Source organism: Salvelinus alpinus, chromosome 1, assembly GCF_045679555.1.
Source record: "Salvelinus alpinus chromosome 1, SLU_Salpinus.1, whole genome shotgun sequence".
Lineage (NCBI taxonomy): Eukaryota > Metazoa > Chordata > Actinopteri > Salmoniformes > Salmonidae > Salvelinus > Salvelinus alpinus.
The window spans coordinates 97,037,177-97,325,534 of NC_092086.1; the positions used below are offsets into that span (position 1 = coordinate 97,037,177).

General features: G+C 42.5%; 1 protein-coding gene across 1 annotated transcript; it reads right to left on the bottom strand.

Annotated features, from left to right (window-relative positions):
* Positions 1–42,661: 42,661 nt before the first annotated feature.
* LOC139535875 (protocadherin-1-like) lies at positions 42,662–167,713 on the bottom strand. Its single transcript, XM_071335760.1, has 5 exons — positions 167,063–167,713; positions 158,543–159,364; positions 155,802–157,988; positions 77,889–78,108; positions 42,662–43,171 (listed from the first exon to the last, which is right to left on the bottom strand). Exons 2-5 carry the CDS (start codon positions 159,347–159,349, stop codon positions 42,801–42,803), a joined length of 3,585 nt encoding a protein of 1,194 aa, XP_071191861.1. The 5' UTR covers positions 159,350–159,364; positions 167,063–167,713; the 3' UTR covers positions 42,662–42,800.
* Positions 167,714–288,358: the final 120,645 nt, after the last annotated feature.

The window sequence follows — 288,358 nt, forward strand, 5'->3', positions numbered from 1 at the left end:
ATACACTAGTTCTTAATGCAATCGCCGTGTTAGAATTCTAAAAATAACTTCATTACGACATCCAGCTTAGTTATAGCGAGAGAGTGCCCAAAATCTGGGCGCAAACTACTAGTACAACATGTTCGACAGATATATGAAATAGCATCATAAAATGGGTCCTACTTTTGATGATCTTCCATCAGAATGTTGTACAAGGGGTCCTTTGTCCAGAACAATCGTTGTTTGGATTTAGAATGTCCTCTTCTCCAGTCAATTAGCACGGAAAGCTAGCAAAGTGGCGCGAAGCTCTCCTTCCTGAACATACGCAGACAAAGCAACACGCCTAACGTCCCGAAAAAATTTCAATAATCTAATAAAACTATATTGAAAAAACATACTTTACGATGATATTGTCACATGTATCAAATAAAATCAAAGCCGGAGATATTAGTCATCTATAACGACAGCTTTACAGAAGGCAATACCAGGTCACTTCTCGCGCGTTCCAGAAAACAGGAAATTGGGGTCACGTCATGCCAAGAGCTTTTATTCGACCTCAGATGATGTAAAACACTCAATTTCTTCTCTCACTTCTCTCATTTCTCTCACTTCTCACTTCTCACTTCTCTCACTTCTCTCATTTCTTCTGTTGACATCTAGTGGAAGGCGTATGAAGTGTATGTATACTAATAAATATCAAGCACATTTATAGGCAGGCCCTAGAACAGAGCATCGATTTCAGATTTTCCACTTCCTGTCAGGAAGTTTGCTGCAAAATGAGTTCTGTTTTACTCACAGATATAATTCAAACGGTTTTAGAAACTAGAGAGTGTTTTCTATCCAATAGTAATAATAATATGCATATTGTACGAGCAAGAATTGAGTACGAGGCCGTTTGAAATGGGCACCTTTTATCCAGGCTACTCAATACTGCCCCTGCAGCCCAAAGAGGTTAAAAATACCTAAAGTTGTTTTACAAAAGTAGTTTGAAATGTTTTGGCAAGTTTAGAGGTAATTTTTTAGATATTTTGTAGTGACGTTGCGCAAATTGGAAGCTGTTTTTTCTGGATCAAACGCGCCAAATAAATGGATAATTTGGATATATATGGACGGAATTAATCGAACAAAAGGACCATTTGTGATGTTTATGGGACATATTGGAGTGCCAACAAAAGAAGCTCGTCAAAGGTAAGGCATGATTTATATTTTATTTCTGCGTTTTGTGTTGCGCCTGCAGGGTTGAAATATGCTACACTCTCTTTGTTTACTGTTGTGCTATCATCAGATAATACATCTTATGCTTTCGCCGAAAAGCCTTTTTGAAATCTGACATGTTGGCTGGATTCACAACGAGTGTAGCTTTAATTTGGTATCTTACATGTGTGATTTAATGAAAGTTTGATTTTATATAATTTTTTTTGAATTTGGCGCTCTACATTTTCCCTGGCTATTGGCCAAGTGGGACGCAAGCGTAGTGTTTGTCACACTACGAGCAGCCTCTCTCCTGAACAACGGAGAATCGAACACTTTTCATACATCCGGCACAAACTCCTCCAGACTGAGGCAAACGGTGGGCTGGGAGATAAAAGGGAGCACTGGGAGAGAAAAGCCCAACAGGTTCCCGAATCTCCAGCGTAGCGCTCCGGAGGAGGTAAGCGAGGTTCTCGGGCTACCGGGGTAGGCTGGAAAGAAGCGTCGCTGGCGGCGGGGTTGCTGAGAGTCTTGGGGATTACTGTAGTGGCTTGGTACCTAGTAGGGAATCTGCGGAATTGCTTCAACAATGTATTGAAAGTATGGTCATAGCGTTCTGCAAGGGTATGGATTCCCTCCATAAGGATTTGCAGTAGCACCTCATGTCTTCCAATGGTGTCTCCTTGGGAGGAGACAGCGTTGCGGAGCTGGTCCAAGTCTGCTGTTTCAGTCATGGCCAGCTCGTACTATTAGGGCTCATGCTAAGACCCAGATGAAGACACAGGAGGCGGATAGTATGAGTCTCAGAGTTTATTATAGAATAAGGGGCAGGCAAAAGGTAAATCAAGGCAGGCAAAGAGTCATTATCCAAATCAGAGTCAGGCAGGTACAGGACAGGCAGTCAGGATCAGGGACAGGATAGGCAGAAAAGTAAAAACTGGGAAGACTAGGAAAAACTAAAACTAGAGCACAGGAAACACGGGAACATGCTGGTAGGACTTGATGGGACAAGATGAAGTGGCAACAGACAAACAAAAAAAGCAGGTATAAATACACTGGGGATAAGGGGGGTAGATGGAAGACACCTGGTGGGGGCTGGAAACAAGCACAAAGACAGGTGAAACAGATCAGTGTGTGACACACATCTAACAAAGGTAATTTACAATCACATTTGCACTACACTCTCCGCAGGTGACATTGCACACGTATCATCCTCAAAAATCAGTACACAATTTCCCCATCCATAAAATATAATGATTTAACTTTGGAGCACTTTGACATGATTAATGGAGCGTTTGTTTGAAGCACAGCTGTAATTTTCATAACTACTCCCACAGATAATAAAGCGGCATGAGAGACTGTCTGTCAGTGTGCTGGAGGACACAGACATATGACATCTAGCCTTGCTCTACTTCCTTCCTCATTCCCCCACTCAGCATGCCTCCTGGCTCATCCAAACATTATCAGATACGAATAAACCACCCAAATATAGTTGTCGCTCTCCTCATTCACATTGCAATTAGAAATTGTGTCAAAAGCCATCTGGTGGTGTATTTCATAAACATGGTGGTCTTATAATGTTGTCATGTACAATAATGCTAGCAGATACAGTGCATTCGGAAAGTATTCGGATCCCTTGACTTTTTCCACATCCTGTTAACGTTAATGTCTTACTCTAAAATGGATGAAATAAAAAACGTTCCTCATCAATCTACACACAATACCCCATGATGACAACGTGTAAACAGGTTCATAGATTTTTTGCAAATATATTAAAGAAAAAACAAAATATCACATTTACATAAGTATTCAGACCCTTTTCTCAGTACTTTGTTAAAACCTGTCTGGGAATGGACAGACAGGTGAAATTGCAGGGCGCCAAATTCAAACGACAGAAATCTCATAATTCAAATTTCTCAAACATACAAGTATTAGACACCATTTTAAAGATAATCTTCTCTTTAATCCAACCACAGTGTCCGATTTCAAAAGGGCTTTTCGGCGTAAGCACCTAGCCACAGAAAGCATATAGCCATTTTCCAACCAAACAGAGGAGTCACAAAAAGCAGAAATAGAGATAAAATGAATCACTAACCTTTGATGATCTTCATCAGATGACACTCCCGGGACAACATGTTACACAATACATGTATGTTTTGTTTGATCAAGTTCATATTTATATCCAAAAACCTCAGTTTACATTTGGCTTTGCCTCCAAAACATCCCGTGAATTTGCACAGAGCCACATCAATTTACAGAAATACTCATAATAAACGTTGATAAAAGATACAAGTATTATGCACAGAATTCCAGATATACTTCTCCTTAACTTCTCTAGGGTAGGGGGCAGTATTTTCACGTCCGGATGAAAATCGTGCCCAGAGTAAACTGCCTGCTACTCAGGCCAAGATGCTAGGATATGCATATTATTAGTAGATTTTGATAGAAAACACTCCCTGAAGTTTCTTAAACTGTTTGAATGATGTCTGTGAGTATAGCAGAACTCATATGGCAGGCAAAAACCTGAGAAAAAATCCAACCAGGAAGTGGGAAATCTGAGGTTTGTAGTTTTTCAACTCTTTGCCTATCGAATATACAGTGTTTATGGGGTCATATTGCACTTCCTAAGGCTTCCACTAGATGTCAACATTTAAATATGGTCACACCGACACATCTTAATCAAATTTATTTATAAAGCCCTTCTTACATCAGCTGATGTCACAAAGTGCTGTACAGAAACCGAGCGTAAAACCCCAAACAACAAGCAATGCAGGTGTAGAAGCACGGTGGCTAGAAAAAAACTCCCTTGAAAGGCCAGAACCTAGGAAGAAACCTAGAGAGGAACCAGGCTATGAGGGGTGGCCAGTCCTCCTCTGGCTGTGCCAGGTGGAGATTTTAACAGAACATGGCAAAGATGTTAAAATGTTCATAGGTGACCAGCAGGGTCAAATAATAATAATCACAGTGGTTGTAGAGGGTGCAACAGGTCAGCACCTCAGGAGTAAATGTCAGTTGGCTTTTCATAGCCGACCATTCAGAGTATCTCTACCACTCCTGCTGTCTCTAGAGAGTTGAAAACAGCAGGTCTGGGACAGGTAGCACATCCAGTGAACAGGTCAGGGTTCCATAGCCGCAGGCAGAACAGTTGAAACTGGAGCAACACCACGACCAGGTGGACTGGGGACAGCAAGGAGTCATCAGGCCAGGTAGTCCTGAGGCATGGTCCAATGGCTCAGGTCCTCCGAGAGAGAAAAAGAAAGAAAGAGAGACAGAAAGAGAGAATTAGAGAGAGCACACTTAAATTCACACAGGACACCAGATAAGACAGGAGAAATACTCAGATATAACAGCCTGATCCTAGCCTCCCGACACATAAAATATAACAGCCTAAATACTGGATGCTGAGACAGGAGGGGTCGGGAGACACTGTGGCCCCATCCGACAATACCACTGGACAGGGCCAACCAGGCAGGATATCACCCCACCCACTTTGCCAAAGCACAGCCCCCACACCACTAGAGGGATATCTCCAACCACCAACTTACCATCATGGGACAAGGCCGAGTATAGCCCACAAAGATCTCCCCCAAGGCACAACCCAAGGGGGCGCCAACCCGGACAGGAAGATCACGTCAGTGACTCAAGCCACTCAAGTGACGCACCCCTGCTAGGGACAGCATGGAAGAGCACCAGTAAGCCAGTGACTCAGGCCCTATAATAGGGTTTTAGGCAGAGAATCCCAGTGGAGAGAGGGGAACTGGTCAGGCAGAGACAGCATGGGCGGTTCGTTGCTCCAGTGCCTTTCCGTTCACCTTCACACTCTTGGGCCAGACTACACTCAATCATAGGACCTACTGAAGAGATGAGTCTTCAATAAAGACTTAAAGGTTGAGACCAAGTCTGAATCTCTCACATGGATAGGCAGACCATTCCATAAAAATGGAGCTCTGTATGAGAAGCCCTGCCTCCAGCTGTTTGCTTAGAAATTCCAGGGACAATAAGGAGGCCTGCGTTTTGTGTCCGTAGCGTACGTGTAGTTATGTATGGCAGGACCAAATCGGAAAGATATGTAATGCTTAGTAGCTTAGCAGTAAAACCTTGAAATCAGCCCTTGCCTTAACAGGAAGCCAGTGTAGAGAGGCTAGCACTTGAGTAATATGATCAAATGTTTGGATTCTAGTCAAGATTCTAGCAGCCGTGTTTAGCACTAACTGAAGTTTATTTATTGCTTTATCCGGATAGCTGGAAAGTAGATCATTGCAGTAGTCGAACCTAGAAGTGACAAAAGCATGGATACATTTTTCTGCATCATTTTTGGACAGAAAGTTTCTGATTTTTGCAATGTTACGTAGATGGAAAAAAGCTGTACTTGAAACAGTCTTGATATGTTTGTCAAAAGAGAGATCAGGGTCCAGAGTAACGCCGAGGTCCTTCACAGTTTTATTTGAGACGACTTTACAACCATCAAGATTAATTGTCAGATTCAACAGAAGATCACTTTGTTTCTTGGGACCTAGAACTAGCATCTCTGTTTTGTCCGAGTTTAAAAGTAGAACATTTGCCGCCATCCACTTCCTTATGTCTAAAACACAGGCTTCCAGGTAGGGCAATTTTGGGGCTTCACCATGTTTCATCGAAACGTACAGCTGTGTGTCGTCCGCATAGCAGTGAAAGTTAACATTATGTTTCCGAACGACATCACAAAGAGGTAAAATATATAGTGAAAACAATAGTGGTCCTAAAACGGAGCCTTGAGGAACACCGAAATTTACAGTTCATTTGTCATAGGACAAACTGATATCTTTCCGTCACATAAGATCTAAACCAGGCCAGAACTTGACTGTGTAGACCAATTTGGGTTTCCAATCTCTACAAAATAATGTGGCGATCGTTGGTATCAAAAGCAGCACTAAGGTCTAGGTGCACGAGGACAGATGCCTCGGTCTGATGCCATTAAAAGGTAATTTACCACCTTCACAAGTGCAGTCTCAGTGCTATGATGGGGTCTAAAACCAGACCGAAGCATTTCGTATACATTGTTTGTCTTCTGGAAGGCAGTGAATTGCTGCTCAACAGCTTTTTTCTTTTTAATTGAGAGGAATGGGAGATTTGATATAGGGCGATAGTTTTTAATATTTTTTGGGTCAAGGTTTGGCTTTTTCAAGAGAGGCTTTATTACTGCCACTTTTAGTGAGTTTGGTACACATCCAGTGGATAAAGAGCCGGTTATTATGTTCAACACAGAAGGTTCAAGCACAGGAAGCAGCTCTTTCAGGAGTTAAGTTAGAATAGGGTCCAGTATGCAGCTTGAAGGTTTAGAGGCCATGATTATTTTCATCAATGTGTCAACAGATATAGTATTAAAAACTTGAGTGTCTCCCTTGATCCTAGGTCCTGGCAGAGTTGTGCAGACTCAGGACAACTGAGCTTTGGAGGAATATGCAGACTTAAAGAGGAGTCCGTCATTTGCTTTCTATTGATCATGATCTTTTCCTCAAAGAAGTTCATGAATTTATCACTGCTGAAGTGAACGCCATCCTCTCTTGGGGAATGCTGCTTTTAGTTAGCTTTGCGACAGTACCAAAAATACATTTTGAATTGTTTTTATTTCCCTCAATTAAGTTGGAAAAATAGGATGATCGAGGAGCAGTGAGGGCTCTTCGATACTGCACGGTACTGTCTTTCCAAGCTAGTCGGATGACTTCCAGTTTGGTGTAACGCCATTTCCGTTCCAATTTTCTGGAAGTTTGCTTCAGAGCTCGTTTCTTATGAGAAATGTTTTTGTTTTTAGAGGTGCTACTGCATCTAGGCTATTGCGCAAGGTTAAATTCAGTTCCTCAGTTAGGTGGTTAACTGATTTTTGTACTCTGACGTCCTTGGGTAGGTGGAGGGAGTCTGGAAGGGCATCTAGGAATCTTTGGGTTGTTCGAGAATTTATAGCACGGCTTTTGATGATCCTTGGTTGGGGTCTGAGCAGATTATTTGTTGCGATTGCAAACATAATAAAATGGTGGACCGATATTCCAGGATTATGAGGAAAAACATTAAGATCCACAACATTTATTCCATAGGACAAAACTAGATCCAGAGTATGACTGTGGCAGGGAGTAGGTCCAGAGACATGTTGGACAAACCCACTGAGTCGATGATGGCTCTGAAAGCCTTTTGGAGTGGGTCTGTGGACTTTTCCATGTGAATATTAATGTCACCAAAAATGTGAATATTATCTGCCGTGACTACAAGGTCCCAGCGGAATTCAGGGAACTCAGTGAGGAACGCTGTATATGGCCCATGAGGCCTGTAAACAGTAGCTATAAAAGTGATTGAGTGGGCTGCATAGATTTCAGGACCAGAAGCTCAAAAGACGAAAAAGTTTATTTATTTATTTTTATTTTTGTAGATTGAAATTTGCTATCGTAAATGTTAGCGACACCTCTGCCTTTGCAGGATGCGCGGGGGATCTATAGTGTTACTTTTTTCCCTCTAAAAATGACCTCCCTCAACTGGTTTTGAGATGTTTTGATGCTGTGCAGATTTTCTCCTTCTTTCAGGAAAACGTGTAAGCTCATGATATGAATCTCACTTTGGCAGGACTGAAACACTGCTTTGCATGAGCGGCTGTAATGCTCTGCTCTCCTATCGCCCCAAGGCATGCAGTTGATTTGTCACCAGCATCTAGTGACTCATCGAAATACTGCAAAGACCCTCTGAGTTAACGTTCCCTATCTGCATGCTTCGTCACCATGGGAACAGGCTAAGGCACAACAGGGCATTAAAGTTACCTCACCATGACTGGAGATTAAAGCACACACATTTTTTGGAAGACAACTATTCAAATGGAAACGGACTGGCCATTGCATCACCACTGTCTGATAACAACACACACTGTCACCACATCCGCTTAAATTCCTCCTGAAAGGAGAAGCAAAGTAAACAGACAACATTTAAGTAATTGGCTTTAGAAGCTGTAGCTTTATTCATTTCATTTCCAGGCTGAATCAAAGGAACTTGACCTCGCCTGTCAGATCGTCTTCACTCTCGCTGTGATGAGAGATGGAGAGAGCTAAAATGATCTCACAAGAGCTGGGAGAAAATACAAGTTTAGTCAAGTGTGAAGGAACAACTCATTATAAAAATGAAACATCAGTTCAGCTGATTTTTTTTACATTTAAAAATGAATTTTGGCTTCACATATTCTCCAATAAAAGAGCACTTTGTGGATAAATGATTAGTGTTACAGATAAAAGGATCTCTTCCTCGCACTTCTCAATTCTTTATGCAGACACCTTACTGTATATTCCCATGAGGGTACTTTTCCTTTCCTACAGGAAACTGTGAAGAGGAAGTCAGAAGGTTATCAAGTGCTTTTCTCTTTCACTTCCATAACATTTAGCAATTCTTCTCCCGTGGATAAACCCAGAAAAATAAAGCCCTGAACAAAATGTAATACATCCACACTGTGAAGCTGAAGCAGTTGAGAGCCGGTTGTAAACCACCTCCCCAATTCCCAGGCCTACTAAAAACACATTTCCATCAAACGTGTAATATAATGGTACTGAGAGAAACATGCCTAATACCCTATTGGATTTGGATTGTACTGCACTGCTTTATGGAACCTACAACAGAGAGATGATGGTGTGGGTAGGTAAGTAACTATGATGTTTGAATCTCCCTTGTCGAACAGACTGTTTGTGTCTCCCTAGATTAACAGAATGCTAGGCAAGTCCCAAACCGAAACCACAAAGAGAAGCCTCCCAAAGGGGATCCAAAACTACCAGCAGTGGTGCAGCAAACAGATGAGATACACGGAGAGTGAGAGAGAAACCGAGCAAGTATCTATGAAAAGAAAAAGTCCAATTCCAAAAGGCTTTGTGGAGTTTGAGGATAACGCCAAAAGCAAACAAGCTGGGTTTAGATTGTGAGGAGGCGTATTGTTAGACCATTGAGACTTCTCACAGCCCAAGGAGGGAGACAATGATCTTCAATTACCAACATCTCTGTCTAATTTAGTGAAGACATGGAGAGGAGAGAAAGAGAGGGTTTTATTCTGTTAAGAGCTGCAGGGAGATGGAAAGAGTGGTTGGACCTTTACTTAGAGGGAGAAGGAGATGGACACAGGGAGAGAGGAAGAATGAGAGACTTTTAATTAGTCAAGATCGACAGGGAGAAAATGTGTGAGGTCTAATTAGATCTGATAGACAGCAAGAAAGTGGGTTTCATTTTGAGTGAAATAGCTCACCAGAGAGAGAGTTATGTCACTGTAAAAGGAAGTTATAGTTTTTATATCGTTGACAGCTGACATTTGCGGGGTAAACCTGTCATAATATGAGAACGTGATCATGCTTCGTTTTGTGTGTCAGCTTTGTAAATGTAGGCATGTGTTGGGATTGGAATTACCATAAAAGACAAAGAGTCATGTTCCAGAAAGATCCTTTCTCTGAAAGAAATAATTTCTCCCTGAAAGATCATGGTACTGTTTCTCACATTAATTGAGAAATGTCACCTTATGATTCATAACAGAGAAATACAGTAGACTGAAATGCATTAATTAATAAATCAATAATAGGAATGCCTACATCATATACTTTAAATGAAGTCAAAGAATCTAACTTTGAACAACTTTCACATCTTCAATCAAATCAAGTATGGGTGTGCACCTGCCATTTCAGAACGAATACATATAGACCAGTGGCGATCGGTAAAGTTCAAGATTAGGGTTAGTAGGTAGTCTGTAGAGCATCTACAGATGGTCTATCCAAATAAAGTTTCACTGACAATTTTTTGAATGAGCTTGATTTTTATTACTGTCATTCATATTCCATTCACCCAGCTCAATGTACTTGTATTTCTTATGGATCAGTAGCTGCCAAAGCAGCAGCAGTCCCTTCACAGTCCCCGCTGATCCAAAAGGTGTTTTTTAAACGGTTTTTTAAACCTAATTTTACTGCTGGCATGAGTTACTTGATGTGGAATAGAGTTCCATGTAGTCATGGCTCTATGTAGTACTGTGTGCCTCCCATAGTCTGTTATGGACGTGAAGAGACCTCTTGTGGCATGTCTTGTGGGGTATGCATGGGTGTCCGAGCTGTGTGCCAGTAGTTAAGACAGACAGCTCGGTGCATTCAACATGTCAATACCTCTCATAAATTAAAGTAGCGATGAAGTCAATCTCTCCTCCACTTTCAGCCAGGAGAGATTGACATGCATATTATTAGTATTAGCTCTCTGTGTACATCCAAGGGCCAGCCGTGCTGCCCTGTTCTGAGACAATTGCAATTTTAACAAGTCCTTTTTTGTGGCACCTGACCACACGACTGAACAGTAGCTAAGGTGCAACAAATCTAGGGCCTGTAGGACTTGCCTTGTTGATAGTGTTGTTAAGAAGGCAGAGCATAACTTTATTATAGACAGACTTCTCCCCATCTTAGCTATTACTGCATCAATATGTTTTGACCATGACAGTTTACAATCTAGGGTTACTCCAAGCAGTTTAGTCACCTCAACTTGCTCAATTTCCACATTATTTATTACACGATTTAGTTGAGGTTTAGGGTTTAGTGAGTGTTTTGCTTTTAGTTTTAGAAATATTTAGGGCTAACTTATTCCTTGCCACCAACTCTGAAACTAACTGCAGCTCTATGTTGAGTGTTACAGTTACTTCAGTCGCTGTAGTAGCTGACGTGTATTGTGTTGAGTCATCTGCATACATAGACACTCTGGCTTTACTCAAAGTTAATGGCATGTCGTTACTGAAAATTGAAAAAAGCAAGGAGCCTAAACAGCTACCATGAATTCCTGATTCTAACTGGATTATATTAGAGTCTTCCATTAAAGAACACCCTCTGGGTTCTGTTAGACAAGTACTCTTTATCCACATTCTTGCAGGGGGGTGTAAAGCCATAACACATAAGTTTTTCCAGCAGCAGACCGTGATCGATAATGTCAAAATCCGCACTGAAGTCTAACAAGACAAAATGTAGACTAAGAACAGATATAGCCCTTGGTTCACTCCAGAACTTACTGCCCTCGACCAGCACAAAAACATCCTGTGGCGGAAGGCACTAGCATCGAATAGTCACCGCGATATGCAACTTTTCAGGGAAGTCAGGAATCAACACACGCAGCCAGTCAGGAAAGCAAAGGCTAGCTTTTTCAAACAGAAATTTGCATCCATTAGCTCTAAGTCCAAAAAGGTTTGGGACACTGTAAAATCCATGGAGAATAAGAGCACCTCCTCCCAGCTGCCCACTGCACTGAGGCTAGGAAACACTCTCACCACCGATAAATCCACGATAATCGAGAATTTCAACAAGCATTTCTCTACGGCTGGCCATGATTTCCTCCTGGCTACCCCAACCCCGGCCAACAGCTCCGCATCCCCCGCAGCTACATGCCCAAGCCTCCCCAGCTTCTCCTTCATCCAAATCCAGATAGCAGATGTTCTGAAAGAGCTGTAAAACCTGGACCCGTACAAATCTGCTGGGCTAGACAATCTCGACCCTCTCTTTCTAAAATTATCTGCCGCCATTGTTGCAACCCCTATTACCAGTCTGTTCAACCTCTCTTTCGTATCGTCCGAGATCCCTAAAGATTGGAATTCTGCCGCGGTCATCCCCCTCTTCAAAGGGGGTGACACTCTAGAGCCAAACTGTTATAGACCTATATCCATCCTGCCTGCCTATCTAAAGTCTTCAAAAGCCAATTTAACAAACAGATCACTGACCATTTCAAATCCCACCGTGCATTCTACGCTGTGCAATCCGGTTTTCGAGCTGGTCACGGGTGCACCTCAGCCACGCTCAAGGTCCTAAACGATATCATAACAGCCATCAATAAAAGACAGTACTGCGCAGCCGTCTTTATCGACCTGGCCAAGGCTTTAGACTCAGTCAATCACCGTAGTCTTATCGGCAGACTCAACAGCCTTGGTTTCTCTAATGACTGCCTCGCCTGGTTCACCAACTACTTCTCAGACAGAGTTCAGTGTGTCAAATCGGTGGGCCTGTTGTCCGGACCTCTGGCAGTCTCTATGGGGGTGCCACAGGGTTCAATTCTCGGGCCGACTCTCTTCTCTGTATATATCAATGATGTTGCTCTTGCTGCGGGTGATTACCTGATCCACATCTACGCAGACGACACCATTCTGGATACATCTGGCCCTTCTTTGGACACTGTGTTAACTAACCTCCAAACGAGCTTCAATGCCATACAACACTCCTTCTGTGGCCTCCAACTGCTCTTAAACATTAGTAAAACTAAATGCATGCTTTTCAACCGTTTGCTGCCCGCACCCGCCCACCCGACTAGCATCACTACTCTGGACGGTTCTGACTTAGATTATGTGGACAACTATAAATACCTATGTGTCTGGCTAGACTGTAAACTCTCCTTCCAGACTCATATTAAACATCTCCAATCCAAAATTAAATCTAGAATCGGCTTCCTATTTCGCAAACAAAGCCTCCTTCACTCACGTCGCCAAACATACCCTCGTAAAACTGACTATCCTACCGATCCTCGACTTTGGCGATGTCAGCTTCCAATACTCTACTCAGCAAACTGGATGCAGTCTATCACAGTGCCATCCGTTTTGTCACCAAAGCTCCTTATACCACCCACCACTGCGACCTGCATGCTCTAGTCGGCTGTCCCTTGCTACATACTCATTGCCAGAACCACTGGCTCCAGGTCATCTATAAGTCTATGCTAGTGTAAAGGATGTGAAATGGCTATCTAGTTAGCGGTGGTGCGCGCTAATAGCCTTTCAGTCGGTGACGTCACTTGCTCTGAGACCTTGAAGTAGTGGTTTCCCTTGCTCTGCAAGGGCCGCGGCTTTTGTGGAGCGATGGGTAACGATGCTTTGTGGGTGACTGTGGTCGATGTGTGCAGAGGGTCCCTTGTTCGCGCCCGGGTCGGGGCGAGGGGACGGACTAAAGTTATACTGTTACATTGATGCTGTTGATCCGGATCACTGGTTGCTGCGGAAAAGGAGGAGGTCGAAAGGGGGGTGAGTGTAACGGATGTGAAATGGCTATCTAGTTAACGGTGGTGCGCGCTAATATCCTTTCAATCGGTGACGTCACTTGCTCTGAGACCTTGAAGTAGTGGTTCCCCTTGCTCTGCAAGGGTTCGCGGTTTTTGTGGAGCGATGGGTAACAATGCTTCGTGGGTGACTGTTGTTGATGTGTGCAGAGGGTCCCTGGTGCGAGCCCGGGTATGGGCGAGGGGACGGACGAACGTTAAACTGTTACACTAGGTAAAGCTTAGCCTTATCTCAGCTCACTGGTCACGATAACAACACCCACCCATAGCACGCGCTCCAGCAGGTATATTTCACAGGTCATCCCCAAAGCCAACACCTCCTTTGGCAGCCTTTCCTTCCAGTTCTCTGCTGCCAATGACTGTAACGAATTGCAAAAATCGCTGAAGCTGGAGACTTATATTTCCCTCACTAACTTTAAACATCAGCTATCTGAGCAGCTAACCGATCGCTGCAGCTGTACATAGCCCATCTGTCAATTGCCCACTCAATCTACCTACCTCATTCCCATATTGTTTTAATTTACTTTTCTGCTCTTTTGCACACCAGTATTTCTACTTGCACATCACCATCTGCTCATCTATCACTCCAGTGTTAATTTGCTAAATTGTAATTACTTCGCTACTCTTGCCTATTTATTGCCTTACCTCCTCACACCATTTGCACACACTGTATATAGACTTCTTTTTTTATATTGTGTTATTGACTGTACGCTTGTTTATTCCATGTGTAAATCTGTGTTGTTGTCTGTGTCGCACTGCTTTGCTTTATCTTGGCCAGGTCGCAGTTGTAAATGAGAACTTGTTCTCAACTGGCCTACCTGGTTAAATAAGTTGAAATAAATAAAATAGGATGCCTTCTTTGACTTTGTCGGCGAGTTGCTAAGAGTAGTTACTTCTCTCCTGTCATCCTCCTCAAGCAGTTGCTACATTGAAAGTCAGCGCGGTCCACATTGTCCTGGGACAAAGCAAAGTAAACACAACTCCAGCAACGCTGAAAACATTCAATAGCGGCCTCCATTTGAGACCGCCGAGACAGCTAGGCAAGCTGGGCTTTCACGTCTCTCCCTCTATAAGGAATCTGTCAGGATCCAGGGACAGATAGCAGTGCTCACAGCAATTTAGCTCAACAAAATAAAATAAAAGTATATAAAAACACTGTCATAGAAAAACACTGTCAGCTTTTAAACCAAGGTCTTTATTTCAGGTTTCGGCATCCAACAGCCTTCAACAACAACAAACATACGTCGTGCTCTGATGACGTACCTGTCTTTAACTGCCATTTCCTGAACGTATGAAACTTCCCACATGCCAACTGATTTTTGTATCATCGATAGTTTTAGACTACTAAATTATACTCAAATTTTCCCTATATATACTATGCATTCGGAAAGTATTCAGACCGCTTGACTTATTCCACACTTTTTGATATGTTACATGTTCCTCAAAAATACCCCATAATGACAAAGCAAAAAATGTTTTAGAGAAAGTTTTGAAAATTTCTTTAAATAAAAACTGAAATATCACATTTACAAATGTATTCAGACCCTTTACTCAGTACTTTGTTGAAGCACCTGTATTTAAGGAGTTTCTTCCATTCTTCTCTGCAGATCCTCTCTGCTCTGTCTGGTTTGATGGGGAGCGTCACTGCACAGCTACTTTCAGTTCTCTCCAGAAATGTTTGATCGGGTTCATGTCCGGGCTCTGGCTGGGCAACTCAAGGACATTCAGAGACTTGTCCTGAAGCCACTCCTGCATTGTTTTGGCTGTGTGCTTAGGGTCGTTGTCGTGTTGGAATGTGAAACTTTGTCCCACTCTGAGGTCCTGAGCAGGTTTTCATCATGGATCTCTCTGCTCCATTCATTCCTTTCCCTTGATCCTGACTAGTCTCAAATCAAATCAAAGTGTATTATGCGCCGATTTCAACAGGTGTAGAACTTACAGTGAAATGCTTACTTACAAGCTATAACCAATAGTGCAAAAAAGGTATTAGGTGAACAATAGGTAAGTAAAGAAATAAAAACAAAAATAACAGCAGCGAGGCTATATACAGTAGCAAGGCTACATACAGACACCGGTTAGTCGGGTTGATTGAGGTAGTATGTACATGTAGATATGGTTAATGTGACTATGCATATATGATGAACAGAGAGTAGCAGTAGCGTAAAAGAGGGGTTGGTGGGTGGTGGGTGGTGGGTGGCGGGACACAAAGCAGATAGCCCGGTTAGCCAATGTGCGGGAGCACTGGTTGGTCGGGCCAATTGAGGTAGTATGTACATGAATGTATAGTTAAAGTGACTATGCATAGTATATGATAAACAGAGAGTAGCAGCAGCATAAAAGAGGGGTTGGGGGGGGGCACACAATGCAGATTAGTCTGGGTAGCCATTTGATTACCTGTTCAGGAGTCTTATGGCTTGGGGGTAAAAACTGTTGAGAAGCATTTTTGTCCTAGACTTGGCACTCCGGCACCGCTTGCCATGCGGAAGTAGAGAGAACAGTCTATGACTGGGGTGGCTGGGGTCTTTGACAATTTTCAGTGCCTTCCTCTGACACCGCCTGGTATAGAGGTCCTGGAATGCAGGCAGCTTAGCCCCAGTGATGTACTGGGCCGTACGCACTACCCTCTGTAGTGCCTTGCGGTCAGAGGCCGAGCAATTGCCATACCAGGCAATGATGCAACCAGTCAGGATGCTCTCGATGTTGCAGCTGTAGAAACTTTTGAGAATCTCAGGACCCATGCCAAATCTTTTTAGTTTCATGAGGGGGAATAGGCTTGTCGTGCCCTCTTCACAGCTGTCTTGGTGTGTTTGGAACATTCTAGTTTGTTGGTGATGTGGACACCTAGGAACTTGAAGCTCTCAACCTGCTCCACTACAGCCCCGTCGATGAGAATGGGGGCGTCCTCGGTCCTCCTTTTCCTGTAGTCCACAATCATCTCCATAGTCTTTTTTACGTTCAGGGATAGGTTGTTATTCTGGTACCACACTGCCAGGTTTCTGACCTCCTCCCTATAGGCTGTCTCATCATTGTCGGTGATCAGGCCTATCACTGTTGTGTAGTCTGTAAACTTAATGATGGTGTTGGAGTTGTGCCTGGCCATGCAGTCGTGGGTACTATGGTGTTCAACGCTGAGCTGTAGTCAATGAATAGAATTCTCACATAAGTGTTCCTTTTGTCCAGGTGGGAAAGGGCAGTGTGGAGTGCAATAGAGATTGCATCATCTGTGGATCTGCTTGGGCGGTATGCAAATTGGAGTGGGTCTAGGGTTTCTGGGATAATGGTGTTGATGTGAGCCATTACCAGCCTTTCAAAGCACTTCATGGCTACGGACGTGTGTGCTACGGGTCTGTAGTCAATTAGGTAGTCCCTGCCACTGAAAAACAGACGTGACACTTGGCATTCAGGCCAAAGAGTTCAATCTTGGTTTCATCAGACCAGAGAATCTTGTTTCTCATGGTCTTAGAGTCTTTAGGTGCCTTTTGGCAAACTACAAGCGGGCTGTCATGTGTCTTTTACTGAGGAGTGGCTTCCGTCTGGCCACTCTACCGTAAAGGCCTGATTGGTGCTGCAGAGTGCTGCAGAGATGGTTGTCCTTCTGGAAGGTTCTCTCATGGGTTCTTGGTCACCTTCCTGACTAAGGCCCTTCTCCCCCGATTGCTCAGTTTGGCTGGGCGGACAACTCTAGGAAGAGTCTTGGTGATTCCAAACCTCTTCCATTTAAGAAGGATGGAGGCCACTGTTCTTTGGGACCTTCAATGGAACCTTCTTGTGCCTCAACACAATCCTGTCTCGGAGCTCTACAGACAATTCCTTTGATCTCATGTCTTGGTTTTTTCTCTGACATGCACTGTCAGCTGTGGAACCTTATATAGACAGGTGTGTGCCTTTCCAAATCATGTCCAATCATTTGAATTTACCACAGGTGGACTCGATTCAAGTTGTAGAAACATCTCAAGGATGATCAGAGGATGATCAAACAGACGCACCTGAGCACAATTTCAAGTCTCATAGCAAAGGGCCTGAATGTTTAGTTTTTTTTGCAAACATTTCTAAAAGCCAGTTTTTGCTTTGTTATTATGGGGTGTTGTGTGTAGATTGATGAGTATTTAAATAAAAACAATAGATTTAAAATAAGGCTGTAACGTAACAAAATGTGGAAAAGGTGAAGCGATCTGAATACTTTCACAAATGCACTGTATCTGAACTTGAGACAACCTAGCCTACACAAAGGAATTATAATCATAACATTCAGTAGGTGCATAGGTCGAGTGAATGTTTCTATTGGACAAATTATGTAGGTTCCTCCCCGTTTCATTACATTTAGGAAATGTTTTGCAATTTAATCGACAGAATGAATACACCCCTGATCAACCACACACACAGTCCACTTTCATAGAAGCCAAAGCATCATCACTATGCTTGTGGTGTAATTCCTTCTCGCTTTTCCTCCTCTCACCCTTTCTCTTCTCTTGTGGACTTCAGTGCACAACACAACAGCTGTCTGTGAGCAGGCGCAAAAACATTTCCAAGCCAAACCTTCTTACCATAACCGTTACACAGCCTACATCGTTGTCACCATATTGTCACCATATTAATGTTATAGTCAACAAACTACAACCAACGCATTAGTAAACCCACAATCCAATGTCTACAATCACGCAGTACAATGTACAGCAAGTAGATTAGCAGTTGCACTGGCAGGCCCCGGTGGCAATAAATTAACAAAACCGGAAGCTTACTTTGACTTGGAAGAGTTGCAGTATTGGATAGCCTTAGTCAGCTACCGAACATAAATAGCATTCCTCTCTGTTTTAGTAAGGTTGTTTAGTAGGTTAAATTAGCTTGCATTAGCTAAGTAAGTGAAAGGTAAAGTAATACAGGTAAAAAAAAATACAATGAAACATAGCTTGTTCTCCCTCTCTTTCACTGCTGCTTGTCGTTAATTTTTTAAGTAATTAATTTGTTCAAAATTGTTCGACTATTGTCTTTCTCTTTGAGTCAACTACTCACCGCACTTTATGCACTACAGTACTAGCTAGTTAGCTGTAGTTTATGCTTACAGTACTAGATTCATTATCTCATCCTTTGATTGGATGGACTGAACATATCAGTTCATACTGCAAGAGCTCTGATAGGTTGGAGAACGTCCTCCGGAAGTCGACAAAATTACTGTGTAGGTCTATGGAAGGGATGAGAACCAGTGGTGTTAAGTACTTAACAGGACAGGAAAATGGTCCAATTCACACACTTAACAGGAGAACATCCCTGGTCAACCCTACTGCCTCTGACCTGGCGGACTCACTAAACGCACATGCTTCATTTGTAAATTATGTCTGAGTGTTGGAGTGTGCCCCTGGCTATCCGGAAATTTAAAAAACAAGAAAATTATGCCATCTGGTTTTCTTTTTATAGGGAAGTTTACTTTTCATCATGAAGTATATTTTAGCAATTACATGTACTTTTGATATTTAATTAAGTATATTTAAAACCAAATACTTTTAGACTTTTCTCAAGTAGTTTTTTACTGGGTGACATTCACTTTTACTTTTTATGAAGGTATCTTTACTTTTACTCAAGTATGACTATTGGGTACTTGTTCCACCACTGATGAGAACCATTAGCCTCCTAGTATTTATGTTGAAGTCAATGTACCCAGAGAAGGACAGAAACTAGCTGTACTCCTGCTAAACCATGGTGCTACCCGAGAGGGTGCTGATGAGGCTACTGTAGATCTTCATTCAAAACAGTGTGTTTTAAACAGTTATTTGGTGATGTGAATATATTTACTTTAGTTTTATCTAAAAATGATAAGTAGGATGGTCCTCCACTTCCTCCTCTGATGAGCTTCTATGATACAGACACACCTGTATAAATAGTTTAATCTAACGCTGCTTAACAGCCCAGGTATGTAGTTAATCAGAAGCGCCTCTCCTTTTGATTTCCGTTTGGACAGAAGGACCAGGTCCTCTGGGAAACTCCCTGTCAGCATTCATCTTTTAAATGAGAATCCCTTCTCCCCTCCATCATGTAGGTTCTCTGTCCTTTTTGCAGGAGCTGTCAATTCTGCTTTCTCTGGCAGTTACAGCATCCCCAACGCAGTACTCTCCATCTGTATCCCCCACAAACATCTTTACAAACCCATCAGCCAGACATCAACCAATCACAGCTTTGCTGCTTGAACTCCCCACCTGTCTCCATAAACACAAAGCTAAGAGCTAACACGTTGCTCTTCCTCTTGTCTGAACAAACACTTCAACAGACAAGGCTGCTGCTGTCCAATTGTTCATGTATCCACTTCCAGAGACCTAAGCTTATATACACCACTTAGCGGACACACTCCTACACTATCTATCCGTACATATCCATCAACAATTTTTTTACATTTATTTTATTTTTTCACCTTTATTTAACCAGGTACGCCAGTTGAGAACAAGTTCTCATTTACAACTGCGACCTGGCCAAGATAAAGTAAAGCAGTGTGACAAAAACAATAACACAGAGTTACACATGGGATAAACAAACGCACAGTCAATAACACAATAGAAAAATCTCTATACAGTGTGTGCAAATTAAGTCAGGAGGTAAGTCAATAAATAGGCCAATAGTGGCGAAGTAATTACAATTTAGCAACTTACACTGGAGTGATAGATGTGCAGATGAGGATGTGCAAGTAGAAATACTGGTGTGAAAAAGAGCAGAAAAACAAAAACAAATATGGGGATGAGGTAGGTAGTTGGTTGGATGGGCTATTAACAGATGGGCTGTGTACAGCTGCAGCGATCGGTAAGCTGCTCTGACAGCTGACGCTTAAAGTTAGTGAGGGAGATTTAAGTCTCCAACTTCAGTGATTTTTGCAATTCGTTCCAGTCATTGGCAGCAGAGAACTGGAAGGAAAGGCGGCCAAAGAGGTGGTGGCTTTGAAGATGACCAGTGAAAAATATCTGCTGGAGCCCGTTCTACGGGTGGGTGTTGCTATGGTGACCAGTGAGCTGAGATAAGACGGGGCTTTACCAAGTAAAGACTTATAGATGACCTGGAGCCAGTGGGCTTGGCAACGAATATGTAGCGAGGGCCAGCCAACGAGAGCATACAGTTCGCAGTGGTGGGTAGTATATGGGGCTTTGGTGACAAAACAGATGGCACTATGATAGACTGCATCCAATTTGCTGAGTAGAGTGTTGGAGGCTAATTTGTAAATGACATCACCGAAGTCAAGGATCAGTAGGATAGTCAGATTTACGAGGGTATGTTTGGCAGCATGAGTGAAGGAGGCTTTGTTTTGCAAAATAGGAACCCAATTCTAGATTTAACTTTGGATTGGAGATGCTTAATGTGAGTCTGGATGGAGAGTTTACACTCTAGCCAGACACCTAGGTATTTATAGTTGTTCACATATTCTAAGTCAGAACCGTCCAGAGTAGTGATGCTAGTCGGGCGGGGGGTTGCGGGCAGCGATCGGTTGAATAGCATGCATTTAGTTTGACTAGCATTTAAGAGCAGTTGGCGGCCACCCATGGAAGGAGTGTTGTATGGCGTTGAAGCTCGTTTGGAGGTTTGTTAACACATTGTCCAAAGAAGGGCCAGGTGTATACAGAATGGTGTCGTCTGCGTAGAGTTGGATCAAGGAATCACCCGCAGCAAGAGCGACGTCATTGATATATACAGAGGAAAGAGTCGGCCCGAGAATTGAACCCTGTGGCGCCCCCATAGAGACTGCCAGAGGTCCGGACAACAGGCCCTCCGATTTGACACACTGAACTCTATCTGAGAAGTAGTTGGTGAACCAGGCGATGCAGTCATTGGAAAACCCAAGGCTGTTGAGTCTGCCGATAAGAATGCAGTGATTGACTGAGTCGAAAGCCTTGGCCAGGTCGATGAAGACGGCTGCACAGTACTGTCTTTTATCGATGGCGGTTATGATATCGTTTAGGACCTTGAGCGTGGCTGAGGTGCACCCGTGACCAGCTCGGAAACCAGATTGCACAGCGGAGAAGGTACGGTAGGATTCGAAATGGTCGGTTATCTGTTCGTTCACTTGTCTTTCGAAGATTTTAGAAAGGCAGGGAAGGATGGATATACAGTTGAAGTCGGATATTTACATACACGTAGGTTGGAGTCATTAAAACTCGATTTTCAACCACTCCACACATTTCTTGTCGGTTAGGACATCTACTTTGTGCATGACACAAGTAATTTTTCCAAAAATAGTTTACAGACAGATTATTTCACTTATAATTCACTGTATCACAATTCCAGTGGCTCAGAACTTTACATACATTAACTTCTTGCAACTATAGGGGGTGCTGTTCCGCATTAGCATTTTTTGGTCTCCAAATTAAACTGCCTCGTGCTCAATTCTTGATCGTACAATATGCATATTATTGTTATTATTGGATAGAAAACACTTTCTAGTTTCTATAGCCGTTGGAATTTTGTCTCTGAGTGGTACAGAACTACTTCTACAGCACTTTTCCTGACAGGGAGTCAGATTTCAGAAATTTTTACCCCTGATCTGGGATCGGTTTTAAGGTGCCAGTAGATGCTATGGAGAAACTGACACTGCCTACGTCTTCCTCTGGGTGTCAGTACGTCATCACGCTTTGAATGGATTCGATTGCGCAATCAGAGCCACTATAAAACACGAAAACGTGGAAGTACCGCTCTCTTCCTGCATGCGTCTTGCGCAAGATGGACATCAGATCTGCCTCCTTCCAAATGGTTGTTTAGCCAGTGATATTTATCCGGTCATGTTTTTAGTCGTTATAGTTGTTAAAAACATCATAATGTAGTTAATTTGAACCGTTTTATAGCAATTTATATCCGTTTAGTGCGATTTTGAGGAATTTCTTTGTCGTGCACTCTGAAACTTTAGGCACGTTTCGGGGTCCCGTTCGATCGTTAGTGGATATTTCGAAGGACAGAGGACATCTATCGACCAAAAGAAGATTAGACCCAAGAAAGGATACATTGCCCAAGAATCTGATGGAAAATCACCTCATAGTAAGGAATATTTAATATGATAAATCGTTGTTCTGTCGAAATATTTTAAACGCATATTACGCCATTTTGTTTGTTATAGCTTCTCTTGGCGAACGCTGTATAAGAAAGTAAGGATAATTTTAGAAATGTAAATCAGCGATTGCATTAAGAACTAATTTGTCTTTCGATTCCTGTCAACCCTGTATTTTTTAGTCAAGTATATGATTAGCTTTCGATTAAACTAGATCACTCTGAAAGATGACGTCCGACATTTTGAGGCTTGATTTCCTAGTATTTTCATTGTGTAACCACGGTTTTGTATGGCTAAATATGCACATTTTCGAACAAACTGTATATGTATGTTGTAAAATGATGTTACAGGAGTGTCATCGGAAGAATTCTGAGAAGGTTAGTGAAAAAATTAATATATTTTGGCGATGATTACGTTATAGCTCTCTTTGGCTTGAATCGATGCTCTGGTAACGTTTTCACATGTGGTATGCTAACTTATCGATTTATTGTGTTTTCGCTGTAAAACGCTTAGAAAATCTGAAATATTGTCTGGAATCACAAGATCTGGGTCTTTCCATTGCTATGCTTTGTCTATTCTTATGAAATGTTTTATTAAGAGTAAATTGGTCATACACGTTGCTCTCTATAGTAATTCTAGTCGTGTTGTGATGGTCGGTGCAATTGTAAACTGTGATTTCTACCTGAAATATGCACTTTTTTCTAACAAAACCTATCCTATACCATAAATATGTTATCAGACTGTCATCTGATGAGGTTTTTTATAGGTTATTGGCTATCAATATCTTAGTTTAGCCGAATTGGTGATAGCTACTGGTGGAGAGAAAAAATGGTGGACAAAGAAATTGTGTATTTTGCTAACGTGTTTAGCTAATAGATTTACATATTTTGTCTTCCCTGTAAAACATTTTAAAAATCTGAAATGGTGGCTTTATTCACAAGATCTGTATCTTTCATCTGGTGTCTTGGACTTGTGATTTAATGATATTTAGATGCTACTATCTACTTGTGAAGCTATGCTAGCTATGCTAATCAGTGTGTGGGGGGGGGGTGGGGGGTGATCCCGGACCCGGGGTAGAGGCTCGTGAAAGGTTAAGTTGACTGTGGCTTTAAACAACTTTGAAAATTCCAGAAAATAATGTCATGGCTTTTGAATCTTCTGATAGAGTAATTGACATCATGTGAGTCAATTGGAGGTGTACCTGTGGATGTATTTTAACCTTTACAGCCCCGGCGTTCCGCTAGCGGAACTCCTCCCACATTCCACTGAAAAGGCAGAGCGCGAAATTCAAAAAATATTTTTTTGAAATATTTAACTTTCACACATTAACAAGTCCAATACAGCAAATGAAAGATACACATCTTGTGAATCCAGTCAACATGTCCGATTTTTAAAATGTTTTACAGCGAAAACACCACATATATTTATGTTAGCTCACCACCAAATACAAAAAAGGACAGACATTTTTCACAGCACAGGTAGCATGCACGAAACCAACCAAACTAACCAAGAACCAACCAAACTAACCAAGAAACAACGTCATCAGATGACAGTCCTATAACATGTTACACAATACATCTATGTTTTGTTCAAAAAATGTGCATATTTGAGGTATAAATCAGTTTTACATTGCTGCTACCATCACAGCTACCGTCAGAAATAGCACCGAAGCAGCCAGAGTAATTATAGAGACCAACGTGAAATATCTAAATACTCATCATAAAACATTTCTGAAAAATCGATGGTGTACAGCAAATTAAAGACAAGCATCTTGTGAATCCAGCCAATATTTCCGATTTATTAAGTGTTTTACAGCGAAAACACAATATAGCATTATATTAGCTTACTACAATAGCCTACCACACAACCGCATTCATTCATCAAGGCACGTTAGCGATAGCAATAGGCACGTTAGCGTTAGCGAATAAACCAGCAAAAGATATTAATTTTCACTAACCTTCATAAACCTTCCTCAGATGACAGTCCTATAACATCAGGTTATACATACACTTATGTTTTGTTCGAAAATGTGCATATTTAGAGCTGAAATCAGTGGTTATCCATTATGCTAACGTAGCATCTTTTTCCCAGAATGTGCGGATATTTCTATTAGACTCTCACCTATTCTGACCAAATAGCTATTCATAAACATTACAAAAAAATACATGTTGTATAGGAAATGATAGATACACTAGTTCTTAATGCAATCGCAGTGTTAGAATTCTAAAAATATCTTCATTACGACATAAGGCTTATGTTATAGCGAGAGAGTGGCCAAAACCTGGGCGCAAAACTACTAGTACACAGTTCGACAGATATATGAAATAGCATCACAAAATGGGTCCTACTTTTGGTGATCTTCCATCAGAATGTTGTACAAGGGGTCCTTTGTCCAGAACAGTCGCTGTTTGGATTTAGAACATCGTTTTTCCCTCTTGAATTAGCAAGCACACTGGCCAAGTGGCGCGAACCTCTCCAACGTCAACAAACACAGACAACGCAACACGCCTAACGTCCCGAAAAAATTTCAATAATCTAATAAAACTATATTGAAAAAACATACGATGATATTGTGACATGTATCAAATAAAATCAAAGCCGGAGATAGTAGTCGCCTATAACGACAGCTTTTCAGAAGGCAATTCCAGGTCCATCTTCGCGCTTTCCAGAAAACAGAAAATGGATGACTCGTCGTGCCAAGAGGATTTATTCCACCTCAGACCAAGATAAACACTTAATTTCTTCTCTCACTTCCTCTTGACATCTAGGGGAAGGTGTATGACGTGCATGTATACGCATACGTATCATGCCCATTTATAGGCAGGCCATTGAACAGAGCATCGATTTCAGACTTTCCACTTCCTGGTCAGAAAGTGTGCTGCCAAATGAGTTCTGTTTTACTCACAGACAAAATTCAAACGGTTTTAGAAACTAGAGAGTGTTTTCTATCCAATAGTAATAATAATATGCATATTGTACGAGCAAGAATTGAGTACGAGGCCGTTTAAATTGGGCACGATTTTCCCCCAAAGTGAAAACAGCTGTCCTCAACAGGTTAATTAAGGCCGACCTTCAAACTCAGTGCCTCGTTGCTTGACATCATGGGAAAATCAACAGAAATCAACCAAGACCTCAGAAAAATAAATTGTAGACCTCGACAAGTCTGGTATATCCCTGGGAGCAATTTCCAAATGCCTGAAGGTACCACGTTCATCTGTACAAACGATAGTACGCAAGTATAAACACCATGGGACCACGCAGCCACCATGCCGCTCAGGAAGTAGACGCATTCTGTCTCCTGTCTCCTAGAGATGAATGTACTTTGGTGCGAAAAGTGCAAATCAATCCCAGAACAACAGCAAAGGACCTTGTGAAGATGCTGGAGGACACAGGTACAAAAGTATCTATATCCACAGTAAAACGAGTCCTATATCGACATAACCTGAGATACCGCTCAGCAAGAAAGAAGCCACTGCTCCAAAACCAACATATAAAAGCCAGATTATGGTTTGCAACTGCACATGGGGACAAAGATCGTACTTTTTGGAGAAATGTCTTCTGGTCTGAAAAAAATAGACCTGTTTGGCCATAATAACCATTTTTATGTTTGGAAGAAAAGGGGGGAGGCTTGCAAGCCGAAGAACACCATCCCAACCGTGAAGCACGGGTTCTGGGCTGCTTTGATGCAGGAGGGATAGGTGCACTTCAAAAAATAGATGGCATCATGAGGGATGAAAATAATGTGGATATATTGAATCAACATCTCAAGACATCAGTCAGGAAGTTAAAACTTGGTCGCAAATGGGTCTTCCGAATGAACAATGACCCCAAGCATACTTCCAAAGTTGTGGCAAAATGGCTTAATTAAGGACAACAAAGTCAAGGTATTGGAGTGGCCATCACAAAGCCCTGACCTCAATCCTATTGAAAATTTGTGGGCAGAACTGAAAAAGTGTGTGCAAGCAAGGAGGCATACAAACCTGACTCAGTTACACCAGCTCTGTCAGGAGGAATTGGCCAAAATTCACCCAACTTATTGTGGGAAGCTTGTGGAAGGCTACCCGAAACATTTGACCCAAGTTAAACAATTTAAAGGCTAATGCTACCAATAACTAATTGAGTGTATGTAAACTTCTGACCCACTGGGAATGTGATGAAATAAATAAAAGCTGGAATAAATCACTCTCTACTATTATGCTGGCATTTCACATTCTTAAAATAAAGTGGTGATCCTAACTGACCTAAGACAGGGAATTTTTACTAGGATTAAATGTCAGGAATTGTGAAATACTGAGTTTAAATGTATTTGGCTAAGGTGTATGTAAACTTCCGACTTCAACTGTAGGTCTGTAACAGTTTGGGTCTAGAGTTTCTCCACCTTCGAAGAGGGGGATGACCGCGGCCGCTTTCCAAACTTTAGGAATCTCAGACGATACGAAAGAGATGTTGAACAGTATAGTAATAGGGGTTGCAACAATGGCGGTGGACAGTTTTAGGAAGAGAGGGCCCAGATTGTCTAGCCCAGCTGATTTGTAGGGATCCAGATTTTGCAGCTCATTCAGAATATCAGCTGTCTGGATTTGGGTGAAGGAGAAGCGGGGGGGGGGGGGGGGGGGGGCTTGGGCCAGTTGCTGTGGGGGGGGTGCAGAGCTGGTGGCCGGGGTTGGGGTAGCTAAGTGGAAAACATGGCCAGCCATAGAGAAATGTTTATTTAAATTCTCGATTATCGTGGATTTATCAGTGGTGACAGTGTTTCCTAGTCTCAGTGCAGTGGGCAGCTGGGAGGAGGTATTCATATTCTCCATGGACTTTACAGTGTCCCAAAACATTTTGGAATTAGTGCTGCAGGATGCACATTTCTGATTGAAAAAGCTAGCCTTTCCTTTCCTCACTGACTGTGTGCATTGGTTCCTGACTTCCCTGAAAAGTTTCATATCGCGGGGACTATTCGATGCTAGTGCATTATGCCACAATGTGTTTTTGTGCTGCTCAAGGTCAGTCAAGTCTGGAGTGAACCAAGGACTATATCTGTTCTTAGTTTTTTTTTTATTGAAAGGGGCATGCTTATTTAAGATGGTTAGGAAAGCACTTTTGAAGAACAACCAGGCGTCCTCTACTGACGGGATGAGGTTAATATCCTTTCAGGATACCCCGGCCAGGTCGATTAGAAAGGCCTGCTCGCAGAAGTGTTTTAGGGAGCGTTTGACAGTGATGAGGGGTGGTTGTTTGACCGCGGACCCATTACAGACGCAGGCAATGAGGCAGTGATTGCTGAGATCCTGGTTGAAAACAGCAGAGGTGTATTTAGAGGGCAAGTTGGTCAGGATGAGATCTATGAGGGTGCCCGTGTTTACGGATTTGGGGTTGTACTTGGTAGGTTCCTTGATAATTTGTGTGAGATTGAGGGCATCTAGCTTAGATTGTAGGTCGGCCGGGGTGTTAATTAAGCATATCCCAATTTAGGTCACCTAGCAGTACGAACTCTGAGGATAGAAATCAATTCACCTATGGTGTCCAGGGCACAGCTGGGAGCTGAGGAGGGTCTATAACAAGCGCTCAACAGTGAGGGGCTTGTTTCTGGAGAGATGGATCTTTAAAAGTAGAAGTTCGAACTGTTTGGGCATAGACCTGGATAGTATGACAGAACTCTGCAGGCTATCTCTACAGTAGATTGCAATTCCGCCCCCTTTAGCAGTTGTTGTAATTGAGGATGTAAAAGAAAATGTTGTAATTGAGGATGTACATTTCAGACTTTTTGGTGGCCTTCCTAAGCCAGGATTCAGACATGTCTAGGACATCAGGGTTGGCAGAGTGTGCTAAAGCAGTGAATAAAGCAAACCTTAGGGAGGAGGCTTCTGATGTTATTAACATGCATAAACCCAAGGCTTGTACGGTTGCAGAAGTCAACAAATGAGACTACCTGGGGACACACAGGGCCTGGGTTAACCTCTACATCACCAGAGGAACAGAGGAGGAGTAGGATGAGGGTACGGCTAAAGGCTATAAGAACTGGTCGTCCAGTGCTTTGGGAACAGAGAATAAAAGGAGCAGATTTCTGGCCGTGGTAGGATAGATTCAGGGCATAGTGTACAGACAAGGGTATGGTAGGGTGCGAGTACAGTGGGGGTAAACCTAGGCATTGCGTGACGATGAGAGAGGTTGCATCTCTGGAGGCACCAGTTAACCAGTGCAGTTTCCGCATGTGTGGGGGGTGGGACACGGGGGCTATCTGAGGCATGTTGAGCAGGACTAGGGGCTCCACAGTAAAATAAAACAACGAGAGCTGCCTAAACAACAGTATACAAGGAATATTAACGTTAGAGAGACGCATAAAGCAATCACTTCTCACAGAAACACCACTGGATTAAAAAAATTCCCTTCACGATTAATAAAAGCTAGCAGGAAAATGGTTTCCATAGATACATAGAACACCACAATGTATTGCAGCACAAGGTTTCATCATGGTCCACAAAACCAAAAATATGTAACTGACAACAATACTGGAAATAAATAGAGTAAACTACTGACCACAGTACCGGAAATAAATGGCTGACCATGAGACTAGAAGTAAATGATTGGCCACAGAGCTGGAACTAAACCGTTGACCACAGGAGGAGAAATAGATGACTGACCATCAAGTGAGGCGCGGGCTTAGCTCAGAGGGCTTGACAGCCGTGGGCAGCTCTTGAACTCAGTGGCTTTACTGTGAGTACATGCTCAGTCTCATCTCCTAGTCCAAGCTGGCTGTCCCTGAAGATATGGGTCAGCCACTCCTAAAGGTTAGAGTCTGCCACTCCAGAGGAGCCAGGTCAGCTGTTGGAAGAGATTAATATCAATCGGCTGCTGATATTAAGAGTCTGTGGAGTGCCACTGACAGAGCCTGTAGCTGATACAAGAGGGTAGAGTAGGTAGCTCTTCAGATGTCACTGTGGTGACTGTGAATTTATAAGATGGAACTGTGAATACATTATATGAGGCTTGGGACAGCATGATGAGGTGAGTCCAAATGGCCATGAGAGGATGCAAGACTATGGAGGTAGAACATAATGAACTGTGATGGTAGATTATGAACCTCTATGAACCTATGGGTATGCATTATGAAGATGTGTAATATCGAATTCCCCATCAACTGGTGAGTCATCATTGATAGTTTGCTGGAAATTATCCAACCATTATGTAGGTTTGTGGGGTCTCCATTATGTAGATGTGTAAAAAATTATGTTGAATAATAATAAACTATTCATCAATCTGACTCAATTATTATGTGAATGCTATAGGCCCATAATCGTATCCAGTGGGTATAGCCAAGGTTGCGAGCCTTGTGTCAACATTTGGAATACACATGTCTAGGTTTACCGTTATGCAATTAGAGGCTGAGGAACAAGTAGCTGATATCTTGCAATCATTATCCTAGCCTTAAATGATTGAGGTAACCTTAGCTCAGAGCTGCTCAGTTAGAGACTGAGCATACATGCTAAATTGTGAATTACATTTACCATTAGACATTTCACCAAATAATAATTCAAGAAATATTATTCAGAAATGTGAGGAGTATTTAAAAGTAATCCGATTTTTTACAGTTACACAATAAGACTACAATTAACAAATGGTACATACCAGAAATCTTCACGATAAAAGGAATACAAAATATCCTGTCTTTATGGCTTAGATAATTCACCACTATGACATGCATCAGGAGATCGGTTCACCAATGACTCCGTGATCTAAGTTTAAACCCATATTTTATTCTTCCAAGTGTGCCAAATCCCAGTATCTCCCATCTTCTAATTAACATCCCTTTGCATGGCCCAAAACATTCAAACAAAGGCATGAAAACAACACACACATTCTTGGATCTAATCATCACACCTGAACACTGTATGTCGCTCCTCTTTGAACTATCTGCCATCCAACGAACAGAATAACACAGTTTCTCTGTAACAATAAATCCATAGCACTTGAAACATATCAAAATGCATAACTCTTTATGAACTCTTGAAACAATCCAAACATGACTATGTAATTCACACAGTAACATTCATTTAGTCAATTCAAGGTTTCGTCAGTCATCGCACCTCTCCTGGCGTTAGTGACCCCAGGACTTCCGTGGGAACGTCTCTTCATTGAAATTGACACATATATGGTGTTGTTGACCTCTGTGATAGCACACAGACCTTTTCTCATTCTTCCACTACATGAGAATATTATGCCCTGAAAAGTATGTTAGTAAAGACCAGATGATGAGAGTCAGAACCGTATATCCTGAGCCTGTCTGTGTTATTGCATACATTGTGACTGCAAAGTACGACATCTTTGCAAAAGGCAAACAGCACTAATTCCATTTGGATTTATAGTTGTGGCTAATTAGATTACTGCCTAAGTGTCATGTTTCTCAGGTTTAGAGATGTAAATGGGGAGCAGTTTAAGTGTATCCTGCGAGGCAGGCCACGGGCAGGGAAGTGGTAAGCGAGCTCTCCCAGCTGACACAGAGATCCTGTAGGGTTCAACATGCCTTTATACAGGCTATAGTACTGCACGTTGATCCCTAACGTATGGCTGATAACCCTGTATGACTTACAGCATATAATGCTAAACCTTGTGCAGAGGGCGATAAAAAAACATGATTTAAACATCTTACATAGACCCCATAATGAGATTTAAATTATCCCATTGGTCTGTCTGAATCACAGGACATTGAATGGTATTCATTAAAGTGTGGTCTGTAGTGATGTTAGAGCTGTACTGTTTCACTTTGTTCTTTACAAACAGTACAATGGAGGAGAACTGCCTGCAAAACACACTTTTTTGTTACTTTACTGTACAATCAGCTGATGTTGCCTTTTGCTGCCTGTTGAAAACTGTTGGCCCTGATATGTTTTAAGTTTTAATGTCACATGCACAAGTACAGTGAAATGCCTTTCTTGCAAACTCAAAACTCAGCAATGCAGTAATCAATAATATTGTACTACTAGAAAAAAGCACACGAGAAATAAGAAATATGAAATTCACAATAAAGTAATTAATTAAGCATACTATGCTAATCAAATCCAGGACAGAATCACTTTTTTTGTGCTTTAATGTGTTTTTTTGTGTGACAATATCCTATTGGAGGCACAGGAGGCTGGCCAGGGGAGCACGGCTATTAATATTGGCTGGAATGGAGTGAATGGAATGGAAACCATGTGTTTGATGTGCTTGATACCATTCCATTGATTCCATTCCAGCCATCACTATGATTTACTATTACTATCATTACTATGATTACTATTACTATCATTACTAGGTGTCACGATCGTCTTGATAAGAGAGAGAGGACCAAGGCGCAGCGCGTGAAAAATACATCTTCTTTTAATGAAGGAAAAAACAAATACTTACAAAATGAACAAAACAACCGATCGTGAAGCTAAGAAACATAAGTGCTGACACTAAACACTTAGACATAGACAATCTCCCACAATCACCTAAAGCCTATGGCTGCCTTAAATATGGCTCCCAATCAGAGACAACAATAACCAGCTGTCTCTGATTGAGAACCAAACCAGGCAACCATAGACTTTCCTAGAACGCTCTCCTGAACACAACCCCATACACTATACAACACCCCCTAAACAATACACACACCCTAAACTAGACAAAACACACAAACTTCCCATGTCACACCCTGACCTAACTAAAATAATAAAGAAAACAAAGAATACTAAGGCCAGGGCGTGACACTAGGATTACTATTACTATCATTACTATGATTACTATTACTATCATTACTATGATTTACTATTACTATCATTACTATGATTACTATTAATATCATTACTATGATTTACTATTACTATCATTACTATGATTTACTATTACTATCATTACTATGATTTAAGGTGCCACCAGCCGCCAGTGATTGGAGGCTATAGGAGTGGAAATTGAGGCTAACAGTCACTTTGTAATACTTAATGAACTTTAATGTGATGTCAAATTTGAATGGATGTTTTCTGAATCGGTAAGTACTGTGAAAACAAATTATTTCAGTAATGGTTTTTGTTGCAACAAAAATGTATTGTGTTTTTTTGTGTAAGGTGATTTCGTCGTCTTTTGATTACTGCAGCAAGACACAGAATTACAATGGCCTAACATTAGCTGTTTGCAAGTAAATTGGGGATTGCATCCATACCTCCTTCATGCACCATGTATTCAGATCCTACAACAATTAAGCAATACAGACAGGGCTAACCTGTGGGGGAACGGAGTGGAACGGATAGGAGACAGCACACAGTGGGAATAGTCAGTAGCAGTGAGTGGGTAAAATCACCGGGGAAGCTAAGCCAGAAGAAAAAGCCATATTACAATCCATGTGTTGTGAAAATTGCATTGTTTGCTCTATAACATGTTAGTTCAAATGCCTTGACACTGTGATATACAGTCCCAGTCAAAGGTTTGCACACACCTAATCATTCAAGGGGTTTTCTGTATTGTTGTACTATTTTCCACAATGTAGAATAATAGTGGAGACATCAAAATGATGAAATAACACATGGATTCATGTAGTAACCAAACAAGTGTTACTTATATTTTATATTTGAGATTCTTCAAAGTAGCCACCCTTTGCCTTGATGACAGCTTTGCATACTCTTGGCATTCTCTCAACCAGCTTCATGAGATAGTCACCTGGAATGCATTTCAATTAACAGGTGTGCCTTTGTGGAATTTCTTTCCTTCTAATGTGTTTGAGCCAATCAGTTGTGACAAGGTAGAGGTGGTATACAGAAGATAGCCCTATTTGGTAAAAGACCAAGTCCATATTATGGCAAGAACAGCTCAAATACCAAAGAGAAATGACAGTCCATCATTACTTCAAGACATGAAGGTCAGTCAATACGGAACATTTCCAGAACTTTTTTCTCTCGCTGTCGCAAAAACCATGGAGAACTATGACTAAACTGGCTCTCTTGAGGACCACCACAGGAAAGGAAGACTCAGAGTTACCTCTGCTTTAGCGGAAAGTTATTTTGAGTTACCAGCCTCCTAAATTGCAGCCCAAATAAATGTTTCACAGAGTTCAAGTAACAGACACTTCACAACATCAACTATTCAGAAGAGACTTCGTGAATCAGACCTTCATGGTCGAATACCTCTAAAGATACCTATACTAAAGGACACCAATAAGAAAAAGAGAGTTGATTGGGCCAAGAAACACGAGCAATGAACATTAGACTGGTGGAAATCTGTCCTTTGGTCTGATGAGTCCAAATTTGAGATTTTTGGTTCCAACCGCCGTGTCTCTGTGAGACGCTGAGTAGGTGAATGGATGATCTGCGCATGTGTGGTGGTGGAGTTCTGCATCAGATGACCTGGCCTCTATAATCACCCGACCTCAACCCAGTTGAGATGGTTTGAGATGAGTTGGACTGCAGAGTGAAGGAAAAGCAGCCAACAATTGCTCAGCATATGTGGGAACTCCTTCAAGACTGTTGGAAAAGCATTCCAGGTGAAGCTGGTTGAGAGAATGGCAAGAGTGTGCAAAGCTGTTATCAAGAAAAAGGGTGGCTACTTTGAAGAATCATTTCATAGTTGATGTCTGCAATGTAGAAAATAGTCAAAATAAAGAAAAACCCTTGAATGAGTAGGTGTGTCCAAACATTTGACTGGTACTGTATAGCTCTAAGGCAGAGACAATAAGAAGACACAGTGGCAGAATAAATTCAACCACACCTTTGTTTCATCACGGCACGTGGTTAGAGCGTTGGGCCAGTAACCGAAAGGTTGCTGACAAGGTAAAAATCTGTCGTTCTGCCCCTGAACAAGGCAGTTAACCCATTGTTCCTAGGTCTTCATTGTAAATAAGAATTTGTTCTTTAACTGACTTGCCTAGTTAAATACAGGTTAAATATATATATATACAGTGTATTTATTTTTTTAATCACAAAACCAGAGTGCAAATTCTGCCCTGTGAAGTCTACAAAACATATTGCATGTAACAAACAGTTAAATGACCTACAGCATAGTCAAGCAAGTTAATGTCTGACATTTTCGGACTAATAAACAACTATTGATTTGGAACCACAGAGTTGCAAGGAAAGCAGGTGCTGTCTCCACTGTTCCAGCACCATTTCAACATAATCTAATCACATGTGCTTAGTCTAATACAATGACAACTAAAAGATACCAAAAAAACGATTTAGTCCATTCAACATAAGCTAAATATGATGTGGCTGTCCATGGAACTGATTTCTGTGAGTGTGCGTTTGTGTGTGTGTGTGTGTGTGTGTGTGTGTGTGTGTGTGTGTGTGTGTGTGTGTGTGTGTGTGTGTGTGTGTGTGTGTGTGTGTGTGTGTGTGTGTGTGTGTGTGTGTGTGTGTGTGTGTGTGTGTGTGTGTGTGTGTGTGTGTGTGTGTGTGCGTGCATGCATACAAGTAGAAAAACATGTTGACTCACCCTACTTGTAGAGAAATGCCAATGCCATCTCCTCGTTCATGTTGCCAAAACGGTCTATGAGTCTGTCATACACAATTTTAGTTTTCCTAGGCTACCTGGCTAAAATTCTTGCTCGCTAGCCTAACAGTGATTCATGGGTAACGTTGCGCAAGGCCAGCTAGTTAACAAGCCAAATCCAAACTCGCTTCCCTTGATACTTTTTTTTGGTGTGCCAGTACCATTCACAGCTGAGCTCACTCAGTTTAGCTCAACGCTAGTTGGCTATTATTTTATACTTGTTTTATCAAGGAGGCCAAATGCTTGCTGGCTTCCCTTGCATTCAATGTGACGGGCGGCAACAATGTCATACTCTTTTTAACCATAAGGCATAGATGGGCTATAGAGCTTTTTCAGGTGAGATAAATTCCGCCTCCTGCAAATTGAAGAACATTTCTGGAACACAGAGAAACAAAAGATACATATTTAGTATGTTTTTTTTTCTCATAACTTTTTTTAAAATTTTTGGGGGTGAAGTTCGGCTTACATGATGTAATGAAAAAAAAACATACTAAATATGTATCTTTTGTTTCTCTGTGTTCCAGAAATGTTCTTCAATTTGCAGGAGGCTGAATTTATCTAGTGCCACTGGGAATAGGATATAATACAGATTAAAATCATCATGGAAAGCAATAGGCCTACATGTTGTGGACTGCTAACACAATTCCAATGCAGTTCCTTAGTGCAGATTCAGCTGTGAACCATCAATCTAACAATCCAATGTCATAAGAGATTTATCGCTTTGTGCATTTTCACTGGTGAATATTTCAGTTGTACAATTTAACAACTTTGAGTGTGTGGGCCTGGCTGAGGGCCTCGGAGACTGAACCTGAGTCTGGGTGATCCCATTGGATCCCATCTGTACACACAATGTTGAAAGTGGTCAATTGGATATGTGATTAATTCCTGATGTTCTTGGGTCTAGTGGTGATGGTTGTATATAAGTCAGGGAACAGTGTTGGGTGTGAGCTGGTACTTCTCTCCAAGTGGTCTGTGGCTGTAATATGGGAGCTGTGTCACAGCCAATAGAAGGCTCACAGGTATTTCAGGAATCACAGATAATTGGGAGATTGTAGATCAGGTGGGCGCGAATAGACTTACACGAGTAGGAGAGAGCGTTCATAGACACAACAAAGTAGAGGTTGAACTTCATACGTTTTAGAAAAGGCCTGATAAATGTGTTTTTTTCCTCACAGAACCAATTTCCTACTCGGCAAAAACTGATTAAATCAACGTTGTTTCCAATTTCAACCAAAACAATCATTGTGATGATGTTGAATCATCGTGGAAAACTGATTGCATTTGCAAAAAGTAATTCACTTCAGGACATTTAGGCTTTTTTCACCCAACGTTTAACCTAAATCCAATGACATGGTGAAATGTTTGTTGATTTCACGTTGAATTCACGTTAGTTGAAAACTCAACCAAATGTATATCAGGCTGTGCTCAGTGGGTTTTGTGTGTGCTGTTGTGTTTCTCTATGTGTGTGCACATGTGTGTATATATGTGTTTTAAATAATGAAGTTGGTTTATGCAGGACATGCTGTGCGGAATGTTCTCAAGTGTAGTTATCGACTTTACTCAAAAACTCCTGTAATGATGGTCCACTTTAAATGGCTCTATTGATTTTAATGCAGCAATTACATCTTTAGTGTATGGAAGTCAATACATAAGACAGTAATACAAATGGCTGGCTACGACTATACACCAGGGTTTACGAACCACAAACCTTTACTGAAATATATGCTCTGTTAGTATAAAGGACAGTCATGGATGATTAAATATATGTAATTGAAGGTACATCTGAATGAATGTTTATCTGCATGTGGTATGTACTGTAACTACTGTATAAATCCCCAAGGGGGAAAAAAGTTAAACAAAATGTTTACATGTGCATTACCAGGACACACATCTGGATCAATCAACCAGAAGTTGTAGATGTTGTTACATGGTGTTAGAATGTCACTGCCTAAAAGAGCATGGTTCGCCGTTCTGATAACATGGCATTTGGAACAATAACATGCTAAACTTGGAACTTGATCCATTTCATAAACGCGGCCATCGAGAGCATCCTGACTGGTTGCATCACTGCCTGGTATGGCAACTGCTCGGCCTCCAACCGCAAGGCACTACAGAGGATAATGCGAACGGCCCAGTACATCACTGGGGCCAAGCTTCCTGCCATCCAGGACCTCTATACCAGGCGGTGTCAGAGGAAGGCACTAAAAATTGTCAAAGACTCCAGCCACCCCAGTCATAGACTGTTCTCTCTGCTACCACACGGCAAGTGGTACCAGAGCGCCAAGTCTAGGTCCAAGAGGCATCTTACTAGCTTCTACCCCCACGTCATAAGACTCCTGAACATCTAGTCAAATGGCTACCCAGATTATTTACAGTGCCCACCCCCCACCCCCCACCCCAAAAATATTAATTTTGAAACTGCATTGTTGGTTAGGAGCTTGTAAGTAAGCATTTCACTGTAAGGTCTACACCTGTTGTATTCGGAGCCTGTGACTAATAAAATGTGATTTGATTTGATTTGTTGTAGTATATTTGTAAGAAAGATGTCTTTTGGACACATTCATCTTCAAAAGCAAGCAGCACACAGTTCAGGCTTTAGAAACATGGCTGTGGGGCAAATTACATATAGAGGATGTAGCTCTGAGAAACATTTCTATTCGACAGTGTTTAATTGGAGAGTATGTTTCAAAGCAGCCAGCCCTGCCGCTGGTGTTATTTCTAATTGCCAGCAGCAAAGCACTTAACGAAGCGAGGGGAGAAGAGCGTGGGTGAAAGAGAGATATAGCGGCCAGGTTTCCATAGCAACGGCAGATCAACAGCGGCAGTAGCCAAGGGGTAGTTTAATCTTGAGGAAAAGGCTACAGGATCACAGTGTTTTCCCTGCTAGAACTCCTGCAACACAATATGTAACACGACATTGTATCACCAACAGTAGTCATCTAATAGCATTCATGAACTCTATCTTCACGTTGAGAAACCTAATGAATAGGGATGTGAAGAGAAATAAATGCAATATATAACTGTCGGGGAGTCCCAAGTTTGGATGACTGTATCTTTCCTCCATATCCTCTCTGATTGTCTCATTATTTGTGTCCTAAAGCTCACATTGCAGTTTCTTTAGCATCCAGAAGGGGTCAGTTTGGTCTGCCTCAACTTCCATGGTCCGCTTTGAGGTTGCACTGTGCTTTTCTGACCAATGTTTAAAAAAATCTCTGACCAGTTTGAGTTTATTCTCTCCTACCTATGACTATGAGTTGGTGTAAATAGCTCTAGTAGTATACATCATAAGACTGGGTAGTCATTGTTTACATAATAAAAAGTATCGGAAACCACTGCATGTAGTATGGATGAAGATATACATTTTTTACAGTGCAATCTTCATAGTCTTATCTTTATTGTATGGTCGATTATTGTGAGGTCTTAGGTCTTTCTCTCTATGGTTATCTAACAAAACACATAGTGACTTCTCTGAATAACAATGTGGACACTTTCATGAGTCCTAAAATCTGATAATATCCTTAACACTGAGCCAGCACATCCCTCAACTGAGAGAGTCTCCTTCATATCTGCAGAGCGCAGACACATGAATAATTGATTGATAGACAGTCAGCACTACAGTGTCATTCTGAAATCCAATGGCTTGTCCTTATACAGGAGCCATTTGCAGCCCCAGATAGGTCCTGGAGTTGTCAGGTAAGTCGTCGTTCAACACAATGCTGAAATGTAATACCTACCTAGTCCAAAAAGCTATAGATAATAGCAGAGAGAGAGAACATGCTTTTCAGACAACATTTTAAAGACAATTAAAAATTGCAAACTGCAGGAGTGGAGGGTATGAGTCATGACCTATCGATGCTATATGAATACAAAACACTACCAAGCTACATATGATGGGATTTCTAGTTAATTTACACAATTAACGTAGTTGACAAATGTACCAGTGGAAAGAATTACTCCTGTATTCTATCAATAACCATACTCAACGCATTGTTTTTCCTGGACTCATTTTATTACAAAGTTCTTGTGGACTTACTACAACGGAATTTTCTCAACATGCCAAAAACAGAATGAAATGGAACACATTGGAATTGAACAAATAGGTAGGATCCGACAATCCACTGTTCACGATCAACATAAAGTCTGATAAAATCCTCGGGAGCAGGGAGCCAGTGAAGTACTACGGTGCAGGCATAGAACGGCCACATTCACACCGACTCAGCAAAGATCAATCCAACCAAGGCAAAATGTGCACATCTCAAGAAACACATTACAATTTTTATATGCCATCGGCTTTTGTAATACGTTTTAAAAAGCTTCACTTGCATGTACATAAAACTGTACCAAAACATGGCATCACAAGCATTTTGTTCTATATAAATATAACCAACAATTAGGATAACAACTTGGTACTCTCTTGCAACGACACACTTTCAAGGCAGCTTGTCTTTATTTTACTGTGAAGAACTGTCTCTGATGGTGATGAAATGTGCAGTGAATGTCAGCTCCTTGGGGAGAGGGTTCTTGAACCAAAACCAGCACTAAAATCTCATCAAAAACACTACTAATTATCTTTGGAATTCATGCTAAACTCATAGCCTGCTTGACAGCACACATGGGGATGTGTAGATCTATGTACAGTACACTTTCAAGAGAGATTTGTCATAGCTCACTTTGATTTTCTATGTAAGGAGGCTTAAGGCTCTATTCAATCCATAGCGCTGAAGACCCACTTTATAGCACGATTGACAATTAAAGGCAATGTTCCAGAGACTGCATTCACGGTAAACGCTGCATATGTCGGCATTACCTTTACATTATAACGGGGATCTTCCGCGATACTTCGGCGATATGGATTGAATCCTGCCGTTAGTCTTAGAGAAAACTCCTTTGCCTATTCTCCAGTATCTCATCATGTCCATCAGTCCACAGCCACAATCACCTTACAAGATCACTACAGAGAGGCAGAGGATACTCAGGTGAACGGGACATTATATAAAACATAAAAAATACAAACTACACGTGATTGGACATACTGTGGAGTGTATCAAGGGTTTTCATGCTATTAATGCTTTGATCCAGGACGGGACAACCATCCTGCTTTCTAGAGAGCAGTCAACACAAATAATAAATTAAGCATGAGTTCAAAAGACAGGTAAAACCATGTGATTCAGGATATGCAAACATACTAATTGATATAGGCTGGAGAGAAAAAGGTATAACACAGTTATTCTGGCTGAAAAAAGAAAGTGTATGCAAAGACTGGTGTTGGTAAGCACTCAAACCCAGTGGTTTGATTTGAATAAGGGCTTCAGTCAAAATCAGTGATTCAGACATGCCAGAGAGAAGCAACACCAAGTTATTCAGCCAGACCAAGTGATTAGTAAAGAGATAAACCTGTTCATTTATGCCAGATTCAGGCTGGAGTCAGACGAATCAGCGAATCTGAAAGGAGTCAGACAGAGCATAGGAGACAAAGCCAGTGTTGAGGCTGTATGACGTTGGCTTTATCACTCATCGCAATCTTTCACACATATTAATAATTCCAGGTCAGTGAACTCACCCGCTGCTCTAGCTCAGTGAAGCTGCTTTGAGAGGGGGTTGGGTGGGGGGGCTGCGACGGGGACCAAAAGGCTTCATCATCGTGTATTATGACTCTTGCTGGATTTTATTTCAGTGGCTAAATGGCTTTGAAAACAGCATAATGTGCTGTTTTCCCCTCAAGGCTAGGATAATCACCTGCCTTATTTATTCATGGCCATGTCCAGTAATTTCCATATGTTTTGAGTTGAATTATTCTACATGTGCTGCCAACGGCGGTGCGATGAGGTAAGTCCAGATAAAAATACCGCTTTTTAAATTATTGTAGTTTTGCAGATGGATTTGGAATATGTGGTTGTTGTGTTGTCTTCAGGCTGTGTGCTCACATATGCCCTGGCTATGGACTCATTACACAAAGTAATTATGGGAGCCCAGCATCCATTCCCTTCCAGGCCCTTCCACCCCTTGCTCAGACCAGACCCACTGTCTCTCTCTCCATAGAAATACACTGTGGTCAAAACAGGGGCTAAGATACAAATCGAATCGAATCAGTGTACAAATCAAAAGCTATGAGTAATGCTACTGTGCTGTGAGGCGGGCTGGTGGCGTTATCATCATCCAATTACATACTACTGTTCCTGTGTCCTCCAGATGTCTGCTTTTAAATGACTTTGAAAATAAGTATTTGTCAAAGACAGCTGCTGTAGCCTACAGGAATGTCCTCTATCTAATTGTCAATTGAAAAATGAGGAACAACAGCTAACAGCTTAACAACGTAACATAACCTGGACTCTATGAATGTCAACTGGACTGAAAATATATGACTCCTGCAACCAATATTTAACTTTATTTGAAATGGCAATATTTCATCATTGTTTATAACATGCACCAATGGATGCAACAGGTAAATTATTTTTAAACAAAATGGTGACCTGAGTGACCACTTTTCTTCTTCGCCAAAACAAAAGGTCTCCCGAGTGGCGCAGCGGTCTAAGGCACTGCATGTCAGTGCAAGAGGCATCACGACAGTCCCTGGTTCAAATCCAGGCTGTATCATATCTGGCCATGATTGGGAGTCCCATAGGGCGGTGCACAATTGGCCCAGCGTCACCTGGGTAGGCCATCACCGTAAATAAGAATTTGTTCTTAACTGACTTGCCTAGTTAAATAAAGGTAAAATAAAAATTTGTCCAAGATGATTACTGTAGCCTTCCTTTAAAGACGTGAGACCAACAGAAGGAAACCTCTCAGGTGTCAGCCTGTGAATGTAAAAAGCTTCGTTTCTGTGAGACAGGGGAATTCAGTCACAGCACTCTCAGTCACCTTAGTGGCTCTCAGGACTGAAAAGTGCTGCCCTGAAACTCGTGTGAATAACTCCTTATGCATTCATCAGAACTATTGAAATTCACGCGGATCGTGAGGAGAAAACCTAACGAGGCTAGAGACACAGGGTTGAATGTAATGGTGATCTCTATGTGGAGAGCAACTGATTAGCTCAGTGTTATTCAGGCATAGGGAGGCAATGAAGAGAGCTTTTCACACAGAACAGAGAGTATATATATTCTCATCTACAGTGTAGGTGGGGAACCAGAGGCTCTACTCTGAGAGGGGCAAACACTATCAGAATGTGTGCTAGAGGTTTGGGAAAGATCAGTGTGACCAGGAGTGATGGGCTCTAAGTGTACTGTTTCCAGGAAAAGAGACGGGGCACAGTGCTGAGGCTCAGAGAAACACACATTCACATTAAATGCTGCCACACAGCTCTTCTCACTGGCTTAATAGCTATCCAGGGATCATGAGGTAAAATGCTATGGTTCTATCATGATTGGGCGTCACAGATGTGTGTGTGTGTGTGTGTGTGTGAGAGATTGTGAGTAGTTGATTAATTCATTCAAGTGCCTTTCCACACTCTCCGTCCAAGTTTTTGGAAAACATTTCAATCAAGTGTTAAACAGCAGCAGCAAAGAAAAGCTCAAATGCAAAAATTCTGAGGCTATTGTTATCAGCTTGAGCCAGACAGAAATATATACAAGATACAGTGTACACCATTCACATGTATTTACAGCACTGTACATTAAGAAAGACCATTCCATTTGATTGTTAATCAAAATGTTAAGTCTACCCTTAGGGCTTCATTGCCTGTCAGATGAATGTTTTCTGGTTATGGCACTAATCTCACATTGGATGTTCCAGAGAACATATCACAACAGGTTAGGGCTTAGCTAAGAAAATCACTAGTGTTTTAGGGATTGATTGCATGTTGATTTAGTGTGATATTACCACAAGTGTTTTCAAAGAAACTGCATCGATAAATAAATCCATTAACTAATTAATACATTAATAAACCAATAAATATGTAAATAAATCAAATGAAAAACTCCTATTGCACATACCAATGATTCCACAAATCACATCCCATATTTCCTACAGAATGGGTATTTATTTCAATAAATGGACATTTCAGATCCTAAGAGCATGTTTCTTTTTCTAAAGTGGGTGTGTCTCTGTGGCTCCTCCTCTATCTGTGCACCAATCAGATGTGGGAGGTGAGGCTTTCTCACAGGTAGATCTCTTGTTTGGGGGTGTGGCTAGGAGGGGAGGTGGGCAGGAACTCAGAGGCCACGCTCAGGGGCACCTCCTCCTTGGGGCAGTCCTGCCTAGGGGCATGGCCGCTGTTGGAATAGGCACTACGGGAGGGCGGAAGGCTGGCTCGGTGCTCCTCGCCACCCAGCCTGGTGCTCCCGTTGGCCAGGCGACCCAGGCTCCCTCTCTCCTGGTAAGGCACGAAGGTGGAGAGTTTGGGGGGATTCCTGGTCTTGCGCACTGGGCAGGGCTGCCCAGGCATCCAGCAGGCGTCTGAGTGACCCAGCTCACTGCACTCCTGAGTACAGTTACCAGTCATGGCCACATCAGGAATGGAACGCATATCTACAGGGAGAGGAGAGATAAACACCCATGTTCAGAGAGGTTCAAATGTTAACAGAAAAAGACAACAGAGGGAGTTTAACTGCAGATATAGCCCCTCACTGTTGACTGAGAATAAACAACAAGGTTACAGTGACTTCTAATCAGGAGTAGAAAACATGAGGAGTAGAAAACAGAAAGTTATTCTCATAACCCCGTGTTTGCTAATTAACTTGCAGTTGTTACTATGCACAGTACAACTGTTGCTATGTAGCTGTTGCTATGTACTGTGACATGGATGCCACAGCATGTGCAGTCCGGTGGTTGATATTAGAGGAGCAGAGATGTAGTTAGTGTGTTCTATGAAGTCCTTCACTGCATTGAGCAATGATTACAACTGTGTGTCTAGTGGTGATTGATACAGATGTAGAATCTTCAATTGATCACTATTTTGTTGCTGAGAATTTTCCTGCACCGCATAAAACACACAATAGCCTACTTTTGGCCAGCTAATAGCCTAACCACCGATCAAGCAACATTATGGACTAAACGTTAACATCCTGTTGCTGCAGGATTATTTTGCCGTTACAAAACAGGTCAAATTAAGATCCTATTTTTGTATGTCTTGTGTGCCTGTTTCCATGTTCTGTGCTGCCCCGTGGCTGTATTGTGCTGTATGTAGGTTGCCATCTAGTATGTACTGGGTAAAAATGGTGCCCCCAATGTGTTTCCAAGGATAAAATAGAAGTTTAACACACAATCACGAGTAATGATCAGACAACGCACAATACTACATGTGGCTCCAGAGAGATCCCTGCAGGGCCCCAGGGTAAACCCATTGTGGTATGGCTGTTATTGACTGGCAGGTCTGAAATGAGTCCATGTCCCTGATTCTGATCCATTTTTCATTCTACAGTTCCTAATTAATTAAATAGGTCCACGACCTACTGACCTCCTTCCAAACAGCATTGATTTAAATCAATAGCTGGATATAGCTGTACTGTATACCTACACCATTTTTGGGCAGTCACAGAAAATACAAGGTATGGTGACTGGGTCAAAGGGAACAACCCCTCAGTCAATTTGTACTGTAACTTGAAAGTACCTAGCTATGAACCCCCAAAACACAAATAACATTATTTTGTCAGTTCAGATTCATGTGCAATTCACATAGAAACAAGCAGAGCTAGCATAGCAACACTTAGATGTGTTTGCCTTGAATCTGCAGATGGAAGTGTGTATGCCTGCAGAAAAGCCCCAGGGGGACCAGTTCACCACCAGTCTCTCTATGTCTACACCCACAGCTAGCCCTAATGCAGGCATTAGGCAGGACTTCTGGGCTGTTCCACCTGTACAACACAGGGAACAGGAGCGTCCCAGTTCCCTTTAACACAAAGCCACAGTATTAACCCTTTTACCTACCGTGCACATCAACTCAGCCCAGCTCACACTGCTGAAATAAACAGACCCCAAACACACAGTGGACATGGAAGATACATCAAAGGAGTTGCACAGTAGATTAAAGGAGCAGCCAAAGACAGGCAAGGGAAAAAGGGGATTTTTGGAAGCTTGTTTTCTCCTGGAGTGGAGCCTGAAGTAAATTGAGGTCTATGTCTGGAACAAACCCTTTAGAGTTTACAGTCTGGATAGTGCAGCTCCAATAGGCCGGGAGTAGGAGGGGAGCGGGCAGCCCAGAGAGAGCGGATGGGCGAGCCACAGCACTGGCAGGGCACTGGGTTTAACAGGGAGGTGATTGGATTTAGAGAGCAGGTGATTTGGTTTTGAAGAGAGGTGACTCAATGCTATTTTTCTCCCTGCACATCAAATCCTGGACTCTCCGGATGTGGAGACAGCACAGTATCAGCCAATGCAGCTCTCACTCTCGCTCATTCACTTAGTCTCTTTAATTTTTAAATTTCATATATTCCTTTTATTACATCAGACACACTTAGCCTTGAACAACAGGAAACCCTGCTGAGCCACATTCACTATCACATCCACCTCTCGTTCTTTGATTTCCAGTGAACTTCATCATTGATTCCAAATGCACTTCCTTCACACTGGTGTAACATGCACTCTACCATGCAGGACCATGGAGGAGAGAAGAGGGAGGGGGCTGCGTGCAGAGCTTAACCCCCTCAGCTGATAGACACATGGGAGGGGTGGGTTTGCATGCTGCTTCCATCAGGGTGCCAGTGGGAGGTGTTGGGTGTCTGAGGCAGGCTTTCTCTCGTCGACTGATCCCCTGCCCATGGGCATGGGGGGAAGCTGCTCTTCCAGAGATTTCACACTGCTCCTCACTGTCTGATTGCAAATGCTCCCTCTCCCCACCGGCTGCTTTCCAGTGTGTGCCACAACGCTTGTGATCGATAGGGAATAGTCATTAGAGACCCACAATTCAGAGAGAGGTGGAAGAAAACAAAATAAAGACATTATGGCTTGGGAATGACTGTGTGGTCTTCCAATTGCATATGTACAGTACCAGTCAAAAGTTTCTAAAAACCTACTCATTCAAGGGTTTTTATCTATTTATTATTTTCTATGATTGTAGAATAATAGTGAAGACATTCAAACTATAAAATAACACCTATGGAATCGTGTAACCAAAAAAAGTGTTTAACAAATCTAAATATATTTTATATTTGAGATAATTCAAAGTAGCCACCCTTTGCCTTAATGACAGCTTTGGACACTCTTGGCATTCTCTCAACCAGTTTCACCTAAAATTATTTTATAACAGTCTTGAAGGAGGTCCCACATATGCTGAGCACTTGTTGGCTGCTTTTCCTTCACTCTGCAATTCAACAATCTCAATTGGTTTGAGGTTGGGGGATTGTGGAGGCCAGGTCATCTGATACAGCACTCCATCACTCTCCTTCTTGGTAAAATAGCCATTACACAGCCTGGAGGTGTGTTGGGTCATTGTCCTGTAGAAAAACAAATGATAGTCCCACTAAGCACAAACCAGACGGGATGGTGTATCGCTGCAGAATGCTGTGGTAGCCATACTGGTTGTGTGCCTTGAATTCAAAATAAATCACAGACAGTGTCACCAGCAAAGCACCCCCACACCTCCTCCTCCGTGCTTCCCGGCGGGAACCACACATGCAGAGAACATCCGTTCACCTGCTCTGTGTCTGACAAAGACATGGCAGTTGGAACCAAAAATCTCAAATTTGAACTCAGACCAAACAACAGATTTCCATCGGTCTAATATCCATTGCTTGTTCAAAGCAAGTCTCTTCCTCTTATTGGTGACCTTTAGCAGTAGTTTCTTTGAAGCAATTCAACCATGAAGGCCTGATTCACCCAGTCTCCTCTGAACAGCTGATGTTGAGATGTTTCTGTTACTTGAACTCTGTGAAATATTTATTTGGGCTGCAATCTGAGGTGCAGTTAGGTGAGAATGGTAACTCTAATGACCTCTGCAGCAGAGGTAACTCTGAGTCTTCCTTTCCTGTGACGATCATCATGAGAACCAGTTTCATCATAGCACTTTATGGTTTTTGCGACTGCAAATTAAGAAACTTAAAAATTTCTTGAAATGTTCCGCATTGACTGACCTTCATGTCTTAAAACTTCTTATGGCTGCAGGGGCAGTATTGAGTAGCTTGGATGAAAGGTGCACAGAGGTGCCCAGAGTAAACAGCCTACTCCTCAGTCATAGTTGCTAATATATGCATATTATTATTAGTATTGGATAGAAAACACTCTGAAGTTCCTAAAACTGTTTGAATTATGTATGTGAGTATAACAGAACTCATATGGCAGGCAAAAACCTGAAAAGAAATCCAAACAGGAAGTGGAAATTCTGAGGCTGGTCGATTTTCAACCAAGATCCCATTGAAATCACAGCGAGATATGGATGAGTTTGCACTTCCTACGGCTTCCACTAGATGTCAACAGTCTGTAGAACCTTGTCTGATGCCTCTACTGTGAAGGGGGGCCGAATGAGAGGAAATTTGTCAGGTCTGCCATGACCTGACCCATTCTTTGACCATGCCCGTTCACATGAGAGGGAGCTCTGTTCCATCGCTCATCTGAAGTCAATGTTATTCTCCGGTTGAAACGTTATTCAAGATTTATGTTAAAAACATTCTAAAGATTGATTCAATACATCGTTTGACATGTTTCTACAGACTGTTATGGAACTTTTGGACATTGTCAGGTTTTAGTGAACGCGCTTCCCTGACGTTGGATTTGTTTATCAAACACGCTACAAAAATAGCTATTTGGACATAAATGATGGACATTATCGAAAAAAGATTAACATTTCTTGTGGAGTGGGAGTCCTGGGAGTGCATTCCGACGAAGATCAGCAAAGGTAAGTGAAGATTTATAATGCTTTTTATGAGTTTTGTTGACTGCACAATTTGGCGGGTATCTGTATGGCTTGCTTTTGTGGCTGAACGCTGTTTTCAGATGATTGAATATTGTGTTTTGCCGTAAAGCTTTTTGAATTCTGAGACAGCGGTTGCATTAAGAACAAGTGTATCTTTAATTCTATGTAAAACATGTATCTTTCATCAAAGTTTATGATGAGTATTTCTGTTATTTGACGTGGCTCTCTACAATTTCTCTGGATATTTTGGAGGCATTTCTGAACATGGCGCCAATGTAAACGGAGGTTTTTGGATATAAATATGAACTTATTCGAACAAGACATATATGTATTGTGTAACATGAAGTCCTATGAGTGTCATCTGATGAAGATTATCAAAGGTTAGTGATTAATTTTATCTCTATTTGTGCTTTTTGTGACTCCTCTCTTTGGCTGGAAAAATGGCTGAATTTTTCTGTGAGTTGGTGGTGACCTAACAATCGTTTGTGGTGCTTTCGCTGAAAAGCCTATTTGAAATCGGACACTTTGGTGGGATTAACAACAAGATTACCTTTAAAATGGTATAAGATACATGTATATTTGAGGAATTTTAATTATGAGATTTCTGTTGTTTGAATTTGGCGCCCTGCACTTTCACTGGCTGTTGTCATATCGATCCCGTTAACGGGATTGGAGCCATAAGAAGTGTAACGATGGACTGTCATTTGTCTTAGCTTATTTGACCTGTTCTTGCCATAATATGGACTTGGTCTTTTACCAAATAGGGCTGTCTTCTGTATAGCGCCAGTGGCAGCCAGTGTCGTTGATGATGAGGCAGGAAAAAAAAATTGTTCATGAGTATGGCCTTATTTCTATTACAGCATGTTGAATAACTGTCATTCATATTCCGTTCACCCAGTTCAATGTAACATTGATAGGTTTAGCCTACTACATGAAACTCACATTTTCCCTATACCCATCATGAGGTTGCTACAACCTAGCCTATGAACGAAAGTTTACAACGTAGATGCACACAGGTCGAGATACATTTTTTTAGATGACAGACAGTGGCACTGCACATTCAATTGCATCTAGCATATCTAGTGTGTAATCATTAGCCCAACAGTTGCAAACAAGAGTTTTTATTGGACAAATTAATGTATTTTTATCCCTGTTTTGTTTGATTCCGTTTAAGAAATCTTTTTCAACAGAATCGGCAGAATGAATACACCCCTGATTACACATAAACACAGTTCACTTTCATACGTAGCAGCCACGTTGTATTCATTCTAGCCTCTATGCTCTCCTCCTATCACCTTTTCCCTTTGTTTGTGGACTTCAATGAACAACACATCAGCTGTATATGACCAGGCAATTATTTTTTACAAACCATGTCATAACTGCTACACACAGCCTACATTGTTGTCCCCATATTAGCTAAAGTAATGTCCTAGTCAACATAGCTAATAGAACTAATGCGTTAGTAAACCCGCTTCAATCATGCAGTAATGCTACAGTGTATAGTCAGTTAGCAGTTAAATAGGCGGGCCCAGTGGCAATAAATTAATATAAACAAAAGCATACCATGACTTGATAGAGTTCCAGTGTTGTGTTAGCTAGATGGCTATGACTATCGAACATAGCATCCCTCTGTTTGAGCCTGGTGTTTGAGTAACTAAACTAGCCAGCTGCATTTGCTAGCTAAGTAACTGAAACAAAATGGCACTCTCACTTCTCTATTTCTTAAGAAATGAATTTGTTGAAAACTGTTGTCTTTCTCTCTCTTTGAGTCAACTACTCACCACATGTTATGCACTGCCGTGCTAGCTAGCTTAAGATTATGCTTTCAGTAATAGATTCATTTTATGATCCTTTCATTGGGTGGACAACATTTCAGTTCATTCTGCAAGAGCTCTGATAGGTTGATGTCCTAGTCTAGGGAAAGGGGGTTGAACCAAGAGCTTCCTGGGTTTTGTATTGTCCTGCACCATGGTGCTACCCTACAGAATGCTGTTGAGGCTACTGTAGACATTTTTGCAAAACAGTGTGTTTTAATCAATTATTTGGTGACGTGAATATACACTGCTCAAAAAAATAAAGGGAACACTAAAATAACACATCCTAGATCTGAATGAATGAAATATAATTATTAAATACTTTTTTCTTTACATAGTTGAATGTGCTGACAACAAAATCACACAAAAATTATCAATGGAAATCAAATTTATCAACCCATGGAGGTCTGGATTTGGAGTCACACTCAAAATTAAAGTGGAAAACCACACTACAGGCAGATCCAACTTTGATGTAATGTCCTTAAAACAAGTCAAAATGAGGCTCAGTAGTGTGTGTGGCCTCCATGTGCCTGTATGACCTCCCCACAATGCCTGGGCATGCTCCTGATGAGGTGGCGGATGGTCTCCTGAGGGATCTTCTCCCAGACCTTGACTAAAGCATCCGCCAACTCCTGGACAGTCTGTGGTGCAACGTGGCTTTGGTGGATGGAGCGAGACATGATGTCCCAGATGTGCTCAATTGGATTCAGGTCTGGGGAACGGGCAGTCCATAGCATCAATGCCTTCCTCTTGCAGGAACTGCTGACACACTCCAGCCACATGAGGTCTAGCATTGTCTTGCATTAGGAGGAACCCAGGGCCAACCGCACCAGCATATGGTCTCACAAGGGGTCTGAGGATCTCATCTCGGTACCTAATGGCAGTCAGGCTACCTCTAGCGAGCACATGGAGGGCTGTGCGGCCCCCCAAAGAAATGCCACCCCACACCATGACTGACCCACCGCCAAACCGGTCATGCTAGAGGATGTTGCAGGCAGCAACTCTGTCACGTCTGTCACATGTGCTCAGTGTGAACCTGCTTTCATCTGTGAAGAGCACAGGGCGCCAGTGGCGAATTTGCCAATCTTGGTGTTCTCTGGCAAATGCCAAACGTCCTGCACGGTGTTGGGCTGTAAGCACAACCCCCACCTGTGGACGTCGGGCCCTCATACCACCCTCATGGAGTCTGTTTCTGACCGTTTGAGCAGACACATGCACATTTGTGGCCTGCTGGAGGTCATTTTGCAGGGCTCTGGCAGTGCTCCTCCTTGCACAAAGGCGGAGGTAGCGGTCCTGCTGCTGGGTTGTTGCCCTCCTACGGCCTCCTCCACGTCTCCTGGTGTACTGGCCTGTCTCCTGGTAGCACCTCCATGCTCTGGACACTACGCTGACAGACACAGCAAACCTTCTTGCCACAGCTCGCATTGATGTGCCATCCTGGATGAGCTGCACTACCTGAGCCACTTGTGTGGGTTGTAGACTCCATCTCATGCTACCACTAGAGTGAAGCACCGCCAGCATTCAAAAGTGACCAAAACATCAGCCAGGAAGCATAGGAACTGAGAAGTGGTCTTTGGTCACCACCTGCAGAACCACTCCTTTATTGGGGGTGTCTCGCTAATTGCCTATAATTTCCACCTGTTGTCTATTCCATTTGCACAACAGCATGTGAAATTTATTGTCAATCAGTGTTGCTTCCTAAGTGGACAGTTTTATTTCACAGAAGTGTGATTGACTTGGAATTACATTGTGTTGTTTAAGTGTTCCCATTACTTTTTTGAGCAGTATAACTTTTTCAATGTTTTACAAACTTTATTTTTGTGAAATTCACTGAGAAGGATGGTCCTCCTCTTCCTCTGAGGAGGAGGACCTTCTGTATACCACCCCTACCTTGTCACAACACAACTGATTAACACAACACATTAACAAAGAAAGAAATTCCACAAATTAACTTTTAACAAGGCACACCTGATAATTGAAATGCATTCTAGGTGATTACCTCATGAAGCTGGTTGAGAGAATGCAAAGCTATCATCAAGGCAAAGGGTGGCTACTTTGAAGAATCTCAAATATAAAATATATTTTGATTTGTTTAGCGCATTTTTGGTTACTACATGAATCCATATGTGTTATTTCATAGTTTTGATGTCTTCACTAATATTATACAATGTAGAAAATAGTAAAAAGAAAGAAAGAAAAACCCTTGAATGAGTAGGTGTACCGAAACTTTTGACTTGTACTGTATATACAATTGTGGTTAATGCAAAATGTTTAATTTGTGAATGAAACATGTATTCAAGCCAACCCACAGACAGTGGAAACAAGCCCCCGTTTATGCAGATATTTTTACTCTAGGTATTCTAAATATAGAGATGGAGTGTCATATCAAAATAGTCTGTAAATAGATAGTGATTTGTTCATGCGTAGTGGGAAAAATAACATTCCTGGGTCTTGTGTTTGTTTGTTTTTCAGTGACATTGTGTGTGTTTACTAAAGCATTCACAACAGTTCCCTTTGTTAGGCAGAGATAACTGACATTTTGTAACCCTCAAAATGAGGGAGAGAGGAAAAATAGATACCTGACACTTTTTCTCCCTCAAAAAGATGGAGAGATGAAAAAAGAGGGGAATCAAATTTGTGGCTAAACACATATGTACAGGTAACTGCCAAAATAAAGGAATCACCTAAGTAAATAAGGGATACAAAGTATATTGAAAGCAGATGCTTCCACACAGGTGTGGCTCCTGAGTTAATTAATTAATCAATTAATTAATATCCCATCATGCTTAGATTCATGTATAAAAATGTCCAGCTAACCATTATTTTGGCTACCATGGCTAGAGTAAGAGATCTCAATGACTTTGAAAGAGGGGTCTCAGAGGAGCATAAAGGGGGCTTGTGGTGGCCCAACGCCCTATTAAGAAACCTTATGTTGGTGTTTCCTTTATTTTGGTAGTTATATGTACATAACAACACACAAATAACCACAAATGCACAAGAAATATACACATTTTTCACTAATCAAATTCATACAAGAAATTCCTTGTTTTCAATAAATATAATTCTGATGTGCTTGGGTGGATTTAGGACAGCATATAAATTCTGCATACGCTCTCATTAAATATCAGTCCAAATTGCCATGGGAATTTTGGGGATGCTCTTTGAGATCCTGAGACACTGAGTGAGAGGAGAGGCAAAGCAACATATCCTCCCAGTGATCATTCCTGCCCGTCCTCCAGTCTTTAGCTGCTCTGTACAGCCTTTCTTCAGGCTAAGGAAGCAAAACTCAGCATGTAATTTTTCACACAAAAAATGAGAAGTGAGTAATTTTCAAGAGAATATCTGATTAATTGTTGAACCTGTATCTGGTCTACTTTCTCACCCATAACAATCTTCTAGAAGTGAGAAATGCAGCAGCAACTCTGAGATTTAGCCTCAGTAGAGCTCCTCTGAAGTCCAGTCATCCCCTGCCAATCCGCCCCTCCCACCCTCCCTTGTTGTTCCCACCTGTGGACTAATCCCTTTCATTCAGCTTCCTGTGTTTCTGACCGACTTTAAGCTATGAGGAAGAGAGGTCAGCGCAGAAGTCCTTTGGAGAAAGCCTCGGAATCCTGGGACAGAAATAATCATAAAGTACAAAAACCACTGCACATCTAAGTGTGCCTCAGATGTGGCAGAACTGAGAGACACAATGGCTCAGGTGTTTCTGTGAGGCCAAATGTTTTGTTAAAATGACCTTTAAAGCCATAACAGAGCTCCCACCTGCCCTTCACTGGTGGTTTTGTGGGATCAGCTGTCTACTGCTACAAGAAATCACGCACTATACACTGAGTGTACAAAACATTAAGAACACCTTCCTCATATTGAGTTGCAAAAAGTATGTTTTTATGACGTTCATAGCATTTTCGGGGAGTGGGGGAGTGTTTAACATAATATTCCTTTGATGTTCATGCAATATACATTGTACCTTGTATTGGTGGTCCTCAGAACATTTCAAGAATGTTTAGAAAAAGTTATATTTAAGTTGTATGTTGTCCTTATGTTAGGTCCTGATCTGGCTATGCCAAATGGCTGTGGGCTACACTAGTTCATTTAGCAGACAATATTTGCTTAGAATTACATGGCATTATTTTATAGTATGAAGAATACAATTGAACAAAACTAAATAAAATAGGTAGGATATTTTCTCCAAACGATTTGAGGGAGTGCGCACATGCGGCTATTCTGTGTTGAGCTGTTAACAAAGAAATAGGTATTCCTATATGCTTAATTTAGAGTTATTAATGTAACTTTAGTTGTTCTACAAACGTTGGACTATATGTTTAGATTTTTAATACATTGACTGCATGATGCAACTCTAATGATGGTTTGAAAAAGGTGGCTTGAAAGGCATGAGCTCTGCTTTGTTTTTTTTGCTCAGGCTGTACACACTTCATCAGTCACTCATTCACAATTTGACAAGCACATGATAATGCCTCAAATTTCACGGCGGCGGCCCATTTGTGTGGCCATAATGCACCCTAAAAAATCCATGCCTTTGTGCCCTTCTCCCTAAGTGCTGTGCACTCCGAAGCACCTCTCACTCACATGGTTCTCCATCACGTGATCGGGTCTTTCTCTCAGGCTACAAGTGAAGACAGACACATCGGAGACGCAACTGCGTGCGTGCTTATCCAATTCCGAGGTGCATATTGAAGATATTGGAAGAACTGTCCACATTTACTTTTCGTCAACTAACAAGATGAGTAAGCCTAACGAACAGCAAAAGCACTAGCCTATGTCAATCTACTATCCCCCATAGTACAAAAGTTAACCTATTCTGTTCTGTGCGAGAAATAAATATTACAAACATAGTCTGGGACAGTTGTTGGATTCGATAGATCCCAAATTAATACAACCACTAGCATCAAAACCACTTTTTTACGCAATGTGGCTGACACAACAGATCAGAACGTTTAGCTTAAAATGTTGATAAAGGCTATTTCTTCACATTATAAGCGCAGCAGTGCACACTCGACAGTAGGCTATAAGTGCGAATGTTCAATTAGGGGAAAACACCATTATCAAAAGTCACCACAAATACAATTATGCACGCAATGCTTTTATTATAAAGCTGCATTTTTATGGTGAAAATAATCTTCCCCAAACTTGAAACTCATTCGCTGCTTATGTATGCCAGTTAGGCTCTACACCCCTTGTAAAGCGGATTAAGTTATTTGGCCACTTTAGTGATACAAACCTTATCAAAACATATAGGTCTGTGGGCTAGGCTATGAACAGAAAAAGTCACAAAAAAAAGCCATTGTATCTTGCATTAAGCTGGGCATCATTCACAAGTGATATTATTGTAACTCATCAGACTATTCTTGATTTAATATTGTCTTTACTTATATTAAATAATATACAGTATTTGTAAAAATTGTTTTGAATTGGAATGGACCGAAAAAATGTAAATAAATTGGCGGACGCTTTTCCCGTGATTCATGTTCATACCAGCCTGGTAGGTGATGGTGCTGTTGTAAAGATAAGCAATGTGCTTAATTTTAGGAAAGTTATAGTAGGCCTAGCCTACAGAAAGCTAAAGGGATCCTCCTCTATTTAATAGAGGCCGTCACTCTGTTTTCTCGCGCCAATAGAAATATTGGGCAACGTGAGCTCATGGGCTCTCATGAAGTGTTTGATTAGATTTTCGATAACATTTTCATTGTTGTCAGAATGATTAGGAGGATAATAGAGTGCTGAGTACCAGGCAGTTACCGAGTTTGGTAGCCTACTAATGACCATCAGCAGCATCAGAACTTGGAGAAGCCTAATTACCGTGACTAAACGGTCACATGGAATTTGACTGCCTTCATGAGTTGTGACCGCCGGTGTGGCAGTAATACGATCACCGCAACAGCCCTAGTTGTGGGTTTGATTCCCATGGGGGACCATTATGGGAAAAATGCATGCACTCAGTGCTGTAAGTCACTTTGGATAAGAAAATAATTATAAAATACAATGTTACAAGTACACATTACACGAGGAAGATGGAAACATTTTAAGAAATTGTTCTGTGTCCTAATTGACCATATTAGACTGCGAAAACCCTGTAAGGGCACAGCTATTATTTCATATTTTTTTACTAGGCAAGTAAGTTAACCCGGCCAAACCTGGACAAAGCTGGGCCAATTGTGCCCCGCCCTATGGGACTCCCAATCGCGGCCGGATGTTGTACAGCCTCGATTCGAACCAGGGAATGTAGTGACACCTCTTGCACTAAGATGCAGCACCTTAGACCGCTGCACTATCCCCTGGTGAGCAGAGGGTTAATGACCTGGTTGCAGATCCATGTTTCTTTTGAAAAAATATAGTGAAACTGAGACGCAGAAACACTCTACTAAAAGAGAATTTCATTATTTCATCCAGATTTATAAATCCAGTCAGAAATGCAGAATTTGGATTAACTGTAAAAAATATGACACCCAATATAATTCCTTCTTTGAGACGCTTGACATGGTCCCCGCACAACTAGAGAGTTTTTTGTGTTTTGGAAACATTTGCAGGGGTCATGAACCACAGTGAATTGTGAGACACCCTCCACTGGCTGTGAGAAAGTCTTAAAGGCCAGAGCGTCTCCATTCCTCTGTGACTCGCTGGAAATAAGGAAGTACATGTCAGTCCCACACAGTTCCAGTCCCTCAAGTGCCATCCATCATGGCATGGCAGTGCACTAGTTAGAGAGCGATTGAGCAGCTTTCAGTCCTCGTCGCACTGTGATGGAGAGATGACCCCTGGGCCCTCTCTCTGATCCCCGTTTGAGCAGCCCAACTGGGGCAGCATACGCTCTATGATCCCAGGGATGGGTGAGACTGGGCTGGGAAAGTCAGCGCCAATAAGACTCAGAGCTCCACAGAGCTCCATCCCCACCACTCTCTATTTCTGATCCTCTAATTACCCCCTCCCTGGTTCTGCACCCCTGTTGCTACGGTGGGACCCCAAGCCGAATAGGCCCTCTCCAGTGGCTGAGAGCAGAGTTAGGCTAATGGAGACATTATTCTCCCCTTTTCATTATAACCACATACTCTCAGGACCCAGCTCGCACACATCTCATCACTTCCAAAATTGCAGCTTCAGCTCGCCAATCCCTACTGATATGGTGTGAGCAGGCGCAAACCTATCCAAGCTTTCAATGGACAGAGAGAATGATCCCATTCCTCTTAAAATAATATATGCACACAGACTGTACAGTATATAGAGCTTAGAGATACTGGCATACTCGTCCACTTTACAAGCTTAGCCGTAAAGCCGGACATTTACAGTGAGTGTGTGGTATTAAGAGCAGTCATTTAATACTGTAGTTAGAGACTGTAGTTAGAAAGATTATTTAGGGGAGCTAATGTGTATTCATATTCGCGTGCTCTGACAAATAGCTACATCAATTCATAGTGATCATCTATGTTTTACAGCACTGGCATGGCTTTAAAGAAGCTTATTTTTTCACCCAAGAGTTAAATTCAAACAGAGTGGATTGGGATCAATAGAAACAGAAAGAATGTCAAGAAGTAGAACATGAGAATGTTAATAAGCCCTGTTTGAGTCAATCTTGTCCCTCATGACTTGTGTTCTTCTTGTAATACTGTGGATGAAAACCAAAACGTGTCTTTGATGAACACAACAGTGAAGAAATGGAAACACTGAGCAATCTTCCTGACATCCATTTCAAATGCGACATGGAATGCAGCCAAAATGAATTCAAGGTTCTGTCAAAATATTGCTATTATAAACCGTGTTATTATAGTCTTACAGCAAACTGGACTGGCCTCACTGAATTATGAAACTTTGGGGAAATCTTTTTAAGTGGAAGACAAAATAGTGTCAATTGCTGGCAATGGGTATAACTTGGGTACTAGAATAATAAGGCATCCTAATGTAGTTGTTACTGCAATCTGTGTCATGTGCTTTCATGCCAATCCACCATGAAGGACAATGAGCCATATGATTTCCTATATGATACGGTAGATCCTAATGGTCTCTCTTCTCTTCAGGGGGTATAGTTTTACAGCCATTTCAGTGAGTGGGTCGATGCATTGTCTGAGTGTGTGGGTTAGGGTCATGTTGCCAGTGACCACAGACAGATAGGAGTTATCCAGACCCATAGAGGGGCCTCTAGAGACATCTATAAATATGACACATCACAACGTTTTAATCATTTAGCAGATGCTCTTATCCAGAGCAATATGGTTAAGTGCCTTGCTCAAAGGATTTTTCAACTAGTTGGCTCAGAGATTCGAACTAGCAACCTTTCGGATACTGGCACAGTGCTCTTAAGCGCTAGGCTACCTGCTGCCCCTACGTGAGTCTTTTGTATTCAGATTTATTGTCCCATAAACTCACCAAAAAAGGATATGGTGAATCATTGTCAGCAGTGTCAAAGCGCTTGCCAAGTTAGAGAATGTAATTCTGCTACAGTAAGGCACTTTTCTACCACCGACCTGCTGGCTCTGCAGAAAAGATACAAAAAAAAACAGGGGCAACAAACAGCAGCAGCTGATTGGAGCTGAACAGAATGGCTGTGCTAGAATGTGCTCTGTATTAAGACCAGATTGCCCATGACAACATGCCTCGGGGGACCCTTTGCATGGGAGCCCATTGTTCAAACATTTTCACCCAGCCCCCCAAAAAGCTCTGAGTCACATGACCTGTCTCCTCTAGGGTGGTGGTAGTCCCAGGATATGCTGGCATAGGCCACGGTCCTAAGAGAGACTGGCAGAGGCCCCTACAATCAATTCTACTAACAGGCCGGGACTCTGACAAGGCCCAGTGCCATCTGCCTGAGCAAAACCATTCCCCCGGATCGCCACGTCACTCTGGCACCCAGGCAGCAGCCCAAACTGGCATCCGCAAGACAAACAAGCCCCCTCAGACTCACACTCTGTCTCTCAGTCTGTCTCATTCTCTTTCTCAATGTCCCCCTCTTCTCCCTCTTTTTCTCGCCTTCTGTCCATTTCCATATCACACTCACTGTTCTACTATACTCACACACAACACAAAGCAGTGCAGTACATACACAGGGAAACACACATACACACACAGACAGAAAAACATGAATACACCCACACTCACGCACGCAGAGACACATCATCCAGGAATGGCACCACAGTGTTACATTAAAGTGGCAGTACTGTCAAAAAAATTGATTTTCTTATTTGTTTTTAAGATATTAACACACTATGATGCCAAGAAATAACACTCTGTAATTGTGAAAATGACAATGCCCTTTCAGTGTAAGAGCCTTGGAGAAAAATAAATTGGCCAACAGCATGTCACAATCTGATCTGTTTATTCTGACCAATAACCAGTCATCTTTTATTTGCATATGGATCCTCCTACTTTGAATGGGTAAGCTGTAGAGCAGGGTTCCCCAACTGGCGGCCCGTTGGCTGAATTTGGCCTGAGGGTGGTTTTATTTGGCTCCAATCCAATCCGGCCCAAGGGTGGTTTGAGCAAAGAAAATAAGTCAATACACTTAAAAATTACTAAAGACAAATTGAAACTGTGTAGAAATGATAATGGGTCTACATTCATACAGTTTCTTGACTGTCCAGCTCGAGACCGAGACGAAGAGGTGAAGCGAGATGCTCCACTCCCGTAAAAATCTGTCCACGCGAGAATACAGCGATAAGCAAACCAAGTGGAGATTTTTTTGTTTGAAATATAACACATTTTCAGTGAGGCCTTCCGGACAGATTGTGGCCCCCGGCACAAAATTTGTTTGACACCCCTGGTCCAGATGATCATATCCGCCAATCAGGGCTCTATATGTAAATACCTAAACATTAATATCAACATGCCCACACAATCAGACTGAGCATTTCAACAGCAAAATGAAGCTGAAGAAAATAAAAGATACAAATATATTTGGAGTTATTTTCATGAAATAAACACACACACTGTGTTATTAGACATACTGTGGTGATTTTAAAATAACATTAAAAGACTGCATGGGGCGATTAATGAGTTACTGTACATCTAGGCTGTTGGGCAGAAGGGAGGTTCAGTGCTTTAAAACAACCACAGGTAAAAAATCTCTGACAGGAGTAAAAAAAAACAGAAATATTAGGCTACATACATCATCTGAGACATTTGCTGGAGAAAAATCACACAGCATTGCTAAAGATCCTCTTTATTATGCAAATTCCATTTTATCTCTCCCTCTCACTGGCCCATATGTGCAGTGAGTCCGCACAGAGGCAGACATAGCACAGTGAGGCCCCATGCTGGGCACCTAGCCACATGGAAATGCCTCCATCTGGGGTGCCCAGAGTTACTGTGTGTGTGTGTGTGTGTGTGTGTGTGTGTGTGTGTGTGTGTGTGTGTGTGTGTGTGTGTGTGTGTGTGTGTGTGTGTGTGTGTGTGTGTGTGTGTGTGTGTGTGTGTGTGTGTGTGTGTGTGTGTGTGTGTGTGTGTACACCAGGGGTCCTATCAGTGCCCATGCCACCACAGCCAGGAGGCTGAGCAATGATCCCAGTGGATGTCATCATCAACCCGGGGGAGAGGAGAACATGACTGGAATACTGGGAGAACTGTTGTCACTGACCCAGAGTATATGAGTGTACTAAGTATACTGCTGGTCACCACTGACACAGAGTATACTGTTGCAGTCGCTGACCCAGACTGTATCATATATGAGTGGGGGCAGTGGGCACACTCAGGCTGTTGGGCAGTGGGCACACTCAGTGACCCAGACAGAGAGGATGTAATTGGGACAGTGTAGTGTCAAAGACTTGAGGTCATTAGTAATGTGAGGCAATGGCTGCGCTGGGGCTCGTTACTGGTCTGGGTTACTGCTTCATTGGTTTAGAGATGATGGAAATTAGCAAATAAAAGCTGCGATGATCAAGTCTTCTAATAATCATGACATAAAAAGACTGGAGGCACTTCACAAATTGTATAAAACAAAATCACAACAACTCAATTAAGTGTTGAAGGAAGTGGAAATGGAATGCTGTCACTAGCTGAATGCCATTTCTTTACTTTCATCGCTGATTTTGTTTTGACAGGTCTAAGCTGTCTAATATGCCTAATGATTTTCTGAGAAAACTCACATTCAGACAATGGTAGATGAGTTATGATATTCTCTAAAGTCTGGCTTTGAAAACTGCTCAGGATTAGGAATAGTGTCAGAATATTCAGAAATCAAATTATGCACTTGCACACGCACACTCAACCAATCACTCCCACTGTTTTAGATGTGCTATAGCAGTGTTTCCCCTATATTCTGATGTTGGTCAGACAATCTGATGTTGTAATGTGTCACTCTGATCTTAAAGGTGCGTCTCCATAGAAAAACATTTAAAAATATATTTTGTTTTTGACGTGACGCACTTTTAAGATCAGAGTGACACATTACAACATCAGATCGTCAGGGAAAGCTCCAAGGTAGCTTGTAATCCTGGAAGTGTAGCCAACCCTATTAATAGATGTATAAATGTATGCCCCAGGAAGACCCCCCTCCCCAAGGGAAACACTGGCTATAGTGTGAAGAGGGTGATAATAAGGAATATGAATAAAGCAGTGTTCATAGGAGAAAGAAACTTAATGTAGGGCACTCCAACACAGACCGGAGTCAAGAATGGAAATACAGAGGCCTACTGCTAAGGCCAACTAGAGAAATCAATAGCTGCAGATTATGTAGCATAAATCAAATATCACAGATCTTATGAACTCTGTCTGAACCTGCTCTCTGAAGACAAGAGTCTTAGTGCCAGGAGAGTGGATGCTTCCATCTCTATCAGTGACCCAGAGCCTGAGTCAAGGACCGCACACTCCCACCCACACCACACTACACAGGCCTATTCCATTGGAGTAAGAGAACACATTCCATTACACAGTATCAAGCCCAATGCTTTCACATAACCAGCACTGATATAGTGACCAATTAAAAAGCTACAAAAAACTAGCGTACATAGTTCCTTAGGTCATTTAGATTAGACAAGACAGGGCAAACTAGGAGAAAAATGTTTCACATATGGAGAGCATGTTTTGTATTAGGATAGATATTATTTGTAAGAAAGCTTTATGATATTGAAAGGTGTTTTAGAGCTCTACCACAGTAGTTTGGGATGGACGTTGGAACTCAAAAAGATTTGTGATTTGTACGGTAGCAAAGTTAATTGAAGGTCTATTTTCAGCTTCTTTTCAGAAAGACTAACTTCATCCAACCTTCACAGTATCATAACAACATGAACAAAGGGGAACATGTTACGAAAGACCACAAAATTAGGAATTAGAATACTAAGAAACAATTTCAAAGTAATTTAATATGATCTCCATGTGAAAGACAATGGTGAATCATATCATTACTGAGTCATCCTAACTTCAAGCTGCTTATGCAGACTGAATATCAGTTCACCCAGCAAAAGTCAAAGTGGGACATAAACTACTACCCCCTATCCAAAAACAGATACAGAAAACCCATAGTTCATAGAGCATACATTTTTTGCTCAGAAAACTTGGGGGGCAAAATAAAACCAACCGCAGGCCGCCAGTTGGGGACCCTGATCTAGGGCTTTGATGGTAATGGAATTTTGGATGACGGTTATTGGTCAGCCAAATGACCACGGTCACCGTTTTAATCATTTGAATAGCAAAAAAATATAGAAATATATACAGTACCAGTCAAAAGTTTGGATACACATGCTCATTCCAGGGATTTTCTTTATTTAACTATTTTCTACATTGTAGAATAATAGTGAAGACATCAAAACGATGAAATATCACATATGGAATCATTTAGTAACTGAAAAAGTGTTAAACAAATCAAAATATATTTTAGATTCTTCAAAGTAGTCAACCTTTGCCTTAATGACAGCTTTGCACACTCTTGGCATTCTCTCAACCAGCTTCATGAGGTATTCACCTGGAATACATTTCAATTAACTTCACTAGGGTAGGGGGCAGCATTGGGAATTTTGGATGAAAAGCGTGCCCAAATTAAACTGCCTGCTACTCAGCCATAAAAGCTAGAATATGCATATATTGGAATTGGGTAGAAAACACTCTGACGTTTCTAAAACTGTTTGAATGATGTCTGTGAGTATAACAGAACTCATATGGCAGGCAAAAACATGACAAAAAATCCAACCAGAAAGTGTGAAAATCTGAGGTTTGTAGTTTTTCAACTCTTTGCCAATCGAATACACAGTGTCTATGGGGTCATATTGCACTTCCTAAGGCTTCCACTAGATGTCAGCAGTCTTTAGAACCTTGTTTGAGGCTTCTACTGTGAAGTGGGGGCGAATGAGAGGGGATTGAGTCAGAGGTCTGCCAGAGAGCCACGAGCTGGCCACGCGTCTTCACGTGATAGTTAGCTTGCGTTCCATTGCAATTCTACAGACAAAGGAATTCTCCGGTTGGAACATTATTGAAGATTTATGTCAAAAACATCCTAAAGATTGATTCTATACATCGTTTGACATGTTTCTACAGCTGTAACGGAACTTTTTGAGTTTGTCTGCAACTAGTGATCGCGCCTCATGAATTTTGATTACTGAGCTAAACGCGCAAACAAAAAGGAGGTATTTGGACATAAATTATGGACTTCATCGAACAAAACAAACATTTATTGTGGAACTGGGATTCCTGGGAGTGCATTCTGATGAAGATCATCAAAGGTAAGTGAATATTTATAATGCTATTTCTGACTTCTGTTGATTACACAACATGGCGGATATCTGTTTGAGTTGTGTTGGTCTCTGAGCGCTGTACTCAGATTATTGCATGGTGTGCTTTTTCTGTAAAGTTTTTTTGAAATCTGACACAGCAGTTGCATTAAGGAGAAGTGGATCTAAATGTTTTGGAACTACTGAACATAACGCGCCAATGTAAACTCAGATTTTGGGATATAAATGTGAACATTACCGAACCAAACATACAAAACCTAACATAATCGTTTGGTGTGCTTTCGTCGTAAAGCCTTTTTGAAATCGGACACTGTGGCTTGATTTACAACAAGTGTATCTTTAAAATGGTGTAAAATACTTGTATGTTTGAGGAATTTTAATCATGGGATTTCTGTTGTTTTGAATTTGGCGCCCTGCAGTTTCACTGGCTGTTGACGAGGTTGGACGCTAGCGTCCCACATACCCTAGTGAGGTTAACAGGTGTACCTTGTTAAAAGTACATTTGTGGAATTTCTTTCCTTCTTAATACATTCGAGACAATCAGTTGTGTTGTGACAAGGTAGGGGTGGTATACTGAAAAAAACTATATTTGGTAAAAGACCAAGTCCATAGTATGGCAAGAACAGCTCAAATAAGCAAAGAGAAATGACAGTCCATCATTACTTTAACTTCTCTAAGATAGGGGGCATCATTTTCACGTTTGGTTGAAAACCATACCCAAATTCAACTGCCAGCTACTCATCCCCAGAAAAAAAGATACGCATATTGTTAGTACATTTGGATAGGAAACACTCTGAAGTTTCTAAAACTGTTTGAATCATGTCTGTGAGTATAACAGAACTTATTTAGCAGGCGAAACCCCGAGGACAAACCATTCAGATTTTTTTTTTGAGGTCACTCTCTTTTCAATGAGGTTTCATTGGGAAACCAGATTTCTAAGGGACCTGCTTGCAGTTCCTACCGCTTCCACTGGATGTCAACAGTCTTGAGAAATTGGTTGAGGTTATTCCTTTGTGTAATGAAGAAGTACGGCCATCTTGAACGAGAGTCACATTAAGTGTCCTGTTAGATAGAAGCGTGTGACCAGAAAGCTGGCTATAGTTGGTTTTAATCCTGTATTGAACACAGATCATCCCATCTTCAATTTTATCGATTATTAACGTTACAAAAATACCTAAAGTTGTATTACAAAAGTAGTTTGAAATTTTTTGGCAAAGTTTACAGGTAACCTTTGAGATATTTTGTAGTCACGTTTGAGCAATTTGGAAGCGGTGTTTTTCTGGATCAAACGCGCCAAATAAATGGACATTTTGGATATATATCGACGGAATTAATCGAACAAAAGGACCATTTGTGATGTTTATGGGACATATTGGAGTGCCAACAACAGAAGCTCGTCAAAGGTAAGGCATGAATTATATTTTTTATTTCTGCGTTTTGTGTCGCGCCTGCAGGGTTGAAATATGCTTATCTCTCTTGTTTACAATGGTGCTAACTCAGATAATAGCATCGTTTGCTTTCGCCGAAAAGCCTATTTGAATTCTGACATATTGGCTGGATTCACAACCAGTGTAGCTTTAATTTGGTATCTTTCATGTGTGATTTAATGAAAGTTGGATTTTTATAGTAATTTTTATAGTAATTAATTTGAATTTGGCGCTCTGCATTTTCTCTGGCTTTTTGCCAAGTGAGACAGTAGCGTCCCGCCTAAACTCAGATTTTTGGATATAAATATGAACTTTACCGAACAAAACATACATGTATTGTGTAACATGAAGTCCTATGAGTGTCATCTGATGAAGATCATCAAAGGTTAGTGATTCATTTTATCTCTAATTCAGCTTTTTGTTATTCCTCTCTTTGGCTGGAAAAATGGCTGTGTTTTTCTGTGGCTATGTACTGACCTAACATAATCGTTTGGTGTGCTTTCGCCGTAAATCCTTTTTGAAATCAGACATGTTGGCTGGATTCACAACAAGTGTAGCTTTAATTTGGTGTCTTTCATGTGTGATTTCATGAAAGTTTGATTTTATAGTAATATATTTGAATTTGGCGCTCTGCATTTTTACTGGCTTTTGGCCAAGTGGGACGTTAGCGTCCCACATATCCTAGAGAAATTAAGACATGGTCCGTCAATCCGGAAAATTTCATAACTTTTGAAGAACGGATGATCTCTGCATGTGTGCGTCCCACCGTGAAGCATGGAGGAGGAGGTGTAATGGTGTGGGGGTGCTTTGCTGGTAAGACTGTCAGTGATTTATTTATAATTCAAGGCACGCTTAACCTGCATGGCTACCACTCAATTCTGCAGCAATATGCCATCCCATCTGGTTTACTCTTCGTGGGACTATCATTTGTTTTTCAACAGGACAATGGCCCGAAACACACCCCCAGGCTGTGTAAAGGCTATTTGACCAAGAAGGAAAGTGAGGGAGTGCTGCATCAGATGACCTGGCCTCCACAATCACCAGTCTTCAACCCAATTGAGATGGTTTGGGATGAGTTGGTTCATCCAACAAGTGTTCAACATACAGTGGGGAGAACAAGTATTTGATACACTGACAATTTTGCAGGTTTTCCTACTTACAAAGCATGTAGAGGTCTGTAATTTTTATCATAGGTACACTTCAACTGTGAGAGACGGAATCTAAAACAAACATCCAGAAAATCACATTGTATGATTTTTAAGTAATTAATTTGCATTTTATTGCATGACATAAGTATTTGATACATCAGAAAAGCAGAACTGAATATTTGGTACAGAAGCCTTAGTTTGCAATTACAGAGATCATACGTTTCCTGTAGTTCTTGACCAGGTTTGCACACACTGCAGCAGGGATTTTGGCCCACTCCTCCATACAGACCTTCTCCAGATCCTTCAGGTTTCGGGGCTGTCGCTGGGCAATACGGACTTTCGGCTCCCTCCAAAGATTTTCTATTGGGTTCAGGTCTGGAGACTGGCTAGGCCACTCCAGGACCTTGAGATGCTTCTTACGGAGCCACTCCTTAGTTGCCCTGGCTGTGTGTTTCAGGTCGTTGTCATGCTGGAAGACCCAGCCACGACCCATCTTCAATGCTCTTACTGAGGGAAGGAGGTTGTTGGTCAAGATCTCGCGATACATGGCCCCATCCATCCTCCCCTCAATACGGTGCAGTCGTCCTGTCCCCTTTGCAGAAAAGCATCCCCAAAGAATGATGTTTCCACCTCCATGCTTCACGGTTGGGATGGTGTTCTTGGGGTTGTACTCATCCTTCTATTCCTCCAAACAAGGCGAGTGGAGTTTAGAGCAAAAAGCTCTATTTTTGTCTCATCAGACCACATGACCTTCACCCATTCCCCCTCTGGATCATCCAGATGGTCATTGGCAAACTTCAGACGGGCCTGGACATGCGCTGGCTTGAGCAGGGGGACCTTGCGTGCGCTGCAGGATTTTAATCCATGACGGCGTAGTGTGTTACTAATGGTTTTCTTTGAGACTGTGGTCCCAGCTCTCTTCAGGTCATTGACCAGGTCCTGCCGTGTAGTTCTGGGCTGATCCCTCACATTCCTCATGATCATTGATGCCCCACGAGGTGAGATCTTGCATGGAGCCCCAGACCGAGGGTGATTGACCGTCATCTTGAACTTCTTCCATTTTCTAATAATTGTGCCAACAGTTGTTGCCTTCTCACCAAGCTGCTTGGCTATTGTCCTGTAGCCCATCCCAGCATTGTACAGGTCTACAATTTATCCCTGATGTCCTTACACAGCTCTCTGGTCTTGGCCATTGTGGAGAGGTTGGAGTCTGTTTGATTGAGTGTGTGGACAGGTGTCTTTTATACAGGTAACGAGTTCAAACAGGTGCAGTTAATACAGGTAATGAGTGGAGAACAAGAGGGCTTCTTAAAGAAAAACTAACAGGTCTGTGAGAGCCGGAATTCTTACTGGTTGGTAGGTGATCAAATACTTATGTCATGCAATAAAATGCAAATTAATTACTTAAAAATCATACAATGTGATTTTCTGGATTTTTGTTTTAGATTCCGTCTCTCACAGTTGAAGTGTACCTATGATAAAAATGACAGACCTCTACATGCTTTGTAAGTAGGAAAACCTGCAAAATCGGCAGTGTATCAAATACTTGTTCTCCCCACTGTATGTGGGAACTCCTTCAAGACTGTTGGAAAAGTTACTTTGTGTGGCTACTTTGAAGAATCTAAAATCTAAAATATGATTTGTTTGTTTAACATTTTTTGGGTTACTACATGACTCAATATGTGTTATTTCATAGTTTTGATGTCTTCACTATTATTCTACAATGTAGAAAATACACAAAAAAAGAACAACCCTTGAATGAGTAAGTGTGTCCAAACGTTTGACTGGTACTGTATGTATGCACAGTATATACAGTACCAGTCAAAAGTTTGGACACACCTACTCATTCCACGATTTTTTTTTTTTTTTTTACTATTTTCTACATTGACTGACCTTCATATCTTAAAGTAATGATGGACTGTCATTTCTATTTGCTTTTTTGAGCTGATCTTGCCATTAATAATGATTTGGTCTTTTACCAAATACTGTAGGGCTATCTGCTGTATACCACCTCTACCTTGACACAACACAACTGATTGGCTCAAACACATTAGAAGGAAAGAAATTCCACAAATGTACTTTTAACAAGGCACACCTGTTAATTGAAATGCATTCCAGGTGAATACCCCATGAAGCTAGTTGAGAGAATGCGAAAAGAGTGTGCAAAGCTGTCATCAAGGCAAAGGGTGGCTACTTTGAATATAAAATATGTTTTGATTTGTTTAACACTTTTTTGAGTTACTACATGACTCAATATGTGTTGTTTCCTAGTTTTGATGTATTCACTATTATTCTATAATGTAGAAAATAGTAAAAATAAAGAAAACCCTGGAATGAGTAGGTGTGTCCAAACTATTGACTGGTACTGTATATATATCATTTTTAAAATGCACATTTTCTCCTCTCATTTGCTCCTGACTGCATGTGCTGATGCTGCAGGGAGGGGGCGTTGTCTAGGCCACCAAATACAAATTTCTACAACACTTTGCTTGTTTAAGCAAGGAAAAACAAAGTTTAATCATGTTGTACATTGTCCGTGTTACCATGGATACGGACTCCACTGCACTAATGCCTGGCTGCCCTGTCTTCAGTCAGCTGCACAGGTTCATTTCATTTCCATGACAGTCTTCATCTATAATAATCGTTTACATGATTATACGTAATTGTGCCAGCCCTAAGTCGATCATAAACAACAGTTTTCTTCTGCTGTTCCACAGATTTCCGATAACAAAAGGCCACCCATCATAGTAAACGACATTCACGTCAGTCGTCTGCAGGCCAACGACGCTCAAGGTGGATGTCTCGAATTCACATATTGCTTTTCATCCATTTTAAATGCAATGACACATAGTGTGCTCACCTCCTTGCTTTCCACCTGTCAATCATCTTGTGAGCCACGAATGATCCCAGGCATCAGTGCACCCTGTCACCCTGTCACTCAACTTCATTCTAACAGAACAGAAAACAGACACGACTTCCCACCACCATTCAGGTGGAGCTTGCGAGGGTGGAATCCCTCTGTCTCTTTTCATTCATTTCTCATCCATCATTTTTCTGTGGGCCTTCTCTGTAATCTCCCTGAAGTGAGAATCACATTTTAATTAGGTCTATCTATGGTTAGTGGTTCATCTTCCAGTCTCCCAGTCCCTACGTGCTGCTACGTGCTCACCCTGTGGGCTTTGCATCCTTATCAAAGATGACTCAGTCCCAGCTCCCTGTCAGGATCCAACATCTCCCTCATCTCTCTGACTTTTTATTCTTTAACCGCTCAAGCTCCGATCACAATCTTGTCTTCCTGCAACCGACAACAAAGCAAACCTGCCTAACAAAGTCCTATTTTCTTAAAGGGAGTTTTGTTTTAATGCTCAGCCAATAAGCTGCCTGAGAAAGAATAAAACACAACAACAGAACCAGAAACTAAAGCATGTTTAATATATAATGTGTGAGGGCAGTGGCTGTGAATTCACAAACCGAACAGGAAACTGACTCCACCTGTTAGCGTATCACTCATCCTCTCCCCTAACACATATGCATTCCCAGGTGGAGCTGACATTTCTCTCCCTAACATTTCCTTTCTCTCCTCTGTCTGCTGCTGGGAGGATGACAGCCACTCCCCACTTGGGGAGACTGAAGCTCTGGGAGAAGGCCACAGGAAGCCATGTTTTTCCCAGAAGAATAGGAAACAGAAAGACTGCTTTGGAGATAAAACCAGTGGAATGGGTAAAAAGGCTAAATATTGGAGATGAAACCAATGAGAACATGTTGTGGAACAGTAAACTATTGGCATGCAAATATAACTGAACCAGTGCTCTGCTGTCTGGGGCTTGCATCCAATGGATGGTTTAGTGTATTGTGGTACAGGACTAACAATGCATTACGCTGAGTTACTTAAAACCCATTCATGTACTTGTACTACAGGGGTGTCAAATTCATTCGATGGAGGGCTTAGAGTCTGCAGGTTTTTGATTTTCCTTTCAATTAAGGCCTAGACAACAAGGTGAGGTGATGAGTTCCTTATTCATTAGTGACCTTAATTCATCAATCAAGCACAAGGGAGGAGTGAAAACCCAGCAGACACTCGGCCCTCCATGGAATGAGTTTCACATGTGCTGTACTATATTTAGTACAATATCAAAACGAGCCACAGAACAAATTCTGTTTGGTGTAAAAGCATTACATTTGGAGTCAACATAGTTAGTACAAGTGTCTAAACAGGCCACATTGACATTTTAAGTTTGTCATTATTTATAATAATATTATATATTTAAAAAATCTTAAAAATGACTTTTAAAATACATTTCTGAAAAAGCCCAAATATGACAAATGTATTATTCAATTGTCAGTAGTTTCTGTATAGTACTGTATTTAGTCTTTCGACACATACGTTTACAGATTTTCTTTTCAAGAATCAAGTCAAAATGATCTGATCTTAAGAATTTTTGGTATATTGATTGCCTGGACACTGAACCAGTATATATGAACCAAAATATAAACGCAACATGCAACGATTTCAAAGATTTTACTGAGTTACAGTTCATATAAGGAAATTGGTCAATTTAAATGAATTAATTAGGCCCTAATCTATGGACTGGGAATAAAGATATGGTACATATAAAAAGTGAAGGGCTTGGATCAGAAAACTAGTCAGTATCTGGTGTGACCCCCATCTGGGATATGTTCAGCTTCCAGGAATTGTGTACAGATCCTTGCGGCATGGTGCCGTGCATTATCATGCTGAAACATGAGGTGAATGCTGCGGATGAATGGCATGACAATGGGCCTCCGGATCTCATCACGGTATCTCTGTGCAATCGAAAAAAAAATGCAATTGTATTCGTTGTCTGTAGCTTATGCCTGCCCATACCATAACCCCAGAGCCACTATGGGGCACTCTGCTCACAACGTTGACATCAACAAACCGCTCACCCACGTTTCTCCCACATGACGCCATACACGCCATATGACATCTGCCCAGTACAGTTGAAACCTGGGACTCATCCATGAAGAGCACACTTCTCCAGCATGCCAGTGGCAATCGAAGGTGAGCATTTGCCAACTGAAGTCGGTTACGACACCGAACTGTCGGCAGGTCAAGGCCCTGGGTAGGACAATGAGCATGAGCTGCCCTGAGACGGTTTCTGACAGTTTGTGCATACATTTTTCGGTTGTTGTAACATACCTCAGTTTCTGTGTTGTTGTGGGTTTGTGTTTGTGTATATGTGTATTTCAGGAAATGGCTTCCTGGATTCCAAAGCAGCTGATTGGTCGGCCCATCACTAATTGGAGCTCTCACCCCACCCTCTCGTCAGGGGATACAGCTGTCTGCAATTACCGACTCCTTCTGCAGCTTGAAAAGCCAGTGTTCCTTTGTTAGGAGAGGGAGCTTCTTTGTATGTGCTGTGTTGGTTGTTGGTCTGGTAAATTTGTTGAAAGTGGTTTTTTTTTTTGTAGCCGCTCCTGTAGAGGTATGTGTATACCATAGTACCTGGTGTTTTTGGTTTATTTAAATTGTTCACTAAGTTTGGATTATTCTCTTTCATTTGTTCCCAGGGGGGAAGGGGAAGGCACCTTGCGTGTGTGTGCCTTCCCCCCTGTATTTAGGCATTAGCCCTGCGGGCATACATATACCCGTAGTATTTACTATGTCTATGCACACTAGGTAGGACTGGGCGGACCACCCCCTGTATTTTGGTTAGCGCGCCAGGTGGCGCTAAGAAAAGGTAACCAATGGGTAGGCAGGTAAGGTAGGAGAAGGGAAACTTTAACCCTTGCTTTGGTTCCGTCCAGCCCCTTCACCTCATCCCGCAGGTGAAGAAGCCAGATGTGGAGCTCCTGGGCTGGCGTGGTTACACGTGGTCTGAGGATTGTGAGGCCGGTTGGACGTACTGCCAAATTATCTTAAACAATGTTGGAGCGTCTTTATGGTAGAGAAATTAACATATAATTACCTGACAACGGCTCTGGTGGACGTGCCTGCAGTCAGCATGCCAATTGCACGCTCCCTCAACTTGAGACATCGGTGGCATTGTTGTGACAAAAATAAAACATTTAGAAAGCCATTTTTTTGTCCCCTGCACAAGGTGCACCTGTGTAATGATCATGCTGTTTATTCAGCTTCTTTATATGCCACACCAGTCAGGTGGATGGATTATCTTGGCAAAGGAGAACATGCTCACTAACTGCACAAAATTTGAGAGAAAAAAAAAAAAATTGTGTGTATGGAAAAATTCTGGGATCTTTTATTTCAGCTCATGAAACATTGGACCAATATTTCAAATGTTGCGTTTTATGTTTTTGTTCAGTATATATATCTAAAGAAGTCCACACACTCTCACATCCCTAGATTATATGCAGTATAAGCAAATTCAATGGAGACTGGAGAATGAGTGATTTTACAGCATTATCTCTCTTTCTCAGATCTTAAACATGTTCCGATCTTAACTGTCTGGACCAATATAAAAAACTAAATCTAAAGAAATTCACACACGGACACACTCCTAAAGTATATTATAGAGTACAGCAAATCCAATGCAAGGCAATAGAGAATGAGGCATGCTACAGCAGTGCTAAACATGTTGCATACCCCACCAAGAGACATGCACACACGTGTGTATGTTTGTGGTATGCATGTGCCTTTGAGAGAGGGAGAGAAAGAGGGAGAATGCTTCAGAATGCCTCACTCTCCATTGACTTGCATTGGATTTGTTAAAACTGTATAATATACTCTAGGAGTGTGTGTGATTGTTGAAACCTGGGACTCATCCATGAAGAGCACACTTCTCCAGCATGCCAGTGGCCATCGAAGGTGAGCATTTGCCAACTGAAGTCGGTTACGACACCGAACTGCCGGCAGGTCAAGGCCCTGGGTAGGACAATGAGCATGAGCTGCCCTGAGACGGTTTCTGACAGTTTGTGCATACATTTTTCGGTTGTTGTAACATACCTCAGTTTCTGTGTTGTTGTGGGTTTGTGTTTGTGTATATGTGTATTTCAGGAAATGGCTTCCTGGATTCCAAAGCAGCTGATTGGTCGGCCCATCACTAATTGGAGCTCTCACCCCACCCTCTCGTCAGGGGATACAGCTGTCTGCAATTACCGACTCCTTCTGCAGCTTGAAAAGCCAGTGTTCCTTTGTTAGGAGAGGGAGCTTCTTTGTATGTGCTGTGTTGGTTGTTGGTCTGGTAAATTTGTTGATAGTGGGTTTTTTTTTGTAGCCGCTCCTGTAGAGGTATGTGTATACCATAGTACCTGGTGTTTTTGGTTTATTTAAATTGTTCACTAAGTTTGGATTATTCTCTTTCATTTGTTCCCAGGGGGGAAGGGGAAGGCACCTTGCGTGTATAAAAGATATATAAAAGATATTGCTTTTATGTACAGTCAATAAATAGTACGCTTAAAACACCAGTCTCAAAGTCAACAGTGAAGAGGTGACTCTGGGATGCTGGCCTTCTAGGCAGAGTTGCAAAGACAAAGCCATATCTCAGACTGGTCAATAAAAAGAAAAGATTAAGATGGGCAAAATAACACAGACACTGGACAGAGGAACGCTGCCTAGAAGGCCAGCATCCTGGAGTTGCCTCTTCACTGTTGGCAAAGAGACTGGTGTTTTGCGGGTACTATTTAATGAAGCTGCCAGTTGAGGACTTGTGAGGCATCTGTTTCTCAAACTAGACACTCTAATGTACTTGTCCTCTTGCTCAGTTGTGCACCGTGGCCTCCCACTCTTTCTATCCTGGTTAGAGCCAGATTGGGCTGTTCTGTGAAGGGAGTAGTACACGGCGTTGTATGAGATCTTCAGGTTCTTGGCACTTTCTCGCATGGAATAGCCTTCATCTCGCAGAACAAGTATGGTGTTAAGACTGGTGTTTTGCGGATGCTATTTAATGAAGCTGCCAAGTGAGGACTTGTGAGGCGTCTGTTTCTCAAACAATACGCCTATGTAGATATTACATAAAAAAATCTGCCGTTTCCATGGAAATATACCAAAAAGTTATTCAGATCTAAACATTGACTTGCATTGGGTTTTCTTATACTGCATATACTCTAGGGGTGTGTGTGTGAGAGAGTGTGTGTGTAGATGTATTTAGATTTTGTTTATACACTGCTCAAAAAAATTAAGGGAACACTAAAATAACACATCCTAGATCTGAATGAATGAAATATTCTTATTAAATACTTTTTTCTTTACATAGTTGAATGTGCTGACAACAAAATCACACACAAATTATCAATGGAAATCAAATTTATCAACCCATGGAGGTCTGGATTTGGAGTCACACTCAAAATTAAAGTGGAAAACCACACTACAGGCTGATCCAACTTTGATGTAATGTCCTTAAAACAAGTCAAAATGAGGCTCAGTAGTGTGTGTGGCCTCCACGTGCCTGTATGCCTCCCTACAACGCCTGGGCATGCTCCTGATGAGGTGGCGGATGGTCTCCTGAGGGATCTCCTCCCAGACCTGGACTAAAGCATCCGCCAACTCCTGGACAGTCTGTGGTGCAATGTGGCGTTGGTGGATGGAGCGAGACATGATGTCCCAGATGTGCTCAATTGGATTCAGGTCTGGGGAACGGGCGGGCCAGTCCATAGCATCAATGCCTTCCTCTTGCAGGAACTGCTGACACACTCCAGCCACATGAGGTCTAGCATTGTCTTGCATTAGGAGGAACCCAGGGCCAACCGCACCAGCATATGGTCTGACAAGGGGTCTGAGGATCTCATCTCGGTACCTAATGGCAGTCAGGCTACCTCTGGTGAGCACATGGAGGGGTGTGCGGTCCCCCAAAGAAATGCCACCCCACACCATGACTGACCCACCGCCAAACCGGTCATGCTGGAGGATGTTGCAGGCAGCAGAACGTTCTCCACGGCGTCTCCAGACTCTGTCACGTCTGTCACATGTGCTCAGTGTGAACCTGCTTTCATCTGTGAAGAGCACAGGGCGCCAGTGGCGAATTTGCCAATCTTGGCATTCTCTGGCAAATGCCAAACGTCCTCCACGGTGTTGGGCTGTAAGCACAACCCCCACCTGTGGACGTCGGGCCCTCATACCACCCTCATGGAGTCTGTTTCTGACCGTTTGAACAGACACATGCACATTTGTGGCCTGCTGGAGGTCATTTTGCAGGGCTCTGGCAGTGCTCCTCCTGCTCCTCCTTGCACAAAGGCGGAGGTAGGGGTCCTGCTGCTGGGTTGTTGCCCTCCTACGGCCTCCTCCACTGGCCTGTCTCCTGGTAGCGCCTCCATGCTCTGGACACTACGCTGACAGACACAGCAAACCTTCTTGCCACAGCTCGCATTGATGTGCCATCCTGGATGAGCTGCACTACCTGAGCCACTTGTGTGGGTTGTAGACTCCGTCTCATGCTACCACTAGAGTGAAAGCACCGCCAGCATTCAAAAGTGACCAAAACATCAGCCAGGAAGCATAGGAACTGAGAAGTGGTCTGTGGTCACCACCTGCAGAACCACTCCTTTATTGGGGGTGTCTTGCTAATTGCCTATAATTTCCACCTGTTGTCTATTCCATTTGCACAACAGCATGTGAAATGTATTGTCAATCAGTGTTGCTTCCTAAGTGGACAGTTTGATTTCACAGAAGTGTGATTGACTTGGAGTTACATTGTGTTGTTTAAGTGTTCCCTTTATTTTTTTGAGCAGTGTATATATTTGTCCAGACAATTATTCAGAACATGTTTGAGATCTGAGAATAAGAGAAAACGCTGTAATATATACAGTATATTGGTCTAGGCCATTGGTTCACAAACTTTTTATAGTCCCGTACCCCTTCAAACATTAAACCTCCAGCTGCGTACCCCCTCTAGCCCCAGGGCCAGCGCGCTCTCAAATGTTGTTTTTTGCCATCATTGTAAGCCTGCCATTGTAACATAAGAATGAGTGTGAGTTTTTGTCACAACCCAGCTTGTGGGAAGTGACAAAGAACTCTTATAGGACCAGGGCACAAATAATAATATAATAATCAATAATTTTGCTCTTCATTGAACCATCTTACATATAAAATCGTGAATAACTCACCACAGATTAATGAAAAGGGTATGCATGGAAGGATGCACATAACTCTGCAATGTTGGGTTGTATTGGAGAGAGTCTCAGTCTTAAATAATTTTCTACACACAGTCTGTGCCTGTATTCAGTTTTCATGCTAGTGGGGGCCGAGAATCCACTCTCACATAGGTACGTGGTTGCAAAGGGCAGGATACTCTGGAAGTGGCTTCTGATTAATTTACATTTTCACAGGACCGCTTGTTGCAATTTTGATGAGGCTGTCTTGTTCAGTAAGTGGACTGGAGGCTGGGCATGAATGTGATAAGGAATCCAGTTGTTTGTGTCATCTGTTTCTGGAAAGTACCTGCGTAATTGCGCACCCAACTCACTCAGGTGCTTCGTTATATCACATTTGACATTGTCCGTAAACTTGAGTTCAGTTGTACACAAAAACTGATACAATGATGGAAAGACCTGTGTGTTGTCCTTGTTAATGCAGACAGAGAAGAGCTACAACTTCTTAATCATAACCTAAATTTTGTCCCGCACATTGAATATAGTTGCAGAGTCCCTGTAATCCTAGATTCAGATCATTCAGGAGAGAAAAAACATCACCCAGATAGGCCAGTCGTGTGAGAAACTTGTCATCATGCAAGCGGTCAGACAAGTGAAAATTATGGTAAATAAAAACATCTTTAAGCTCGTGTCAATACTTTGCCCCTTGATAACCAGCGCACTTCTGTATGTTGTAAAAGCGTTACATGGTCACTGTACATATCATTGCATAGGGCAGAAAATACATGAGTTCAGGGGCCTTGCTTTAACCATTTTCACTGTAGTGTCCAAAACATCTTTCAAGCTGTCAGGCATTCCCTTGGCAGCAAGAACCTCTTTGTGGATGCTACAGTGTACCCAAGTGGCGTCGGAAGCAATTGCTTGCACGCGCATTACCACTCCACAGTCTCCCTGTCATGACTTTTGCGCCATCAGTACAGATACCAACACATCTTGACCACCAAAGTCCATTTGATGTCACTAAGCTGTCCAGTGCTTTAAACATATCCTCTGCTGTTGTCCAGGTTTCCAGAAGAGGATGTCTTCCTTAATTGACCCCCCATAAACGTAACGGACATATACCAGGAGCTGTGTCAGGCCCGCCACGTCTGTTGACTCATCCAGCAGTAATGCATATAATTCACTGGCTTATATGCAAAGCAGTAATTGTTTTAAAATATCTACTGCTATGTCACTGATGAGTCGTGAAATAGTGTTGTTTGATGAAGGCATTGTCTGTATAGTTTTTTTTGCCTTTTCCCCCAACATTGTCACAACCATATCTGCGGTAGCAAGAAGAATTAGGTCTTCCACAATAATATAGGGCTTGCCTGTATAAATATTATTAAGATCTGATCATGTGAACATGTACTCACATGACTTGATTCATGAAATGTGTAATGTGTAAAACAGTAACCCCATTCGTCCAAATAGACTAAATATAGTACAATATCAAAACACCAACATTGTAGACAAACGCTTTGGCCAACTTAAAACAGTCAGATTTGTCAATCAGTATGCTCAGAGAACAAGTGTAACAAAGGACATTTTTTATTTCCGTTATGGACATGTTTGGGTTAAGGGCCTATGGTTCTTATTACGGGTGCATGGATGATCTTGATAGGGTTATCACTCTTTACTCCGGGTAAAGGTTTTTCCATGGACCTAGACATCTGTGTGTATTATGCATAGTGCACAGCTTATATGGATTTAGTATTGTTGTTTGAGCGCTGTATACGGTAAAGAGCATAGGGAATGCATATCTCTAGATCTGGAACACCTAGCTACATTTGCAGAGAGAAAGCTTGGTGCAAGGAGGGGGAAATGTTTATGACAAACACACTGTTGTCTACCCAGATACTCCATTCGTCTGTTTTTTAAATTAGCAAGCTTGTGTGAGAGGGTCATTAGGAATGACTTAGAGCTCTGAAAGAGGAGAGCAGAGGGGCTGCTGAGGTAAAACACAGAGACACTGAATGCTGACTCCACAACACATAGATCTATGAATCTATCTATCTGCCCCAGCAGCCAAAACAACAGCTAACATATCAATACAACACTCTGCAAACACAACACACATCACTGTCACTAACACTGTCTGCACATCACCACCCTTTAACAAACAATCAAACAAACACACACACACACACACAGCACAAACAAACACATCCCCACCTCAGGTCACAACCCTGAACCGAAACACGAAACACTTTACAAACACCAGACTACCAACTACTATTACATACAACACACACTGAAACTCACAGAGAATACAGGATCGTACCATTTTCAGGGTGCTCCATTTCCCCAATGCTGCCGTCTGGGGTGGTCCTCTCGTAGTGATCCTCAGGCAGGGTCAGGGGCCCGATACGGGGGCCAGACGATGACTTACTGCTGGTCGTCTCTGACTCCTCCAGGCCGCTGTCATAGTAACTGTGCTGAGATGCATCCTGCAGATCCTGCACCGGATTGGTTGTGGAGAATGTCACTCTGCGATGGGGGAGCTGAAATCAGAAAATATCTCCATCAACATAAAAGTCTAACATAAACCTTCTTAATAGAGGAATTTCCCCCTTGCAAAGATCAGTTTACTAAATGGCCAGTCGCCATATTCAACAATGGAAAGATGACGCCCACACACAGTACACTCCCCCACCCCCACCCACGCACACAAACACCCCTCGTAAAACTGAGAAAACCACTGGTATAGCAGAAAAGGCCTTATTGCCTATTCTGTGCTGCTGAGAGTTTGTGCTAGAGATCAATAACCCAGGTCTGTACTCCACTCTCCCCTTCTCCATCTTCCCCTGTTCTCTTAGGCAGAACAGATCCATTTTAGCAGGGATTGGAAGCAATATGCCAGTCCTTTTAGCACATATACAGGAACCATTCAGGACTGCTTTTAGAGTGTTCATAGAGCTATCAACACTGGGTTGTTAATCAAGCCTACCTGACCACTAATGCTCTCAGGATGCTTTTATTAGTATCAATCATTTTTTATCTCTCAACCCTTCATTTGCTCTTCCTCTCTGTTTCATTCATTATTTCTTTCACTCACAATCAGTACTTCCTATTTGTATTGTGGCCCCACATGTGGCCCCACATACACTGCATGTACACTTCCTCTTCCCACATGGCCCAGTGCAAATGGTCATGGTCATACAAAAAGCCCACGGATAACATTTGCCCGGGACAATTAAGTGAACCTTAGCCATCAATTTAAACCTAACTGAACGATATGCTTTCTACCTATGCAGACACTTTATAAAAACTCTCTATGTATGTGTGTGTATATGTACAGTATGTGTTTGTGAGTGTGTGTTTGAATGTGTACGTGTGTGTCTTAGGGCATAACATGTGTTTCCTCCCTTAATTACGTTATTTAGGGGGGGGGGGGGGGGGGGGTGGTGAGGTAGCCTAGTGGTTAGAGTATTTGGCCAGTAACCAAACGGTTGCTATTCCAAATCCCAGAGCTGACAAGGTAAAAATCTGTCATTCTGCCCCGGAACAAGGCAGTTAACACACTGTTCCTAGGCCGTCATTGTAACTAAGAATTTGTTCTTAACTGACTTGCCTAGTTAAATAAAGGTTAAATATATATATTTTTTATCTGTAATAAAAACATGCACGCCGCACTTCTGGTGCAACGTAAATGTAAGTGACATTATTTTATCTACTGTGAAAAATGTGCACATCAGCCTTTGTGGAGAATTGCAAATGGAATTGCTTGATCTACTGTATGAAAGAATACCATGCCTCATGAAGAATGCAAATTGCATTGTTTGATCTGTGTTAAGGCCTACATGTACCTTGCAACTTGGATATAATGTACTTAGTATACAGACTTTTATTGGGACGTGGGTTAGCATTGTTATTGTGATATTTCAATCAAGCCGGTTATTGCTTTACTAGAACGGACTGAGGTAATGTTATTGAGTTTGAGTTTATTTTTTTAATTTTTTTTACAGGGACAGGGAACATTAATTAACGTTTCAGTAAAAGTGCCGGTTTTAGCCAGCCGGCTAATTTTCAACCGCAGTCCCTGGGCAGGTTATTAAAAACAATTACAATATAGACAATAGCAACATAGAACAAGACGTAGCATACAGACAGAGCAACATAGAACAAAAAGCAGCAAGACAAAATTCATAAAAGCAACAAATTCTCAAGGAGAACTCGCAAACTGTGATTAAGGGTATCCTAAGCAGACACATTACTATTTAAATATAAGGGTGCATTTAGTTGTTTAAATATGGATTCTTGCTTAAACTGCTCCTGTAGGCATTGCTCCAGAGTCAGCATTTCCCTGGGTAGGCTATGTATTGTAGACTGGGAGGCTAGGGCTACGCAGATGGGAAATAAGATACATTTTTAGTCAGAACACAGCTACTTCACCAGGGCTGGAGCGGGTACAGAGAGGAGACAGAGCGGGCATTGCGCTGGCAGTCGGGGTCAATGCTGAGGGCTAGAGGCGACTTGGAGGAGATTGTATAGGACTAGAGGCTGGAAACTCAAAGAATTGGATCTGGGGATGGGGCTTAAGCAAAATCAAAAAGCACTGTATGTGGTGCAGAAGAAGATGGCTGACGTCTTCCATGCTTCTAACCAATTGTGCTATTTTGTTCGTTTTTTTTTGCGTTGTTTGTAAAAATTGCTACTAGAAATTTGCTCCGGGTCGTCCCTGAGGCCGGTGTCGGCGCGCTGCTCGAGCTGCGCGTCAGGGAGGGGCTACTGTCACGACTCCCGCCGAAGTCGGTTCCTTTCCTTGTTCGGGCGGTGCTCGGCGGTCGACGTCACCGGTCTTCTAGCCATCGCCACTCCACCTTTCATTTTCCATTTGTTTTGTCTTGTTTTTCCGCACACCTGTTTTACATTCCCTCATCACTCTACGTGTATATATTCCTCTGTTCCCCCCATATCTGTGTGTGTAATTGTTCGTTACGTGTCATGTGTGACGCTTCATGCTGTTTTTTTTCGCCGGGTCTTGTTTGGAACCCGTGGTATTGTATGCTTGTCACGTAGAGTAGGCCATAAGGCTAAACTGGAAAACCTAACCTCTATCAAAATAAAAAGATGGCGGAACCGCAAAAGTTCTTCTGTGCAAGGGTGTTTATTTACAAAGTGATTCCGGAACAAAAACAACAGTACTGCCATCAAACATATACCTTATGGGCCAGCTAAAAACAATGCTACCCCATCCACAGCTCAATCCAAAATGCCTCCCCATGAACTGAAAGAGAGGCTCCTTTTGTAGGGCTAGCCCCTCCCCTCAGAACAATTAACACTAATTAATTAAGCAATTACCTAGTCAAACCTACATTTTCCATTAACTAAACATACTAAAGGATATACATTGCAACACGTTTTTTAAACAATATCAAAACATAACATTTACAACATTACATCACTACTGACAGTGTCTTCAAATATGCCCATTTACATTAATGAGCCATTTGGGACAGGCACTATAAAGTCAGCCCAATTCCCTTAGCTCGGGTCCTTTTCCAGCATACCGGAAGCTACAGAGTACATTATTTGTGTGACGAGTGTGCTATTCGCTTTTGCCTTTGGCGGGAGTGTCGTTACTCAGTTGCGTCAGACTGTTTTCCTTCTGCAAAATAAAATGTGCCTGTTCACTCATCTCTGCTCTCCTGCACCTGACTTCAGTTAACCAGTTGCGCACACTGTTGACACCTCCTGTTTCCTTCTTACAAAAACTAAATCAGGAAGTACCAGTGACTCGCTCAATACGGAAGTGTCAGATGACGCAGATGCTACACTACATAACTGTTTTGCTAGCACAGAATGGAATATTTTCCGGGATTCATCCAATGGCATTTAGGAGTATACCACCTCAGTCATTGGCATCATCAATGACGTCGTCTCCACAGTGACCGTACGTACATATCCCAACCAGAAGCCATGGATAACAGGCAACATCCGCATCGAGCTAAAGGCTAGTGCTGCCGCTTTCAAGGAACAGGACACTAATCCGGACGCAATATATGAAATCCCGCTATGCCCTCAGACGAACAATCATACAAGCAAAGCCTCAATACAGAACTAAGATTGAATCCTACTATACCGGCTCTGACACTCATCAGATGTGGCAGGGCTTGAAAACTATTACGGACTACAAAGGGAAACCCAAATGCAAGCTGCCCAGTGACGTGAGCCTAACAGACGAGCTAAATGCTTTTTATGCTCGATTCGAGGCAAGCAACACTGAATCATGCACAAGAGCACCAGCTGTTCTGGATGTCTGTGTGATAATGCTCTCGGTAGCTGATGTGAGCAAAACATTTAAACAGGTCAGCATTCACAAAGCCGCGGGGCCAGATGGATTACCAGGACGTGTACTCAAAGCATGTGCGGATCAATCTCCCTGACTGAGTCTGTAATACCTACATGTTTCAATTAGACCACCTAAATGATTATTGCTCCATAGCACTCACATCGGTAGCCATGAAGTGCTTTGAAAGGCTGGTCATGTCTCACATCAACAACATCCTCCCAGATACCCTAGACCCACTCCAATTCGCATACCGCCCCAACAGATCCACAGATGACACAATCTCAATTGCACTCCACACTGCCCTTTCCCACATGGACAAAAGGAACACCTATGTGAGAATGCTGTTCATTGACTACAGCTCAGCGTTCAACACCATAGTGCCCACGAAGCTCATCACTAAGCTAAACACCTCCCTTTGCAACAGGGTCCTGGACTTCCTGACGGGCCGCCCCCAGGTGGTAAGGGTAGGCAACAGCACGTCTGCCACGCTGATCCTCAACACTGGGGCCCCTCAGTGGGGTGTACTTAGTCCCCTCCTGTATTCCCTGTTCACCCACGACTGTGTGGCCAAACACGACTCTAACACCATCATTAAGTTTGCAGACGACACAACAGTGGTAGGCCTGATTCGCGACAACGATGAGACAGCCTATAGGGAGGAGGTCAGGGCACTGGTAGTGTGGTGCCAGGACAACAACCTCTCCCTCAATGCGAGCAAGATATAGGAGCTGATCGTGGACTACAGGAAAAGGCGGGCCAAACAGGCCCCCATTAACATCAACTGGGCTGTAGTGGAGCGGGTCGAGAGTTTCAAGTTCCTTGGTGTCCACTTCACCAACGAACTGTCATGGTCCAAACACACCAAGACAGTCGTGAAGAGGGCACAACAAAAACTTTTCCCACTCAGGAGACTGAAAAGATTTGGCATGGATCCTCAAAAAGTTCTATAGCTGCACCATCGAGAGCATCCTGACCGGTTGCATCACCGCCTGGTATGGCAACTGCTCGGCATCTGACCATAAGGCACTACAGAGGGTAGTGCGTACGGCCCAGTACATCACTGGGGCCAAGCTTCCTGCCATCCAGGACCTATATAACAGGCGGTGTCAGAGGAAACACCATAAAATTGTCAGAGACTCTAGTCACCCAATTCAGAGACTGTTTTCTCTGCTACTTCACGGCAAGCGGTACTGGAGCATCAAGTCTAGGACCAAAAGGCTCCTTAATAGCTTCTACCTCCAAGCCATAAGACTACTGAACAGTTAATCAAATGGCCACCGGATTATTACATTGATTGCCCCCCCCCCCCCCCCATTTGTTTGTATACTGCTGCAACTCGTTGTTTATTATCAATGCATAGTCACTTAGCCCCTACCTACATGTACAAATTACTTCAACTAACCTGTACCCCACCACACTGACTCGGTACCGGTACCCCCTGTATATAGCCTCGTTATTGTTATCTTATTGTGTAGCATTTTCAAATGTTTGTATTAATAAACTCAGTAAAAAAAGAAACGTCCCTTTTTCAGGACCCTGTCTTTCAAAGATAATTCGTAAAAATCCAAATAACTTCATAGATCTTCATTGTAAAGGGTTTAAACACTGTTTCCCATGCTTGTTCAATGAACCATAAACAATTAATGAACATGCAAATGTGGAACGGTCGTTAAGACACTAACAGCTTACAGACGGTAGACAATTTTTATTTTTATTTTTTTTATTTCACCTTTATTTAACCAGGTAGGCTAGTTGAGAACAAGTTCTCATTTGCAACTGCGACCTGGCCAAGATAAAGCATAGCAGTGTGAACAGACAACAACACAGAGTTACACATGGAGTAATTAAGGTCACAGTTATGAAAACTTAGGACACTAAAGAGGTCTTTCTACTGACTTTGATTTGGTGACTATTTCTCAATGGAGTGAGTGACGGGTACTTCCTGTTTGAGCTTCTGGTTGTAAACAGGAAGCAGTATGGAGTCATGATCTGATTTGCTGAATGACGGACGAGAGAGGGCCTTGCATGCTTGCTTGTGGGTAGAATAACAGTGGTCTCTGACTTTATAGCTATGAAAGGGAAACCAAACAGTCTAATTAAAGTGTGAAGTGCCTTAGGCATGCTGCAAGGAGGCATGAGGACTGCAGATGTGGCCAGGGCAATAAATTGCAATGTCCGTACTGTGAGACGCCTAAGACAGCACTGCAGAGAGACAGGATGGACAGCTGATCGTCCTCGCAGTGGCAGACCACGTGTAACAACACCTGCACAGGATCGGTACGTCCAAACATCACACCTGAGGGACAGGTACAGGATGGCAACAACAACTGCCAGAGTTACACCAGGAACGCACAATCCCTCCGTCAGTGCTCAGACTGTCCGCGAGAGGATGGACTGAGGGCTTGAATGCCTGTTGTAAGGCAGGTCCTCACCAGACATCACCAACAACGTCGCCTATGGGCACAAACCCACCGTCGCTGGGGGGAAAAAAGTGCTCTTCTGGAGTCGCGGTTTTGTCTCACCAGGGGAGATGGAGACATCCTCCTCCCTCATGTGGTACCCTTCCTGCAGGCTCATCCTGACTTGACCCTCCAGAATGACAATGCCACCAGCCATACTGCTCGTTCTGTGCATGATTTCCTGCAAGACAAACAATCTTCTGCTCTGGCCAGCAAAAAGCCCGGATCTCATTCCCATTGAGCACATCTGGGACCCGTTGGATCGGAGGGTGAGGGCTAGGGCCATTCCCCCAGAAATGTCCAGGAAATTGCAGGTGCCTTGGTGGGGTAACATCTCACAGCAAGAATTGGTAAATCTGGTGCAGTCCATGAGGAGGAGATGCACTGCAGTCCTTAATGCAGCTGGTGGCCACACCAGATACTGACTGTTGCTTTTGATTTTGATTCCCCCTTTTTTCAGGGACACATTATTCAATTTCTGTGAAATTGTTCAGTTTATGTCTCAGTTGTTGAATCTTGTTTTGTTCATACAAATATTTACGCATGTTAAGTTTGCTGAAAATAAACGCAGTTGACCGTGAGAGGACGTTTATTTTTTGCTCAGTTTATATGTTTTTTTAATTAATTTAGCTTATTTGGTTAATATTTTCTTAACTCTTATTAAACTGCACTGTTGGTTAAGCATTTCACGGTAAGGTCTACACTTGTTGTATTCGGCACATGTGACAAATAAACTTTGATTTGATGTAAATGTGAGTATCTGATAATCTGATCGTTGTCGTATAGAATGATCAGGATTTGATCAATGTCACATGGAATGATCATGATAGGAGTGCAAAAGAACATACAGATGGGATGAGTCCCAGACTGAGGAGTTGCTTGACCTGGCACAGCAGAGTGTAAATGATGCCCTGTAGCCAGTAGCTGGCTGATGGAACAGACTGGGATCAGTATGTTCCTCTCACTTTAGGTGTGGTCTGATAAGAAGTGCTGCTCTAATGGGAGGAGAGACATTCTCAGCTCAGCATGAGCCAGGGAGGTGGGTGGGAGAGCTTTTTTGTATGCAAGTTCATTCACACCATTACTCCTGCATCCTGTCATATGAAACGGTGTGAACAGTGAGATTCGTCATTAGATGTGCCAGCTTCATTCACACTCGCTGAGGCTGGCTGCAGTAATGCATGGTAGCACTGTGACAACATTATGGCATTTCAAGGCTGGTGCACTCGTTAAGTGCATTTCCTCAGCATAGAAAGGGTTTCCCATGGAGAGTAAGGTATTCTCAGGGACAGTGAAGAGCACGAATACAATACAATACCTCACTGAATGGCAAGATGTAGCGGTTTGTTAATCTAGCCATCTACTTGCTCCTTCTCTCCTCTCTTTCCATATAATGGGGCCCCTCCATATCCCCTTACATAAACAAATGTTTTCTCTTCCTTTGTCCTAACACGTGTCATGACGTGGCCCTTTCTTGGTGTAGATTGTGGCTTCCCCCCTTCTCTCACACTCTCTCCTAAACCCAGGTTTTGTTATCTAAGGTCATAAATTCCTGGCAGAGACTCTCTCCCCCTGGTCATGCAGAAAGAGAGGGAGAGAGCACAGAGAGAGAACAAAGGACTTCACTTGGCCAAACTCCTAAATCCACAAAAATGGGATAATTAAACATTCTTTCTACTTTTGAGAATGTGGGAATGATCCGTGGACACTTAAGGGACAGTTATGTTGAGTGTGTTTCATTTGGTGACCTCATGAAGGACAAGAAACATACATAACTATCAGGGATCAAGGTACGACCCAGATGCAGACTGTCGAAGTAACAATGTTTATTGTAGCAACAGGGGCAGGCAAAGATAGGTCAAGGTAGGCAGGGGGCAAAAATCCAAGGTATGGCAAAGGTACAGGATGGCAGGCATATGCAGGGTCAGGCAGAGTTCAGTAATCCAGAGGTGGAGCAAAGGTACAGGACGGCAGGCATACTCAGGGTCAGGCAGAGAGGTCAGGCGGGCAGGTACAGGGTCAGGACAGGCAAAGGTCAAAAACCAGGAGGACAAGGAAAGAGAGGCTGGGAAAATGATAGGCGCTGACAGGATAAAACGCTGGTAAGCTTGAATGAACAAGATGAACTGGCAACAAACAGACAGAGAACACAGGTATGAATACACAGGGGATAATTGGGAAGACGGGCGACATCTGGAGGGGGTGGAGACAAGCACAAGGACAGGGGAAACAGATCAGGGTGTGACAATAACGGTATCTCTTAAAGTGTACATTTCCCAGCTGTCAGGTTTACATCTAAATATTGTGAAACATATGTGGTTAAACATGAAACTATTGGTGAAAAGATGTAATGTGATGTTAACCTTCTAAATTAGAGTATGGATTTTCATAAAGATTAACGAGTCAGTGGCCACGCCCACATGACCATGCTGGTCATTTATGAACATTTGAACATCTTGGCCATGTTCTGTTATAATCTGCACCCGGCACAGCCAGAAGAGGACTGGCCACCGCTCATAGCCTGGTTCCTCTCTAGGTTTCTTCCTAGGTTCTGGCCTTTCTAGGGAGTTTTTCCTAGCCACCGTGCTTCTACACCTGCATTGCTTGCTGTTTGGGGTTTTAGGCTGGGTTTCTGTACAGCACTTTGAGATATCAGCTGATGTAAGAAGGGCTATATAAATACATTTGATTTGATGAGCATAGACATTACGTCTGCATCATGGAACTGCCCTTTCCTACTGAAACGTATTAAACCTACTCTTGATGAAATTCACACCAGACCATGCAAACCCCGGTGTTTGCTAAGGTTGCAAATGGTTGAATTTCTAAGACCAAAACATGCCGGGTGACGCTGGTGTGTGAAGTGGCTTAAACTACAACTCTACCAAAGGACAAGACTATAACACGTGGAGCATTGGCTACACGGCTGGAAATGTTTCAACTCTGAGACTATCGATTCACTACAGAATAAGTGAGAAATTCTAGATGACACGAATTACTAGACTGCAGCTAGAAATTACGTAAACTTAGGGTGAGAATACCGACAACCGCCGAAGCATCTATTCTATGAGAACATTCTGAATGGTACACTGAAGTAACCATTCTAACCACCTACAACTACGAAAGACTGTAACTTCGATGAAATTTTACCAGAGACTCTGATGAACCCTACAGGATGATCGAGGATTCCAACAGAGAAGACAACAACGACATACGGACGTAAATATATATACATTGCAATTATTCTCGAATGAGCGTCCGTTCATGGGCAAGGATTAGCGTTTCAATTAATATAGATATAGACTGTGTGTAATGAATCCATTTGTCTTTCCCGCTCTTTCTCAGTCCCACCCCTTTCCTTTTGTCTACCAAGCTGTCATATCTGCTTATCCCACTAGGGAATGTTCTGTCATTGTTAGTAACCAATATCTACTGTTTGTTTGTTTCTGTCATTATTTAGTTAGTTAGTAATGTGTCAAGTAATTATCTTTAGTAAAGTTAGTAAATAAATAATTAAATTACAAAAGGGAAAATAAATAAACATAAATATGGGTTCTATTTACAATGGTGTTTGTTCTTCACTGGTTGCCCTTTTCTTGTGGCAACAGGTCACACATCTTGCTGCTGCGATGGCACACTGTGGTATTTCACCCAGTAGATATGGAAGTTTATCAAAATTGGGTTTGTTTTCTAATTCTTTGTGGATCTGTATAATCTGAGGGAAATCTGTCTCTATGGTCATACATTGGAAACTCAGTGTCCACCTCATTTTGTGGGCAGTGTGCACATAGCCTGTCTTCTCTTGAGACCCAGGTCTGCCTACGGCGGCCTTTCTTAATAGCAAGGCTATGCTCACTGAGTCTGGTCAGTCACAATGGTCAGGTATTCCGCCACTGTGTACTCTCTGATTAAGACCAAATAATATTCTAGTTTGCTCTGTTTTTTTGTTAATTCTTTCAAAATGTGTCAAGTAATTATATTTTTGTTGCTGTCTTTGGGCTCTGTGGGGTCTGTTTGTGAACAGAGCCCCAGGACCAGCTTGTTTAGGGGACACTTTATCAGGTTCATCTTTCTGTATGTGATGGCTTTGTTATGGAAGGTTTGGGAATCGCTTCCTTTTAAGTGGATGTGGAATTTAACGGCTCTTTTCTGGATTTTGATCATTAGCAGGTATCGGCCTAATTCTGCACGGCATAAATTATTTGATGTTTTATGGAGGATATTTTTGCAGAATTCTGCATGCAGAGTCTCAATTTGGTGTTTGTCCCATTTTGTGAATTCCTGGTTGGTGAGCAGACCCCATACCTGACAACTATGAAGGGCAATGGGTTCTATAACTGACTAAAGTATTTGTAGCCAGATCCTAATTGGTATGTCAAATTTATGTTCGTTTTGATGACATAGAAGGCCCTTCTTGCCTTGTCTCTTAGCTCTTTCAAAGCTTTGTGGAAGTTACCTGCGGCGCTGATGTTTAGGCCGATGTATGAATCGTTTTTTGTGAGCTCTAGGGCAACGGCTTCTAGATGGAATTTCTATTTGTGGTCCTGGCGACTGAGATTTACTGTCAGGACCCAGGTCTGGCAGAATCTGTGCAGAAGATCTAGATGCTGCTGTAGGCCCTCCTTGGTTGGTAACAGAAGCACCAGATCATCAGCAAACAATAGACATTTGATTTCAGATTCTAGTAGGCCGGGTGCTGCATACTGGTCGTGCCCTCGCCAATTTGTTAAAATAGATGTTGAAGAGAGTGGTGCTTAAGCTGCGTCCCTGTCTCACGCCACGGCCCTGTGGAAAGAAAGGTGTCTGTTTTTTGCCAATTTTAAGTGCACACTTGTTTGTGTACATGGATTTTATAATGTCATATGTTTTTCCCCCCAAGACCACTTTCCATCAATTTGTATTGTTTGTTTGTCAATTAGGGTGTGCAGGGTGAATATGTAGACTGTCGTACGGTAATTTGGTAAAAAGCCAGTTTCACATTTGCTCAGTACATTGTTTTCACTGAGGAAATGTCCAAGTCTCCTGTTAATGATAATGCAGAGATTTTCCCAAACTTAGGGTGAGAATATTTTCCCAAGGTTGCTGTTGACACATATCCCACGGTAGAAATTGGGATCAAATTTGTTTCCACTTTTGTGGATTGGGGTGATCAGTCCTTGGTTCCAAATATTGGGGAAGATGCCAGAGCTAAGGATGATGTTAAAGAGTTTAAGTATAGCCAATTGGAATTTGTTGTCTGTATATTTTATAATTTCATTGACGATACCATTAACACAACAGACGTTGGGTTGGAGGGTTTGTATTTTGTCCATTCAATATAATCAAATGTTATTGGTCGCATACACATGGTTAGCAGATGGTAATGCGAGTGTATCGAAATACTTGTGCTTCTAGTTCCGACAGTGCAGTAATATCTAACAAGTAATCTAACAAATTCACACTGACTACCTTATACACACAAATGTAAAGGGATGAATAACAATATGTACATATAAATACATATAAATATATGGATGAGCAATGGCCGTGCGGCATAGGCAAGATGCAGTAGATGGTATGAGATGAATGATGTAGGATATGTAGACATTATTAAAGTGCAGTTATTTAAAGTGACTAGTGATACCTTTATTAAATCCATTTATTACATTTATGAAAGTGACCAGAGATTTGAGTCTGTATGTTGGCAGCAGCCACTCTATGTTAGTGATGGCTGTTTACCAGTCTGATGGCCTTGAGATAGAAGCTGTTTTTCAGTCTCTTGGTCCCAGCTTTGATGCACCTGCTCTGACCTCGCCTTATGGATGATAGCTGGGTAAACAGGCAGTGGCTCGGGTAGTTGTTGTCCTTGATGATCTTTTTGGCCTTCCTGTGACATCGGGTGCTGTAGGTGTCCTGGAGGGATGTCTCTCTGGAAGGCAACTCGTGCCCTAATTTCGTCCACCTTGTTGTCTAGAGATTGGACATTGGCGAGTAATATGCTCGGAAGCGGTTGATGGTGTGCTCGCCTTCTAAGTCTGACCTGTAGGCCACTCCGTCTGCCTCTCCTGCGGCGACAGCGTTATTTTGGGTCGACCTCTGGGATAAGATCTGAACAAAGGATCCGCTTCGGGAAAGTCGTAATTGGAAAATCCAGCGGGTTCTGGTAGTCTTTAATAGTTGATTCTAAGATTTGTATTTGATCATGTATATGTTTTTGCTGTTTGTTCTTTATTATAGGACCAAAAAGATTGGAGAAGTGGTTTACACATACATCTCCATTTTTGCCAGAAGTGGTAAGCGTCTATGGATTCTTCAATTACATTGAGCTGATTTCTGACGTGCTGTTCCTTCTTTTTCCGTTGTGTAGTTCTGCATTGTTTTAGTAATTCACCATAGTGAAGGCGTAGACTCAGGTTTTCTGGGTCGCTATGTTTTTGGTTGGATAGGTTTCTCAATTTCTTTCTTAGGTTTTTGCATTCTTCATCCAACCATATGTCATTGTTGTTCATTTTCTTCGGATTTCTGTTAGAATTTTTATGACTTGATAGGGAAGCTGAGAGGTAAAATATACTGTTTAGGTTTTCTACTGCCCCTTTCCCCCTTCCTCCCGCCTCTGCTTGTTGTCCCAGCCTCCTGCCCCCCTCCCTGCCCCCTCTGCTTGTTGGTCCAGCCTCCTGTCCCTGTCCACCCCCCCCCCCCCCCCCGCTCTGCTTGTTATCCCAGCCTCCTGCCCCTGTCCTCCCCTATCTGCTTCTTGTCCCTGCCTCCTGACTCTGCCCCCCTCCCTCCCCCCTCTGCCTCTTGTCCTCTAGTTTTCTGGTAGCTGTGTCTCATTGATAAGCCTGGATTATTTGAAGACTCCAGTTTCACACTGCTTGCCTCCAAGCTATTGCACCTACAGTACAAACACAACTATATGATAGAGAAAGAGAGAGGGAGCAAGAGAGAAAACGAGAGGGGTTTGTGGTGGTAACAGAGGAGACAGGAGTGAAATCGAAAATAAAAACAGAACCGTATGCAATTCTTTCGCTTCTGCTTCACTTTCTATGATTTTATGCTTGCTGCATCTCTTCAGAGGTGCACTCCTTCATTGTCATATTTGTTCGTGTAGCTCATTTTTCCTGTGCTCTCCTCCATGAATTCAGAGGAAGCGGCTCATTGATCCCCGCGTACACGCCCAGAGTGCCAGAGCCACAACACTCTACAACTAACTGGTAATGCTGCTAAGATTTACATGCAGCGCCACAAACAAACTGATAGAGTTATCAATACATACAGGGTCTCTCAAACGAATGCCTGAGTTTGAATTGAACAAGGTACTGTATATACTGCTATAAACCTATATAACAGTATTATATAAGAGACAAGTTTTGCTTTACAGAACTCCTCAAAGGTGTGGAGAGTTAGACACAGGTGTTAAATATTGTTATAATATGATTTAATTGATCTAGGCAAATCTATGTCAAATTAGTATAATTAATCTCCAGATTAACTTTCAAGAAAAATCCTTGACCTTCTAACACACATACTGTGAAACAAAATAGATCCCAAGCGGCATCCCCAATACTAGAACTGGCTCTGCAGTGAATCATCTGACTTTGATCATCAGTTAGAAAAAGGGTAAATTGGTAAACCACCTGTCTCCAAAAAAAGCTCTGCTTACATTACTTGATAGACCATTTACTACCACTTCACTATAAAATGTGTACTTTTGCTATGATTGCCCTAGTTAAACCATTACCCCTATCAACCCCTCTCTCTTTCTCTCCCTCTCTGCTGTCTTTTCCATGCTCCATGCCATTCTCTCTACTTCTCTGCAAAAATCCTCCCCTCCCTCCATTTCTATGTGCCTCTCTCCCTCTCTCTCCTTTGTCTCAATCTCTTTCCACACCGCTCTCTCACGCCATCTTCCTCTGTATCCCTCCCTTTCTGTTTCTGTCTCTGTCACTATTGCTCTCTTTGGCAGAGTAGCTTGCTATTGGGATTTAGAGGAAATTGAATTTAATTATGAAGGAATTTCTCTACAGTACGATTGGCATCATTTCCCCCTCACAATAGAACATCATTCTCATATCTCTTGGTGTGGGGGAATGAAAATAGGCCGTGCCCCATTCTTTCTCTCATCCTTTTAAATTGAATTTTTCATATCACAAGTCCACTGAGACATCTGCCGTTTTCTTTAAGATGAGCAGAAAACCCATTTCATAACATCCGAAAGGCACAAACTGTGATTCAATGGGAAAAGTCAGACTTCCATCAGCACCGTATGTATTCCTCAACACTGAATGATAAAAGAGGGCAGCATTGGACTCCGCAACTTGAAAAGGTGAAAACATACTAGTACTATGCACTGTATATGTTTGCTTTCACAATCCATTTGGAACACTCCATTCCAACCTTAGTGGAACTGAGTGTCTTATTCCTGACCTCACTCCTCTCTCTCTCCCACTCCTGTTCTCTCTGCCTCTCCCTGGGGCATATGAGGCACTCCGTGTCTTTGTTTTAAACTTTAAAGAGGCAATGGGTCTCATTCAATCTCCAATCCTTTTGTTTTAAGAGACTTAGGGCTGAAATGACAAACAAGGGAGGCTTTTACAGAAGAAGAGAAAATGCTGCATAAATCTACAAAATGAGAAAATTACAGTAATTGTCATCATTGACAATACCTTAGCCATTATGTAGAAAAACGCTCTGTACAACATGAACCTCCCCCCATGTTGAAATGCTGAGTGACAGATTAGGGGAGGCAGCCTAAATATCATGCCAGATAGGGAACGAGCAAGATGGTGAGGAGGAGAGGGGAGAGAGAGTTGGAGAGGGAGAAAGAGCGAGGGAGAGAGAAAGAAAGAGAGGGCAGGGAATGAGAGAGATAAATGAATCCTCAATATTCACTCTCTAGTGGGTACCTTATTCCCTCTCAAAGTTCCGTCTTTCAGAGTGAATATCTCTATTCCTGCAGCATCTGGCTGGGAGGCATGCACATAGACTCCAATTGCTTAAAAGTGGAACATAATGGGATTGCGAAGTGAAATGACAAAGCCTTCAAGCACGCTTAAGACTTTTCTTCTAGGCTTCCTCGGGTATTGTCTTTTTTTTCTTCATCTTTTTTTCCCCAGTAACTCTATTAATAGATTCTCATAGCCTTGGCACCCTTCTTCATTTGTTAGCCTGCATAGGAGATGTGAAGTTCTGATTGACAAGTCATTTAAAAAGACAGGGAATCTTGGAAATGCTTCTGCAACTCATTCCTGCGCTCTAAGTAATCTGTTAGAAACAATTGACGGGCATTCCGTGTGTCCCTTCATCTTATCAAATCAAGGAACTGATGACAAAAAAATCATGCTTAATTAGTTCCGGAGAGGCCTTTTTCATCTCTGGCTACAAGCACCCTGCCACTGCCAAAGCAGTGGGACATGTTCCCTCACTTGATCTATCTCAGCAGACCAGGGGATTCAGCGGGGCCCTAAATGACATACCAAAACTCATCAGATCAAGAGATTATTCTATATGAGCTAGCGAGATGTGCTGTGTCTCTCTATGGCCAATCAATCACATGACTGGGCAGGCTAGATAGAATCTAGTTGTGAAAAAGCAAAGGTATCAGAGCCTGAGAAGTATCAACGCCTAGAAAACAAACAGACCAGATGATCCAGTGGTACATACAGTATATTGTAGCAGTGTTTATCCAGCATGCTGCACAGAGGCCAGGCTCAGATAGATGCCAGGCTGATGAATCTGTAACTTTCTCTACTTAAAGGGATACTGTAAGATTCTGGAATTGACTTACCCAGAGTCAGATGACCTCATGGATTTAAATAAACATGTCTCTGCATCCACTATGAAGGAAGTTAGCGGTACTGTAGATTTGCGAGCCAATGCTAACTAGCATTAGCACAATGAATGGAAGTCTACTGGTATGGTAGCATAGCCAGAATATCGCAGTATCCCTTTGATGAATTAAAAGCTGATTAATGATCGATAGGGACAGGGCTGGCTGTGGGGGGTAGGAGGTGACGAGGTTCAGCGAGGAAAAACACAGGTTAAGGCTGAAAAGCACTGTCGTAAGCGAGAAACAAACTATCTAGTGAAGCCTTGTAATCAGAATGCATTGATTCAGTATTTCCAATTAAGTGTGAATGCATGTAGGGCTGAAAAGTTTGGACAAGTGCTCACTCATGTGCATGCGTTTGCAGGGTGCAGTAAATCTCTCAGGGCTTTGCAATTAAGAAAGGATTTTTACTATCTCTCTAAAACATAAGTTGCGTGATTTAGCGACGTGCCCAGAGTAGGTTAAATAAACCCACACAAACATGTCAACTATAGGCCTAGACTATCGTCATGCCATGAATTCACAAAAGCAAACTAAATGGACAGACATGTAGTAATAGCCTATTTTCTCGTTTTAAAAAGATTGCTGGGAGCATTGCTATGGTTTTAAAAATGAAACTTATGTCTTCAGGTGAGTAGTTTTGAGTTGGTCACAATAACTTATAAGAGTGTGCAGGCTAGGCTGTAGGATAAAAATGTAATAGTGTTGAAATAGATGCAGCATGAGATTGATGACAGATCTGATTAAATGATGCCTGAACTAATGACACTGGGCCATGGTGGAATTCCCTAAGCACAATATCTGGCATACATATTATATCCCAATGTCCCTTCAAAGCTCATTTGAGTCATATCTGACATATTCATGGCTCATCATGTCAAATGCTGGTCATCAGAGGACAAGAACGATGAACCCTATAAGTACTGTGGGCCATTCTGTCATCTCCTGTTAGAAAAATACTGCTGATGCTTCAGAAATGACTTGAGTCTTTGATGTTCAGATTGATGCATGCTTGAGAAGTTAGTTTCATCACTCTGTGGATTTAGTGAGTGGTTAAGTATGGTCAAGTAGGACAGGGTGTGGAATGAGTCAGTGGTTCTGAGGTTAACACATGTTATACTGTCTATGGTGTATAAGGTAGGGTACAGGAGTCATCATATGGCAAAGCATACTGTTTCATATGGTGGAAAGATTGTGATCCACTTAAGTTCAATGCATATACAGTATCACGTTGCAGTTGATATAACCAGCATGTCAAGTTTTTCTTTAACTTTTAATGAACACAGTTGGATGCATTAGGGACTCTAGAGGTACAAGTTATCACTGCACTCATAAACAGAATTCCTTTAACATGAATTAAAATGTCAAACTATTAACACGTCCCTGTTACCCACAGGCTACAACATGGATGTACTGTTACACAGTGGGAGTGCCTTACACTGAAGCCTTTAAACTATTTTTTAAGGTGGGGAAAGACTTGAAGAAAGAGCATCCTCTATGTTCTGTATGGTAATTACAATGGCAGCAAAGCAACATTGCCTACTGGTGTAGGTGGTAAAGAAACAACACAAGTAATTGGCTGTCCATAGCTGACTGTAATTGAAGAGTATAATTCTAAAACGCTATATATCCATTTTCTGAAATGTTGGTAATTTAGCTTTATTTCTTTAAAGAACTTATTAAAGAGATTGTGTTTTTTCACCATCCAATCATGTCATGCTGTTGCTAAATGACAGAAGTATTTGTTTGTCTCTCTGAAATTAAACTATCACATCTTGTTGCAAAAAAAATACATTTCCACCTCACTCTCTAATAGAAAAATGTGCACTGCAGGCAGAGTTTTACACAGTCAAATGTGCCAAATAATTGAATTTTTCTAAAGAATTGTACAAATTATACATTTGTGAAATCAGTATTTAAAAATAAATACATTAAAGCATTCATCAATACTGTGTCGTGTCTTTGACTATGCCAGATTAACTGTATAGTAAAATGAAATCGGGGCTCTGGTCAAAAGTAGTGCATTATATAAGTAATAGCATGCCATTTGGGACTGGGCCTTACTCTAACTAAACACCATAGCATGAGAATAGATGTATGATTTTAATTTAAATGTTAAATTCATGATACGAACATTCCATTCCGGCTAAACAATGGATATATAGCGTTTTGCATCAAAAGTCATTTTAATACACATTGAAAATCTATTAAGAAAAAATCTGAGAACAGTCATATTTTTCACACAAGCATTCCTTTCTAATGAAAAAAAATTGTGGATATACATGTAGAGTTTTGATTATTTTTTTTATATATATTGCTACTGCTGTGCACCAGCTGCAGGGTTACACTTTGTCATTTCTTTTTATATATATACTTTAACATTTTAACAACAGAGGTCACATTGAGATTTACATCTCTTTTACAAGTGAGCACAGGCCAAGAAAGCAGCACACAAATAGTAAAACACACGAGATACAACACAAGTTAAAACAAGTGCAAAGTGCATAAAGATCTCCAAAGACCTGGCATAAAAACATGTGGAATTCGTGTTCAGCAGCCCTCCAACCTGGGATTTAAAATCGTCAGGTCCTTCAGAAAAGTGTTCAAAGATGGGGCAGCAAAGCTAAAAGTACTCTTAGCAGACTCAGTTCTTGTGCTGGGGACATTACAGTGCCTACAGGTTCAAGTTTTAATGTCATTTGCACAAGTTCAGTGAAGTGCCTTTCTTGCAAGATCTAACACAAAAAAATGCAGTAATCGAAAAACAATGTAATACTAAAAATAACAAGGTAGAACAAAAAAGCACAAGATATAAAAATAAGATCACGATAAAGTAAGTAAGCATACTATACACACATACTATATACATACACTATGTTCCAATACCATATTTACAATGTGCAGGGAAACTGGATCAATAGAGGTAGATATGTATAGTGGTAAGGTGACTAGGCATCAGGATATACACTATATGACCAAAAGTATGTGGACACCTGCTCGTCGAACATCTCATTCCAAAATCATGGGCATTAATATGGAGTTGGTCCCCCATTTGGTGCTATAACAGCCTCCACTCTTCTGGGAAGGCTTTCCACTAGAAGTTGGAAGATTGCTGCGGAGACTTGCTTCCATTCAGCCACAAGAGATTTAGTGAGGTCGGGCACTGATTTTGGGCGATTAGGCCTGGCTCGCAGTCCATTCCAATTCCGTTCCAATTCATCCCAAAGGTGTTCGATGGAGATGAGGTCAGTGCTCTGTGCAGGCCAGTCAAGTTATTCCACATCGATCTAGACAAACCATTTCTGTATGCTTTGTGCACGGGCCATTGCCATGCTGAAACAGTAAAGGGCCTTCCCCAAACTATTGCCACAAAGTTGCAAGTACAGAATCATCTAGAATGTCATTGTATGCTGTAGGGTTAAGATTTCCCTTCACTACTAATGGGAACTAATGGGCCTAGCCCGAACCATGAAAAACAGCCCCAGACCATTATTCCTCTTCCACCAAACTTTACAGTTGGAACTATGCATTCGGGCAGGTTGCGTTCTCCTGGCATCAACCTAATCCAGATTCATCCGTAGGACTGCCAGGTGATGAAGCGTGATTCATGAAGCGTGATTCATCACTGCAGAGAACTTGTTTCCACTGCTCCAGAGTCCAATTGGGGTAAGCTTTACACCACTCCAGCCGAAGCTTGGCATTGCACATGGTGATCTTAGGCTTATGTACGGCTGTTCGGCCATGGAAACCCATTTCATGAAGCTCTCAATGAACAGTTATTGTGCTGACATTGCCAAGGACAGGCGATTTGTAAACGCTACGCGCTTCAACACTCAGCGATCTCTTTCTGTGAGCTTGTGTGGCCTACCACTTCACATCTGAGCCGTTGTTAATCCTAGACGTTTCCACTTCACAATAACAGCACTTACAGTTGACTGGGGTAGATCTAGCAGGGCAGAAATTTGACTACCTGTTTTGTTGGAAAGGTGGCATCCTATGACGGTGCCACGTTGAAAGTCAAGGAGCTCTTCAATAAGGCCATTCCATTGCCAATGTGTCTGTCTATGGAGATTGCATGACTGTGTGCTTGATTTTACACACCAGTCAGCTGAAATAGCCAAATTCACAAATTTGAAGGGGTGTCAACAAACTTTTGTGTATATATAGTGTATGATAAAAAGAGTAGCAGTAGCATACTTGATGATTGTATGTACGTGGGTGTTTGTAGAGTCAGTATAAATGTACAGTGCATTCGGAAAGTATTCCGACCCCTTCCCTTTTTCAACATTGTTACATTACAGCCTTATTTTAAAAATCCTCATCAATCTGCACACAATTCCCCATGATGACAAAGCGAAAACAGGTTTTTAGAAATGTTTGCAAATTTATAAAAAATAAAAAACAGAAATATCTTATTTACATAAGTATTCAGACCCTTTGCTATGAGACTCAAAATTTATCTCAGGTTCATCCTGTTTCCATTGATGATCCTTGATGTTTCAACAACTTGATTGGAGTCCACCTGTGGTGCCAGCATCCGGAAGTCGCCTCTTCACTGTTGACTTTGAGACTGGTGTTTTGCGGGAACTATTTAATGATGCTGCCAGTTGAGGAATTGTGAGGCGTATGTTTCTGAAACTAGACACTCTAATGTACTTGTCCTCTTGCTCAGTTGTGCACCGGGGCCTCCCACTCTTTAAATTCTAGTTAGAGCCCGTTTGCGTTGTTCTGTGAAGGGAGTAGTGCACAGCGTTGTACGAGATCAAAAGTTTCTTGGCAATTTCTCGCATGGAATAGCCTTCATTTCTCAGAACAAGAATAGACTGACGAGTTTCAGAAGAAAGCACTTTGTTTCTGGCCATCTTGAGCCTGTAATCGAACCCACAAATGCTAATGCTCCAGATGCTAGTCAACTAGTCTAAAGAATGCCAGTTTTATTGCTTCTTTAATCAGAACAACAGTTTCAGCTGTGCTAACATAATTGCAAAAGGGTTTTCTAATGATAAACTTGGATTAGCTAACACAACGTGCCATTGGAACACAGGAGTGATGGTTGCTGATAATGGGCCTCTGTACGCCTATGTAGATATTCCATAACAAAATCTGCCGTTTCCAGATACAATAGTCATTTACAACATTAATTAACAATGTCTACACTTTATTTCTGATCCATTTGATGTTATTTTAAAACATCTTCCAAAAAAGATTCTAAGTGACCCCAAACTTTTGAACGGAAGTGCATGTATTTTACTGCTCTAAGGATATAATTATTGTTTGGATAACCTTATTTACTGTTATGTATAGATTTTTGAAGCTCATTTCTTGAGGCTCTCGACCTGCTCCCGTCGATGTGGATGGGTGCGTGCTTCCCCCCTTTTTCCTATAGTCAACGATCAGCTCCTTGGTCTTACTGACGTTGAGGGAGAGGTTGATGTTCCAGCCCCACACTGCCAGGTCCTTGACCTCCTCCCTGTAGGTCAGGCTTACCACCGTCGTGTCTTGATGATGGTGTTGGAGTCGTGCATGGCCACGTAGTCGTTGGTGAACATGGAGTATAGGAGGGGACAAAGCAGACACTCCTATGAGGCCCCCCATGCAAAACGTCAGTATAGAGGCAAAGTGGAGTCGCAATTCAACGGCTCAGACACGAGACATATGTGTCAGGGTCTACAGACAATCACGTCCTACAAAGTGAAATCCAGCCACGTCTCAGACACCGACGTCTTTCTTTTGGACAAGCTTAACTTTTTGACGCTAGGGGTCAGATTATTATATATATATTTTTTAAATAACGTTCCCAAGGTAAACAGACTATTTCTCAGGTCCAGATCATAGAATATGCATATAATTTACAGATTAGGATAGAAAACACTCCAAAGTTTCCAAAACTGTCAAAATATTGTCTGTGAGTATAACAAAACTGATTCTGCAGGCGAAAACCTGAGAAAATATAACCCGGAAGTGATATATATATTTTTTAAATCTGTGTTTCCTGGCCAGTCTTTCTTCCATTTAAAGGGGTGTCAACCAGATTCCTTTTCCAATGGCTTCCTCAGGCTGTGACCAGGCTTTAGACATAGTTTCAGGCTTTTATTTTGAAAAATGAACAAGATTTTTCAAAAGTAGTCAGGTGTCCTCTGAATAGTCCCTGCGCGCCAGAGGGGAGCTCTCCATTTTCCCTTTCTCTCTTATTGAATAGGTTACGGTCCGGTTGAAATATTATCGATTATGTTTGTTAAAAACAACCTGAGGATTGATTATAAAAACATTTGACATGTCTCTACGACCATTATGGATACTTTTTGGAATTTTCGTCGAACGGAACGAGGCTGTAGTTTTCTCAACATAACAACATATTTTTGTTATAAAAGTAATATTTATCGAACAAAAAGAGCATTTGTTGTGTAACTGGGAGTCTCGTGAATGCAAACATCCGAAGATTATCAAAGGTAAGCGATTAATTTTATTGCTTTTCTGACTTTCGTGACCAAGCTAACCAAGCTAATATAAGGCTAACTGTTCTAGCATTGATTGATACACTCACAAAAGCTTAGATTGCTTTCGTTGCAAAGTATATTTTCAAAATCTGACACGATAGGTGGATTAACAACAAGCTAAGCTGTGTTTTGGTATATTTCACTTGTGATTGCATGATTATAAATAAGTTTAGTAATATTTTTGTATCTGATATGTTTGGGAATTTTCTTCTGCCTTTCAGCACCGGAACGAGGCTGTCGTTTTCTCAACATAACGCGCAACCCAAATGGCGTTTTTTTGTTATAAAAGTAAAGTAATTTATGGAACAAAAATAACATTTGTTGTGTAACTGGGAGTCTCGTGAATGCAAACATCCGAAGATTATCAAAGGTAAGCGATTCATTTTATTGCTTTTCTGACTTTCGTGACCATGCTAATTTGGGGCTAGCTGTTGTAGCATTGATTGATACACTCACAAAAGCTTGGATTTCTTTCTCTGTAAAGCATATTTCAAAATCTGACACGATAGGTGGATTAACAACAAGCTAAGCTGTGTTTTGGTATATTTCACTTGTGATTACATGATTATACATATTTTTTGTAATATTTTTGAATTTGGCGCCCTGCAATTCAGCTGTGAATTCGGGATCTGTGCGCAGAAAGGTTAACACCTTCGCCCGCATTGAGGATAACACCGTTTCACCGACGCAGCCTGCTACCAAGAACTTTGGGCTCTCCTTCTCCGTTGCCCAGACGGCATCCCTAGCCGCGTCCTCAGAGCATGTGCAGACCAGCTGGCTGGAGTGATTATGGAAATATTCAGTCTCTCCCTATCCCATACTGCCGTCCCCAGTGGCTTCTTGATGTCCACCATTGTACCTGTATCCAAGAAAGCAAAGGTACCTGAATTAAATGACTATCTCCCCGTAGCACTCACTTCTGTCATCTTGAAGTGCTTTGAGAGGCTAGTTAAGGATCATATCACCTCTACCTTACCTGACACCCTAGACCCACCTCAATTTGCTTACCGCCCCAATAGATCCATAGATGATGCAATTGCCATCGCACGGCACACTGCCCTATCCCATCTGGTGAAGTTTTTTTTAACCAGGTAGGCTAGTTGAGAACAAGTTCTCATTTGCAACTGCGACCTGGCCAAGATAAAGCATAGCAATTCGACACATACAACAACACAGAGTTACACATGGAATAAACAAAAGATACAGTCAATAATACAGTGGGAAAAAAGAAAACAAAAAGTCTATATACAGTGAGTGCAAATGAGGTAAGATAAGGGAGTTAAGGCAATAAATAGGCCATGGTGGCGAATTAATTACAATATAGCAATTAAACACTGGAATGGTAGAAGTGCAAGTAGAGATACTGGGGTGCAAAGGAGCAAGCTAAATAAGTTAATACAGTATGGAGATGAGGTAGATAGATGGGCTGTTTACAGATTGGCTATGTACAGGTGCAGTGATCGGTGAGCTGCTCTGACAGCTGGTGCTTAAAACCTCTTGGCAATAGGGGGTGCTATTTGCACTCTGTAATAATTTCGTTCCCAAATTAAACTGCCTCGTACTCAATTCTTGCTCGTACAATATGCATATTATTATTACTATTGGATAGAAAACACTCTCTAGTTTCTAAAACCGTTTGAATTATTTCTCTGAGTGAAACAGAACTCATTCTGCAGCACATTTCCTGTCAGGGAGTGAGATTTCAGAAATCGAGGTCCCTGTTCTGAGGTCAGTTTATAAGTCCCCATGTAAGCCATTGAGCTACATGCACTGCATACGTCTTCCTCTAGATGTCAGTAAGCGGGGAGAATTTGAATGGAGTGGATTGCGCAATCTGGGACCCTATATAAGACCGTGGAACGGAAGTACCGTTCTTTTCAACTGGGCGCCTGGCGCATCAGGGACATCACAATGGCCTCCTGCAAAGCTTTCGTTTTAGCAGTTCTGTATCTCCGGTCATGTTTTTATTCGTTATAGTTGTTAAAGACATCACAAGGTAGTTATTCTTTTCTCAATATAGGGGGTGCTGTTTCAACGTTACCATTTATCGTTCCCAAATTAAACTTCCTCGTACTCAATTCTTGCTCGTACAATATGCATATTATTATTACTATTGGATAGAAAACAATCTCTAGTTTCTAAAACCGTTTGAATTATGTCTGTGGGTGAAACAGAACTCTTTCTGCAGCGAAATTCATGACAGGAACTGCGAAGGTCTGAAAACGAGGCTCTGTTCTCAGATCAGTTTAAAGCTCTGTATGTATCCTATGGGTCGACATGAACTGCACCCGCCTTCCCCTGGATGTCAGTAACCAATGAGAATTGGAATGGAGTTTCTACGTAGATCTCAGACCTTATAAAAGGACATGGCATGGGGGGTGCGCTCCTTTCGACGTTCGTCAAGACGCAATGGAGGACCTCAGGATGGCATGCTCAAAAGCTCTCGTTATAGGCCTAAGTTATATCCGTCTGTGATTTAATTCGATATAGGTGTTAGAAACATCATAACGAAGTTATTTTAAACCGAGTTATATCAGTTTATGCGAGTATATTGCTATTTTCGGAATTTCCTTAGTATTGCGTTTTGAGGATTTGGGCATGTCTGCGCCACATAGCTATTGTTAGCTGCTAGTTCCAAAGTTGAAGACGACGTTTTACAACCGAGCAACGATTCTTTTGGACAAAGGACAACTTGCCCAAGATTCTGATGGAAGCTCGTCCAAAAGTAAGAGCTATTTATGATGTCATTCCGTATTTATGTGGAAAAATGTAAATGGATTTGTCCGCCATTAATTGCGGCACTAGTCTGGCTGTAACGCACACTGTATGTCTAGTAACGTTAATTTTAAAAATCTAACTCAGCGGTTGCATTAATAACTAATGCATCTTTCATTTGCTGTCCAACCTGTATTTTTTAGTCAAGTTTACGATTATTTATTGATTAGATTAGGTGCCTCTCCAAGGCATTGGCTGGATTCACAAGATGTTGGGCTTTCATTTGCTGTACGCTGTGTATTTTTCAGAAATGTTTTATGATGAGTAATTAGATATTTGACGTTGGTCTCTGTAATTATTCTGCCTGCATCGACGTTATTTCAGATTGCAGCTGCAATGTAGAACTGTGATTTATACCTGAAATATGCACATTTTTCTAACAAAACATATGCTATACAATAAATATGTTATCAGACTGTCATTTGATGAAGTTGTTTCTTGGTTAGTGGCTATTTATATCTTTATTTGGTCGAATTTGTGATAGCTACTGATGGAGTAAAAAACTGGTGGAGTAAAAAAAGTGGTGTCTTTTGCTAACGTGGTTAGCTAATAGATTTACATATTGTGTCTTCCCTGTAAAACATTTTAAAAATCAGAAATGATGGCTGGATTCACAAGATGTGTATCTTTCATCTGGTGTCTTGGACTTGTGATTTAATGATATTTAGATGCTAGTATTTACTTGTGACGCTATGCTAGGCTATGCTAGTCAGCTTTTTTACTGATGGGGGTGCTCCCGGATCCGGGTTTGGGAGGAATTAGAGGTTAAAGCTAGTGAGGGAGATATGAGTCTCCATTTTTGCAGCAGAGAACTGGAAGGAAAGACGACCAAAGGAGGAATTGGCTTTGGGGGTGACCAGTGAGATACTGTATACCTGCTGGAGTGCGTGCTATGAGTTGGTGCTGCTATGGTGACCAGTGAGCTGAGATAAGGCTGGGCTTTACCTAGCAGAGACTTGTAGATAACCTGTAGCCAGTGGGTTCGGCGACGAGTATGAAGCGAGGGCCAACCAACGAGAGCTTACAGGTCGCAGTGGTGGGTAGTGTATGTGGCTTTGGTGACAAAACGGATGGCACTGTGATAGACTGCATATAATTTGTTGAGTAGAGTGTTGGAGGCTATTTTATAGATGACATCGCCGAAGTCGAGGATCGGTAGGATGGTCAGTTTTACAAGGGTATGTTTGGCAGCATGAGTGAAGGATGCTTTGTTGCGATATAGGAAGCCAATTCTAGATTTCATTTTGGATTGGAGATGCTTAATGTGAGTCTGGAAGGAGAGTTTACAGTCAAACCAGACACCTAGGTATTTGTAGTTGTCCACGTATTCTAAGTCAGAGCCGTCCAGAGTAGTGATGCTGGACGGGCGGGAAGGTGCGGGCAGTGATCAATTGAATAGCATGCATTTAGTTTTACTTGCATTTAAGACCAGTTGGAGGCCAAGGAAGGAGAGTTGTATGGCATTGAAGCTCGTCTGGAGGTTAGTTAACACAGTGTCCAAAGAGGGGCCAGAAGTATACAGAATGGTGTCGTCTGCGTAGAGGTGTATCAGAGAATCACCAGCAGCAAGAGCAACATCATTGATGTTTACAGTGAAGAGAGTCGGCCCGAGAATTGAACCCTGTGGCACCCCCAGAGAGACTGCCAGAGGTCCGGAAAACAGGCCCTCCGATTTGACACACTGAACTCTATCAGAGATGTAGTTGGTAAACCAGGCAAGGCAATCATTTGAAAAACCAAGGCTGTCGAGTCTGCCAATAAGAATGTGGTGATTGACAGAGTCAAAAGCCTTGGCAAGGTCGATGAATACGGCTGCACAGTAATGTCTCTTATCGATGGCGGTTATGATGTCATTTAGGACCTTGAGCGTGGCTGAGGTGCACCCATGACCAGCTCTGAAACCAGATTGCATAGCGGAGAAGGTACGGTGTGATTCGAAATAGTTGGTAATCTGTTTGTTAACTTGGCTTTCGAAGACCTTAGAAAGACATGGTAGGATAGATATAGGTCTGTAGCAGTTTGGGTCTAGAGTGATGACCGCGGCAGCTTTCAATCTTTGGGAATCTCAGACGATACAAAAGAGAGGTTGAACAGGCTAGTAATAGGGGTTGCAACAATTTCGGCAGATCATTTTAGAAAGAGAGGGTCCAGATTGTGTAGCCCGGCTGATTTGTAGGGGTCCAGATTTTGCAGCTCTTTCAGAATATCAGCTATCTGGATTTGGGTGAAGGAGAAATTGTGGGGGCTTGTGCGGGTTGCTGTGGAGGTGCCCGGCAGTTGACCGGGGTACGGGTAGCCAGGTGGAAAGCATGGACAGACGTAGAGAAATGCCTTTTGAAATTCTCATTTATAGTGGATTTATCGGTGGTAACAGTGTTTCCTAGCCTCAGAGAAGTGGGCAGCTGGGAGGAGGTGCTCTTATTCTCCATGGACTTTACAGTGTCCCAGAACTGTTTTGAGTTTGTACAACAGGATGCAAATTTCTGTTTGAAAAAGCTAGCCTTAGATTTCCTAACTTCCCTGAAAAGTTGCATATCACGGGGGCTGTTCGATGCTAATGCAGAACGCCACAGGATGTTTTTGTGCTGGTCAAGGGCAGACAGGTCTGGAGTGAACCAAGGACTATATCTATTCCTAGTTCTACATTTTTTGAATGGGGCATGCTTATTTAAGATGGTGAGGAATGCACTTTTAAAGAATAACCAGGCATCCTCTACTGACAGGATGAGGTCAATGTCATTCCAGGATACCCCGACCAGGTCAATTAGAAAGGCCTGCTCTCAGAAGTGTTTTAGGGAGCGTTTGACAGTGATGAGGGGCAGACCCATTACGGATGCAGGCAATGAGGCAGTGACCGATCTTGATTGAAAATAGCAGAGGTGTATTTGGAGGGCAAGTTAATTAGGATGATATCTATGAGGGTGCCCGTGTTTACGGATTTGGAGTTGTACCTGGTAGGTATGAAACAACACCTCCACGTTGCTGATCCTCAACACAGAGGCCCCACAAGGGTACGTGCTCAGCCCTCTCCTGTATTACCTGTTCAACCATGACTGCATGGCCACGCACGCCTCCAACTCAATCATCAAGTTTGCAGATGACACAACAGTAGTAGGCCTGATTACCAACAATGACAAGACAACATACAGAGAGGAGGTGAGGGCCCAATGTCGACAAAACCAAGGAGCTGATCGTGGACTTCAGGAAAAAGCAGAGGGAGCAGGCCCCTATCCATATCGACGGGACTGCAGTAGAGCAGGTGGAAAGCTTTGAGTTCCTCTGAGTATAGATCACTGACAATCTGAAATGGTCCACCCACACAGATAGTGTGGTGAAGAAGGCGCAACAGTGCCTCTTCAATCTCAGGAGACGAATGACATTTGGCTTGGCACCTAAATCCCTCACAAACTTTTTAGAGAATCATAATTGAGAGCATCCTGGCTGTATCACCGCCTGGTACGGCAACTGCAGGGTTGTCCAGAGGGTGGTGCGGTCTGCCGAACACATCACCGGGGGTAAACTACCTGCCCTCCAGGACACCTACAGCACCCGATGTCACAGGAAGGCCAAAAAGATCATCAAGTACAATAAGCACCCTAGCCACTCCCTGTTCTCCCCGCTATCATCTAGAAGGCGAGGTCAGTACAGTTGCATCAAAGCTGGGACCGAGAGACTGAAAAACAGCTTCTATCTCAAGGCCATCAGACTGTTAAATAGCCATCAGTAGGCGTCTTCCACCTGGTTAAGTAACCCTGCACCTTAGAGGCTGCTGCCCCATGTACATAGAATTGAAATCACTGGCCACTTTAATAATGGAACACTAGTCACTTTTTTAAAAATTACATATTTTTGCTTTACTCATCTCATACGTACAGTTGAAGTCGGAAGTTTACATACACCTTAGCCAAGTACATTTAAACTCAGTTTTAAATCATTCCTGACATCTAATCCAAGTAAAAATGCCCAGTATTAGGTCACTTAGGATCACCACTTTATTTTAAGAATGTGAAATGTCAGAATAAGAGTAGAGAGAATGAATGATTTCAGCTTTTATTTCTTTCATCACATTCCCAGTGGGTCAGAAGTTTACATACACTCAAATAGTATTTGGTAGCATTGCCTTTAAATTGTTTAACTTGGGTCAAACGTTTTGGGTAGCCTTCCCACAAATTATCAACAGGCTGAGGTCAGGGCTTTGTTATGGCCACTCCAATACCTTGAATTTGTTGTTCTTAAGTCATTTTGCCACAACTTTGGAAGTATGCTTGGGGTCATTGTCCATTTGGAAGATCCATTAGCGACCAAGTTTTAACATCCTGACTGCTTCAATATATCCACATACTTTTCCTTCCACATCATGCCATCTATTTTGTGAAGTGCGCCAGTCTCTCCTGCAGCAAAGCACCCCCACAACATGATGCTGCCACCCCCGTGCTTCACGGTTGGGATGGTGTTCTTCGGCTTGCAAGCCTCCCCCTTTTTCCTCCAAACATAACAATGGTCATTATGGCCAAACAGTTCTATTTTTGTTTCATCAGACCAGAGGACATTTCTCCAAAAAGTACGATCTTTGTCCCCATGTGCAGTTGCAAACCGTAGTCTGGCTTTTTTTATGGTGGTTTTGGAGCAGTGGCTTCTTCCTTGCTGAGCGGCCTTTCAGGTTATGTCGATATAGGACTCGTTTTAATGTGAATATAGATACTTCTGTACCGGTTTCCTCCAGCATGTTCACAAGGTCCTTTGCTGTTGTTTCAGGGTTGATTTGCACTTTTCACACCAAAGTTGCTGTCTCAGGGCCTGGACAGCTTGCTATCAAGTTTGTCAAGACATTTTGCAGGAGAATGTAAGGCTATCTGTCCACCAATTGAAGCTCAACAGAAGTTGGGTGATGCAACAGGACAACGACGCAAAACATAGAAGTAAATCAACAACAGAATGGCTTGAGCAGAAGAAAACACACCTTCCGGATGTGCTCAGTCAGAGTCCTGACCTCAACCCGATTGAGATGCTGTGGCATGACCTCAACCAGACATCCCAAGAATATTGTTGAACTGAAACAGTTTTGTAAAGAGGAATGGTCCAAAATTCCTCCTGGCTGTTGTGCAGGTCTGAACCGCAAATACAGAAAACATTTGGTTGAGGTTATTGCTGCCAAAGGAGGGTAAAACAGTTATTAAACCCAAGGGTTCACATACTTTTCCCACCCTGCACTATGAATGTTTACACGGTGTGTTCAATAAAGACATTAAAACATATAATTGTTTGTGTTATTAGTTTAAGCAGACTGTGTTTGTCTGTTGTGACCTAGATAAAGATCAGATCAAATTGTATGACCAATTATCCAGAAATCCAGGTATTTCCAAAGGGTTACATACTTTTTCTTGCCAATGTATGTGACAAATACAATTTGATTTGAGGGACAGCGTTGTGAAGGTGATGTTGCCTACCCCCACCACCTGGGGTCAGCCCATCAGGAAGTCCAGGATCCAGTTGCAGAGGGAGGTGTTCAGTCCCAGGGTCCTAAGCTTGGTGAGAAGCTTGGAGGAGACAATGATGTTTAACGCTGAGCTGTAGTTAATGAACAGCATTCTCACATAGGTATTCTTCTTATGTAAGTGGGTGAGGGCAGTGTGGAGTGCAATTGAGATTGCATCGTCTATGGATCTGTTGGGGCAGAATGCAAATTGGAGTGGTTCTAGTGTGACTGTGATGATGGAGTTGATGTGTGCCATAACCAGCCTCTCAAAGCACTTCATGATTACAGATGTAAGTGCTACAGGGCTGTAGTCATTGTGGCATGAGTTCTTGGATAGTTCTTGGGAACAGGAATGATGGAGGTCATCTTAAAACGGGGATAGAAAGTCTACACACCCTTGAACCTTTTTCACATTTTGTTGAGTTACAAAGTGGGATTGAAATAGATTTAATTGTAACTTTGTGTCATTGATCTACACAATATACTGCATAATTTCAAAGAGAAAAGTAAATTCTACACATTTTTACAATTCGTAAAATTTGGCTTAACAAATGACTACTGTGATAGAAATATGACATATTTGTTTGATATTAATAGTTAAGGATTATATACTTAACAAATAGTAGGACATTTCTGTTCTGTTTAATTCTGTAAAGTGGTGGTTTCCACTCTAGCTTCCTGCAGTTAGTCTGGTCGTATGGTCAAGGAAAATTGGGTTTTGCTAGAGATAGCTTGAGCTGACAATGACTTGGTGATAAAAACCTAACGATGGCATTCCATAGACAATATGTGGTGTGTGTGACCCGAGATAGAGATAGCCTGGAAGAGTTTAGAACAATCCCTCATTGTCTCGGCATCTTGGAAACTAAGACGGGTTGGGGGTTAAACAACAACCCCGTGCAGATGACCACAGGATATGAACCTAAAGTGGCTTATGGTGACCCAATCTATATGGCAGGGGTGGAACCAGCCATGACTAAGCCTTCTTGGTATCAGCTATATAAGAAACAGCATGGTCTGTAAAGGGTAGGCTGCTCGGTGTGACTAGTCTCAATATTGCAATAATTAATCGATATTGAAAAAAGATGATTGTACTTGAATAGAATATTCCACCACACTACCCTTTCCTCTGTCCCCCATACATCTGTAACGTCCCTCAGTCAAGTACTGTATTTCAAGGACAGACTCAAATCTAAAGTCCAAGGAGCTTTTAGAAAGCCTCATACAGAAGGGCATTGATTGGTAGATGGGTAAAAATAACAAATCAGACATTGAATATATATTTAAGCATGGTTAGGTGTATAGGTACGCTGTGGATGATCTATTAAACCACCCAGACACATCAAAGATTAAGTCCTCCTGAACTGAGCTGTAGGACTGGAAGGAAAGTGCTTAGGGATGTCACCATGAAGCCATTGGTTATTTTAAAACAGCTACAGAGTTCAATGGCTGTGAAGAGATAAAATTGAGGATGGATCAACCATAATGACCTAAACGACAGAGTGAAAAGAAGAATACAAATATACAGAATAAAAATATTCCAAAACATGCAACAAGGCACCAAAGTAATACTCCAAAAAAACACGGCAAAGGAATACATTTTTTGGCCTAAATACAAAGCCTTATGTTTGGGGAAAATCCATCACATCACAGAGTAACTTCCTCCTTATTTTCAAGCATGTAGGTGGCTGCATCATGCTATGGGTTTGCTTGACATCGGCAAAGACTGTGGAATATTTCAGGATGAAAAGAAACAAAATCCTAGAGTAAAACCTGCTTAAGCCTTTCTTTACACCAGACACTGGTAAAGGAATTCCCCGTTCATCAGGACAATAACTTCAACACAAAGCCAAATCTACACTGGAGTTGTGAAGGTTCCTGAGTTTTGACTTAAATCTGAAAACTTCTGTCTAGCCATGATCCCAAACACCTTGACAGAGCTTGAATTTTTTTTCAAAAGTATAATGACCAAATATTGCACTATACAGCTGTGCAAAGCTCTTATGAGACTTACCCAAGAAGACTCACAGCTGTAATCACAACCAAAGGTGTTTCTAACATGTATTGACTCAGGGGGGTGAATACTTATCTAATGAAGGTATATTAGTGTTTTATTTTTCCTAAATATTTTATTTTATTTTTTATTTGTCTTCCACTTTGACAGAGTTTTTGTGTAGATCGTTGTCAAAAAACTGTACCTTCCCTTAAATTTGTTCTGGACCTGGGGACTGTGAAATGACCCCTGTGGCATATCTGTGTGTAAGTGTGTGTGTCAGTGCTGTGTGTAAGTTGACTATACAAACAATTTGGAATTTCCAACACATTCATGCTTCTTATAAAAACAAGAAGTGATGCAGTCAGTCTTTCCTCAAATCTCAGCCGAGAGACTGGCATGCATAGTATTAATACTTGCCCTCAGATTACAATTAAAGCATTGTTGGTTAAGGGCTTGTAAGTAAACATTTCACTGTAAGGTCTACATCTGTTGTATTCAGCACATGTGACAAATACAATTTGAATTTAAATGGTTTTGTGATAAGTCATCTGATTTGATGAAAGATGGAGTTGAATTTGTCTTTCCGCCCATAACTTAATTTAAAGTATTCCAAAGTTTTTTTCTATCATTCTTTATTCATTGATCTTGGCTTTATAATTCAGTTTCTTCTCTTCTTTTTGTTGAATTTACTCACATAATTTCACAATTTGCAGTCGGATGTGCAGCCAGACTTATTAGCCACTGCTTTCTCTTTCAACCATACAGTTTTCAATTCCTCATCGATCTATGAAGCCTTTACAGTTAAGTGCATGTTACTAAATGATCCATCAAGTGCAGCATCTGGATGCTCCTTATTAATCACATCAGACCAACACATATTTGTAATATCATCCACATAAGAGTCAGGGCGAAATCTTTTGTAAGATCTCTTATACAGTATTGTAGTGTCTTTACTGTGATTAAATGAGATGACATGCTATTTTCAAATCGATTACCTCACGTTTAATTATTTGATTAAATTAAATCAGGCAATAACTAACTCATTAGGAATCCGGGGCACCACGGAAGCATTCGTTTATATAGAGCGGCTCTCTCCCGAATCCACTCTTGAAGATGTTTTATATCAATAGCAGTCAATCATTAATTATTCTTTACCTTATATCAGTCTCATTTGAACGTGGTAAAATTCTTGGTTATCTGCACGAACCCTAGCATAAATCATGAATCAGCGATATACAAATTGGTTTAATTATTTATTTACTAACTAATCAAACCACAGAAATACATAACAAACAAACAGATATCATACATTGGATTGCTAACAATGATAAAAAAATAAAAAGTCCCTAGCGGGCAAAGCCGATATGACGGCTTGGTAGACAAAAGAAAAGGGGTGTGCAGTTCAAGAGAGGATTACTACACTCATATAAATTGCTAGTACATTACCTGAACGACCTCTCACTTGAAAAGAAATTGCAAATTACATTTACGCCCGTCTGTCGTTGTTGTAAAGAAATTGCAATTTATATTTACGCCTGTATGTCGTTGTTGTCTTCTCTGTTGAATTCCGGTCCATCTGCTGGAGAGAGTTGACAGAGTCTCTCTGGTTGTGTTTCCCAGAAGATCAAAGTATTTTGTGGTTGTTAGAATGGATAGTTCAGAGTACCATTCATAAATGTTTTCATAGAACAAATGCTTCGGTTGGTTGTCTGTATTCTCGTCCAAGGTTTACGTAATTTCTTGCTGCAGACTAGTAATTATACGTCTCAGATTAGTTCTTATTCTGTAAGAATCACGTGGGCATGGCCACTCACTAGTTAATTTTCATATGAAAATCCATAAAAAATCATCTCATTTAGAAGGTTAACATCACATTAATCTTTTCACAAACAGTTTCATGTTTAATCACATACATTTCACAATATTTAGATTTCTCTTTCTCTCTTTCTGCATGACCAGGGGGAGAGAGTCTCTGCCAGGAATTTATGACCTGAGATAACAGAACCTGGGTTTAGGAGAGAGAGGGAGCCACAATCCACACACGAAAAGGGCCACGTCATGACATTCCCCATCTGGTTGTTTAAATCTTGTAATTATCCTGCAAATTGGAAACCAACATAAAATAATGACCAAGTGATGTCCTGGTTGTAGATCATCATTGCAGTCCCTCTCTGGTGGTTGAACTTGGTAGGCTCTCTAAAAGCAAAGTAGTCCACCACTAGGATGGGCTGTGGATGTCCGGTTGGTGATTGCCATTGCGGTCCCCCTCTAGTGGTTTACCTTGGTAGGTTTCCTGGAAGCTGCAAAGTGCTACACGAATGGCCAGGGGATGTCCTGATTGGTGATCGTCGTTACGGTCCTCCTCTGGTCGTTTATCTTGGTAGGCTCTCTGAAAGTGGAGCAGTCAAACACAAGGATGGGCAGCGGAGGTCCGGATTGGGATCGCCATTCCGGACCCGTCGTCTGGTCGTCCAGACTGGAAGATCTGGGCAGTAACTTAGGCAGATGTTAACCACGCACAAACACTCACAAAATATATCATTACATTTCGTCCCAAATGAGTGGTTTATGGCTCTATCACTTCCTAAGTGTCAAAGGAACTGAACCGAACAGGAATGAAAGCATATAGTTATCACACCAAAATCATCTAATTGGACTGTATTCTATATTCAAAATGACCCTATCATGGCATTGTCTAATGTCATATCTAGGGTGTTCCTAATTTGCGGTGTGTTGCTTAGGGCACTATCTTAAGTTGATAACTACATGATAAGTCTACAGCTGCAAGGCACCAGCTTCGGGCAGTCTACAGGGATGACCTATGGACCTCTGTGGAGAAACTGGTGAGTACAGTATCTGTAGAGTCAATAAGGCCTTAGAGTAGATTTTCAACTTTACTAAGGCTGGTATTTTGTTAAGGGTCTTATGGATCTGAGCATGTATCCTCATTACATTTCCATTGTACGTGTGCGTTTATGCTTACATAAGTGCACATGCCAAGGTAAAGAGCCAAGTATCCTGGTAGGTTACAACTTGTTCAGAATGAGTCTGACGTCATCAAATATTTTCCAGGTCAATACCTGGAGGTCAGTAAGAATTGTTGTTGACCTCGAGCCGTGTTAAGGGGACCTGTAGTAGTTTTACACCATTGTAGCGGTGATACAGTGGGGAGAACAAGTATTTGATACACTGCCGATTTTGCAGGTTTTCCTACTTACAAAGCATGTAGAGGTCTGTCATTTTTATCATAGGTACACTTCAACTGTGAGAGACGGAATCTAAAACAAAAATCCAGAAAATCACATTGTATGATTTTTAAGTAATTAATTTGCATTTTATTGCATGACATAAGTATTTGATCACCTACCAACCAGTAAGAATTTCGGCTCTCACAGACCTGTTAGTTTTTCTTTAAGAAGCCCTCCTGTTCTCCACTCATTACCTGTATTAACTGCACCTGTTTGAACTCGTTACCTGTATAAAAGACACCTGTCCACACACTCAATCAAACAGACTCCAACCTCTCCACAATGGCCAAGACCAGAGAGATGTGTAAGGACATCAGGGATAAATTGTAGACCTGTACAAGGCTGGGATGGGCTACAGGACAATAGGCAAGCAGCTTGGTGAGAAGGCAACAACTGTTGGCACAATTATTAGAAAATGGAAGAAGTTCAAGATGACGGTCAATCACCCTCGGTCTGGGGCTCCATGCAAGATCTCACCTCGTGGGGCATCAATGATCATGAGGAATGTGAGGGATCAGCCCAGAACTACACGGCAGGACCTGGTCAATGACCTGAAGAGAGCTGGGACCACAGTCTCAAAGAAAACCATTAGTAACACACTACGCCGTCATGGATTAAAATCCTGCAGCGCACGCAAGGTCCCCCTGCTCAAGCCAGCGCATGTCCAGGCCCGTCTGAAGTTTGCCAATGACCATCTGGATGATCCAGAGGAGGAATGGGAGAAGGTCATGTGGTCTGATGAGACAAAAATAGAGCTTTTTGCTCTAAACTCCACTCGCCGTGTTTGGAGGAATAGAAGGATGAGTACAACCCCAAGAATACCATCCCAACCGTGAAGCATGGAGGTGGAAACATCATTCTTTGGGGATGCTTTTCTGCAAAGGGGACAGGACGACTGCACCGTATTGAGGGGAGGATGGACGGGGCCATGTATCGCGAGATCTTGACCAACAACCTCCTTCCCTCAGTAAGAGCATTGAAGATGGGTCGTGGCTGGGTCTTCCAGCATGACAACGACCCGAAACACACAGCCAGGGCAACTAAGGAGTGGCTCCGTAAGAAGCATCTCAAGGTCCTGGAGTGGCCTAGCCAGTCTCCAGACCTGAACCCAATAGAAAATCTTTGGAGGGAGCCGAAAGTCCGTATTGCCCAGCGACATCCCCGAAACCTGAAGGATCTGGAGAAGGTCTGTATGGAGGAGTGGGCCAAAATCCCTGCTGCAGTGTGTGCAAACCTGGTCAAGAACTACAGGAAACGTATGATCTCTGTAATTACAAACTAAGGTTTCTGTACCAAATATTAAGTTCTGCTTTTCTGATGTATCAAATACTTATGTCATGCAATAAAATGCAAATTAATTACTTAAAAATCATACAATGTGATTTTCTGGATTTTTGTTTTAGATTCCTTCTCTCACAGTTGAAGTGTACCTATGATAAAAATTACAGACCTCTACATGCTTTGTAAGTAGGAAAACCTGCAAAATCGTCAGTGTATCAAATACTTGTTCTCCCCACTGTAGGTATGAGCTAACCTCAGGACGGAAGTACTCTCTACGCACTGAACCAGTCGTAAGTGGTGTGATCATGCTTCATGACTTTCCTCCTGAATGGATGGTTCTATTTATTAGTGGCATGTGTGTTGACCATCAGAAGAGTGTTCTGGAGATTCCCTTACACGTGTTGCAATCTGTCGCTATTATAAATAGCAATTTGACTTGTGAGGTCTCTAATCCTCTTACTGATTGTTGCTGGACTGACTGTGCTGGCAATTTATTCTGAAATACGATCCTACTGGAACACATGATTAAAGCACTTTACTAGTTGTATTGTAGTTGAAACTACACATGGCAAGGCATGACTATTTGAGGTGTAAGTCCCCTGGACTTATTTTACGACAAGTGTGGTACACCTCAGTAATATTTTCCCCGTCTAGGGGCCTGTCTGCTCCTCACTGTTCTCATAGGGGAGTTTACAACTAGATTTCTTTTCTGCTCTGGTGGCCTTCCACAGTGTTGCACGTAGTCTCGACCCCAAGAGAAGTTCATCTCAACTTCAGTATTGCAAGACTTCGAGGAGGGAAGCTCGAAATAATGAAAAGAATGGTCAATCAGGTTTGTTGATTGAATGTATCGAGATATCATAATATCTCCTTGGATCAGATTCTGCACCAAGAGGTTTCGAAACGTCTTATTCCCAAGTGGTGGTTTTGACAGATACCCCTCGTGAATGATTGTGTTGCAGCTAGCGTTATGGGAAGACAGTGTGGTCAGTGGAGAAGGCACTGTGGCCTGTGACCATACATGGTTGGTTTTCCAATCCATCAGTGAGATTAACCGATCCACCAAGTCTGCTCCAAGTAGCAGGGGATCAGATTCGAGGCTGGTAACATACACAGGGTGAACGAGCGATACGTCCTGGAAGTGTAGTTTCAGCATGACTCTCAATGTGTGAGGTGAGGTAGTCTGAGTGAAACCTTGAAGTGTTGTGTTGCATCGTTCCACTTTTAACTAACATTTAGTTGGTATCAAAGCCCTTTTCAGACCATTGAACAATGTTTGTGTAACGGTCCTGACCTGTTTTATGTTGTTTTTGTATGTGTTTAGGTCAGGGCATGTGTTTTGGGTGGGCAGTCTATGTTATCTGTTTCTATGTTGGTTGTGGTTGCCTGGTATGGCTCTTAATTAGAGGCAGGTGTTTTGCGTTCTCCTCTAATTAAGAGTCATATTTAGGTAGGGTGTTCTCACTGTTTGTTTGTGGGTGATTGTCTCCTGTGTCGTCGAATGTATCTACCATACGGGACTGTTTGGCTGTTCGTTTATTTTGATGTCGTCTGTTTCCTGTCCGTGAGTTTACGTTTAGTTATGTAAGTTTATGTTCAGGTTTCGTCAACGTCGTTTTCTTGTTTTGTATATTTGAAAGTGTTTTGTTTCGTGTTGCCATCGTCATTAATAATAAAAAGATGGCTTACTTCCCGAATGCTGCATTTTGGTCTGATGATCCTTCTCTCCTCTCCTCGTCCGAGGATGAGGAGAGCGACAGCCCTTACAGAATCACCCACCACGCTAAGACCAAGCGGCAAGGGAATGCTCAACAGAGCAACAAGGACTCCTGGACTTGGGAGGAGATCCTGGACGGCAAAGGACCCTGGACTCAGCCAGGGGAATATCGCCGTCCCAAGGCGGAGCTGGAGGCAGCGAAGGCAGAGAGGCGCTGGTATGAGGAGGCAGCGCGGCGACGCGGTTGGGAGCCCGAGAGTCAGACCCAAAAATTTATTGGGGGGGGGCACACGAGGAGTGTGGCAAAGCCGGGTAGGATACCCGAGCCAACTCCCCGTGCTTACCGTGGAGGAAGAAGGCGTCGTACTGGTAAGACACCGTGTTATGCGGTAAAGCGCACGGTGTCCCCAGTACGCGTGCTTAGCCCAGTGCGGGCTATTCCACCTTGCCGCACTGGGAGGGCTAGGTTGGGCATCGAGCCGGATGTCATGAAGCCGGCCCAACGTATCTGGCCTCCAGTACGTCTCCTCGGGCCGGCGTACATGGCACCAGCCTTACAGGTGGTGTCCCCGGTTCGCCTGCATAGCCCAGTGCGGGCTATTCCACCTCGCCGCACTGGCAGGGCTACGGGGACCATTCAACCTGGTAAGGTTGGGGAGGCTCGGTGCTCAAGAGCACGTGTCCTCCTTCACGGTCCGGTATACCCGGTGCCACCTCCATGTACCAGTCCTCCGGTGGCAGCCCCCCGTACCAGGCTGTCTCTCCGGGTTCTCTCTCCAGCTGTTTCCTCCTCTCCAGCGCAGCCAGTGCCTATACCACGCACCAGGCTGTCTCTCCTTCTCCTCCCTACAGAGCCGTCCTGCCATGACCAGCCAGAGCCGTCCTGCCATGACCAGCCAGAGCCGTCCTGCCATGACCAGCCAGAGCCGTCCTGCCATGACCAGCCAGAGCCGTCCAGCCAGGACCTGCCAGAGCCGTCCAGCCAGGACCTGCCAGAGCCGTCCTGCCATGACCAGCCAGAGCCGTCCTGCCATGACCAGCCAGAGCCGTCCTGCCATGACCAGCCAGAGCCGTCCTGCCATGACCAGCCAGAGCCGTCCTGCCATGACCAGCCAGAGCCGTCCAGCCAGGACCTGCCGGAGCCGTCCAGCCAGGACCTGCCGGAGCCGTCCAGCCAGGGCCTGCCGGAGCCGACCAGCCAGGACCTGCCGGAGCCGTCCAGCCAGGACCTGCCGGAGCCGTCCAGCCAGGACCTGCCGGAGCCGTCCAGCCAGGACCTGCCGGAGCCGTCCAGCCAGGACCTGCCGGAGCCGTCCAGCCAGGGCCTGCCGGAGCCGTCCAGCCAGGGCCTGCCGGAGCCGTCCAGCCAGGACCTGCCGGAGCCGTCCAGCCAGGACCTGCCGGAGCCGTCCAGCCAGGACCTGCCGGAGCCGTCCAGCCAGGACCTGCCAGAGCCGTCCAGCCAGGACCTGCCAGAGTCCCTCAGCCAGGACCTGCCAGAGTCCCTCAGCCAGGACCTGCCAGAGTCCCTCAGCCAGGACCTGCCAGAGTCCCTCAGCCAGGACCTGCCAGAGTCCCTCAGCCAGGACCTGCCAGAGTCCCTCAGCCAGGACCTGCCAGAGTCCCTCAGCCAGGACCTGCCAGAGTCCCTCAGCCAGGACCTGCCAGAGTCCCTCAGCCAGGACCTGCCAGAGTCCCTCAGCCAGGACCTGCCAGAGTCCCTCAGCCGGGATCTGCCAGAGTCCCTCAGCCGGGATCTGCCAGAGTATCTCAGCCGGGACCTGCCCCTTGTCCCGGTGCTGCTCCTTATCCCGGTGCTGCCCCTTGTCCCGGTGCTGCCCCTTGTCCCGGTGCTGCCCCTTGTCCCGGTGCTGCCCCTTGTCCCGGTGCTGCCCCTTGTCCCGGTGCTGCCCCTTGTCCCGGTGCTGCCCCTTGTCCCGGTGCTGCCCCTTGTCCCGGTGCTGCCCCTTGTCCCGGTGCTGCCCCTTGTCCCGGTGCTGCCCCTTGTCCCGGTGCTGCCCCTTGTCCCGGTGCTGCCCCTTCTCCCGGTGCTGGCCGTTCATTTAGGGGAAGTTAGTTTTAGGGTGGTCATTGGAAGGGGAAGACAGAAGCGGGGAGTGACTATGGTGGTGTGGGGGCAGCGTCCAGAGCCTGAGCCACCACCGTGGTCAACTGCCCACCCAGACCCTCCCCTGGACTTTGTGCTGGTGCGCCCGGCGTTCGCACCTTGAGGGGGGGGTTCTGTAACGGTCCTGACCTGTTTTATGTTGTTTTTGTATGTGTTTAGGTCAGGGCATGTGTTTTGGGTGGGCAGTCTATGTTATCTGTTTCTATGTTGGTTGTGGTTGCCTGGTATGGCTCTTAATTAGAGGCAGGTGTTTTGCGTTCTCCTCTAATTAAGAGTCATATTTAGGTAGGGTGTTCTCACTGTTTGTTTGTGGGTGATTGTCTCCTGTGTCGTCGAATGTATGTACCATACGGGACTGTTTGGCTGTTCGTTTATTTTGATGTCGTCTGTTTCCTGTCCGTGAGTTTACGTTTAGTTATGTAAGTTTATGTTCAGGTTTCGTCAACGTCGTTTTCTTGTTTTGTATATTTGAAAGTGTTTTGTTTCGTGTTGCCATCGTCATTAATAATAAAAAGATGGCTTACTTCCCGAATGCTGCATTTTGGTCTGATGATCCTTCTCTCCTCTCCTCGTCCGAGGATGAGGAGAGCGACAGCCCTTACAGTTTGAGAGATGAGCAATATTGTTGCGCCCGAATCAATTAGTGCATGACAAGTTAAGCAGTCCTCCGGGACTGTTTCCAGGTAGATTTACGTTTAGTGGACATATTCCCCACAAAGTGGAGTAGTCGTTCGTAACGACGTGATGTACCATTTCTGTTCAAGGTGAAAGCAGATCGACTTCTCGGATTTTGAGTGGGCTTTGACCTTTTTCTTCGCAACCTTTGTATCAGAGTCTATAGACAAAGCCTGTGGGATTGTTTCTTGATCAAGCGGGCCCTGGATAGGGTCTCGAGTGAGAGCGGGAGAAATTTAAATTTTAACGTCCTTGCTAAGGGTGTTGATTCCTGCGGACCTGGTCTCAAGTAATTCCCCGTCTAGTCCTTGTGACTCACCTTTTACCCTTTTCTCAATTTTTTCTCGCTTTAGTAATTCACATAGTGGAACTTGTAGAGAACATTGGTGTACATTTTGATTGTCCTTTACTACTTTGTTACCCTTGGGCTCTGACACTTTTTGTGGGTTGGGTGTAGGAACGTAGCGAACAGATCGATTGTAGCGGTAGTCGTTTTGATGGCGACGTACTTTACAGTTATTTTGACCCGAGAGGTAATTGGATTCGTGGTAGAAACCGTTGTTGTGCGTCATCTCTCATCGCGCCAATACCTGATAATGCACCCTCTAACTAGAGTGAGTGCTCCTGGTCAAACTTCAATACCGATTGGTCAGGGCTATTAGCATTGCAGGCTTTTGATGCTTCAAAAGCTGTGTTTGCAACCTCTCTGAGTTGTAAGATAGGCAAGCCAATGTGGGCTGTAGGGCCCAAGTAGTTAATGGGATACATGTTAGACGTTAACAGCTCTTCCATTCCTGTTTCAGTGAGTAGGCCAAAGTAAGCTGAATGAAGCATATGATTATGAGCTTGTGGGTTTTCATTCCGAGCTTGTTCGACAGTGTTAGGCAGTGAGCTATCGTGTTTGCGAGTCGCAGAACCACTGAATTCTAATTTCAAAGCTGTGGCAAGTTTAGCATAGTCGTTAAGCACGTGTTGCTGTTGTAGACGAATTAACCTTGTCACGTGACTATTCGACATTCGCTTCAACAGGTAAACCCTGTCAGAACCCGTAGCATTCGGGTAGCCATCCAATGCATCCTTTATGTCAGCTAGGAACGTCTCAGTATCGTTTGGCTGACCTGGAACGGGGGTCAAAGGTGGGGAAATTCTTGACAAGTTTGTCAAGGTGTTCCGCGCCAAGCGAGCTGAGAGGGTTAGCTTCATCCTGTGGGGAAATTGGGGCCGAAAGGCCAAGAGGAAAAGCCAAGCTTTGGCTTTGTTGGCGAAAAGGCGCCATATTACTCAGTGCCGAATGGCCAAGAGGAGAAGACCTTTGAGTACCGGGCTCCGGTTGCTTGGTTGGGTAGTCACGCTGTAGCGCGTGACCGTACTTGATTTCCACCAGATTGTGCCCAAGGGTGGTATTCTGCTGCATTGCAGAGTCCACTTGAGTGCTTAGAGTACTGATTTTGGACACGTGAGTGTCGCGCTTACTCCTTTCGGCCTCAAACTTATCTGTAATGGTTTGCAGATAGAGGTCTTGAGTACGGAGCGAGAGATTCAGTGATATAAGATTTCCTCCGCTTGCTTAGAAATCAATATTTCCATCTTCATCACCTGAGTTCTCTCATCATTCATTTGGTCAGCGACATCAAAGAGTTCTGCTGACCTGTCATCCAACTTAGTCATTGTGTTCATTAAAAACTTCTTAGGGATCAAATCCCTTTAGCGGGATCGATTTGACAACATCCGGTGAAATGGCAGAGCGTCAAATTCAAATTAAATTACTATAAATATTAAACTTTCATGAAATCACACATGCAATACACCAAATTAAAGCTACACTTGTTAACTTCTTGCCGCACGGATCCCTTTAGCGGGATCATTTTCGTAAACAACCGCTGAATTGCAGAGCGCCAAATTTTAAAAAAATACAAAAAATATTTATAGTGAAATATACCAAAACACAGTTTAGCTTGTTGTTAATCCACCTATCGTGTCAGATTTTGAAAATATGCTTTACAGCGAAAGCAATCCAAGCGTTTGTGAGTTTATCAATCACTAGACAAAACAGTAAGAACAGCTAGCCTCAAATTAGCTTGGTCACGAAAGTCAGAAAAGCAATAAAATTAATCGCTTACCTTTGATAATCTTTGGATGTTTGCACTCACGAGACTCCCAGTTACACAATAAATGTTATTTTTGTTCGATAAAGATTAGTTTTATAACCAAAAACCGCCATTTGGTTTGCGCGTTATGTTCAGAAAACCACAGGCTCGTTCCGGTCCTGAAAGGCAGACGAAAATTCCCAAAAGTATGGAGCAAGACAGTCGCCGTGAGAAGCGTGGGACCAGTCAGGCACCATGTTTTGCGGAGATACGCAATGTGTTTCCAGTGCGCATCCACAGCCCGGTGCGTTCTGTGCCAGATCCTCGCACTTGCTGTGCGAAAGTGAGCATCCAGCCAGGACGGGTTGTGCCGGCTCAGCGCTCCTGGTCTCCAGTACGCCTACTCGGTTCAGGATATCCTGCACCGGCTCTACGCACTGTGTCGCCAGTGCGCCTTCACAGCCCAGTGCGTCCTGTGCCAGCTCCCCGCACTTGCCAGGCTAAAGTGAGCATCCTGCCAGGACGCGTTGTGCCAGCTATACGCTTCAGATCTCCAGTACACCTCCACGGCCCAGTATATCCTGCGCCGGCCATACGTACTGTGTCTCCAGTGCGCCTTCACAGCCCAGTGCGTCCTGTGCCGCCTCCTCGCACTCGCCCTGAGGTGCGTGTCATCAGCCCGGTGCCACCTGTACCGGTCCCACGCATCAGGCCTCCAGTGCGGCTCCACAGTCCAGTACGTCCTGTGCCTCCTCCCCGCACTCGCCCTGAGGTGCGTGTCATTATCCCGGTGCCACCTGTACCGGTCCCACGCATCAGGCCTTCAGTGCGCCTCCACAGTCCAGTACGTCCTTTGCCTCCTCCCCACACTCGCCCTGAGGTGCGTGTCATTAGCCCGGTGCCACCTGTATCGGTCCCACGCATCAGGCCTCCAGTGCGCCTCCACAGTCCAGTACGTCCTGTGCCTCTTCCCCGCACTCTCCCTGAGGTGCGTGTCATCAGCCCGGTGCCACCTGTACCGGTCCCACGCATCAGGCCTCCAGTGCGCCTCCACAGTCCAGAGCTTCCAACGACAGTTCCCAGTCCAGAGCTTCCGGCGACAGTGCCCAGTCCAGAGTTTCCGGCGACAGTTCCCAGTCCAGAGCTTCCGGCGACAGTTCCCAGTCCGGAACCTCCAACGACGGACCGCGGTCTGGAGCCTCCAGCGACGGTCTGCGGTCCAGAGCCTCCAGCGGGGGTTCTCAGTCCAGAGCCTCCAGCGGGGGTTCTCAGTCCAGAGCCTCCTGCGGGGGTTCCCAGTCCGGAGTCTCCGGCGACGAACCACGGTCCGGAGTCCCCGGCGAAGATCTACGATCCGGTTCCTCCGATGACATGTCCACGAGCGGAGTGGGTACTTCGCCCCGCACCGGAGCCGCCCCCGACGGTAGATGCCCACCTGGACCCTCCCCTATTGAGTCAGGTTTTGCGGCCGGAATCCGCACCTTTTGGAGGGGGGGTACTGTCACGCCCTGACCATAGAGAGCTTTTATTCTCTGTTGGTTAGGTCGGGGTGTGATTAAGGGTGGGTTATCTATGTGAATTCTATTTCTATGTTGGCCTAGTATGGTTCCCAATCAGAGGCAGCTGTTTATCATTGTTTTTGATTGAGGATCATATTTAGGTAGCCATTTCCCCATTGTGGGATCTTGTCTATGTATAGTTGCCTGTGAGCATTAGTATAGCTTCACATTTCGTTTGTTCGTTTTGTTGTTTTGTTCTTTGAAGTTTTCTATTCCAAAATAAAGGATGGAAGCATACCACGCTGCATCTTGGTCTACTCCTTATGACGAACGTGACAGTTGCATGATGCGAATATAGGCTGTTGATTGATTTAAGGAATATCGCAAAAAGAAGTGTGTGCTCTGTGCCTTGCCTCTGCTGCAAACATTGTATTTTCATCCATCAGACTATTCTGAATTTAATATTGTCTTTACTAATACCTGAATTTTGTTTTTGATTTAGAATGGCCGCCAGAGGCAGGGGGAAAAAATAAGTAATCTGCATGCACTTGTATAGCCACTGTTTGAGGGGCATGCAGACTCTCGTTTCATGACAGGCGATATTCTGCCCAAACTCTGTATGCCATGGCCTCTCCAACCCTGTTCCTGCAGCTACTCAGTGGTTAATGTGGGAAACCAATTGAAATCTGTTTGTGAACATCAATAGTAACAGGTTTGATCGAATCCCTGAGCTGACAAGGTAAAACTCTGTTGTTCTGCCCCTGAGCAAGGCAGTTAACCCACTGTTCCCCGGGCGCCGATGATGTGAATGTCAATTAAGGCAGCCCCTCTCTCTGTGCACTTGAGAATGGCATTAAGGAGAGAGAGGAGAAGTTGGAAACGCACAGCGGTGAGATATGTTGCTAAAAGTAATGTCAGCCTATTAATTATGAAAATATAAAAAATGCCCTATTACTAGACTATTCAAAATCAAATACAAATTCACTGTAATTGTAGGCTAACTCTGTAAGCCGCACTGCACAATCAATGAACCAACAGCATCGCCTAGGCCCATACTTCTCTCCCAGACTCATGGATGGTATAAGTTTGGAGCATGGCATAAGATAACCAGTCCATCCAGTATGCATAATAACACAGTCCACACTCAAAGGTGAATACTACAATTTGTTGAATTTTGGAGTATACTAGACCAATTATGTACCAAAGACATCTTACATTTTTGTTGAAAAAAATGTATGCCATGCGTAATATGCGATAGGCTATGTATTGTATAATAGCACAATCATTATTATTTTTTTATTTTTTTTCGGGCTTTGGCTCATATATAAGCCTATGTGTATGCATAAGCTCTAATATGTGTATTGGTGTTTTGAATTAATCATCACCTTAGAAAGTGCTGTCCATTTCATTGTGTAAGGCTTTGAAACAACATCCCCAATGACCATGCTTTCCACTCAGTTTCAACCTGTTGTTGAACTTCTTTCTTCAACTTTATCAATTACAGTGAGGTCAGCTTTAAAAGCACAATACTGTTTTGATAATAAGTGTTTGATGTGATTTTCGATCTCATTTGTATTGATGTCAGAGGGGTTAGAGGGACAATAGAGCCCCGTGTACCAGGCCATTAGCCATTTGATGGTCATTAGTGAGTTGGGTACTACCAACACATGTCCAGAGTGCATAAGAGGAGATTACCATGACTCAACCATAAAATTAATACATAACTGACGAGCTGACAAATGATGGACACACGTGCACATCCCTCTCATTCTATGCTGCTCACAAATAAGCCCTGTTTATTTCACACTGAACAATGAACTGATCAAACAGTGTTTACTCAGAGACCCTAATGAGATATTGATTGAAGGTGGATTCAGTGCTCAACCAACCCAACACTGAGCCTCTCAATCACACAAATTCATGATTAATACATCATTATTACAAAAAGTATCAGTTCCCCTCCCTCTTACCTGTGTGGACACATACACACACTTCCCCCTCCCTCATGGTTAATACATCAAACAGCATTAGCTTCCTGGATTCCGGAAGCTTAGACAGACATGGTTCTGACAGCCCATGATTCCTCAGTCGCTGCTGCCTCCCCCTCCAGCCTCTCCAGCTTCTTTATTATCTATGAAGTATGTATGGGGGGGGGTGACAGAACACGCTGACAAACTAGATTCATTTCTGTATTACCTTTGCTTTTGTAAGCTTGTATAATGTCATGTTAGAAAAGCAAACCTTACAACATAACAGTGGTGAAGGGCTTTGTAGACTACAGAGACATAACAATCAATAAACACATGCATTGATAAACACCTCCTTATTGTAGTAATACTACATCCTATCTGCATGGTGGATATGTATAGCTATGTCCTTTATGAATAGCCTACCTTGTGCTAGTGGTATATATATGCAATCAGTTCCCAGGAAAGGGAATTTCCCCATCCATCAAAACGGCCACCTATACATATGTTAAATTATGCCCTGAGCAATTAGGCTGCTTTCTTTTAACCATTTGTAGTAAATAAGGCCTCTTCTGACAACAGGCCAGTGAATGGAGAGAGCAGGTGGCCCATGGGATCAAAGCCTAATAAAATGAATAGTCATTAGTATATCAACAGCATTGAAATGCTTTATAATTACCATGGGTACTCCACAGCCTGTTTTTCCTATAAATACTGGGCCTGTTCTCTTCCATTCAAATTTACAATGCTTTCATTATGCTACTGAATTTTGAACAGGGTGCTGTATGCTTGCTGTCGCCGCATGAATTAGGAAACAAAAGACTGTCTTTAGCCTTCATTTCAATATCAACAACAGCTATAATCTTGGCCCTGCCTCACACCATCCAAAGATCATCAGTGTCTATGATCTGTTTTCCACATTATAATGTGGGCAGGTGTCGCCCATCTTCCCCACTTATCCTCTGGGTAAGTGGTTTCTGTCTGTCTGTGCCAGTTCGTCTTGTTTGTTCTAGCCTACTCTGCATTATCGACCCCTGTCTGCCTTGACCTGTCATTGGCCTGCCCCTGTTACAATAAACATTGTTACTTCACACAGTCTGCACTTGGGTCTTACCTTGATCTGTGACGAACTGGCCATGACTGACCCAGCAGACTTGGACCAGCTCCGCAACACCATCTCCTCCCAAGGAGCCACCATTGTTAGGCACGGGGATTTGCTTCGCGGTCTGATGGAAGGGTTCCAGGACGTGGCTGAACATCACGACCTAGCCTTGGATGCATTGTGGGAGCAATTCTGTGGGTTGCCTACTAGGCAGCTTAACATGACGGTAACCTCTCAGCCCCTCTGTAACCCGGCTGGTAGCAGCGTCGTCACCCCGGTTTCCCAGGAACCCCGCTTACCTCCCCCAGAGTGCTACGATGGAAATCCCAGAACCTGCCGGGCCTTTCTCTCCCAGTGTTCCCTCATTTTCAAGCTGCAGCCTTCTTCGTTCCCCTCGTACCAATCGAAGATAGCGTACATTATTACGCTGATGTCCAGGAGGGCACTCGCCTGAGCCACGGCAGTGTGGGAACAACAATCCGCCGTCTGCCTCAGTCTGGAGGTATTCGTGGCGGAGGTGAGAAAAGTTTGAGGCTCCGGTGTCTGGGAGAGAGGCTGCCCGGAAGTAGCTTTGGCAGGACACCAGGTGTGGCAGACTATGCGGTGGAGTTCCGCACGCTAGCGGTGGAGTTCCGCACGCTAGCAGCGGAGGCTACCTGGAACCCGGAAGCGCTGTTCGACACGTTCCTGCACGGATTATCGTAGGAGGTAAAGGATGAGCTTGCAGCCCAAGAACTACCAATGGATCTCAACTCAATCATCGCTTTAACCATCTGGATCAATGGTCGTCTACGGGAACATAGGAGGGAGAAGAGGTCCCAATCGCTCACTCAGGGATCCCACCTTGCAGCTGATGAACTCCAGAAGTCCCCGGCGTCTATGTCCCCGAGAGGATCCGAGCTTACCCTAGTCCCTCCATGAGCCTCCGGAGACTGCCGATTCACCTCTTTCTGAGCCGATGCAGCTCGGCAGGGCTAGTCTGTCTCCAGCCGAACGCGTACGCAGGCTTGAGACCCAGAGTTGTCTGTATTGCGGTACTTCCGGTCATTTTTTGTCTACCTGTTCCTTCAAGAGTGAGTACACTGGTGGGTCTTAAATATAATTGTTCTTCTCCCCTTACTCGCCCCCCTCTCCACATCACCCTACTGTGGGGCGACTAGGCCAAGTCTCTTCAGGTACTCATTAAGCCGATGTGAGTCTCATGGACGTTACCCTGGCATCCAAGCTGGGCATCCCCACTCAACCCCTCTCCATTCCCATGGGTGTTATGGGCGCTCTATAGGCCGGGTCACCCACGTCAACCTACGAGTGTCAGGGAACCACTGCAAGACGATCCAATTCCTGCTGGTTGAGTCTCCGCAGGTTCCCGTGGTATTGGGATTCTCTTGGCTCCAGCGACACAATCCCTCCATTGACTGGGCTACTGGAGCCACCGTAGGCTGAAGCCCGGCCTGCCACACTCATTGCCTTAAGTCAGCTCTGCATGTTACAAATATGTAACATTCGGTAGCGCTAGTTGGCTGCACCTTCACCAAAACTCCAATATTTTCCATCCTATAGTTTGTTCTCCATTTTCTTTTTAAATAGCGAGCCAATGTGTTTTCAGCTATTTTTTTCAAAGACTAATCAAAACTCATGCTCTCTTATGTCTCTGCAGCAGACATATAGCGAACAATATGTTTGTAATATCGAATCACAGTATCGAATCGCAATACATTTAGAATTGTGAGAATCGCAATACATTTCGCATCGGCACCTAAGTATTGTGAAAATATAGTGTTGGGATGATACCGTACCGTGACATCCCTGGTAATTCCCAACACAGCAGGGTGAAGACATCCACACACACACACGCATGCACAACGTGCAACTGAGGTTTCACTAGGGGAAGGTTGGTTGTTTACTGACTAGCTTCTCCTGTTTTCATTAAATCTACAAAACTTTTTCATAGACCACAATATTCTCCTCAAAGCATCCTACTTAAGGATTAAACCAGTCAGTGTGCCATTTCTAGAAGTGTTTTCTGTGTATCAGCCTGACATATGCCTTCACCATTAACGCACAGAAAGACAAACGAGAAGACACACTGCAAGAGTTCATTTCAAAAGACCCGACATTAACTTGTCAGGATGGAAATAAATTATGAAAAAACATAGAGGAACTCTTCGGACCACAGGAAAAGTAGCTGCTGCCTTGGCGGATCCATAATAAATACAAATAGTGCTTTGATCCACTTCATCAAATATAAAGCACGTTTTAAAATAAAGTTGCAGCTCCAACTCCATTATATGGATGACAATGCTAGAAAAAAACAACACAGACAATCGGCTTGTTTTAAATAATTTAGATTTAATCTAAATTTGATTTGATGCTATTGCAATGCTAACTTGCGTTCCTAATCAGATCTACTGATGTGGCTCAGCAGAGAATGATGAGATTTGCTGGAGATAATGAAGAACCACTCGAGGAATCCTGCCAATTATTTTTTTCAAACGTTAGTAGAGTCTAGGAAAAAATGCCTCTATTTCGCTGCTGGCATTTTGATGTGAGGGTGTCTGGAGTATCCCAAGAGGGTGTGCTAAAATCCAATATAGACATTATAAATAACGATTTCCCTGCACCAGCTAATCATCCCATCCCTAACAACCCTGATCAATACCTAAACCCAAATCCAGGTGACCATCTCAAATCAATAGGAAGAAATTAAATGTATGTACTTTAACATTGCATTATACTAACTCCCCCATCCTTTCATAAATAAAGGGAGCATTTCTTCTCATTGAGCAGCATTTGGCGGACATAAAGCAGGTAACTGGGAGACGGAGTAGTGCTGGGCTGGGTGACTCAGTGGCAGAAACTAGCAGCTTCCTGCAAGTTGGTGGTTTTCTCCTGCGCCTTCGTCCTCACCCATGTGATTCATGAATGGACTGGACAGCCCCGGCCTGCATTAGAAGTGTAATGGGAGCGTCTTCAATAAGGGTCCAACAACAACTCTTTCCTATTCCCTTTTAACTCTGCATGTGACTCCAATCAACAGCCTTCCCAAATTGCTGAGTGGTTGAACTTAACATGCTCTAAAAGGGTCAGTGTTTCCCCTAGGTTTTTTTTCAGTGGCAACAGGTTATTTTGTTATTTAAAAAAATTTGGGCGGCCACAATATAGCAGTGGCAGTGCACTGCTGCTACAGTAAATGCATATAGACAGTGCTTGACTTGGGCTGGAGCTGAGTACCGGAACCTCAGAATTTCTACTGCTTGAGGTCCTGCACCTAAATATAAACAGTACCAGAACCCAGATATTAGTATCTGCACCTATTTCAGTCCACGTAAAGCACTGCAGTGTAGCTATGCTATAACATTTTCTTTAAGACACTAGCCAGCTGCTTGGTTTATCTTGAAAGCAATTTTTTGTAAAGGAAATTCACTGCACCCATCTACTGTTATTACATGACTGCTCGGGTGAGGCAGGCACGCATGCACAGTTACACTGATGAGCCAGAATAGAAGATGGGAGAATGCATGAATTAATATACCTAATAGTGCTGCTGTAAAAGTCTATGGGGTTAAGATCAGAGCAGAAAAGCAAATAATACTCTGGGCTGCTCTGGAGCTTTTAACAGCGGGTTTATACTTCAGATGAATATTGAAGAAAGGGAGTGGAATAAACCAAAGTAGCTAAACAGCAGAGCAACATTACCCAGCTCTTGGTCATCACGACATCTTCAGCTACACAGACCTTTTAGTCATTTAGCAGACACTCTTATCCAGAGCGACTTACAGGAGCAATTACAGTTTTTTTGGATTGCTTACACACTAAAATTAAAAGTAGTACACTATTAGCAAAACCTTACACTCAAGAAGCAAAACATCAGCCCATATTTGCACAACTATAAGCACATTGTCAACCTCACACTTGTTGCAAAACTCTACACACAGTGATTTGCAAAACACTAAACACACTTAACATACGTTACACACAAAAATCTATCATGAAGTCACGTCCTTGCAATACCAAAGCACTGACTGTCAAATTACCACACCGTCCAACCAATTGGTTCAACACAGTCATCAGGTGTGCAAACACTCGTTTGCTTAATTGTAGACACACCAATCAGGTGTATAAGCACTATAAAAAGCAGCAGGTGAGTTCATCGGTCTTCAAGCACAATGGAAAGAGTCAGAGAAAGAGTAAGACGAGGAGGAGGAGGAAGACGAGGAGAACGAGGAGCACGAGGAGGAGGACGAGGAGAACGAGGAGGACGAGGAGAACGAGGAGGACGAGGAGGACGAGGAGAACGAGGAGCACGAGGAGGAGGACGAGGAGGACGAGGAGAACGAGGAGGACGAGGAGGACGAGGAGAATGACGAGGAAGGGGAGAACGAGGAGGAGGACGAGGAGGAGGAGGAAGGGGAGGAAGAGGAAGAGGAAGACAAGAAGGTGCTCAAAGAGGACCGAATCTGACAAATGAGATCCGCGCAACACTGGTTGACCACGTTGTCAACCACGTCCTGACGCTGAGGGAGGCTGGACTGCGAGTACAGCCAAATCTAAGCCGATATACAGTGGCAAGTGTGATGAGAACATTTCGACTGGAAAATAGGTATTGTAAAAATATCATCATATCAAAAACATCTGCACGGTTTCAGTAACTGCTTACAGTACTGTATTCTATGCACTATCAGCACTTCTGTTACCTTTTCCTGTGAAATTACTGTACTATTGTATACTGTTTTTTTTTCTACATAGGATTGAGGGTCAGGGACGACAAGGGGGAAGGCCTCCTATGTTCACAGAACAGCAAGAGAGGGAGATAGTAAACATGGTTTTGGCCAACAATGCTATAACTCTCAAGCAGCTCCAAGCTAACATTGTCAATAACCACGCCATTTTCAACGATATCCATCAGGTCTCAACATCAACACTGGCACGCATTCTAAAAAAAAAACATTCAAATGAAGCAAATTTATCGAGTGCCTTTTGAGCGCAATTCCGAAAGTGTGAAACGACTGCGGCATGATTATGCAGAGGTATGTATTCACTTTAGCAGTGTGATCTTGCATACTGTCTCATAATCTTTTACTGTACTGTAATATGTATACTAGATCTACACTGAACTACACAATTTTGCCTGACACTGCTTTTCAGAGAGTTTTACGAATGGATGGAGAGGAGATCCAGCATGAGTTCATTTACGTAGATGAGGCTGGGTTCAACCTGACGAGAACACGAAGGAGGGGAAGAAACATCATTGGCCACAGGGCTATAGTCAATGTCCCAGGGCAACGTGGGGGTAATATAACACTCTGTGCAGCCATTACACAGAATGGGGTCCTCCACCGCCATGCCCATATGGGCCCTTACAACACAGCACTCACACTTACATTCTTGGACCAATTGCACAACATAACAGCAGCAAATCAAATCGATCATATGCAATACATTGTTGTCTGGGACAATGTGTCTTTCCACCGCTCTGCTCTGGTTCAGAACTGGTTTCAGCAACATCCACATTTCACCGTCCTATATCTTCCACCATACTCTCCATTCCTCAACCCTATAGAAGAGTTTTTCTCGGCATGGCGGTGGAAGGTATATGATCTCCGTCTCCAGGCTGAGGTACCCCTCATCCAAGCCATGGATGAGGCCTGTGACCAGATGGAGGTAGCAGCAATGCAAGGATGGATTCGTCATTCAAGACGTTTCTTTCCAAGGTGTCTTGTTAATGACAACATTGCCTGCGATGTTGATGAAATTCTCTGGCCAGATCCAGCTAGGCGAAGAGACAATGTCTAGGTCTTTTTTTTATTTATTTTTTGAACTTACAAACGTAAAGTGACGTTTGGTTACAGTATTATGAATCTCCATGTCAACATTTTGGGCGTGTTGAGAAATAAATGAGTTTCTTCAGTCTGCAACATTGGTCTTGTGTAGTGTTTGGTGAATTTACATTATATTTGTACTTTGTTGATAGTAGCCTACTCTAATCATAGGGAAGTAGAAGTGCTAAAAGTGTTTTAGGTTTATCACAGCAGAGTGTAACTCGTGCAAACAGAGTATAGTAATGTGAAACGTGTGTGTTTCATATGGTAACAAAGTGTGGTTTTTAAAAAGAAGTGTATAGTTTTTACAAGAGTGTTTAATTTTGCAAAGGATCTGTAGTGTTTTGCTAATTGGGTGTGTGGTTGTGCTAATTGTGTGTAGTGTTTTGAAAACACGGGCCCTGTTTTGAAAATCGTGCTTAAGCAATCAAAAAAAACTGTAAGTGCCTTGCACATCCGACAGATGTTTTACCTAGTTGGCTCAGGGATTTGAACCAGCACCCTTTCGGTTACTGGCCTAACCCTCTTAACCGCTAGGCTACCTGCCGCCCAGACAAGAGGATAATAAGAGTGCATTTTCTTTATTATCCTTTCTCTCTCCACTGTTTCTCTCTCCGCCCTCTCCTCACAGCCTTTCCCCCCTCTCTTCCTCTCTCCCTAGCTCTCTGTCACTCACTGCCCGCTGGGTGGAAGACCATGTCTGACACACTTCCATTAGAGATGAGACTGTTCTATTAGCTCAGCTCAAGATATTTAAACCCTGCCAATTACTGATACCATCTTCCCTTTAAATGATGCATACACAGAGCTTCTAAGGTTGTGTGTAATGATCGTTTCCTTCTGACACCATCCCAGTGTGTTCTACTGTGTCCAGTTCAGTTCACCTGTGAGAGAGGGAAAGGCTCCTGGATACCTGCTGTCTGCTTCAGTTCCCATGATGAAACAGTACTAGGCTATATACCCCAACCACCCCTTGCTTTACTCTGGGCATATTTACCATTCAATCCTAGGCTGAAGTACTCTACAATAAGTTGCCCTGGTCTGCATGACATTACATTCACACAGTCTCTCTGTAATGCACTGAGAAAGCACCCCCTCTCTTTTCCCCAGTATCCTAGCAACCCCCTCCATTTCAGACGTGAGGGATACACCGCTGCACCTTCCAACTCACAACGCGTTCTCGCCTCCGCTCCTTGTTCTCTGACTTCCATCCTTCTACCTTTATCTGACCCCAATCCTCAGGTGAAAAGCTACAGTACTGTAGTTCCACATGGCCATGTCTGTGCTTGTCTCTCTTCACCCTCCTCCCACTCTCCATGGTGTTTTTTATCAATCCTTTCAAACACACATACCCTTAAACAAAATATAAACTCTCCTTTTCAACATACTGTACATGCCCGTCTGTCTCTCTATTGATCAAGTAATACCACACATTCCCCTCTCTGTCTCTCTGAGTGCTCTATGCTATCCCCGCCCCAGGTGAGCTAGAGATGAAGTTCCCCTTTAAAAGGGAAAGGTTGTAGCATTCACTGGGGCTCTCTGGAGGTATCTTTCCAAGCAGATATAACCACACTATTTTCTGGTAAGCATTATTACCAGTGAAATCAAGGAGAAGGAATTGAGTTATGTTCAAGTCATCAGGGTTCCCCGTAGGTAATTGTTTCTGAGCCAGTGACTGTGGCCAACAGCAGAGCACAAAGGCTGAGAGACACAAACAAGCCCTCAGCTGGAAAAATAAATAGCACATAGTCACAGAACCATAGTCAAATATGCAGGCTGTATCAAACGCGCACAGAGCCCTAGACACACACTGAACTGTTATCAGATTGTATCAAAAACACACAGCTAATGAAATAAACCAAAAGTCATTAGCAGATTCACTGGTCGTGTGTGCTTACGCAGGCAGTCGGAAATTGGGCTTTGTCAAAAACACACAAAGACCCGAAACAAATTAACAGGCTGACCCAAAACGTACGCATACAGTGCCATGATAACAGACACACTATAGGCAGAGATGGGACGGCAAGTAGCCTAGCGGGAGCATTGGTCCAGTAAGCGAAAGGTTGCTGGTTGGAATCCCTGAGCCGACATGGTAAAACACATGTTGATGTGCCCTTGAGCAAGACTCCTGTAAGTCACTCTGGATAAGGATGTCTGCTAAATGACTCAAATGTAATGTGGCCTATACATAGGCTTTAAGATGTGAGGATTAAATAAACAAATTCACAGAGAACCTTGATCAAAGACACCTGGCTTTATGAAGAGTAATAATCAAGGACAGTGGCTTATTACACTCATACATATAACACAAACTGTGTGTCGAAACTCAAATCTGACATATTAGCATTGCGCGCACAGATTTGGGTGTGTTTGAGGGAGTTTATGTATTTGACAGGGTGGGTCCCAGAGTGTAGTTGACAGCGTGTTCATTTGATGAGGTTTCTGTGTGTGTTTGAATTCACAGCCCAAACATTGCTTTGCATCTTTCTATTAACTCTACTTCTCTGTGCCAAATGAGTGTGTTAAAGATCTCTACACAAACATTTGATTAAGCTGATTGATTGATATCAGGGGGACAATGTTTTCTAGACAGCCCGATATCACACAGATAACAACATTCTCCCTGCTCTACTGATTTCTGGTTTAATCAGAGTAGCTGTTGGGCTTTATTGACAGAATCGACTGAATGTTGGCCACCACTGATACAATAGGTTGAAGCTAATTGAAGCTGTATCCATTATCTGGTGTTTAGTAGGAGACGTTTTCTCATAATGCTGCCTTGTTTCTGGAAATAAGTTTCTGTTTGTTTGTTCACACATCCTTCCCGGAACGTTCTGGGTCAGTGGGCCAGGTGTATGGCAAGTGTATCTAGTTATAGCCTCAGATACACATGGATGAGGAACAGAACCCAGACTGAATATATGGACAGACAGTACCTTTACGAGATGGTTTTTAAAATGTCTCATACTTGACAATGATGCCGTTGTATGATTAGATTAGATGAGTTTATTAGTCACATGAACAGAGTCGCGGATGTAATCGCAGGGTACAGTGAAATTCTTATGCTCCGAGCTCCAACAGTGCAGGTAAAAGAAAATGTGAATGAGACAATACAAATAATAATAATAAACAATCCCTGTATATAAATGTTAATTGATAACCCAACTGTGCTGAGACACCAAGACTACTCCATGGCTATTATAAATAATAATGGAACACCCAATACTATCCATGGTAGGACTTGTACAAAAAAAAAACTGGAAAACAAAATACAACAATGAATATAGAAATAAACTACAAATACACTATGCCATTCAAGATAGGGAGTGTTGTAAAATAATTAGTATTCAACTTTATTTATAGTGTTTATAAAAATAGAAAAGATAGCATTAGAAGAAAGGACAATTATTGAAATAATACATCTTCAAATATAAGTAACTAGAACACAAAAGCCCTCAGAAAAAGGAAATTAGGTAAGAATCAACATGGTAGTGATAAAAACCCAGCAAACAGAGGACATAGAAGGCACAGTGTGTGGGTGTATTGTGATGGAAGATGGGGTGTGTGTTTTTGTGATTGGAAAAGTGTGGTGAATTAAGTGAGTGAAAAAGGAAAATGGCTGCAAATGCCAGAACCCATGACCAAGAGAGTTTTCAATTTTGTGCAGATATGGGACATACATTCTAAAATAAATTACAAATAGTCTATTTATTTATTGTCCTATCATGATGGAACGGTCCCCAACCCAATACCCTAGACAACCATCTGAGCGACCTTATGTGTTAAAGGCATACTGCAAGTAGCCTATATGCAGCCAAGACAAAAAGATAAACACGGTCAGAGACCCACCAAATCCGCACAGCCCCTTCAAGAGTCTGAGCCTGCCTGGCAGGGTTGGTCCAACAAAGCCAAAGCCCCCGGGTGGATTAGCATAATATACAAGGAATTTCTCAAAGCTTGACAACCTTGTACCTAGCCTGTGTGTATTCTGGTGGAGATCCCCACCCAGGTAGCGGCAGTGCTGGCAACACTAGCTGCAGTAACCCGTGGGGAAGGGGTCACACTCGAACAATCAGAGAGGGGGCAAATTATTGTGGCCCTGGTGGCACAAAATAATCAAACGGTCTGACTGCCCAGAGATGCTTGGGAAAATGGTCACAACGGGGTAATGCATGTCTGTCTTTCAGGGGAAAGGGGTGTATTTGAGCTCCATCAGCTAGGACTTTACATTGGTTAAGCAAATCTCCCCATTCTTGCTAAAAATACATACAGCTACAACTGTATGCACTTGCACATCAACTCTTCTCGAGTTGGGCTCGGGGATGGAAAACTATTGAACATCTGAGCTTGTGGTTGTTTGTGGGGAAAGGGTGGGGAGAGTGTGTTTGTATGTATCCCACATCTGTTGCTAAGGGGTAATGGTGTTAGGGACAGTATAGGATGAATCACAATAATTGCTTGCCAACAACAACAAAATGGAATGCCAGTCCTGGTTATGGGTAACATTCCTTCGTATGACTTGCTTACATTATTACACATATTATTAGTTCATTGTGGAAATAAATAAAGATATGCAAGTCTGAAGTTTACATACATCTTAGCCAAATACATTTAAACTCCGTTTTTCACAATGCCCTGTCTTAGGTCAGTTAGGATCACCACTTTATTTATGAATGTGAAATGTCAGAATAAAAAGTAGAGATTTAATTATTTCCGCTTCAATTTCTTTCATCACATTCCCAGTGGGTCAGAAGTTTACATACACTCAATTCGCATTTGGTAGCATTGCCTTTAAATTGTTTAACTTGGGTCAAACGTTTCGGGTAACCTTCCTCAAGCTTCCCACAATAAGTTGGGTGAATTTTGTCCCACTCCTCCTGACAGAGCTAGTGTAACTAAGTCAGGTTTGTAGGCCTCCTTGCTCGCACACGCTTTTTCAGTTCTGCCCACACATTTTCTATAGGATTGAGGTTGGGGCTTTGTGATGGACACTCCAATACCTTGACTTTGTTGTCCTTAAGACATTTTGCCACAACTTTGGAAGTATGCTTGGGGTAATTGTCCATTTGGAAGACCCATTTGCGACCAAGCTTTAACTTCTTGACTGATGTCTTGAGATGTTGCTTCAAAATATCCACATAATTGTCCTACCTCATGATGCCATCTATTTTGGGAAGTGCACCAGTCCCTCCTGCAGCAAAGCACCCCCATAACATGAAGCTGCCAACACCCGTGCTTCATGGTTGGGATGGTGTTCTTTGGCTTGCAAGCCTCCCCATTTTTCCTCCAAACATAACGATGGTCATTATGGCCAAACAGTTCTATTTTTGTTTCATCAGACCAGGGGACATTTCTCCAAGTACGATCTTTGTCCCCATGTGCAGTTGCAAACCGTAATCTGCCTTCTTTTTATGTCGTTTTTGGAGCAGTGGCTTCTTCCTTGCTGAGCGGCCTTTCAGGTTATGTCGATATAGGACTCCTTTTACTGTGGATATAGATACTTCTGTACCTGTTTCCTCCAGCATCTTCACAAGGTCCATTGCTGTTGTTCTGGGATTGATTTGCACTTTTCGCACCAAAGTACTTTCATCTCTAGGAGATAGAACGCGTCTCCTTCCTGATTGGTATGATGGCTGTGTGGTCCCATGGTGTTTATACTTGCGTACTATTGTTTGTACAGATGAACATGGTACCTTCAGGTGTTTGGAAATTGTTCCCAAGGATGAAAAAGACTTGTGGAGGTCTACATTTTTTTTCTGAGGTCTTGGCTGAATTCTTTTGATTTTCCCATGATGTCAAGGCACTGAGTTTGAAGGTAGGACTTTGAAATGCATCCACATGTACACCTCCAATTGACTGAAGTGATGTCATGACATAATCTTCTGGAATTTTCAAAGCTGTTTAAAGGCAGTCAACTTAGTGTATGTAAACTTCTGACCCACTGGAATTGTGATACAGTGAATTAATCTGTCTGTAAACAATTGCTGGAAAAATTACTTGTGTCATGCACAAAGTAGATGTCCTAACCGACTTGCCAAAACTGTAGTTTGTTAACAAGAAATTTGTGGAGTGGTTGAAAAACAAGTTAATGACTAAACCTAAGTGTAGGTAAACTTCCGACATCAAATGTATATATATATTTAAATGACAGTATATAATACAATATAGGTGAGGGCATTGGAAATGCTTTTGGCTGTTAATCTGCTTCAGTTTTGTAGGTGGCACTGTGTGCACTCTTTTTGAAGGATGGGTCCCAATGTCTCAAAGGCCCTAGGATCCAGGTGGACAGGGGTGGTCTGCCAGTCACTGGATCGACAAGCTAACTTGGGATGGGGGGGTTAGCGGGTGGAACAGTGGAGAACAACTGGAAGTTCTCAGTAGCAGTGAAAATATAATGGTTTTGCTACTGTACATGGACACTCAATCATTATGGAAATATTAATGGTAAGTTTACAAACATATTTTATGATAAATAGTATTGAAACATGTATCTAATTTTGGTAAATGGTGAAATTAGTATAGCCAATTATAATTGTAATGGCTAAGCAGATAATAAGAAAAGACGATCAGTATATACCTGGCTAAAAGAGAAGGGGGGAGGGGGAATATACTTCTCCCATGGGCAAAGAAAGTCAAACAGGTAATGATATTAATTAACAATAATTTTGATCCGAATGTGTAAACTGTCCAAAAACAGATCCTCAAGGTAGATGGATTGTTAATGGACCATAAACAGATTTTGTTCATTAATTTATATGGTCCAAATAATCACGATCCACACTTCTTTGAAAATATATACAGTATACAATCATTTATCAAGCCTACAAGCAATACAATACTTTATTATTATGGTGGGAGATTATAATATGGTTTTAAATACCTCAATGGATCGTAAAGGAAATCACATTCCAAACTATCACCCTCATGCACTTAAGGATTTGTTTAATATTAATAGTTAACAATTAATATCCTTAAAAATAGTAAAGACATTTCTTTAGTGCCAATGCTGTGCTTCTGAGAAAGGATGGTCCATCTCTTCCATGTTCACTCCCCGCAGCTGGTCTAGGTATGCAGTCAAGTTCATGAGATAGAGATAAACTTGAGGAAGAGAGAGACCTGTATTGTTTCCAATCATCTTTGCGTCTGAGTAACCTGGTCACACGGCATAAGACAAAGAGCCTCTGAGATTGACCACAGTTCTTCAGTCCATCCTGTTCTTTTACTATCTTCCAAGGGCACAGCTGTGGGGAGAAATAAATTAAATGGAGGCTAGCTTGGTAGAGAAAGGAGTGCCGGAACTGCCGTTCTTGCTTTTTGTGCGCTATGACCTCACACACCCGATACACCTGGCCGCAAGAAGAAAACAAGGTAGCTTATGATGCCCTGATCTGCGGAGAGGGGTGGAACCAACTATGACTAAGCAGTTTTGAGGTTTCTATATCAACCCCTTGCGTTTCTGTATTATTCGAGCACTCAATCGATTCACCCTATATATGTGTGTGTTGGTCCCTTGTTAACAATAATTAAATAAAGTGTTTGATTGCTTGAAGAATTATCCAAGTCTCTCCTGATTCTTTATAACTTCCACGACAGTATTCATATCCCGAAAGAAATGATCTGAAAATGAATATAAAGTTAGCTAACGTAGATAAGATCGGGCATCCGAGTGGCGCAGCGGTCTAAGGCATTGCATCGCAGTGCTAGCTCCGTCACTACAGATCTTGGTTCGATCCCAGGCTGTGTCGCAGCAGGCCGCGACGGGGAGACTCATGAGGCGGCGCACAATTAGCCCAGCATCATCCGAGTTAGGGGAGGGTTTGGCCAGCTGGGTTGTCCTTGTCCCATCGTGCTCTAGCGACTCCTGTGGCGGGCCCAGTACACACTGACACTGTCACCAGGTGTACAGTGTTTTCTCAGACACATTGGTGTGGCTGGCTTCCGGGTTAAGCGAGCATTGTTTCAAGAAGCAGTGTGGCTTGGTGGGGTCGTGTTTCGGAGGACGCCTCTCCCGCGTCCATATGGGAATTGTAGAGATGGGACAAGACTCTAACTACCAATTGGACATCATGAAATTGTGGAGAAAAAGGTGTAAAAAATGAAATAAATTGAAAAGTAGATAAGATCTTGCTCCTATGGAAAGGAAATACCTGTCTATTTGAAGGGGGAAAAATCACCCTGATTAACTCTTTAGTCATATCGCAGTTTACCTATTTACTTATGGCCCTACACCTATTGACTTGTTTAAAAAAAATATTCAGTCTTATTTGGAATGGCAAGGCAAACAAAATTAAATAGGGCCTTCATATAACGGACATGAACTCAGAGGGAAGAAATGATTAAATATGAAAGCATTAGACCTCTAACTAAAGGCTTCAGACATACAAAAGCTATACTTAAATCCAAACTGGTTGTCTAGTTGTCTACAAAAATATATATGGAAATGTCTGCCCAAAATTACCGCAAAAATGTAAGAGGCAAGTGGAAGGGGAAGCAAGTAAACTTGTCTGTCAGCCCTGCATTACATACCAAAATTGGTTAAAGAAAATTGTGAATTTTGCATTTTTTATTTATCTAGGGTCATATTGTGTAAGTGTTTTTCCACTTAAATTATTATACAAAAGTATTGCACCCAGTAGAATGTTATACACAACCATCCTAACTTTTGCTACGAAGATACAGAATCATTAGATAATTTGTTTTGGTACACTCCATATGTAGCTTGTTTTTTGTCGCAGGTTCAGGAGTTAACTCTGCAAATAGCACTGCTGTGTCCTAGTCAATCCATCAATAATATAAACATAATCTTTGCAAAAAATAACAAGATAACTAATATAAAATATACTGTGTCCGTAAAATGTATATAGGTTCAGAACTTTTGTGAAACATCACATCACAGTTGAAAAATATATGGCAAATATCAATCAAAACTGAATTCTCTTCAGAAATAGATGGGAAGGGTTGAGGATAGCTAAAGGATGGGACTAAAAACAAACAAAATATAACTAATGTAAAATATACTGTGTCCGTAAAATATATATAGTATGTATAAACTGGAAGTAGAAGCCTAAGTGTTGTTGTCGATTAGTTTTCTCCAATTAGGGGAGGGGTGGTAGGGTTAGGGTAAAATAATAAAGTAAAATGTATTATAAAAAATAAAAAAAACTATATATATTGAGTACCTGTCAAAAGTTTGGACACACCTACTCATTCAAGTTTTTTTTTTACATTGTAGAATAAAAGTGAAGACATCAAACTATGAAATAACACATATGAAATCATGTAGTAACCAACAAAGTGTTAAACAATTTTAAATATATTTTAGATTCTTCAAAATAGCCTTGATGACAGCTTTGTACACTCTTGGCATTCTCTCATCCAGCTTCATCTGTAATGCTTTTCCCGGCAGCCTTGAAGGAGTTCCCACATATGTTGAACACTTGGTGGCTGCTTTTCCTTCACTCTGCGATTCAACTCATCCCGAACCATCTCAATTAGGTTGAGGTCGGGGGATTGTGGATGCCAGGTCATCTGATGTAGCACTCCATCACTCTACTTCTTTGTCAAATAGTCCTTACACAGCCAGGAGGTGTGTTGGGTCATTGTCCTGTTGAAAAACAGCATATCACTGCAAAATGCTTTGGTAGCCATGCTGGTTAAGTGTGCCTTGAATTCTAAATAAATCACTGATAGTGTCATCAGCAAAGCACCCCCACACCTTCTCCTCCATGCTTCACCGTGGGAACGACACATGCGGAGATCATCCATTCACCTACTCTTTATCTCACAAATACACGGCAGTCATTTGGACTAATCAGACCAAAGGACAGATTTCCACCGGTCTAATGTCCATTGCTCATGTTTCTTGGCCCAAGCAAGTATCTTCTTCTTGTTGGTGTCCTTTAGTAGTGGTTTCTTTGCAGTAATTCGACCATGAAGGCCTGATTCACGCATTCTCCTCTTAACAGTTGATGTTGAGATGAATTTGTTACTCTATGAAGCATTTATTTTGGCTGAAATTTCTGAGTCTGGTAAATCTAGTGAACTTATCCTCTGCAGCAGAGGTAACTCTGGGTCTTCCTTTCCTGTGGCGGTCCTCATGAGAGACAGTTTAATCATAGTGCTTGGTGGTTTTTGCAACTGCACTTGAAGAAACCATAAAAGTTCTTGAAATTTTCCAGATTGAATGACCTTCATGTCTTAAAGTAATGGACTGTCGTTTCTCTTTGCTTATTTGAGCTGATCTTGCCATAATATCGAGTTGGTGTTTTACCAAATAGGTATATCTTTGTGTATACCACCCCTACCTTGTCACAACACAACTGATTGGCTCAAAGGCATTAAGTTAAAAGTTATTTTGTGGAATTTCTTTCCAAGGCACACCTGTTAATTGAAATTCATTCCAGGTGACTACTTCGTGAAGCTGGTTGAGGAGAATGCCAAGAGTGTTCAAAGCTGTCATCAAGGCAAAGATCTCCAAAATAGCTGGCACGTCACCGATTTACACAAACCACTGCCTCCGAACCACCATGATCCAGAATCTGTTGGATGCCGGATTGGGGCGGTACTGTTTTTGGACAGTTCGCACATTCGGATCAAAATTATTGTTAATTAATATCATTACCCGTTTCACTTTCTTTGCCCATGGGAGAAGTATATTCCCACTCCCCCCTTCTCTTTTAGCCAGGTATATACTGATCGTCTTTTCTTATTATCTGCTTAGCCATTACAATTATAATTGGCTATACTTATTTAACCATTTACCAAAATTAGATACATGTTTCAATACTATTTATCATAAAATATGTTTGTAAACGTACCATTAACAATTCCATAATGATTGAGTGTCCATGGACAGTAGCTATACCATTATATTTTCACTGCTACTGAGAAAACCTCCAATTGTTCTCCACTGTTTCACCCGCTAACCCCCCCCCCCATCCCAAGTTAGCTTGTCGATCCAGTGACCGGCAGACCACCCCTGTCCACCTGGATCCTAGGGCCTTTGAGAGATTGGGACCCATCCTTCACAAAGAGCGCACACAGTGCCACCTACAAAACTGAAGCAGATTAACAGCCAAAAGCATTTCCAATGCCCTCACCTATATTGTATTATATATACACTGCTCAAAAAAATAAAGGGAACACTTAAACAACACAATGTAACTCCAAGTCAATCACACTTCTGTGAAATCAAACTGTCCACTTAGGAAGCATCACTGATTGACAATAAATTTCACATGCTGTTGTGCAAATGGAATAGACAAAAGGTGGAAATTATAGGCAATTAGCAAGACACCCCCAATAAAGGAGTGGTTCTGCAGGTGGTGACCACAGACCACTTCTCAGTTCCTATGCTTCCTGGCTGATGTTTTGGTCACTTTTGAATGCTGGCGGTGCTTTCACTCTAGTGGTAGCATGAGACAGAGTCTACAACCCAGCATCAGGACCGCTACCTCCGCCTTTGTGCAAGGAGGAGCACTGCCAGAGCCCTGCAAAATGACCTCCAGCAGGCCACAAATGTGCATGTGTATATATATATACAGTTGAAGTTTACAAACACTTAGGTTGGAGTCATTAAAACTTGTTTTTCAACCACTCCAAAAATTTCTTGTTAACAAACTACAGTTTTGGCAAGTCGGTTAGGACATCTACTACAAGTAATTTTTTCAACAATTGTTTACAGACAGATTATTTCCCTTATAATTGTCACGCCCTGACCTTAGAGATCCTTTTTATGTCTCTATTTTGTTTTGGTTAAGGTGTGATTTGGGTGGGCATTCTATGTTCTGTATTTCTAGGTTTTGTATTTCTTTGTTTCTGGCCGAGTGTGGTTCCCAATCAGAGGCAGCTGTCTATCGTTGTCTCTGATTGGGGATCATACTTAGGCTGCCCTTTTCCCTCTTTCTGTGTGGGATCTTGTTCTTTGTTTGTGTGCAGGGAGTTTGCACATCGAAGCTGTTTGGTCGTTGTATTCGTTATTGTTTTGTCCTGTTTTAATTTCACTTCGTGATTAAATTATGTGGAACTCTAAGAGCGCTTCGCCTTGGTCTCTTCCTTCCGACGACACCCATTACAATAATTCACTGTATCACAATTCCAGTGGGTCAGAAGATTACATACACTAAGTTGACTGCCTTTAAACAGCTTGGATAATTCCAGAAGATTATGTCATGGCTTTAGAAGCTTCTCATAGTCTAATTGACAACATTTGAGTCAATTGGAGGTGTACCTGTGGATGTATTTCAAGGCCTACCTTCAAACTCAGTGCCTCTTTGCTTGACATCATGGAAAAATCTAAAGAAACCAGCCAAGACCTCAGAAAAAAATTGTAGACCTCTACAAGTCTGTTTCATCCTTGGGAGCAATTTCCAAAAAACCTGAAGGTACCATGTTCATCTGTACAAACAATAGTACGCAAGTATAAACACCATGGGACCACACAGCCATCATACCAATCACGAAGGAGACGCGTTCTATCTCCTAGAGATGAATGTACGTTGGTGCGAAAAGTGCAAATCAATCCTGAAACAACAGCATTGGACCTTGTGAAGATGCTAGAGGAAACAGGTACAAAAGTATCTATATCCACAGTAAAACAAGTCCTGTATCGACATAACCTGAAAGGCCGCTCAGCAAGGAAGAAGCCACTGCTCCAAAACCGCCATAAAAAAGCCAGACTACGGTTTGCAACTGCACATGGGGACAAAGATTGTACTTTTTGGTCTGGTCTGATGAAACAAAAATAGAACTGTTTGGCCATAATGACCATCGTTATGTTTGGAGGAAAAACGGGGAGGCTTGCAAGCCGAAGAACACCATCCCAACCGTGAAGGATGGGGGTGGCAGCATCATGTTGTGGGGGTGCTTTGCTGCAGGAGGGACTGGTGCACTTCATGAAGTCATGCGGAAGGAAAACGATGTAGATATATTGAAGCAACATCTCAATACATGAGTCAGGAAGTTTAAGCTTGGTCGCAAATGGGTCTTCCAAATGGACAATGACCCCAAGCATACTTCCAAAGTTGTGGCAAAATGTCTTAAGGACAACAAAGTCAAGGTATTGAAGTGGCCATCACAAAGCCCTGACCTCAATCCTACAGAAAATGTGTGGGCAGACCTGAAAAAGCATGTGTGTGCAAGGAGGCCTACAAACCTGACTCAGTTACACCAGCTCTGTCATGAGGAATTGGCCAAAATTCACCCAACTTATTGTGGGAAGCTTGTGGAAGGTTACCCGAAACGTTTGACCCAAGTTAAACAATTTAAAGGCCATGCTACCAAATACTAATTGAGTGTATGTAAACTTCTGACCCACTGGGAATGTGATGAAAGAAATTTAAGCTGAAATAAATCAATCTCTTCTATTATTCTGATATTTCACATTCTTAAAATAAAGTGGTGATCCTGACTGACCTAAGACAGGGAATTTTTACTAGGATTAAATGTCAGGAATTGTGAAAAACTGAGTTTAAATGTACTTGACTAAGGTGTATGTAAACTTCTGACTTTAACTGTTTCTATATATATATATATATATATATATATATATATATATATAGAGAGAGAGAGAGAGTGCGTTCGGAAAGTATTCAGACCCCTTTACTTTTTCACATTTGTTAAGTTACAGCTTTATCCTCATCAATCTACACATAATACCCCATAATGACAAAGCAAAAACAGTTTTAATTTTATTTATTTTTTTACATCTTTGCAAATGAATACAAATAACTTATAACTTATACAGTACCAGTCAAAAGTTTGGACACCTATTAATTGCAGGGCTTTTCTTTATTTTTACTATTTTATACATTGTAGAATAATAGTGAAGACATTAAAACTATGAAATAACACATATGGAATCACGTAGTAATCAAAAAAGTATTAAACAAATCAAAATATATTTTAAATTTGAGATTCTTTAAAGTAGCCACCCTTTGCCTTGATGACAACTTTGCACACAATTGAACCATTCCGTGATCTGTAATGAATGATTTGTATGAATGAGATATATGAACCCTGTCAACATGTTCCATAGCTTTCTGCCAACAGTTAAACAGCATAATGAGGCCTTCAGTCATGTATCAATAGAGGGTGACAATCATCTCCAGGGATAATAATGAGCTTTATCACACAATGACACACAGAAAGGCACAATTCTATCAGCAGAACAATAGCAGACACTATGTTGTGGCTCAGTGGAAATCTCCAAAGGGGACTGGCTGCTTCATATAATACTTATCAAATCTCAGGTGACATTTCATATGGCTGTAGATCAGAGACAATCGGTCCCAGGGAGATTTCCTGCAGTTTTTGATAATCATTTTGTTGAGAGAGCAAAAAATCCTGTGGTGCACCATCTCAGTCTTCGCTGGGAGTGCTTTGTTTACACTGACATGAATACAAGAAGGCGAGGTGAAAGATAAAATCTGATTTCTAAATCGGTAGGCATGGCAAGATAATGTTGGCTTACATGGAAACGTTTGCATATAGCAAATACAAAAAACACTGAGTTCAACAAATGAGTAAATTGAGAGCTGCATAATATTGACTGTGCAATGTAAAAACTAGGAAGCAAATACGGTTTATTTTCTACTTCCTAGGTATGAATAAAAAAATGATCAGCCTTGCTAAATTGCACTAGAATCGATAAACAATATTTGCGTGATATTTGTCATGCCTTCCATTGCCCACAACGGACCCTTCTCTAAATGAAAGTCCATACTGGGCCGGTGAACCTACATATTTTCCCGGATCCATCTGTATAATCTTTGCAGTTTTGACCATATGTTGATTGATACATACACTTTGTTACTACAATTTCATTATACTGTATATGCAATTTTTTCTCTGTCAATTATGATAGATTTGCATTCATCTTGTATGCACTGCACTGCACTGTATACTATTGCAGTACAGGCCCTACAATTTGCATTATAATAAACTATCAGTTGCCTGCTCGCTGTATTCCATTTATGAACAAGAATGCGTAGGCTTTGTACAGGCTGTACTGTAACTGCTCTACTCTATTGTGTTGATCATATTGAGTATTGGATTTTATAGTCCTCTTACTTTTGCCTAACAATGGGTAGTCTTCAGCAGACTGGAGCTGCTGTATTAGCATGGGCATGGTGGATCTGAGAAGATTAAGACAGACAGCTCCACAGCATATCACGGTGGCCCTGCTGCTCTCTCCCTTATCAGGCTTCAGCCCAATACACAGAACAACAGGGCTGAAAGAACAACAGCTAAGGAAGCCAAGCAATTAATTGCCTTCTCTGCCTGGCATCCCATTTCAACACTCAAGCAAAGAAAGTCTATTAGAGAAGCAGGACGATGATTAAAGCTCAACAATAATCACATATGAAATATACCTTTTATCCTGCCTTTAGTTAAATAGCACTAGACTGTAACAATACTATTGAAATGCAATACAAGTTGTAATACAGCCCTAGGCAATCTATGGGATTTAAATGTTGTATTAGTAGCTCGAATATTAGGCTAGTCACACGGGAATAATATATATATATATATCATGTACAAAGACCTTTTCCATGGCAAAAGCTTCCTGTGCTTATACAACAAGGAAGGAGAAGGGAGAATGAGAGCAAGTTAGAGGAGAGAGGGAGGCTAAAAGCAAAATAGAGAGTAAGAGCAGAAGCAGGAGCGAGAGAGTAAAAGCAAGAGAGAAGTGGAAAGAAAGGAGTATATGTAGGACAGGTGGATATAAGAGTCGGGGAGGGATGAAAGAAAGAAAGATTATAAGGGTGATGGAGGAGGTTGAGAGGGATGAGGCTGGCAGTTGGAGGAGAGGAGATGGTTCATTTGTCACTGTCAGATTGGTTTGCTTCTCCTTCATAAAAGCGAGGACCTGCCCCCCCCCCCCCCCACACTCCATTCAACCATCCTCCCGTCCATCCATTCACCTCCCTTCCACCCTACACTTGCCCCTCATTCCAGAACTGAAGACGAGGATCCACCCTGAGCTACAGTTCATTTTGCACACACAGTATTCTTTCTGCTTGCATGGACACAGTATTGTAACGACACTCAGTACAGTATATAGGCATATACCCAGAATGGAAAGTCCTAGTATGTTTAGCCTCGTTCCACGTAAAAAAAATACTTTACCGCTAAGCAATGCTATTGAAATATAATTTAGAACACAAATATAAAAACGTAATTGACAGAATTATCATATTGGAGTGTGTTTGTTAAGTGTTTGATAATAAAGTACGTCCATATAATCTCATTAATTCCTACAAAGCCTGAACGCCCTAATGAAAAAAAGACGGAGGTTGGAGAGGATAAATGGACGTTTTTCTTTAGTGAAGCAGTAGCTAATATGCTGGAAAAACAACGGTTACGTTTGCCCAGTGCACCCATGGCCCCCCTTCCCTCCTCCCTGTATGTATCCCTGATCCAGGAGCAGAGTGGATGCTGACATAGCACTCCTGATGCATCGCAGGCAGAATTGGACAAACTCATTTATTGGCTGAGAGTCGCCTGCGACCACCTCCATGTAATGAATGGTGTAGTCTACGTCCTCAGTGAAAACCTCTCTGTCGAAGCAGAGAAAAAAACCTATTTGGCATGGCATATGTGGCAACCAGACTTAAGAGCTGGAGGCTGCAGGTTCAATCCTCAGATGGGGACACCACTGTGTATCCTTGAGCGACGGTAATTAACCTGAATTGTCTGTGGTGTGCACTCAACTGTGTAATATGTAAAACCCAGAGATATATTATTCAGCCATGCTGGATAATGATGTCTCCTGAGCAATTAAACAACTAGGGTAATATTTTTATTATGATTTATGTGTATTATTACAGGTTATGTGTTTGTGTTGGGTCCTCTACAGTGGTCTCCTCCAGCCAAGAGCTGGTCCAACAGTGGGAGAGTGGGAGAGCTGGTCCTATGGTGAGAGAGCGGAAGAGGAAGAGTATTTTACCACCAATAGACAGAGACACTGAGGCAAATTACCCATCTCATGCCTCTCTCCCCCATTCAATCCTATCTCCTTATCGCCTCACATACTACAGTATTTATCCAATTTTCTTGCTTGATTTAAAGCACTTTAATTGAATTTCATCATCCAGACAAGTGTTTTTAAACAGATAATTAACACTGGTGCTTCGTCCATCTCTCTCTCACACACACAAACCCACTCATCTCTGATCTTCTCCCTCTCCATTTGCCCTGTGTGGAGATAACAGTGTAAAACCATCATGAAAATAATATCTCTCAGTAGGCCTAAAGCACAAATATCTGAGTAGGTAATGGTTTGGTAATGTCAATAGAGTGAAAGGAGCTCCATTTGGTAGAGAAAAGAAATGCATTAATAACATAAAAAAAAGTACTTCATACTGTATTAAAAGGATTTCCAAACATGATATTGAGATGAAACCATAACATTGAGAAATGTTAAAGACTTCAGGCACTAGCTATCCATCATACCTACAGTAAATCAGTATTCCCCAATATAATCATGATTCTGCTGCATACCAATTAAGCAACGGACAGATATCTTCAAAAGGTTAATCAAGACTGAGTTGGAGCACCCTGATAACACCTGCATGCCCTATAGGCCCTAGCCTGAGGAATATTAGCCTACACCTTTAATTAAAATACATGAGCTGATCATTACTTTTCACCGTAGGCTAAACAAATACATTCAGAGCCACATTCATGCATTGTAAGCCGAAAGAGATTGAAGCACATTAACATGTCTCAGAGAAGCATGCACAATAAACTGCCCTTTTGACTAAGAAACACAATTAAAAGCTTGGTCGCATAGGCCATTAAAACTGAGCATGGAAGGTTTTGTCTTCATCTATTCGAAGGCTTCTTTTCATCTGTCATGCTGGAACATATTGAGTTCAACAAAGTTGTGTATGACTGTGATAGAGGCAGGCCTAGCCATCAGAACAATTCCCATTGTCATAGATGCTAAGTTCTTCCCTATCATCCCATTTTCAAAGATTTATGCAATTAAGTCATGTTCTTCAGGGCCAACATGAAACAGCAGAGAACATCTTTTTGCAGCAACCCAAGAGACAGCAGGGTTCAATATTTATGAAATGTTTTAGTATCTTTGGTCCCTAGTGGGGCAAAGACACAGAAAGAAATAATGATCACTTCTCATGTCAGCCAGCATTGGTCAGCAAGGGAAATGAAATTATGCAATTACTTATTGAAGAGTGTTTTTTTTCAGGGCTTTTGGATGATTTTGAAAAGTGGATCATTATCCACAGCGATGCACCAGGAAACAATCATTTACGGCCAAGTCAGGGAATCAGCTATTTTGGATTTAGAAATTCCCAATCGCTGTCTTAAACACGTCTGCCTTTCAAAGATTTGGGTCAAACTCATCAAACGTAATTAGCATTGCACTAATCACTCGAGAGGCAGTGTGCAGAGCCCTCACAGCTGCATACAGTGTTCCCCCAGAAATGAGTACAGAGAGGAGGTGCTAGAGGAGTTGCTAGTGAAGGTGCTGTATGTTGGAGTGCAGTTTAGTGGGGTAAACTTCAAGACAAGCACACAATACACTATTTCTGATGCATTCTGTTCTGCTTTTAAGTCAGAGTATATTACATTATTCATGACATTCATCTTTAATGTTGGGCATTTTTTTCTTGGTTACATGACGTTTTACTATGGGCACCTTATATAACCGAAGTTGCTGCCAAACCCAGACCTCATGAAAGCAAATCAGCCTTAATGAAGAATATGTAATCAACTTCAGAGATAAAAACACTGTAAACACATGAGAAAACTAATCAGTCATGTGCATAACGGTTACCAATAAAATCTACACCACAACAAATACTGCCAACAATCCATGTCCTGGCAAACTTATTGAAACACTGTATAAATTGATATTATCATATTAATAAAGATGTATTAAAATGAGCCTCATGTAATCAGATACCACAGCATAACGAATAAAAATCCATTGCGTGTAAAGATTTCCAGTGAAATATAACCTTATGCTGACTTGGGTATTATGCAAAATATGACATTTAAATCTACAATTAAATAAATAAGCTTGATTGAATCTGTGTAACTGGGCACCTCTGTGGCTGAGTGGCCTTCAAGGTGTATGTGTGACTGTATACTTTCCTAATGGGTCTTAATGGATTTTATGGTGCTCTATACAGGACCTCTAATGGGGTTACATGTCGGACGGGTCTGTTGTTCTCCTCCCCACTTGTCTGTCTCTGTCTGGGTTCCTAATATGACCTGTAGACAAATACACACCCTTCCCTCTTCCTTCATTTTTTCACCTCTCACTCATTCACCCCTCATCTCATCCCATACCCCCCTCTCTCTATCTCTCTCCCTCTCCATCACTCTCTCTGTGTACAAGGGATAGAACACCTCTGCAATGTTAAACATTCTGGAGGTTCTGTATGTTTCCATTGGTATGCACCATCCTGATGCTTGGTTAGACAGTCTAGTCTGGGTTTTTATCTTTTTCAATTCCCTCACTGCAGAGATGGGAGCGCGTTCACTGACTAAGTAAACACGATAGCTATCTGGTCTTATGAAAACAGTTCTCTTGAAAATTAGCTTAGTTACACAATACACAGATTTCATACTGCTCCAAGTTACAGACGAGAGGAGAATGAACAATATTCAGAGTTAGAAAAAGTGAAGAATAGAGAGAAGAAAGAGTGCAAGAGAAAGAGAGGAAGATATAGGGAGATGGGGAAGAGAGAGGAGTCTAGAAGTTAAACCAGCAGGAGAGAAAATACCGTGGCACATTATTGTGGGACGCTTTGGCGTTAAGCTGCTTATTGATAAAAGCACTAATCCGCCTGGCAGAAGGTAAGGAGGCTGGGATGTGTGGTGATAAAATATCTGAGCTAAAGGCAATGCCATCAGGGACCTGAGCCTCCACAGAGTTTTACCTAAAGGAGCTTCTCTTTGTATTTTTACATAAAAGTGGGAATCTGACCATGGGCAGCCCACAGAAAGCATCTGTCTGCAGAGAAATGAGAATGGAACATAGGTAACCAAAGGCTTAGCTTTACATTAGTTTCAGATAGATGCTGGGAGAGTGTCACTTTCTAATATTATTCCGAATGCATCAACAAGCAAGTCAGCATTGCCAGGTAATTTGATCAAATTGACATGGAGAAAAGGGAGTCATGTTATAAGGGAGCACATTGGGCTTGAAGATCATTATCATCGTCATTTTTCCTGTGTACAGGTGCCACATATTAGTTACCATGACAACCTGTCTGTACATTTGCTCTGGCTAGGCTGTGGGTTTGAATGTGCCCTGGAGCCTCACTTGGTCATCAAAGGAAAGTTAGTTGTAAATTGCCCACTTCAACACAGCGGCAGTGCAGAGTGCACTGTCATTTCACTTTACATTCTCACCATTCACACCCAATATAGGGTCTCCGAGACCAACCATCCCCGGCAAGTCAATCTCTGTGGTCATCCACATTTGCCAATCCCTTAATGCAAGGCCAGGCCAGCCAATCTCAGATGGCAAGCCTCGACTATTCTGTCTAAGAATGCTATGTCAATTAAATCAATCCCTGTGTCCCGGTTCGAAGACCCTCAATTTCATTAGAGTCAGTGTGCTAATTGAAGTCGTTTGCTTCTCTGCTTTCTTCCTTGTCCTCACTGTGTTGACTCGATCACCCCAGTGGGAGGCTTGCTGTTGCTCCAGGTGTATTAGAATTACTCATTACCTGGTGAATTTCCCTCACTGGGATATCTCTCTCCAGTATCTACTAACAAAATATTTGCTGACAATTGATCGGTCTTTCCCCTCAAGGTAAATTAGGGTCTTGGTCTGCTATGAAATACTTCCTCCTAATTCTACATTGTTTCCTGCTACAGAGGATGTTGGTGGGAAATGTCTGGTAGTGTTTTGAATCAGATAGTAGAAGATGTCTCTGCACTATGTGTGTCTGTGTCTGATAAGGGTGCTATCCAGATGGATGGATCGAGAGAGAGGGTGGGGGGTGGAAACAGAGAGAGAGAGAGCAGAAGAGAGAGAAAGTCTGCATCATGGATGGCATGGATTTGCTCTGAACTGAGGGTTTATGTGGTCTCAGAAAGAGAGAAAGTGAGAAACAGAGTATTAGGTGTGACAGCATTGTAAAACATCTGAGGAGATGGAGAGGAGATTCTGCTTCTGGCCTCGCCCCTTGAAATGCATCTATGCACCTCTCAGATAGTGAACTCAAACTGGGGTAATCCTAGCTCACAGGGATGCCTAGAGTTCACCCAGTGCATGGCCAGTTTAATAATAAAGTAGGGGTAATTAAGGCTAGCCCTGAATCCTCTGAGAATCCTTCAGGTTGGCTGGAGATGGAGTTAGCTAGCTGCCCACTGCAGTGCTGAGATGAAGGCGGAGCCCCACAGGGGGACAACATTTAGCTATCTCTGACTAATAAGGCATTTTAATTGCGTGGATTTAATTTAAGTACAGATTTACGGCTTCACAAGCGCTCCTCACGCCCACTTACAAATGAACTGGGAAGGCCTTTCCCCTGATCTTTCTCTGTGTGCTAATATCTCTCACACTGTTTATTTCTCTCCTAAGGAGGAGGGACACATCATTAAAATGCTATTTGAAAAAAAAAAAAAAAGTCAGATCTTTGGCCCAACCGGGCTAATTATCAACACTCTGGGCTCAATGTGAGCTAGTGGTCTCCCCGTTAACCACCACGTAATTTCACACATTCGGAACGAGGGAGAGCGTGTTGGGAAAACCCATAGATACATATCCCTCAACCCAACCGTAAGATCCCACCTCGCCGTTACATCTCACTCACTCAAATAGGCTACACTCACACAGCTCTGTCCAGGCTTCAGATCATGTCACTGGAAAATGAAGTGGTTGTTTACTCTTAGATATCATCCTCCATGTCAAACATGCTTGCCCTACATCCAGTTATAGGAGTTAAAGAGAGAAGAGGTGAAACCACCAGAGATATAAATATGTGCTGACAGAGAATGGCAGCACCAGTGTGTTTACATTCAACACTGCCAAAATCTTTGAGAGGCTCAGACACCTGAGCACATCTCCACTGAAAATGTGAGTCATTGTTGAGAGCAGCCTGGTTGACTAGAGTAAGCTCTCCACTCCACATCTGTCACTCCGCTAGGCAGCGACTTTATTATTTATTTGGGTAAATCTGTTCTTCCTGATGTGAATGGGGATGCCATACATGGAGGTAACATCTGCTAAGGTATGTCACATGAGTTTCAACATCTGTCCGTGTTTTTGCGCCACCTGTCAATCAAATCACACACATCTCAAAACACTATACACAGTCATGCAGAGAAACACAAACACAGAGATGGAGAGGCTAGCGTGATGCACAGGTGCACACAACACAGTAGCAGTAGCGTGTAGCTGGACTAGACATTTATATCCTCAGATATACCCAAAACCTACCTCGACACAGACATACTCGCATAGACCCAAACAAACAACCCACTGCTGGGCTACATTCCATTGTCACTTTGCTCACATATGCTGTCCATCACTGACACAGTGGTGACAGTGGGTGGCTGTTCTCTCTTCTAACTCTCTTCGCCCACAGGGGCTTGCAATCGGCCAAACTGTCAGACAACATCTGCTGAAACTACCAACCAGCCACTAGCCAACCAGTGGTAACTGACTGGGCTAAAGTGTCACACACATATAAAGAGCCCAGTCACCCATTTCCCCTTAACAATAGGATCAATTCTTGAACATACTGTACCACGCAGGTTAAGCTAATAGACTTGCAGAGACGCACACAATCAGTACATACAGTATGCACAAGGACAGACATACTGTCCCTAATTTCTTTTTGCAATTTAATCCTCTCTGAGCCAATTAATATTTATGTTTCCATGGCAATGGTAGAAGGGTCAGAGCCTAGCCAGGCGGAGTGGAGTGCAGTGTGAAGATAAGAACATGTGACCTGTATGGTCTGCAGGACACGAGGTCAGGCAGAAGTGGAAGTAAGTCACTCAGACATGGACCTCGCCCTCTTCCTCATCTCTCATCACCAGCTAGCTTAATGAACCCGGGGGAAGAGAGGAGAGAAGAGGCAGGAGAGGCAGACTCCTCTCCACCTCCCTAAAAGAGACCAAAAGCTATTTCTTGTCCCCTTTCTCCCTGAAAGTGAATGTACGTTATCCTAATTGCTAAAGCCTTTTTGAAGTACTGATTGTGTGTGTAAATCAAGCGGTAAAAAGCAGGCAGCCAAGAGCATTCTGAAACTACTGCTTGATAATTTTTCTGGTGGAATTTCCAAGCTTAAGACCCCCATCAATAGCCTTAAATATCACAGCCGTTCAACCACCTCCTACCACTGTCAGAGACAATAATAAATAAACTGACTCTTACCTGTTTGCTGTTGTACTTTGGCTGGCTGGCCTTGTAGCTATAATCCGAGTACTGGTCTGAACCTGTTGAGTTGTCATCTCCTCCAATCCCTACGAAGGTGTTAGTGGCAGGGAGGTCCTGGACCACGTGATGCTTCTGGGAGGCCGAGGGCGACTGGGCCTGCAGCTGGATGGAGGGCAGGGGAGAGTTGGACCGGTAGTGTCTGCCCAGGTCAGGGCTACCTGGAGGATATGTCAGGGGCAGGTGGATCCTGGGGCTGTTGTTGACCCCATCCAGGTTGAACTTGAGACTCTTCTGGAGGCTGACCTCTTCCTCCTCTCCCAAGGGCTTAGGGGACTTGGAGGGCTTTCCTTTCCTGCCCTTCTTGCCTTTGCCGTTCTTGGGCCCCTGCTTGGGGGTGTAAAGGTCCTTGGTCTCCTTCTTGCCAGCCTGGTAGCCACTCTTCGTCTCCCTCTGAATGCGGTGGCGGATAAACACCACCACCACAATCACCATGACAACGCCTGCCACTCCAGCCAGGCTGCCGTACAGGATGTTACTGCGCTGGGCGGCCAGGCCGTAGTCAGGGTCACCAGCGATGTCTGTCTCCAGAGGCGTGTAGAGACTGTGTCCCACCAGCGCCTCCACCAGGCTGACGTTAGAGATGGTCTCATTGACGAAGATGTGCACCAGGGCAGTAGTGTGGCGTGCAGGCTTGCCTCTGTCACTCACCCTAACCACCAGGCGATGGAGCCCACCATGTTTCTGGGTAAGCTCCTTGGCCAGGGTGATCTCCCCAGTAGTGGAGGAGATGCTGAAGAGTTCATAAGGGTTTCCTCCAGTGATGCTGAAGAACAGCTCTGCATTGGGCCCAGTGTCCAGGTCTTCAGCTTCTACTAGCTCCACACGGCTGTCTGGGGAACCTAGAGGGGACAGGTGTCTGAAGGATGAGTTGGAGGGCTTGGTGACCACAGGATCATTGTCGTTTTCATCCAGGACATTAATGGTAATGCCTACATAGGAGGACCTGGGAGGCTCTCCCCCATCCACGGCCTTCAGACGGAAGCTGAAGCTGCTCTCCTTTTCCCGGTCAAAGGAGATGCTGGACAGGATGGTTCCTGTTCCGTTCTGAACCACAAACCTTCCTCCGTCTGGCTCCACAGAGAGCTGCACTCTTGAGTTCTCTCCCTGATCTATGTCCAGCACCGTCACCATACCAACAGCGCTGAGTGGGGGCATGTTCTCCAGAACAGAGAAACTGTAGCCACTCAGCATGAACTTAGGGTCGTTGTCATTGCGGTCCAGTACATTGACCACGACCGTGGCTGTTCCTCTGTGACTGGGGGAGCCTTTATCGGCCGCGGTGACCCTGAACTCATAATGTGCTCTATGTTCTCTGTCCAGAGGGCTTTGTGCCCTCACCTCCCCTGAGTCAGGGTCAATCTCAAACAGGCCTCTAGTAGATGTGTCTGCTACGATGCTATAGACAAGCTCTGCATTAGTGCCACTGTCAGGGTCTGTGGCAACCACGTCCACAACCTTGTCCCCTGGCTGGTTCTCCTCTGCAAAATTAACCTCGAATAGGGTCAGGGAAAACACTGGAGAGTTGTCATTAACATCAGTCACCTGCACCTTTAATGAGTTAGTACTGGAGAGTGCTGGATTGCCAGAATCAACAGCCACAATCTCCACACGGTATTCCCTTACCTTCTCATAGTCCAGTGGGGTGGTGGTCTGCAGGAAATATTTTCTCTTGTTGTCAGTGGACGAGTCACTGGCTGGGCGCAGCTGGAAAGGCACGTCCCCTGCCACCACACAGGTGACCACTGCATTCTCCCCCTCGTCCCTGTCAGACACCTGGACCAAGGCCACCGCCGTGCCCACGGGCATGTCCTCTGATATGTTGGCCACACCGTCACTGTGGCTCACCAGGCCAATCCCACGGATCTCCACAGCAGGGGAATTGTCATTCTGGTCAGTCACCTCGATGGTAACAAAGGTCTTGGAACTTTTGGGTTGGGGACCTTTGTCTCTGGCCACTACGTAAAATGTCAAATCGCTGATTTCTTCCCGATCCAAAGGCCCTTTGACATAGATGATGCCAGTGGAGTGATCAATGTGCAGGAGTTTTGGCACTGGATCTAGCGCCTGGTGTAGCGTATATTCTATCTCTCCATTGGGGCCCATGTCAGAGTCATTGGCTTTCACCTGCAATCAGAGACAAGGGATTATGTAAAACATGGAAATAAGGGTAAGAATTCAGGGATTATGTTAGCAAATGGAGGTATGGGTAAGGGGTTTAGGTTTGTCATTGAAGTTAGCTTACAGCAGGTGGGAGATAAGCAAGGGCCTCTAAATGTGCATATTAAAAATATTTTGCCATAATATGAAAACACACCATCTCAGCTTCAGAGACACATGCTTGTAAAGAATGCAAATGTCAACTGAGGTTTTTTTTCAGCTCAAAAACTGTAAACCAAAACACCCACTCAGGAAGAACATTTCCTGAGTGGACTAATTGTTCAAAAAACTTTCAAGAAATTGTCTCTGCTGCTTTTGGCAACAGTTCAATAAGATGCCATTCTGAGAACATTCATCATGGCATTTCATCATGGTAAAGCTTAGAAACCCAGCACTACATGCCAGATCCTAATGAGTTGTGGATATACAAACCACTATGTCTTCTCATAGTAAGAGTTGTATAAATCTATACAGTAGCGTACACAACACACTGATCACTCGGCAAGATTTAAATGTTATACCTGCAACACAGAGTGTCCCACAGGGCTGTTTTCTGACACCTCAGCCTCATACGTGGCCTTGTCAAACTTTGGCGCATTGTCGTTTGCGTCTGCAACCACCACTCTCAGCAAGGCACTACTGTAGCGCTGGGGGTTACCTCCGTCCACAGCCTTAATGTTCAGGTCGTAACTGTCCTTGAGCTCCCGATCCAGACTTCCCAGGACGATGAGTTGGGGCAGCTTCTCTCCCCTGTCCTCTGCCACTTGCAGGCCGAAGAGAGTTGCTGCATCTGGCCCCGCGGTTAGGGCGTAGTCGGCCACCCTGTTCCTCTCCGAGTCCCTGTCTGTGGCCAGGGGGATGGAGAACAGCGCCCCCATGTGGGTGTTTTCTGGGACAGAGATGGTGAGCACGGGGGAGGGGAACTGCGGAGTGTTGTCGTTGATGTCCTGGACCTCGATGCGACCCTCGATGAGCCTGGGGCTCTGGTTGTGGATCAGGTCTGTGACAGACACTTCAAACTCCAGGAAGCAGGGCTTGCCCCTGACCATGCTGCGGCAGGCTCTCAGTGTCTCCCTGTCTATGGGAATTTCTGTGGTAAAGATGTCCCCTGTCTTCCCATCTACACGCAGGTATGGAGCGCCCACCTCTAGCTTGTAAAGGTGACCAGAGTCTGGCAGGCCCTGGTCTGATGCCAGGCTGCCTATCAGCGTGCTGGGCGGCTGCTCCTCCTGGACACGGTACAGGATACCAGCCTCAGCCCAACCACAGAAATCCAACACTAGGACCCACAACAAAACCGCTCCCAAGTGCAGTTCCATGAAGTCCATCACCAGATTACTTGCCTGCAAAGAAAGAGAAAAAAAATTACTTACATTTTTTACTTGGGCTTAAGGTTTATCAGATATATTTAATGTGCTCTGAAAACAACAGTTATTCAACAGCCAAAGTTATACATGCAGTACAACATGTTTTCTCCCAAGCGCACCATTGTCACTGTAAAAATGTTTGACTCTCAAAAGTTTATATATAACAGGGCCTTTTCCAAAATGCCAATTTTTGCAGTTATTGAAACACAATGGTTCAGATGTTGGAGCTTTTCTCCTCGTCTTAGTGCTGTACAGGGAACATATAGAGAGCAATGAGCACTCAAGCTTATATTTTGAAATCAACAATTTAACCATTAGGGATGATAATGTCAGCAGCTCTGAATTTCAGATGATTTCCCCTCCGTAATTTTTGCCACATTAATTAAACCCATTGAAAATGTAGCTCTTTCAGCAGTTTGATACTGTTTTCAATCACTAACACAGATCTTCAGCACAGTGCTGAGGATATCAAAAATGACAAAAGCCAGTATTGAAAACGTATGTAATACATATTTGATTTCCAGAGCTTACACAGAAGTGAAAGTAAGTAAAGTGAAAGAGGCCCAGTGTACATTACAGCAGCTGTACAATACAATGCAGATCCAATGCACAAGCCTTAAAGAGCTTGTAGAGTGCGATGGTTCAAGGTTAGAGAGCCTCCTAGACATAATTAAATGTGTACAGAAGCAGCTTGTGGACCCAACACCACAGAAAAGATCCAACACCGTTGAAAAAAAACACACATTATGTTTCTTAACCTCGAAGACATGATGTAACGACGAGACTGAAAGCTTCAGAATCTGACTGATCGAATACTAGAGCGATACTAGAGAGGTCTGTTCCACCCAAGGCTCCAGGTGCAGCACCCAGAGTCTCCCAGAGGCAGCCACACACCATTGTTTGGCTTCATGTGGAACATGTTGCAGATTAGGCCTGGCCTACGCCTTATCACAAAATACAGCTTTACTTTAGAGCTGATGAGATATCCATCCTACTCTGCTGTTATGGCCTAATTTACACATTGTAATGTTCATGTTTTATTTCTAACCTGCTATGCCTCCTCATTAATCACTACCCACTAGTTTAACTTCTGATTTGATCCATATCTCCAAGCAAAAGAATTCACTATTTTTGGGGGCTGCAAATAATTTCAGACTTTAATTATTTGCTGCATGAGAGTTCTAGCAGTATGTATCAGAATTCTACACCTCCTTGCATGTAACATTGTTCCAAAGCAGAGCAAAGCAAATACGTGTTCAAACTAAACAGCAAAACACAAGCATGTATAGAAATCCAATTAGAAATCCAATTCTTCTGAATCCAATAAGATTGGAAGTGCAGGTTATTGATGCGCTAATTGCTTAGTTATTGATGTGTCCCTTTTTACATTTGCAGGGCAGCCTCCAATCAATGTGGATTGAATGATAGCTTGTGAGGTAAAAGCATGATTATAAAGTACAATGTAAAGCACCATTTTTGAAACCATAGACTACAACTACACACAAACTAAATATGTTGCAATCTATTGAGATGTAACATATAAATGACATCGGAGGAGATCAGAGAAGATATTACTTTTCTAGCCTGATATAGACCATGCGGTGACAATGTGGAGACAGATTTAAAGGCAAAGAGAGCTAGGTAATCTAAAGTGCATTATCATCCTGCATATCCACCCTCGCTGATAAAGACAGTCATCAAGTTCAAAAGTTATGATCCAATACAATGTCTGTGGACTGTGGACTGTGGATCGGTCTCCGTTCGTCCCACCGTCCGTTTACTTTACTAAGGAGCATGATGAGAGCTGCAGTGAACTGAGCTACTGTACTAGAAAGATCTAAACGAGATGGCCTCTATGCCTTTTGTAGATAGACCTAATAGTAATCATAAACAAGCCGCATCCTCCTCCAAGTCAGCCATCCATTTGCAAACAATAGACCTAATATCCAGAACGACAGTACTGTATTAACTAACGTGATAATAATTCAAAAGCTTCTTGGATGACTTGTCTAAAACAGATCCAAAGAGATCCCAAATACTAGAAGCTAAAATAAATCCTAATAAATAAATACTACCCTCTAAATTAAGCTAAATCCTATAATACCCACCCCCAATAAGTGTCAGGAGTCTCCATACAGTGAATGAATGTCTCTAAGAGGTCATTTAAAGTCTCCTTAATAAAGCACCAACCACACTTCCCTTTAGATAAGAGACTCTCCAAACACTCATTAGAAGTGATCACATCATCACTTACAAGGAGATAATTACAACAATAGTCTTTCAACAGTCTCTTCTCCAGATCAGGTACACAAACATTGTATTCTGTATGAGTGTGTGGACTGTAGCAACTCGGATTATAGTCACACATCCATTGTCAGGAAGTCTATGGAACCCAACCTCAATTCCAGATTAGAGGCTATAGGCTACATCAAGTAACAAACGTAGTTTACTCATACCTATGAGTGGACTCTACTCCACTGAAGAGTCTAAGCCTAGTTTCCATTTCAGATAAGAGTCTATACGCTTTCGTATAACAGATAAGAGCAGAAACACAATTACAACTCAACCTGGACTGCAATGAAGCGTGCTTTTGAGGGCCGCAGCACTGCAAATTGGGAGCATCCCCTCAACAAGGGTGAGTTCAACAGCACTGGAATTTTGGAAAAGCCAGAGCGGGTAATGAGGGAAATGGCTTGTGCGATATTCAGCAAAGAAAATAAATGAAAAAAATCTCCTGCAATTGTGATATTAAATTACTCATGCGGTTCCAGCTGTTTTACAAGTTAACATTAATAAAACATAATCCCAGAGTTCAGAATCTGTATAAAAGTGGATTTCTATCATATTGAGTGAGACAAAATATTTGAAGAAGAATATCAGCTACTAGCCATTACTTGGTCAGAAAAGCAACCCAGGGATTCTGTGTGTTGAGTTGTGCTCTGAAATCATGTCTTTCCATTCATCAAAATGCCATAGAGATTATAACCTTTGGCATGCAGTGAAATGCAGTGAAAAATTATAGACATGAAAATGATCTTATCCTGATGTTTGTCAGCTATTTTCATTATCAGCTGCAGCACGAGCAGCTTTTATCAACAGCTTGTACAAGCCATTCTGGTGACATCTGTCTTCCGTGTGTCTTCCGTGTGGCAGTGACCTTTTCTCTTCCCCCACAGCCTGTTCACTGAAAGATCATGATCATCAACAGGTTATGGGATGAGCCTCACCAGCTATGCATCATTAACTGACTCATCATTCCTCTGCTTCACAATGATTGCATTCCAAATATACAGTACAGTAGGCCTATATTGCTATGGAACTAACGGTTTTCATTCCTTGGCTTTATGCCACATGGCAACACATTTCTCTTTAAATCACCCTGTTACTGTCACGATCGTCGTAAGCATACTCGGACCAACGTGCAGCGTGATCTGCGTTCCACATATTTATTGGAGTGAAACGCACACAAAAAACAATAAAGAATAAACGATAGGTGAAGCTCATGCAGTGCTCACAGGCAACTACACAGAAACAAGATCCCACAAAACACAGTGGGGAAATGGCTGCCTAAATATGATCCCCAATCAGAGACAACGATAAACAGCTGCCTCTGATTGGGAACCATACCAGGCCAACATAGAAATAACCACACTAGATTACCCACCCTAGTCACACCCGACCTAACCAAAATAGAGAATAAAAGGCTCTCTATGGTCAGGGCGTTGAGATTGCCTGCAATGACAACAAGCTCAGTCCGATGATGCTGTGACACATCGTCCCAGACTACGACGGACCCTCCACCTCCAGATCGATCCGGCTCCAGAGTACAGGCCTCGGTGTAACGCTCATTCCTTTTGACGATAAACACAAATTAGACCATCACCTCTGGTGAGACAAAAGCGCGACTCATCAGTGAAGAGCAGTTTTTGCCAGTCCTGTCTGGTCCATCGACTGTGGGTTTGTGCCCATAGGCGACATTGTTGCCGGTGATGTCTGGTGAGGATCTGCCTTACAACATTACAACAGGCCTACAAGCCCTCAGTCCAGCCTCTCTCAGCCTACTGCGGACAGTCTGAATACTGATGGAGGTATTGTGCGTTCCTGGTGTAACTCGGGCAGTTGTTGTTGCCATACTGTACCTGTCCCGCAGGTGTGATGTTCGGATGTACCGATCCTGTGCAGGTGTTGTCATACGTGGTCTGCCACTGCGAGGATGATCAGCTGTCCGTCCTGTCTCCCTGTAGCACTGTGTTAGTCGTCTCACAGTACGGTCATTGCAATTTATTGCCCTGGCCACATCAGCAGTCCTCATGCCTCCTTGTAGCATGCCTAAGGCACGTTCAAGCAGATTAGCAGGGATCCTGGGCATCTTTCTTTTGGTTTTCAGACTCAGTAGAAAGGCCTCTTTAGTGTCTTAAGTTTTCATAACTGTGACCTTAATTGCCTACTGTCTGTAAGATGTTTGTGTCTTAACGACCGTTTCACAGGTGCATGTTCATTAATTGTTTATGGTTTATTGAACAAGCATGGGAAACAGTGTTTAAACCCTTTACAATGAAGATCTGTGAAGTTATTTGGATTTTCACAAATTACCTTTGAAAGACAGGGTCCTGAAAAAGGGACGTTTCTTTGTTTGCTATATATATATATATATATATATATGTATATGTGTGTGTAAGGTATGCGTAACTGGCTGCAGGGAAGTCAGGCGCAGGAGAGCAAAATTGGGTAGCAAACGGAGCCCTTAATTACGGCGAACAGACACACGGCACTAAGAACAATAAACAAATACGGGTTGACATAACCCGGCGCAAACCAGTCTGACGTACACATACACATAACAACAAACAATTCCACACACAGACATGGGGAGGAACAAAGGGTTAAATAAACGTCAAATAATGAGGGAATGTAAACCAGGTGTGCGGGAAAACAAGAAAATCAAAAATTAAAAGTGGATCGGCGATGGTTAGAAGACCGGTGAAGTCGACCGCCGAACGCCGCCTGAACAAAGAGAGGAACCGACATCGGCGGAAGTCGTGACAATATATATATACACTGCTCAAAAAAATAAAGGGAACACTTAAACAACACAATGTAACTCCAAGTCAATCACACTTCTGTGAAATCAAACTGTCCACTTAGGAAGCAACACTGATTGACAATAAATTTCACATGCTGTTGTGCAAATCCAATAGACAAAAGGTGGAAATTATAGGCAATTAGCAAGACACCCCCAATAAAGGAGTGGTTCTGCAGGTGGTGACCACAGACCACTTCTCAGTTCCTATGCTTCCTGATGAGACAGAGTCTACAACCCACACAAGTGGCTCAGGTAGTGCAGCTCATCCAGGATGGCACATCAATGCGAGCTGTGGCAAGAAGGTTTGCTGTGTCTGTCAGCGTAGTGTCCAGAGCATGGAGGCGCTACCAGGAGACAGGCCAGTACATCAGGAGACGTGGATGAGGCCGTAGGAGGGCAACAACCCAGCAGCAGGACCGCTACCTCCGCCTTTGTGCAAGGAGGAGCACTGCCAGAGCCCTGCAAAATGACCTCCAGCAGGCCACAAATGTGCATGCCCTGATCACGCCCTGATCTGTTTCACCTGTCTTTGCGATTGTCTCCACCCCCCTCCAGGTGTCGCCCATCTTCCACATTATCCCCTGTGTATTTACACCTGTGTTATCGGTTTGTCTGTTGCCAGTTTGTCTTGTTTGTCAAGTTTACCAGCGTTTGTCCTGTCAGCACCTGTCTTTTCCCAACCTCTTTTTCTCGCCCTCCTGGTTATTGACCCTTGCCTGTCCTGACCCTGAACCCGCACGCCTGACCATTCTGCCTGCCCCTGACCCTACCTGCCGTCCTGTACCTTTTCCCTTATCTGGATTTCCGATCTCTGCCTGACCTGACCCTGAGCCTGCCTGCCGTTCTGTACATTTGCCTCTGTTGCTGTAACAAATATTGTTACTTCGACACGGTCTGCATCTGGCTCTTACCTTATCCTGATAAGCACAGCTGAAAACTGTTGTCCTGATTAAAGAAGCAATAAAACTGGCCTTCTTTAGACTAGTTGAGTATCTGGAGCATCAGCATTTGTGGGTTCGATTACAGACTCAAAATGGCCAGAAACAAAGACTTTTCTTCTGAAACTTGTCAGTCTATTCTTGTTCTGAGAAAGGAAGGCTATTATATGCGAGACATTGCCAAGAGACGGAAGATCTCGAACAACTCCCTTCACAGAACAGCGCAAACTGGGTCTAACCAGAGTAGAAAGAGGAGTGTGCACAACTGAGCAAGAGGACAAGTACATTAGAGTGTCTAGATTGAGAAACAGACGCCACACAAGTCCTCACCTGGCAGCTTCATTAAATAGTACCCGCAAAACACCAGTCTCAACATCAACAGTGAAGAGGCGACTCCGGGATGCCGGACTCAGATTTGTATATTGTATATATATACATTTTTTGCATTATGTGTGTATTGTTCTGTATTGCTCGGTATTACTGCACTGTTGGAGCTAGAAACACAAGCATTTCACGCCACCTACGATAACATCTGCGAATCTGTGTACAGGACCAATATTGACATTTTTCAGAGCTGATCAGATTGGTCAAATGACCAATTAGTTAAAACAAATATCTTTGCCTGTCGGCAGCCCAATTCTGATATTCTCCCCCCCCCCATCACTAACTGTTTTTTTGACCAATCAGATCAGCTCTGAAAAATATATTGTTAAAAAATCTAAGACCAATTAGCGGAAGATCAGATTTGGGCTGCCTGTGAAAACACAGCCTTAGATTCTCAGACTAAACTAATTCCTGTAGAGCTAGTTTATAGACTTCATATCGATTTGAGTAGCCAGCCTATAGACTGTATATGCCTATTGACAAGACAACAATAATGTATTAGCTAATCACCAAGAGAATAAATCCTTACCCATACTCTGCCCATGTGTATTGTTGGTCAATATATGTGGGAGGTGTAGCCCCTATGAAGGTACAGTATGGACAGAACATAGGTGTGAATCACTAATGAAATGCTTCCAGTCTCTGTAAAATAAAATGATGCACTGAAGAGCTGCGTCTTGAGTCATGTATAACAAATCATTCATTGTTAAAATTAGTTTTAATATATTTGGGCTGGTAATCTTGATAGGCGATGCCAAACGAATATGGTCTGTATGTCTGGTCAGTATCTCCGATAGGAGATCTCTTGCCCTCACTGCGGGAAGTGGGGGGGGGTGGGGGGGGGGAGGTAGAGTGATGACTCCATACCTTTAAGGGCTTTTAGTCACACAAGTGTCTGATTCAAGCTCTTGCAACGGCTTAATCGGATTCTCGGGAAACGAACTAATGGGCAGTGGTTTGCATTATCAATATTTTAATGTGTAAACATGTACACTAGGCTATTTAGTGACTGACTGTATGTAGCCTTATCTGTATAGAACTAGGTGGATTACCAGCATTTGGTTATTTGTTTTTTGGATATAACACAGATGCTGACCTAAAAACAAATGTATTAGCAATTATGCCTAAAGCAATTAATGATCTTAACATCAGGCATAATAACCCATTTAGAAATAGAGAAAGAACGGCTGATTTTTAGTTTAAACATGACATACTGCAGAAGCATTTCTCTTGGATGGCATTATTCTGGTTTTATGCAAATATATTTACCTTTGCCAAAGACTTAGGATCCTCTTCCCCGGTGGTCTTCCGCGTAACACAAATCTTGCCTGGGTTTAGTGTTGTTTTTCCTTCTGTCGTCCCAGAGGCAGGTATCTAACCCTCAAACCTCAGTCTCAATGAATGATTTCAAATACTGTATCACGAAGACGAAAAAATCCCCAGTTGAGAGAAAATCCATTAGGACCATAGATAACTTGTCATTTAAATTCGAGGAATTCATTCCCATGTCATTATGCAGGCATCAATGTTACCACTGGCAAAAAAACGCTATTTTTATGACCGAGAAAAATACCACAAATCAAGCTATCAAGATATTTTTTTCGTTTTTATAGATAGTCAATAGTAATGAACTCTTTAGGATTCTGGCCGTGACGTTCTATTGCTTTTCTCTACTCTAAAATAATGTTGCAACTGCACCTTAACGAAGATATGCGCTCATCTTTGACGTATGGTACAAGTTTCTCAACCATTGCGAAATACAGATTCAACGAAAACGCTTTTAAAATGTCACTAATTTGTCTTCATCACAGAACAGAATATGTCGCCGAGAGGAGTAGCCTAAACGAAGCACGTTTGCTATGAGAAAGCCAGTTGGGATCATTTTTCAACACTTGCTCGCTCTGCTCTCTAGACCGCGCATCAGAGCGTAGGAGGAGGTGGAGCTCCAGCCACGGAACCGCTCTCAGTCTCAGCAACTTCTCATCCACATCACTTTATGCCACAGGCTGAACACTGGACAATGACTTGAGACTTACACTGGGATTTTATCAACTACCGAAATCATAATGTTGGAACTTCCACACTAGGCTATATGTTAAAAGAAAGGGTGGCTGAAATTAATTCTTATTTTAGGCTACTTAACCTCATACATTATTGGTTATATATTCCATCTACAGAAGGGTGTTTCTAGATGGATAGGTTCCAGATGTGATGTTATGCATCAATAACCTCATGATAAATGTTTTTCACAAACTTCTAAAAACCTCTACTCACATATGTGATTATTTACTTGTTGATATATTAAATTTATCAGCTTTTGGCATTAGTTTGAGTATAATGGAATCCAATTCAACAGAGAAAAGCACAAGGGGTGCTTTTTGCTCTTTTGGCGCCACCCTGAGGTGACTAGTTTATAGGGAGAAACATAATTAATATACCATGCTGCCATCTTGTCTAAAATAATAAAAATAGGCAGGCTACTGTATACATGGAATCTTTATTTGATTTGATGATTCGTTGGGGCAGTGTATCTATAGCCCAGTCATGTGTCTCCTAGTCCCCATTTTATGAAAGGGTAGCACATCAGTGGTCTCTGTGAACAAACAATTTGCAACAGGTTCTTAACCAAGGCATTGCATTGCTGAACCTCACAAACTCCTAATACTGTGAGTTATCAATTAAAAGATGCAGGTGGGTTTAGTTACATAACATTGCTTTGGGCTATAAATCATCATTACTCAATGGGGAACACCATGTCTCTCTCAACAGCCCAGCCTCTCAGTCCTCCACCCACACTCCTTCCTTGCCACTGACACCAGTGATCATAGCTGCTGAGCATAAGCAGTGGCACAGGAACAATGAGTCAAACACAATGCTCTGACACAAAGGAGAGTCCTGAACGTCTTACTCTGGAGGAAACATTATTTCCCCTCTTTCCACCCCTGGTAAAAGCAGCCTTTATCAGAGTTCACATCTCTGATCGACACTCCTCCTCCAGTCTCTCATTAGCTGCAAACAAACCGCTGTTGGGTTACCTCTCCAGGGTACTCATTAGGGGCTGCCACTCAAATGCACAGCGGCCCGCAGCCAATCGCGGCAAAGCTTCCACCCACACACACCGGAGGGGTCAGAAGTGTCATGTTACCAAAATTCAGGTCTTAAACTATGTCTGACTCTCACACTGTTATTCTTAAAACATTTGCATGTCTGACTCCAAGCCCCCAAACATTGGCTGGTGGTGATGACCTCTGGAGAAGGACAGACACGTATAGGTTACGTTAATGAGCAGAAACACCTGTGGGTGGACATGATAGGTCCTGCCTGGTGATCTCTCACTTTCTCAATGTAAAATAGTTGCCATCCAGTCATGTGTGCCCACCTGTTGATGAGGGTGTTTTGTATTCCTAATGAAGGTGTTAATTATGACCACTGTTTTGTCCAGTCAGTCAATCATTTCATTTAGAAAATACAACAACCCACCTCTTCTGCGCATCTGAGTTTAAGTTTGCTCTTGAGAACCCAAGGGGGGTATACCCTTGCTTGGCTACCCAGACTCTTTGCTCCGGCCAAATGCTACGCCATACCCACGGACGTCAGTTTCTTCTCCGCAATGACTCTGGATCTGAGTATCTCAAAGAGAGGGAAAACATTGTAATATTTTGTGAATCACAAACAAAGCTGTTTGATTATGCCTTTGTTCAGAGAGGAGATGGGTTTGACATTTCAGCACACAATATACCTTTGCACTCGAACAGGAGAATAGATTTCTTAATGAAAAATGTTTGATTGTCTCTTGCAATGTGTCTTTATCACAAAGGGCTATTTCATGCAAGAACTTTGTCGATTTGTTTAAAATGTATAATTCACTAACATTGTACAGTTTGCTACACCTTCCTGCTAATTGTACAGTTTGCTACACCTTCCTGCTAATGATTCAGACATTACACTGTAAAATGGTAACTACACCCCCATCATCATCGACGGGGCCGCAGTGGAGAGGATCAAGAGCGTGAAGTTCCTCAGTGTTCACATCACTGAGGACTTAACATGGTCCTCTTACACCAACACAGCTGTGAATAAGGTACGACAGTGCCTCTTCTCCCTCAGGACACTGAAACGATTTAGCATGGCCCCTCAAAGAGGTTAAGAACATTTACAGTTGCACCATCGAGACCATCCTGACTGGTTGTATTACCGTCTGGTATGGCAACTGCACCGCCCTTGACCGGAAGGCCCTACAGAGGGTGGTGCGAACAGCCCAGCACATCACTGGGGGTGAGCTCCCAACCATCCAGGACGTCCAGGCGGTATCTAAGAAAGGCCAGAAACTGCCAAAGACGCCAACCACCCGAGAGATGGACTGTTCTCCATGCTCCCATCCAGAAGGTGGTACCAGGGAATCAAGGCTCAGACCAACAGAGTCCTAAAAAGTTTCTATCTCTGGCCATAATATTGTTAAATGGCTAACAACTACTGCTCCCCCACACCTATGCTGCTGCTAAAATTATTATTGATTAGATTTAGTACTACCACTACACTGCTGTTCATTAAATATTGATTGCCATTACCATTAGTGTATATCTATTTATGCTGCTACTTTTCACTATTGCTCCTGTTTACATGTATATATTATTGCAAGTATTTAGATATTCCTGCTACAAGTCACTTTTCAGCCCTGTTTACATGTACTGTATATCTGCCTATCACACACACACTCACCACCACGCAAACACCCACCCACCACTTATGCTACTGCCATGCTGTGTACTATTAGTATTATTATCTATCCTGTTACCTATCACTTTCTTCCTAATCCCTGCCTATACCGCATGTACATGTCTAGCTCACTACTCCAGTATCTCTGCACATTGTACATTTGGTACTGGCACTGACCCTGTATATAGCTTCCTCTCTTTTTGTTGTTGTTGTTTTTTATTATTAGTTGATATTGAATACTGCACTGTTGGGTAGGGCTTGCATGTCACTGTACTTGTGCATGTGACAAATAATACCTGAACATCATAGTTACCTAATAATGTGAATTTGTTTCCTCTCAAACCTAGACTGTGGGACAGGGTACCATTGAAAGTGCACTTTTTGCTCATTCTAGTCAGTCAACATCAATTTGCGCAATCTCTTGGCATTAGTGATCACAACTGAAATTAAGATATTGTTTTGGACTGGCAAAAGGAGAGGGAGAGAGATGAGTGCAGAAGTGGAAACCATAGCTGACGGTTCAGGCAGAATTGGGTCTGACAGGACAAGGGATGAGACAGTGGCTGGTTTGATCTCTTGATTAGCCACTTGAAATACTACAGTGCTGTTTGATTCTCCACACAGCTCTCCTGATGTCCTCATATCTGCATATTATGAGAGGAGGCCCAAAGGAAGGGAAGAGAGCAACACATTAGAACAGAAACAGAGAGCATGTGTTGCTCTCCCTTGTTTTTCTCCCAATTGGAGACCCGGTTTCCCGAGAGCGATTAAATTTAGGCTCACAAGTGTTTTAAGTGCAACTTCCCTACAACGGCAGAAGATGTAACAGCTTTCTCCATTCAAATCTTACCTAACATTACAATTATTTCACAATACTGACGACAATTCAGCTCCTAGAGAGATGTTGCCACCTACGTCTGCAAATATTGAGGCAGCTTATTCTAATGCTTACCCAATAAAAATGCACTAAATAAACAATTTCACATCATTGCGCACGTTAGACTACACATCATTAAATATATTGAGACACATTACAGACAGTAGCTTACAAATAGAACTCAATTGATTAAACATAAATGTATTTCAGTGTGATTGAAATCGCTAGGCCTATAGCCTACTGTTTATGTTTAATGCAGTTATTTTGGTTTTCATTTGAACATATTTTTATACGTTACTTGTTTGTATCAATTGCAAAGAAATTGGCAACTTTGTATTATAATCAACTTTTTTCTGAAGTTATGGCATCAGAGAGATGGATAAACCATGTGATTCTATGTTTATCGGAGATCTTCTGTGTAGAAAGTGACGTGGGAGTTCAAAAAAGCATCTAACAACGCACTTAGCTGTTCTACAAGAGGTCTGAGGCACGCGTTAGATTAAGAGTGTTTAAGTGCAACATTAATAACAGTGGTTTTGGGAAACAGCTTGGAGATTTAACGATGCTCCCACGAAGGTTCTAACGATGAACTTAGCCTTAAGATGCTTTTGGGAAACCGGTACCGTCACCGGGACTATGTCCCACTCAACCGCCAATGACTTTGCAACCAGAGGGGGACCATACTTGTGAGTCTGGTTGAATACGTCTGTTCAGCATTTCTCCCTACTCATGCATGTTTTCCTCTCCCCTCTCTATCATCTGCATTGGACCGGACCATGGGTTGGGTTCCACAGACGCTTGATGACAACGGAACGACTATATCTCTGGGACTGAACATATGGTTGGTGTGAATGCATGTGTGAATGGTGTGAACCCAAGATAGTTGTTTGATTAAAAATATTTTTAAATATTCATAACCTTGTCTGTGTGGTGGCCTGGGACCTAAGAAATCTGTTTTTGACATCCCTTGAAGGTCTCAACGCACTTAAATGACACATGGTGATTCTCCAAATGAGTTTGCCTTCAGCATTCTACCAGCCCACTCTATGTGAGCCAATGAATAGCCTTCACAGATCTGTGCTTTAATGCCTGTTCAGTTCAAATGTGAAGAAAGACTATCCTTGATTCATGCTAAATGGTTATAGGGAACTAATCTATACAGGTTCTGCAGATGGCATGCAGGGGTTGTGTTGTGTCAAGGTACAGTATGTATGGTAGGAGCCAGTAGAGGCGGGTGTTATTCTGTTTATCTCGGGGCTAGTGTCATAAGGTTGTGTCATGTCCAAACAGGCATGTAGTTATGCGCCAAGCAGTGTGTCGAACAGCTTGAGTAAGCAAACAAGGTTGAAAAGGAAGAGGGAGAGGGCATGAGTGAATTATCACTGAAAATGACACTTTATCACACAAAACACACACACCAGTCTAATGCTCATTTATTTCGGCAGAGAGACAGACATCCAACAAACTATTTTTCAATATGCTTCCGTTGTGTTTGGGTTACTACAAACTGTATTGTGCATAGTGTATTTTAGCACTCTATCAAATAGGCAGAGCAATTAGAAAAAATGTCTCATTGTCATCCAACCAAATAAGAATAGGCAGCAAAAACAGTGGAAGTTTCTTAGAATGACTATAAAACGGTAAGTTTGGATCCTGGACGTTGATTGGTTGATAGCCGTTATTTATTTATGATAATTAACGCATGACACCATAATGCCATAATTACATTTCAAGTCTCAATGAGCATCCACAGCCCAGCCAGACATTTATTAACTTAATCTCCCACGAAAAAAAGTGTGTAGACAATATTTCCCCATGCTTCTTGCCTAGCATTTGGTTTGGTACAGTGGGGTTAATATATATGTCACGCCCTGATCTTAGTTCCTTTTTTATGCCTCTATTTTGGTTTGGTCAGGGCGTGAGTTGGGGTGGGCATTCTATGTTTTCTATTTCTATGTGTTTGACCTGGTATGGTTCCCAATCAGAGGCAGCTGTCTATCGTTGTCTCTGATTGAGAACCTTACTTAGGTAGCCTGTTCCCACCTGTGTTTGTGGGTAGTTGTTTTCTGTTTTGTGTGTCTTCACCTTACGGAACTGTTTCGTTTTTTAAATGTATTCTATTAAAATGTGAACACTTACCACGCTGCACCTTGGTCTCCTCCATTTGATGATCGTTACAATATAAGCCTTGCTGTGTGCCTATCCGATCTGTGTAACATGTTGCTTTTTTTTGTTATACCCACCCCCTATGCTTGCGTTGTATATTTATTTATTGCAGTTTTACAGCAAATTACCTGCAATTCTACACATTTTGCCATGACTTATGTCATGTTAATATGATATGTGAGTGACTAACAAAATCAATCGTGAACCCCTGAAGGTCAGGGCTCCTGGGCACATGCCCTGCGTTCCCAGTTGGTAATTTGGTGATAATTACTACAAGTTCAGATAGCTGGCTAGACTAATTTAAAAATCTAAAACATTTTAACTGACATTTGATAATTGAATGACTGTCAGTAAGTGACATATAAAAAGAGGAGAACTGCTGATACACAACCAAAATTTCGAAATTACACCTTGTGTATTCTACTATTCTAACTCTCAACAGTAAGATGAGACACCGACTGAGTTCCTAACATTTTTTACATTCGGTGACCTCATTTGTAGCTTCGGTCCTGCTTTGTGCTGACAACTTCTCTGATCCAGGCAAATTAATTTATCAGGATCATTGTAATGAATACAGTGCCTTCGGAAAGTATTCAGACCCCTTGACTTCTTCCACATTTTTTTACTTTACAGCCTTATTCACAAATATACTAAATCTAAAAAAAACATACATTATTTACATAATTATTCAGATCCTTTGCTAAGACACCTGAAATTGAGCTCAGCTGCATTCTGTTTCTATTGATCATCCTTGAGATGCTTCTACAACTTGGAGTCCACCTGTGGTAAATTCAATTGATTGGACATGATTTGGAAAGGCACACACAGTTGACAGTGCATGTCAAAGCAAAAACCAAGCCATGAGGTCAAAGGAATTGTCCAGAGAGCTCCGAAACAGGATTGTGTCGAGGCACAGATCTGGCGAAGAGTACCAAATAATGTATACAGGATTGAAGGTCCCCAAGAACACAGTGGCCTCAATCATTCTTAAATTGAAGAAGTTTGGAACCACCAAGAGTCTTCCTAGAACTGGCCACCCAGTAAAACTGAGCAATCGGGGAAGAAGGGCTTTGGTCAGGGAGGAGCTCTAGAGTTCCTCTGTGGAGATTGGAGAACCTTCCAGAAGGACAACCATCTCTGCAGCACTCCACCAATCAGGCCTTTATGGTAGAGTGGCCAGACGGAAGCCACTCCTCAGGAAAAGGCACATGACATCCTGCTTGGAGTTTGACAAAAGGCACCCAAAGACTCTCAGACCATGAGAAAAAATATTCTCTGGTCTGATGAAACCAAGAATGAAATCTTTGGCAGAATACCAAGCGTCATGTACGGAGGAAACCTGGCACCATCCCTACGGTGAAGCATGGTGGTGGCAGCATCATTCCGTGGGGATGTTTTTCAGCGGCAGGGACTGGGAGACTAGTCAGGGTCGAGGCAATGGATCAGGGCTCCCGAGTGGCGCAGCAGTGTAAGACACTGCATCTCAGTGCTTGAGGCGTCACTACAGACACCCAGGCTGTATCACAATCGGCTATGATTGGGAGTCCCATATGTCAGCGCACAATTGGCCCAGAGCCGTCCGCGTTTGGCCGGTGTAGGCTGCCATTGTAAATAACAATATGCTCGTAACTGGCTTGCCTTGTTAAATAAAGGTTAAATAAATAAAAAAGTATAATTTAAAGATGAATGGAGCAAAGTACAGAGAGATCCTTGATGAGCACTCAGGACCTCAGACTGGGGGAAAGGTTCACCTTCCAACACGACAACGACCCCAAGCACACAGCCAAGACAACACAGGAATGGCTTTGCGACAAGTCACTTAATGTCCTTGAGTGGCCCAGCCAGAGCCCGAACTTGAACCCGACCGAACATCTCTGGAGAGACCTGAAAATAACTGCAGTAACTTTCCCCATCCAACCTTACATAGCTTGTGAGGATCTGCAGAAAAGAATGGGAGAAACTCATACCCAAGAACACTCGAAGCTGTAATCGCTGTCAAAAGTGCTTCAACAAAGTACTGAGTAAAGGGTTTGAATACTTATGTAAATGTGATAGTTTTTTTATTGATTTATAAATCAGCAAAATGTTGAAAAATATGTTTCTGCTTTGTCATTATGGGGTATTTTGTGTACATATTTTTTTAAATTAATTTTAGAATAAGGCTGTAACGTAACAAAATGTGGAAAAAGTCAAGGGATCTGAGTACTTTCCGAAGGCACTGCATATCCAAAGAATTGGCAATAGAAACAAAGGTCAAACAAATGAAAATGCACATAGTTTGCTGTCATTTCAGCTTCTTGAAGTGATTGTGTGTTAGGCAAACGAGATGTGACATTATCCTAGCTATCCTCCATAACTATCTTATTGGCTCGACAATCAGCGATATGTTGCCTATATATGAATGATGTATTAAATCATTATTTATTGAAGTTCTTGTCTTTCCTTTTTGTGCAATTCTACAAGATGATTTACAAGAGATGTCGTTAGATCTGAAGCAAAGCAAAGCAAATCTAATTTTATTGGTCACATACACATACTTAGCAGATGTTATTGCGGGTGTAGTGAAATGCTTGTGTTCCTAGCTCCAACAGTGCAGTAGTATCTAACAATTCACACAAAATACACATATCTAGAAGTAAATAATGGAATTAAGAAATATAAATATTAGGTTGAGCAGCCTAATATGGATTATATTATGACAAGCAGCCAACCACAGGTCTGCCAAAATCAATACCATTATTACATGAGTATGCTGTCAGCACCAAGCACACTGATTAAATGTATTGCATGCCAATCATGCTCATGGATCATGCAAGACAATCAGGTTAAATATCAATGTAAGAGTTACTCCTAGTAATCATACTCCCGTGTTGTCGTGAAAAAAACAAATGGAATGTGTGAATGTTCTATTGATTTCCTTTCCTCATATGACACATTAATTATCAGTTTTGTAGTGTGTGGGGGGGGGGGGCTTGGCAGGGAAATCCCTGATTGACAGCTTCAAAGGTTGAATGATTTACCCACTAATCTGTTCAGCAGCTGTCGATCATTAATTACCTTGCCTCACATGCTGTTGGGCACATACACACACACACGCCTCCCTTTTCTAAAGACAACCACAGAGCCTTGGTGGGAGAAGCTTGGCAGTGAATAAAAGACCATGGGATGAAGAATGGCGGAAGGATGGGAGAAGACAGAACTAGACGAGGAGGCACCAAAAGACTCAATGAGAGTGTGTTAGTCTAGCAGGGAGACAGATGTGTATGGTCTTTTTCCTGTAATATCTGAAACAGAACTTCCCTAGACTGGGGTGATTGCTTTACCAGCCGACAGCAGCCCCTGACCATTACTCTTGCTGAGAAACGTCATGTCAGGGCAGCCAGATGAGGTTTTAAATGACCGTCACTTCTCCTATTTCAAATGGTCTCATGTTATGGCATCCTATAGGAATTAATTGTATTTACTAGCTGCTTTCCTATATGGGGCCCAAATATAAACTTGATCAAAGCAGGGGGAGGCAGGTTTGGCCTTGTCATGGTGGGACCAGTGTGGTGTAGGGCTATAGTACAAACACTAAATAGCCACTACAAAAGTGGAAAGGGTAAAACCATGTGCTGCTCCTCTACCCCACCTCTGATTAATTAAAATTGAAATACGTATCAGGTATCAAGGTAAGTCCCAAGTGCAGACTGTGACGTAACAATGTTTATTGTAAAAACAGGGGCAGGCAAACGACAGGTCAAGGCAGGCAGGGGTTGATAATCCAGAGTAGGAGCAAAGGTACAGGACGGCAAGCTCAGGGTCAAGGACAGGCAGAGTGGTCAGGCAGGCTGGTCCAGGGTCAGGACAGGCAAGGCAAGGGTCAAAAACCAGGAGGATGAGGAAAAAGAGAGGCTGGGAAAAGACAGGAGCTGACAGGACAACCGCTGATAAGCTTGACAAACAAGACAAACTGGCACAGACAGACAGAAAACACAGATATAAACACCCAGAGGATAAGTGGGGAAGTTGGGCAACACCTGGAGGGGGTGGAGACAAGCACAAGGACAGGTGAAACAGATCAGGGCATGACAATAAGCTTTAATGAGCACGGGGCATTTCCTCAGCCAAGAACAGGACAATGTGGATGAAGAATAGCCTAGTTAAGGTGGAATTGTTGTTGGAAGGAGTTTGAACATGAAGGGGGGGCTTTTTAATAGGACAATTTTGAGAGTAGGAGGAGAACTTAGATCAGTTGAAGAAACCTAGAAAGACTGAGTGGAATGCCACTTTCGATAATCAGATAAGTGGCCCATGAAAAGGGTATGCGAGGGGCATTAGACCACGTATTATTAAACCATAGTTAAATGTTTAGAGAGAGCGCGAGATCCTGAGGCTTCTGAGAAGGAGTGGTCTCTGAAGCCTTTTGGATCAAAAAGAGTGGTCTAAAAATAAACATGTACATGACATAAGGTAATGAGACAAAATGCTACAGCCACATTGTGATCAGTGGGTTTTCAGAGACCCTACCTTAAACAGAACCCCTTTACAGAGGATAAATAAACATGCACTTTCAGTGATCTGAAAGTGATTCTTTTAACAGAAGATGTTAGGGCGGCACTTTACAGACCCTGAAACCTTTGTGTGATGTCTCCCCTCTCCCCCTCTCATCTCAGGTCTCACCAACTTTCATTATGTCTGTAGTTCTTAGTAATATAGGTAGCCTCCGTGTTGCACACAATAGCCTACATAATGCATGCATAACTCTCTCTTAGGGTTAGTGTTGAGCAATAATGTATTGTAATTGTGTGAACATGCCGCAAGCTAGTTCTCCCGTTCCATTTTTTGCTCTTTGTTTACTCGTCTCACATACGTTTGTTTTTTAGCTCTCAGGCTATATGCCACTGGGCTATTAAGTGGGATTAGATCTCTATGATCCCCACAGCAACAGATGTGCAGCAGAAAGAGGAACATGACAGATAGTAAACAAGTGGGGCTGTATTGTCTGCACTAATTTACTCTCATATACCAAACACTGAACAAACACAGAAAAAAAAACAGCAAATTATGTTTTTAAAATGGTTTTCCAGCAGCAGTCTTAAATCAATAGCACAGATTTGAATGGATTAGTAAATACAGTATATTTAATTATAGTGTTCTAGTTCTAGATGTCATTAGTCTTACTAAGCTTATTTTTTGCCTTGGATTGATCCTTACCGTTGGAAACCCCATTAATTTATGCAGTATGTATCATCCTCAGGTGCTGGTTGGTAATTATATATTTAAGCAATAATGCCTGAGGAGGTGTGGCATGTGGCCAATATACCATGGATAAAGGCTATTATTAACCACGACGCAGTGCAGAGTGCCTGGATGCAGCCTTTAGCCGTGGTATACTGGCCATATACCACAAACTCCTGAGGTGCCTTATTTCTATTTTAAACTAGTTACCAACGTAATTAGAACAGTAAAAAGTCATGTTTTGTCATACCCATGGTATATGGTCTGATATACCACGGCTTTCAGCCAATCAGTTCAGGGCTCAAACTACCCGGTTTATAATGATAAATAACAGGCTAAGTGCATTATTTCATCTTGTTGTGTTTTACAAGTAAACAAAAATTATTTTAACAACTATTAGCCTCCATGCAGTACAATTTTGGCATAATATCCCATACACTAGGCACAGATTAAACTCTAACAATGAATATCTTATTTCAGTATCAGCATGGGTCTATCATTTTCACACACGTCCCTGTCTCTGACACATCCCACACCTTATCACTGACAGATTCCAAAGTAGCATAATGTCAGCCTGCTCCTGTATTATCACCCCTAGGCCAGCAGAAAGCTTTACAACTACCACATACCACTATGAATTGCTATGTTTCACTTTTAAACTCCTGAATGTAGCGACTCAGTAGGGAGAACTTTGTTAAACTATAAACGTTTCTTCCCTAAGGGGTCTTTGTGGTACATAATCAAAGCCAAAATCCAAATGCCATATTACTGCAACAAAAAACACAATAACATGCCTGGATTAGTTTAAATTATTATGTAGGTGAAAATCCCAGTATGTTCATACTGTAGTTTATACACCGGTATGTGTGTTGATTTTACCTATGAGGATAAAAAAAATTACGCATTTCAGACAGATAACCTTACCCTTACATTACACTCATTGTGTTGGAAAGATTGGGATGGCAGACCAAGATATTTGTGTGTGAAATAGAGGTGGTAAACACAGAAAAGAGGGGTAATGCATTATTGGCGATCGCAGGGGTAAAGTACATGGAAGCTACTGCTTTGATGTTTGCTCTGTGTTGTTTATATGAGCAATACCCCTTTGATCTCATAATGTGAACAGTCTGGAGCGGGGTTTCAGTGTATTACCTACTGCTAAAGTCTGTACCCCATACACCCACCTTTCACCAACTGGGAGGAGAGGGGTGAGGGTTTTAGTAACAATCTGAACAAGACCACTCCTATTTTAAAATGACTATTTAACTCACAAATCACCTGTCAGAAAGAAATTAACTCATCCTTACACTTACAGGTCAATGCCAGAGCACATACCAAAAAAACAGTTTGACTTATTTCCACTGTATAGCATCAAAGGCATGCTATGAAATTCCATCAGTAGTTCTGATGAATGTAGTCACATCATATGAGATAATGTTCTTATTCTCACCTTCCATAAACATGGCAGCTGATGGAGGCCAGATGTGCTAGGCCTTCCCTACCTCCAGTCCAGACACACATTGCTTCCCTCCCTATCTCCAGTCCAGGCACACGTGGTTTGGGGATGGAGGTGGGGAAAGGAGGGGTGCTAGGTGTGCGCGTCTGCGTAGCCGCAAGGGTTCGCGCTGAAGAAATGATGCAACTCCAGCTGCTCACAGGAGGATCTCTGCCGAAGCACTATCCTCACAGATCTGCACCTGGCTACTGGCTTTCTAAAAACAACTAAAACAAGTTTTACGCCAATCACAGTTTGGCTAAATGCAAATGTCCATAAAAGCATTATAAAGTATAAACGCTTCCTTGACGAAGATGTCACATCCACTAAGAGACATCCACAAGACAGCCAAAAAGCTTTTGGAAGTACTCATATCTTAACTGCCAGGTCGCAGTTGTAAATGAGAACTTGTTCTCAACTTGCCTACCTTGTTAAATAAAGGTGAAATCTTATCTATACCAGACCATAAAGACTTTACTCATATAACATTTTGGAAGAGTTGATAGAAGTAACCCTGACTAATCTTCTGCATCTGTGCCTGCTCCTTACCCAAGCCCTGTAGACAATGGGCATTCTTATCAGGTCCTGAAAAGCCATGTTTAATGCATACATATCATCTTGACTAGGAGGCACAGAGGAGCCATATGATGAACTCTAGAAAATGTTCTCATCACCATCCATATGAATAGACAACTAAACATGTGACTGAATAATGCTCTGGTAGGACTTCAGAGCAATGTTAGTGAAGCTCCGTTGTGATAATGTACATTTTCCATAGTTTAGCTTAAAACACCTTTAAAAAGCATGTGGAATTGCAGCCCCCAGACCGAGTGCCATGGTTACCCATTTACAGTGCCATGCTGGGTAAGTGTTAGGTTGAGAAATAAAAGTGCAGCGGTGCTGTGAAAAGAGAGCTGAGACCTGTCATAGAAAAAAATAAGACAGGGTAGAAAATAAAGCGTCGCTTTTTTCCTGTCATCCTAATCAAACCTGAATATGAAGCTCACTTGCAGACACTTACCCAAGTGGTCATATCATGCTGTGTCTGTTGCCTAGTTACCCTTTGATTCAGATTTGATTAAAAAGATTGTCTGGAAATGGTTAACAAATCACCACTGTTCATTTGCAATATTGATTAAATGCATATCAGAAAAGGTTACAATCACTTGTAACCTTTCACTCGTATTATCACTGTTAGAGTATTGGTAAACTACATTGAATTTGTCATACATGATAGCTTGAAATTACATTATGATCAAACTAAATGTCAAGGAGCGGATATATTTCAGGGTATGTTTCCAGGCAGATATACAAGTCCATCAGTAATATAAAGATGCACTGAGTAGTTCAGCAACGGAACACCAATGTGTTACGCTGGTCCATAGGATCCTATAGTTCTAACAATGATGCTTTTGGGAAATCAAACCCATTTTTATTACTTCTTTCAGCAAATGTACATTCCATTGTACTTTATTTTGCCTACCTCTTGTTTTTCAAGCTTGCAGTTTCTCTGAGGTGAGGATTATTATTAACAAAGAAGTTGTGATGAGAAGGCTCTCATTACTTCAGTCCAATTGAAACGGGTCCTGTTGGGCAAACATTGCTGCTCTTTCATGCCTTCCTCATGTCACCATGGCAACACACCAAACCCTGCAGGCGTCTGCCAAACTGATAGTCCATGTAACAGAGAGCGCACACATACACCAATTCACCCACCGACCCATCCACCCACACACAAAAACACACAAACAGATGCACGCACGCACTCAATTACGCACACACACACTAGTACTTTGTAAAGTCCTCTTATTGACAACAGCTATGGGGTTCGTCATATATTTGTAATAAAGCCAGTATTTCCTATCTTCTTAAACCAGGGCTAATTTGCAATAATTGTGGAGAAGTAAATGGCCTCCGGCAATCAACATCTTGTGATGCAGATCTGGCTAATGGCTTTATGTTGAGATAGAATCAGCACTTGGGGGCAGGATCACAGAGTGGAAGCCGATCACAAGACCTTCCCTGCGGGGCGTAATGGCATTTTCCACAGATGAGCTGGGCTGTCGCTGCGCTTTTAGGAAACTAGAGACAACGACACTCAATGTGACCGTCTAACACCTTCTGCAGTAGGTCTACAAACAGTGAACTGCCTGCCTTCCTGCCTGCCAACCACTTCTTAGCAGATGATACAATTAAGTTTTATTTGTCGTATGTACAGGATACACATGTTATACACCATCCAATGAAATGCTTGCAGGTTCCTTCGACAATGCAACAATAAGAAATAAAATATATGAATATAAAGTAAATGGCTCAGTAGAATAGAACACACATTTTAGCATAAGTATATTACATAATGATCATCACAAATTACATTTCTATAGCACTTTTCATAGAATCTCAAAGCATAAATAATAGCATTTGATAAAGGTTTTTAAAGATAAATATTCTGTACAACTGATGCTTAGAAAAGGTCAGTGAATATCAATAATAATTTCTAGGTAGATTAAGTTGCTTAAGAAAGTTTCTAATGTGTGACAATTTGCGATAATTACTGATGGCATTAGTAACAGTTGCATCTAGACAAACTATATCAACAGTGGAGTACACTAGACAGTATTTATGCAGCGTTGGAGAACAAATGGCATAAAATGCCCTCCGGGTCATTTTTAGTAGTTATCCGATTCACTTGAGCTCAAGACAGCTTTTCTCTTATTGAAAGAGCTCTGATGACCTAGCTCGCTAATGAAAATACTAATTGGAGTGTGAAACACCATCTTTTTTTTTTTTAAATGCAGATGATTCCACTTGTACAAGCTTATGTGAGTAAAAAAAAAAAGGCTAAGCAAATGTCCATTTATGTTGGTTGGTAATGATCATCATACAGTATATGTTTCTATTGTTTTTGTTGACTTCATAAATAGGCTAACGTACATTGTAAACTGGTCATGCAGAGATGCAGAGAAATACTGTTAACATACATGCACACACAGGTTTTAGGACCCTCCGCTGTGCAGAAGATTTAAATGATCTTCACTCGTTAAAGTAGCCATCCCTAGTGCTGTCTAATTAGCATTTAATAGGACACCAAATCCAGCACAGGAGGCTTGTTATTTAAGAATAAAGCTCCTCTCATTTGAATGCTTGGTTCATAAGCTGCACTAATTAAGTTTCATTAGCATTATTAATTAAACATGAAAAGTTCCTCATCTATGTTGGTGTCTGCGTCAGAATGGCACTGAGTGACACCTCACTGCAGCACCATTGGAAATCACCTTCAAATAAAACATGCTGTCATGCCTCAACGACTACATGGACTCTGGAATGGATCAAACTAATTGAGCTATAACTTTGTAACACTTACGTTGGAGACAGTAACACCTGCTAAGTGTGATTACAAATGCCAGTATCACCAAAGGAACATGACCTTGGGAGCGGCCATTTGAAACTAACTGTACAACATACACCTACAAAATATCCCAATAGGTGGACTAGGACCCCAGTAGACAAAAGGCCGTCAGTCAAAGGTTTCACATTCCCCAGCAAGAAAACCAATAATGTCTCTCAAACAGAAGTGGGAACTAACAAAGAGTTACTGACAACCAAAACAAAACAGGTGGGGTTTTAGGAGTGGTTCTGAAAGACACTCCACAACTGAAAGTTGACTAGTAACAACTGGGACCTAAAGACACCCACCATGAGTACCCACTAAATTTGCCCACTAAGAGGCACACGAAAGGAAAACCCATACCAAAATTAAAGACGGGAAGCAAACCAAAAAGTTTAGCAAAATTAAACAGGGAAGATCAGACAAAGGAATGTTTTTCTAGAAATCAAATAGAGAGAGCCAAGTAAAGGTGTTGACCCTCCCCTTCTCTCAAGAGAACTGGAGCAAAGGGCCAGCCACTCTTAAATAGCACCTGGGACAGCAGAGGTAAAACACCTTCCCACTAACGAGATGACAAACCAGCACAGGTGTAACACATACTGACTAATGAAGTGACACCAATCGGTGAGCCCTACATGCTAACGTGATATACGTGCTAAAAGTTCAACCACACTAAGGAGTGCTGGTTTGTTTGCAGTCCAAGTGTTTACTGAGGACAGCTCTGAAACCCAGAATTAGTGCCATCGTCCCCCCAATCTCAACAAAGCTCTTTCAAAAGCCTATTCCACTTCTCTGTCACTTGTGAAGCATATAATTACAACAGGTGTTGAACCAATTGCGCACAGTGAGGGAGAACCCTGTAGCATGACACTTGGCAGTATATCTTGGCACTTGGATTCGATTAGTCTTTTGGAAGTTGGAAATTAGCTGACTTGGGTCCAGATGATGCCAGTGCTGATACAGACACACCAGTCCTCATCTCTTACAAGACAGGGCTAAGTGAAACAAAATCAATTGAGCCATATACTTGTTCTCAGTGCCTGGGCTATGTGTTGGTGTTTCCCAGCCCTGTCTTCTACCAAACCAGCTTGCTGTTGTGATCTTATCATCCAATGAGCCCTATGCAGCGTCCAAGAGACATTTGTTGTCTCTGAGAAAATTGAAAATGACAACTCACACCATATTGGTTGATTGAAATTGCAAAGAGGGCTTAGAATTGATCCGTAAACTACTGTCGGTGAGAAAAATGTCGACATGCTTTTTGCTGGATGGGAATCGCATTTTGCATGGTATTTCAGTATTTTAAGGCTTCATAATGATACTCTTGCAAAGACGTCAAGCAGTTTTACACAAAATATTCAAACAGTAGCACACAATAGCTGGCACTTTAATGTATGTCAGGTGGTCCTCAAGGACAAGAAATCCCGTAGTACCTGAATGTGAGAAAAAAAATCCCATAGGTAAGCCAGCTCGAATAAAAATGTGTTTTGCCTTCTCTGTGTCGTTTCCCAAATGCCTCCCCTTGGCAGCCTAAAGCTTCTCCGTCAGTGAGAGATGTATTTGGATGCACAATAAAGCAACATAACCTGCTTTCATTTTCAGCCAACAGATATTCTGATATGGTCTATTTGGGGAAAAAGACCATGCTTCTGCATAAGAAATGTCAACATATAGGCATATGCCAGCGAGACCTATTTATCCTCTCCATGCTATTTACTTCTCAGACTCCACAATAAGCACCAGCCTGTAGAGACACTGCAAACAGAATTGCTCTCATTTCATCATACAGGGCATACTTCCATTACTTGTAATTGAAGAACATTGGAAATTAAAGATTAAGTTCAAAAGCAAATGCATTTCGATGTTATGGTACTGTAGATCACATATCTGTTGCTGTGTTGAAGTCTACTCTAGACTAAGGGCGCATGCACTCTCCAGGCCTGTAATGAACTATGTGTTGTTGATGGGTTATTTTTGATTTGGTTCTGAGAGGGTGCCGTTGGGGAAATATGAGGGAGGTGAGAAGAGAGTTCTAGATTGAGCTGTCTGACTGCTGAGATGTGCTTCTCTGTCTTAATCAATGGGCTGTATCGCATCAAGAACCACATTCATATTTTCCACTTGGACTCCCTGTTTATTGTCAAGCACATGGTTGATTAGTGTTGTCTTGCTCAATGACAGAATGTTCTTTGCGTGATGCACAAGAGGTAAAGACAGATGATGTATTCACAAGTGATCTGACATGCCTATGCCAGTGTCTTATCATATTACAGACCATTAAGCTCTGTCAAATTGAACCAACTTCTTCTACAAAGTAAATTGTAAACCAATTTGAGACAGATGAGTGCACTCTTCCTGCAGCATTTCTAATCTGAATAGGCAGTGCAGTGCTATTTACATCATCGTCATACAGTGCATGTATTTCCATGTTTGGTTTAGTACTGCACGATAATGAATATCCAGGCAGAAATTCAACAGCACAGTTATTTTACTCTCAAATGCACTTTTATGAAGCTTGGCTCACTAATGTGCAGGTCACACAGCTTTCAAACGTGCTCAGGTCCATGAATCCTTTCAATAAAATGATTAGCATGTGTAATTAAACAGCATTAATTATACCATATCTCTCCATTAAGGATTAGCTACCCGTGGCTTCCAGTCAGAGCGGCTAGAAGAGGTAGCGTGCTACATGAACTGAGTCTGGTGATAGGGCCAATGTGACGATTAGGTTTGTGGTGCAGTTATACTCTCTTGCACACTGTCTCTCTCACGTGACTTGTCTTTCTGTCATTAGGAACAACACTCTAACTCGATTTCAATCACTTTCACTCTGTCACTTTCCACCACTTGCTCTCACACTCGCTCAATCACTTGCTCTCTAACACTCAAAGACTATTTTAATCACTGTCTTTCTCTGCTAGTGTTTCCCTCACTCGCTCTCACTCTCAAAGACATATAAATCATCCTCTCCACCAGCCTCTCCCTAACTTACTCTCATACCCATGAAGTGTAACACAGCATTTATAATTCCCAAATTCATTGACAACAGATGTATGGCACCATCTCGGATAATGTAAAGCAGGCACACAATTACACCTCACATGCAAGTGAAGTGAGCTGTCTTTGTTGCTCAAAAATGTAAATAGTTGTGTAATAATGTATATCCCATCAAACATTGTCACAGCCAGCAGACAGTTCATGTGACAGTAATACTTTACTGCTGAAGCTGTGATCTCTTCAAAACCAGATTATTGAACAACATATAATCAGATCGACATATAATCAGATCGACTGGGGAAGAATAAGGAATTATTACCATAACATCACAGTTTTGGAGAAAAAAAAGAGAGAAATTAGTTACATTAGGCCCACCTTTTAAAACAAAATACATAAAACTTTTAACATTTATAACCAAAGATTCTGTAACTGCATTACCTTTTAAAACAAAATATATTTGATGAAGTGTAGCACCTCAAAGCCTGTTCTCACTTGTTTACAAGGTCTAATGACCTTACCAGAAAATAATTAATTCCATCCATCACTAAATAATAGGTTCACTGTTTATCCCCATTTTGAGGCAAGGAGAGTTTATCCTTTGATAATTAGCGTCTCTCAGTGAGGAGCTTAAAAATAAACAGAGGTGTTAGTTATGTGTGAATAAATAATTCCATGCTTTGATAACAACAGGACACCCTCAAGCAGAGAAACAGTAGCGAGCTACAGCTAATTAAGACAGGATTTGGCTGAAAAGCAAGGCTATTTTTCCACATTATGCATAGATTTATTTATGAATGCATGGACTACATTCGCAGTGGCCTAAAAATTATTGGGATACCAACAAATGCTTTGCATCTGATTATCACAATAGCGTGATGATATGTTGTGCCTTCGACCATCGTTTTGCCACATATGTGTCCATGCCAGCCTAATTGTTGAAGTTAACACACAATGTCCCCATTCTGTGTTGCTTTTGTTGTTATTTACAGGATTTCTGAGCAAATCTTCCCTGTGAAGAATACCAATAATTGGAATAGTCTCAACCAGCCACCATCTAATACCCCTTAATCAACACTTCTACACACACTAACGTCATCCGAAACCTTTACAGCACCTCCACACCCAAACATCATGAGAAAATGTCACAACCTTAAGGTCGAAACACCCATTAGATGCCACTTCCCTGACATTTCATCCACCCAGTACATACCTAACACCTCAGCTGCCCCGACATCTCTGCTTGCCCACTTCACATCCCTCACAGCAACACCAGTCCAAACAGCCCCAGTCTCCCACCGCCCAGCCGTGGTCCCACTGATATCTGCTCCACAAAGATGCAATATATCTCCGAAATAGGAAGCGAGATGAGATTCATTAGGCAGCTGTTTAATTCATGCAAACATTTTCCTATAACAATAAACAAGACCATCTACATTCCCCCTGTGAATCATCATCAACATGGACCCTACTTTAGAGAGAAGGGACTCATGTGTTGCGCACTCAAGAGTATTTTTTAAACTTTAATTTCACCATGACATCAATCTGCATGAAGACACAGGAACAATGAGCGACAGACATACATAGAATTCACAGAAATTAGTTTCTGGTAACATCCTTGTTAACACCGATGACACTCAGTGTACCTCATTTCTATACATAAGCCTGCACTATGCATAATCTCATGCTTGCATTTCATAACTAGGCCTATATATATTTAAATATCACAAGAGTTAAAGGTTGACTCAATGGCTGGTTCACATCTAACCAAGCAAGAGTAGACCAATACAGCAGCAAAGCCAAGTAATGATATGTATGATCCTTGGAATACAAGCTACTTAGACATCTTATGTGGGTAGCACTGATCCTTCACACCCTCAAACACAGTGTTAGACAATTTTGAACGTGTATATACAGTATATATAACACCACCTCAACATATCCTTTCCCCATGCTCTCACAGACACTCACCCACATGCAGATACACCCCAGACCCCAAACTTCACACACAGGTAACTCTTTCCACAGCCCCTACAGGGTGAGGCAAAGAAAATAGATTGTTGTCTGGACACATGGGCATCCTTTTCATTCTCTCATTTACAGGATCACATTTCTTATGAATCAATCAAAAGTTGCAGGGTTTGGAATTTGATTCTGCTTTGCGTTAAACTGAAATGAATTTGCATTTCAGAAGTCATGAGGTTTTTGTTTGTTAGCTGAGCACAATGAATGAAATGACCCCTTTAATTCAATTGATATTACAAATAACTGATATAAAGATTCAATCAAGTTTCCACTCCAGTCATTTCAGTTCTGTCACTGTTTTGTCAGAATAATGATAAAGTGTTATCTCAAACATAAAATCACGCAGAGCATTCAGTTGAGCAGCATCTGCATTGTATCTCAGTAGACAGGCTTTGAATAGAGTCTCACATACTTAAGTAAGCACAATACACAAAAATTATACATATATACATACATACATATATACACCCAAGTACCACCCAGGTCTAGTAATCGATCCACGCTGTCAACCTCGCTGCTGATTGCCTATCTATGCTGGGGTGAAATGTGTTTGGTCAGCATAAACACAGCACCCACCAACAGCCAGCCAGGGGTTATATTAGCTAGCTTAATGTAGCCCTGACCTTGCTAAACTCCACCAGCATAAAAATATGACCTGTCTCCCTCTAGGAGCGTGTGGGTGGGTGGGTCGCTGTCTGTCTGTCTTCCTGCCCATGTGTATGTCTGTCTGTTTGTCTGCCTGTCTATTTCCTTCCCTCTCTCTTGGTCTCTCTTTCCAACCAAAATCAATGTCAATGAAATATGTAGAGACATTTATCGTCACTCACCTGACCACAGAATATGTATGAGTTTGAGGATGATCTCAATATAACCTAGCACAATACCCTATATGCAGTCGCACCCCTAAAAACAAAAAGCATTTGTCATAAGAAACTAGCTGTCACGGCAGATTTCCTTCTCTTCGTCTGAAGAGGAGGTGTAGCAGGGATCGGACCAAGATGCAGCGTAGTAAGTGTCCATGGTTTTAATATAATAAACAAGACACAATACAAAATAACAAAAGTAAATCTAACCAAACCAATGTGGCACAAACACTGACACAGGAAACAAACACCCACAAACCAAAAGTAAAACCCAGGCTACCTAAGTATGATTCTCAATCAGGGACAATGATTGACAGCTGCCTCTGATTGAGAATCACACCAGGCCGAACACAAAAACCCCAACATAGAAAAACACACATAGACTGCCCACCCCAACTCACGCCCTGACCATACTAAATAAAGACAAAAGGAAATAAAGGTCAGAACGTGACACTAGCTCCCTGATATACAGTGGGGAGAACAAGTATTTGATACACTGCCGATTTTGCAGGTTTTCCTACTTACAAAGCATGTAGAGGTCTGTAATTTTTATCATAGGTACACTTCAACTATGAGAGACGGAATCTAAAACAAAAATCCAGAAAATCACATTGTATGATTTTTAAGTAATTAATTTGCATTTTATTGCATGACATAAGTATTTGATACATCAGAAAAGCAGAACTTAATATTTGGTACAGAAACCTTTGTTTGCAATTACAGAGATCATACGTTTCCTGTAGTTCTTGACTAGGTTTGCACACACTGCAGCAGGGATTTTGGCCCACTCCTCCCTACAGATCTTCTCCAGATCCTTCAGGTTTCGGGGCTGTCGCTGGGCAATACGGACTTTCAGCTCCCTCCAAAGATTTTCTATTGGGTTCAGGTCTGGAGACTGGCTAGGCCACTCCAGGACCTTGAGATGCTTCTTACGGAGCCACTCCTTAGTTGCCATGGCTGTGTGTTTCGTGTCGTTGTCATGCTGGAAGACCCAGCCACGACCCATCTTCAATGCTCTTACTGAGGGAAGGAGGTTGTTGGCCAAGATCTCGCGATACATGGCCCCATCCATCCTCCCCTCAATACGGTGCAGTCGTCCTGTCCCCTTTGCAGAAAAGCATCCCCAAAGAATGATGTTTCCACCTCCATGCTTCACGGTTGGGATGGTGTTCTTGGGGTTGTACTCATACTTCTTCTTCCTCCAAACACGGCGAGTGGAGTTAGACCAAAAAGCTCTATTTTTGTCTCATCAGACCACATGACCTTCTCCCATTCCTCCTCTGGATCATCCAGATGGTCATTGGCAAACTTCAGACAGGCCTGGACATGCACTGGCTTAAGCAGGGGGACCTTGTGTGCGCTGCAGGATTTTAATCCATGACGGCGTAGTGTGTTACTAATGGTTTTCTTTGAGACTGTGGTCCCAGCTCTCTTCAGGTCATTGACCAGGTCCTGCCGTGTAGTTCTGGGCTGATCCCTCACCTTCCTCATGATCATTGATGCCCCACGAGGTGAAATCTTGCATGGAGCCCCAGACCGAGGGTGATTGACCGTCATCTTGAACTTCTTCCATTTTCTAATAATTGCGCCAACAGTTGTTTCCTTCTCACCAAGCTGCTTGCCTATTGTCCTGTAGCCCATCCCAGCCTTGTGCAGGTCTACAATTTTATCCCTGATGTCCTTACACAGCTCTCTGGTCTTGGCCATTGTGGAGAGGTTGGAATCTGTTTGATTGAGTGTGTGGACAGGTGTCTTTTATACAGGTAACGAGTTCAAACAGGTGCAGTTAATACAGGTAATGAGTGGAGAACAGGAGGGCTTCTTAAAGAAAAACTAACAGGTCTGTGAGAGCCGGAATTCTTACTGGTTGGTAGGTGATCAAATACTTATGTCATGCAATAAAATGCAAATTAATTATTTAAAAATCATACAATGTGATTTTCTGGATTTTTGTTTTAGATTCCGTCTCTCACAGTTGAAGTGTACCTATGATAAAAATTACAGACCTCTACATGCTTTGTAAGTAGGAAAACCTGCAAAATCGGCAGTGTATCAAATACTTGTTCTCCCCACTGTATATAAAATACCCGAGCTCTGAAGCAAGCTTCCAGAAAATTGGAACGGAAATGGCACTACACCAAACTGGAAGTCTTCCGACTAGTTTGGAAATAAAGTACCGTACAATATCGAAGAGCCCTCACTGCTGCTCGATCATCCTATTTTTCCAACTTAATTGAGGAAAAAAAGAACAATCCAAAATTAATTTTTGATACTGTCGCAAAGCTAACTAAAAAGCAGCATTCCTCAAGAGAGGATGGCTTTCACTTCAGCAGTGATACATTCATGAACTTCTTTGAGGAAAAGATCATGATGGTCCTGGTCAGTCCCTGGATGGGAGACCAGATGCTGCTGGAAGTGGTGTTGGAGGGCCAGTAGGAGGCACTCTTTCCTCAGGTCTAAAAAAAAATATCCCAATGCCCCAGGGCAGTGACTGCCCTCTGTAGGGTGCCGTCTTTCGGATGGGATGTTAAACGGGTGTCCTGACTCTCTGAGGTCATTAAATATCCCATGGCACTTATCGTAAGAGTAGGGGTGTTAACCCCGGTGTCCTGGCTAAATTTCCAATCTGGCCCTCAAACCATCATGGTCACCTAATAATCCCCAGCTTACGATTGGCTCTTTCATCCCCATCCTCTCCCCTGTAACTATTCCCCAGGTCGTTGCTGTAAATGAGAACGTGTTCTCAGTCAACTTACCTGGTAAAAAAACGGGATTTTCTTTTTTATAATAATATTTTTTTTAAAGATCATTAGAAAGCAAATGACGGACTCCTCTTTAAATCTGCGTATTCCTCCAAAGCTCAGTTGTACTGAGTCTGCACAACTCTGCCAGGACCTAGGATCAAGGGAGACACTCAAGTTTTTTAATACTATATCTCTTGACACAAAGATGAAAATAATCATGGCCTCTAAACCTTCAAGCTGCATACTGGACCCTATTCCAACTAAACTACTGAAAGAGTTGCTTCCTCTGCTTGGCCCTCCTATGTTGAACATAATAAATGGATCTCTATCCACCAGTTCTGTACAAAACTCACTTAAAAGTAGAAAAAGCTGCTGTGCAGAAACTCACTGCCTAGAATCAAAAAATGTAATCATTACTCCAGTGCTAGTGTCGAACTACTTTGCTTCCTCTTGGCCAGGTCGCAGTTGCAAATGTGAACTTGTTCTCAACTAGCCTACCTGGTTAAATAAAAGTGAAATAAAAATCAAATTAAAAGGTTTCTTCCTAGGTTTTGGCCTTTCTAGGGAGTTTTTCCTAGCCACTGTGCTTCTACACCTGCATTGCTTGCTGTTTGGGGTTTTAGGCTGGGTTTCTGTACAGCACTTTGTGACATCAGCTGATGTAAGAAGGGCGTCATAAATACATTTGATTGATTGATTTGGTTCCCAGCCATTAATCAAGTTACGTACTACTTCAACATCTACCTAGTTAGTCTTTGTTAAAATGTGAGTGGTTATACTTACAGTAATGATAACTATGTTTCTGTTCTTCTGGTGAAGCTATTAGGTGAACAGAATGTGCATAGGCAAAATATATATATATATTTTCAAAGGAATATAAGATTGCATAACATGAGGGAAAATGAATATCATGTGCCATCCATCACTCTTGTCAGGCTGGTGAGGTGGTCATCCAGGGTGGAGAAATTAATTAGATTTCCAATGCAACCTGATGAGCAGCAGGAAAATGTTACACATTTTCTGTCAATATTCATAATTGCAATGTCAAGACCCCAATTTCCTTGATTAAAAGGTGTACCTTTCCTTATTTTTATGTTTGTGCTGCCAGTGTAAGGTTTGATGTAGGACTGCACTTTTTGGGGTTTTGCTCTTTTTAGGTTGTTGTCCAACACTCACTGTTAACCAATATGTGAAAGACTGACTGTATCCATGGGAATCAATAGTCTCACTTAGAGGGGAGAAAGGATGCAGTTTTTTGTCAAAACACTGTGGCACTCTGGAGAGCTGTAAAACACATCATTAGAGCCACACTGACCACGGAATCCATTTGAAAGTATAACCTAACAGTTTAATCTAATTTAAAGTGTGTGGGATGAGGGCCCATTAGTCGCCTATAATAAACAAGAACACATCATGAAATGAATCTCGCTGTAAAAGAGTCATTTAATTAAATGTATGACTATGTGTCAGTGTGAGTGGGCTGTTTTATCATGTGTGCTTGTGTGTGCATGTATTTGTTAGTTTGTGTTAGTTGTGTGTGCATGCATGCATGTGCGTGAAAGAGAGAGAGAACCGCATGTATATTTCAGGAAAGAAAAAAATACAAAATTTTCTCATTAACAAACATGTTCTTATCAAACTTCAGAAGACATTTTGAAAGATGTTTTTCATGGTCCTAGAGTACATAGAGGGGAGTTACTGCAAAAACTGACTAACAAGGTTTTCATCAGATATACACAAACAAATATACACACACAAATTGAGAGAGAGAGAGAGAGAGAGAGAGAGAGAGAGAGAGAGAGAGAGAGAGAGAGAGAGAGAGAGAGAGAGAGAGAGAGAGAGAGAGAGAGAGAGAGAGAGAGAGAGAGAGAGAGAGAGAGAGAGAGAGAGAGAGAGAGAGAGAGAGAGAGAGAGAGAGAGAATTATTCTGAGAGAGAAGTCATGCAGAAGAACGGCTCCTGACTTGTTATAACTTTTTGGTTGTTATGAGCGAGATTGACACGATTAAATTAGCAAAAAATGTATAGGTAATCAAATTGTACAACTGAAGATCAGCACAGGAGGAAAGATTGACAGAGAGTGAGTTAAAAGATTTAACACATTTTTGAGGACAGCGAGAAGGACCAGGTAGACAGGTTTCTGACAGTAAACATGTACCAGAACGGCACTATCATGGTCCAGGGCAGTGAGGCTGCACTCAGCTCTTTTGTGCAGGACTTCCCCACCCTAACGAAGATAGCGGAAAGTAAAAAAGGACAGCACCCCGACCTCTCCCCTCACCTCAGGCACCCCAACAGCAGGACTATCCTCCCCCTGCCTGCCTACAACCACCAGAGCCAAGACCACACTACCATCAGCCTGCTGAGAGACAGGCTGGCTCTGTTAGAAGTATGGGTTACTAAGCTGAAGGAGTAACCCCCCAGCTACACCACCACTAGCCTAGACACAGAGCTTCTACAGGACCAGATCAACCAGTGCAGGACCCAGCTGAAGAACTCTGTCCAGGAGCTGAGAGAGAGCCTTCCCACAGCTCTTGAGGAGGTAAAGGCCACCATGAGGAGAGAGTTGGTGCAGGTAAAGGAGCAGATGGCAAAGGAGTTGTCTATCATCAAGAGGGTGCTACAGCACAGAGAGCAGACTGTAGAGACTCCAAGAGAGAAGCTGCAGCCCCTCACCACCCCTTACAACCCCACTGACCCACCTTTACCCACAATCCCCCCCATACCAACAACACTTTACCCACAACCCCAGTCAACAAGGAGGCTCACATGGGGACACCTACTACTTAGAGAAGCTCTCTGACACCCCCTGACACACCCCCACACACCCCTCCATGTACACAGGCCCTGTGTACTCCAGCCCCCGACCGTAAACGCACTAATCTGGTAAAACCCACTGAGGTGGCCATCCTCATTGACTCAAATGGTAAATTCATCCAAGAAGATAAACTCTTCCCCCAACACAAGGTGTGCAAAATATGGTGCCCAAAAACACAACACTCCACATCCTGTCCCAGCCTGACTTTGGCACACCAGGCCACATTATTATTCACACCGGCACCAACAACCTGCGAGAGGAACAGGAGAGAGTAGGCAGCCTGGTCAACAGAGTAGCAGAGAGGGCCTCTGAGTGGTTCCCCAACTCCCACATCACCATCTCCACTCTGCTGCCCCGCAAAGACTTCCATCAACGTACCATTCAGAAAGTCAACGCTGACATCACCAGAGGGTGTAGCCTACTCCCGAACGTACACGTTGCTCACCACCCAACAATCACCCCAGAGCATCTGCACGACCACTCCCACCTGAGGAAGCAGACAGTAGGGATGTTTGCCAAGTCTCTAAAGGACGTGGCACTTGGTAGACAAACACCCCATGCCGCACTGGGGAAAGGACCACCCAGAGACCCCTACCAGACCACTGCACCACCAAGGAGCCCCAGGCCCCTTCAACGCCACACTAGACCCAGCGCATCCCACAGGCCCCAACCACCACCAGAGCATCACCACTTCCATCGGCTTAGCCAGACTGGACCGGGCCCAGCCTACTACCCCGCAACAGACCACCACCTCTACCAGACCAGAGAGGAAGCCCCATGGCCCAGAACTGGCCCTCCTCCACTCCACAGGGCCCAACAGCAGGACCAGCACAGCTATGCAGAGGTCGTCAGAGGACAGGAGAACCCTGTAGGGTTGAGTAAGATTAAACAGCTCCTCCATTACATCTGCACTAAACTGCACTAAACACACACGGACGCATGCACACACACACACACACACACACACACATATACACACACACACACACACACACACACACACACACACATACTAGAATTTACTTCAATGAATAGGAATATTTATATATTTAACAGAAAAAATGTTAGCTGTTATTCTGTTTATCTCACTCTTAACAACTTATTAGTTAGTAGTTACTGTATTTCTGACTGCTATTCTTTCTTTTTGCAACATGAAATCACTATCAGTTAGCATGTGGAACATTCAGGGCCTAAACTCATCAACCTTTGGACTGAAGAGTTTAGCACTGGAGTTCAACAATAATCTGAAAGATGTTGACGTCATCGTTCTGCAGGAGACATGGTGTAAGGCTGACATTGTCACTCACTGTCCCACAGGCTACAGAGAGGTAATTGTGCCATCACAGAAACACAGCTTTGTCAATAGAGGCAGAGACTCTGGAGGACTGATCATTTGGTACAAATCCGAACTACAAAATCTAATTGATCCCCTCAAAATCGGCAAATATCACATTTGGTTAAAACTGAGAAAAAAACTTGTACTGACAGAAAAAGATGTGTTCCTTTGCGCAATATATACCCCCCCCCCTCAGAATCCCCATATTACTCAGAGGAGATCTTCCCCACCCTTGAGGAAGAGACGTGTCATTTCCAGGCCCAGGGAAATGTGCTCATCTGTGGGGACACAAATGCGCGCCCAGGAACACTACCTGATCTAACGAGCACACGAGGGGTCAGCTTTATTACAGGCCATACTGTTTCTAACTGTCTTAATCTCCCCCATAGAAACAACATTGACAGCACCGTCAACAAAAACTGATCTTTTGGAAGGGATCTTTTGCAGCTTTGTAGAAGCCTGGGTCTGTACTTTGTCAATGGCAGGTTACTCTTTGGGAGATTCACCTACTGCTCACCTCTTGGCCACAGTACAGTAGACTATATGATCACAGACATTGACCCTTTCTCTCTCAGTTCATTCACTGTCAAGCCACTAACAACTCTGTATGATCACAACCAAATTACGTTGTTCCTCAAAAGAACAGACATGGAAACAACCACACATTCACAGCCCAGTAAGCTGTACAACATCAGAAGTTCATACAGATGGGCCCAAAACAGCACAGAAAAATACCAGAAAGCAACCTGGAACCAAAATATCCAAACACTCTTAGATAACTTTCTGGATACCACATTCACTTACAGTTGTCAAGTTTCTGACCTTATTTCCTTTGTTTTGTCTTTATTTAGTTGGTCAGGGCGTGAGTTGGGGTGGGCAGTCTATGTTTGTATTTCTATGTTTTCTATTTCTCTGTTTGGCCTGATATGGTTCTCAATCAGAGACAGGTGTTTTGCGTTGTCTCTGATTGGGAACCATATTTAGGTAGCCTGTTTTGTATTGTGGGTGGTGGGTTATTGTCTATGTTATGTTGCATGTTAGCACAGTGTCTATATAGCGGTCACGTTCGTCTTATTCGTTTGTTGTTTTTTGTTTAAGTGTTCTTCATTAAAATATAGAAGAATGTATTCAAACCACACTGCGCTTTGGTCCGCTTCTTACGGAGATCATGACAACAGTAAATAAGGCATCAATCTAGCAGTACAAAACATCAACTACGTATATATTCAGGCAAACGCCAAAAGAAGCACAATTGAAATTGATAAAAAAATTAAAAAATTAAGATCATAGATGACAACTGGTTTGATGCAGATTGTAAAATTATAAGGAAAAAAGTTGTACCCCGGCCCGAGGAGACGCACTGGAGACCAGATGCGTTGAGCCAGCTTCATGGCACCTGGCTCGATGCCCTCTCTAGCCCGGCCGATACGAGGCGCTGCTATGTACCGCACCGGGCTATGCCTGCTCACCGGGGACACCATGCGCCTCACGGCATAACACGGTGCCTGCCGGTCCCTCTCTCTCCAAGGTAAGCATGCAGAGTTGGCTCAGGTCTCCTACCTGGCTTAGCCACACTCCCCGTGTGCCACCCCTCCAATACAGTTTTGGGGCTGCCTCTCTGGCTTCCAGCCGCGCTTACGTGCAGCCTCCTCATACCACCGCCTCTCCGCTTTCGCTGCCTCCAGCTCAGCTTTGGGGCAGCGATATTCACCAACCTGAGTCCAAGGTCCCTTGCCGTCCAGAATCTCCTCCCAGGTCCAGGAGTCCTCCGATCGCTGCAGCTGCTGTCCGTTACCACACTGCTTGGTCCTTTTTTTGTGGGTGATTCTGTCTTCCGTGTCAGTGTTTGTCGCCACACGGTACTGTTTTGTTTGTTCACATCGTTTATTGTTTTGTTTAGTGTTCTGAATTTAATTAAAAACATCATCATGAACACTTACCACGCTGCGTTTTGTTCCTCCTCTCTTTCTCCCGAAGACGATCGTTAAGTGAGGGTGCATAGAGCCAGCTTTTAAGTTATTTAGCAGTCTTATTGCTTAGGGATAGAAGCTGTTCAGGTGCCTGTTGGTGTCAGACTGATGCACCGGTACCACTTGTCATGTGGAAGCAGAGAGAACAGTCTATGGCTTGGGTGGCTGGAGTCTTTTATGATTTTTTGTGCCATCCTTTCACACCACCTGATGTAATGTAGAGGTCCTGGACGGCAGGGAGCTCTGTCCCAGTGATGTACTGGGCTGTCTACAACACCCTCTGTTGCGCCATGCGATCGAGGGCGGTGCTATTGCCATAAATCAAATCCAAGTTTATTTGTCACGTGCGCCGAATACAACCGGTGTAGTAGACCTTACTGTGAAATGCTTAATTACAGGCTCTAACCAAGAGCGCAATAATTTTGTTTTTTTAAATGTATTAGGTGAACAATAGGTAAGTAAAGAAATAAAAACAACAGTTAAAAGACAATGAAAAATAACAGTAGCGAGGCTATAACAGTAGCGAGGCTATATACAGGCACGGGCTGATTGAGGTAGTATGTGCATGTAGATATGGTTAAAGTGACTATGCATGTATGATTAACAGAGAGTAGCGTAAAGAGTGGTTGGTGAGTGGTGGGTGGTGGGACCATACCAAGCATACCAAGCAGGGATGCAGGGATGCAGCCAGTCAAGATGCTCTCAATGGTACAGCTGTAGAACCTTTTGAGGATTTGAGTGCCCATGCCAAACCTTTTCAACCTCCTGAGGAGGAAAAGGCACTGTCACGCCTTCGTCACAATTGTGTTCAGATATGTAGTGATCCGTTCTTAGTGATTTGGACACCAAAGAACTTGAGGCTCTCAACCCGCTCCACTGCAGCCCTGTTTCCTGTAGTCCACAATCAGCTCGTTGGTCTTACTGACGTTGAGGGAGAGGTTGTTGTTCCAGCACCACACTGACCTCCTCCCTGTAGGCTGTAACATTGTTGCTGATCAGGCCTACCACCGTCGTGTTGTCAGCAAACTTGATAATGGTGTTGGAGTCGTGCATCACCACCCAGTCGTGGATGAACAGGGAGTACAAGAGGGGACTAAGCACACACCCCTGGGGGGCCCCTGTGTTGGGGGTCAGCATTGCAGAGGTGATGTTGCCTACCCTCACCACCTGGGGTTGGCTCATCAGGAAGTCCAGGATCCAGTTGCAGAGGGAGATGTTCAGTCCCAGGGTCATAAGCTTGGTGATGAGCTTGGAGGGGACAATGGTGTTGAATGCTGAGCTGTAGTCAGTAAACAGCATTCTCACATATGTACTCCTCTTATCTAGGTGGGTTAATAATGCAGTGTGGAGTGGAATTGTGATTGCGTTGTCTATGGATCTGTTGGGGCGGTATGCAAATTGGAGTGGGTCTAGAGTGTTCTGGATGTTGGAGTTGATGCGTGCCATAAATCTTCTTAGAGTTATGCCCCTTTTTTCTCCACTTCCTGCCTGGATGACATGCACAAAGTAAACAGCCTGTAGCTCAGGCCCTGAAACCAGGATATGCATATAATTGTTACCATTGGAAAGAAAACACTTTGAAGTTTGTAGAAATGGTAAAATAATGTAGGAGAATATAACACAATAGATATGGTAGGAGAAAATCCAAAGAAAAACCAACTGAAATTTTATTTTGAGAGAGACCATCCTCTTAGAAATGCAAGAGAAAGGTCATATAAAAAATTTGCTCCCTGGATGCAATTCCTATGGCTCCCACAGGGTGTCAGCAGTCTATGTTCAAGGTTTCAGGCTTGTAACTTCAAAAACGAATAAGAAATATCAGTTTTAGTAGAAGGACACAGTCTTGGAAATTCGTGTTTGCGCGATTCCTATTGAACATAGTTCTTTCTAAATAAATATTGTAATTTGATTACATTTTACGGTATCTGAGGAGTAAATAGAAATGTATTTTGAAACAAAGTTTAGGGGTAGATTTTCGGATTCCTTTCTCTGCAAGTTGAACGAGTGGATTACTCAAATCGGTGGCGCCAACTAAACAGGCTTTTTGGGATATAAAGAAGGATTTTATCTAACAAAACGACACTACATGTTATAGCTGGGACCCTTTGGATGACAAATCAGAGGAAGATTTTCGAAAAGTAAGTGAATATTTCATCGTTATATGTGAATGTATGAAACTTGTGCCGGTGGAAAAATATTTTGATGTGGGGCGCCATCCTCAAACAATCGCATGTCATGTTTTAGCTGTTTTCTGTAATAACTACGGTAAATCGGACAGTGTAGTTAGATTAACAATAATTTAAGCTTTCAGCAGATATAGATACTTGTATGTACCTAAATGTTTAAAATCCATAATATTTATGATTATTTATTTGAATTGAGCGCCTTCCAGTTTCACCGGAAGTTGTCCCACTAGCGGGACACCGATCCTTACGAAGGCCATAACCAGCCTCTCAAATCACTTCATGATTACAGATGTGAGTGTTACAGGGCGGTAGTCATTGTGTCAGGAAGCCTTAGAGTTATTGGGAACAGGAATTATGGTGGTCATCTTTAAACACGTGGGGATTACAGGCTGGGACAAGGAGAGGTAAAAAAATGATGGTTAATTTGTCTGCCAGCTGTTCTGCGCATGCTCTGAGAACGCACCACGGAATACCATTGGGCATGTTCCCGCCTTGCAGGTGTTGACCCAAAGACCTTACTCACGTCGGCCTCAGAGAGTGAGATCACCCAGTCCTCTGCTTTGGTGGCGGCCTTCACACCCAGCACGATGTTGTAATAGTCGAAGCGTGCATAAAATGCATTGAGTTCGTCTGGTAGAGAAGCATCGTTGTGCAGGTCATGGATTCCTTTGTAATCCGTAATGGACTGGAGCCTCTGCTACATGCGGTGGGTGTCGGAGCCTGTGTAATATGATTTCACCATAGTCCTATATTGTCCTTTTGCTCGTTTTATGACCCCTTGGATGTCAGAGCGGGACTTCTTGTATTTATTCCTGTTCTCAACTGTAGCCTCAGGGTTGTCTGTAATAGCCATATGTGTGGTGGTACAGCACTGCCCTTTAGTTTAGCACCAACCTAATCTGGGGAAGCAGAGAACCTTGACTGTGGGGACGACGTACTGATGCATTTCCTAATAATGCCGGTGACGGAGGTGGTTATCGGCGGAGTCTCGAAACATATTCCAATCAGCATCAGCAAAGCAGTCCTGTAGCATAATCTTTGATTCTGGTGACTATTTCTCAATGGAGTGAGTGACGGGTACTTCCTGTTTGAGCTTCTGGTTGTAAACAGGAAGCAGTATGGAGTCATGATCTGATTTGCTGAATGACGGACGAGAGAGGGCCTTGCATGCTTGCTTGTGGGTAGAATAACAGTGGTCTCTGACTTTCTAGCTATGAAAGGGAAACCAAACAGTCTAATTAAAGTGTGAAGTGCCTTAGGCATGCTGCAAGGAGGCATGAGGACTGCGGATATGGTCAGGGCAGTAAATTGCAATGTCCGTTCTGTGAGGCGCCTAAGACAGCGCTACAGGGAGACAGGGTGGACAGCTGATCATCCTCGCAGTGGCAGACCACGTGTAACAACACCTGCACAGGATCGGTACATCCAAACATCACACCTGCGGGACAGGTACAGAATGGCAACAACAACTGCCCGAGTTACACCAGAAACACACAATCCCTCCATCAGTGCTCAGACTGTCCGCAATAGGCTGAGAGTGGCTGGACTGAGGGCTTGTAGGCCTGTTGTAAGACCGGTCCTCACCAGACATCACCGGCAAAAATGTTGCCTATGGGCACAAACCCACCGTTGCTGAACCAGACAGGACTGGCAAAAAGTGCTCTTCACTGATGAGTCACGGTTTTGTCTCACCGGAGGTGATGGTCAGATTCGCGTTTATCGTTGGAATGAGCGTTACACCGAGGCCTGTACTCTGGAGCGGGATTGATTTGGAGGTGGAGGGTCCGTCATGGTCTGGGGCGGTGTGTCACAGCATCATCAGACTGAGCTTGTTGTCATTGCAGGCAATCTCAACGCTGTGCGTTACAGGGAATACATCCTCCTCCCTCATGTGGTATGCTTCCTGGAGGCTCATCCTGACATGACCCTCCAGCATGACAATGCCACCAGCCATACTGCTTGTTCTGTGCGTGATTTCCTGCAAGACAGGAATGTCAGTGTTCTGCCATGGTCAGCGAAGAGCCCGGATCTCAATCCCATTGAGCATGTCTGGGACCTGTTGAATTGGAGGGTGAGGGCTAGGGCCATTCCCCCAAGAAATGTCCGGGAACTGGCAGGTGCCTTGGTGGAAGAGTGGGGTAACATCTCACAGCAAGAACTGGCAAATCTGGTGCAGTCCATGAGGAGGAGATGCACTGTAGTACTTAATGCAGCTGGTTGCCATACCAGATACTGACTGTTATGTTTGATTTTGCCCCCCCCCCTTTGTTCAGGGACACATTATTCCGTTTATGTTAGTCACGTCTGTGGAACTTGTTCAGTTTATGTGTCAGTTGTTGAATCTTGTTATGTTCATACAAATATTTACACATGTTAAGTTTGCTAAATATAAATGCAGTTGACAGTGAGAGGATGTTTCTTTTTTTGTTGAGTTTACCTGCTTTTTTCCCCTCAAATAATTGTATTACTGTTTTATTTTTGTTATCTGAGAGTGATAGAGAGCTCAAATGGAGAGTGTTGGGGTTCCTTTGTGAATAGCTGATATAGGGTCCTGACTCTGGACCCCAGCACTGAGCAGTAAAAGCCTGTCTGATGTATCACTTTCGGTGTCCAGCTGGGAAAATAATGCAGTGAAATGGGGTGGAGGTAAGGGTGGGGAAAAAGGCTATGAGGAATTATGTGTGGGAGGTTAGACTCTAGCACCATAATACTGGTAATTAGCTTCTCTTTCCTTAAATCAGCTACCCTCTCTTTCCCCCCACCAAACCCAGAATTAGGTGTAAATTAGCTATTGAAATAACAACAAGGAACGTACCAGATAATTAGAACAGAAACCAATTAAACTCTTAAAGGTCCCTCTTCCTATTACCCAAGTAAAAATAGCCTTTGAATGACCAAATCACCCATAATATTTTTACGCTAGTAAAATGCTCAGAATTTAAGATATTGTAGATTTTCTCTCATCTCTATCAGGATGCCTTGAAAGAACAGGCTCACCTTGACTGACAGCTCTTTAAAACACCCTTGTCGTTGTTGCCAGGTAACAAGGTAAACAATGGGCCACATTTCATTCTGAGCATAAATAGTATGCTTCACCCCATACTCTCTGCAAAATGCTCTCATGGTCAACATCATGGACTGTTGGATATCAGACAAACAGCAGCAATTCACAATTGCATTCTATTGTTTTGTAACTAATTACAGAATACAGTTCACTGATACACTTCTTCACAAGAATTAGTAAAGCCTGAGTTATATTATCAAATCCAAATCAAATCAAATGTTAATGGTCACATACAGGTATTTAGCAGATGTTATTGCGGGTGTAGTGAAATGCTTGTGTTTCTAGTTCCAACAATGCAGTAAAATCTAACAAATAATATCTAACAATTTCACAACAATACACACAATACACACACATCTAAAGTAAAGGAATGGAATTAAGAATATGTACAGTTTTGGACAAGCAATGTCGGCGCGGCATAGACTAAGATACAGTAGAATAGAATAGAACACAGTATATACATATGAGATGAGTAATGCAAAATATGTAAACATTATTAAAGTGACTAGTTTTCCATTATTAAAGTGGCTAGTGATTTCATGTCTATGTATAGGGCAGCAGCCTCTAAGTTGGTACTGATGGCTATTTAACAGTTTGATGGCGTTGAGATAGAAGCTGTTTTTCAGTCTCTCTGCCCCAGCTTTGATACACCTGTACTGACCTCGCCTTCTGGATGATAGTGAACAGGCAGTGGCTCGGGTGGTTGTTGTCCTTAATGATCTTTTTGGTCTTCCTGTGACATCGGGTGCTGTAGCCCTGCGGTTGCAGGCGGTGCAGTTGCCGTACCAGGCGGTGATACAACCCGACAGGATGCTCTCAATTGTGAATCTCTAGAAGTTTGTCAATGTGCCAAGCCACATTTCTTCAGTCTCCTGAGGTTGAAGAGGCGCTGTTGCACCTTCTTCACCACAAAGTAACAAAATGTGATATAATATCACATAAAAGTCCATTACTTGTGCTTTAGGAAATGCAACCAACTACATAGATTGATGGGGAGGGGAGCGGGAGATGAGGGGGACCCATGTACCCGGCTTCAATCAAACAGGTTGCAGTCACTCACTTGGCTTCAGTCACCCCTAAGATTGAAGTGGGAGAATAGTCCAGCTATGGCCTTCTCCTTTTCAGGGCAGACAGGAGACCCTGGAAGGACAGCATGCACAGCTTCCCCACATACGCCGCTGGATCAAGAGTGACCTCGTTGAAGAGGAGATCCAGGAGACTGTCTACGCAGCCTGTAATGTTTTTGAAAGGGGAAATGTTTGTCAAAATGGGTAGTGATTAGTGAATTCTCAATTGCTTTGAAATTAATAACTATGACTTACAATGTGTTGGACCTCAGTAGCGGTGCGTGGATAAAAGCCATATTAAAACCTATGTGTTGTGATAATTTTGTTGTTTGCTCTATAAATCCAGTTCATTCATATGCCTTACAATCGTGATATATAGGCCTAAAGGCCAAGACGATAAAAAAGACACAGTGGCAGAATAAATATAACCACACCTTTGTTTATGACAAAACCGGATAGGAACCTCTGTCAACGATTGGGTGCAGAGATGTAGCGGAGTCAGGCGCAGGACACAGGATTTTGAGCAACTCAACAGAGTTTACTCAAAAAATCAAGCAAAATTCCAAATAGGAACATACATATACACTAGCACATAAAACAACCACTAAAGACACAAACAATCAAGGACAGAACAGAAATGTATGCCAGAGGGTTAAATAAGGAACATGATAAGGGAATTGAAACCAGGTGTGTGTAATACAGACAAAACAAAACGAAACTGAAACATGGATCGGTGGTGACTAGAAAGCCGGTGACGTCGACCGCCGAACACCCCCCGAACAAGGAGAAGGGCCGACTTCGGCGGAAGTCGTGACAACCTCTGTCCAGTGAAGTCCACAAAGCATATTGCATGTACAGTAACAGACAATTACATGACAAACAGCATGGTCAAGCAAGTTAATGTTTCCGACATATTCGGACCACCACAGAGAGTTATTGATGATGATGGCGCCGAAGGAGATTGTGCTATTGCATGCGTTTTTCGTCCTTATTTGTAACTTATTTTGTAAATAATGTTTCTGCCACCATCTCTTATGAACGAAAAGAGCTTCTGGATATCAGGACAGCGATTACTCACCTCGTACTGGACAACGATTTTTTCTTTAACGAGTCAGCGCGAAGCATTTGCTTCAGACACCTGACAAGGCCCAAATACCCGTCATTCGTATGAAGAAGAGACGGAGATATCGGGGACATAGGTTGGGGTGCCTTGTAAGGAAACAACAGCGAGTGAGTAATCCCCCTCTACCATCAGTCCAGTTAGCCAACGTGGAATCACTGGATAACAAACTGGATGAGCTCTGACCAAGACTATCCTACCAACAGGACATTAAAAACTTGAATATCTTAGGTTTCACAGAGTCGTGGCTAAACGACAACATGGATAACATACAGCTGGTGTGGTTTTCGGTCCATCGGCAAGATAGAACTCCGGTAAGACAATGGGTGGCGGTCTGTGTCTGTTTGTAAATAACAGCTGGTGCACGAAATCTAATATTAAAACCTCTTAAGGATCCGCCCCGTTTTTCAATTTTAATCTAAAATGACTTACCAATATCAAACTGCCTGTAGCTCAGGCCATGAAGCAAGGATATGCATATTCTTGGTACCATTTGAAAGGGAACACTTTGCAGTTTGTGGAAATGTGAAATGAATGTAGGAGGATATAACACAATAACTCTGGTAAAAGATAATACAAAGAAAAAAACATGCGTTTCTAACCCGGGCACTTATAAGGAATCGCGCTATGCCCTCCGACGAACCATCAAACAGGCGAAGCGTCATTACAGGACTAAGATTGAATCACACTATACCGGCTCCGACCCTTGCCAGATGTGGCAGGGCTTGCAAACTATTATGGACTACAAAGGGAAGCACAGCCACGAGATGCTCAGTGACACGAGCCTACCAGACGAGCTAAATAATTACTATGCTCGCTTCGAGTCAAGCAACACTGAAGCATGCATGAGAGCATCAGCTGCTCCGGACAACTGCGTGATCAAGCACTCCGTAGCCGATGTGAGTAAGACCTTTAAACAGGTCAACATTCACAAGGCCGCAGGGCCAGACGGATTACCAGGACGTGTACTCCGAGCATGTGCTGACAAACTGGCAAGTGTCTTCACTGACATTTTCAACCTGTCCCTGACCGAGTCTGTAATACCAACATGTTTAAATTAGACCAACATAGTCCCAGTGGCCAAGAACACCAAGGTAACTAGCCTAAATTACTACCGACCCGTAGCACTCACGTCTGTAGCCCTGAAGTGCTTTAAAAGGCTGGTCATGGCTCACATCAACACCATTATCCAAGAAACCCTAGACCCACTCCAATTTTCATTCCTCCCCAACAGATCCACAGATGATGCAATCTCTATTGCACTCCACACTGCCCTTTCCCACCTGGACAAAAGGAACACCTACGTGAGAATGCTATTTATTGACTACAGCTCAGAGTTCAACACCATAGTGCCCTCAAAGCTCATCACTAAGCTAAAGACCCTGGGACTAAACACATCCCTCTGCAACTGGATCCTGGTCTTCCTGACGGGCCGCCCCCAGGCGGTAAGGGTAGGTAACACCACATCTACCACACTGATCCACAACACGGGGGCCCCTCAGGGGTGCGTGCTCAGTCCCCCTCCTGTACTCCCTGTTAACCCATGACTGCATGGCCAAGCACGACTCCAACACCATCATTAAGTTTACAGACGACACAACAGTGGTAGGCCTGATCACCAACAACGATGAGGCAGCCTATAGGGAGGTGGTCAGAGACCTGGCAGTGTGGTGCCAGGAGAACAACATCTCCCTCAACGTGATCAAGACAAAGGAGATGATTGTGGGCTACAGGAAAAGGAGGACCGAGCACGCCCCCATTCTCATCAATGGGGCTGTAGTGGAGCAGGTTTACATGCTGACCACATCGCTCGCATCATGTGCACGAGCGTTGCAAAATAAATGTACGCATACATGTTATTCAATTATTGCACCCACACTGCTCGCGCGAGCCAACAAGCGTCTGCGTTGCCAAGCTCTAAAATAGAAGTCAGTTCTATTTGTGACGCTGATCGCGTTGCATGTCATGCTTCTCCCATCTCCTCATTGGTTTATAGAAGCAGATACCCACGTGCCATCTCCTCATTGGTTATACCCACGTGGGTGATTGAAAGATGAACTGAGGTCGGTCGGTCATCATGGTAATACTATGAAAGTTAGATGCCAATCGCCATATAAAGTCCAAAATAGAAAAAACCTGGAAGGTGGAGAGATGACTAGAAACGATTTGGTTGACCGTTTTATGTGTGTATTAATTGTCAGAGTAGAGGACCTTGTTTATTTCAGGTAAAATAACAACTCAACATTTATATTCCAGGACAAATTAGCTAGCAACAGCAAGCTAGCTAAATAGGACAAATTAGCTAGCAACTGCAAGCTAGCTAGCTACATTTCCATAACTGTTTAATGCTTTTTGACCTGTCCCCAAATTAATATAATTGGTTCAGAGTTTGTTTTGATATTTCAACCTGTGTGTCGTGATCGCATTTGGTGTGGGGGGACAAAATCTATTTGCGCACGATGGGGCACGCGTGGGTCCGGTCTGGGCATGGTGTAAGAGATTAGATTCCTTGGTGTCAACATCACCAACAAATTATCATGGTCCAAACACACCAAGACAGTTGTGAAGAGGGCACGACAATGGCTATTCCCCCTCAGGAGACTGAAAAGATTTGGCATGGGACCTCAGATCCTCAAAATGTTCAATGGCTGCACCATTGAGAGCATCATGACCAGTTGCGTCACTGCCTGGTATGGCAACTGCTCGGCATCTGACCGTAAGGCGCTACAGAGGGTAGTGCGTACGGGACAGTACATCACTGGGGCCAAGCTTCCTGCCATCCAGGACCTATTTAATAGGCGGTGTCAGAGGAAAGCCCCAAAAATTGTCAGAGACTCCAGTCACCCAAGTCATAGACTTTTCTCTGCTACCGCACAGCAAGCGGTACCGGAGCGCTAAGTTTAGGACCAAAAGTCTCCTTAACAGCTTCTACTCTCAAGCCATAAGACTGCTGAACAATTAATCACATTTTTACATTGACACCCCCCCAATTGTTTTTTACACTGCTGCTACTCGCTGTTTATTATCTATGCATGGTCACTTCAACCCTACCTACATGTACAAATTACCTTGACTAACCTGTACCCCCGCACACTGACTCCGTACCCGTAACCCCTGTATATAGCCTCGTTATTGTTATTTTATTGTGTTACTTTTTATAATTTTTTACTTTAGTTTATTTGTTAAATATTTTCTTAACTCTTCTTGATCTGCAATGTTGGTTAAGGGCTTGTAAGTAAGCATTTCACGGTAAGGTCTACACTTGTATTCGGTGCATTTGACAAATAAAGTTTGATTTGATTTGTTATTGTGAGCAAAATGCATTTGTGGGTTTTCAAGCATGAACTACTCCTTTGAAGTCCTGCCACAATATCTCAATTGTAATTAGGTCTGGACTTTGACTAGGCCATTGAACCATTTTTATGTAGATTTGATTGTGTGTTTTTGATCATTGTCTTGCTGCATGACCCGGCTGCGCTTCAGCTTCAGCTCACAGACGGATGGCCTGACATTCTCCTGTAGAATTCTCTGATACAGAACAGAATTCATGGTTCCTTCTATTAAGGCAAGTCATCCAGGTTCTGAGGAAGCAAGGCATCCCCAAACCGTCACACCACCACCACCATGCTTGACCGTTAGTATAAGGTTCTTACTGTGGAATGCAATGTTTGGTTTTCACCAGGCATGATGGGACACATTTCGTCCAAAAAGTTATACTTTTAACTCATCTGTCCATAGAATATTCTTCCAAGAGTCTTGATGATCACCCATGTACTTCCAGGTGCTTTCGGCAAACTTGAGTCAACTTTTTGGACGAGTTGGGTTCTGTTATGTCATTCTTTTTGTTGCATGAATGATTTTAGAGGAATTGATCACACTTTTGATTACACATTGGATAGATATTATGGAAATTATAGATTTTCTGGAAATTTTTGGGGTAATGGAAATCTATTGCCTATTGTGAAAACGTTGTAATCTACTGTAAATTACAGTACTGTAGCATATTACTTTCAACACTCCTAAGGGCGATTTGAAACACATACAGTATCTTGCATTGTTTGCTATTGGATTAACTGGTAGGTAAAACAACTAAATTGAAAATATATCATTATAAATTAAAATGGCTAATTTGGGTGCAATCAATTAGCTTAATTTCTCACAAAATAATGTGCCAGGAATGCTAATCTTATCGGTTTCTAACAACAGAAAAAAACTCACAACAATCTGAAATGGTGGATGTCAAAATCCTATTTCTTGTTCAACCCATTAGCTTTGATCTGGATGGAGAGAGTATCCCTGCTGTCCCCATCCTAACAACCTTAAATTGACCCTCAAATAGGCAGGCCACTGACTCGCCTTGTAAATATTGATTTACTCTGTTTGATTAGTAATGTACCAATTGTTCTTAAACAGTATATAAAATAAACACATTTCTTTGAGAAAATCAAGAAAGCAGTCTGGGAACAAATGCATAATTCATGTTTGTTTTGAATTGGCCTCAAGAAACTGGCAACTCCTAAATAATGCATGACTTTACGTCTTTGTAAATCGGGTTTGCACTGAACATTACGTGCTTTCATCCATTCCAAAGTGTAGATTCTAGCCAGACATCGTTATTGTGCAGTATTGATTTACCTAAAACCCCCACGTGCCAGAAAACATTAGTCAGCTCTGGCCAGGAGCCAATTGGTCTTCATAACTGAGGGTCCAGCATGGTGCAGTTGAAAGGTGAAGGATATTTTCCATCTCATACGTATATACAGACTTTGTAAATTGGATTATTCCCATAACGAAGAGGAATAGCTGGACCAGAGAGATCAATAACGTTGAAGATACAACCATTGCCTATCATGAGAAATCTGCATTTAGACTTCTCCATGCCGAAAGAGATGAGTAAAACCCCAATTAGATTTCTACAATCCTGAATGGCATGAACCATTCACCTCAAACTATCTGTATTTAGAATGTCGCCAGGTTACTGGACCTTGAAGGTAAAGTGCAAAGAACAAATAATATCATTAATTCCATTCGTGCAATGTAAATGATGGAGCTGAAATAAATTGCTTTATTATGTACTTAAACAAACCTGGGAATTAAGATGATGTGTTAGTTTTAAAACTTGTCAAGATAAAAATAGTACAATTCTCTGATAATAGTACCATACAGTAAAGCTATAATTGTTTGAATACATACAGGATTACACATAAGTAAAATGTATCCTAATCAGTATATTGTTGTAATGATGTGGAAAGAGCAACCTTAGACGAAAGAGGTAGAATTTTCCCAAGTAATGCTTTATCAAGTCACAACCCATATTTAGCTGTCTATCATTTCCTCATGTTTACTGTGTGTTTAAACATTCGAGATTGAATGTGTGTTATTTGATTTCAGTTTATTAAACCATTTCCAGGAGTCAGGGCTATTTTTGGAAGCCATAACACAGGATTTATTTAGTTTTTATGTCAAAGCATTGATCATTGTGTCTGTCATATTCACAAACAGAGAAAGATAAGTCCATGGAGCACATTTCCAAGGGCTCATATTCACAATTATAAACACATTGGAGCAGAGTTGGTTCATTTTCTCTTTTCATTATTTCAGAGCTGAGTTTAATCATATAGAAGGAAATAATGAGTCAACCTAATCAAGGACTTCCGCTACTCACTCGACAATGATTATACAGTCAGACCCACTGCCATGTTGTATGATTTATGACAGGACATGATGGATATTAATGGATTTGGTAATTGGTGCATATGTTTATGAAATTGGCTGTCTGGCTCTGACATTACAGGCTGTCAGGTAATGCAAACCTTCTCCAGAGACTGCCCAACTGAGGAGACCATAAATAGAATGGATGTTTTAAAGTTTGGTTCAAGAGGCACGCAGTGGATCCTGGGCGCCAAAAAAAGAAAGGTAATGTCATGGCCACTCTCAAAGGGGTTTAGCTCTTGAGAAAGAAACGGGTTTTCTGTTCAGTAGTTATTGGGAGGGAACTATGTTTAGTAACTGGAGAAGAAAACGGTATTTGCAGGGCTACTCTTAGGTGAATAAACCTGTAAACTTGGCATATGAGAAAGTGCTAACCATGAAGAGACTTATTGTTAATATTTGACACTAGCCTGGTCTCAGATCAGTATGTACTTAAGCCAACTCCTCTGGCTAATGACAAAGATAATAGTTGGCTAGGTGTCGTCAGAAAAGTTGGTTTAAACACTTACAGGTCTGGGACCAGGCTGATTGGACACATGCATACTCCTCTCAGTGTTGTTTATTCTACTAGTAAATATCAACTCTTTAATCCACAATGATATGCTTTTATGCGCTGACATTTTTCTTGAATATTGTGGCCAGATACCAGGATTGTTGGGATAAATTCCCACCAATGATGGCTTTTTCATTCTGTGTTCGCTTCATGCCTTTTTCAATAATTTCAATTGCACAATGCTATTCTGCAACACTTGGAAAATAATGTATCTGTTGAGAATACAGAACTGTGCAACAAAGGAAAAGGTAATTGTATGCACAGCAACCCTTCCATAGCTGTAATGTTCTTAGTACACCAATGTCAATGAAGAAGTGTATTTCTGAGCCAAATATTGTTAATATCCCCTAGATTCAGAGGTTTGAGCTAAGGTGCTGTTGGGCAGGCAATGTCTTCCTTTGGGCTCCACACAGACAGTCACAGGAAGATAAAGGCTCAGTGTTCTGCCTGAATGGACTCCTCTCCTATAGGCCTCCACATCTGCCCCTGGGCTCACAGTTTCTCATTAAAGGCAGACAAAGAGGACATGTTTTTCAGTGTTTGATGGACATGAGAGCAGAAACACACTGTCATCAGCAGCCTTCACACGAAAGGCAATGGGGCTGAGAGAGAGAGAGAGAGATAAACAGAAATAATGTGTAGCTTATCACTGCTCTGAATGTAACGACCAAAAGGCTCCTTAACTGCTTATACCCCCAAGCCATTAGAATGCTGAACATTTACTCAAATGGTTACCCAGACTATTTGACTATTTTGCGCAGGCTCGATGTACACTATCTGGACACTAACTACACACACACACACATACTACACTGACACACACGCACACGGACAGACACAGACACACATGCATATTAACGACACACACACACATACATTCACATTCCTTCAAACTCTTCACATACGCTGCTGCAACTCTCTGTTTATTATCTATGCATAGTCACTTTACCCCTTCCTACATGTACATATTACCTCAATTACCTCAACTTACCCGTACCCCTGCACATTGACTCAGTACCGGTAACCCTTGTATATAGCATCGTTATTGTGATTTTATTGTGTTACTATTTTTCTAATTTAGCACATTTTTCTTTTTTTTCTTTAAAAAAAATCTGCATTGTTGGTTAAGGGCTTGTAAGTAAGCATTTCACGGTAAGGTCTACACCTGTTGTATTCGGCGCTTGTGGCAAATAAAATGTGATTTGATTCGAAGGCTGAACTCAAACACTAATAAATGTAGGCTACGGCACACACACGCTGCACTCCGTCACGGATCCCTCCGGAACTTTCATTACGCACACCTGTCCCATATTCCCACTGATTAGTACTTGTATAAGTGTGCCCTTTGGTTTTCATTGGGCTGTCGATTATTGTTCCAATGTCCGTTGGTGCGTATGAGTACTTGTGCTGTGTGTTTTGGGCTTTCGTGCCCTTGTGGATTGCGCAGATGATTACGGGTCTCGTCCCGTGTGTTAATCATTGTGCGCGTGTGTATTTATTCGTTTGGCGCCACCGCCACTTCAGCAGCCACAACTGGCCCGTCCAACGCCGCTGCTACTGGTCTGTCCAACGACTACGCAACTTCAGCAGCTGCATCGGGTCCTGATCGACCCGCACAGCGTTCCTGGGATTGTCCTCGAGGCCGGGGTCGTTGCGCTGCTTGTGCAGCGTGTCAGGGGGGGGTACTGTCACAGATCCCTCCGGAACTTTTATTACGCACACCTGTCCCCTATTCCCGCTGATTAGTGCTTGTACTGTATATATGTGCCCTTTGGTTTTCATTGGGCTGTCGATTAATGTTCCAATGTCCGTTTGTGCGTGTGAATACCTCTGCTGTGTTTTTTAGGGCTTTCGTACCCTTGTGGATTACGCAGATGATTACGGGTCTCGTCCCATGTGTTAATCATTGTGCGCATGTGTATTTATTTGATGTACTCCTCGCTCTTATGTTCAGGTTTCAACCCTGTGTTTTGTGTAGATGTTTGTTTGGTCTTCATCCCCGTGCCCTTGCACGGCATGCCGTAATTTGGCGTATAATAAAAAAAACTATTACGCATTCCTGCGCCTGTGTCCCGAATCCTTCATGCAAGCGAATTCATACACACACAGACACACCCACAATGCCAATTATCAAAGGAATGACAATTAATCATGCACATCTTTGTTGTGAAAAACAACAAGATGTAATGTTTTCCTTCTGATTTCCTCACTTTTTCACGTCTTTTTTCCATCGTGTTGCTTCAGAGTCACACAGAGAGTGACTGAACCAACATGAGGGGCAATGCCCCATTGGAGTTTATGGACCATGACATAGACTATTACCCATTTATAGTTACTACCAACCCAACTGTGCAGTCCTGGCTCAGATATTTAATTTCCACATTGCCCTTTTTAGCAAAGTTCCAGCAACTACGTTGTACTCGTAACCAGTTTAACACAGTTTAGCTTGGTTCGGCTCGGGTCAGTGGTTTGAACAGTGTATATCTCCGTCTTAGAATTACAATGAAGAGATTGTAATGGTTTATAACTATATATGGACAGGAAGTTGCCCTAATCTGTATCTGTATCTGTATTGCCTCTGTCTTCTTCAGCACCACTGACAAGTGAATCACTGTCAGACCCTGAGTTCGTTCTTGGCTGGAATGAATTTTGCCTTGGGCTAAAATCAGTTAGACACTTCTTTAGTCTTTGTAAGATTTAGAATGTGTGGTTTCCTTTTCTTGGGCACTGGGTACTTTCATGAATTGTATTCTTATTCTCGTGGAATCAAATCGAAGTTGAAAAAGGAACCATATTATGAGTTCTCCATATTATCAATATATTATAATCAAATGTTATCTGTAAAAAACACCGTTTTAAAGCAGGGATAAACACTGCAGCGAAGTGCTTACATACACACAGCATGTGTCCCTATCTGAGTCCACTGTATAATGTTCAAAACAGAGAACATACCCATGTATCTAACTAACACTTGACTGTGTAGTTATAATGTAAAATACCTAGGTATGGTACCCGTCTACAGTATCTATTCTAGGCAATCTCCGTCATAGGGATTTAAACTAATGTGGAAGCATGCCGACACACGATGGGCCTTGATCTCAGTTCCTCCTGGGACCCTCTCATCTGGAGCCAGTCAGGATAGCATCAGGTGGTTATCAAGGCCAAGAAGTCCCACACTAACAGAACAAGCAAAACCCGCCTGTGAGCCAAGTCTAATTAAAAACAGGAGGCCAGATGTTTTGCCTTCACTGTGTCTTTTCCCAAATGCATTCCTTTGGCAACTGAAGCTTCGAAGCCAAGCTGAGACACATTTTGAAGTTCATTAAAGCAATATTAAATGATTTTACTCTCGGCAAGAAGATATGCGGACGCTTCCAATTTTATCTAGGACATAGTGCTCATGTTTCAAAATAGAGCAGGTAATAAAACAAGTCTAGACGTAATCCCTTGATGAGATGGGATGGTAATTATTCACCATGGGAAAATATGTCAGACCTAGTGTCAAACAACAGGTGTGTTGTTCACAGGATATTGATTGTGTGGGTTGGAGAGTAAAGATTTGCTGACAAAATTGGGAGAAAAGTTGAATATTATTAAACATAATTCTAGGTTAGATATCAATTTCACTTAATGTTCCTTCATTCAGGCAATAATTAGTAAATAGCAACATAGTGGGAAACTTATGATCGGATATTACAAGTGACGGTTGAATCCAGAAATTCACCTCTCAAACTAAGTTCCAAAACATTTCAGTTTCAGAATAATACAAAGCCACTAATCCTAGGATCAAAGTGAAGAAGAGTGGGATCCTGTTTCTTCTGCCCAATACAATGTGACAAATGAGCGTATTTGAGGTTGTGTAACACATGCCATCTGCCATCGCCCCCACCCTCCTGTGAAAAGATCATTAATTATCCCATCCTCTCGCTAGGTAGGTGGAAGGTAAACACTTACTTAAAGAGCTTAAATGCTTGCCAAGATATCCAGAGTTATTTAGTTCATTCATTCACTCATTAATCCGCTATTATCAAAAGTACCATTACGGTACTACATTAAGTTAACTTCCAAAGCAAGGCTGTACCCCATACTTAAATGTGTCATTTAAATACTGTATGAGACATTTACAATGTCTTATGTTCTTTCATAATGCATTATAACTATTATATTATGAAGCACTGTCTGTCTTGCCCAACAAAAATACAATTTTAGTGCACACAGGGTATAACCACCATCCTGTCTGGTGGATCCTCTGTTACCATGTCCTCCTCAGTGATACAGTATGCATATGATTGACTAGTTCCTGTTGAACTTGGGAGACACAGTCCTAGTTTGACAGTTATTAGTCTCTCCTTCTTTCTCTCAGTTTCATGATCATATTGAAATCTTAGTGCCTGGAACACTTGCTGAGGCTGGTGGGAGTGTAATCCATTGGAGACCTCCACACTCTGAAGTTTACTGTCTTAATTAGAGGCAGAGTTAGTGTCTCCATAACAAAGCTCTTCTTTCTTAAAAAATATATTTTTCATGTCTTTCTCTCTATCTCTCCCACAGACGGTGGCCGGGCAGTGATGTTAGGGCAGGGCTGTTTCCGTGGTAATGAGCTGTCAGAGAAATGAAGCTGGGGGCTCTTTTTTTCTTCCCCATCTCTCTCCTTTCCAAATAAGGGCTAGAGTCCAGAGAGAGCTTCTCTGGCAGCAGCATCTGTGGAGCCAGTGCCCTGGGGACTCCGGTGTCACAGATGCAGTGGAAAACTCAGCAAGTGGAGAGGCTCTACCTGACTGCAGGCTGGGGGACTGGCGTAATTAGGTCTTTAGATATTGTATGTTGAATGAGAATGGGGCTCCGAGGCACTAGATGGCACAGGTTTGAAGGATTGTTTTAATTCACCAGGCACTAATGAGAAAAATAAATGCTCAACTCTCCACTGTTTTGGGTGTGCCGGTTTGTTTCCCTCTGATTGCTGTGTGCCGTTAATACCCTCTTTCATCATGCATTTCAGCAGGCCACAAAGCAGCTCGCTCTCTTTGACCAGTAATGTGCCACACTATTGAGCTTCTTCTACTGAGCTCTCCATTGTTTTCCCTCTAGTCAAAGACATTTTCTAAAAGCAGCAGTAGATATAAGTTATAATTCACCTTTGGAGGCTTTCATTTCTCACACACACACACACACACACACGCACACACACACGCACACGCACACGCACACGCACACGCACACGCACACACACACTTTATAATATTACTTTATTGATCTGTAAAGCACTATGTGGTCCAGAATACATGTCTGATATGCTTTTAAGATGTCAGATCCTCTGGCACTGGTCTTTTGGTTGTGAGAGACTAATGCATTGTTGCACTGTTATTTGATCAATGTTTTTCTATTTAAATGTGTCTCATTTAGAAAACGTATTGTGTTTTTATCTTTCTCACCTTTTAATTGTTTTCTTTGTTGAGTATTTTGGAATGCATCCTCTGTAAGAAATGTGCTATATAAGAAAAGTTTGATTTGATTAATGTCTCTCTCTCTCTCACACACACACACACACACACACACACACACACACACACACACACACACACACACACACACACACACACACACACACACACACACACACACACACACACACACACACACACACACACACACACACAAACCTCATTGCTGCCTGTGCCATTTGAAGTGTTGTTGTATGAGGTTTATCTGCTGTCCTTGGTGCTGAATGAAGAGTAGTGAAGAGTAGCTGTCCATGGTGCTGAACTAACTGCTTGTACTGACAAAGGAGTGTTCATTATGTTTTGTTTGCTTCTTGCAATCCATAATGCTCACAGTAATGTTACAGCCATAGTGGTGCTCTACAGCAACATATCAATGCATCCATTGTGCATCGACATAGCGTCCATAATCTAACTTCGGTGAAAGAGACTTCAACTTCTGTATCTTTTCCTGAACTACAGTGAAGTCAACTGAATTAATGTAAATAGCTAATATTGTCTATTGTTCCTGCATTTGTGAGAAGGACAAAGTTTAGACATTTGTAATTTTGTTCCTCTGCTGTTAATTATGAACTGAAATTGTTAACTGTTATTAAAGGTCCCAAACAGTGAAAAACATGTTTTTCATCAAATTGGATGATATTTGGTTGAGCCCAGTATGAAGAATTACTGTAGCTGGTGAATTAACAAAGTTCATCATAAAGTTACTGTTGCCCTTTCCTCATGTCAAACGGAGGCAGGCATTACTTCCTGTTTTATGCAACGTCGTGTAAAGCCGAACATTTTATTCACCAATGGTTGTGTATTATAATATGAAATGCCTTAAAACTGCCATTACATGTGCACATCATACATCTTTGTTTACAAACCGTAATATAGTTCAAGCAGAATGATACTGGTAAATAACACCTTTTCATCTGTTGTGACTTTAGCTAGCAGGCTACAGAGAACAAAAATATAAATGTAAAGTGTTGGTCCCATGTTTCATGAGCTGAAATAAAAGGTCCCAGAAACCTTCCATACACACAAAAAGCTTATTTCTCTCAAATTTTGTTTGTTTACAATTCTGTTACTGAGCATTTCTCCTTTGCCAAGATAATCCATCCACCTGACAGGTGTGTCATATCAAAAAGCTGATTAAACAGCAAGATCATTACACAGGTGCACCTTGTGCTAGGGACAATAAAAGGACAATCTAAAATGTGCAGTTTTGTCACACAGCACAATGCCACAGATGTCTCAAGTTTTGAGTGACTGTGCAATTGGTATGCTCACTGTAGGAATGTCCACCAGAGCTGTTGCCAGATAATTCAATTTTAATTTCTCTACTATAAATCGCCTACAACATAATTTTTGAAAATGTGGCAGTACGTCCAACCGACCTCACAACCGCACACCACGTACAACCACGCCAGCCAAGGACCACATCCGGCTTCTTCATCTGGGAGATGGTCTGAGACCAGCCACCTGGACAGCTGATGAAACTGTGGGTTTGCACAACCAAACTGTCAGAAACTCTCCCAGGGAAGCTCATCTGCATGCTCGTCGTCCTCACTAGGGTTTTGACCTGACTGCCGTTCGACTTCATATCCGACTTCAGTGGGCAAATGCTCAACTCAGATCAAATTGTATTTGTCACATGCATCGAACACAACAGGTGCAGACCTACAGTGAAATGCTTACTTACAAGCCCTTAACCAACAATGCAGTTTTAACCTCTACGGGATCTGTGTACCTAAACCGGCATAGTTGTTGCTAACGTGCGCGAATGTGATTAGAATGACGTTGTAAGTAACAGCAAACTTTCGGGACATAGACATGTCTTATATGGGCAGAAAGCTAAAATGGTTGTTAATCTAACTGCAGTGTCCAATTTACAGTAGCTGTTACAGTGACAAAAGTATTATTATTCCATTTTCCATCTCCTTTTGTCTTTCCACTATCATCAATCTGTAATGATAGACATTTTAGAAAATTCAACATCTACTTCCCAGGCAACCACCACAGCAGGAATGATGTGATACAAAAACAACTTTCCCAAGGCAAAGAAGGGGGAATATGCTGTGAAGACAGATCCAACAGTGGTGTTTATTCATGAATTCCAAGGGAAGCCAGGCTTCCCAAATAAATCGATGAAGAAAAATATACAAAAACCTAAAACATTGTATCTTTCGTCTCGCTGTGTTTCATAATTTTCCTTCAATTCGCAAGAGGCTGAATGTACTGTATCTCACAGGAGAAAGCATCAGAGAGAGCAAAACAGCGCCCCTCTGTCTTTATATGTGTAGGGCCATCTATCTGATGCAAACAAGTATTACACGGTTGCCTCCAGTAGCATTGAAGACAAGGGAAGCCAGCGTGCATTTGGCCTCCCTTGATAAAAAAGGGTAAAATAATAGCCAATCAGCGTTGAGCTAAACTGAGCAAGATCAACTGTGAATGGTCCTTGCGCACAAAAAGTGAAGCCAGCTTAGATTTGGCGTCACTCCTATGTCATTGACAGAAAAACTTTGTTACATCTTGTTGTGTTCTCATTGTGTTGTGTTGTTGTCCTCCATTGGCTAGCTATCCGTCCCTTTCCTAAACTAGACATTGATGAAGATAGAGATTTGGACTGGTTTTACTTAATTCTCCACACTGGCCAATGATTATATCTGCGATTCTGATCCAACCATTAATTCATAAATTGTTGTGCCCCTGCCCTGAGAGGATGGAAGTTCAATATGTAGCTAGATATAGTAGGCTAAAGTTAACTAGCTAACGTTGCCCATGAATGGTAGTTAGGCTAGCAAGCAAGCATTTTAGCGAGGTAGCCTTGGACAAAAAATGTAACTGTACTGTACAGTCGTGGCCAAAAGTTTTGAGAATGACACAAATATACATTTTCACAAAGTCTGCTGCCTCAGTTTGTATTATGGCAATTTGCATATACTCCAGAATGTTATGAAGAGTGATCAGATGATTTGCAATTAATTGCAAAGTCCCTCTTTGCCATGCAAATGAACTGAATCCCCCCAAAAACATTTCCACTGCATTTCAGCAATGCCACAAAAGGACCAGCTGACATCATGTTAGTATTTCTCTGGTTAACACAGGTGTGAGTGTTGACGAGGATAAGGCTGGAGATCACTCTGTCATGCTGATTGAGTTTGAATAACAGACTGGAAGCTTCAAAAGGAGGGTGGTGCTTGGAATCATTGTTCTTCCTCTGTCAATCATGGTTAACTGCAAGGCAACATGTGCCGTCATCATTGGTTTGCACAAAAAGGGCTTCTAGTAAGATTGCACCTAAATCAACCATTTATCAGATCATCAAGAACTTCAAGGAGAGTGGTTTAATTGTTGTGAAGAAGGCTTCAGGGTGCCCAAGAAAGTCCAGCAAGCACCAGGACCGTCTCCTAAAGTTGATTCAGCTGCGAGATCGGGGCACCACTAGTACAGAGCTTGCTCAGGAATGGCAGCAGGCAGGTGTGAGTGCATCTGCATGCACAGTGAAGCAAAGACTTTTGGAGGATGGCCTGGTGTCAAGAAGGGCAGCAAAGAAGCCACTTCTCTCCAGGAAAAACATCAGGGACAGACTGATATTCTGCAAAAGGTACAGGGATTGGACTGCTGAGGACTGGGGTAAAGTCATTTTCTCTGAAGAATCCCCTTTCCGATTGTTTGGGGCATCCGGAAAAAAGCTTGTCCGGAGAAGACAAGATGAGCGCTACCATCAGTCCTGTGTCATGCCAACAGTAAAGCAGCCTGAGACCATTCATGTGTGGGGTTGCTTCTCAGCCAAGGGAGTGGGCTCACTCACAATTTTGCCTAAGAACACAGCTATGAATAAAGAATGGTACCAAGACATCCTCCGAGAGTAACTTCTCCCAACCATCCAGGAACAGTTTGGTTACGAACAATGCCTTTTCCAGCATGATGGAGCACCTTGCCATAAGTCAAAGTGATAACTAAGTGGTTCGGGGATCAAAACATTGATATTTTGGGTCCATGGCCAGGAGACTCCCCAGACCTTAATCCCATTGAGAACTTGTGGTCAATCCTCAAGAGGCGGGTGGACAAACAAAACCCCACAAATTCTGACAAACTCCAAGCAATGATTATGCAAGAATTTCAAAGCTCTTCATGGCTACAGACGTCAGTGCTACGGGTCGGTAGTCATTTAGGCAGGATACCTTGGTGTTCTTGGCCACAGGGTCTACTTGAAACATGTTGGTATTACAGACTCGGTCAGGGACAGGTCGAAAATGTCAGTGAAGACACTTGCCAGTTTGTCAGTGCATGCTCGGAGTACACGTCCTGGTAATCCATCTGGCCCTGTTGCCTTGTGAATGTTGACCTGTTTAATGGTCTTACTCACATCGGCTATGGAGAGCGTGATCACACAGTCGTCCGGAGCAGCTGATGCTCTCATGCATGCTTCAGTGTTTTTTGCCTCGAAGTGAGCATAGACCTTTTTTTGCTCGTCTGGTAGGCTCGTGTCACTGGGCAGCTTGTGGCTGTGCTTACCTTTGTAGTCCGTAATAGTTTGCAAGCCCTGCCATATCCAAAGAGCATCGGAGCTGGGAAGTACGATTCAGTCTTAGTCCTGAATTGACACTTTGCCTGTATCATGGTTCGTCGGAGGGTATAGCGGGATTTCTTCGAAGAATCCGTGTTAGAGTCCCACTCCTTTAAAACGGTAGCTCTACCTTTTTAGCTCAGTGTGGATGTTTGCTGTAATCCATGGCTTCTGCAATTACTGATGAAGACAGAGACTGATGTGGTGTACTCCTCGGAAGAATCCCGCAACATATTCCAGTCTGTGCTAGCAAAACAGTCCTGTAGCTTAGCATCTGCGTCATCTGACCACTTCCTTATTGAGCGAGTCACTGGTACTTTCTGCTTTAGTTTTTGCTTGTATGCAGGAATCAGAAGGATAGAGTTATGGTCAGATTTGCCAAATGGAGGGCGAGGGAGAGCTTTGTACGCATCTCTGGGTGTGGAGTAAAGGTGAGTTTTTTATCTAGAGTTTTTTATCCTTTGGTTGCATTAACATGCTGATAGAAATGAGATAAAATGGATTTAAGTTTCCCTGCATTAAATTACCCAGCCACTAGGAGCTCCGCCTCTGGATGAGCATTTTCTTGTTTTCTTATGACCTTATACAGCTCGTTATGTGCCGTCTTAGTGCCAGCATCGGTTTGTGGTGGTAAATAGACAGCTACAAAAAATATAGATGAAAACTCTCTTGGTAAATAATGTGGTCTACAGCTTATCATGAGATACTCCCTCAGGAGAGCAAAACCTCGAGACTTCCTTAGATTTCATGCACCAGCTGATATTTACATATAGACACAGACCACCAGCTCTTGTCTTACAGGAGGCAGCTGTTCCATCTTGCCAGCCAGCTGTTCCATCTTGCCAGCCAGCTGTTCCATCTTGCCAGCCAGCTGTTCCATCTTGCCAGCCAGCTGTATGTTATCTATTCCAACCAACTGTATGTTATCCATGTCGTCGTTCAGCCACGACTCTGTGAAACATAAGATACAGTTTTTTACAGTTACAGTTTTTAATGTCCCATTGGTAGGATAGTCTTGATCGAAGCTCATCCATTTTGTTATCCAATGATTGCACATTTGCTAATAGGACTGTTGATAGAGGGGGATTACTCACTCGCCGTCGGATCCCAACAAGGCACCCCAACCTACGTCCCCGATATCTCTGTCTCTTCGTCATTCGAATGACGGGGATTTGGGCCTTGTCGGGTGTCTGAAGTAAATCCTTTGCGTACAACTCGTTAAAGAAAAACTCTTTCTCCAGTACGAGGTGAGTAATCACTGTCCTGATATCCAGAAGCTCTTTTCGGTACTATTGACTTGCTTTGGATTTGTGCCATGTCACGAACCAGTTCGAAGTTCGTAACAAAGGGAGACAACGTGGCGTTATAAGGAATAACATTATATATTTATTAACTAAAGTAAACTAAATACAAAAAACTACGGTGTGTAGTCAGTAGTCAGTAGTGTAAGTGAGTGGTTGCGTGCATAAATGTGAGGGGTGTTGAAAGTTGCCACCGCAAACAAACAAAAACAGCCACAAAAATGCCACAACCAAAATTTGTCTGCATGGAGAGAGTCTCCCCAATGAATGGGGAAGAGGTGTATTTATCCCCGGACACACCCGAGCCCAGGTGTGTCCCATTACGCTGACGACCCTCCCGGCTCCGCCCACCGACATCCTATTAAGGAAAACAAGAGCAAAGAGAAAGAATTCGGCAGACCGAAATGCTAAAAAGTTAGAATTTGAAACAATGGTCAGGTAAACAAAACAAAAGCATGGGTTGCTGTCATACCTTGTCCATAAACTGCTTACAGGCTAAGGAAAACAAAATCTAATTTTGTAATTTGAGTGAACTATCCCTTTAACACCTACTAGCAGGAGCAGCACCATCTAGTGGTCAGAGCCTGGTAATATCAGGATGTAGGATAGGACACAAACCTAAACTTAAATTACTTATTTCTCTGAACAGGGGAAAAAAACATCACCAAATTACATAGGATGATAATACAATACTTAGAGACGCAACTACTTGTCAGACATAAAGAACTGATACTGTATACTCGTTGTTGGGGTGGGATTGGTGTGGGATTGGTGTGGGATGTGGGGGTTCTGTGGGTGGCTTCTGACAATTTTTTGGATTCCTCGTCTTAATTATTGTTAGAAAAAAGTTGGGTCCAAATTGGATGTTAGGTACTATATTTACTGGATATTATATGCATCATATAAAATAAAATGGCCAATTTGGGTGCAAACAATTAGCTTAATTTCTCAGTGATCGAATTATATTTCAACAAAATAATGTTGCAAGAATGCTAATCTTATCTGTTTATCACTACAGAAATTATTTCAGTACAATCTGTGATGGTGGGTGTCATGGCTTGCTGAAATGACATGGAACAACCTAATGGGAGCTCAGTGCTGTGCCTGGGCCACAGTGGAGGGAGGGGGCTCCTCCAGGCTTATCAATTACAGCCCAGGGTAAAAGTTTGGCCATTATTCCTCTGTAGTGAGGGGATGACCCTCCTCTCCTGGAGCTCAATGATGTGTCTACAGCTGTAATCACCACGCTCCTGGTGATGTTTTCATTGCTGTGGCAAGTACTGGTGGAATGGACTGACTGGTCCTATTCTCCATACACATGTCAGCAAACATCTATAGGCTATCATCAGCTTAAATTACCTGTTCAGAGCGCATTACATATCAGCGAAGACATTGGCTATTCATTGTAAACATGCACTGTCTTAGGTCATTATATTTGAGATGCCTGGCCCGGGGTACTCTTAAATGAGATGTTATGATGATAGACCTGGTGGTAAGAGAGTATGACTGACTCATATACAGTGTATTCGGAAAGTATTCAGACCCCTTAACTTTTTCCACATTTTTTTAACGTTACAGCCTTATTCTAAAATTCGATTAAATAAACGTTTTTCCTCATCAATCTATACACAATATCCAATAATGACAAGGAGAAAACTGTTTTTTTGTAATGTTTTGCAAATGTATTAAAAAAAAAACAGAAATAACTTATCTACAAAAGTATTCAGACCCTTTGCTATGAGACTCGAAATTGAGCTCAGGTGAAGGTTCCCAAGAACACAGTGGCCTCCATCATTCTTAAATGGAAGAAGTTTGGAACAACCAAGACTCTTCCTAGAGTTGGCTGCCTGGCCAAACTGAGCAATCGGGGGTGAAGGGCCTTGGTCAGGTAGGTGACTAGTCAGGATCGAGGTGAACGGAGCAAAGTACAGAGAGATCCTTGATGAAAACCTGCTCCTCAGACTGGGGTGAAGGTTCACCTTCCAACAAGACAATGACGCTAAGCACAAAGACAACGCAGGAGTGGTTTCGGGACTTGTCTTTGAATGTCCTCGAGTGGCCCAACCAGATCCCGGACTTGAACCTGATCGAACATCTCTGGAGAGACCTGATAGGTGTGCAGCTGTGCAGCGACGCTCCCCATCCAACCTGACATAGCTTGAGAGGATTTGCAGAGAAGAATGGGGGAAACTCCCCAAATACAGGTGTGCCAAGCTTAATACCCAAGATGACTCGAGGCTGTAATCACTGCTCAAGGTTCTTCAACAAAGTTCTGAGTAAAGGTTCTGAAAACTTATGTAAATGTGATGTTTGAGTTGTTTATTTTTAATACATTTGCTAAAATAAAAAATAAACTGTTTTTGTTTTGTCATTATGGGGTATTGTGTGTGGATTGATGAGGGGAAAAAATAATTTTATCAATTTTAGAATAAGACTGTAACGTAACAAAATGTGGACAAAGTCAAGGGGGCTGAATACTTTCCGAATGCACTGTATATCTATTATTGTATTCTGGTCAGTGCCATCCTATTCAACTATTGCTGCATATATACTATTTTATCCTACACATTCTACAGATAGAGTAAATATTTTATCCACATACTTTATAGTCCATAATGTTGATACATTCCGTCACAAATATATTATTGAACTCTGGACTCCGGAATTGCTTGTCCTGATATTTATAGATTTTTTAATTCCATTGTTTTACTTTTAGATTTGTTGTGAATTGTTAGGTATTATTGCCCTGTTGGAGCTAGGAAAACAAGCATTTCTCTACACTCGCATAATATATGTATGTGACCAATAAAGACCAATAAAATTTGATTTTATTCAATATAATACAGATTAAAATACAACAGCGACTAGACTAACAAGTTCAACATTTAAAATTTGACCATTGACAAATAGTTCTAAAGATCTACAGTAGACCAGAATAAACCGTCACTGAAAGAGGGATGGAGTCCCTCAGTTCATAACCTTCTACTTAAACCTGCACTCTTAAGATATATCCTATACAATACAGTGTCTTCCATTCCAGAGCTCTCCAAAGACAGGACCATCATACTGCTGAAACATACTGTATTACGAATAGTGAAGGTTCCTGCTATTGAAAATGTAGCAGAATGCTGGAGAACTGATCATTTTTCAAAGTGTTGAGAAGAAGTTGATATTCTCTGAGCCATTGTCCTTGTGTCACTATAGAATAGCCTCAGCCTACGACATAACATAATAGTGCTCATAGTGGCTCATACATCAGAAAAAACACAACTTCCTTAGCCTTTCTCTCAGTCTCTCCCTCCCCTCACTCATCCTCTCTCCTGCTCTCAATCTCTCTCCTTCCTATCTTACTCTCATTCTTGCTCTCTCTCGCGCGCTTTCTCTAACTCCCTCCCATTCTCACTTTTTGTCCTAACTTTCACTAGACATGTCAATATAAAACTCATTATCATGCTGCATCCTACCTAACTGTTAAAGGAAAATTCCACCCAAAATCTATAGGCATCTAAAGATTTTTACAATAGGGTTTTTATAGTAGAGGGACTCACAGCTGAGTGAAAGAAAAGCTATATATAAATACACTGCTAAAAAAAATAAAGGGAACACTAAAATAACACATCCTAGATCTGAACGAATGAAATATTCTTATTAAATACTTTTTTCTTTACATAGTTCTGTACATTCTTTACATAATGTGCTGACAACAAAATCACACAAAAATTATCAATGGAAATCAAATTTATCAACCCATGGAGGTCTGGATTTGGAGTCACACTCAAAATTAAAGTGGAAAACCACACTACAGGCTGATCCAACTTTGATGTAATGTCCTTAAAACAAGTCAAAATGAGGCTCAGTAGTGTGTGTGGCCTCCACGTGCCTGTATGACCTCCCTACAACGCCTGGGCATGCTCCTGATGAGGTGGCGGATGGTCTCCTGAGGCATATCCTCCCAGACCTGGACTAAAGCATCCGCCAACTCCTCGACAGTCTGTGGTGCAACGTGGCGTTGGTGGATGGAGCGAGACATGATGTCCCAGATGTGCTCAATTGGATTCAGGTCTGGGAAACGGGCGGGCCAGTCCATAGCATCAATGCCTTCCTCTTGCAGGAACTGCTGACACACTCCAGCCACATGAGGTCTAGCATTGTCTTGCATTAGGAGGAACCCAGGGCCAACCGCACCAGCATATGGTCTCACAAGGGGTCTGAGGATCTCATCTCGGTACCTAATGGCAGTCAGGCTACCTCTGACGAGCACATGGAGGGCTGTGCGGCCCCCCAAAGAAATGCCACCCCACACCATGACTGACCCACCGCCAAACTGGTCATGCTGGAGGATGTTGCAGGCAGCAGAACGTTCTCCATGGTGTCTCCAGACTCTGCCACGTCTGTCACGTGCTCAGTGTGAACCTGCTTTCATCTGTGAAGAGCACAGGGCGCCAGTGGCGAATTTGCCAATCTTGGTGTTCTCTGGCAAATGCCAAACGTCCTGCACAGTGTTGGGCTGTAAGCACAACCCCCACCTGTGGACGTCGGGCCCTCATACCACCCTCATGGAGACTGTTTCTGACCGTTTGAGCAGACACATGCACATTTGTGGCCTGCTGGAGGTCATTTTGCAGGGCTCTGGCAGTGCTCCTCCTGCTCAAAGGCGGAGGTAGCGGTCCTGCTGCTGGGTTGTTGCCCTCCTACGGCCTCCTCCACGTCTCCTGATGTACTGGCCTGTCTCCTGGTAGCACCTCCATGCTCTGGACACTACGCTGACAGACACAGCAAACCTTCTTGCCACAGCTCGCATTGATGTGCCATCCTGGATGAGCTGCACTACCTGAGCCACTTGTGTGGGTTGTAGACTCCGTCTCATGCTACCACTAGAGTGAAAGCACCGCCAGCATTCAAAAGTGACCAAAACATCAGCCAGGAAGCATAGGAACTGAGAAGTGGTCTGTGGTCACCACCTGCAGAACCACTCCTTTATTGGGGGTGTCTTGCTAATTGCCTATAATTTCCACCTGTTGTCTATTCCATTTGCACAACAGCATGTGCAATTTATTGTCAATCAGTGTTGCTTCCTAAGTGGACAGTTTGATTTCACAGAAGTGTGATTGACTTGGAGTTACATTGTGTTGTTTAAGTGTTCCCTTTATTTTTTTGAGCAGTGTATATATATATATATATATATATATATATATATATATATATATATATATTGTCACGACTTCCGCTGAAGTTGGCTCCCCTGCCTGTTCAGGTGGTGCTCGGCGGTCGTCGTCACCGGCCTACTAGCCGTCACCGATCCCTTTTTCGTTGTCTGTTTGTTTTGTCTTATTAGTTGCACCTGTGTCTATTTGTGTGCTTGATGGGCTTCCTTATTTATAGTACGTTTACCCGCCCTTGTTTTGTGCGGGATTATTCTTGTGTTACGTGTGTACGTTATTTTAGGTGTGTTCGGTTTCTAGACCTGGTACCCTGTGTTTTGGGTGGTCCATATATTTTCCGCGCCCTGTGTTGTGGGCTTGCTTTTGTGACTTATTAAAGTGCATTTTTCCCTGTGGAACTCTCTGCTCTCTGCGCCTGATTCTTCCTCACACACCTCGTCCCTCATGACATATATATATATATTGAATGTATTTTCTTGACATGTATATATATTATAATATATATATATATTGAATGTATTTTCTTTCAAAAAAATAATCAAGGTCTCAAAGCTTGATAGAACACCCACATTTACAATAGCTGTTTGTTTGTAGTGGAGGCATGAGGAAATGTCAAATAATAAATCATAATTTTCCTCCCACAGTCTTCTGTAGTCTCAAAGAAAGGTGTTCAATAAAACCAAGTGATGAAGTACATCTATTATAAAGATGATATTTAATTGCATTCTTTCAGTTGTTCACTTAAAAATAGTATTTCAAATAAATTCCATCAGATCTGCCCTGAATATCTACATTGTCAGGAAAACCTTGTGATCACAGCTGACATATACGGTATGACAATTGTCAGGGGAGGACAGCTCATAATAATGGCTGGAATTAAGTGAATGAAACGCTATTAAAACATATGGAAACCGTGTATTTGTTGTGCTTGAACCCATTCCATTAATTCCATTACAGCCATTACAGTGAGCCCGTTCTTCCCAATTAAGGTGCCACCAGCCACCTGTGGTAAGTAGTAAGCGCTTAGGATATATTTAACCACTTCCTACAAGTAGTCTCGGTCGTACTGTTCAATAATCAATAAGACTGATTCCATCATCATTGTCATATGTGGGATATGTTGTCATGGAGGGCTTATTATTGACCATTAGGAGTGAGATTTGTCCGACAGGCTGGTTATTGACTTTTTGACGGGAGTTTTTGGCAATGTTATTGTGAGGAATTTATATTCAACTCTCTGTACTGACAACATTCTCCGAATCTGTCATATGAAAAGGAAATAAGACTAATGAAAAATGCTTAAAGGACCATAGAAAAGGCTCCAAATGGCCAGCTGTCTAAATGTCACAGGCCACTTTCCAAAACCTACTCTGTAGGGCCTACAGGGACAGCATCAGGAAGTTGAGAATGTCAGTCTCTCACAGAAATGTCCTAACTGTCTCTGATGGAACTTGCACACATATTCATGTTGTGTGGTATTTGAACACTGTTTATTTCATTGGACCATCGTTAAACATTTTTGATATTGATGAATTGCTCACAAGAACACTGAAATGATGTCAGAAATGTGGAAACATCGCACACAGAGATACAGCATCAGTGAATTACAACATACTGTACCTATACATTGACTATAGATTTCCATCGCAACAATAATGGATCAAGTATAGGATTGCAAAGGGAGGGTATATTGCTGGAAACTTTCAGAGTTTACCAGTAAACTATAAGAATTTTGGTAATTTCAGGATTTTATGTAATATATCACAAAACATCCATCGGCCCTTTTGGGAACATCAGATCATCACAGGGGTCTGCAATTTTCTCTGGCCTTCTGTTTGGCCTTTTCACATGTAAAAAATATAAAATAAACAAATAAAATGAATATAAAATCAAAAATAGAATGAAAAAGCTGTGAAAACATTATCATAAATATAACCATCAACATAGTGAATACCATTGTTGTGTAATATGAGGGTTTCAGCATGAAATATCCTACACTTTTATTTATTTTACTATGTCAATATGTCTTTGTTGTAAATGTTGTGGCACTAAACTGGTGGCAGTTGTAAAAAAAAAAGTCAATAGTTGGAAGAGTTGCAGAGTTAATAAAAAAATAATGCCATTGTTGATTAGATGCTTTTTCATTAGTTAGGCTATTTTCTCTTGAACCATATGGTCTATCCCATAGCCTCGTACGAAGCGTCTTTATCTCACTAGCTTACATTCTGTTTCGCGCCGTGTAGAATGTAAACTCGCGAGATCAGGATGGTTCGTACGAGGCTACTTCACTAGAAACTCATGGACAATATGGACACACTTATTAAAAATGAATACTACTGTATATACATGTACAGTATGAATATATTTTTTTCAAAGTTATTCAATTATAAATGACCAATTTAACCAGAGATTGACATAGATTACCTGTTAATTACCTAAATTACAGAAGATTCCAGTAACTTTGATACATTACCGGTAGCTTGCAACCCAAGTCAAGTATCATGCAGTGTTTGACTTAGTCCTTGGATTTTGGCCTTTTGTACTTTTACTTACAGTGTAGTTTAATACTCTAAATGTATTCTCTTTCATGCTTTGATGTGAGAAAATGCCTTGATCACATAGTTAATGGAGAGATGCTCCTTTATTTAGGGCTTAAGACCAGGGTGCAGGAACAAGGCTACGTACTATTTATCATGTTTTCCTTTGTATAGGAAAGCAGGTAAGCAATTAAAATAAATGGGTCACTGGTTATTGAGCTAGTACTTGAACAGGGTAGCTCTGGGGTACCCTATCTGATCTCAACCTGATGCTTTGACGTGGCTGCGTCTCCCCAGGTCTCCTGATCCCACTGAAGAGGAAATAAAGCCTAATGAGGTGAAGACAGCATGAGATCCTATATTTACTGTTGGGCTAATCCTCACAAACAATCAGAAGAAATGATGTTGTCTGCATATTGGAAGCCCTCCGCCCCCTAACAAAGTATCAGAAGGTAGGCTCCTCAGCAAGAAGTGAAATGTTTACACGCACCCAGCTCACTGCCTGGCATCAAGCAGAGTAAATATATTCTTATAATTCTGACAGTAAAGTCACAATGTAAATTCTCATTCACCAAAAGGGCCCGCATCTACTAGTAGACAGACATCACAAATAATGACACTCAAGACACCAATCAGAGAGCAAAGACATCATCCTCCAGAACATCCCAATTAACCCAAATTCCAGGTTATTCACATCCATAGACACCACACATAAAAAGAGCTAAATAAGACGCAGACTTCCAACAGTGACTGGCTGTTTGAATGATTGACAAGCAGCAGGACCTGTAAAATATCCCAGGGCAAGACCACTCCCACCCCCATCAGTCTAAAACCTGTCAATGTTATTGAGAGGCTGTCAGGCTCTTTCTAGGTGCCGTCCAAATCAACAGTAAATATTAGTCCTGCAGGGCAGCAGGGAGCATCTAACATCCCCTCTATTAACCTCCTAACCCCAATGTTTGATGTTGAATAATTCCACTTGGGCTCTCAAGGGAAACACAGAGCAGCCCCTGTTCACAGCCCTGCTCCCAGGCTCCAGTCCTCACAGACACTGACGCCCACATGACAGCAGTCTCAAACATAGACAGAAAAATAACTAAGCCCAAATGACGTGGGCTTAGACGCTTTTTAATTACGATTATTCAGTGGATTTTACACTGAGGGGTTTACACGTTCATTGAATGTACAGTACTGTGTGATACATAGATAATGGTGCTGAGTGTGTTCAACACTACTTATTGTTGAGGATGTCAATAGGGACTTTGCGCTGGGAGGTGGAGAAACAGGAAGGCAGTGGGCGAGTGGGATATCCAGCTCTATTCACGAGCATGGCTGAATAATTTATGATGTTGGTTATTGTTTCTTCATCCAGCTGGGATGTAGAAACAAATCCACAGCTGGTAGAGGGATATCAGCCTGATCTCGCCCTCCACACAACACACCAACACCCACCACTTTAATAGCACCCCCAAGTACAGAGCAAGATGTCTGGAGTCCAAGCAGCTTCGTTGCTGTTATCCAAACAAACAAGGGCTTACATCGCTCCCCCTAGTTTCCTGTCTCACTGCCTGGTTTCCTAGGTAACCGTGTCAGATGATGAGAGGGGGACTGACTCCCTCCAGAGGGCCAATCCTCTCTCATCCAAAGTTTGTCTCACTTTGGGTCATGTGACACCTGTTGCCATAACAACCAGGTTTAGAGGGCAGTTTGGATGTCTCTTTGATCAGGGAAACACCAGACATTTCAATGGGAGAGCCTCAAACCATGGTGGGGATGCACACATGTGATAGCTGTTCTTCATGAACATGCACTCTGCTCATATTAAGGTACCTAATCATAGTCACTGTTCCCTGCCACTATGGTTAATAACACCCTACCCTAGCATTGCAGAGAAGTAATCAAATCATTGTAGAGCAATGAGAGGGCTGCGGCATAGTCATATCAAATCAAATAAATGATCTGTGAGTAGCTCCAGGTTGGGGTTCTAATCATACATCAAGGTGTATCTCCATGGTAACCATGCAGGAATATATCTTGATATAGTCGAATTGAATTGTGGGCTGAATAAAGAAGTAGACATGTCATCCGTTTAAAAGGTGAACATGACATGATGTCACCATCCAGACTCAGACTGGACTGATTGATGGCAGCCTTCCTTTCGCCCACTCCCCAAGCAGCTATCAGCGACAGCACTGTCAATTTGCAGATGTTAGTTTGCTTTGTGGGCCAGTGACCTTTAAACCCTTTCTGGTCCATGATAAACATGTGGCCTTTCCAAGCCTTAGTAAACAAAGGGGCTGTCCCAAGCCTCTGGGCGGAGGTAAACGGGTGATTTCTCCAAGCCTTTTAGCTTGTGCAAAGCTGTTGGAACGCTTCCATCAGATAACAGAGCCCCTTGGGTATACTCTCAATAAAGTGTGTCTCTGGCAACGTGCTGAAGATCCAGACACCTGTCCCATTGTTGGTGGTTGGGCCAGTCCTTTCTCCCCTCTTTCCCATCACCACCGTAGCAATCCAGGACCATTGATCCACATGTCTGTCTCCAATTGCCATTGACTGTAATGGGATATGTAACCCAATGTCTCCTAAAGCTCAATACACATTGGAGCGTGACCTCTGCAAGGCGGCAGCAACACACACTGCATGGTGCAATATCTCCCATTCAGATTCATAGAAACAGACAACACACAAACAGTATGGAAGAGTATTTTTTGTCATTTTTAGATATGATCTCTACTGTTAGTGTGTTTATTGAATGAGATGACTAAATAAATTAAACTCATCATCGACTGTATGTTTGCCTGTTTTTTGGGGTATGTTAAACTTCTTATGGCTGGGGGCAGTATTGAGTAGCTTGGATGAATAAGGTGCCCAGAGTAAACTACCTGCTACTCAGTCCCAGTTGCTAATATATGCATATTATTAGTATATTTGGATAGAAAACACTCTGAAGTTTCTAAAACTGTTTGAATGATGTCTGTGAGTATAACAGAACTCATATGGCAGGCAAAAACCTGAGAAATAATCCAACCAGGAAGTGGGAAATCTGAGGTTGGTCGTTTGTCAACTCATTTCCTATTGAAGATACAGTGGGATATTGGTCATGTTGCACTTCCTAAGGCTTCCACTAGATGTCAACAGTCTTTATAACCTTGTTTGATGCTTCTACTGTGAAGTGGGGGCTCATAAGGGCTGTTTGAGCCAGGTGTCTGGCAGAATGCCATGAGCTCGTGACGCTCGTTTCCATTGCATTTCTACAGACAAAGGAATTCTCCGGTTGGAATATTATTTAAGATTTATGTTAAAAACATCCTAAAGATTGATTCTATACTTCGTTTGACATGTTTCTACGGACTGTAACGGAACTTTTTGACTTTTCGTCTGCTCCTAGTGAACGTGTGTCATGAATTTTGATTTGTGAACACGCTAACAAAAGGAGCCATTTGGACATAAATTATGGACATTATCGAACAAAACAAACATTTATTATGGAACTCGGATTCCTGGGAGTGCATTCTGATGAAGATCATCAAAGGTAAGTGAATATTTATAATGCTATTTCTGACTTCTGTTGACTCCAACATGGCGGATGTTGTTTTGGGCTCTGAGCACCGTACTCAGATTATTGAATGTTGTTTTTTTTATCTGACACAGCGGTTGCATTAAGGAGAAGTTTAAAGTTAAAGTTCCATGTATAATACTTGTATATTCATCAACATTTATGATGAGTATTTCTGTAAATTGATGTGGTTCTCTGCAAGATCACCGGATGTTTTTGGAACTACTGAACATAACGCGCCAATGTATACTGAGATTTTTTTATATAAATATGAACTTTATCGAACAAAACATACATGTATTGTGTAACATGAAGTCCTATGAGTGTCATCTGATGAAGATCATCAAAGGTTAGTGATTAATTTATCTCTATTACTGCTTTTTGTGACTCCTCTCTTTGGCTCGAAAAATGGCTGTGTTTTCTGTGAATAGGCACTTACCTAACATAATCGTTTGTGGTGCTTTCGCTGTAAAGCCTATTTGAAATCAGACACTGTGGTGGGATTAACAGGAAGTGTATCTTTAAAATGGTGTGAAATACTTTTATTTTTGAGGAATTGTAATTATGAGATTTCTGTTGTTTTGAATTTGGCGCCCTGCACTTTCACTGGCTGTTGTCATATCGATCCCGTTAACGGGATCTCAGCCATAAAAAGTTATTAATAACCAGGTTGTTGATGCTGCTAACTGTATCTATGACCCATACTGTAGGATGTTGGATATTTCCCAGCAGCTGTTGTTATCCCCTGGGTTATGAGGACAGTAATACAATTTCAACTTCCATGCACTTTTAGGTAGGTGCTAAGTGTTTACTGTCAGCCCAAATTTACTGGCAAACAAATCACAATATTTGGCCATTAAAATGGGATGAATGTAATTTCCTGCATCCTCTGATTTTACATCCAGCCATTGGCTTTGATTTATAATCCAGTGAATTCCTGTCAAAAGATCACAGAGATTCACTGCTGGGTTATTGGGGAGGGTTAACTCCTGCCATTCCTCATGGACCAGCACTGATGACTTAGAATGTGATGTAACACATAACTCCAAAGCCCTGTTTATTACCCGCCTCCTACTTTGGGAATCCTGGGAACTGCTGCTATGATCCATCAGGCCCTGTACTGACTCGGCACCTCTTCCCAGCAGGGGAGTAGCAGGAGGCGGGCCCCACCCCAGGGACGTGAAATATGACCACTAGGAGAACATCGATGTGGCTGACAATCACTGTACGCCTGGTCTGGTCCTACCCTGCCTTGGCAGAAATCACAGACGACAGAATCTTAGGCGCGTGTCACAAAGGACGACAGATTAAATGGAAATGTAAACTGCACTGCCACAGTCCCATAAATCTGTGACAGGCTGATTCCCGTGGTTCTGCTCGACGCAGCAGTGTGATCAGTGACCCAGCCACTCCCTTCTCCAACTCAGCTGTCTCTCTCTCTCAGAGAGCACCTTGACCTTAGACTGAGAAGCGGACCTACTGATGTGGTAAACTAATAGTCTCACCCAACTGGGATAATATACAGTAACAACAGGGTAAAATTGAAGAATGCTGAGTGTGATTTCCAGGCTGTGAGTTTCACCTCCTGTTCATGGTTGTTCGTGACCATGTCTCCTACTGGAATTTTATTTACCAGCCATCTAGCATTCTGACACACATCCACACAGGTTTTTTTCATGTGCTGCTATACCATGACAACTGTATGTGATGTCAAACATATGACTCCTCAAGCATCATGCTATATTTCAACGGATTACTTATACAGTACCCTTACACATACAGTATATACACATACTGTATATACATGCACACACACACACATATATGCAGTACCAGTCAAAAGTCAAGGCAAAAGATGGCTACTTTTTTGGTTACTACATGATTACATTTGAATTATTTCATAGTTGTGATGTCTTCACTATTATTATACAATGTAGAAAATAGTAAAAAAATGAAAAACCCTTAAATGAGTAGGTGTGTCCAAACTTTTGACTGGTACTGTATGTGTGTATGTACGTGTGTGTATATACAGTATGTATAAAAACTTCTGTCTGGTACTGTATATATTTGTAATATATTTTCCTTCTGTATTATTTTCCCATAACCTTACCACCGAGAAGAAGTTCAATATCTAATGGTGGGGTCTTGGTAAACAAAAGTGTTACAATGGACAGGAGCATATTTATCAACAACTGCATTTACGCCGAGCAAAGATCTTCATGCCTTCTGTCAAACCTGGTCTAATGTCGCAAAGAATATTTGTCCTGTTCCTTTGGGGATTCCCCATTGCGCAGGACCTCGGTCAGGGGTAAGGACCTGTAGCAGAGAGAAAAGCAGCGTCAGGCTAGGGAAAACAGGCACATCAGGATAACAAGATCTATGCAGGAACAAACAGCTTGAAACATACAGACTGACAGAGCAGAGATTACTATCTGGTCGCATGGAAGTGGCAGGGCTGAGTATTTATAGAGGTCTTTATTATGGAACAAGTTGAAGCTGGTGGGGTTCTGCTCTGCCTCCAGCACACCTGTCTCCAGTCACACAATCACATGCACCAACACAGAGAGAGAGAGAGGGAGAGAGCACTGGGGGAGTGGCAGCAGGTTAGGGAGACACAGGATGAGAAGTAGAGGGCGTGGCAGGGGCAGATGTAACAGGATATATCTTTATGCACCATTCTGTAGTACGTATTCGAAGCTGGGTCAATAGGCCCAGGTGGAATTAATGTAGATGGAGCCCTAAACACACTTTTGATGGGTAGAGAACAGTTTCAGATGCAATGTGCATAGGAATGAGTTGTTTGTCCTGATATTCAGGCTGATTCAGTCATATATGTATTATTTTGTATATATTTTCTGTAAATAGTTCACTAAAGTTTATTGCACCGTACTGGCTGCCTACTTGTTTTCTTTCTCCAATAAAATTTGCACAATAGCGATGCTTAGAAGGGAAAGGTGTGTGCTACAGAGGGTAGTGCGTACGGCTCAATACATCACTGGGGCCAAGTCTAGGTCCAAAATACTTCTTAACAGCTTCTACCCCAAGCCTCCTGAACAGCTAATCAAATGGCTACCCAGACTATTTGCATTGCCCCCCCCTCCTTTATGCTGCTGCTACTCTCTGTTTATTATCTGTGCATAGTCACTTTAACTCTACCTACATGTGTCATGCCCTGATCTGTTTCACCTGTCCTTGTGCTTGTCTCCACCCCCCTCCAGGTGTCGCTCATCATCCCCATTATCCTTTGGGTACTAATACCTGTTTTTTCTGTCTGTCTGTGCCAGTTTGTCTTGTTTGTCAAGTCAACCAGCATTTTGTCTCAGCTCCTGCGTTTCCTCTCTCTTTTTCTCCCCCACCTGGTTTTGACCCTTGCCTTGCCTGTCCTGTCTCTGAGCTCACCTGCCTGACCACCCTGCCTGCCATCCTGTACCTTTTCCCCACTATTCTGGATTATCGACTCCTGCCTGCCTTGAACTGTCATTTGCCTGCCTCTGTTGCTGTAATAAGCATTGTTACTTTGACACAGTCTGCATATGGGTTTTACCTTTAAAACTGATAACATGTACATTCAGTTGAAGGCGGACGTTTAAATACACCTTAGCCAAATACATTTCAACTCAGTTTTTCACAATTCCTGACACTTAATCCTAGTAAAATTTCCCTGACTTCGGTCAGTTAGGATCACCACTTTATTTTAAGAATGTGAATTGTCATGGCTTCTTTCTTGCTGGGCGGCCTTTCAGGTTATGTCGATATAGGACTCGTTTTACAAGGTCCTTTGTTGTTCTGGGATTGATTTGCACTTTTCGCACCAAAGTATGTTCATCTCTAGGAGACAGAACGCGTCTCCTTCCTGAGCGGTATGACGGCTGCGTGGTCCCATGGTGTTTATACTTGCGTACTGTTGTTTGTACAGATGAATGTGGTACCTTCAGGCATTTGGAAATTGCTCCCAACGATGAACCAGACTTGTGGAGGTCTACAATGTTTTCCTGAGGTCTTGGCTGATTTCTTTTGATTTTCCCATGATGTCAAGCAAAGAGACACTTAGTTTGAAGGTAGGCCTTGAAATACATCCACAGGTACACCTCCAATTAACTCAATTGATGTAATTTAGCCTAACGTAAGCTTCTAAAGCAATGACATCATTTTCTGGAATTTTACAAGCTGTTTAAAGGCAGTCAACTTAGTGTATGTAAACTTCTGACCCATTTGTGATACAGTGAAATAATCTGTCCTTAAACAATTGTTGGAAAAATCACTTGTGTCATGCAGAATGTAGATGTCCTAACCGACTTGCCAAAACTCTAGTTAGTTTTAACAAGACATTTGTGGAGTGGTTGAAAAACAAGTTTTAATGACTCCAACCTAAGTGTATGTAAACTTCCAAATTCAACTGTATTACCTCAACTAACCGGTGCCCCCACACACTTGGTACCCCCTGTATAAAGGGAAAGGGGGGTACCTAGTCAGTTGTCCAACTGAATGTATTCAACTGAAATGTGTCTTCCGCATTTAACCCAACCCCTCTGAATCAGAGAGGTGCGGTTGACTGCCTTAATCAACATCCACGTCTTTGGCGCTCGGGAACTGTGAATTAACTGCCTTGCTCAGGGGCAGAACAACAGATTTTTACTTTGTCAGCTTGGGGATTCGATCCAGCAACCTTCCGGTTACTGGCCCAACACTCTAAACACTAGGCTACATGCTTATTTTACTGCTGTTCTTTAATTACGTGTTCTTTTATGTTTTTTTATTTTATACTTATCTATTTTTTACTTAACTTTTTTTCTTAAAACTGCATTGTTGGTTAAGGGCTTGTAAGTAAGCATTTCACTGTAAGGTCTACACCTGTTCTATTTGGCGCAGGTGACAAATACGATATGATTTGGAATGCCTCTTCTGCATGGCTGTCTCTGTTTATTAGCATGCACCACTTGGGGTGGTGTTTCTGTGTGGCTGCATGGCCACTGGCAGCTTTGATGTGAAGATGAATGGCTGACTGTTTGCAGATGTTGAGTTAAATCGATCCCCAGTTAGGTGAGATACACAGTATCCATGGGAGAAGACTTGCCTGCAGTGAAGTGGCACATTAATCTGAGGGGTCAGAGACTACATCTGTCAACTGGACTGTTTGCGAGCCATTTTCTAGTCACTTGAGAAGTCCAGGACAGCCCCACCTCTAAAGTACCTTTGGTTTGAACTTTGAGGTTTATCTTGTTGGCATTGTCTCTGTGTCTCTGTGTCGATCTCATTACTTGATACCTGTAAAATATCACGGCCCCTGCATCTCAAAAGTGAACATGTGGCCTTTATAGCGACATAACACTTGAGATGAGAGGATTTGGGAATACAGAGATATAAATCTATCAGTCAATCGATCATAGAAACACAAGATCTGAATGCAATAAAAAATGTGTATCTGTACAACAGAAAAATTGAGACATGCCCACATCTCTGTACTCAGTAGATGTCTCTTACTAGGCAGCATTTGGGGCCAGCATTAGCTACATCACCCAGCACTGAGGAGGCTGAGAGCAGCTCCGAATGAACATTTGGGGGATTAATAATGACTAGGTTATTAGTCTGCTGCTGTATTATTCATGCCTCTCTCATTAACAAGCCAGTCTTACACAATGAAGATCACAAGTTCAAACACACTGACAAGGGAGGGAGGGACAAAGGGATGACAGCCATATCTGTCAGCTTGACACACAATCCACTTTATATACATTTTGGATAGAAAAAAGAGACCATAACCAAAGAAATTGTCCTCGAGGCATTTAAACCACAAGGTAGATGACAATGTCAGTGTTCCTCTCAATGTGCCAACTGTAATATGGGATAGGATTGACATTCTGATGATTCTGACAGTGACAATTCCAATAATAATTCAATCCTTTATGGAGCCCTACTGCGAGCTTAGTCTGCAACACTGGCCTTCTCACTGGGCACACACATCTCCACCACGTCATAGAAAATCAAAATAATTCCAGAAAACCAATCTTCCCAATGCCAGATTGGCTTACTTGCCCATCAATTAATGGATCACAATTCTGATTTACACTTATACACTGCACTACTGACTTTTAACCTACACATTTATCATACATAATATATATATATATATATTTATTTTATACTTATCTATTTTTTACTTAACTTTTTTACTTAAATAAGGATTTAATTAACCTAACTTTCCGAAGTTACTGTATATACACACACACATATTTATATATGTGTGTGTGTGTGCGTGTGTGTGTGTGTGTGTGTGTGTATATACAGTAAAAATTCGGAAAGTTAGGTTAAAGCCTTATTCTAAAATACCCCATGATGACGAAGCAAAACATTTTCTTTCTTTTTTTTTTACAGAAATATCACATTTACATACAGTTGAAGTCGGAAGTTTACATATACCTTAGCCAAATACATTTAAACTCAGTTTTTCACAATTCCTGACATTTAATCCTAGTAAACATTCCCTGGCTTAGGTCAGTTAGGATCACCACTTTATTTTTAGAATGTGAAATGTCAGAATAATAGTATAGAGAATGATTTATTTCAGCTTTCATTTTTTTCATCACATTCCGAGAGGGTCAGAGGTTTACATACACTCAATTAGTATACGGTAGCATTGCATTTAAATTGTTGAACTTGGGTCAAATGTTTCGGGTAGCCTTCCACATGTTTCCCACAATAAGTTGGGTGAATTTTGGTCCATTCCTCCTGACAGAGCTGGTGTAACTGAGTCAGGTTTGTAGGCCTCCTTGCTCGCACACACTTTTTCACTTCTGCCCACAAATGTTCTATATGATTGAGGTCAGGGCTTTGTGATGGCCACTCCAATACCTTGACTTTGTTGTCCTTAAGCCATTTTGCCACAACTTTGGAAGTATACTTGGGGTCATTGTCCATTTGGAAGACCCATTTGCGACCAAGCTTTAACTTCCTGACTGATGTCTTGAGATGTTGCTTCAATATATCCACATCATTTTCGTACCTCATGATGCCATCTATTTTGTGAAGTGCACCAGTCCCTCTTCCAGCAAAGCAACCCCACAACATGATGCTGCCACCCCCGTGCGTCACGGTTGGGATGGTGTTCTTCATCTTGCAAGCATCCCCCTTTTTCCTCCAAACATAACGATGGTCATTATGGCCAAACAGTTCTATTTTTGTTTCATCAGACCAGAGGACATTTCTCAAAAAAGTACAATCTTTCTCCCCATATGCAGTTGCAAACCGTAGTCTGGCTTTTTTATGGCGGTTTTGGAGCAATGGCTTCTTCCTTGCTGAGCGGCCTTTCAGGTTATGTCAATATAGGACTTGTTTTACTGTGGATATAGATACTTTTGTACTTGTTTCCTCCAGCATCTTCACAAGGTCCTTTGCTGCTGTTCTGTGATTGATTTGCACTTTTCGCACCAAAGTACGTTCATCTCTAGGAGACAGAACGTGTCTCCTTCCTGAGCTGTATGACGGCTCCGTGGTCCCATGGTGTTTATCCTTGCGTACTATTGTTTGTACAGATGAACGTGGTACCTTCAGCCGTTTGGAAATTGCTCCCAAGGTTGAACTTATGGAGGTCTACAATTTTTTTCTGAGGTGGCTGATATCTTTTGATTTTCCCATGATGTCAAGGAAAGAGGCTCTGAGTTTGAAAGTAGGCCTTGAAATGCATCAACAGTTACACCTCCAAATGACTCAAATGATGTCAATTAGCCTATCAGATGCTTCTAAAGCCATGACATCATTTTCTGGAATTTTCCAAGCTGTTTAAAGGCACAGTCAACTTAGTGAATGTAATCTTCTGACCCAATGGAATTGTGATATAGTGAATTATAAGTGAAATAATCTGTCTGTAAACAATTGTTGGAAAAATTCCTTGTGTCATGCACAAAGTAGATGTCCTAACCGACTTGTCAAAACTATAGTTTGTTAACAAGAAATTTGTGGAGTGGTTGAAAAACAAGTTTTAATGACTCCAACCTAAGTGTATGTAAACTTCCGACTTCAACTGTAAGTATTCAGACCCTATACTCAATACTTTGTTGAAGCACCTTTGGCAACAATTACAGCCTCAAGTTTTCTTGGCCATGATTCCATAAGCTTGGCACAACTGTATTATGTACTGCCTACCTAAAACATACGTTAATACATTTGATGTCCTTCAAAAGAAAAACGACATATCCTAATGTTAGAAAGTAGAATATAAAATAGATATAGGCTACTGTGGGTGGGGTCACAGTAATTAAAAGGATAGTGATAAAGAAAACAAAAAATGCTAGTCAGAGCATACCCAGAGTTAGTGGCTAACAGTACCAGAGCTAAATTTGAGCAGGATTGCACTCTGCTTCTCACTCCACAGTCGGCCACTTACATGTTCTGGCATTCAAAAGCAGCCCTGCTTTAGGCTATCAAAGAACTGTCAATGAATAATCATGTCAATGGATGGAATCAGTGAATTAATGTCTGCAATAACCATTAAACGGTCTGACAAGCTACATAACAAATGAGGCCAAATTAGACAAAATAACAAGTACGTCTTTAAACGAGAAACTAAGTCGTTTTAACGAGATACTAAGTTGTTCAAACGAGATAGTTCCAATAGTTTTTTTTGCCTTGGGCTTCAGGGAAAACAATTGTTGAGGTCTGAAAAAATAAACTGACAAATGTGGATTTTTTTGTGTTATTCCCCTCTAATTGCTCATTTAGCAAGAGAGGAATGTGTATGTCTAGCATGTTTCTGTTCTGTTTCCTACTACTGTAGCACAACAATATCCACCGAATTTATACAAAATCATCATTATATAGCTCTCTCAGGTAAGCATACTCTGCAGTTAACATTTACCGTAATTGAGAAGGTTTTTTTCTGTCTATCAACAAAATGGTTATCATTAGCATAGCTAACTGGCTACATACGGAGTGATAAACAAACATACGCACCAAACAGACAGACGGTAAATATTGCTGGAAATTAATTGGCAGATATTGTGTTATGTTTGGCATTTGAAGCCAATAGTGGCTAACCGGGGGTGGGATAATGTCAATGTGGATTTGTTCTGATGGTAACCGGGAGCTTTATGTTTATAGGTGAGCTGCTGTTGGAGACCCTTCAGTGAAGCAAGTGTGTGGTCTACCTTTTTTATTTACTAAACACCCTCTGACGTCATGGGAGCAGCTCGCTGTTCTCGCTCCGTTTCTGAGAAACTGTGTGGGCCCCTCTGCTCCCGGTATTTATTTCTCCTCCCCATGGAAACAGCTGCATCACCGCAGTGTTACCGCTAATTACGTCTCAGTCTGTCCCAGTGCCTGTCAGGCCCCTCCACACACTCAATAAATCATCGCTCTGCAGGCCAGCCTAATCTGATTGGACAAGGAGGGGTGCCTGAAACTCCCCTATCTGTGCGACTCATACTCTCCTCTGCTCTCAGCTGGCAAGGCTTATCTTGCTCTCGCATAGTCTATTTTGTTCACCACCAATTGAATCCTCTGTGATGGTGGCACTAGCAGACTTACCACTAAAGGCAATTTATGCTTGCTCCGTATTGTGATTCGGAGGCTCCTTACGGAGGGTTTAACAAAAATTTTGAGCCTCCTGAGGCTTGTGGAGGCCATATCGACCTTCGTACCGCAGAGCCGTGTGCCTTCCAAATTTTGCAACAATGCAGAGGGCTCTGTATAGCTCCACATTGACATGATTGGATGATAGTAGGTGGGGGCGGGAGGTCCTGTATAAACACAAACTTACTTCCTTGACAACTTCCGTGACAACAGCTCTGCTCTGTGAAGCGCAAGAAGTAAATGCTGTACGGCCACTGCAGAATCCGGATTGACCATGAAGAGCCTTTTAGGCAGAAGAGGTAATTGTCTCAGGCCTCACTTCATCAAGGGGCCTCATAAGCTTGGCATAAAAAAATAAGCATGCTCCGTTGAGGCATAATACATAGATGAAGAAAATAATCCATCACAGTCCGTCTGTTTAAGATAGAGATATCTGTTTGGGCCGCGTCTCAATCCACCACATCTGCCGACGTAGGCCATCCGCATCTGCGGTAGAAGGTGACAGAACTACAGTGGTGTTTGTCAGAACACGAGACATCCCCAAAAATCGGTCTTCTTACAAACATTTCTGTAGCATCTGAACGGTATGGGCTACACAAAGCCCAAACTGAAGGAAAATTGGAGGGTGCACAGTGCACTGCTTGGATGCTGAAATTATTTTTGTATGAATGTGCAAAGGGAACCTACTTTTTGAAGTGATTTGTTTGACAATCAAATGAAAACATGACTGGTTGTGTTCATGGCACAGTAATTTGACCCCCTAGAGTTGATGTCTGTGCCCCCGTGGAAATCGAATTAGCATAATACAAAAATCACCATAAAAATCTGCCCGTGTAAACTAGAGATATCTGCTTCTCAATCCACCACATCCGCTGATCTTGCACTTCCGCATCTGCGGTGAAAGGCGACGGAGCTAGTTCTCTTCTGGGTTAAAAAGTAATACATTTTTACAGTTCAATTATATGTCTTTACTATAAATCCCATCACACTTTTTCAGGAGGAGAGGGGGGCTCAGACTAGCCTCTGCCTGGAGTCTGCCCCTGGATGGTGGTGTTTACCACACACACTGTCCTCAAGGCTCCGCTGGGCGCACTGGATATATATGTCACACTGAGGTGACTGAGCTTTAAAGTCTTAAAGTTGCACAGCGAAAATAAATCTGTAAACAACTCTCTGTATATAAATTTTGAGTGAAGTACAGGAGACTGTAATTTGCTCAAATAATACTGCTGTGTGCTCTGTTGTTGAATGGAACCCTACAATAAAACGGAATAAATATTTTGTGGATTGATTAGGCTACATAAATTAAGTGGAAAATGTTGTGTCTTCATTCTCTGAAGATGTGTCTGTAATATCTAGTTTAAATATAATTCCACCCAAAACCATATTAGACTCATTGGTCTTTTCAGTATAAATCCAGGTATTTTGAAATCAAATCAAAAAAAAAAAATCACATGCGCGGAAAACACAACAAGTGTAGACTTTGCCATGACATTCTTACTTAAGAGCCCTTTGCCAACAATGCTGTTACAAAGTAAGAAAATAGCACTGTAGTCAGAGTAATGAACTGCATGCTCACTTCATGGAAGTTCATGTTTGTATTGTGTATGTGTGTGACGATGTTTATATGCAACACATAAACACTACAACCCCCTCTCCCCCTACCCCTATCCTCACCCCCACCCCCTCACAACCCTGTGGTGGAGAACCTAGTGGCAGCTTCACTGTGATTATTACATTAGTTCCCATGGCAACCTTGCAGAAACAGGAGAACAATGATATTGAATGACAATCGAAGACCTTTAGAAGAAGCACGCGCACATCCCTCTTGTCATGCCAATAGACACAATTGAAATAATATAGGCCTACAGTACATCTATTCTTTGGCAGTTAGAGGGGAAACCCGCTTTGAAGAAAAAGGTAATTGGTTTCCCCTAATCTGGTTTCTTTGACACTTCTACATTTAATGACAGGGTTTGTAGGCCTACTCTATATGTAAGGTGCTTATTCATTGTATCTCGTAGTCAGTGGATTGCATCACATTCAGTTGCGCGAGAAAGTACAATACAGTAAATTATGATTGAGATTATTCATTGATATGCAAATACATCTACAATAACACCAGCCTATTTTGTGCTGTGTGTTGTTTTTGGAATATAGAGCAGTTTGTCAGTTTTGAAATCAAATTTAAACTTCTTAACTTTTCCATGCATCGAGGAGTATAGTTAGACTCCTAGGTTAAGCGTCCTCTCATCCAAAGATGGCTACAATAGAACATTGCCTACTTCCAACAGTGTAGCGGCACCGCCATGGGCACAAGGATGGCACCGCCATGGGCACAAGGATGGCACCGCCATGGGCACAAGGATGGCACCGCCATGGGTACAAGGATGGCACCGCCATGGGCACAAGGACGGCACCGCCATGGGCACAAGGACGGCACCGCCATGGACACAAGGACGGCACCGCCATGGGCACAAGGACGGCACCGCCATGGGCACAAGGATGGCACCGCCATGGGCACAAGGATGGCACCGCCATGGGCACAAGGATGGCACCGCCATGGGCACAAGGACGGCACCGCCATGGGCACAAGGACGGCACCGCCATGGGCACAAGGACGGCACCGCCATGGGCACAAGGACGGCACCGCCATGGGCACAAGGACGGCACCGCCATGGGCACAAGGATGGCACCGCCATGGGCACAAGGATGGCACCGCCATGGGCACAAGGACGGCACCGAACTTCACTAACCTGCACTTTGGGTATGTTTAAAAAGTTCACATTCTTAACAAGATGTTTTGAGAACCTGGTCTTTTGGAAACATTACAATTATTACATTTTTGTTGTCTACAAGGGTGCCTCAAACTCCCTGATGTCCTTTCACCAATTTCTGAATACCATTACAGGACACCTGAGATTCACTATGGAACATGATGAGGGAGGTCTGGACTTCCCAGAAAACAAGTCCAGCCTCCTACTATTACCCCCCGGCAACTAGAAGTGTGGCAATTGTACTCAATTGTACACCAAACGTCTGAAAAATGTCTCGCACCCCAGATCGGGTATTGACATAACAATCAAAAGTACCATCAATTGCAATTCTGGCTGTGGCGAACAGTGACGATTGGACCTAGGCCTTCAGTTGGGGTAAAAAATTCCAATATGCATATCAAATTCATAAATCAAGAAAATAACGTAAACAGAGCATCACTTAATGCGGCAGACATTATATTGTGTAGTTGGACCATTCTAGTGCAGACTCTACTGCCGGAGAAGCAATGCTTTTTGATGACAAAGTCAAACTGTCCTGAGCTGTGCTTCAGGCTGCAGCTCAGAGACAGCACATGGACACTAGAGTGACACATCAACAGTAGCGGTGCGTGTTAATCATGGGGGAACCAAGCTAGGGAAAAAATCCATATCATAGCTTATGCTGTGATATTTGGGTTGTTTAGGCTACTCTATACCCCTTAGAAATGCATTCATATGCCACCGTGATATGTAAGGCCAAAAAATCATACATCGTTTGGTAGAAACAGTTCCAGAAGACAACAGTCACACTCACACCACGGACAGTTACTGCAAGTGAGAGCTAAGAAAACAGGCCTCTGCTATTTCAGTACCATGCTGAAAGACAGCGCCGATAGAAACAGCAGTCACACAGAGCATCAAATCATGTAAACAAATAATCATAACAATACAATAATCGTTCCAACACAAAATGATCAAGCCAGCTATTACTTCCTATTGCAAACATATTTTATTGCAACAATGTTCCGCACTCATTATATCAAAGGGATGAATAGCAACAGCAAACAAACTGCAATAAAAAAAAACTGTGCCACTCACCAGATGATGATCATTTGAAAAAAAAGTTAATCCTCCGGTCCTTCATTATGAAACGGACAATGGTAGGGTCATATAGTTTGCCCTTTGATTTTATTTTTAAGAGAATAACTTTCTCGGTTGAGATCAAAGATAAGGCTGACAGTCGGGCCTGTATGCTGGTGTTCCTGGAGTAGGCCTAAGTCGTAATCCATTTCAGGAAGGAGAATGTCCTTTCAACTGTGGTAGTGGACATGTGAATGATCAAGACCAGACAGGTTTTCCTCACCTCCTTCTTCATGACATCTGTCATTACATCTGCGACAGCATGGATCAGGTCATTTTGCTGGAAATGTCAATGAACACGGTTGCTGTAACAAGATGGCAGTTTAGGGGGCTGTCACATTCCCTTTATTAGCAAATTCTTTACCCTCATCATGTCCTCTGAATGCCAATATTTGCACAACAACACAATAGTGTGAATGAAGCACTTCAGAATCTCCCTGTTTTGTCTTCCTTTATCTTTTTGAGAAAGAGTCTGCCTGCGCTGCTGCTCGTTAAGGGGAAGGTTTACACTTTTTGAACTCACTGTAGCTCGCAGGTGTGAAGTTGAGTCTTGGTGGGGCAGAGCTGACTTTGTAATACTGGCTAGGTCTCTTTGAAACCAGTACTGGCCCAGGTTGACGTCTTGTCGGTGCTGAAGAGTAGACAATGCCAGCAGTACAGCTTCTTGGTTTGCTCACTTTCAGCGCTCATAATTGTTAGCTATAAAATGCCTTTCACAGCTCTTTCCTCGTTGCACCAATCCTGGCAGTGCTGGTGTTGGCCTCCCCCTCTGCACAACATTTAACTTTTTGTTGAAAGTTAGTCTTGAAAAGGGTAATGCTAACAAATTAGCCACCACATCCTCCTTGATAACACCTGCTTATTTCTCTCATCCCAGATCAGATTGTGACATAATCAGAAGTACCCTCAATTGCAATTATTATTCTCGCAATGTGATCTGCATGATTCACTGCCCGTGTGGCTTATTTTTTACGTAGGAGAGCCCTCAAGTGAGTTACGCACTAGCGACGCACTGACCCCAACAGCCCTGTGTCCCTCCATTTAAAAGAGAGAAGACACTCGCTGTGTGAGTTATTTTATTTAGAATTTGAACAAGTTAGCAAAAACAAACATGGTGGTGATGTTGACAAACACCGAAGATCGAGAGAAACATTCTGGATCCATTCCTTAGACACTTTAGTACCCAGAGGTCTTAACCTAGAGAAAGACTATAGTATGTCAGACTTTGGCTGATGGAGCCACTTGTACCTGTTGTTCATGAAAAAAGCTCACTAAGTATTGTCTAAATCAGTTGAGTTAGACCTTTTGTTTTTTTATGTTCTGTTTTTATCCCAAAGTTTTCTTAGCCCTGTTGTTTATTTCCCAATACTAACATGTTTTCTATAGTAAAGGTTTTAAATAAATGATATCTACTCCCTAAAATGGCACCGGAAGAAATGGCAGCAGTTTTACGGGCGCCTAACCAATTGTTCTATTATGGGGGTGTTTCCGCGTTATTTGTAACTTATTTTGTACGTAATGTTTCTGCAACCGTATCTTATGGCATAAAAGAGCTTCTGGATATCAGGACAGCGATCCCTCACCTTGGATTAGACAAAGAGTTTTTCTTCAACAAGCAGGAGGCACAGGATATTCTCCAAACACCCGACAAGGCCAACATCCCAGATATTTGCAAGAGGAAGAGACGCAGGTACAGAGGACACAGAGCCGGATGCCTCATAATGATCCGCAGAAGGCGAGTGGGAAAGATGCCGTTACCGTCAATATTACTCACCAACGCGCAATCATTGGACAATAAACTAGACGAGGTACGATCACGAATATCCTACCAACGGGACATCAAAAACTGTAATATCCTATGTTTCACGGAATCGTGGCTGAATGATGACATGGATATTCAGCTAGCAGGATATACACTGCACCGGCAAGATAGAACAGCACACTCCGGTAAGACGAGGGGGGCGGTCTGTGCATATTTGTAAACAACAGCTGGTGCACGAAATCTAAGGAAGTCTCTAGATTTTGCTCGCCTGAGGTAGAGTATCTTGTGATAAATTGCAGACCACACTACTTGCCTAGAGAGTTTTCAGCTATACTTTCGTGGCTGTTTATTTACCACCACAGATGGATGCTGGCACTAAGACACTCAGTCAGCTGTATAAGGAAATAAGCAAACAGGAAACCACTCACGCAGAGGCGGCGCTCCAAGTGGACAGGAGACTGTAATGCAGGGAAACTTAAATCAGTTCTACCTAATTTCCATCAACATGATAAATGTGCAACCAGAGGGAAAAAAATTCTAGATCTCCTGTACTCCACACACAGAGACGCATACAAAGCTCTCCCTCGCCCTCCATTTGGTAAATCCAACTACAACTCTATCCTCCTGATTCCTGCTTACAAGAAAAAATTAAAGCAGGACGCACCAGTGACTCGGTCTATAAAAAAAGTGGTCAGATGAGGCAGATGCTAAACTACAGGACTGTTTTGCTATCACAGACTGGAACGTGTTCCGGAATTCTTCTGATGGCATTGAGGAGTACACCAAATCAGTCACAGGCTTTATCAATAAGTGCATCGAGGACGTCGTCCCTACAGTGATTGTACGTACATACCCCAACCAGAACCCAAGAATTATAGGCAACATTCGTACTGAGCTAAAGGGTAGAGCTGCCGCTTTCAAGGTGAGGGACACTAACCCGGACGCTTACAAGAAATCGTGCTATGCTCTTCGACGAACCATCAAACAGGCAAAGCGCCAATACAGGGCTAAGATTGAATCGTACTACAGGGATTGCAAACTATTACAGACTACAAATGGAAGAACAGCCGTGAGCTGCCCAGTGACACGAGCCTACCAGATGAGCTAAATCACTTCTATGCTCGCTTCGAGGCAAGCAACACTGAGGCATGCATGAGAGCATCAGCTGTTCAGGACGACAGTGTGATCACGCTCTCCGTAGCCGACGTGAGTAAGACCTCTAAACAGGTCAACATTCACAAGGCTGCGGGGCCAGATGGATCACCAGGACGTGTGCTCTGGGCATGTGCTGACCAACTGGCAGGTGTCTTCACTGACATTATCAACATGTCCCTGATTGAGACGATAATACCAACATGTTTCAAGCAGACCACCATAGTCCCTGTGCCCAAGAACACGAAGGCAACCTGCCTAAATGACTACAGACCCATAGCACTCACGTCCACAGCCAAGAAGTACTTTGAAAGGCTGGTAATGGCTCACATCAACACCATTATCCCAGAAACCCAAGACCCACTCCAATTTGCATACCGCCCAAACAGATCCCCAGATGATGCAATCTCTATTGCACTCCACACTGCCCTTTCCCACCTAGACAAAAGGAACACCTATGTGAGAATGCTATTCATTGACTACAGCTCAGTGTTCAACACCATAGTACCCTCAAAGCTCATCGCTAAGCTAAGGATCCTGGGACTAAACACCTCCCTCTGCAACTGGATCCTGGACTTCCTGACGGACTGCCCCCCAAGTGGTGAGAGTTGTAATTGTAATCCTTCTAACCCCCCCCTCCCCCTTAAAAGACTGAGATGCACTATTGTAAAGTGGTTGTTCCACTGGATATCATAAGGTGAATGCACCAATTTGTAAGTCGCTCTGGATAAGAGCGTCTGCTAAATGACTTAAATGTAAATGTAAATGTAAATTAAAGATATTCGCTCTAGCCCTGAGGCACCAAGCACTCCCACCACAATTCCATTCCCCAGGAACCCAAAGACCATATCAAAGGTATTCAACCGGGGGGGCACGGCCACCCAGGGGTCCGCATAGGTACTGTAGGGGGTTCGCGAAAATAAATTTTTATTTTGAAATTGATTTTTATTGCCTCAATGTTATTATGAATATCGATGACAAAATTTTAAAAAAAATACTAATTACATACATATAGTAGAAAAGTTGAGAATATTTTCCTTCTAACGATGTCAACTTTATTTCTCAATTCCTAATATTGAGCCAATTACAATCACTGGAGTATCTGACAGGCTTTGAAAAAGCACCAGCGCGGGCGGCAATAGCCTCTGGCTCCTGGTAAGCTTCCTTGATTTGGACATACATTTTTGCCAACACATGGCTAAACTTTGTTTAACCAGTTAGACAGCCGCTCTTAGCGAAAACATGTTTGGAGTTAACTTTACATCAAATAGGCTATGTTCATCTACACTTCCTCTTCCAATTTTTAATAGTGAAAAACTATCTACCAAATCTATTCATTTAAATATGTTGATTACTTCTCCTTGCCATTATCATTCACAATAACAAACATTTTGTAAACGTGTAATTGGGGTCCCTGGGTCGCCGATTTGCCTGTGAGGGGGTCCCTGGACAAGAAAAGGTTGAAGACCCCTGCTTTAAATAACTGCTCCTGCTGAGCCTTTGGACAACAACAACACAGGAGAGAGGACCACAGCAATATGCCTGTCAATCACCCAGCATGGTGCTCAGTCCAGATCGAGCTCTGCAAAGTCCAACGACTCACACACCCAACAGGAGAGAGCACCAGCGGAGCATCTAATATGGATTACTGGGCTTTGTTCCATAGAGCACACTCAGTGAGGGTCTCTGTAGGAGAAACAGATCACAGTACGTTTTATTTTCTGAGCTCAGCTAACCTCTGTTTTCCATCTGCCCATGCAACCTGTGGGTGACTGTGGATTGCATATTGCCTATAGTGTACAGTAAATGCCAGTAAGACCTTCCACTTCACTTAGTGAACTCTTAGCAGGTACGCTACACACATTTAAAAAGTGACAGACAGACAGAAAGACAGACAATTATTTGGTTGCTACACACAGGTGTTGCAAACTTCTGAAGAATGAACTAGTTTGCTAACCCCAAAGGGTGAAATTGGTCTGGGATCAGTTCCCTAAGGGCATCAATTATCTCAACACAAGGTGGATATCAGGTGGATATCCCTCAACTAGAAATCTACTTTGCAGGACCTCTGTTAAAATGTTATTCAAAAGAACTGAGGGCTGTATAAACCATTATTAATTAATTGCATGTTATTATCTGGAATGTAGTGGTAAAGAAAAAAGGGTGGATGAACGCTGAACATGAATGTTGATGTTAAAATTGTTAGCCTAATATGTAGGCTACATTATTCATTGGGATTCAATATACCTGGATATTATGCTGTTAAGCACCTTTGGGTGCACAGGTCACGTAATATTAATGAAAGCCACGAGAACATGCAGGGCAAGAACATGGCTAAACAATGTTAACCACTCAGTGGAACCTTGCATTACAACAACACAGGGATAGACAAAGCATTTGTTGTGAAATGAGACATTCTTTTGGAGTTACAACTAGGCTAGTTGGTTAAAGTTAGAATTGTAGTAGAGCAGCCACAGTCTATCAAAGGTTTTTAGGTAGATTGGCACCTTGTTGAAAGACTGAGACCTTGGTGAGAAAGCCACATCTCTTAAGCCATACTTTCTCTATATGAAAAGTGTCAGTTCAGTCAATGGTTCCTGTTGGTTTCTCTGACAGTACCATTGAGTGGGCTGATATCTGAAACATTGGAAATGACAACATAATTGGGTTTCAAATAGTTTCCCCATCTCTAATTGAATGTTGATTCCCAATCTGTGCTAAGATATTATGGCCTGTACATAGGGTAGAGATTTAAGTGTAACTTTTTTAGTTTGTGATCTAAGAGACACAGTTCTCCTATCACTCCAATTATTATTTTGCCCTCCTCACATTATAATTTTTTAATACTTTGAGAAAGGACGAGAAGTGCGCATTAGGACTGCAGCTTCACAAAGCTCTGTTCTGTGACAACATGTATCCCAAAACACTTATACATAATAGACTACATGTAGTATAAATTGTTAGTGATGATGGCCTGATGGGAGTGACAACCTCAGGTAAATGTACCATACATTGTACTTCGGGGCATTACCGCGGGCCACAGGAAGCTACTGCATGTGAGCTGTTGCCTAACTGTTTAAGCTACGAAAGGGAAGAAGCTGCCCAGGACATTACCAAGGACTGCTTTTTTGTGGAGCTTTGATAAGTGTGGCGGATGAATCAGAATTAGTTGGGTAACATAGATAAGATGTTTTATTTGCATAATATGCTTATGTGAGATACTTGTCATTAGACTGTATCCCTTTGGACTATAGTGTTGGCAGTTGCACTTTTCCCTTCTCAGCTAGGGCTCAGTCACTTGGGGCCCAGAGAGGGGAGAGGTCAGGCTTGTCTTTCACATGTCCCTGGTGCTATGCACAATATCAGAAAGGGAAGAGGACAGAATGGAACATTGTCTTCATATGTGAATGTGTCTTTACCTATTCTTAAACCATGTGAAGGGATGGCGTGAATAATGGGGAACCAATTACTTGTCTCCACAATGTCTGTGCGCCAGTCACTCCCTCCTTTTCCCATTGGGGGAGGTGTATGGCAGTGTCTGGAACCATTGTATGTCCCCTCTGATGTTGCACTTATCTTGGGATAGTGTATGACCTGGAGGCTCACTCCCCTCAGTGAGCTTGTGCAGGAGTGGGGTCAAGAGGGGGTTTACTTGAGATGGGAGTATCTAGAGTTGACAATTGACAATTGATCTAGAGTTGACAATTGATATATGCCATTGGATGAGTTGGTGTTTTTGTACTATGAAGTACCTGGAATGAGATTAGAACCTCGTCTTAGAGACCAAACTGAACGATAATTTCTACCGAATGCTATCTGGCTATGGGATACTCCTCTCTCAAGTAAAAGTCTTTCTTTGTGAACGGTTCCTATTATCTGTGGTTTGTCATGTCGACTAGGGGGCTGGATCTTTGCTATAATAGATCTCAGTTGCCATTATGTTGACACTCTCAACAATTCATTAGAGATAGTGAATTGTTGAAAGTCAAATGCTATTGCAAAGCTTAATTATTATTAAAGGTGTAGTTTAAGTATAACTCTGACTGGTGTGTGAAGTTTGTCTCTCTCTCTCTCTCTTTGGTAATACAGAAATTAATCCACCACATAAGTTAAGATGAATCAGGCACAAGTGTCCCTCATAGTGACTGTCATTGTGTGGAAGGAGAGAGAGACAAAAAGTCCCATTTATGAGGAGAGTGAAGGGAATGTAAAGTTTTGTGAAAGGATGTACCATTACTTTGACACATGTATCAGTCAAGTACAGACAGGTTTATATCTTAAGTCTGAAACAGGGATCTGCGATGTTAAAAGATCACATTTCTTTTACGGGTTTTAAGTACTTAGCCTACACATGGGAAGCCACAGAAATGATTGAAAGGCGGTGGTACAGGACACAACGAGATGTAAGAGAGGACCGTGAAGGAATTGGGGGGATGATCATACTCAGAAAAATGTGTGTTTGAATACTTTGATGCCTTGTCTGTACATAAGTCCATCATTTTAACTGAGTGACCTGACCTGCTGAGGATAGGGAGGATTAAGCCCTACAGCACTGGATGGAAGAGTAGATCATTGGCCCCGGAGAAACATCCCTATCCCTCCGGCATTACACCACAGATTCTTCCCAAACCCGGCACGGATTCAGACAAATCTGAGAGGGAATTATTATGGGACCTAAGAACAAGGTCAAAGATTTACGGATGAACACAGAGCCAGTTAAGTTTAACTTCCCCTTCATCCCTGAGCCTTTGGAATACTTGGGAGATAGTTGAGACCAACTAGTGAAAGCTCTCCCGCTGGCACGCAAGGCCTTACTTTGATGGTAATTCCTTGAAAGCTGTTTCTTTAGCTAGGTATTAGTGGGTGAATTCAGAGAGTGAATGGGCAAGACAAAATATTTAAGTGCCTTTGAACATGGTATGGTAGTAGGTGCCAAGAGCACCGGTTTGAGTGTGTCAAGAACTGCAAAACTGCTGGAACGCAGTTTCCTGTTTGTATCAAGAATGGTCCACCACCCAAAGGGCATTCAGCCAACTTGGCACAACTGTGGGAAGCATTGGAGTCAACATGGGCCAGCATCACTGTGGAATGCTTTTGACACCTTGTAGAATCCATGCTTTGATGAATTCAGGCTGTTTTGAGGGCAAAAAGGAGTGCAAGTCAGTATTAGGAAGGTGTTCTTAATGTTTTGTACTTTCAGTGTACATCTCCCAAGCTTTCTCCACATTCAGACAATATTGTGTACTCAGTCTCCCAGGCTCGGGTCCCCTCAACCTAGCATGAGAAAGTGACAGTTATGAAGTGTGTCCATTACGGCCCATAAACTTCCATTACAGTTACTGATTAGTACCACAACTGTGCTAGTTTGGGGAACTGTTGTAGCTAATGATTCTATGGCAGCATGGATACAAACCTGACACCACAATTCATCTGGGCGGCCAATGTCCCAAAGATTAAATAGGTAATTCACAAGAACACTCGCCCCTCTGAATATCTGAAATGATTCCCTCCCCTCTCTGATTCCCCCGCTGAATAGCTTAAGGAGAATACTCAAGCCAATCACTACACCCTTCCTCCCTCAGAGAACAATGAATATAAAGGTTTTTAATTGCTTATTTGGCAGACACCCTCGCCAAGATTTAATACCAGTATATTTCAAGTTACCTACCCCATATTTGTGAGAAATATGATCATTATCAGCACAATAAATTATATATCAACCGAAGACAATTCCAATGAACCTCGCTGGTTAAATTCCTTAGAATCTTATCCAATAACAGTCACAAATTCTGTACTACAAGAGCGTTGTGCTCGTTGGTCAAATTAAGGGTAAGTGGTTCAGATGGGGAGAACCCGTGGTGTCAGTTTTCTCTGGATGACCTATCCCCACTCCCTGAACAATAGCTAGAAGGTTAATACACTTCCTACAGATGTAAATAAACTGAGCATGATATAGCGTACAGTAAGAGTACTGAGCCAAGTACACCATTTAATAACAAGGATGGTTCATGTCAGTCAGAGTCATTACAGGTGGATAACGATATGGTCATCATGATCATGGAGTGTTTACGGATATATTCAATCAAATCAAATCAAAGTTTATTTGTCACGTGCGCCGGATACAACAGGTGTAGACCTTACAGTGAAATGCTTATTTACAGGCTCTAACCAATAGTGCAAAAAATGTATTAGGTGATCAATAGGTAGGTAAAGAAATAAAACAACAGTAAAAAGACAGGCTATATACAGTAGCGAGGCTATAAAAGTAGCGAGGCTACATACAGACACCGGTTAGTCAGGCTGACTGAGGTAGTATGTACATGTAGATATGGTTAAAGCGACTATGCATATATGATGAACAGAGAGTAGCAGTAGCGTAAAAGAGGGGTTGGCGGGTGGTGGGTGTGACACAATGCAGATAGCCCAGTTAGCCAATGTGCGGGAGCACTGGTTGGTCGGCCCAATTGAGGTAGTTTGTACATGAATGTATAGTTAAAGTGACTATGTTAGCTCGCAGCTCACGGCTATGCTTCCCTTTGTAGTCTGTAATAGTTTGCAATCCCTGCCACATAAGATGAGCGTCGAAGCTGGTGTAGTATGATTCAATCTTAGCCCTGTATTGGCACTTTGCCTGTTTGATGGTTCGTCGCAGGGCATAACAGGATTTCTTGTAAGCGTCCAGGTTAGTGTCCCGCACCTTGAAAGCGGAAGCTTTACCCTTTAGCTCAGTGCGAATGTTGCCTGTAATCCATGGCTTCTGGTTGGAGTATGTACGTACAGTCACTGTGGGGACGACATCCTCGATGCAATTATTGATAAAGCCTATGACTGATTTGGTGTACTCCTCAATGCCATCAGAAGAATTCCGGAACACGTTCCAGTCTGTGATAGCAAAACAGTCCTGTAGTTTAGCATCTGCTTCATCTGACCACTTTTTTTGTAGACTGAGTCACTGGTGCGTCCTGCTTTAATTTTTGCTTGTAAGCAGGAATCAGGAAGATAGAGTTGTGGTCGTATTTACCAAATGGAGGGCGAGGGAGAGCTTTGTAAGCGTCTCTGTGTGTGGAGTACAGGTGATCTATAATTTTTTTCCCTCTGGTTGCACATTTATCATGTTGATGGAAGTTTGGTAGAACTGATTTAAGTTTCCCTGCATTACAGTCTCCGGCCACTAGGAGCACCGCCTCTGCGTGAGTGGTTTCCTGTTTGCTTATTTCCTTATACAGCTGACTGAGTGCGGTCTTTGTTCCAGCATCTGTCTGTGGTGGTAAATAAACAGCCACGAGAAGTATAGCTGAAAACTCTCTATGCAAGTAGTGTGGCCTGCAATTTATCACAATATTCTCTACTTCACGCGAGCAAAATCTAGAGACTTCCTTAGATTTCATGCCACAGCTGTTGTTTACAAATATGCACAGACCGCCCCCCTCGTCTTACCGGAGTGTGCTGTTCTATCTTGCCGGTGCAGCGTATATCCCGCTAGCTAAATATTCATGTCGTCATTCAGCCACGATTCCATGATACATAGGATATTACAGTTTTTGATGTCCCGTTGGTAGGATATTCGTGATCGTACCTCGTCTAGTTTATTGTCCAATGATTGCACGTTGGCGAGTAGTATTGACGGTAACGGCAGCTTTCCCACTCGCCTTTTTCGGGTCCTGACCAGGCTCAGTGCGAACGACCAGGCTTTTTGTTCTCTGTACCTGCGTCGCTTCCTCTTGCAAATAACAGGGATGTTGGCCCTGTCGGGTGTCTCCCTATCCCAGTCTGCTGCCCCCACTTGCTTCAAAATGTCCACCGTTGTTCCTGTACTCAAGAAAGCAAAGGTAAATTAACTAAATTACTATCGCCCCGTAGCACTCACTTCTGTCATCATGAAGTGATTTGAGAGGCTAGTTAAGGATCATATCACCTCCACCTTACCTGACACCCTAGACCCGCTACAATTTGCATACTGCCCCAATAGATCCACAGACAATGCTGTTCACCCTGTTCACCCATGCCTCCAACTCAATCATCAAGTTTGCAGACAATACAACAGGCCTGATTACTAACAATGACGAGACAGCCTGTAGGGAGGAGGTGGGGGCTCTGGCGGAGTGATGGCAGGAAAATAACCTCTCCCTCAACGTCAACAAAATGAAGGAGCTGACTTCAGGAAACAGCAGAGGGAGCATGCCCCTATCCACATCGACGAGACCACAGTGGAGAAGGTGAAAAGCTTCAAGTTCCTCGGCGTACACAGCACTGACAATCTGAAATGGTCCACCCACACAGACAGTGTGGTGAAGAAGGCTGAAGAAATTTGGCTTGGCCCCTAAGACCCTCACTAACTTATACAGATGCACAATTGAGAGCATTCTGTTGGGCTGTATCACCGCCTGGTTCCGCAACTGCACCGCCCGCAACCGCAGGGCTCTCCAGAGGGTGGTGCCTTTTGCCCAACGCATCACCGGGGGCACACTGCCTGCCCTCAAGAACACCTACAGCACCCGATGTCACAGGAAGGCCAAAAAGATAATCAAAGACATCAACCACCTGAGCCACGGCCTGTTCACCCCGTTATCGCCCAGAAAGTGAGGTCAGTACAGGTGCATCAAAGCTGGGGCCGAGAGACTGAAAAACAGCTTCTATCGCAAGGCCATCAAACTGTAAAATAGCCATCACTAGCCGGCTACTACCCGGTTACTCAACCCTGCACCTATGTAGAGGCTGCTGCCCTATGTACCTGGAATCACTGGTCACTTTAATAATGTCACTTTAATAATGTTTACATACTGATTTACTAATTTCCTATGTATATACTGTATTCTACTGTATTTTAGTCAATGCCACTCCAACATTTCTTAATTCCATTATTTTACTTTTACATTTATGTGTATTGTTGTGGATTATTAGATGCTACTGCACTGTTGGAGCTAGGAACACAAGCGTTTCGCTACACCCACTATAACATCTGCTACATATGTGTATGTGACCAATACAATTTGATATAATTTGATTTGATTATGGAGAATGTTGTGACCCAGTCATATCCAATTGGAAATGAAGGAACGGTGAGGTTACGCATGTCAATTTAATTGTCACATCCATGTTACATCATAGGGCAGAGTAACAGGGAGTGCTTGTCATTCATACAGATGTGGCATCTTAATTTGATCACTTTTGTTGCTGAGAATTTGTGAACAGCAGGAAATGCAAACTTGTAGTGTATTTAAGGTTTTAAAAGTCTTCTAAAGTTTGTCATTTCCACTTTAAAATGTCAGACTTGATGTGCCCTAATGAACAATGTATCAACCCCTACAAAAATGTTTCATTACTTGTATTCCACATAATAATTCACATTTCCTGTTACTGCATGATTTTGCTGCTGTAGCAAACTGGCTCAAATTATGATTCACATCTGTAGATGACATTACGGTAATGGTGGTGTGGAGGTTATACAGCAAAGTGAGGTTTTCATAATAGTAAACTAGGACTGTGTCACGGCTGATGCTGGAAGAAGACCAAGGTGCAGCGTGGTGAGCGTACATATTCCTCTTTATTTTGGAATGTCACCAACAAAACAATAAACAATACAAAAACGACCGTGAAGCTTAAGGGCTAAAGTGCCACAAACAAAGACAACTACCCACAACGAAAGGAGGGAAAAAGGGCTACCTAAGTATGGTTCCCAATCAGAGACAACGATAGACAGCTGTCCCTGATTGAGAACCATACCCGGCCAAAACATAGAAACACAAAATCATAGAAAACAAAACATAGAATGCCCACCCCAAATCACACCCTGACCAAACCAAATAGAGACAAAAAATGCTCTCTAAGGTCAGGGCGTGACAGACTGATGGTTTGGTTAGCTTAACTAGCAAGTCTGTTTGTTTGGTTACCAGGGCAAATACTGGAGCTAGCTATCTAGTAAACTTGATAGCTACTTCAGTGGATGTTGAACACATTTCTACCTGCAAATGAATACATTTCTAGTTAATTATAGCTATGGTATAAAAGCAATAATCAGCTACAACAGTATCAAAGTTGAATGTCTCTTGCTCTTTCCAGGCAAAAGCAATGGCTATATACTGTAAAAGGTGAATGCCAACAAGGTAAAAAAAAAAAGAATGCTGACAAGGTTAAAAAAAAAAGGGCTTTTTGAAAGAAAGATAAGCTTAGCAGGTGTTTTGAATGCCTCAGGCTGAGAGTAATCCAATGGATAAGACATCTTCGGGATATTTACAGTCAAGGTTACTGTTTTTTTGGTTATTAACAGATATCTACTGCATATTTACTGCAAGTGGCTCCGTTTGGTAGAGCATGGCGCTTGCAACATCGGGGTTGTAAGTTCAAATACCACAGGTACGACTAAGTACGACAAAGTACACAATTGTATGCACTCACTACAGTAAGTAGCTCTGGATAAGAACATCTTCTAAATAAATAAGTATTTCAAATCTGACTTGAGACAGAAGCCTTTGGAATCTAATATTAAACAGTAGGCCTATACAGTTGTGACATAGGATTTTTCTTTTGATCATTTTATTTTCAAGAGAATAACTCTAAACTGCTAAAAAACGACAAAATAAAAAGGGAGAGTGTTGGGTTACTGGACGATGTCATCAGACAGAGACAAAGGGCTGCTTGGGAAGGGAGCCAACAGGCAGTACCCCATAGGGATGAACTGAACTAGTGTTACTGAGACATGCCATCAGCAGACAGGTGGTAGGAAGGATCCACTAACTGGGTTCTGTCTCTCTGCTGGGGGTCTGTGTGTGGCTCTGGGGCCACCGTAGCTTATACAACAGCTCCAATCTGTACCAACATAATGAGACAACCAGAAAGTAGCTGTAATATCACACACAACCTCTGAAATGTGCTGTTAGGGGAGGGGTGTGGAGGTAAAATTGTGTGTGCGCGAGTGTGTGTGAGTATGTGTGTGCCTTTCGTACTCTAAAATAGAGGAATTACGTACAAAATGCGCTTTATTTTTTACATTTACATTTAAGTCATTTAGCAGACGCTCTTATCCAGAGCGACTTACAAATTGGTGCATTCACCTTATGATATCCAGTGGAACAACCACTTTACAATAGTGCATCTAACTCTTTTAAGGGGGGGGGGGGGGGTTAGAAGGATTACTTTATCCTATCCTAGGTATTCCTTAAAGAGGTGGGGTTTCAGGTGTCTCCGGAAGGTGGTGATTGACTCCGCTGACCTGGCGTCGTGAGGGAGTTTGTTCCACCATTGGGGTGCCAGAGCAGCGAACAGTTTTGACTGGGCTGAGCGGGAACTGTACTTCCTCAGAGGTAGGGAGGCGAGCAGGCCAGAGGTGGATGAACGCAGTGCCCTTGTTTGGGTGTAGGGCCTGATCAGAGCCTGAAGGTACGGAGGTGCCGTTCCCCTCACAGCTCCGTAGGCAAGCACCATGGTCTTGTAGCGGATGCGAGCTTCAACTGGAAGCCAGTGGAGAGAGCGGAGGAGCGGGGTGACGTGAGAAGGCGTTTATGTTCAAAACAGTTCACCTAATATGGATGAAAATACCCTCAAATTAAAGCTTAACATTTTTATGTTTACCTCATAGTTATTATTTGATTTCAAATCCAAACCTTTGGAGTATAGAGCCAAAAGAAGCCAAAATTCTTCGCTGTCCCAATAATTACGGAGAGCACTGTAGCTTGCACTGCAGCAATTGTCGGTTCATTGTCGAATCCTTAACAAATTTGAGACTTCCTGAACACATTTAAATGTCAATTGTGATGGCAAACAACTGTAATTTCAGACACTTTAGTTGTTACTTCAGGAATTACATTTACACCTTACAGGATGACGTATTTCTCATGATCATGGAGCTGCTGTCTCTCAGAGATGGTGATAGTGTGTAACAGAATTAACAGATTGTATCTCACACTTGATTTCAGGTACTCATTATATCAAAACTAAAATATTGTTTGACAAAGAGGTGCTAAATTATGTCTATGTCAGTGTTATAAACATATTCTAGCTGAATTCCAATTGACAGTAATCCAAAAGCTATCGAAGGTATTCTTCATATGAAGACATAAACAATAAAGTTGCCATTCCACCAAAATGAACACCTTGACACTATGATTCCTCTGACAACTATTGTGCTCAGGGAGAATCACAATTTACATTTCAGAACTATTCTGAATAAAACCTGTTGGAGCATAAAGCCATAGTGCCCTCTATTAAAATCAACCTGAGGTAAAATTACATTGACGTTCCACAGAGCTAAGTATCAGTTTGCTATCAAATGTGTTATGAATTCAAAATTCTCACGACCTCAGATGCATCATGCCCATAGGGGACACAGGTGCACATGAAGTTGGATTTAGCTAGCCCAGATAGGTTCCCAATCTCATAACTAGCTACCAAGAAGTCATTTCAGGCTATCAATCAAGTTGTCTAACTATCATAGCTGGCATGCCTGCTTGTAAGGTTAGTAGATATTATAAAAACAAAAAATGACTAAATATACAGAATAAGACTCACATTCCTTTCAATCCTTTACACAGATTGTAGCAGATGCAGAGAGGCATATTTTGTTTCTTTAAAAAAGAAAAACGCCAGTCAGGAGGATACAGACAGCTCAGGTATGCTTATATTTACAGAAAAATATAGATATTCTTGACATAAAATTAAGCATTAAGACCGTAGGAAAAAGCTGTTTCAGGTGTTTGAAAAATTCTAAATCCTCCAATTTCCATGCAGGGGTCCTAGCCCCCCTTCGGTCCACCTGCCAGCCATCCTCACGTACTTTGTGCCCCCTCCGATTTTCCGCTCATAATTTCACTTAATTCCATCACCAGCCTCATATATTCAGTCACCACCCTCATCGATTGGTCTAAGACCATCACTAGCTCCCTCACTACTCTCATCAATCCTCTCAATAACTCCCTCCTGACCACTCTCATTGATTTACTGACCACCCTCCTCACACACCACCTTAAACTGGGCCATGACAAGTCAGTCAACCTAACTCAACTTTTCTGATGTTCCCTGCCTCATGTGGCTCGACAGAAACTCCTCCACCCCTTCTCTCACCACTCATTGGTTTCCTTCCACCCTTATCTCACTTGTCAACGTGGAAATTGTCATGTACTGGGTTTGGGTTTGACACCTGTAGGCACCCTTCATGTATAACATCACTACATGATGTATGGTATGCTGGAACTACAAAAAAAGATGCACATTGTGTGCCATGCAGTAAAGTGGACATACATGCAGTCATGCGGTCTGAGTCTTATTTGATTCATTTACGTTTTAATTCAGTCTGTCTAATGAAGTATTAAGACAGAGACAGAACAATGGAGACAAGGATTACCGAATTTACGTGTGATTAATCAGAAAGGTTGTTTTTTGAAGAAGCTTAGTAAGGTTAGCTAGCATGGAGAAAAGCAGGATACAAAACTTTGCATGTTTTTCCAACCCAGCTACACCCAAGATGGACAAGATGGCTAAAATCATTTGAACTGTATGCCGATATCAATGGACGAATTACTGACGATGAAGCAACGGATGCAACTCGTGAAAGGAGGAGAGCTCTACTTTTGCATCTCTCAGGACCAGATGTTCAGGATATTTTTTTGACGCAACCAGAGACCGGGGTGGTCAGGGGTGTCAATTGGATATGGCAGTTGTCATAACCGAGCTCAATAGTAACAATTTAAAATAGGCTACTAAAATCATTCCAATTCCCGATAAAAAAATCAAATGCAGTTTAGCGGTATAAGTGGGCTGACTTTAGGACAATGCGGATGCCTGGGAGCGGGAAGGAATGCTGTTTGTATGGCTGGCATCAACGCAGCTTCAGGGAACAGCGTGACAGTGCAGAGGTAAAGATGGCTGTAGTAGATAGCTTTGGCTAAGTAACTGCTGTTTAACTTGAGTTAAAACTATACTAGAGTGCCTAGTTTAAGAAACAGACTCCTCACAAGTCCTCAACTGACAGCTTCATTTATAGTACCGGTAAAACACCATTCTCAACGTCAACAGTGAAGACTGGACTCCAGGATGTTGGCCTTCTAGGCAGAGTTGGAAAGAAAAAGACATCTCATCCTGGCCAATAAAAATAAAATATTAAGATGGGCAAAAGAACACAGACACTTAGAAGGCCAGCATCCTGGAGTTGCCTCTTCACTGTTGACGTTGAGACTGGTGTTTTGAGGGTACTATTTAATGAAGCTGTACTTGACCTCTTGCTCCCACTCCTCTTTCTATTCTGGTTAGAGCCAGTTTGCCAGTGCTGAGCAAGTGCGTAGCAGTTAATTATTGTATGACATTTTTGTAGAATGTTAAGTCACCTATTGACTGAGGTGAATGAAGCTACTGTACAGCAATAAGGTGATGATGGCTGGTGTAAATTTTGCTTGTTTTTGCTGTTCCCCAAATTGCATTTTAGAGGGTTTTTTTATTTTATAAAAATGCAGTAAATGAGTTTCAATTTTATAAAATTTCCTTGGTGGGGGGGTCCCTGTCACTTTGCCCTACCATGGGGATGGTTATGGATTATGGCATCGCGATCACAGCATTGAACCTTTACTTCATTCTTCAAGTCAACGCAGCATTTGCCCACTAAACATTTCAGAAAATTGCACAAAAGGAAGGTGACACTGTACAACAATTTAGCATTCACCTTAGGCAGGCTGCAAGAGACGCTGATTTTGCAGATGATAATGAGGATCAGATCAGGAATGCCATTCTTAGCAAATGTACATCAGACTGTGTGCAGAAAGTTACTGGAGGAAGACGCCATGCTAACGCTAGCCCACACATTGGAACTAGCCTCTCAGTGCAAGAGAAAAGAGAACAGATGTCAGCCATGTCAATGACAGTTTAGGCGGAGACAGAGACTGTTAATCGTGTCGCACAAAAGGGAGGGAAACGTGCAAACTTCAAAGTGGAAACCGAACTCAGATGAGGGAAATAACAAAAGACAGTAAACACCTTTCCATCCACAGCTTTTATGCTAATAAAGTCACACCGTATTTAAAAAATTATGACAGCTTTGATGGAAACAGGAAGTTTCGGGAACAATTGTATGAATGCAGACAGATGATTTGTTCGCTCGACATGGTGGGATCTTTTTTTGTTTGTAAAATTTGTTATGCCAGAAATGGCGAGGAAAATCCTTTATGTGCAAATATTGATATAATAACCATAAAATCGAAGTAACTTTGAGTCAAATATGGTGTTCGGTCATCCAACTACGACTTGGGAAACCATGCAGTTTATCTACAGATTAAATAAATTATGATAATCTTCACAGGGTGGTGAAAGTGCACGGTATGAGCTTGATGCTCCTTTCCAATAAATATTGAGGTGCCTTATTCTGGTGACATGATGATCGATGCTTGACTGCCGTTTGACAAATTCTCACTCTTATCCATAATACCTGCACTGTATCTGCGAGCTGTTGGCAAGAGCGGATGTGCCAAGACCAGAATGGGCACATTTGCAATTTAACACAACAGTTTTTGTGTGGAGTTGAAAATGCATTGGAAACACATTGAACTTCAGATTTTTATTGGGTATATGAAAACTTAAGCGAAAAAGTAGAATGGTTGTGCACTACTTCATCACACACTGATTTTTATCTGCAACAAGTTAGTTTGATGGAAACACACCACTGGTGGGAAAATGCACATTTTTTATGTGGATTTTAGAATATTCACATGAAGATTTGTCACCAACTGAATGGAAACCTAGCTAATGTAAGAGATGTAGTCACATACTGAACTCGGACAAGGATGATCCATAGCCAAAGTCACAACATAACGAAAGACAGTGTTACAGATGTGGTCACACAGATGACATGGGGCGAGACCCAGTGTCCCACACGTGGCAGTACATGTCACAAGTGCAATGGTAAGGGCAATTCCTCGACGGTATATCTTACAAAGTGGTACCAGAGACAAAATAAGTAAATTATAGTAAATAAATAAATAATATGACTTTGCATTTGTTGTTAATGAGAATGACATGCCAGATAGACTTACTTATTTTTTGTGTGGTGGGAGTTAAAATAAGAAAGTTGATTGACTCAGGTGCAACTAGTAATGTGATAGATGAGAATACATGAGAAAGACTGAATTCAGATAAGATACAGTGTCACTCATACAGTGCCTTGCAAAAGTATTCATCCCCCTTGGTGTCTTTCCTATTTTGTTGCATTACAACCTGTAATTGAAATAGATTTTTATTTGGACTTCATGTAATGGACTTCATGTAATGGACATACAGAAAATAGTCCAAAGTGGTGAAGTGAAATGAAAGAAATTACTTAAAAAATAAATAAAAATTAAAGCGGAAAAGTGGTGTGTGCATATCTATTCACCCCCTTTGCTATGAAGCCCCTAAATAAGATCTGGTGCAACCAATTACCCTCAGAAGTCACACAATTAGTTAAATAAAGTCCACCTGTGTGCAATCTAAGTGTCACATGATCTGTCACATGATCTCAGTATATATACACCTGTTCTGAAAGGGCCCAGAGTCTGCAACACCACTAAGCAAGGGACACAACCAAGCAAGTGGCACCATGAAGAACAAGGAGCTCTCCAAACAGGTCAGGGACAAAGTTGTGCAGAAGTACAGATCAGGGTTGGGTTATTAAAAAAAACTTCAGAAACTTTGACATTCCACGGAGCACCATTAAATCATTTTTTTTTAAATGGAAAGAATATGGCACCACAACAAACCTGCCAAGAGAGGGTCGCCCACCAAAACTCACGGACCAGGCAAGGAGGGCATTAATCAGAGAGGCAACAAAGAGACCAAAGATAACCCTGAAGGAGCTGCAAAGCTCCACAGCGGAGATTGCAGTATCTGTCCATAGGATCACTTTAAGCCATACACTCCACAGAGCTGGGCTTTACAGAAGAGTGGCCAGAAAAAATCCATTGCTTAAATAAAATAAGCAAACACATTTGGTGTTTGCCAAAAGGCATGTGGGAGACTCCCCAAACATATGGAAGAAGGTACTCTGGTCAGATGAGACTAAAATGTAGCTTTTTGGCCATCAAGGAAAACGCTACGTCTGGCGCAAACCCAACAGCTCTCAGTACCCTGAGAACACCATCTCCACAGTGAAGCATGGTGGTGGCAGCATCATGCTGTGGGGATGTTTTTCATCGGCAGGGACTGGGAAACTGGTCAGATTGAAAGAATGATGGATGGTGCTAAATACAAGGGAAATTCTTGAGGGAAACCTGTTTCAGTCTTCCAGAGATTTGAGACTGGGACGGAAGTTAACCATCCAGCAGGACAATGACCCTAAGCATACTGCTAAAGCAACACTTGAGTGGTTTAAAGGGAAACATTTAAATGTCTTGGAATGGCCTAAAAGCCCAGACCTCAATCCAATTGAAAATCTGTGGTATGACTTAAAGATTGCTGTACACCAGTGGAACCCATCCAATTTGAAGGAGCTGGAACAGTTTTACCTTGAAGAATGGGCAAAAATCCCAGTGGCTAGATGTGCTAAGCTTATAGAGACATACCCCAAGAGACTTGCAGCTATAATTGCTGAAAAAGGTGGCTCTACAAAGTATTGACTTTGGGGGGGTGGATAGTTATGCACGCTCAAGTTTTCAGTTTTTTTGTCTTATTTCTTGTTTGTTTCACTATAAAAAAATGTGTTTTATCTTCAAAGTGGTAGGCATGTTGTGTAAATCAAATGATACAAACCCCCCAAAAATCTATTTTAATTCCAGGTTGTAAGGCAACAAAATAGGAAAAATTCCAAGGGGGTGAATACTTTCGCAAGCTACTGTATGTCCCTCAGACAGAGTGAAAACTGTATTCAAAGGGTGCATTCAAATGTGAAATCACAAACAGCAATAGAACTGATCAAGTAGAGTTCATTGTAATCAAAGGAAATGCAGAACCACTCCTGGGCAAAGACACAGCCATGAAACTGGGGGTTCTGAGAATAAGTGCTGATGATAGACACCAAGCAGTCACTACAACAGCAGTACCCACAAGTGTTCCAGGGAGTGGGAAAACTAAAAACAAAGCAGATTAGTCTGCACATTGACCCAAAGGTGAGCCCATTGGTCATTGTACCAAAGGCAAATGATGAGATACGAATATGCTTAGACATGAGACGAGCAAACCAGGCTATTGTCAGGGAACGTTATCCTATCCCAACAGTAGACGAGTCCAAAGGCATCGGACCGACAGCAGACAGAATATGAGCTGTGAAGGGGGCCAGGGAGCCAGAGAACATCTCAGAGGTGAGAAGCTGCCTGCTTGGAATGACAGCACAGCCAGAAAAACACTCACACAGATCAGATGAGTATGTGAGGCTTGTTGCAGTGAGCGCTACACCCAAAGCACTGACTTCCAGAGAGGTAATGGAAGCCTCAGTCAAAGGCCCAGAGCTGAGAAAGGTACGTAATGCTATTGCAAGTGGACCTTTTGAGAACTGTAAAGCTTATGCCCCAATAGAGAGTAAATGTGTAGTTGGATATCTAGTTGTACGCAGAACACACAGTGCTGCCACAGGCACTACATTCACGAGCACTTGCAACAGCAAGGAATAGGAATAGTGGGCACAAAGCAGCATCTCAGAACCAAGGTTTGGTGGCCTGGCATTGAAAGGGCAGCCACAGTTGTCAAACAGTAACCAGACCTGACGCACAAGAACCACTGTGCCCTACATCATTACCTGAAGGTCTCTGGCAGGACGTAGCCATGGACTTACCATCCCCTGCCAACAGGGCACTCTGAACGTGTTGTGGTAGACTATTATAAACCGCTATTATGAGTATGACATGCTGAAATCGATAAACAACAGACAAGGTGATTGACAGTTGTGAAGCAATATTTTAGTAGACATGGACTGCCTGTGCTGTGACCTGTAAATCTGACCGAGGCCCTCAATTCAAATCTACTGAATGGAAAGAATATTGTGAAAGCAATGGAATCACACACCTGCAAACAACACCAAAACGGGCAAACAGAAAGGTTGAGCACCAAAATGCATCACTGATGAAAAGGATCAGAATCGCACAGACAGAAGGTCTGGACTGGAAACTAACTAAGAAAGTATATGGCTGTGTACAAGAGCATAGACCATGCCACCACGGGATGGAGTCCCGCCAAGATACTCTTCAATCGAAAGATGAGGGAGAAACCTTGCACCAAAAGTGTTGGTTTTTTTGCTTAGGGAATGTGATTTTGGAAAAGAGGTAGTCTTAATGGGAGATTTTTAAATTATAAATGTCTTGCAGGAAACCTCTCAAAAGGGTCACTAATACCTTTGACCCCACACAGCTAGTTAACAGGCCAACCAGGGTGACTTGTTATTCTAAAGCACAGAATGAGCTGGTGTTCAGTAATAAACCAGAGAGAGAGACTAAATTATTCAATATGGTTACTGGGCTGTCTGACCATAATCTGATAGTCATAGCCAGAAAGCTTTCTAAGAACAAGTTTATTAACCTCTCTACTGTTAGAAAGCCTGGTCAGCTCAGCATAACTAAGGGTGAATTAAATTATTTGAAAATGCAATTAAGGGACTTAACTTGAATGATCTTCTGTTCTATACAATTGTGGAAGCTGAAAGTCATGTTTTTCAAACCACAATCCAGACCACAATAAATGGCTTCCGAAAGCAAAGCAAATCCAAACCTGGCCAAAAGCGACTCTTCCTTGGCTAAATGGAGAAATCTGGAAACTGTTGAAAGAACGAGACCATGTCCAAAAACAGCCCTAAAGTCCAAATTAGAGCATGACAGACGTAGGTTTACCATGTTGAGACATAAGGTGATGAAAGAAATCATACAAGCCAAGGCAAACTTTTTTTTATCAACACACATCTGGGAGAATCTAAAAAAGTTAACAGGAAAGAACATAGTAACACTGCAAAAAGACTAGAAATCAAGGTTAATGACTGTCTAACATAGGATGCAGTCTAAATAGCAACAACCTCCAATTCCAACTTTGTTGACTCTGTGAAGGTACTGACACAAAACCCCTCCACTGGTTTCTTGGGATCAGTGCCAGTGAATGACACTCAACCGTTTTCACCATAAGGGAGGTTTCTGAGTCAGAGGTGAACAAGGTGATTAGTTCACTAAAGCCAAAGATGTGTTTTGGCTGGACTCTACCTTTCTTAAAAACTACAAAGAGTCACTCACTGACCCAATTACTAAGGTCACCAACACATTTATAGGTCAGTGGGTGTTTCCAAGGGTCTTGAAGTCGACCATAAAAACACCCATCTTTAAATCAGGTGACCCTACTGACGTGAGTGATTACAGGGCCATTAGTATACCAACTCTGTTGTCTAAGGTTGCTGAAAAGTGTACAGCAGAGCAACTGATTGCCCACTTCTACAACAGCTCCTTCACATTACACTCCATGCAGTTTTGGCTTCAGAGCAAAACACTCCACAGAAACTGCCAACTGCTTTCTTCTTGAAAATATGCCATCCAATATGGACAAAGGGGACATTGTAGACCTATTGTAGACCTTCTAGACCTAAGGAAAGCCTTTGATACTGTTAACCATGAAGTTCTCATCACAAAACTCAACATTTCCCCCAATGCCTAGAGATGGATGAAATCATACCTTGAAGGCAGAAACCCCAGTGCATCAGAGAAAGAAAATAAATGTTGGCCACTCTCACCTATGACGTGGGCGTGCCCCAAGGGTCAAAACTGGGGACCCTCCTGTTCAGCCTGTACATTCAATTTAAGCTTACTAGAGTGTGTGCCCTTAGGCCTGGAGGGAAGCTAAAGTCATTCCGCTACCCAAGAATAGTAAAGCCCCCTTTACTGGCTCAAATAGTCGACCAATCAGACTGTTACCAACCCATAGTCAACTTCTGGGAAAAATGTGTTTGACCAGATACAATGCTATTTTACAGCAAATAAATTGACAACTGAATTTAAGCATGCTTATCGGGAAGGACACTCAACATGCACAGCACTTACACAAATGACTGATGATTGGCTGAGAGAAATTGATGATAAAATGATTGTGGGGGCTGTCTTGGTAGACTTCAGTGCAGCTTTTGACATTATCGATCATAGTCTGCTGCTGAAAAAACGAATGTGTTATGGCTTTACACCCCCTGCTATAATGTGGGTAAAGAGTTACTTGCCTAACAGAACACAGAGGGTGTTCTTTAATGGAAGTCTATCAAATATAATCCAGTTAGAATCAGGAATTCCCCAGGGTAGCTGTTTAGGCCCCTTACTTTTTTAAATTTTTACTAATGACATGCCACTGACTTTGAGTAAAGCCAAAGTTTCTATGTATGTGTAAGGTTCTGTATTTATTTTCTTAGTCAACCTTGTGTTCTGTTTCATTGTGGTCTTGAACGTAGCCCTGTTTCTTTGTGTTCTTGAATGTAGCCCTGTCTTTCATTTTTATTCATTGATTTCACCTGTGTTAGTTACTCACCTGGTCTCATCAGCTCCTTATTTAGTTCAGTTCATTCTGTTTGTGCCTTTGTGAGGTATTGTTTGTTTTGACTCTACTAAGCCTTTTCCTAGCTCGTTTGTGAGAACCAGTTATAGCCTTCAGTCCTAGTTTTGATTCACCTGCCTGTTTGCCTACCTGTGTATGACCATTGCCTGCCTATGACCACGATTCCTGCCTTCTGCGAAGGCGAAATAAACACCTGCCGTGCTCTGTGCAGGAATCTACATCTTTTTCTCCCTAAGAATTCATTACAGTAAGCAGATGACTCAACACTTTACATGTCAGCAACACTCAACAAAGAGCTGCAGTTAGTTTCAGAGTGGGTGGCAAGGAATAAGTCCTAAAGTCCTAAATATTTCTAAAACTTAAAGCATTGTATTTGGAACAAAACACTCACTAAACCCTAAACCTCAACTAAATCTTGTAATAAATAATGTGGAAATTGAGCAAGTTGAGATTATTAAACTGCTTGGAGAACACTTGATTGTGAACTGTCATGGTCAAAACATATTGATGCAGTAGTAGCTAAGATGGGGAGAAGTCTGTCTATAATAAAGTGATGCTCTGCCTTCTTAACAACACTATCAACAATGCAGGTCCTACAGGCCCTAGTTTTGTTGCACCTTGACTACTGTTCAGTCGTGCGGTCAGGTGCCACAAAAATGACTTTTTTGCAATTGGCTCAGAACAGGGCAGCACGGCTGGCCCTTGGATGAACACAGAGAGCTAATATTAATAATTTGCATGTCAATCTCTCCTGGCTGAAAGTGGAGGAGAGATTGACTTCATCACTACTTTTATTTCTGAGAGGTATTGACATGTTGAGTGCATCGAGCTGTCTGTCTAAACTACTGGCACACAGCTTGGACACCCATGCATACCCCACAAGACATGCCACAAGAGGTCACTTCACAGTCCCCAAGTCCAGAACAGACTATGGGAGGCACACAGTACTACATAGAGCCATGACTACATGGAACTCTATTCCACATCAAGTTTTTATTTTTTATTTTTTTATTTCACCTTTATTTAACCAGGTAGGCTAGTTGAGAACAAGTTCTCATTTGCAACTCCGACATGGCCAAGATAAAGCATAGCAGTAAAACAAATGCAACAACACAGATTTAAACATGGAATAAACAAGCGTACAGTCAATAACACAATAGAAAAAAAAGGAAAAGAAAAAGTCTGTATACAGTGAGTGCAAATGAGGTAGGATAAGGGAGTTAAGGCATAAAATAGGCCATGGTGGCGAAGTAATTACAATATAGCAATTAAACACTGGAATGGTAGATGTGCAGAAGATGAATGTGGTGGGGTGCAAAGGAGCAAGATGAATGAATGGAGTGCAAAGGAGCAAGATAAATAAATAAATACAGTATGGGGATGAGGTAGTTGAATGGGCTGTTTACAGATTGGCTATGTACAGGTGCAGTGATCTGTGAGCTGCTCTGACAGCTGGTGCTTAAAGCTAGTAAGGGAGATATGAGTCTCCAGCTTCAGTGATTTTTGCAGTTCGTTCCTGTCATTGGCAGCAGAGAACTGGAAGGAAAGGCGGGGGTGACCAGTGAGATATACCTGCTGGAGCGCGTGCTATGTGTGGGTGCTGCTATGGTGACCAGTGAGCTGAGATAAGGCGGGGCTTTACCTAGCTTGTAGATGACCTGGAGCCAGTGGGTTTGGCGACGAGAGTGATGCGAGGGCCAGCCAACGAGAGCGTACAGGTCGCAGTTGTGGGTAGTATATGGGGCTTTGGTGACAAAACAGATGGCACTGTGATACACCGCATCCAATTTGTTGAGTAGAGTGTTGGAGGGTATTTTATAAATTACATCGCCAAAGTCGAGGATCGGTAGGTTGGTCAGTTTTACGAGGGTATGTTTGGCAGCATGAGTGAAGGATGCTTTGTTCCGAAATAGGAAGCCGATTCTAGATTTAATTTTGGATTGGAGATGCTTAATGTGAGTCTGGAAGGAGAGTTTACAGTCTAACCAGACACCTAGGTATTTGTAGTTATCCACATATTCTAAGTCAGAGCCTTCCAGAGAAGTAACTGACGCAAGCAGTAACATTTGATTTAAAGAAACTGATTAAAAAAACACCTTATGGAACAGCGGGGACTGTGAAGCAACACAAACATTGGCACACACACACACACATACACACACACACACACTATACATACACATTAATTTAGTAATGTAGATATGTGGTAGTGGTGGAGTAGGGGCCTGAGGGCACACAGTGTGTTGTAAAATCTGTGAAAGTATTGTAATGTTTTAAAATTGTATAAACTGCCTTAATTTTGCTGAACCCCAGGAAGAGTAGCTGCTGCCAAAGCAGCAGCTAATGTGGATCCATAATAAATACAAATACATTAAAAGAGAACCACTGAAAATGTCTGATTATGTGATGAAGTAAAAGTGATGTACTGTACTGGTGAAGTGTAAAAATGATTGAGACATGTTCGTAAGTTATCACGGTTGAACGTTTATTTTCCAGAAAAGGAGAGATGTCATGTACTGGGTTTGGGTTTGACACCTGTGGGCATCTCTAATGTATGACATCACTACTTGATGTGTGATATTCTGGGACTACGGAACAATATACACATTGTCTGCCATGCAGTGAAGTGGACATACATGCAGTCATGCATTCTGAGTCTTATTTGATTCATTTAGGCTTTAATTCAGTCCGTCAAATGAAGTATTAATTCAGAGACAGAACAGGAATCATTACCTTATCCTCTCCTGTCATCTAGGTCCTCCATAAGGCTGATCTTATATCGTCAAACCAACCCCCACAGACTAATGTGTGTAAGTACTGCATATGTACTGTATAGTGTAGTCGTATAAACACAATCACATAATCCCCTCTCTAAGAACCTATCATCCCACTGGCAGATCTGAAAATTCCCTCTTTGGGTATCCAGTGTAATGCCTAGAAATTATCCAACCCCCCGATTAGCTTCATAGCATGTTATTTATAAACAAATCAAAATTTGGTAAATACATTTTCAATTAAATTGCAGGGCATAATGAGTATGTGTTTAAAGCTACCTACTGAGTAGGAAAGAGGAGTGAGAGAGAATGTCTGATTGAAAGAGCAATACAAGGAGTAATTGAGATGTAGCTTTTCAAAATACACTAGGCACAAAACACCTTTTAAAGACTAAAAGGGATATCCTCAAAGCCTCAAAAACAAAATGATGGTCCAGACTCATGAAAGTAGGAGCAAGGTCAGGGAGGATGATTGGAACCACGGGTCCGCTCCCATGTGGGTCCACTCCCAAGTCTATAAAGTCAGCTACAAAGTCAACAAACACCCCCAGTCTCATCAAAGTGTGGGTTTCATCATACAAAAAAAGTTTGACTAGATTGCAACAACATAGCCATAAAATAATATTTGTATAAGTCTGAACCTTTTTCATATTTCATAATTATCTGTTCAACGACATTCATAGATTATTTCAATTTCTATGTTGGAAAACATTTTAAAAATGTCTTAATATACATAGCTGTAAATCCCATTTTAAATGAGTGTGTGATGATTCACCAGGGTTAGCAATATACTGAACACTGAGTTTACAAACATTAAAAACACCTTTCTAATTTTGAGTTGCACTTCCTTTTGTCTTCAGAACAGCCTCAATTCATTGGGGCATGTGCACTACAAGGTGACAAAAGCGTTCCACAGAGATGCTGGCCCATGTTGACTCCAATGCTTTCCACAGTTGTGTCAAGTTGGCTGGATGTCCGTTTGGTGGTTGACCATTCTCGATACACACAGGAAACTGTTGATCATGAAAAACCCAGCAGTGTTGTAATTCTTCAGATTAAGAGATTCAGAGTGTTTAATAGTCACATGTACAGGGTTGCAGGTGTGATTGCAGGGTACAGTGAAAATCTTAGGCTCCGAGCTCCAACTGACATACTCAAACTGGTGTGCCTGGCACCTACTACCATACCCCGTTCAAGAGCAATTGAATCTTTTGTCTTGCCCATTCACCCTCTGAATGGAACACATACACAATCCATGTCTCAGTTGTCTCAAGGCAAAAATCCTTCTTTAACCTGTCTCCTCCCCTTCGTCAACACTGGTTGAAGTGGATTTAACAAGTGACATCAATAGGGGATGATAGCTTTTACCTGGATTCAGCCTGTCATGGAACTTTTTTTTTTACTAGGGCAAGTCAGTTAAGAACAAATTCTTATTTACAATGACAGCCTACACCGGCCAAACCCAGACGATGCTGGGTCAATTGTGCGCCGCCCTATGGGACTCCCAATCCCGGCCAGTTGTGATACAGCCTGGATTCGAACCAGGGTGTCTGTAGTGACTCCTGAGATGCGGTAGTGCCTTGCCTGCTGCGTCACTTGGGAGCAGGTGTTCCTTATGTTTAGTACACTCGGTTTATAACATTATAAAGTGATAGCTTGGTTTAGGTTAAATGGTGAAATATATATGAGTTCCTATAGCTTTTAGAACTGCTGGGTTTCACTTAAAGAAAACGGAATCACAATAACAGTGAAAAAATTCTAGACATAACTTTAAATGAACATGAGGTTAGGAAGCTATTTTGCAACAAATCTCTAACCTTACCATTTCTTAACGATTGTTGTATTTTTCAACCTTTGCTCTTGAAATACCAAACCAATGTCAACTTTCACAATTATCTCTGTAAAATGAGTGTTACGAAGGTAGTAAGAGTTCATCCTGCACCTCTGTTTCCCAGGGGATGGCTAGGGTGAATCACACACTAGATTAGTTCTTTTGTGTTTTAAATTACTGGTTTCATATTAAACTATTAATTTGCTATGATAATGCACTCCTCAGTGAAGTCATTCTTATTGAGGAATGGGATAGTTATAATGAATTACTGGTGCATTAGTAATACAGTATCAAAGCATGAATTATTAATTACACACCGTCCTTCCGAGGGTTTTTACGAGAGTTGCTGAAGAGCAGAGTAATAGCACTTTAGACTCAGTGAGATATGTTGGAATAGTTGGTTGATCTGGGGGCATGTTAATGTGAAATGGGATAGCAGGCACTTTTATCGAAGGCATCACACCCACTGAACTCTGATGTTACAAGCACCACACTCTAACCAACTGAGCCATCAGAAGCACAATGTGTCAGTGTGTGTGAGTCTGGCGCCTGTTACCAGTATTCTGAGTGTGTTTATGGGCCTGCATAATGCCTGTATCGGGGCCACAGTGGGCATGGATGCATTGATTTCACAGGGATCTTTCTTTTTCTCTCTGAAAAGGAGCAGATAGCAGGAATATGAGCAAGGGAGATGAGTGGCAAAGTGAGTGGAATTGAGCTAGCCATGTAACTGGCTTCCACACTGTCATCTCTGTAATTGAGTCCAATCATGATAAAAGTGTATTGGATTGATTCAATGCTCCCCCATCCAACCCCCCCATCAGCCACATTAGGTCAATGGGCTAGGTGAGCCTATTATCATCATGCTCTTTACTGATACCCCTCATTCAGGCTGCATACACGTTGATTCTATCATCCATGGTTTTCAGATAAATCTGTTTGAGCACGTGCCTGTGTGCGAGCATATGAGAGAGAGTGAGGGAACGAGAAAGAGAGGAGAGAGCGAGAAAGAGAGACTACCAGAATGACTAGAACATATTTATAGGCTCTACACTGACTGAGAAACAGAGATCAAATTAAGGTATTTTTTATATATTTTTCTCCGCTCCACATATTCCGTATATTCCATTGGAGGTAATAACAGAAATCATCTTGAAAGCTAGCTTTCCTCTCTCTCTCTGTGTGTGTGTGTGTGTGTGTGTGTGTGTGTGTGTGTGTGTGTGTGTGTGTGTGTGTGTGTGTGTGTGTGTGTGTGTGTGTGTGTGTGTGTGTGTGTGTGTGTGTGTGTGTGTGTGTGTGTGTGTGTGTGTGTGTGTGACATTTAAGATTTAACAGTCATTTATGAGTTGTCCACAACTGTCTTTGATATTTGGTATTTCAAACTTGAAATCCAACAAATGAGATACTTAGCATTCTCTGAGAGCGTTATCTGGAATGAGGCTGGTAAGAGAAGACTCAATCACAATCTCCTACGAGTGTCACCAACGCCCATAGACAACCCACCATATGTCACTCCAAGATAAATCACGGTTTCAATTCTGAGCCTCTATCAAAACAGACAGTAGCCTATATTTCATTCATCCTAAGAACGTTGAGTGAGGTATTTCTGTGCACTCTGAATGGGGAGTTGAAATGCGGTAGGATGTCTTGTCAAACCTCTAATTTCTCCCTATAATGCAGTATGTAAATCAGTTAATCTCCTGGGCTGGTTAATGTGATACACTGGTCCACTGTCTGCTGGCCTAGTCTGTTTGAGAAGCATCTGCCAAATATGGTAGTTACTAGTGAATTGTTGTTTTTATGAACTTTTTTCAAAACTGATACTTTCAGTACTATTACTCTATGTTGAAGGTTTCTAGATGCTGTTTTGCTGTCTGTGCTTACTGCAGTAGGAAAAAGTGCATCCAAAATGATGAGTTTCTTTTGCACTAATCTACCAATACAAAACCTCTCAGATGAACTGCTAAAAGACAAGGCAGATACTGACCTCTGGTGGTGTGATGCCTGTAGAGCCTACTTCTCTTGAGGCGTGACACAGCTTTTTAGTTTAAGGACATAGCTGCATAGTTGCATTTACCGCCAATGGTTAAATTGGTTGGATGTGATAATCGAAAGCACCAACTACTCTCAAAATGTCCATGTTGATGTTTATTTGTCCTTTTGGCAAATTTGATTTGACATTACAAAGGCCTTATTTCAGGGTAACTACCAGTAGAATAACATGTTCCAAAACATAATAATTGAATAACAGTATGTTACATTGGACAGTACCCCCCCCCCCCCCCCCCCTCTAGGGGCGCCACTCGGCATCCCACCTGGGCGAGCCTGACCGGCCGAGGCCTGGGCACTGGGGCGTGACAGCACGACGAACCAGCTGGGGCGTGGGAGCCTGGCGAACCGGCTGAGGCGTGACAGCCTGGTGATCCCGCTGGAACGTGGGAGCCTGATGAGCCGGCTGAAGCATAGACGCCTGGTGAGCCGGCTGACGTGTAAAACCCTGGCGATCCGGCTGAGGCCAAACGTGGGATGGGCGCCTGCCGAGCCAACCAGGACAAGAAAACCATTTCGCCCATCTTCCCCAATATCACCTGTGTATTTATACCTGTGTTCTCTGTTTGTCTATTGCCAGTTTGTTTTGTTTCGTCAAGCCGACGAGCGTTTTTCCCTCTGCTCCTGCCTCTCAATTGTTCCTGTTGCCTAGTTTTCCCAGATTTGACCATTCTGCCTGCCCTGACCCTGAGCCTGCCTACCGTCATGCACCAGATATCGCAAATCAAATCAAATTTTATTGGTCACATACACATGGTTAGCAGATGTTAATGCAAGTGTAGCGAAATGCTTGTGCTTCTATTTCTGACCGTGCAGTAATATCTAACAAGTAATCTAACAATTTCACAACAACTACCTTATACACACAAGTGTAAAGGAACGATTAAGAATATATACATATAAATATATGGATGAGCGATGGCCGAACGCCATAGGCAAGATGCAGTAGATGGTATAGAGTACAGTATATACATATGAGATGAGTAATGCAGGGTATGTAAACATTATATAAAGTGGCATTGTTTAAGTGACTAGTGATAAATATATTACATCGAATTATTAATTATTAAAGTGGCTAGAGATTGAGCTGTTTCCTAAAGTCCACGATCATTGGAGTGGGTCTAGGGTGTCAGGTAGGGTGGAGGTGATATGATCCTTGACTAGTCTCTCAAAGCACTTCATGATGACGGAAGTGAGTGCTACAGGGCGATCGTCGTTTAGCTCAGTTACCTTAGCTTTCTTGGGAACAGGAACAATGGTGTCCCTCTTGAAGCATGTGGGAACAGCAGAATGGGAGAGGGATTGATTGAATATGTCTGTAAACACACCAGCCAGCTGGTCTGCGCATGCTCTGAGGTCGCGGCTAGGGATGCCGTCTGGGCGGAGGGTGGACACGTTTAAATGTTTTACTCACTCACATTGGCTGCGGTGAAGGAGAGCCCGCAGGTTTTGAAGGGGGCCATGTCAGTGGCACTGTATTGTCCTCAAAGCGAGCAAAGAAGTTGTTAAGTTGGTCTGGGAGCAAGACATCGGTGTCTGCGGCGGGGCTGTTTTTTTTTTTTTGTCCGTGATTGACTGTAGATCCTGCCAAATACGTCTCATGTCTGAGCCGTTGAACTGCGACTCTACTTTGTCTCTATACTGACTCTTACCTTGTTTGATTGACTTGCGGAGGGAATAGCTACACTGTTTGTATTCGGTTATGTTTCCGGTCGCCTTGCCATGTTTAAAAGCAATGGTTCACGCTTTCAGTTTTGCGCGAATGCTGCCATCAATCCACGGTTTCTGGTTGGGGAAGGTTTTAATATTCACCATGGATATCGCATCTCCGATGCACTTGTTAATAAACTTGCTCACTGAATTAGCGTATACATCAATGTTATTGTCCGATGCTATCCAGAACATATCCCAGTCCACCTGATCGAAGCAATCTTAAAGCGTGGAATCAGATTGGTCGGACCAGCGTTGAACAGACCTGAGCACGGGCGTTTCCTGTTTTAGTTTCTGTCTATAGGCTGGGAGCAACAAAATGGTGTCATGTTCAGATTTGCCGAAAGGAGGGAGAGGGAGGGCTTTGTATACGTCACGGAAATTAGAGTAGCAATGTTCCAGAGTTTTACCAGCCTGGGTCGCGCATTCGATATGCTGATAAAATTTAGGGAGCCTTGTTTTCAGATTAGCCTTGTTAAAATCCCCAGCTACAATAAATGCAGCCTCAGGATATGTGGTTTCCAGTTTACATAGAGTCCAATGAAGTTCTTTCAGGGCCGTCGAGGTGTCTGCTTGGGGGGGATATACATGGCTGTGATTATAATCGAAGATAATTATCTTGGTAGATAATGCGGTCGGTATTTGATCGTAAGGAATTCTAGATCAGGTGAACAAAAGGACTTGAGTTCCTGTATGTTGTTATGATCACTCCACGACTCGTTAATCATGTTTGTTTCGGTCGGCTCGATGGCTGAAGAAACCGGGTGGCTGTACCGACTCTGATAATGTTTCCCGAGTGAGCCATGTTTCCGTGAAACAAAGAATGTTACAATCTCTGTCTCTCTGGAAGGCAACCCTTGCTCGAATTTCGTCTACCTTGTTCTCAAGATACTGGACATTGGCGAGTAGTATACTCGGGAGCGGTGGGCGATGTGCCCTTCTACGGAGCCTGACCAGAAGACCGCTCCGTCTTCCCCTTCTGCGGCGCCATTGTTTTGTGTCGCCTACTGGGATCCGATCCATTGTTCTGGGTTGTGGTCCAAACAGAGGATCCGCTTTGGAAAAGTCATATTCCTGGTCGTAATGTTGGTAAGTTGACATTGCTCTTATATCCAATAGTTCCTCCCGGCTGTACGTAATAAGACTTAAGATTTCTTGGGGTAAGAGTGAAAGAAATAATACATTAAAAACCAAAATACTGCATAGTTTCCTAAGAATGCGAAGCGAGGCGTCCATCTCTGTTGGCGCCAAACACAGATTGGTGCCGACCGCTGCCTGCCCTTGACATGCTTTTTGCATTCCCTATTCGATTAATAAACTGTTGTTACTGTTTAAACGTGATACATATCAATCTATTTTTCTGATACTTGTTCCAATCGAGGCGTAAGGGGGATAGAAATCTATCAAACAGGCAAGTGAGTCTGTAATACCAACATGTTTCAAGCAGACCACCATAGTCCCCGTGCCCAAGAACACAAAGGCAACCTGCCTAAATTACTACAGAACAGAAAGGTTGAAAGGTTGGTAATGGCTCACATCAACACCATTATCCCAGAAACCCTAGACCCACTCCAATTTGCATACCGCTCAATCAGATCCACAGATGATGCAATCTCTATTGCACTCCACACTGCCCTTTCCCACCTGGACAAAAGGAACACTTATGTGAGAATGCTATTCATTGACTACAGCTCAGCGTTCAACACCATAGTACCCTCAAAGCTCATCACTAAGCTAAGGATCCTGGGACTAAACACCTCCCTCTGCAACTGGATCCTGGACTTCCTGACGGGCCGCCCCCAGGTGGTGAGAGTAGGTAGCAACACATCTGCCCCGCTGTTCCTCAACATTGGAGCTCCCCAGGGATGCGTGCTCAGTCCCCTCCTGTACTCCTTGTTCACCCACGACTGCATGGCCAGGCAAAACTCCAACACCATCATTAAGTTTGCAGACGACACAACAGTTGTAGGCCTGATCAACGACAATGACGAGACAACCTATAGGGATGAGGTCAGCGACCTGGCCGTGTGGTTTCAGAATAACAACCTATCCCTCAACGTAACCAAGACTATGGAGATGATTGTGGACTACAGGAAAAGAAGGACCGAGCACGCCCCCATTCTCATCGACGGGGCTGTAGTGGAGCAGGTTGAGAGCTTCAAGTTCCTTGGTGTTCACATCAACAACAAACTAGAATGGTCCAAACACACCAAGAAAGTCGTGAAGAGGGCATGACAAAGCCTCAGGAAACTAAAAAGATTTGTTATGGGTCCTCAGATCCTCAAAAGGTTCTACAGCTGCAACATCGAGAGCATCCTGACTGGTTTCATCACTGCCTGGTACGGCAATTGCTTGGCCTCTGACCGCAAGGCACTACAGAGGGTAGTGCGTACAGCCCAGTACATCACCGGGGCTAAGCTGCCTGCCATCCAGGACCTCTACACCAGACGGTGTCAGAGGAAGGCCCTAAAAATTGTCAAAGACCCCAGCCACCCCAGTCATAGACTGTTCTCTCTACTACCGCATGGCAAGAGGTACCAGAGTGCCAAGGCTAGGACAAAAAGGATTCTCAACAGTTTTTACCCCCAAGCCATAAGACTGCTGAACAGGTAATCAAATGGAGACCCGGACTATTTGCATTGTGTGCCCCCGCAACCCCCCCCCCCAACCCCTCTTTTACGCTGCTGCTACTCTCTGTTTATCTTATATGCATAGTCACTTTAACTATACATTCATGTACATACTCCCTCAATTGGGCCGACCAGCCAGTGCTCCTGCACATTGGCTAACCGGGCTATCTGCATTGTCTACTGTGTCTACTGGCATATGATCTAACAAAAACTGATAAACTTTAAAAATACACTTGACAGTTGTTTCACTATTACTCAGGAAGACATCAAGTTTAGATGATTTGGGTTCCACAAGAGAACCATGTTTCAATTGAAACATACGCTGATTGTACAAAACCCTCGGCAGGACGGTGTGTAATTAATAATTCAAGCTTAGATATTACTAATGCACCAGTAATTCATTACAACTATCCCATTCCTCAATAATAATGAATACACTGAGGAGAACATTATTATGGCAAATTAATAGTTTAATATTAAACCAGCAATTTAAAACACAAAGGAACTAATCTAGTGTGTGATTCACCCTAGCCATCCCTTGGGAAACAGAGGAGCAGGTTGAACTCTCAGCATCTTAGTAACACTCATTTTACAGAGATAATTGTGAAAGTTGACAGTGCTCTTGAAATTCCAAAGGTTGAAAAACACAACAATCTCTAAGAAAAGGTTAGGTTATAGATTTGTTTGCGAAATAGCTCCCCAACCTCATGTTAATTTAAAGCCATGCCTATAGTTCTTTTCACTTTAATGCGATTACATTTTCTTTAAGTGAAACCCAGCAGTTCTAGAAGCTATAGGAACTCATAACATCGTTCACTATCAAACCTAAACAAAGCTATCTTTTTATAATGTTATACACTGAGTGTACTAAACATTAGGAATATCTGCTCTTTCCATGACATAGACTGACCAGATGAATCCAGGTGGAAGCTGAGCAAGAGGACAAGTATATTAGAGTGTCTAGTATGAGAAACAACTAGCAGCTTCGTTAAATAGTGCCCGCAAAACACCAGCCTCAACGTCAATAGTGAAGAGGCAACTCCGGGAGGCTGGCCTTCTAGGCAGAGTTGCAAAGAAAAGTATATATCTCAGACTGGCCAATAAAAAGAAAAGATTAAGTTGGGTTAAAGAACACAGACACTGGACAGGAACTCTGCCTAGAAGGACAGCATCTCGGAGTCGCATCTTCACTGTTGACGTTGAGACTGGTGTTTTGCGGGTACTATTTAATGTAGCTGCCAGTTGAGGACTTGTGAGGCATCTGTTTCTCAAACTAGACACTCTAATGTACTTGTCCGCTTGCTCAGTTGTGCACCGGGGCCTCCCACTCCTCTTTCTATTCTGGTTAGAGCCAGTTTAAACTATTCTGTGAAGGGAGAAGTGCACAGCGTTGTAAGAGATCTTCAATTTCTTGGCAATTTCTCGCAGCACAAGAATAGACTGACGAGTTTCAGAAGAAAGTTCTATGTTTCTGGCCATTTTGAGCCTGTAATCGAACCCACAAATGCCGATGCTCCAGATACTCAACTAGTCTAAAGAAGGCCAGTTTTATTTATTCTTTAATGAGAACAACAGTTTTCAGCTGTGCTAACATAATTGCAAAAGGGTTTTCTAATGATCAATTAGCTTTTTAAAATGATCAACTTGGATTAGCTAACACAATGTGCCATTGGAACACAGGAGTGAGTGATGGTTGCTTGTAATGGGCCTCTGTACGCCTACGTAGATATTCCATTCAAAATCAGACGTTTACAGCTACAATAGTCATTTACAACATTAACAATGTCTTCACTGTACTTATGATCAATTTGATGTTATTTTAATGGACGAAAACATTGCTTTTCTTTCAAAAACAAAGACATTTCTAAGTGACCCCAAACTTTTGAACAATAGTGTACGTTGATTCCTTTCAAGTCATTGGTAACCTTTTCGATAACTGGAATGTAGTTAAAGTTACACAAATCATGTGCATTACTGCAGGGGTTCTCAAAGTGGGGTACGCGGACAGGTACTGCTGTAGGTCCACGGCAATTTTTTTATGAATATGACTAACAACAACACATTAAACAAAAGGGATGTGTAGAATAAGTTAAGATGGTGTAATACAATACAATGTAACACAATTACTCTACAATATATATTCTTAACCCTGGGCAACATGGGCCTGGTGGGCTCACAGGGATATTGGTATCCACAGTACTCCATCAATTTATAAAATACTTATTGTATTCCCCAAATTAGATTTTTTTAAATTAAATGCACAGTAATTTAACCTTTAAAACTGCAAAGTTCACTCTGCCAAAAAGTGGCAAAATGTGTTGAATTGCAGGATATTAGCTTCAAAGCTGCAACAACAAAAAATATCTCTGCCCCAAGCTGAAATGTTCAGAATGCAGGGAAAACTACACAATGTTCTCTCTGATGCCTAGAGGTGGTGCTTTAACATTTTCCCGCAGAGCCCGAGATTTGCTTCGTCCAGCCATGCACTGCAGAAGTCGTAGTAAAACTCCTTGTATGCTATTTTTACCTAACTCGAGTTCTGATTATGAGTGGGGTCCCTAATAAATGTGTTATCCCAAAAGGGTTCCCCGACCCAGAAAAGTTTGAGAACCCCTGCATTACTGGGTATCACAACTCCTAAGTTCTTAATATTCTTCAAGGACAATTTCCATTTGAATTGGTCTTGTAAAGGTTTTGGGTTGAAGGTAGATATAGGCATAATCTCTGCCTTGGACCAATTGACTTTGTTAAAAACCCTCTCTCCTTAACACTCTCTCTGGCCCTGGGAGTGACACAAACTTTGTAGATTTTTACTGCTGAGGTAGCAGAGAGACATTTTGAATCTTTACACAAGACAATATTCCCCCAATGGACTCAAATTTTAGCTATCTCCCTTTCTATAACTTACACACCTCCCATATTACATGCCTCATTACATTTAGGAGCTATTTGATCTGAATATTAGCTTTATATCTAAGCAATGTCTTTGACCCTCTTTATTGCCACCTTCGTTTTTTCATATTTTGTTTTCATTTACTTTTCATATTCTATCTTTTGTGAATGACACCTATGGGTCATTGTTATGGGTGCCCCTCCCATTGCGGTGGCCTTATTGGTTTATTGGTTTATGACATAGTCAAATTGTATTTCTTTACTTTCTCACCACCAATAAGAGCTACACTCTGTTCACCAGGTAGCCTTAAGCCTGTGTCCCTAATTGAATAAACTTTATAATTTATTATTGCAAGTGAGTGTGGAGTGTACCTTTTTCTGACTTTATCAGGTCGACGCACCACAAACTTCAGTCCAAGTTAATCAGTGCACTGGGTTTTTCGCTTATTTTACAGGCTACCTCAACCTGACCCCATTGTCCAGTGACCTGTTGTCTCTCTGCACATCTGTATAAGGGAACAGGTTGCCAGGGCACTCAGTCAGCTGACCTGGTCAGCCAATCACAAGCCATATCAGGTGGGGTAACAGACCCCTTTTCCTGCTTTTTCTTTAGTTGGACACAGAGATGCAGAGAGACAACAGGTCAGAATAACTTTGCACCACCTCCACACAACTTTCCACTGGACCTTTCCTATCAAGAGAAGCCTCCACCCTGGACTTCCCAACAGTACTTGTTAGCATTGCTAATCTTTGGATAACAGAGGCTGTGGGGTTAGTGCCGGTATTACCGAATATCCCGGTACGGAACAAGGTCCGTATGAAGGTATGACAATCTGGATACCGCCCAAGCCGAGTTCAGGGGTACTTTACATGTTCGGGTAAAATCTCTCCCCATTACACTCTTTGGGTCATGATGTAAAATTTCATTTAAAATGGCCAACCAGTGAAGTCATCACATCCAGTTCCTTCCTGGCCTCTACCAACATATATTATTACGGCACAGTACTACACTTTATTACCCTTTAAATGCTTCTATTTATAATTGTCTGTTGTAGGAAAGACTGTATTCATATAAAAAACATTGTTTTAAAACAACTGCAGACACCCCCCCTCCCGAAAGCCCATTGTTTTGAAACGCACACACGCGTCTTTCCTGAAACATTTTCTCAGAGAAAAGACAGATTCCAGGTGTTAAAGGTGAGATACAATTTTAAAACCCTTTATTTAATTATAAATATTTAGTACAGAACTTTTAAAACATGCTATAATTAATACAAACAATTTTACTATTCCTTTCTTACAGATAAAGGGGCCGGCTATAGGGTTAGCACTGACACCCATCCGTTTCCAATTCACCATCGTCAAGACAGGCTCTCTTGCTCGCTAGATATCCCAGACACTCCCCGTTCCATAAGTTTGTATTCCATGGATAGATTAAACGTTGTGCATGTAGACCCTGGGTATGTCTTAAGGATAGAAGCGCCCAGCAGCGTAAATTGTTCACAATTTTGGAAAAGATTGTCCAGCTTTGTCATCATGGCCAGGAATATATGATAATCTCCCCACTTAAAACTAAAGACGGGCATAAAATAGTTTACATCCTGCAGGCTTTGGAAAATACATATGAACAAACTGATTTTGTAGCATTTGAATTATCATATTGTTCACATGCTAAAATTGTCACTTTGGAGTCGGGGCTATACGCCATTGAAGAGATTCTTATGGCTTTCAAATCCTTGCGCCCGCACACCTCTTCCAACGCGTAGCCGGGCAGGGATGTACCACTCAGGGCGTGTTCGATCTGACAGAGCGCTAGCCGTATCTTAAGCCATTCTCTCATACGCAGCGCAGGAGAAAAACTCCCGGGTTTTGCTTGATAAAGGGGACTGGGGCCGCTGTCTGTGAAAATCTTCACAGTTGA

Coding starts and splice junctions, on each gene's coding strand:
- LOC139535875 (XM_071335760.1), bottom strand. CDS start 159,349: ATGGACTTCATGGAACTGCACTTGGGAGCGGTTTTGTTGTGGGTCCTA. Junction 157,989..158,542: donor TGGGACACTCTGTGTTGCAG/GTATAACATTTA, acceptor CTCTGATTGCAG/GTGAAAGCCAATGACTCTGA. Junction 78,109..155,801: donor CAAAGTACAACAGCAAACAG/GTAAGAGTCAGT, acceptor TTCTGATTTCAG/CTCCCCCATCGCAGAGTGAC.